This window comes from Leopardus geoffroyi, chromosome B1 (assembly GCF_018350155.1).
Source record: "Leopardus geoffroyi isolate Oge1 chromosome B1, O.geoffroyi_Oge1_pat1.0, whole genome shotgun sequence".
NCBI lineage: Eukaryota > Metazoa > Chordata > Mammalia > Carnivora > Felidae > Leopardus > Leopardus geoffroyi.
The window spans coordinates 26,627,054-26,878,859 of NC_059327.1; the positions used below are offsets into that span (position 1 = coordinate 26,627,054).

At 38.4% G+C, this 251,806-nt stretch overlaps 1 protein-coding gene and 1 long non-coding RNA gene across 3 annotated transcripts; one reads left to right on the forward strand and one right to left on the reverse strand.

Moving 5' to 3' along the window:
* Window positions 1-20,499: 20,499 nt before the first annotated feature.
* TNKS (tankyrase) lies at window positions 20,500-239,707 on the forward strand. Of its 2 annotated transcripts, none has more exons than XM_045455749.1 (27): window positions 20,500-21,238; window positions 53,146-53,370; window positions 84,270-84,365; window positions 133,228-133,264; window positions 134,025-134,100; window positions 157,017-157,111; window positions 159,056-159,122; window positions 159,438-159,624; window positions 165,180-165,301; window positions 166,918-167,009; window positions 167,102-167,180; window positions 180,270-180,441; window positions 187,405-187,484; window positions 191,333-191,478; window positions 194,202-194,367; window positions 195,826-196,045; window positions 196,334-196,443; window positions 203,618-203,806; window positions 206,837-207,074; window positions 207,682-207,764; window positions 216,797-216,917; window positions 218,137-218,234; window positions 219,803-219,877; window positions 220,738-220,843; window positions 221,425-221,611; window positions 224,275-224,431; window positions 233,979-239,707. In XM_045455749.1, exons 1-27 carry the CDS (start codon window positions 20,566-20,568, stop codon window positions 234,063-234,065), a joined length of 3,984 nt encoding a protein of 1,327 aa, XP_045311705.1. In that variant the 5' UTR covers window positions 20,500-20,565; the 3' UTR covers window positions 234,066-239,707. The 2 variants fall into 2 exon arrangements, with proteins under 2 accessions (XP_045311705.1, XP_045311710.1); XM_045455754.1 differs by having other exon boundaries at window positions 196,337-196,443.
* On the reverse strand, window positions 64,888-68,017 carry LOC123586519. Its single transcript, XR_006706849.1, has 2 exons — window positions 66,502-68,017; window positions 64,888-66,274 (listed from the first exon to the last, which is right to left on the reverse strand). It is a non-coding gene; the product is annotated as an uncharacterized LOC123586519 (long non-coding RNA).
* Window positions 239,708-251,806: the final 12,099 nt, after the last annotated feature.

Here is a 251,806-nt window from a genome sequence, read left to right on the forward strand (position 1 = left end):
TTGAAATCAGTTTATTAGAATTACAGAGAAATATTTCATATGTAATGATCTCTGGGTTTTGCTTAATAGTCATACTAATTAACTTCTCAAATTCAATAAAAGTATAGGAAATTTACCTATGTTCAGTACTTGACAAATAAATCATGGTAATTACATATTCACATGGCCAGTGATAATTCTGCCAACTCAGTCTAATAAGCAAGAGTTCTTTAAGATAATTATTCTTTCTTTAAAGTTTATTTATTTATTTTTAAGAGAGAGAGAGAGAGGGAGAGAAGGAGGAGGAGGAAGGACAGAGAGAACCCCAAGCAGACTCTGTGCTGTCAGAGCAGAACCCACCACAGGGCTCCATCTCATGAACTGTGAGATTGTGATCTGAGTCAAAATCAAGAGTCGGACACTTAACCGACAGAGCCACCCAGGCTCCTTGAATTATTCTTTCTTTAAAAAAGCCGCATTTATGAAATGACTCCTACTGGTTAGGAGTTTTGAGGCTTCATGCTGATATATAAACAAGAGTTTCCTAAATGTTCAGGTCAGTAGTAACATCCTGTCCAGCTTTAGTAAGATGTGTATTCCCAGTAAGATGTGTATTCCCAGGTATACATTCCCAGTGTATATCTGGATGTAACACATCCAGATATAATGTCTGGGGGTTTGATGGTGTTAGGTGATATAGTACTGGGATTTTTCAATTTCAGGTTTGCCTCGATTTCCATTGTTGCTGCATGGGGAACGAGATAATATATCAAAATCCCAGAATATCCACAGGAGATGAATTATCAAAAGTCTGATTCCTAAGAAGTGATTAAAACCACACACCGCGCAAATTTTATCCAACTTCCATATCATGAACAAGGTTGGCACTTAATCACTTGACGTATACAATCTCATCTAAAACGGTGATTCTCTCAACTCTAGAATTCAGGACTTGTGTCTGTTGTTTTCTCATCTCTCTGTCAGGAAATGTACAATATGGTTTTATTTTTGGCTTACTCCAAGGGGTAAGCCAGAAAGAAGTAGAAAGGATTATTTCTGATTAATAGCAGAAACTTTTTTCAAACTTAAATATATAAGGTCTCTACTGTTTTAAAAGCTCTAAGATAAACTAAGAGCTAGGAACTGTTCATACAAATAAAAGTTTTAGAAGGGGAAAAAAAAAAAAAAACCGGTGATTCTCACCCTGTGGTTCTCAGATCAGCATCACCTGGAAACTTGTTTAAAATGCAAATTATCCAACAACAACAACAAAACTGAACAACCCAATTCAAAAAGGGGTGTAGGATTTGCAGAGACATTTCTCAAAAAAAAAAAATATATACATATATTTTATATGTTATATATAAAATATTTCTACATATTGCATATATATGTACTATATATATAACATATATATATGTACTATATATATAACATATATATGTACTATATATATAACATATATATAGTACATATATATATAGTACATATAGATACTATATACATATATACTCTCTCTCTCTCTCTCTCTCTCTCTCTCTCTCTCTCTCTCTATATATATATATATATATATATATATAGTATTGCCAAGAAGCGCATGAAAACATATTCAACATCGCTAGCAGGAGTGTAAGTACCTGACATTAGGCCTTGACTGTTGAGGCACCCACTTGAAAAGACACCCATCTGAAATAAACATACTCCCAGCTGTAGGATGCAGCTACTAGCAAACCAACCAAATATGGAACTAGGGTGCACATTCCATGAAGTTCCCCTTTTAGAAAGCCCTGGGCAACCTAGATAACTGACCACTTGAGTGACCCATGCTTCTCCCTTCCCATGCTTTAACTCCTGATCTTATGTTTTAAATTTGCCGATAGAGAGTGAACCCAAGAAACCCTTAGGCACCCAAGCTCTCCACGTGAATAAAGGCAGACCCAGATCTGTGTTCCTTCTCTCTGCTCTTACCTGCAAGCTTGCTGGTAGCCCTCAGGGCTTGCCATGTATCCTCCAGGACTTGTCAGCAACAAATACTGTTCCTCAAGTTTCCCTGATGGTTTTTGCTCAAGTGTGTCCTGTGATCATAATAAGAAAGAACCACAAGAGCCACCACCACCACCCCCCGCAATAAGTAGAGGCCCCAGAGAGGGACATGTCTGTGGAGCTTCCTACAAGTGATATGTGCCCAGATGAGTGCTGCAGGCATTACTGATGGAGGGCACTACCAGAACAGGGGTGAGACCCACAGAGCACTAGCCATTAGGGAAATGCACATCAAAACCACAGTGAGATACCACTTTGCACCCATTAGAATGGAATTTTTTTTTTAAGGAAAATAGTGCAGTACCTAGGTGGCTCAGTGGGTTAAGCCGACTCTTGATTTTGGCTCCGGTCATGATCTCAAGGTTAGTGGGATCAAGACCTGCATCGGGCTCTGTGTTGACAGCACAGAGCCTGCTTGGGATTCTCTCTCTCTTTCCTCCTCCTCTGCTCATACACTCTCCCTCTCTCTATCTCTAAATAAATAAACATTTTTTTTAAAAAAAAGGAAAATAGCAAGTATTGGCAACAATGTGGAGAAATTAGAACCCTGTGCATTGCTGGTAAGGATGCAAAATGGGGCAGCCACTGTGGAAAATTGATATGGCCTCTTGACAAGTTAAATGGAATTACCAAATGTCCAGCAATTCTATTTCTATGGAACTATCTAAAAGAATTGAGAGCAGAAAATCAAATAGATACTTAAATGCCAATGTTCTTAGTAGCATTACTGACAATAGCCAAAAGGCAGAAATGACACAAATGTCCATCAACAGATGAATGGATTAAATTAAACGTGGCATATACCTACCATGGAATATTATTCAGCCATAAAGAGGAGGGACATTCTGACACATGCTATAACATGGATGAAACTTGAACACATTACACTTAATGAAATAAGCCATACACGAAAGGGCAAATACTGTATAATTCCACTTGTATGAGGTTCCTAGAATAGGCAAATTCATAGAGACAGAAAGTAGAATAGAGAGCACCAGGGGGGAGGGGGTGGGATATGGGGAGTTGTTGTTTAATAGATATACAGTTTCTGTTAGGGATAGTGAACAAGTTTGGAAATCAAAGTGGTGATGGCTGCATAACATTATGAAAGTTCTTAATGCCACCTAATTGTATGCTCAAAATGGGTAAAATTATCAATATATATATATATTGTTATATATATTTTACCACAATAAAAAAAATCAAGTTAAAAACACGCAAATTCTTGGGCCCCGTCCCAGACATGCTGAATCAGAAGCTCTGAAGATGGGGCCTAGCCTTCTGATTTAGTAAGTCCTCCAAGTGATTCTGATGCATTCTACAGCTTGAGAACCACTGATTCAAAGAAATCTGAAGTTAGTGTCAAAGTTAGAATAATAGAGGCAGAATAAAATTTCTACCAAGAAAAACGGACTGAATCTGCACCCTTATTGCTAGGTGTGGTTTTGAGCTAGAAAGACCCAGCCAACACTCTGTGTACATGGAGTGGGGGCGGGGAGGAGGGAGGGAAGGGGAAGGAAACTTCACCTTGGTAAATATTGTGTAGTTTCAGATAACCAAGGATACCAAAATTGGTACTATTAAAGTGGTTTCTTTAAAGCCAAGGATCAAAAAATATGTGCCCATAAAATGTCTGACAAACTCCCTCCATGGCCAAGGCTTGTCCAGTGAGGGTACTAGTTACCTTTATGAGCAGTTTTTTAAGGAAGTTTATTTAAACTCACATATTTTATCAGTTAGAATCCGCTGTAGGTCTTTCAGATGAAGGGAATCAAGTGCAAAGATTATAGAAGGACAGAGAAAATAAGCAGGGTACAATGAAGGACCCCAGAAACTAGGAACAGCAGGAAATCATTTACCTCTCCTGGGGTTGGAGATTCAACAGGATGGGGCAATATTGCCAAAGCCCAGAAGGCCAGGGGCATCTGGCTCCAATAAAGAAAGGGCTGTCAGGGGTGTCTGGGTGGCTCAGTCAGTTAAGCATCTGACATCAGTCCAGGTCATGATCTCAGGGTTCGTGAGTTCGAATCCTGCATGGGGCTCTCTGTTGTCAGCACAGAGCCTGCTTTGGATCCTCTGTCCCCTCCTTCACTCTCGCATGCATGTGCACTCTCTCTCTCTCAAAAATTAATAAATATTTAAAAAAAGAAAGGGTTGTCTGACAGGAGACAGAGCCATGAAGGCCACAACCCAGAGATGCCCAGAGATTCCACAGGAAGCTTAGAGAGGTGGAGAATTATGCTGGTTTCTCCCTTCTTCTTCCCCTCCTATTAGTGTCTTTACTGACTGCTCTCACCAGGCAGCCAAGGGGCAAGGGAGTCTGGGAATGTCCCATGTAGTACAATACAGAACAACGGAAGCGGCTGATCTGAGATCAAACTGGCAGTCAAGGGGCAAATAGGGCATGAACAAGAAAGATGTGTCTCTTTCCACTGGAAGGAGTAGCACACTCAGAACTAGAACATTCAAATTTGGGGCCAGCTCTATTGTCTAAGATCTGAAGGAAACTGAACAAGTCAGTTCACCTTCTTCAGCTCCAGATTCTTTTCTATAAATAAGTGGTAGCTATATGATTGACCTCTCAAATTTGTTGTAATTATCAAGCGGAAGGATGCATTTGCACATGCTTGTCAACTGTCAACCATCATATGAACATGGTGGTATTACTGCTAAAAGCAGAACCAATTTGAGGAAGTTTTCATTCACTCTGAGAAAGTAGAATTAAGGCACCACCATCAACCTTCCAAAGAAGAAGCAGAATATCTCTGCCCACCTCTGCCCTTCATCACTCCATCCCACTTCAAAACCTGAATTCTGGAAAGCCAGGCTGGTTTAACAATGGGGTAACTCAAGCATGAAGGACTCTTCAATTCTGTCTCCAAAAAAAACATTGGCTGGAGATTTGGGCAGATGGTTTCTGAACTGGTATCTTCATACCTGGGGTCAAAATGTGGACCATAGCTATATGACATGACAAGTTAACTATTTTCTCGGCTGTGAAACTAGAAGTTTAGGGCAATGCTATGCCTAAAATTATTTTCAGTTATAACATTTGTCTTTCCAGTGTATATTTTAATTTCTATTTTATTGAGAAAAGCTTTGCCATGAATGGAACAAAGCCACCAAGACTGTAAAGATCCGTATGACATTTGCCTCTTGCTGCTCTAATGACTGCTTTTGAGAATATTAGTATAGAAATATGTCAAGAGGGAAGACAGCTGACATAGTTTCTGTTAACATCCTTATATATTTTCCTATTTGATTTTCTAAATTGAATAATTATGCTCAAGCCCATCAGCAGGTGGTGATTCCTAATCAGGGATCATCTTTGTAGGACTGTGAGGACTTGGCTGCAGCAGGTTTAGTGACTTTGGCAGGGCCACAGAGCTGGAAACATCCAATGCAAACAGACCAGGACTTCTCAACATCAAAGGACAGTGGAGTTAGATCTCAACAGCATTTCCGAGATCTTACTCTTCCAGCAGGCAGCAGCAGGCAGGAAGGACTGATTCATCAAAAGGCATAAGCAGGGACGTCTGGATGGCTCACTCGGTTGAGCATCTGACTTCGGCTTAGGTCATGATCTCACAGTTCATGAGTTCAAGCCCCATATCTGGCTCGGTCCTGTCAGTGCAGAACCCAATTCAGATCCTCTGTGCCCCCCTCTCTGTCCCTCCCCTGACTGTGCTCTCAAAAATAAAATTTTTTTTTTTTAAAAAGCATAAGCAACCCTGGGAGTCCTAGAGGGTATTTGGAGAGGGGAAACCTAGGAAAAGCCCGGACTTCATCATCATTTTGCAAGCAAAAGGGTGTACGTTTGGGTATAAATATGTGACCCTATTTCATTGTCACAGATGGGTAAGGCCAAGAATCTTATGTTACAAAAGGAAATAATAGCAAGATGTGGTTGTCTGCAAGGGTTTGTTTTGTTTGTTTGTTTGTTTGTTTAACTATCGTCTTACACTTGTTTCCCATGGCGTGGACTTGTAACAAATCACAGTGGGAAGAATCTTTGTGGCTGATTCAATAATATCTGAATATCCATGGCAATCTAGAAGCCAGGCATTCTAAGGAAAGTAAAATAGGAACTAAAATAAGGAGAACCCAGACTTTCCAGTCAGACAAACTGAGGGTAGGAGGCTGTAAGTGGGTTCCGCGGAGGCTCCATAGGCTACATTTGTTTGGGACACTGAGAAGGATTTTAGTAGCACCTGGTAAATGAATGCATCGTTACCATTCTGATTATGTTATTGCAGTGTGCCTTTGAAAGAAGTTCTTGTATTTACATCTAAGTATTTACATCATTTTTTTAATGTTTATTTCTTTTGAGAGAGAGAGACTGCAAGCAGAGGAGGGACCGAAAGAGAGGGAGAGAGAATTCCAAGCATGCTCTGCGTGCACAGTGCAGAGCTGGATGCAGGGCTCAATTCCACAAACTGTGAAATCATGACCTGAGCCAAAATCAAGAGATGGACACTTAACCAACTGAGCCACCTAGGCGCCCCTTACATCTGTTTTGATTTTACATGATCAATAAGCACCCTGAGTACTCTCAATTGCTACCAAGAGCCACTGAGCTCCCTGTCTTAGTGCATGTTTCTGTCCCTTGGGAGCATCCTCTTCTTCTAAAGCTGGCCAGCCTTGGTAGCTAACCTCTTTGGCTCTCTTCCATCTCCCCAAGTCTGAATTGTGATGATTATAAGTTTCCAATGTTAATCAAGGCCTAAGATATTAAGTCAGCCAAATCAATAAAAGCTTTGTATAATTAAAGTTGAGCACCTCTTTTTGTGCTTGAGAAAAAGCCATAATGATGTCCTTGCTCTTTAGAAAGGGTTGGTTCGAGTCTAAAGATTTTCAATACGTTCAAATTTCCAAAGAGATTTGTTTCCCAGAGAGCCAAAGGAAAAATGATAAAATGAATTCGAGAGTACTGTATTGGTGAGAACTGTAAAGATAATTACCGATAATTACCCACATTAGTCACATTCTATCCATTCTCTTTGCTTTTTTTTTTTTCTAAAAAACTAGAAAGGGAACCCAATAAAACAAATCTGTGATAATGGAACAGATCCCTTTATGAAGTATAAGTACACTTGAGATATAAATCCAAATGACAGTACTGTAACTGCCAGCTGATGTTCAAATATTCTGTCCAAGTTAGATGCTGAGGTGACACTCTATAAAGATATGGATCACTGATGTTCATAAGTACTTCTCCTTGGGTGCCCTTGGGGTGGCATGGAGTTCTCCCAAGGAAGACCATGGTAGGATTCTGGGCACTCTATTTACAGAGTGTGATATGGAGCACTGCCTTCTATCTGGCTCTAGAAGCACGGGGGCTCTGGGCACACAGAGGGCAGCACCATTGATGAGTATAATGCTATTAATAGTACTCATCATGTTTAATGAGATCTTGGGAATCAATGATGGTACCTCATGAATACACACTGCACCTGACTAGCTGATTTGTATTTATCAAAAGTCTGTGGCATTTTCAATGTTGTGCAAAATCACAGAACTATTATTATCAAATATGTGATTCCATGGAGCTTTCAAAACAGTAGAGTTGTATTCATGTGCAACCTTCTACATATGAGGACCCATATGCAGGGACAATATTCAAAATATTTAACAACCTGTATGGCCCAACTACCAACCAATCAGATGCCAGTCAACAACAATTCATGCAGCCTTACTTCTGTTTATTGGCTGCGCACCAGTTCTGCTTATGTTGGATTCTTTAGAATCTGAGTGCATTACAGGACATCTCCCATAGACTGATTACCAACCCCAGAACTCAAATGAGAAGACCAAATCATCTTGAGGTCTTTAGCCTTAACTGTAAAAGGGTATAGAGATGTAGATGCAGAATAGTCAAAAAAGAGATGAAAGAAAGGACTTGAAACATTTACCTTTAAGGCCCCTTACAGAATCTCTTGTCAGAGAGAGAAGCCCCATTGTAGCAACAGTTCTGATCACACATGCTTTAATTTAGCATATATTTTGGTAGAACAATTTGAATGAAGAGATCAAATTTTATTGCTAGAGAAAGAGCTCATTATTTGTCATGCAGAAGTTTAGGTCAGCATGATTGTTTCCAGGATATACGAGGGCAGAGACCTGCTGATCTCCCAAGATACTAGGTTCCACTACCACTCATTTCCTTCCTGAGCAGGGAGCCAGACCCAGGGTCTGGAGGGCACAGCAGGAAACTGAAGAGAGCCCAGCTTGTCCTTCCTGTGACATTAGGTAGCAAGAATGGCCCACTTCTCTGTGAGAACCCATAATTATCCCTACTCAAAGTCAGCCTTGCCTGTATAGTTTGAATAGTCTGAAGGTCAGGAAGGTGCAGAGGGAAGCAAACTCATCCACTGTGGAATACCATCTAGTATTGAGGCTGGTAGACAAATTGGAAAAGCTTGGAGTAAACAGTGCGGTCAAGGTGGCAGTAATAATAGAGAAATCTATTCTGGACAAAACGTAGGTTTTACCTTCTCAAAAATAAAAGGACAGATTAGATTAAATAGCCCTCCCCCTATAGATTATAGGGGTACAAATGTACAAAAGGGATAATATTCAAAGAACTTTTCCTTTTATTTATTAATAGAATGTTAAGAAAATAAACAATCACATCTTTTTAGGGTATAATTAAAAGAAGAATAGTCTCCTTTTCATAGTATACAGGAACAGAATAGTAAAATAATAAAATATGGAATTTGTAAGTTAAAACTGCCCCCTTACCCAGCTTGAACTTGGTTAGAAGACTTTTCTTTTTTTTTTTAAGTAGGCTCCATGTAGGGCTTGAATTTACGACCCTGAGATCAAAACCTGAGCTGAGATCCAGAGTTGGATGCTTAACCAACTGAGGCACCCAGGCACCCCTGTTTTAGAAGTCTTTTAGCTATTTAGGTGAGAATCACCCGCAAAATGGAAGAAAATATCCTTTAAAGTCACCTGATTATAGATGCTAACAACACCTGCAAAATATCTTCATAGCAACACTAGGTCATTGTCTGATCCAGTAACTGGGTGGATAGCTTCGTCAAAGTTGACATGTAAAGCTAGCCACGTCAACCTGGCACCCACACACATCTCCTTAAACCGTACCTAATCTGTGTGTCAGTGATTGCCCTCCAGAGCTCATCCTTTTTATCTATTTCAGGACGCTTTGCCCCAGCAATTCTCTCTGTAGCTCCTGTGTCATGAATTTCCCTCTCTACTGGATTCTTCTCATCAGCAGAAAAATATACATTATTTTTCCCACATTAAAAACCCCTCTTCTAAGTGACTGATAATGGGTACAAAGTTTCTTTTTGGGGTACTGGAAATGTTCTAAAATTGATTTTGGTGATGGTTACACAATGCTGAATATACTAAATACTAAAAACCACTGATGTGTATACTTGAAATGGTGTACACATACAAATGAATTGTATGTATGTGAAGTGTATCTCAGAGCTATTATTAAAAAGGAGGATGCTGGGGCGCCTGGGTGGCGCAGTCGGTTAAGCGTCCGACTTCAGCCAGGTCACGATCTCACAGCCCGTGAGTTCGAGCCCCGCGTCGGGCTCTGGGCTGATGGCTCAGAGCCTGGAGCCTGTTTCCGATTCTGTGTCTCCCTCTCTCTCTGCCCCTCCCCCGTTCATGCTCTGTCTCTCTCTGTCCCAAAAATAAATAAACGTTGAAAAAAAAAATTAAAAAAAAAAAAAAGGAGGATGCTGGCAAATATGATATCCAAATATTTGAAATTGGGTAGGATAAGTTGCAATCCTATTTCAACTACTTTAACGAAAGATCTGAAAATATTTGCAAATGTATCCTATGAAAATGATATAAATACCATCTATTCATTAATAAAAATATGATAAGGGAGAAAACGAAGATAGAAAATTAAAGTACATTCATTAAAAAAGCCCTCTCTTGGGGCGCCTGGGTGGCGCAGTCGGTTAAGCGTCCGACTTCAGCCAGGTCACGATCTCGCGGTCCGTGAGTTCGAGCCCCGCGTTGGGCTCTGGGCTGATGGCTCAGAGCCTGGAGCCTGTTTCCGATTCTGTGTCTCCCTCTCTCTCTGCCCCTCCCCCGTTCATGCTCTGTTTCTCTCTCTGTCCCAAAAATAAATAAAACGTTGAAAAAAAAAAAAATTAAAAAAAAAAAAAGCCCTCTCTTGACATCACTCCTTCCAGGTGCCATTTTATTCCTCCCCTTCCCTTTGCACCCAAAGTGTATTTTAAGAATTGTCTCTACTGTTTTTCTTCAATCCCTCTTTCCCAACACTTCTTTGAATTTACTCCATTCAAGCTATCACCACACCACTTCAATAAAACTGTCTTCAGGGACACCAGCAACCTCTTTGGAGTTCTATCTGATGGTCAATTCTCAGTTCTGATCTTATTTGTCCTATTGGCCATATTTGACACAGTTTGCCGACCATTTCCTTGTTATCCTTGCTACACAGCTACAATAGTGCAGTGTAACAAATCACCCCCAAACTCAGTAGTTAAAAACATTTACTTTGCCCATTCATCTGTGGGTCACATGAGGGGTCTTCTCAACAGGGGCTGGGCTCCAGGCAGCAGGATGGGCTCAGGTCTTTCTTGGACCAGCGAACTCACTAGGCCATGCTTCTAATCTCATGTTGATGACAGACTGCAAGAAATCAAGTGGAAACACAGGATACCTGTAAGGTCTAGACTCAGACGCTGGCTTTTTCACCTAAATCCTATCAGCTAAAGAAAATAGTGTCTTTGAGCCCCAAATCAAAGGACGTTTAAATATGTTGTCATATTACAATGTCATATGATAAAGAGCCGGGAAACAGAGAGGGCTGAAGACTGGGGGTCTTTAATTTAACCCACTATGCTGAACCACTTCAATGGTTTCCAGAAGTCTACAATCTACTAGTTTTACTCTTACCCTTTGGCTGCTCCTTTCCAGCAGTGGAATTGGAATGTCTCAAGGATCAGTCGTAAGACTTCTTCTCTAGCTATAGTGATTCTTTTGGTGATCTCATTAGGTTTATGGTTTTAAAAATTGTCTATATTTTGATGGCTCCCCATTTGCATTTTCACTCTGATCTCTCCCCTGGACTCTAGATCATATACCCAACTATCTACATTTGAATGCCTAACAGTAATTTTAAATGTAACATATCTAAAAACAAAATCCTGATCTTCTCCTTAAGCTATCCCCCATGTATGTCTGCCTAACAGCAACTCTCTCCTTCCAGAGAGTCATTCTTTCCTTTTTCTTGTCATCATCATCTCTTATGTTTTAATAGCCTCTTCCTTCCTAGAATCTGTTTTCAATACGGCAGCTGGAGTAAGTTTTTAAGAAAATGCATCAGATAATGTCATTTTTCTGCTCAAAACCCTTCAATGGCCCCTCAACTTACCTATGGACTTTAAAGTCCTGTGCAATCTGATTTTCTGTTATTCTTTGACCCTATTTCTTTTCCCCTCCTCATTCACTCTGCTCCAACCACATGAACTTCCTTGATGTTCCTTGAACATGCCAACTATCTTCTGCCCCAGGGCCTTCGCATTTGTTACACCTACTCCTGGAACTCTCTTCCCCCCAATATACCCATGCTTGTTCCTTAACCTCATTCACATCCTTGCTCAGATGTTACCTTATGCAATGAGACCTGGCCTACATACATTTTATTTATTTATACCACATTGTAAATTATAATGCTTATCTCCGTCACCCTGGTTTTCCCAGCTTTTTTTTTTTTCTGTAGCATTACTTATCACCACCTGACAGACCATAGATTTTACCTATTTGTTATCTGTTTCTCCTAGGCAGAGACATAAGTTTCACGACAGCAAGAACTTTTGTTCTGTATCTTCAGAATGTGGGATTGTGCCTGGCACTTGGTATGTATTCAATAAATATTTGATGAACGGTGGGATGGGTGGATATGCAGCATTGAAGAATTTGGTTAACCTGCACAGTGATATATAATCTTCTTCATTCATTGTGGTTGAATTTAAGGATTACTCAAACTGATCTGACATACTTTAAATGTCTCAGTAAAAAGTGACTACCTGCCAAGTGTTATTAGCATCATGGGTACGGATGGAATCATCCAGGAAGTACATACACATGGAGAAAAGAAGAGGGCAAGGATTCTCTTGTTCCTCCTCTATCCACCTGTCTGGCTACTTTCTATTCCTCCCTAAAGCACCACATTTAGTAGAAGTCATTTCCAGTAAAAACACTGGGGCTATAGGAGGAGTTATTTCCCCTGTGAAGAGAATTAGTATCTCTGCAAATCAGGACAAAACAAATCTCCAGGGGGAGATGTGGGTCTCACTGTGAGCGCAGCCATTAATTCCAGTTCTGACATTCATATAAGGTACTAGTTAACATAGAAGGGGGTGTAGGGCAGGGGCTAAAAGCCCAGACACCAGTCGGGGCGCCTGGGTGGCTCAGTTGGTTAAGCGTCTGACTTCGGCTCAGGTCATGATCTCACGGTCTGTGAATTCAAGCCCCACGTCGGGCTCTGTGCTGACAGCTCAAAGCCTGGAGCCTGCTTCCGATTCTGTGTCTCCCTCTCTCTCTGCCCCTCCCCCGCTCATGCTGTCTCTCTCTCTCTGTCAAAAATAAGTAGACATTAAAAAAAAAATTAAAAGCCCAGACACCAGAGCCGAAATCCCTTGGCTCAAACTGTGGCTCCACACTTAATGGTCATGTGACCTTGGCAAGCAACCTAAACTTTCAGTTCCTCATTTTATCATCTGTGCAATGCATTTAATAACAATAGGTACCTGATAGAGTTATTGGAAAGACTAAGTGAATTTTTTTTTTAATTTTTTTTTTCAACGTTTATTTTTATTTTTGGGACAGAGAGAGACAGAGCATGAACGGGGGAGGGGCAGAGAGAGAGGGAGACACAGAATCGGAAACAGGCTCCAGGCTCTGAGCCGTCAGCCCAGAGCCCGACGCGGGGCTCGAACTCACGGGCTGTGAGATCGTGACCTGGCTGAAGTCGGACGCTTAACCGACTGCGCCACCCAGGCGCCCCAGGACTAAGTGAATTAATGTCGACAAGGCACTTAGGACATATATATAATATTATGTGCCATACATACATATGACATGTAGCAGATACTATGTAAGTGACAGTGATAATGGTGCTATTTGGGGCTAGGATCTCAGTATGACATGGAGTTATTGCTTCCTTGCATGCAAACCCAGGACTGGGCTACACACTGCTGTGTGTTCCCAGGGTACCCTGGATGCACCTGTTGGAGCACTCCCAGCATTGTGCTGATGTTATCTATTTATGAATCTGTCTTCCCCACTTGGCCATAAACATTCAACGTTTAGGACCAGGTCTAATTCATCTTGGTAATCCACCTGGTATGGCACGTGTCACATAGAAAACACTCTTGTGTCTCTGGGGCCAGGACCTTAACCGGGTAAAGCCGGCCAGATATAAACTAATAAAATAAATGATAGGGAATAATTGCCCTCTGGGAATACTGAGTGGCAGCAACTATGCCACATTAGCCTATCGTCATGCAGAAAAGTGGGCTGGGTGCTTTCTATCAATCCATTTCCCAACAAATCCATTGTTTCTTTTGCTGCCGTACCAAATTATCACACACCGAGTAGCTTAAAGCAACATGAGGGTATTATTTTATAGTTCTGCAGGCTTTAAGGCTGGAACGGGCTTCGCTGGGCTCAAATTAAGATGTAGGCAGGGTTGCATTCTTTTCTGGAGACGCTAAAGGAGAGTTGGTTTCCTTCCCTTTGCACCTTCTAGAGGCCGCCCACATTCCTTGGCTTGTGGCTCCCTTCCTTCGTCTCCAAAGCCAGCAATGGCTGGTGATTCTCTTTCACATTGCTTCCAAAAATCTTCTTTTAGGCCTCCCTTCTACGCTTTTAGGAATTCCTGTGATTACATTAGGCCCACCCACAAAATCCGGGAAAATCCCCTCTTTTAAAGTCAGTTGATTAGCAGCCTTCATTCTATCTGCCACCTTAAATCCACAGATTCCAGGGATTAGGACATGGGTATCTTTGCGGTGCCATTATTCAGCTTACCACAAGGCAGAAATATGGATATAAAAATAAATTGTGGATTCCTCTATTGTTTTCTCTGATGTAGGGCCTTTCATTCGCTGGGTTTGTTTTTCCTCTCACACTGTTGGCCCTTCTCACATGCTTGCGGATTTATGGTGAGCTCGTCTTCTCTGGGAGATTTCTTCTGCAAACATTCTGTTTCTCAGTGACCTCAGGACCATGGCTGCTGGGTTCTCTTGAGGTGGTCTCCCATACAATAGCCACAGTGGTTTCTCAGCACAGGGAGCGGGGCAGAATCTTCTGAGGGAGACACTTGCATACTTCCTTCCTGAGGTGCCCTCCTTTGCAGTCTCTACCTCCCGCAAGCCTGATTGCAGCCAAAAGGAATGGTATTTGCCTTTCCCCAAATGTAAGACGCCCTTTCAGTTTCCAAGCTTACTAGACCTTCCTTTAAGACACTGTAAAGCAAAAAAAGAAGTAGGTGCAAGAAGCTGGATACCAAAGCCATTGGGTGAGAAGAAACCTGTTTGTTATTGGTCAGGCAAAACTGGTCACATCTCTCAGGTAACCTTTAACATTCTGTTTGTTACCAGAGGCCTTCCCCAGTTCTTGATAATAATAGGAGCTGACACTTAGTTGTAACTTTCCTCGACTTTCATTTTATTTTTTTTAATTTTAGAGTAATTAACAGTGTTATGTTTCAGGTGTACAATATAGTGATTCAACAATTCTATACATTACTCAGTGCTCCTCACGATAAGCATACTCTTAATCCCCTTCACCTATTTCACCCAACCCCCCACCCCAGTGTGAACCATCAGTTTGTTCTCTCTAGAGTCTGTTTTCTGGTTTGTCTCTCTCTCTTTCTCTCTCTTTTTTTGTCCATTTGATTTGCTTCTTAAATTCCATATATGAATGAAATCATTTGTTATTTGTCTTTCTCTGACTGGCTTATTTCATTTAGCGTTATACTCTCTAGATCCATCCATGTTGTTGCAAATGGCAAGATTTCATTCTTTTTTATGCCTGAATAATATATATGTGTGTATGTGTGTGTGTGTGTGTGTGAGACACACATACACATATCTCACATCTTTATCCATTCATCTATCAACGGACCCAAGTGGGTTACTTCCATAATTTGGCTATTGTAAATAATGCAGCAATAAGCATAAGGGTGCATTGATCTTTTTGAATAAAAGCTGACATTTACATAACATTTGTCATGTGCCAGGAGCTGTTCTAAGTACTTGGCATATATTAACTCATTTACTTCTCACAACAAAGCTTTATATCCCTGCCTTGCTGGTGGGTTTACAGAGAGGTTAAATAACCTTTCCTGGATTACTCAATGTCTTGTGAGCAACAACATCAAAATAAAGACATGATATGAAGGAAGTAGGCAATCCTGTGAGAAGTTGCACACAAATATCATTTAACAATAACCATTTATTTAACAAGTATCATTTAACAACTTTTACTCATTTATTTCTCTCAATGAGCCAAGCAACAACTGCAAGAAAGCAAAAGGAGATAGCTAGTGATGGCCCACACCACCTGTTTCGGGACTGACTAGTGTCTCTCAATGGCTTGGCTGCCACTTATTCCAGTCGGCAGGTCTGGTGGGCTCTGCTTGTCAAGGTCTTTACTCCAATCTTCACCAGGGGTGAGGTCATGGTCACTATGTGGTAGACCAAAACCCCTGACAGTTGGGGATATATGTTCATCATGGCTTGGCTGGCTTGCCCCATGTTCTGACCGGGGAGGCCTAGCGCTCTGGGTGCGGCTCACCATCTATTGGTTTGCTCTTGCATCAGCCCTATTCAGGTGAGCTACACCCAAACTTACATAAGCCGTTGCATCATTACATGTGCATTATTAGCTATTTATGCCATTCCTTATCAATACCTTCCAGAACTTTCTGGAACTTTTCTAGACTTGTCTATGACTTTGGGGGATAGCAGGTATTTATCTCTTTTGAGGAGGAAGCCACATGCTAATCCATAATACACACACATACACACACACACACACACATAGACACACATACATACATACATACACACATATATGATTTTATTTATTTATTTTTAATTTTTTTTAATGTTTTATTTATTTTGGAGAGCAAGACAGACTACTAGCGGGGCAGAGGCAGAGAGAGAGAGAGAGGGAGACACAGAATCCGAAGCAGGCTCCAGGCTCTGAGCTGTCAGCACAGAGCCCAACGCAGGGCTCGAACTCACAGACTGTGAAATCATGACCTCAGCTGAAGTCGGACACTTAACCGACTGAGCCACCCAGGCGCCCTGACACATATATGATTTTAATTACTTTTGTAAAAAATGTTTATAAAGAAAAGAATGTTTTGGTGGGAAACCTTGTTTACCACTTTTTTAAAGCACAGAAAATAGGTTTTTATATATCTCTGTCTGTCAAAATGTAGGATGTGGTACCCTTTAATCACACATAGCTAATTAGTGACAAAGCTAGGATTCATATCCATGCAGTCTAAATGCAAAATCCACATTCTTTGTTTTAAGTTTATCTATTTATTTTGAGAGAGAGAAAGGGAGGGGCAGAGACAAGGAGGGATAGAGAGAGAATCCCAAGCACCGTCAATGTGGAGCCCAACATGGGGCTCAAACTCAGGAATCACGAGATCATGATTTGAGCCAAAATCAAGAGTCAGACACTTAACTGACTGAGCCACCCAGGTGCCCCTAGAATCCATTCTTTACTACTATATTATATTGCCTCTCTGCCTGGAATTAATACTTCACATCAAAGTGACTAGTCTCAAGTGTATAGACCACACCAGGAGAAAACCCAATTTATCAGAGGGCAGACTATAGACGTCTTAGGAACAGTATCCAGAGACCCAGCTATGGAAGAGATATCTTACAAAGCAACTGAAAGTCTAATAAGCTAATATATAGGGATCTTTAAATTACTGTAATTTTATTGCATTGTAATAAGTTGTTTAGCTTTTCCTTTTAATGAAACTTCCTCAGATACAATGTGGTTAGCATGATTGCAGCTGTTGGAATTTTTGCACATCTATGGCTTTACAAGATAATATTCTCCTGGGTTTCTGAATAGCAATTCAGCTAAAGTTTCTCTCAGCGTAGTACTACTTTCATAGAGAAATCTGGGCCCTGGGCATAATGGCTATTTCTGACTTAAGAATAACACCTTCAAAGGCCAAGGTGAGGAAATGGCACCGCCTCACCTAATCTATAGCTCTAGTCTGCGCTTCTGAGTTTGCAGAGAAGGCTTTGCTCAGAGCATGGAAGAATAAGTGGACTTAGTAGATCTAAAATTCTACCAGTGAACTTGGATTTGGGGCAGATCAACGAGAAGTGCATGGATGGAATAACCACACCAAGTCTAGTTGAAATTTGGCAACTGCAAGTTTATTACTGTGTAACTTACAAAGTGCGTTCATATGATCCCTCTGGGGGAAAAACAAACATTACATCACAGTCCAGAAGGCAAGTGCCCTTTGAGTTGGTGGTTCTTTCTTTTGTGTCAACAATAATGCTTCAGAGAGTGCTCTGTGCTCACATTTTTATGCCACATGGACATGATTGTTCTGAAAATATTTTTGAAAGTGATAGGGTGCCACATAACTATGATCCTCAATAATTCTTGGAGATAGTCAGAGTATCTGACTATCTGTATAAAATCTTGAATTTTCAGATGAGGAAACAATTAAACCTGATCTTTCTTTGTTTAAGATTCCCATTATATGTAAAATGTTGGATATTTATTCCCAGCCACTCTCTTTGTCACAGAGGAAGTTGTAAGGAGATAGCATCAATAGTGGCAACACCTTATGTATACCACATAAGAGAATCAAATTAACACTGGGGAAGTGCTTACAAAACACCAGGTCTTTTAATCCTCATGGCAATGCTACAATAAAATCAGAATTTTTGAATGACAGAGCTGAAGCACAGCTACCAAGATTAACCAACTAGTAATCCTCAGAGATGTGATTCAAGCCGGTTTGACTTCAGACTTTGCTCTTTTCATTAGCGTACAATGCATCCCTCATGGAATTGTGTGTAGCTGTAAAAGATTAGGTAATGATATCTGCCTTTCCTGTTTAGAGCTGAACATTAGTCCAAATAAACTGAAACCTTATAAATACTTAATGTTAAGTACCTTTACTACTTTCCACTGGAGGGGGAAAAGGCAATTTCCAAGTGAGCAAATGCATTTTCAGACCTAGTTTACCAGTAGAATAGTTTCAGGCAATTTGGCCTGTTTCTCTTTATCCAGCAGAAATTTTCTTATTTATTTTGTACTGATAAACAGACACAGTAGATGCATGTGAACCAGGGTAAACATTACTACTTCTCATGATCTATGAGTAATTGGACATCAGGGACCAGGTGGGATATTCTTTATGCCTCCCATTCAGGAAGAAGGCCATCCATAGTCAATGGGGCACGAGGTGAGTTACGAGCATCTAACGTATTATGTTGATAAACCCCTTTTCTCAATACTATCCTGTGTTGTGAACTAAGATTCAAAACCAGGAGAGGGGTGCCTGGGTGTCTCAGTCAGTTTAGCATCTGACTCTTGATTTCAGCTCAGGTCATGATCTCATGGTTTTTGTGAGTTTGAGCCCTGCACCTGACAGTGGAATTCTCCCTCTCTCCTTCTGCCCCTCCCCCCACCCCCCCAAATAAAGAAATAAACTTAAACAAAAAACACCAACACTGAAAACCAGGAGAATGTGTATTGTGGGCAGATGTCAGTTGTACTGATGGAGTTTTCCTATCCAGCCACACATTTCTGAACAATGGCACAAATCTGTAAAACAGATGCATACACTTAAGAGTTATAATCTGTAATCCCAGATGAGATGATAACAAATGTCACTCAATATTATGTTACTGACCTTGTTTATGTAGATGGTATTTCTAAATAAACCTACCTGTTTATTTAGGTGGGAATATTAACATCACAGTAATTATATTTAATAATGAACATATGAAACAATACCTGGTTTAATATTCTGCAATGACCAATTTCTACTTGACCCATGTAATCCTTGTCCTTTCTTAAGACACAATTGCTATCTATGTCCCCTCTATTGGAATAATGCTGTTTTGTCTAAACTTCCACCATGCGTAGTTGACTATTAAATAGGAAGCAGGAAATGGACACTGCACTGAAATTATCCCATGCACTGACACATCTCTTTTGATGGCAGATCAAAAAAGTAGGTACAGGCAGAAGAAAGAGAGAAAAAGCAGTTACTAAAGAATGGCATCTAAAGGTGAATGATGGATAGCAGTCAAGTTTTTATCTTAGTTTGGGAGGGAGAGAGAACAGAGGCGAGAGGATTGGGGAAGAAAGGTTCAGCTAAAAATAATTCAAAAGGAACATATTCATAATTATTAGAGTCAAACTTTAGGCGAGAAATAAAAGTACAGAGATAACATAATAGAAAAATCATAATTTTAATAGTTAACAATTATGGAACTATTAACTCGATTTTGCAGAGGAGAACGTGAGATGCAGAGTGGTTAAACGGTTTACCCAAATTTACACAGCTAGTAAATTACGAAGTTTGAATTCCAATCCTGGCAATCTGAACTATTTATTTATTTATTTATTTATTTATTATTTTTTATTTTGAGACAGAGAGAATCTCAAGCAGGCTCTTCACTGCCAGCACAGAGCCCCATGCAGGGCTGGAACTCAGGAACCGTGGGATCATGAACTGAGCCTAAGTCAAGAGTCCCACGCTTAACGGACTGAGCTACTCAGGCGTCCCCTGAACCACTATTTTAAAATGGAATATTAATAAAGTGGACAGAGCGAGAATACTTACTTACAGGAAGGGACACTGAGACCAAGAGAATAACGGGGGGGGGGGGGGGGAGTAGCTGGGGGAAGGGGAGAGGATGGGGGGCTCCATTAAAAAAAATTACCAATGGGCTAAATATAGTTATGTTTTAGTAACGGTCAGAGCGCTTTGTGTACATTTGTTCATTTAATTCTGCTAACAATTCTGTGTGGTAGGTACTCACAGTTCCATTTCTCAGACAAGGCCACCTGAGACATGATAAGCGATACAGTCCCTTCTTGCATTGAGTTACGCCTTAGGAGCACGCTCCGGAGCAAGATACGGAAGACTGAAGGAGACGTGGCGACAGAACCGAGCAGGGCAAGGCAAGCAAACTGAAAGCGAGAATGGAGGAAAGAAAAGTGCCTCATTTATGGAGTGGTCTGCTCCAACTTTCAAATCTCCGCAGCCGGCCCGCCAAGGCTTCATAAGGCCCGCCCCTCAGTCACAAAACCCGCCCCTCGGTCACAAAGCCACGCCCCGTTCTTCGGCTTTTCTCTGAGCTCCCAATACTTCCCTCCTTCTCTTTGGCCCCTCCCACTCCGCTCCGCATCATTTCCTGTGCGCTGGATGCTAATTGGCCTAGCGGTCGGAAGTGAGGGCGGGCGGTGGGGCCGTTGCCGCAGTGACAGTGCTGGGGGAGTCCGAAGATGGCGGCGTCGCGTCGCTCTCAGCATCATCACCACCATCATCAACAACAGCTCCAGCCCGCCCCAGGGGCTTCGGCGCCGCCGCCGCCACCTCCACCCCCACTCAGCCCTGGCCTGGCCCCGGGGACCACACCAGCCTCCCCAACGGCGGGTGGCCTGGCCCCCTTCGCCTCCCCGCGGCACGGCCTAGCGCTGCCGGAGGGGGATGGCAGTCGGGATCCGCCCGACAGGCCTCGATCCCCGGAGCCGGTTGACAGTACCAGCTGTTGCAGTACCACCAGCACAATCTGTACGGCCGCCGCCGCTCCCGTGGCCCCGGCGGTTTCCGCTTCATCTGCCGTCGGGGTCGCTCCCAACCCAGCCGGCGGTGGCAGTAACAATTCACCGTCGTCCTCTTCTTCCCCGACTTCTTCCTCATCTTCCTCTCCATCCTCCCCTGGATCAAGCTTGGCGGAGAGCCCCGAGGCGGCAGGAGTTAGCACCACAGCAACATTGGGGCCTGGGGCAGCGGGACCTGGGCCAGGGGTCCCAGCAGTAAGCGGGGCCTTACGGGAACTGTTGGAGGCCTGTCGCAATGGGGACGTGTCCCGGGTAAAGAGGCTGGTGGACGCGGCAAACGTGAATGCTAAGGACATGGCCGGCCGGAAGTCTTCTCCCCTGCACTTCGCTGCAGGTCAGAGACTTTTGTTTATTAAGGGTTTGGTCTTGGGGACAGGGGTCTGGGTAGGGCTGGAAAACAAGTTATGATAGAATAAAGTGGGGGCGTGGTTATGGTTCTTCAACACCTCACCGGAAGTCTAGAGGTTCCTTTCTTTAGGATAGTGCCTGGATGACGGGGGCGTGGTGGGGGAATGTGTGAATTCATTCTTTTTTAGCGTTCGCATAGTGATACTTGTACCCGTTTCCAAACTCCCTTAGAGATCGTCTCCAGATATGGGTATACTTAAACTTTTTCGGTTACGAGTGTGAAGGAATAAAGTTAGATTTGGGCAGTCTTAAGAGTTTTGTCGTTTGTTTACTAGTTTATTTCGTTTTTACAACACGGGTATGTTCCATGAGGATAGTCTAGACCAAAAGAAGTTTAATGTAACTCAACAAGTGTTTAAGGATCTATGGTACTCTTAGTAAGCCAATGAAAGACATAAATGAAGTATGTGAAACTTTCCCCCTTTCTCAAGGAGTTTACAGCCTAATTGGGTAGATTAAAATATGCCTATATGAAACAACTGGAGAAGAATGTTTGGATGCATATGTGATGTTAGAAGAAATAAAGGGTTTGAAGTCCTGGACACTCCTATTTGTTACTTGTCTGATAGACAGTTTACCTTATCTCAATTGCCTCGGTTTTCTCGTGGACAAAAATGATATACTAAGTTTGTGTGAGGATTTAGTGAGAAGCATCTGGCACATTAGTTTTCCAAAAAAACCTGCTAGTTCCTAAACTCTGGACCACACACTTTTTGTGTGTGTGTGGTTTTTTTTTTAATCAAGTAATTGACCATTGTCTTTTAAAAATACCTAGTATATTTTTATAAAATACAGATAAGTATTTAAAAAAGGACCATAATCTCACTGCCCAGATATCTACTATTGATACTCTAAAATATAAAGAGAATAATGTTATATACATTAGAAACATTAAAAATGTGTATGCTCTATATACATTATAAAATTCATATAGGACAGAAATGTACAAAATGAAAAAGCACACACACACACACACACACATCAAAGATAACACACCGAAGATACCTCCTGTTAAGGTTCTTGCTATGTTGGCAATACATATCACTTTTTCAGTTTGTTCTATTTATGGTAAAAGATATGTTAGGAACTATGTGTATTATATATTTTTTACCCCAACTTGAAAGATATTATTACCCTCATTTTACAGATGACAGACATGAAGCGCTTATTATTAAAATAAGTTCAAATTCACACAGAGAATCATGGAACCTGGATTTGAACTGTTTGATTTCAGAGTTTGTGAAATCAAGCTTAAACTATTAAAACCAATACCTGGGTTAAGGTCACTTTTCACTTTGTGAGTGTGTGTGATGGAAAGTTTCTGCTTTTGCACTGTTTTGGGGGAAGAAGTAACTGGGGCATAAACTCTAAGAGTAGCATTCACACATTTTTTTTTTTTATTGCAGTCTATACTTAGAAATATATTTTACATTGCTTCACACACGTAGAAACTGAATCAAAAGTTTTAGGAAATAATACTTTCCTTTATTACATGTGTTGTCTTCTTATATTTTATATCCTATTCCATTTCATTTTTAACAAATGTCGTTTGTGGTTTGTTAATGGGTCATGGTCAGCAATATGAGAAACAGGAAATCATTATTAGATTACTGGATCCATTTTTGATGTATAGACACTATAGATAGTATAGATACTATTAGGTATTTAGTGAATTGAATCATAAACAGGCCCATATAGTAGATATTTGCTCAAGGGTGTTGCTTATTTTAGATGAAATAGCATTTATTTTTCTTTAGGTCAAATGAAAGCTCTGAGTCTGATATAATAAGTCAACTGAGGTTTGCTTTTGCATACATTGTTCCAAACTTGACTAGTTCAGCACATATCACAAATCTTGTCATTCCTCACTGTACCACATTATAAGTAATTGTTAACAGAGGATAGTTATGTGTATATCTGTGATAATGTACTTATTTAGGATCAGTCACACATGAAACAGTGCTTGGCTTCTAAATCAACTTCTGTGTGCTATAATAGTTACTTTTTATTCTGTTTTAGAGTTTTATGTGTACCCAATAAGTTACAAGACAATAACACACAGGCCTGTAATTACGTTGTAATTATGAGAACCTGACTTTTAACTGCTTTTTTAAGAAAAATTTTTTAGTTTCGTTGTGGAAAACAGATAAACACAGTAAAATTACGTGGTATAAAAACGTAACACTCCGCAGTTTATCATACTTCCATATTTGTGTGCATTGCATAGTGTTGGATGAGTGGTTAAGAGTAATTCTCAGTTGACTCTTGGTTAGAATGCTAGTAATGGGATTGTGATAGAAAAACTCTTTTAAAGAGGAAATTGGAACAATCCTTTGGGTGGAGAAGTTTAAAAATTGTAATGCATTTGTTCCACAAATGTTTTGTTACTTGTCATAGGTCAAGTGTTAAATACCAACACAATTTTGATGTGGTAGATAGGCCTATCTAAGCCCTTACGGAGCTTACAGTCTAATAGGGAAGACTAAACAAGAACAGCAGTAATAACAAAACTCCATAAAGTGTGTAACCTGGAGTTATCGGAATATACTTTAGTGGAGGAGGCAGTAGGGTTTCTTGTCCTGGTTTTACAGCATTTAAGGAAGTCTTTTTAGACAGAGAGGGATTTAAAGGATGGGTCCAATCTAGCCAAGCAAAGATTGGAAAGGAAGAGTGTTAATTAATGCCTTTGTTTCCATTGAGAAGTGAGTCTACAGTTCTATAGAATGAAATGAAACCATTTTCAAGATCTCAAGTGGTATGAAGTCATATTTAAATCCTTATAACTTTTATTATTAAAAAAAAAAACTTATTTATTTATTTTGAGAGAGGGAGGAGAGGAACAAAAAGGGAGAGAGAGAATCCCAAGCAGACTCTGTGCAGTTAGTGCAGAGCCCCACACAGGGCTCAAGCCCATGAAACATGAAATCATGACCTGAACTGAAACCAAAATATTTTTAAAAGTTATAAGGATTTAGGGGTGCCTTGGTAGCTTAACCCATGGAGTCACTGAGGCACCCCTAAATCCTTATAACTTTTAAAAATATTATCATAATTCTTTCCAGATGCAGAATTAAACATTTTTTTCTATCCCATTTTGGACCGTGATAATTATTTATTTAAAATATGGCTTAGACACAATAATGGAATCATTCTGGCCATAATTAGAAATGTAATCTCCAGTTTCCATTGTTTATGTAGATTCTCAAAATACTATTTCTAGTGCCTTCTTAAGATGGCCATATCAAAAGGACCCGGTCTTTTCATTGTTGACTAGAGTTTATATAAGACTTTCTCCTACAGATAAGATCCTTGACCCTGATTTTCTGTTATTTAAAGGACAGCAGGCAAAGCTATATAAATAGTATCAATTTGGAGTGTTCAGTTCAGTTCCTAGTGACATATTTTTGTTACAAGGACCAGTATGTTCTCATGCCATCTCTTTCAAAGAAAAGTTTAGATGGGTTTAAAAAAAAAACAAAAAACTTTAATGAAGCATTGAATTCTGAGATTTCGTAGTATTTAAATTGATGAACTTTTGAAATAGCCTTCCTAAGTAGTTAATTAACCTAAGATTAGGATATGTAATACGAGGCACTTCAGTATCAAACCCAGCAAAATATGTATGGCAGTTTTATGCTTTCTTTTGACTTTGATGGTACAAATGAAGTTCCTACACCTGAAAAAAAGACACATAAAAAACATCACATTTTCTGAACTGTTGCCCATCAGTGGCTAAGAAAATGAGTCAGAACCCTTCAGTCCTGGAGTGGGAATCTTGTTTAACATTGTTAACATTGTTTGGTAAACTCCTTGATTATACTTTCAAGCAAATGCCCTGCCTCAGAGTTTAAGAAGGATCTAATTTGTAAAAGGAACTCGCTTCATAAATGTCTTTCCATTTTATCTTTTATTTAGTGTTTTCTTAAAATCTTATGCTTTAAGGTACCATTTAAAAAAAAAGTTACATTGAACTTTTAGTTAGAAAGATGTGGTAAGTTTCTCTTTCTTCTACTTTAACTATGTCACTCTTTGGAGGCAAGTGATTTAAAGAACAAAATAGCTATTTGTAAGATGTTATATAAAACTAGTCAACAATAGAGGAGTGTTTATATAAATTAAAATACTGTGTAATTTCTATTACATATGTATCTGCTTGTATATTCTTCTATCAATCTATTTGGAGGGGCAGTTTAGTGTAAATTGCAAGCATCTGTGCACCTTCCCTAAGTACGTGAATATATGCATATTATTATCTAGAGTTCAGTGTTTGTTTACAAAGTTGTGTTTTAATGTAAAATCTATACAAATCTTATTTGTACATTCACTGAGTTCTTTTTAAGTAATTTTTTTAAGTTTATTTATTTTGAGAGAGAGAAAGAGAGAGAGAGAGAGAGAGAGAGAGAGAGAGAGAGAGAATGTGTGCAAGCAGGGGAGGGGCAGAGAGAGAGGGAGAGAGAATCCCAAGCAGGCTCCTAACCATCAGCACAGAGCCAGTTGCGGGGCTCGATCTCACAAATTGTGAGATCACGGCCTGAGCTGAAAGCAAGAGTCGGACGCTTAAGTGATTGAACCAGGTGCCCCCATTCACTGAGTTTTGACAAATGTGACAACTCAGACCCTTTTGGAAAGTCATCATAACCTCAGAAAGTTCCTTCATGCCCATTTCCTCAATCCCTGTCCCAGATACAAATATTGTTCTTTTTGTCCACTCTAGATTATAAGTTGCCTGTTTTAAAAGTTCATAAAAATGGAGTCCTATAATATCTACTCTTTTTCTGTAAGATATATTTTGCTCAGCTGATGTTTTTGATGTTGTAACATGTATCAGTGGCTCCTTTTTACTGCTGAATAGTATTTCATTATACGAATGTGCTATAGTTGGTTTGTTTCTTCTCCTATTGATGAACTTTTAGGGTATTTCCAGTTTTGGACTTTAATGAAGGAAGCTGCTATAAACATTCTTGTAAAAAACATTTTTTTTTTTTTTTTGTGGACATAGACTTTCTTTCTCTTGCGCATATACCTAGTGTTGAAATTGGTGGGCTTAGGGTAGGTAAATACTCAGTTTTAATAAACTTAGAGACGTTTTCCCAAAGTGGATGTGTCATGTTACGTTTCCATTAATGTAATATGTAAGAGTTCTAGCTGTTCTGTATCTTCATCATTTCATGTTCTCAGATGTTTTAATTTTATCTTATTGTGATTTTATTTTGCATTTCCCTGAAGTCTAACGTTGAAGACTTTTTCATCTGTTTAGTTGCCATTTATATATGTTTTATGAAGTTTTGTCTTTTTAAATTTTTTTTAAAAATTTTTTTTTTTTTTCAACGTTTATTTATTTTTGGGACAGAGAGAGACAGAGCATGAACGGGGGAGGGGCAGAGAGAGAGGGAGACACAGAATCGGAAACAGGCTCCAGGCTCCGAGCCATCAGCCCAGAGCCCGACGCGGGGCTCGAACTCACAGACCGCGAGATCGTGAGATCGTGACCTGGCTGAAGTCGGACGCTTAACCGACTGCGCCACCCAGGCGCCCCAGTTTTGTCTTTTTAAAAATTGGACAAAGTTTACTTTCATTGGGTTCATCTTTTTATTTTGAATTTTGGGAGTACTTTATATAGTTGCGTGTTAATCCTTCGTTAGCTATATGTTACACATGTGCTGATCCGTTATTAATAAGTCCTTTGAATGGAAGTTTCAAATTTAATTTAATTTATGTTATTTGTATGTTTATTTTATAGTTATTGCTTTCTGTGACCTATGACTGGGATAAGAACTTTCACCTATTCCCAAGTAACAAAGATAGATGTTTTTACTAAAAGCTTTATGGTTTTAGCATTTACATTTAAGTTTGTGATCAATCTGATGTTCATTGTTGTGTCATCTGTGAGCTTGAGTTGAGGTTTATTTTTCTCTGGGTGGATATTCAGTTTTTTTGATGCTGTTTCTTGAAAAGGCTTTCTTTTCTCTATTGGATTGCTTTTTCTTCATTGTCAAAAATCAGATGCTTGTATAAGGCGGGGGGGGGGGTCTGTATTCAGGCTTTTTATTCTGTTTCGTTGATATATTTGCCTGTTTTTATGTCAGAATTACATTGGCTGGGTAACTGTAGCTGTGTAGTTATTTTTGAAGTTGATAGTTTGAATGTTCCAATTTGGCTAACCTTTTCAAGATGCTTTGGATCTTCTAGGTCTGTTGCATTTTCACTGAAATTTTAGAATCAGATTATCAATTTCTACAACATAGCATGCTGAGATGATAATTGGGATTATATTGAATCTGTTAGTCAATTTGGGAAAAATTGACATCTTAACAATATTGAGTCTTCTAATGCATGAGTATTATTTAGGCCTTTATTTTCTCTTAGCAGTTTTCATAAATTTTAGTGTAAGAGTCTTTCATGAGATTTTTTATTCCTAGTTTTTAAAAAATGTATATTAATGCCATTACATTGGATTTTGAAAATTTTTATTTTTCAATTGTTTGCTAATTTGATCAATTTCTTTTTTAAAAAAAATTTAAAAAATTTTAAAAAAATATTTATTTTTGAGAGACAGCGTGTGAGCAGTGGAAGACAGAGACAGGGAGACACAGAATCCAAAACAGGCTCCAGGCTCCGAGCTGTCAGTGCAGAGCCCGATGCAGGGCTCAAACTCACCAACTGTGAGATCATGACCTGAGCTAAAGTCAGATGTTTAACTAACTGAGACACACAGGTGCCCCTGATTTGATCAATTTGTATATTATCCTGTGATCTAGAAAATTACTATTTCCTTAGGATTTTATTGAAGAATTGTATCTTCAAATGGAGTCAGTTATGACTCGTATTTGTTCTTCTTGATAATGTTGAATAAAAGTGGTGAGGGTAGACATCTTTGTCTTGTTCCAACTCTTAAGGGGAAAATGTTCACTACTTCACCATTAAGTATGATGTTAGCTTTAAGTTTTTCAAAGCTGTCCTTTATCATATTGAGGAAGTTCTCTTTTATTTCTAGTTTGTTGAGTGTGTTTATCATTAAAGGTTGTTGACGCTTTTTCTGTATATATTGAGATGACCATATGGGTTTTCTCCTTTATTCTTTTAATATATTACATTACATTGAGTTTTGGAATGTTAAGTCAAACCTTGCATTCTTGAGGTAGATGCTACTTGGTCATGATGTATATTATCCTTTTTATATATTGCTATGTTTTATTTGCTAATATTCTGTTAAAGATTTTTGCATCTAAATTTATGAGAAATATTGGTCTGTAATTTTCTTTTTTTGTGTGGTGTCTTTGCCAAGTTTTAGCATTAGGATTATGCCAAATACACTTTATTTGTATTTGTCAGGTGTATTTGGCAGTGTTCATTTCTCTATTTTCTGAATGAAGTGTGGAGAATTGCCATTAATTTTCCTCAAATTTTTGATAGAATCCCCAAATGACACTAACTAGACCTGTAGTTTTCTTTGTGGGAGGATTTTTGATACTGAATTTTCTTTTATACATAGATGGCTGAGAGATTGTCTCAATTATCACCCAATTTTAGTGAGTTATATTTTCCAAGGAATTTATTTTATCTAAGTTGTCAAATTTGTTTGCATAAATTTGTTTATAATATTGTTTTATTACTATTACATTGTCTATAAGAGCTAATGAGATAAACTCCTTTATTATTTTTCATACTGATAATTTGTGTTTTCTTTGATTAGATTTGCTAGGAGGTTTATCAATTCTGTTGATCTTTTCAACCAGCTTTCAGCTTTGTTAATTTTCTCCATTGTTTGTTCCCTTATTTCCTTCTTTCTACTTATTTTGAGTTTACTGTGTTAGTTATTTATTGCTGTTTATGAAACTACCCTGAAGTTCATGAAACTACTTAAGAGCTTAAAATTACAAACATTTATTATTTTGTAATTTTAAGTGGGTCAGTTGCTGTGGGTCACGATTCCAGGTATGGGTCAGGAATCTGGGCATGACTTAGCTACATCCTCTGGCTCAAAGCCTTTCATTTGGCTGCAATCAAAATGTGGGTTGGGGCTACGGTCTTATCTGAAGGGATGATTGAGGGGAGAATCTGCTTCCAAACTTGTTCATGTGGTTGTTAGCAAGATTTAGTTCTTGCAGGTTGTTGGACTGAGGTCTCCCTCAGTTCCATAGAGCAGCTCACAACATGACATTTGACTTTTTTCAGAGCCAGCAATGAGAGAACAAGAAAGGACAAGCAAGATGGAAGCTAGAGTCCTTTCGAAATATACTATCCCAAGAATTGTCTCATCAATGTTTGTAGTATTCTTCTTGCTAGAAGGAAATCAATAGGGCCAGCCTGTATTAAAAGGGGAGAGTTACACAAAGGTGTATATGATGGGGAATGGGGATCATTGGGAGCCATCCTGGAAGCTGTCTTGCACATTTACTTTGTTTTTCTCTCATCAACTTTATTTAGTTTTAGTTCTACAAGTATATGTGTGATAGATAGTTGCCAAAGATGACTCCCGTATATTCCTCCTCTTTATGTAATGTATGTGACATCACTTAGCAAAAGGTACAGCCTATTTCCCTCCTCTTGTATTTGAGTTGGTTTTGTGATTTGCTGGGATGAATGAAATGTGGCAGAAGTGTTGCTATATGACATCCGAGCCTTCAGAGATCTTAAATTTTCACATTCATGCATTGGAAACTTTCTCTTTTGGAACCCAGCCACCATGCTGGGACCATGGAGAAGAGAATTAAGGCCTGTGGCTCTCAGTCAGTCTCCACTGCCAGCTGAGTGAGTGAACCACCTTGGATATTCCAGCCTCATGAAGTCTCCAGATGACTGAGTTTAGGTAATTCACAGTTATCATCAGAATAATAAGTAGTAGTTGTTCTCATAAGCCATAGATTTTGGAATAGTTTGTTATATAGCAATAGATACCTGAAATCATTATTTACAGCTACAGTTCTAGCCATTTTTGCTGCAAATGCTCACCACTGGTCCTGATATTGATGTCTCTAGTTATTTTGGTGTTATTCTCCAGAGTTTACCCAGGAAGCTGTCCTGGAAACAGCATTGTCTGAGATTTTTTTAAATGTCGGTAACAGTTGTTGGCTTATTCTTGGAAATCAGTTTGACTGTATATAAAATCTTTGGTTCTCATTTTCTTTCCTGAGTATTTAAAACATTATCCCATTTTCTTCTGTAAAAGCTGTTAATGTTGAAAGTCTGATGGTAATCTGATTTTCTTTCCCTTGGTCTTTTTTCCTGGATGTCCAAAGGATTTTTTTCTCTTCCATAAAGTTAACATATTCTAATAGAGTATATATATCTTGGTCTTAGCTCCTCTAAGTTGATTTTTCTCAGGTACACGATATGCCTTTTCTTTATATAGTTTCAGATCTTTTATTTTAGAAAGGTTTCCTTGAATTTTAGTTTTTAATATTTGTGGGTTTTTTCTTAAAAATTTTTTTTAACACTTATTCATTTTTGAGAGACAGCAAGCAGGGGTATGGCAGAGAGGGAGGGAGACACAGAGCCTGATGCGTGGCTCGAACTCAAAAACCTTGAGATCATGACCTGAGCTGAAGTCAGATGCTCAACCGACTGAGCCACCTAGGCGCCCCATGGTTTTTTTCCTTTTATGTATATTGGAGCTTTACCTCTCTAACTTTGCTACTTTGCTTTCTCTCTCTGTGGTAAAAATAGTATATAAGAAAGTTTACCATTTTGACCATTTTTAAGTGTTACTTCAGTGTCATGAAATACATTCACGGTCTTGTAAACTATCATCACTGTCCATTTCCAGAATTTTTTCATAGTTCTAAATATAAACTCTGTACTCCTTTAAACACCAACTGCTCATTTCCACCTTCCCGCAAGCCCTGATAACTGTCGTTTACTCTTGAATCTTTTTTCCGAAAATACATCTTCATTTCTTTTTGCTTTTAAAAGATGTTTTCCGTTTCCTTCCGTTTTTCTTGAGGCAGGAGTTTGGAAGGTTTTTCTGTGTAAATGGCTAGACAATAAATATTTTAAGCTTTGTGTCCTATATGGTCTTTGTTTCAACTGTTTCAACTACTCAGCTCTGCTTTAGTGCCATAAAAGTGTCCAGAGACAATAAATACATAAATGAATGGGTGTGGTTTGTTCCAATAAAGCATTATTTACAAAAGCAGGTGGCGGCCATATTTGCCTCATGGGTTGTAGTTTGCTGATCCCCATCACAGGGCATTCTCTGTGGTATTTTTTTCACTTTTGTTTTCCTTCTTGTTTAGTTTTTACTTATGAAATGATTTTTAAAATTTTGAATTATTTTCTGAGTTTTGTCATCTTATTTCGAATTCACACATATGCTACTCTTTCATGTCTTGCATCGTTTTACTGTTGCCTTTTAGCAAAAAGAAATAGATCGTAATTTTGTTTTGTGAGTGTTTTCTTCTGGCATGCATTGTTTTGGGGGGGTGTTATTCTGCTCAAACTCTTCTTATAAGAATTTTGCATGGGATTTTACCTCAATTTTTTTCCATTGCTCATTTTTATAAAAATTGGTAATTTCAAGGAAAAAAATAGAGGTTTGAAAGAAAAAATGAAGGTCTGAGATGTCAACCTTTGTTCTTTCTTCTCGTGTTGGACATGCATCTCTGATCTAGGGTAGATGAAGTCTCTCTATAAGGTTCATCTCTTACAGTAGTAGTAGCATTTAAATTATGAAACATCACCATTTTATGTCCCAGCTTAGATAGCTTATGTACTGCTTTCTATGGGCGTTAACCAGAGATGTTTTGTTAAGGGGCTTTTAATAATAATATCCTTTCTTCATAGTCTCTTTACATAGATTTTTTTGACAAGAAGTTTAGTCTACTCCTCTGCCATTTCTTTCCCCTGGGGCATCACTTCCTTCCCCAGAAACTGTGTAGATCACAGCCAGGTGTTCCTTCCTTCCAGATCTGAAGTGATTCTTGGTCAGTTAAAAGGGTAAAGAAATATATCTGGGGGATAGAAGGCCAATCAAGGGTCAAGTTGTGAGCATATGTATGTTTAAAAATGGGATTGTAAGCTTCGATCTCAGAAGAAAAGTAAGGAATATAACTGATGCTAAGAAAATATATTTTATTGTAGTGCCTTGTTTTGGAAAAGAGTAAACATAGTCACCAGTGTTGTGATAAAATGCAGGTAAAAACACTAGAGTAGCTATTCTTAAAGTAGTTTTTTTCAAGTAATTTTTTTTAAGTTTATTAATTTATTTTTGAGAGACAGAGACAGCATGAGCAGGGGAGGGGCAGAGAGAGAGGGAGAGAGAGAGGGGGAGGATCCCAAGCAGGCTCTATGCTGCCAGCGTAGAGCCTGCCTCAGCTCAAACCCGTGAAACTGAGATCATGACCCTAGCTGAAACTAATTAAGAGTTGGATGCTTAACCCGTCCCTAGAGTAGCTATTCTTAAATGTATTTAATAGCTTCCTTTTGCTTCACGACAAAGAAATCTTTTGGATGGTTCACTGTAAAATATGCAGTAGATACAGTTGAAGAGACAAGTGTCTCTTTTTTTTAATTTTTTTTTTTCAACGTTTATTTATTTTTGGGACAGAGAGAGACAGAGCGTGAACGGGGGAGGGGCAGAGAGAGAGGGAGACACAGAATAGGAAACAGGCTCCAGGCTCCGAGCCATCAGTCCAGAGCCTGACGCGGGGCTCGAACTCACGGACCGCGAGCTCACGGACCGCGAGATCGTGACCTGGCTGAAGTCGGACGCTTAACCGACTGCGCCACCCAGGCGCCCCGACAGATGTCTCTTAAATTCTTATTCCCTCCCCTCCTTCCTCCTGCCCCCCCCCCCCCCCCCCCCGCAATGTCAAGACCTTGAAGTTACTTTGACTTATGTTTATTCCTCTAACAGAAATGCTCAGGAAGGTGGGATGTAGCCTTGATCATGGGATTTCCACTGAAGCCTAGGTACTCGGATCATTTTGAGGCTCATTTTCTAAAAATCATTTTTTGAGTAATTAAGAAACATTAGGAGTTTTTTGTTTTTGTGGGCTCCCTGGGTTTCCCTTTTCAGGCTTCATCAGATGTCCAAGATTGCTTTTCCTTACAGCAAGTTGCTGGGTTCTTTGTCAAGTGGAAACTTGTCCTGCCTGTTTGTTCAGGTATCTGTATAGAATTAAAAACTGTGAGCTTAAGTACCTTTTTTTCTTTTCTCTCTCTCTCTTCTTCTTCTTTTTCTTCTTTTTTTTTGAGTGTGTCAGCTTCCTATTCGGTTAGAGTGGTATATTTTTTAATTGTAGAAAAAGAAAATAAAATGATGTAAAGTGTCTTCTCTTTTGCCTTCTCTGTATAACAAAAAGTACAAAAAGTGAAGAGGCATTTAGTAGTTTTAGATGATGTGTATTAACGACAAATGGAACTTACTGATTGACTAAAAAATTTTAAAATTAAGGTCCCTGCATCATCAGTTATAGTTTAAAAATAACCTAAATCTCCTGATGTCCAGTTAATGCTCAGGTATAATGCTTTTGAAAAACTAGGGTATGTATGTGTATAACCAGACACTGAAAAGATAGGATGCTTTCATTTTGATATATTCATCAACTATGGAAACCATTTTGACATTCTCATCCATCTTGTTAATAAGATGTGCAGCTCTCCCTTTCCAAAAGCTCACATTGTTCTCATGTTGACTACTGACTTTTTTTTAAAGAAGGAAATGACATGGGGTTACAGTTAGTGAATAAATGAATACATTTTAACTATTTTTTTTTCTAATGTCTTGAGAAGAAATGCCAAACTATACTTTTCTTCATTGCAGGAAAATATTCTCATTCGGGAAAAAAACAAACAAACAAAAAACCTTTTGGACTAATATAAAAATTTATTGCAAGTTATTAAAAACTTGGCTCCCTCCCCCCCAGCCCCCATATCCTAAAATTTAATAGTAGGAAAGTGTAATTGTTATCCTGTTGGAATTTTATGAAAGCAGATAAATGTGAAGTATATAATAAGAGAAGTTCAGTATTTAGTTCATTGAATTGATCCCAGTATGTGCACTATAAGTATTTGAGCAAGTTTTAGTTAATGCCTCTGATTTCTGATCTTCTGACTTTCTTAATGTGTAAATAATAAATAATAATCCTTGTATATTAGTCTAGTCCTTTGTCATCAAAATGCTTTCACTGCTCTGTTGCCACATATATGAATGAACTTAGTTTTGAAATTATTACTAAATAGTAATATAAAAATTCATAAAAATAACAGTTGTCTTGGAGTGATTTTTGTGCTTTCCCTATGTGATTTTATTTAATCCTCAGAGCAATAGTACAAGGTAGATTTTAAGTCTTTGTTAATAGACGAAGAAACTGAGACTCAACAGAGTTATATCTTGTCCAAGGTCATGTAGCTGTTAAATGATGATGCTGGATTTAAATCCACATCTGGCTGTCTAAAGTCATTTGGCCTGTGCTAACTCAACTAGAAAGTTAGTAGCAATGAGAATAAAATCTTTTGAGTCATTTTATAATTTGACAGTTGTTACCACTTTCTTAAGTTTGTTTTCTGAAAATAAAAGTAGTTGTACAGATTTTGGAAAGTACAGTAAAAAGTCCATTATCTCACTGCCTACCCAAGGCAGCTCATATAGTCATTTTGGTGTATTTCCTTCCAGCTTTTTTCTTAGGCATTTAAAATAGAGCAAAACTTCATGTAGATGCTTACTTAAAACATTGTGACTAGGATTTGATTGAGACCATATTTTTTAGAGAGTATTGGAACCTTTGCAATTATCAGAATGTTGGACTCTCTGATCTTTTGACCAACTGCTTTATAAACAGTAAAAGTGTGATTGGAAATAATCTTTGAAGAACCTCGTAATCAAATGGAAGAAGGATCTTTTAGCAATTCTTTTTTTTTTTAAGTTTATTTATTTTGAGAGAACGAGAGCAGGGGAGGGGCAGAGAGAGAGAGGGAGGGAGAGAGAGAATCCCAAGCAGACTCTACACTGTCAGTGCAGAGCCCAGTGCAGGGCTCCATCTCATGAACTGTGAGACCTTGACCTGAGCCAAAACCAAGAGTTGGACACTTACTCCACTGAGCCACCCAGGCACCCCACAACTCCTTTCTTTTAAAGACTGCTTAAAATTGATGGGGCGCCTGGGTGGCTCAGTCGGTTGAGCATTTGACTTCCACTTAGGTCATGATCTCATGGCTGGTGACTTCAGGCCCTGAGTTGGGCTCTCTCTCTCTCTCAAAAGTAAACATTAAAAAACTTAAAAAAAAAAAAAGACTACTTAAAATTGTTAGAAAATCTTGAAGATAAACTGCTCTATGTTTTGATTCATAGAAGTAGTCAAGGAAAAAAATACATTTTGAATAAAACACATGGGAATCACAACAATTTGAAAGAACTTAATGCCCCTAAATTGTGCACCTAAAAATGGTTATGGTGGTAAATCTTATGTTACAGATGTTTTACTACAATTAAACATTTTTGAATGGGAGTATCTATCATAGTGGCATTTTGGTCTGTCTGTTGTCCTAGAGAGAACTTATTTCATAATATCACTAGCATGAAATATGGAAAATAGCGTATTCAGTAGAGTGAATCCTAGTGATATATTGCAGACACGCTTTTCATCTCTCTGTTAATTCATGTTTCTGAGAGTGACTGTGGTCTTCTTCTAGGAGTGTGAGACTCACTATATTAGTAAAATGTGTATGGAAATTCAAAAGAACTTTTTGCAATTTGCTTAATTAACAGCCATGGGGACACTTCCATAGTGTGTCTTCCCCTTTTGGGTCTATTTCTGAGGAATCTGGCATGATTCCTAAGATTTTACTAAGGTTTTGTAGTAGTTCAATAACAACTCAAGAAATATAAGTGCCATAAGGAGAAGGATGATGAGAATGGCATTATTTCCCATGCTTAAGGAAGTTTATTATCAAAATGCAGTCATGCCCAAACTTCATGATCTTAGAACTCTTTTACACTCTTTTTTGTTAATGTTTACTTATTTATTTTGAGAGAGACTGTGTGTGAGTGGGGGAGGGGCAGAGAGAGAGGAGAGAGAAAATCCCAAGCTGTTAGCACAGAGCCCGATTGGGGGCTTGACCTCACCAAACAGTAAGATCATGATCTGAGCTGAAATCAAGAGTCGGATGCTCAGCTGACTGAGCCACCCATGCACCCCCTTTTACATTCTTAAACGTTACTGAAAAAGCTTTTTGTTTGTGTCTTTGGATTTATCATATTAGGAATTAAAACTGAGAACTTAAAAAAAAATAACAAAAAACTCTCTTATATGTAAAAGTAAATCTCACTGTTAATGAAAAGTAACTATTTTCCAACACATGAATTAATGAGGAGAGGCATTATTTTACACTTTGCAAGTCATTTTAATGGCTGACTTAATAGAAGAGAGAAGTCTTTGCTGCATGCCCTTTGTTGTGTTGGATTGAAGTACATGAAGAAAGCTCTGCTTTAAGCAGATACGTAGTTTTAAAAGAAAGGACTGATTTTAATAGCATCTTCAGATAATCATAGGTGCTTTTCTTTGGTACTACACGCAAATTTGGTAAATAATAGTTTCCTGAAGGTTATTTGCAACATGGAATCTGAAGCCGTATCAATGAGTTTTTCATACTCTGTTAAAATCCATTGGTCTCTTTTTCACAGATGGATCTTACACCTATATGTGTTGTGGTCATTTGTAAAATACTAGCTTGAGGTGTATAGATCCTCTAAATGTTCATACATTTTACTTTATAAGAAACTGTAAAGCATATTTGTTACTACCACACCAGTCTTCTCAGAAAAGCACTTACATATTGGGAAACTATAATGCTTGTGGGCAGATGCAAGTTTTACAACATTCTCATATTTGCTTAAAAGCTCAAATCGTGTCATTAGGAACAAATACCGTCTGTTGCTTGCCTCGAAGTGATGGGTTCACTTTGTTCATTCTCAAGAAAATGTCTGCCAAATACACAAGTCAAACTGAGCTCAAACAGTTGCATAAGTGTTGTTCCTCAAGACAACCACACTTTGGTGTCTAGCAGAAGTGATTACTGTGTATTTCTTATTCTGCCACAAGAATATTGAAAAGGATGTGTACTCTAAGGTTGGAGTTTAATAAAGTTAAGAGCGTACATATTTTCATGAACTTTTTTTAATGTTCATTTATTTTTGAGAGAGAGAAAGAGAACGTGAGCAGGGGAGGGGCAGAGAGAGAGAGACGAAGACACAGAATCCGAAGCAGGCTCCAGGCTCCATGTTGTGAGCACAGAGTCCAACATGGGGCTCAAACCCATGAACCGTGAGATCATGACCTGAGCCAAAGTCAGACGCTTAACTGACTAGGTCACCCAGGCGCCCCCATGAAGGACATTTTTAAGTGAAATTGGCTGGGTTTTTGTTTTGTTTTGTTTTGTTTTGTTTTGTTTTGTTTTGTTTTGTTTAAACTGTGAGGACCTGGTGGTAAAGAATACAATGACTATTAGTATAGTTTGGTGCCACGGTCTTGGTTTATGCCAAGATGTCAGCAGTTTCACCTACCATTGCTTTGTATCATCAAGAGCATTTTTCAGATGACCAACCACATAATGTTATGAAATCATGTACTGTCAATGTCTTGGTAACAAAAAGGCAAAATCATCTTAGTATTATTTTGTAAATAGTTTTGACTTCTCAGACCCCCAGAAAGCATCTCAGGGACCGCCAGGGGTACTGAGCACACTTTGAAAGCTGCTGAGTTTATGTAAGGGTTCTTAATTTTGTCAGCATTCTTTTGAGAATCTGATGAAAGGTATGGACATTCTCTCCAGAACGATATACTTAACACCAAATTTTACATGTAATTTTCAGAGGATTACAAACATCCCGAAGCACTAGAACTATGGTTCTGAAACTCTGCATCAGAATCAGCTGAAGGGCTTATTATAACAGGTTGTTAGACCACACTCCCTAAATTTCTCATCGAGTTGCTCTGGAGTAGAGTCTGAGAATTTGCATTTTTAACAAGTCTCAGGTAATACTGATGTTGATGTTCACTTTGTAAGTAGTGATTCTTAACCCTGGACCAAATAGGTCAAATCACAGGAGTAGGGGCAAGCCTTTTTTTTTTTTTTAAATAATCTCCTCTAGCGATTCTCACATGCAGACAGGGTTGAGAGTCACTGCTTGAGGATACATGTAACACAGATTAAGACTCAAGTCTAGTGAGATTAAGAACATCTAATGTTTCTTTAACTTTTAATGTTTTAGGAAGTATTTTGATAATTGTGACTCACTGACTGCAAGCCTATAAGGTAGTTATTATCTCGGGAAAACTTGGCTTGGGATTCAAGAAATTGCAATTTCATTGTTGTTTTGGGTTTTGAGTCTATGAAATGAACTAAAAGGGTAATTGCTGGAAGTTTTTTTTTTTTTAAGGTTAATTTTTGAGAGAGAGAGAGAAGTCAGCAAGCACGAGCGGGGGGTGGGGGGGAGCAGAGAGAGGGAGACAGAGGATCTGAAGCTGGCTTTGTGCTGATAGCAGTGAGCCCGATGTGGAGCTCAAACCCACAACTAAGAGGGTTATGACCTGAGCCAAAGTCAGACACTTAACCTAACTAAGCCACCTAACTACCCCTGCTGAAAGTTTTTAAGACAGTGCTATGCATATATTCCTAGAGAGTTTTTGTATGTGAATCTCTGTTTTACTAAATTTGCTTTACTAAAAGGTTGTACTAATTTATATTCCTACCACACCCTTGGCAAAAAACCATGTTAAGCTCCTGTTTTGTGTCATCTGAGTTACTCACTACCCCTACACCACCCATAGATTAGTTTTGTATGTTTTTGAACTTGATATAAATTATATTGTATAGTAGATACTATATTGTGTGCAGTTCCTCTATTTTGCACAATTATGGTTTGTTCATTTTCATTGATATACAGAATTCCATGGTGTGAATATACTATGACTTATCTGTTCTACTGGTGGTGAACATTTGGGGAGTTTCCATATGTTATTGTGAATAGTGCTCCTGTGAGCATTTTTGTACATGTCTCCAAATGTCATCATTTAAAACATATTTCTTATTGATTTTAAAAAAGCAGAATTCATGTTTTGATATACATTTCTTTGATTATATCTGGAGTAATTGATTTTACTTTTAAAAATAATTGAGATTTACTTTGTAGTGAATTATCTTTTTCCCTTATGCTCTTTTTCTTTTACCTTTTGGTGTTTTTCTTATCATTGCACATATTTTCCTGGTTTGCGCTTTTTTTTTAATGTTTATTTTATTTATTTATTTTATTTATTTTTTTTTTCAACGTTTATTTTTGGGACAGAAAGAGACAGAGCATGAACGGGGGAGGGGCAGAGAGAGAGGGAGACACAGAATCGGAAACAGGCTCCAGGCTCCGAGCCATCAGTCCAGAGCCTGACGCGGGGCTCGAACTCACGGACCGTGAGATCGTGACCTGGCTGAAGTCGGACGCTTAACCGACTGCGCCACCCAGGCGCCCCTTAATGTTTATTTTTGAGAGAGAGAGAGAGAGAGAGCTGGGGAGGGGCAGAGGGAGAGTGGGGGAGAAGGATCTGAAGCGGGCTCGGCGCTGAAGCTGGGATCCCAGTGCGAGGTTCGAACTCACCAGAGGTTCGAACTCACCAACCGAGAAATCGTGACCTGAGCCGAGACCAAGAGTCGGATGCTTAACTGACTGAGCCACCCAGGTGCCCCACCTGGTTTGCTTTTTAATTTTATCCATAAACTTTCCAAACCTGTTGCCTTTAAAATTTTTCTTTTTGTTTTCTTCTATGTTTTAAAAATTATTTCCATTCTGAAATCATGTAAATGTCCACCTAAATTTTTTATGGTTTCATTTTCTCATTTTGCACCTTAATCTGTTTGAATTTATTTTGCTGTATACTGAGAAGTAAGGCTTTAAAACGTGTTTTTTTTTTATCCTAAGTAGGTAGCCAGTTTCCTTGAACCACTTATTGTATAGTAAGTACAAACCATTAAAATAAAAAGATGAAGTCTACTTATTATTATAGCTGAAGGCAAAAGTTTTGTAGGGCACGTTTTACTTCTTTTTCCTTTGACTTCTAGTTAACCAAGTGATTAATTCATTGTACTATGTTTGATCTTTCCTGCTCAATAAGTTCTATATTGAAATAAATTGGAAGTAGACTGAAAACTGTCAGTGGAATTTCAAGTCTTTAGTCTTCTGTTTCCTAAGATTGATGTATATTATAGATGTTTACATTTTGTACTTTCTTTGTAGATTTCCTATATTTGCATTGCTGAAATTTTGAATTATGCCATTTTGGTGGGGTACAGTCATAGTCTTCCCACTGACTTAACACAATTTAATTTAAAGGATTTTTAGTTCTGATGTATTACTGGTTTCGAAGGATGATCCTGCTTCTCCGTGATTTTTGTGGTAGAAGGTTAGTTCATTCTACGTTGTTTCCTATTTCAGCATCTTTAGTACAGTATCTCTGAACCATTCTGAACTTCTTTTTGGTACTAGAATGTATAAAGCATTTCTCACCTCTTCACCTTTGGATATACTATACCTTGTCCTCCTTAGAACATTTATTCCTATCCTTTTGTCTGGTTAACTGCTTATTCTTTACATCTTAGCTCAAAATACCACTTTATAAATAGGGAAGGTTTCCTTCCCCAGCTCGGTTAAGTTAGCACAGCTGTGTACTCTTTGTAACCCACACATTGCAGTTATTTGCTAGAATGTTTATTGTTTAGTCTTCCTGGAGACAGCAATAAACTTTTACTCAGATAATTCATGATGTACAGATACACACACCCACACGCACACACAAACTATTAAATCAATTTTTCATCATGCTGAGGTATTCTGATGAGAGTACTTGAACTGGGATATTTTTGTGTTCAGGTTTGAGATTTTACACATATGAGAATAACTTCGCTCTTTCATGTAATTAAAAGGTTAGCTAGATAGGAAATTAAGCATCAAAATACTGAAACTGAGAAGGTTGACTTTATTTTATTTTTTTATGTTTTATTTTATATTTCCGAGAGAGAGAGACAGACAGAGTGTGAACAGGGGTGGGGCAGAGAGAAGGAAACAGAATCTGAAGCAGGCACCAGGCTCTGAGCTGTCAGCACAGAGCCTGATGCAGGGCTTGAACCCACGAGCAGTGAAATCATGACCTGAGCTGAAGTTGGATGCTTAACGGACTGAGCCACCTAGGTGCCCTAACAAGGTTGACTTTAGTCTGAAGTAAAATGGTTTCTGTTTTTGTAGATCATCTGTATTTTCTTTCTGAAGGATTTAGAAATTTCATAGCCTTTAGTATTGGCAGATTACATATAACACGTCTGTCCATTGTGTTTGGCGCTATGTGAACTCTTATTAATCTGAAACTTTACATTTTTCTTTAATTATGAGAAGTGTTATCATTACTTCTACATAGGTATATTTCTTCTCTTCCCATCCTCTACCTCTCCTTTCCTCTCCTTCTGTTTATCCTTATCAGATACTTTTTGGGATAGTCCTTCAACCTGATTCTCTTGGGAATTTATTCTTTGTTTTCATTACTATTCAATCAATTCATTATATTTTTTTATTTCTCCACTTACATTTTTCATGTCAGTATATCCAGTTGGCTTTAGTCGGTACATTTTTGTTCTCATGTTGTGCTTTCAATATTCTCCATTTTTTTTCTCCTGAAGCATTTAATTTGCCACTTTTAAATGTCTTTTTTTTTTATCCGTTGATTTCACTTTCGTTTTGTTCTTCTTTCATGGTACTTGCACTCCTCAAACATGCTATTATTTTCTGCTGTGAGCTTATATTCCCTTGAAACTAACAGTTCTTTGGGCCAATATTGCATTATTATGGGAGAATGGGTTTGATGGGGGTCAGGTTTAGGGGTGGTGAAAGCCTGTGTTCTTGGTTTTGGTCCTCTAGGTGGTCTGAGGTAAATAGGGACATGCCTCAGAGTAGACAGGCTCTGGATGGTAGCCTCCCTCCAGCTCCGTCCAGATTGCTCAGAATTTCTCTGACCCTTCTCTTTTCAAAGTGCTGTCACCTTCATTGTAATTGCCTAACTGGGAGTCCACTGGTATGTTGCTTCCCACCCTGACCAAGTTCTAATATTTTACCTTGATGTTACCCTTCTTCTTTTGGCTAGAACTGGGATGGAAATACTGCTTTCATATTCTAGAGTAGCATAGGGAACAATGTGACAGTGTTGAGGAGTGATAGGACACAATTGGGACACCTTCTTCTGGCCTCGCCTCTGTCCAGGATACCTGATCTATCTCTTAAGCTGATGTTTCTTCTCACAATGGTACTCAAACATTTCTTCTTTCTTCCTCAAGGGATGATTTCGTACACTGTTTCTGTTGTTGTTTTAAGCTGGCATCTGGGATTCATCTCTTACCCTTCTGCTTCTGGTGCTTTCTCAGTTGGGTTTGGGGAAGGTGCACATTCTTGACTATACTTGCAAATTAATTAAATACTATTTTATCCAAGCATAAATGTTTTTCTAAATCAGGTTCTAAAAAAATGGAAAAATTGGTGAGAATCTGCCTTTGACAAATGAAAAACATGCAACTTCATTGACATTTAAGTCATCTTGTAGTTTGTTTTTAAATTGTTATTTTAGAACCAACAGGGAATATACGTGCTCCCTATTGCTTAACAGTGACTTTCGACCTAATGAAGTGTAAAATAACTCTTTATTTAAAGGCTAATATAGTTAGAATTGAAATAAGAATAGGAAGCAATAATAACTTTGAATATTAAATAGAAAATTTATGTTTCTTTGTCGTAGAATATTTATTATACAGTAAGCAGGAATCTGTTACTGGATATCTGGTTCTGTGTATATTAGATTGCATGAATTTAGCCTAGTATATAGAAAATTCTTGACATTTAAAAAATGTTTTTAATGTTTATTTATTTTTGAGAGGGGGGGGAGAGAGAGAGAGAGAGAGAGAGAGAATGAGAATGAGTGGGGGAAGGGCAGAGAGAGAGGGAGACAGAGAATCTGAATGAAGCAGGCTCCAGGCTCTGAGCTGTCAGCACAGAGCCTAACGTGGGGCTCGAACTCACAAAACCTCAAGATCATGACCTGAGCTGAAGTTGCACGCTTAACTGACTGAGCCATCCAGCGCCCCCCCCCCTGCCCTGAGGGAATCTTAAGCAGCTGCGGGGTCCCCGCTCAATGTGGAGCCTGACATGGGGCTCCATCCCACAACCCTGGGATCATAACCTAAGCCTAAATCTCAATTCAAATGGTTGTTTAAGCTTGGTTAAATAAAAACAGCTTACATAATGGAATATCATACAATCAGTAAAAAAAGAACCAGACAGCTCCATATATATCAGTAGGTCTAGAGAGTATTTTTTTTAATGTTTATTTTTGAGAGAGAGAGAGAGAGGGAGAGAGGATGAGTGGGGGAGGGGCAGAGAGAGAGAGGGAGACACAGAATCCAAAGCAGGCTCCAGGCTGTGAACTGTCAGCACAGAGCCCAGTGTGGGGCTGGAACTCAGGAGCCGTGAGATCATGACCTGAGCTGAAGTCAGACGCTTAACCGACTGAGCCACCCAGGCGGCCAGAAAACCCTTGACATTTTTAAAAGAATATGTCACAAGGCTTTCCCCATTCCCCAGGTTAGAGAATACCATTGTAGCATGTAATTTCCTTCATAAAATGTAGTAAAACTGGAAACTTAAAAAACTTTAGAAGGTAGGCCTGTAGAAGAAAGTGAGTAAAATTAGAAAATCATGTAGAGATGCTCTGCTAGGCACCCCCTGTAATTTTGAGGCTGCCTCTTGCACATCAGCTAAGATACAGGTACGGTTCAGATTCAGTGAAATTATAAATTACTGTGTTTGTTATGGACTTTTAGAGTTGCTCACAGATATCTGGAGCTATCAGTGTTAAATAGGTGAATAAGCCTGTTGGCCAGGAAAGAAAAGTTACTTAAAAACCTTGTATCTATTGCATAAATATATCATAGGTAAATTTGTTTCATTGAAAGTAATTTTATTGTCATTGGTGACAGGTTTTGTTTTGCTTTTTATTTGTATGGGAGTGGATTGATAATGCTTAAGAAAGTAAGTACATTCTTCTACTCTTTTAGATTCTGGTTTTTTCTAATGTTTTTAGAGAGAATAGCGAACAGTTCACATCTGCCATCAAGCACCTAATCTTTTCCAGCTTAGCTTTTGTGATTTCTTTGTATCAGGAAAGACAGTAATATATGTGAGAGTTCATGAGTATTTCCTAGATAATCTCAAACGTATTTTACTCTTTGAATATCTTCTGAGTGTAATTAGGTCTTTCTACCCTTAAGGAAAAAATTTTTAAATAAATAAATACGGGAGATGTAATATACATTTTCTCATCGAGTATATAAGTATATAGGTCAATGGATTTTGCAGTTCAAATGAGATACAGTAGTTGTTGCTTTGCTGACAGTCCGATTAGTGTGAAAAATATCTTTAAGCTATGACTTTCCTACCATAAATAAAAACATCACTTTAAAATACTCCAGACACCTTAGGTTTCTCTCCTTTTATTACATTTTAGAAGTCATAATTGTTTGTTACAAGATGTAATATCTGCTAAGGTTGTTCCTTTGAAGCTTTACTTTCAGGCAGGCTTAAAGTGTTGAACATAAGTGAAACGGTTTTCTGTCCCTAAACTTGGACCTGGTGAATATATGCCAAATGACCTCACATTTGATATTGAAACATTTTTTTTTTTTTTTAATTTTTTTTTTTCAACGTTTATTTATTTTTGGGACAGAGAGAGACAGAGCATGAACGGGGGAGGGGCAGAGAGAGAGGGAGACACAGAATCGGAAACAGGCTCCAGGCTCTGAGCCATCAGCCCAGAGCCCGACGCGGGGCTCGAACTCACGGGCCGCGAGATCGTGACCTGGCTGAAGTCGGACGCTTAACCGACTGCGCCACCCAGGCGCCCCAATATTGAAACATTTTTGAGTGGCCTTAGTTTAGACTCTACCATTAGGATAAGGAAAATAGTTAAGTGTATTTGTAAAAGAACCAACGTGAGTTTACTCCTTGGCGAGTCACACAAACCACAACAGGTGAGTTGCTGCAGACACTTTCAGTTGTTTGCTCAAAGTTTATTTTCTCCTTAATCTTCACAAACAGATCTGAGATTTTGGTCAAGGCAGCACTGTGCCCAGTCATAAAAGAACCGATTTTCTAGGCTTTTGGGGGGAGCTGGTCAGATGACTCATTTTTGGCTAATAAGATAGAAGTGAAAGTATCTTAGAGAGGCTTCCTTAATAATAAAGACTAAGAGAAAACCTTTTTCTCCCTTGCCCTCTTCTTTCTTGTGTGGGACCCTGAATACCAGGCTTTGAGGTGTAGCACTCTTTTCGTGACCATGAGGTGACAAGTAGAAGACAGTTTACCCATGCTAACTAAGCATGCCAGGGTGGAAAAATCTTTAAAGAGCTTTTGTTAAACTGCTACGTGAGCCTGAATTGCCTCTGACTGGACAAGTTAAGTAAGACCTGTGAATCTCTACTTTTTTTTTTGAGCCTTCACTTGTTGAGTATTCTGTTGTTTGTAGCTGGATGTGCTCCTCACTGATAAAGGCCCTACGTGATCTAGATCTTGCCTATCTTCTGACCTCATTTTGTCATTACTACCTCTAGTCACATTAGCTAGTGGACAAATCTTGGCTGACAAACTCCTGCTCAGATCCAAACTCCTTATGACTCAAAGGCTCTGTGTGATCTGGTTTTACTGATCGCCCCTGGTGTACCGCTGCTCTCTCCATCCCAATACCAACAAAACCTTTACCATACCCCAAAATTCTTGACAAATATTTGCAAGAAATTAATGGAGGAAAAAAAAAAAACACAAAATGAAAGGACTTAGGAGATGTGAATTTGAGGAGGGATATATCATTTACCTGGATTAAAAGACTCAGTATTGTAAATTTGTCAACATTATAGAATTAATTCTAATCAATGAACTTAAAACCTTTTTTTTCTAACACATTTCTTCATGGAACTTAAAGATACTCATATTGAACATCAAAAAGCAGTAATAGCCAAGATAATGTTTAAGACGAACAAGGTGAATTGATTAGTACTTAGAGATTTTTTTGAAGTTAAACTATTAAACAGACAAACTGATCAACCAAAGAGAAAAGATACAGAAAAAAATAAAATTAGATTTCTGACTCACACCATATGGACAGGTAGATTAAAGATCTAAATATGGAAAGCAGAATTATAAAAGTAATCTGGAAGAAAATGTATAAACAGTGTAAGAATAGGAAGGATTTATTACAGACTATGTAGAAAGCACAAACAGTGGTAGAGAAAGATTGATATATTTTATTATGTTAAAGTTTAAAACTTGTCCGAAATCAAACTCTGGGTAAGTAGAGTGTAAGGACAAGCCATAAACAAAAGTATATATTTTTAATGCATGTAACCAATGCAAGTGTTGAGAATATATAAAGATCTCCTACAAAATAATAAGAAAAAGACAACAAATTTGAGCTAGACAATGAACTGAAAGCTGACAAATGAAACTTGAATGGTTAGTAAATATACAAACAGATGTTTGTATCAATTTGCATGGGTTCAGCTCCAAATATTCCACAATTCAACTAACAGAAATTTAAAGCCTAAGGATGTTTATTTCCTGCTTGGCAAGTCCAGAGGTAGGAAGTTCAAGAATTAGTTGAGTACTCTGTGAGCACAGTGGGGTATGCTAGGATTTTCATAATTCACTTGACCTTCCCATCATGGGATCAGCAGCTCCGAATGTCACAACCTTAATGTGAAAATTTTCTAGAAATAGAGAGGAAGAGAGAGAGGAGAAAGCGGCCTTTTTCCTCTACACACATTCTATTGGCAGGAAGAAAAGTCTTTCCAGAAGCTTCCAGATTTTCCATTCTGTCTTATTCCAGTCACTGCCAAAGAGGAATGAATTCACCTTTCTGGCCTAGTGTAATGAGGATTACTCCTTATACTGGGGAAAGGTTTACCTTCTGTTAGCATATGCATCCTGACCAATTCCTGAGCAGTAACTGGGTTTCTCTTGGGCCAACAAGAAGAGGGGGTAATCGCCACAATTATCAACCTCCCTAACAGAGAGTAAAGACTGTGTGATATTGATAATATAATAGGTATATAATCTAAGAGCATGGAATATGAAACATAACATAAATGTGTTAGTATGAATTATATATAACGTATATAAACTCATGTGCTTAAAAACACATGTATATGAAAAATATAAAAATATGCACAAGTATAACATTGAGTTTGTGTAATGGTATCTTTGGAGAGGAAAGAAGACTAGGGTTAAGAGATTTCAACTGTGTTCATGTATTTAATTTTCTAAAAAAAAACAAGTATATGAACCCCCAAAATGTAAATTAAGCAATGCATTTTTTATTTTTGCCTTTTTGCTTATAAAGCTTATGTATTTATGTTCATGTACATAAGATGGGAGAAATGGGTGTATTTTGGTTAAAAATGAAAATTGATAGACAATTAGAGGACAGTTTGGCAACATACAAAATTTTTAATGTGTATCCTTTGACCTCGTCCTTCTATTTTGAGAAATTCATCTTATAGAACTGGACAGATGTATGAAGATATGTATACAATGTTATTAATTTTTAACTTTTTTTTTATAATGTCGAAATCTCCTTTTTATAGTGGTGAAACCACCCAACTAAATACATTATGACACATCCATGTAATAGAATGCTAAGTAAAATGGTGTATACATTTAAATTTTTTACCTGAAAAATTTGAGTGAAAAGGCAGAGCAAAGACATTTAAATACACGCACACACATGCAAAGAATGAAATCTAGAAGCTTAATCATCAAAATGTTCCTGGTGATCTCTAGATGATGATGGCATTACAGATGATTTTCCTTTCTGCGAACTTGGTGTTTTTTAAAAAATATTTAAAAATGTTTGATATTTTTGTAGCTGGAAAAGCCTTTAAGAATTTTCATTTTGTAAATTAAAAATATAAAATTAAAAGCCACTCACTTTTTGATTTAGTTATGATGAAGTAAGTAAACGTGTATATTCATGTAGTCAACCGATATTTTATTGAAGCTATTTAGGCACTATTTTAGATGCTAGAGATACACACAGCTCATAAGGTAGTTCATAACTCAAGAATACCTCATTTTATGGACCATCTTGAGTGGGGAGATACGTAAAAGGCAAATAGATAAATGAATAAGGTACTTTCAGGTAGTGATTAAATGCAGAAAGAAAGTAAAAGTGAGTGATCTTGGAATCACTGATGGAAAAGTGTGTGTGCATGCATGGATGACTTTAAATTGGGTGGTTGACAGAGTCCTCTGAGTTGCTTATTAACTTTAGGCCGATAATTGGATGGCATAAAGAGCTAGCCATGCGGAGATCCGGGTCCAAGTTCTCAGGCAGAGCACAGTGCAAAGTCGCCTAGGCTGAAAGGAGTTTGTCATATTCAGGCAGGAGAGAGTGAAAGACAGAGTGAGGAAACTCAGACACATGGGAAAGCTCACAGGGGGGCCAGCTCACAGAAAGCCTTGGAGATCCTAAGAAGTTTGTAGTAATACTTTATTATATGTGCTATGGGAACCCATTGCAGGATTTTAAGCAGGGAAGTGACCTGATCTGATACATGCCTCGAAAAGATCACTATGCCTACTGTGTTAAGGATGAATTGTAGGGCAGCAGATGTGACAGCAAAGTCCAGTTAGAAGGTTATATGCTGTTAGAAGGCTGTATGCTGAAGTCTAGGCAAGAGATTATAGAACTAGAAACTGAGATGGTAGCACTGGGGAGTAGATAGAATTGAGGGGTGTATTTAGAAGCACAGTTGTTGTTCTTCTTCTTTCTCCTTCTTTCTTCTTAATATCAGCACTGGGGGAAAGAATCACTTAACAAAATGAGGATAATGGTATCTCCCACGGAGTGTTATCACAAGGGGCTAATGCATGTCAAGTATTGGGCATATTTTTGACGCATATAAGAACTTACAAAATGTTAGTTACTTACCATTATTGTTATTTTTATTATTGTCAAGAATAGGGCATGGTCTTTGAGCAAAAAGAGTTTTTCTGTAGAAGTTAAATTATACCTTGAGTACAATTCAGATTGGATGTCTGTTATAGCACATACTTGGTAAAGATCAGAGAATTAGTCTTAATTTTTAGTGACCTTTGCTGGATCAGAGAGAGAAGGTTTATTGATTTCCTCCTGTACTTCATAACACTGAGCCATAAATATATGTGTAAGTAGCAACTGTGTATAAATGGCAACGTTATATCTTTAAAAAGTTGTGATTGGGGCGCCTGGGTGGCGCAGTCGGTTAAGCGTCCGACTTCAGCCAGGTCACGATCTCGCGGTCCGTGAGTTCGAGCCCCGCGTCAGGCTTTGGGCTGATGGCTCAGAGCCTGGAGCCTGCTTCCGATTCTGTATCTCCCTCTTTCTCTGACCCTCCCCCGTTCATGCTCTGTCTCTCTCTGTCTCAAAAATAAATAAAAACGTTAAAAAAAAAAATTAAAAAAAAAAAAGTTGTGATTTAGCTATTTTTTAAACATGTGCTAGTTCGGTGAAATGAGTCCCTGAAAATCTTGTCTGCAAGTGTGTGTCTGTAATGTTTTTGCTTAGGGACTATTTTCCTGCAAGTTAATTAGTGATAAGTTACTTCAAATTCTATGTACTTCTTTGACTGTGATCCTAATTACTACTTTTATTTTGGTTCTTTAGACCCAAATAAACAATTCAATTATAGGGATAATTATGACTACAAACCTTGTTTGTGAAAGAAAGGCCTTGTATAACCATCAGAGATAATGAATTCTCTTTATTGGTAAAAATAATGTATTTAACATTGTAGAATGATGAATAAGCAATTATGATTTGTACTCAATAGAACAGGTAGAATATATGTTTTAAGTAAACTTTAGGTTTTAAGTAAATGTTTCTGAATTACTAAGTACTAAATTTCTGAGTAGTTTAAATAGGGGACTGTTTTGTGTTGTGGGTAACAAAACCTCTGATTTAATAATATATTTCATAAATTCAAACCCAAATTAAAAGAGCTAACTTCTGGGGTGCCTGGGTGACTCAGTCAGTTGAGTGGCCGACTCTTGATTTCAGCTTTTGTCGTGATCCCAGGGTTGTGGGATAGAGCCCCAATTTGGGCTCTGGCTGAGTGTGGAGCCTGCTTAAGTTTCTCTCTCTGTCCCTGTGCCCCCTCCCCTGCTTGTGCGCACGCTCTCTCTCTCAAAAAAAAAAGATAACTTCTTCTTTGTCTTCACTGATTTTGACTGTTCACCTCTACCGTCTTTTATGAATGTATGTGTGTTACACAGTTACATATATTTTATACAAAATTGTGTTTTTAAGAAAACAGATAAAAAGAAACTGTAATCCCACTACTTAGTGATTTAGTCCTTTTTTTCTATCTGTATTTCAAATATATATGTATATATATTTTTTCTCCTGGATTTTGTTTTATATATTTTTAATCTAAAAGACTAATCTGAAAACACTTTCCCATGTTGTTGAATTTTCTATAATATCCTGGTTTTTTTCTTGCATGTATGGTTTATACTTTTTTGGTGATCTTAACTGCAGTAAAATACACAAATTTGAAATTTATTAAATTTTATTTTTAAACAAAATTTACAATTTTAGCCATTTTTTAGTGTATAATTCAGTGTCATTAAGTATAGTCACAGTGTTCTGTAGCATCCTTTTAGTACAGGATGATGTTATATGAAAAACCATCATTTATTTAATAGAAAGTTTATTGTTGGACATGTGAACTGTTTCCATGATTGTCCATAAATAATGCTTTGATAAACATCTTGATGCAGAATCTTTGTTCAGACAGTGCTATATTTTTTTCTAACATGTGGTACCAGGCAGCTCTTTCTGCCTATGAGTCCTGTCCCTGTGCTTTAATAAAACCACCTTTTTTGCACCAACCCCCTCCCAAAATAAATAAATGAAATATGGTACCAATTTGCACTCACATTATCAATGTGTGAGCACAATTCCATTTCTGCACCCTCTTTCTGATACCAAGCATTTTTTTGTTTTTGTTTTTTATATTTTACATATAAAAGTGTTAGTAAAAAGTAAACACACACTTTGCTATTTTGCTTCAAAGTTATAATGGATACTTTTTAAAATGCCAGTTGATAAGTTTAAAAATATCTATTTTAACCCATTTGTTAGTGAAGAAAGGAAATTCAGTCTCAGGTATTATTAATGCATTGATTAGGGAAATGTGAGTTTGCTATGGAGGCTTTATTCAAATCCACAGAGGGAAAATGACAAAATCTTCACGAGTAAGGAAAGTGCGTGTAGCCCGGTGGCAGAGTAAGTTTGTGCTAGTAGGGTGAGAAGCACGCTGCAGTTAGAGAAATAAACAGAACCTAGCACCTGTAAAGTCGTGCAGATATTAAAAAGCAAACAGCAAGATGGTGATAGTTACATTTGCATGTAGCCTATACTTGGGTATTCCCAGTTAGTAGTACAAAATCGACCTCTTTTCACTCAAAATTTTCAGCTTAATTTGAAGGATATTTTCGACAGAAACCCAATTCTGACCTTGCAATACGTATCTGTGGAAACATAATCTTTTACTTTGAAGACTTTTTCTTGGAGCCTGCTCTCCTGAATTAAATGAATTTCTATAGGTAGTGTGGAGAACATATCTTGAAATAAATCTTTTTTTTTCCAACTTTTCTCATAGTTCTCATTTAGTTTATATATGCATAAAATGGAGAAAGATAGGACTGTTTTAGTCTTAAGCTTTACTTATGATGCCATTTTCTAACTACATTACACGGTAAGTAACAGCACGGGAGTAGTGATACTTAGACGGTAAAACCAAATAAAATTTAAAGTAGCGAAAGAATCATTAATGAAGTGTATTAACTTATAAAGATAAAAATACTAATGCTTATGGTTTTCTTTCTTTTTAATCCATTGTAATGTAGCTTACAATTTCATCATTGTACTAAAATTTAAAATTGTCGGTGTTTTTTTTTTTTTTTTCCCTTCTAAATCCTCATGCTGGACTTGCATAATGTTATTGCCCTCTGACTTTTATAATGTTGTACTTACTTCGTAATCTTTACCTTTCTGAGTGGATGCCTAGTCCTTGCACTGCTTCAGATCCGCTCTGGCTCTCCCCCCACTTTTTCTGTCTGAAAATTATGATACTTCCTACCAGTTTTCTGGTTCTGCATTTCCAAATGCCCGTGTTCCGGCTTCTTTGTCATATTGTTTCCTTAGGGTCGCTAAATTCAAGCTTGCAATGTTTTAGTTTGGCCATAAGTCCCAAGAGTAGAATATTTTGGCATTGTCTTTAATTCTTCCTTTTCTAACTTCTTGTCACCAAACCATTACCACGTATTTCTGGTATCCATATGTTCTCTATAATGTTGAGTGTTGTACTTTGTCTTAGATTTGGTTGTTGGCGGTATTTAAGTAACCTTTATTTCTTAAAATATAGAGGTGGAGTTTATAGATACAATTTTTCTTGTGAAGCATGAGAGGAAAGTGGATGTCTTGGACAGGAGTCTTGTTCATTTTGTATTTCTAGAACAGTTGCCCAACACATAAAAGATGTTGAAGAAATGTCTTTTGAATGAACTGCCCAAAGACTTAAGGATCAACTTTCTTAGTTTCGAGTTCTGTAAGAGGAGAGAACTATTTGAATGGTAGCCATTTTTTTTTTCTTTACCCTTTTTTGCTACAGTATTTTAGGTGTTCATATTTGTTAATATTATTAAAGAAATTCTAGTGTTTTGTTTTGTTTTTTTTTGTTTTTACACAAAATTGCTTCAATATATATTTTCCTTTTTAGGTTTTGGAAGGAAGGATGTCGTAGAACACTTACTACAGATGGGTGCTAATGTCCATGCTCGTGATGATGGAGGTCTCATCCCACTTCATAATGCCTGTTCTTTTGGCCATGCTGAGGTTGTGAGTCTGTTACTATGTCAAGGAGCCGATCCAAATGCCAGGGATAATTGGAACTACACCCCTCTGCACGAAGCTGCCATTAAAGGGAAAATCGACGTATGTATCGGTAAGTATTATTTGATGGTATCTACGCTGTAAGATCAATCTGACAGGTATAAAGTTTGAAATAAAGATTTAACATTTTTTCTCTTGTTTTTTTATTGTGGTGCAAATAGTGTTCTCACAGAATAAATAAAGAGGCCTTTATTACTTTCATTCTTAGAAGCTATTTTTTTTTTTCCATCAAAAGGGAAGTAGAAAGATAGCAATATAAAGTTGGTTAAGAACAGGATTCACAACATTAACTTTCCAAATGCAAGTCAGATGCCGACTGATGTGGAACTAAATTTTGATGGATTGCTATTATCAAATTTAGTTAATTTATGGTCTCTTTAAAAGACTGCAAATTTTCCATTCTAGCATCAAATACAAGCCTGTAAAATACAAGTTCTTACTGAATTGGATGACGTATTGGGATGCTTTATGTTGATTCAAGGAAAGTCATCTAGCTCTAAGGCAAAATCTTTTTTCCTCATGTTGCTAAAATTGAACACCAGTTATTAGCACTGGAAAGCTTTGAGTGGTTCGAATACAGTAGTACAAAGCTTAATATTTTCAACATGTGCCATAGTCTAGAAAAAAAGCAATTTCAAGTAAAATTGAACTTTTCAACCATTTAAAATTTTGGGATTATATGAAATTATATTCAATCACACTTCTTTCTCTTTCATATTTACCTAAATGTATATATATTTTTTAGATTTTACTTTATTGTATAAAACCTTTCATTTTGAAATCTAAAACAAGCTTCTAGAAGTCATGCATAGTTTCTTTTGAGTGTATCTATTTCTTAACACTCGGGATGGTGGATGTTTGTTTAACCCATGGCAGATTGGTTTTCATAATTGTTGTCTTCTGGGATGGATAACAGCCATTTCAAGTTTAATCTTTCATGTTTATCTTTATGATAAAACTCAAACATATATGTCAATTTTAAAGATATAGTGGTGGTGGTATTATTAAGAATTTCTCCCTCTTCATAGCCATCTAGTCCAGCCTCCAGTATATTTTTTATTTTTCCTCAAATTATTGCAATGCCTGACGTACAGCTTCTTTACGTCATTGTCTGTCATTATCTTTTCTCCCTTCTACATCTGTTGACATAAGCCTTTGGGTACCCTGGTCCTTTTTGATCTCTGAGATACTCCATTAAAAGTTGTTTCTCCCATTTCCTCCCAAGTCTTTCACTAAAGCAGCCACGTCCTGGACTAAGTCATTACATAAAACTACCCTGAAAATCTGGAACTTATAAAATATCCTCTCTGACCACAAAACCTCTCTTATTTGTGGTAAGTTACCCATGTGATAATTAGTTTTGAATTTGCTATGTATTCTTACCTAATGTAGACTTTGAACTTCCTACCTTCATCCCTTCTTGCTTTACCTTGTCATATCCATTGGATTCTTCTGTCATTAGTCACAGAATTTTGTATAGTTTTCACCTTCTTGAATTATTATCCTTTCTAGGCTTCAGTATTATGTTTTCTGTACCTGTACCCCTCTGAATAGCTTATCGCAATTAATATTCTTTCCTCCTCTTCCTAATCCCCCTCCCAAAAGTACATAATGAAATGCTCCTCTTATCTAGGTTCTGTTGGAATAAGAGACTAGATGTAGGACTTGAATGTTTACAGAATGGATTCCCGCAGTCCCCCAACCCCGTGGTCCTCTGTGCTTTGGTACATATTGCTTTCCTTCTGGTTAAGTGCTTGTGTCTTAGAAAAGTTGAGGGAAGGAGAAGGGCACCTTCAAAACTGGAATGAAGATATAATTGAGGATATAGCTGCTATTAAAATAGTTATGGGAAGTAAGATTGGATGTAGACCCTTCTGTACATTAATTAGCTTTCAGGAATCTATTAGGAAACCAAATATACCAAAATCGCTGATGGTTATGCTGTATATCATACTTTGTGAATTGAGAATAGTTAAGGAACTCTGAAATGTTTCTTCTAGGCAAATTTCCACTTTGGCACAACTGGATGAAAACTTGAGTCTGATGGTTTGGAGAGATTAGTGCACAAAATTAATTTTTGAAAGGCTTTGGCCTAGATGATGAAATGCTAGCCCGATTGTTTTCAGATTAATCATACTCCATATGTGAGGTATCATAGTGAATATTTTTGATATTTATAAAAGTAGAGCCAGGCCATGTTGTCGTCTGGCTTAAAGGAGGCAGCAGGATAGATTGCTTCAAAGCACGTGTTCTGGTCTTATATCCTGATGTGACCAGTGACCAGCTATCTATGAGACCAGGGGCCATTTAAGTGCCATGTTTATATGTGAAATGGGAATACTTGGGTTCTTGGGAGAATTAGCTGATAACACATTTAAAGTACTTAGAGTATCTGGTATAGTGAACATTAAATATTTATTGCTTTCCTTTTTTAAATTGAAATATAATTGATGTAGTTTCAGGTGTACAACATAGTGATTAGACAAGTTTATCCTTTATGCTGTGCTCACCGCAAGTATAGCTGCTGTAACCTTACAATGCTATTACAATAACATTGACTATATTCCCTGTGTTGTACCTTTTTATCCCTATGACTTGGTCATTCCATAACCGGAAGCCTGTATCTCCCACTCCCCTTCACCCATTTTCCCCATCCTTCATCCTCCTCCCCTTCGGCAACCACCACTCTGTTTCTGCTTGTTTGCCTTTTTTTTTTCTTTTTAATATTGCACATATATGTGAATTCATATGGTATTTTTCTTTCTCTGTTTGATTATTTCACTTAGCATAATACCCTTTGGGTTAAAAAAAAATGCCCTCTAGGCCTGTCCATGTTGTAAATGACAAGATCTCATCCTTTTTTTTTTTTTTTTTTTTTTTTTTATGGCCGAGTGATAGTCCATTGTGTGTATATGTATAGCACATCTTTATCCATTCATCTTTCAGTGGACACTTGGGTTGCTTTCATATCTTGACTATTATAAATAATTCCACAATAAACATAGGGGTGCGTGTATCTTTTGAAGTAGTGTTTTCATTTTCTTTGGGTAAATACCCAGTAGTAGAATTACAGAATCTATTTTTAATTTTTTGAGGGACCTCCATGCTCATTTCCACAGTGGCTGTACCAGTTTGTATTCCCACCAATTCCATGAAGGTTCCTTTTTCTCCACATCCCCTCTAACACTTGATACTTCCTGTCCTTTTGAGTCTAGCCATTCTGACAGGTGTAATAGCTATTATTAATTGCTATTATTATTGCTAAGATCTCAACCTGAATTGTGACTACTATGTAATATAGACCTCCTGGTTTCTTTTGTTTGCCCTTTATTGACTTTTTTTTTTTTTTAAGGGCCAATTTAAAATCCATCCCAACGAAACAAACAGAAACAAACAGATGCAAATACAAGAGTAACTAGTGGTTGCCAGAAGGGAGGAGGTCAGTGGGGGTATGGGTGAAATAGGTGAAGGGGATTAAGAATACAAACTTCAAGTTTAAAAAAACAAAAAGTCTATTCCATGTGTTTCTTAGATGCTTTTTTAGCTACCATCAAAAAGAACAAAATACAGCCTGAGATTATTTTTAAAAAATCAACTTTAAATGCTTGTATAATTAAACCAGCTACTTAAGACCGAGGTCATGGTTCATTATAGTAATTCAATGATACAATTTTTAGATTCTGTCTAACAAACCTAATTTACTTTAGAAATCAATACTTTTTCTACCTTTAGAACTTACTCGTTTCTCTCTACGTCTCTCTACTCCCAGATATAAAGTGTCCAAAAAATAAAAGACATCTTCTTTTCTGAATATATATTATCTGATTTTTTTTTAAGACTATCCAAGTGTTAGTGCTTTGAAATTCATTTTAAAAGCCAGTTGTAGACACATCTTTTGCAAAGTTAACTGATACAAAGTCTGCCAAAATAATGGACATTTGTTTTTTGTTTGTTTGATTAATTTTGGCTAATAGTATCCAATTGCTTTTCTGATTTTGGAGATTTAAAACTATGAGTGATCGTTTTGGAAAGGAATATACAGGGATGGACTTGTTTTGATCAATCGGACACACCCCCTCTCCTTCTATATTGTAGAATTTTGAGTACAAAGACTTAGAGATATTTAACATTTTTTTAACATTTATTTTTGAGAGACAGAGAGAGACAGGGTGTGAGTGGGGGAGGGGCAGAAAGAGAGAGAGAGGGAGACAGAGAATCTGAAACTGGCTCCAGGCTCCAGGCTATCTGCACAGAGCCCGACGCGGGGCTTGAACTCACTGCGAGACCATCACCTGAGCTGACATCTGGTGGTCAACCAACTGAGCCCCCTGGGCACCCCAAAAGACTTAGAGATGTTAAGGAATTATTTATAGCAGCGTTTTTTTTCCCTGTGGTATCAGTAGTGGCTCTGCCTGTTTAAGGTAGACAGAATTGGATTTTGCCATTTCCAGGTGTATAGTGTTTACGACTGATACAGAGATCTGGCAAAGGTAGCTAAGTGGAAGTTCTAGTATGGGGCCTTTTAATAAAGAAATCTCTTGAATCTTTATAGAATTCCAGTGCATCCACATTTATACTACACTCCCATCTCTGCTTATACTCTGTGATTCTCAAGGGAGAGGGGGAGAGAGCGTGTTCCCTTTGGAGACTTCTTGGTTCCTCAGCAGGCGTGGGACAGCTTGCTGACTTCCACAGCAAACAGTTTCAATGAAAATAGAGGCGCCTGGTTTTGGAACATCTGTGGGATTCTCACTGATTGGAATACCCAGCGTTGAGACCTGGAAACCCAGTAAACCAAATGAAAAATTCTCAGAGGGGAAGATTGAACAACCTGAATACGTATCCCTGAATGAAAAAATAAAAATAAAAAGATTCCATCAGGGAAATTAAAGTGTAATATGGAAGAAACTTCCTGGGGCCAAAACAACCTAATTTTTTTCAAAGTGAAAAATTCAGTAGGTGAATTAAAGACCACATCAGTAGCGTAGAAGATCACATGTGAGAAATGCCCCCCACTACAGAACAAAATGTTAGCATAAGGAAGTCCTGAAGAAAAAGGTAAATAGACCTAGGAAACCAACATTATTTTAAAACCTTACATGTGACAGGAGTTTCAGGAGGGAAAAAGAAAATAGACAAAAATTACTGATAGAAGAGATCAGTAATAATTAAACAAATGATAAGCATAGAAAAACCCAAGTCTTGAGATTGAAAAGGCTCACAGAGCTCTGTGCTGTTTTGATGTGAAAAGACACACGGAGGAAGATATGTATCTATATACGAAACTTTTCCCGGCAGAAAGAAGAAGTTGCCCACAAAGGGGGAAAAAATTAAGCAAAGGACTTTCCACTTACAACATTGAAAACATGAAGTCAGTGGAATACTTTCTAAAGACTACTGGAAGAAAAGAAACTGTAATTCGCTTGATAAAGAGGAGTTCTTCAGCTTTTGGGGAGTATGAAAGGCTGAATAGAGCAAGTGACATTACTTTAGAGAAACAAAGCTCCTGTCACTTGCTTTCTTTCCTTCTGTACGTTGAAATAATTCTTGACTTCATTTGTCTTACACGCAAAGGGTAAAAGGATCTTTCCTATATATATCTCTTACTTGGAAACTTCAAATTCAAACTGCTACTTAAAATCTAACAATTAGCACTTTAAAAAAGTTTTCAGGCTCGGGGTGCTTGAGTGGCTCAGTTGGTTAAGCCTTGAACTTCGGCTCAGTTCGTGGGTTCGAGCGCTGCGTGAGGCTCTGTGCTGACAGGTCAGAGCCTGGAGCCTGCTTCAGATTCTGTGTCTCCCTGTCTCTCTGTCCCTCCCCTGCTTGCTCTCTGTCTCTTTCTCTCTCTCAAAAATAAACATCAAAAAAAATTAAAAAATTTTCAGACTCAAAAAAATTTTTTTTCACACTCACTGGCATTATATTACACTGGTTAGAGTCCAAGAGATGTGGGTCTTTGAACAAGGTCCTTATTCTCTTTTAGTTATTAAAATGGTAGTAATAACTGTACTTCATAGAATTGGTAAGGGGATTAAGTGAGAGAATGCAAATAAAGCCTCTTCATGTAATATCTATATCTGGGTATATGCTCAACGCTGTAGTGTATATGCTCAGTGATTGGTAATTGCTCTTATGTTAATATAAAAATAACATCAGAAATAACATTCCTATTGTATTACAGAATATTGATTCAGATACTTTTATATTTGTTGAAAAATGTAAGAGAAAACAGATGAGATGATATTTTTCGAAGAAGTCTTTAAGCAAATTGGTTTATTAGGAAAGATTAGGCCAACTTTAATAGTATCATTTAATACCATAATTAAAGTCAGCTATTGAAATGAATTAATAAAAATGTTTAGCTACATTCTCATTTTTTTCTTATCCCAATTTAGAACTTCAATTAATTATTTCATACGTGATAGGATTTCTGCCCTTTTCCCCCCTATTATTTACCATTTGGGGAGTCTTACATAATTGTGTTTTGTCTATTCTTTTTCTTTGCCGTAGAAAAGGCATGCCTTAGTTTGTGAGCATTCAACTGGATAAAACTTAAGTTTATTCAATCAAATGTAATATATTAACCTGGATAAGATCCTGGTTCAGAAAAAAGTTAAAGCAGAAATTATTACATTATACAGTTTATGTAATTTTTATGTAATTACACACATATTTACGTGTGTGTGTGTGTGTGTGTGTGTGTGTGTGTGTGTGTGTGTATGAGAGAGAGAAAGAGAGAGAGAGAGAGAGAGATTAGGTGATAAATAACCCAGTTGATGACTTGTTTAAATTATGGGCTGATAAAAATGAACACAAAAGTTTTCAGCAATAGGGAGGATTTTGCTCTTAGCGTAACTGAAGACGACTGTGGTCTGCTGCAAAGGAGCAACAAGACAGGAATCATGGGACCTCATGACTACTCTTGGATCTCGTTAGCAAGCACTTTGACTTAGGACAGATTATGGGGCAGATTACTCCCTGTGCCTTAGTTACTTCGCTTATCAAGTAGAAATAATAGAACTGTTTTATTTATTTTTTACCTTGCTGTTATTTTATAGAGATAATATGAGATGGTAGAATCTCATATGAGTTACAATTGTACTTTTAAAATTTACAGCTATGAGAAGGGACCTGCTCTATGTAGTATGCGGCAGAATAATGGCCCCCAAATGTCCACATCTCAGTGTCTGGAACCTGGGAATATTTTATTTTACCTGCAAACAGGAATTAAAGTTACAGACAGAATTATGGTTGCCAGTCAGTTAACCTAAAGATGGAGAGAGATCCTGAATTATCTTGGTGGGCACCAGGTATCACAGTGTTCCTTAAAATTGGAGAAGGGTGTGATAGGAAGGAAGTCAGAATGATGCATTGTAAGAAGGATTCAACCAGCCATTACTTTCTTTGAAAATGGGGAAGGAGGCCATGAGCCAAGGAATGCAGGGACCTCTAGGAGATTGGAAAAGCAGGGAAATGGGCACGCCTAGTTTTCCCATTGGTTATACCTTATGCATTTATAGTACAAAACTAAGCATGGGAAACTAGTGTTGGTACATTGTATAGTTCTGTGCCATTTTATCACATTTGGAAATTCATGTCATTACTACAATCAAAATATAGAACTATTATCACAAAGATCCCTCTCATTCTACTTATTTATGGTCTACTCCCCAACTTCCATCCTTAACCCCTAGGAACCACTAATCCGTTTTCAGTCTTTGTAATTTTGTCATTTTTGAGGATACTAGAATCATAGGGCATGTGATTTTTTTTGAAATTGGCTTTTTTCCCACATTGCACAATGCCTTTCAGTTTTGTTTGTTTGTTTAATTGCTGATTAGTATCTCATGGTGTTGCTGTACCATGATTTAGCCCTTCACCAATTGAGGGACATTTTGGTGGTTCCCAGTTTCAGACTATTATAAATAAATCTTCTTTGAACACTTACGTACAAGTTTTTACATGGATATGAGTTTTCATTTTTCTGAGATAAAAGCTCTGGAGTGTGATTGCTGGATCTTATGTTAAGTGTATGTTTAGTTTCCTAAAGAAGCTGTCCTACTGTTTTCCAGAGTGTTATATCATTTTCCATTCCCACTACAGTATATGAGAGATCTAATTTCTCTGCATCTTGCCAGCATTTGCTGTTGTCACTTTCCTTTATTTTAGCTGTTCTAATAGGTATGTAGGGATAGCTCAGGATGATTTCAATTTATACTTCCCTAATGGCTAGGGATGTTGAATGTCTTTTCACAGGCTTATTTACTGTTTGTATATCCTTTCGTGTAAAATATCTCTTCATGTCTTTTGCCCATTTTCTTTTTTTAACGTTTATTTATTTATTTTTGAGAGAGAGAGAGAGAGAGAGAGAGAGAGACAGAGTGCAAGTGGGAGAAGGGCAGAGAGAGAGGGAGACACAGAATCTGAAGCAGGCTCCAGGCTCTGAGCTGTCAGTACAGAGCCAGACATGGGACTCGAACCCACCAACCAACTGTGAGATCATGACCTGAACCAAAGTCAGACACTTAACCAACTGAGCCACTCAGGCACCCCTTGCTCATTTTCTTAAAATGGAGTAAGAGGCTGTGTTATCTGGGATACATTCACTTGCAAATAACAGAACACTTCACCATTGATCACTTAAACAACAAATACTTATTTATTGTTTTCAAACATTTGGCACTTGCTAGGCATTTAGATTTATACATTGGTGAGTAAAACAGGATTTAAAAATGTTTATAGCATCAAAATAGATGGTGATATACTTGGTCCAAAAAACAATGATTTGAATATAAACTAAGAGTATTTTAAGTAACAAAATTGATGTGAATGCTCAAATAGACTCCTCTTATCTCAGATGAGAAAATGTTCCATTTTACATTTTTGGCACTCAAACAGTTGAGTTTTCTATAATCTTTACAATTTATCTCAAATGATTTAATTTTATTATTTGACTATCATTAATCTGATATTAAATCTTATGGTTGAAACCTTCTGATTAAGTATAGTGATTGAACTCATGGAATTACCTCCTGCTCTTACCGAATTCTGTTCATGTGATAAAAAATTCTGTAGGCAGTGATTTGGATGAAGTGAAGCCATCAAGCCTATATTAAAGGAAGAATAATCTACTTTGTGTTGAGTAGATTTGATTGGAGAAGTAGGAAACTGGAAGCAGGATAGGAATTCTGGGTTGTGGTTGGTCATAGGATCAGCTAGACTAGAGGGGTCTGCTATCATTTACAGATTAGAGGGCCTTTGTAAAGGGTCAGGCAGATACATGAAGTTATAATAAATACTGCATGTAAAATTGTCAGACTGCATGTCAGATGGTTGAGTCAGAAACTCAACCATTCAGGAGAACCAAGAGTGGAGATGTGAAGAACCAGGCCAGCTCTGGGGACTTCCAGCAGCTCAGGTTTGTGGCCCTCCCCACTAGAATTCTCCAGTGATGTTAATGTGTCTTGGCTTCAGATCCACTCTGTGTTTCAAACCTGAGATAGAAGGAATCTGATGCCCAGCTGGAGTCAGATGTTGACTTTTAACCAATCATCTTTGTTATCAGAAGTTCTCGAGCACGGGCGTGGCTCTTCCGGCCCCACTATAGCAACTGGGCGCCATTCCCAGAGAGGTACTGAGTGGTGAGGTGCAGAGGGTGGGGTGAGTCAGGGAGAGGAAGAAGTAAAGATGAGTTTGGTTTTGAACTTGGATTCCTTCAAATATTGAATAATAATTAGCATTCTTTGAGCCATGTCGTTATGCCTTAAAGGATACTTTAATACTGTTTCTGGGTGACAGAAAAAAAGGTATTCTATATAAACTTCTGATTTTATTGTGTGTGCATGGGCTGCTGCCCAGTGTATCTCTTCTCTCGCAGCATACTCCGTTGTCCCATTGGACTTTGTTTACAAAATACATGTTAAAAGTTAAAATTATTAAGTATTTCAAGATGGTGACAGCAGAGCATTAAACCTAGCACGGGGCCCTGTGCAGCTGCACAGGTTATATGCCCTGATCAGATCATACCTTTGGCCTGGTTAAAGTGCTCCACAAAGAGTTCTCATTACACTTGAATGACATCTTAATCCCTTAACAGGGCCCTCTTTGATCTGGGTCAGACCTCCACCTACAGCATGGACTTAATGCCTGTCCTTCTCTCCCTTTCTTCATGTTCATGTTCTACCCTGGTCTTTTCGTCTCTGGAATGAACTGACCATGCATCTTTCTCAGGGTCTGCGTACTTGTTCCTCTTGCCTAGAACACTTTCCCCCCAGATTTTCACACATAATGTTAATTCCTTGTACTTTTGCTATGATGCTATCATAATTTCTTGCTTTGCCCTGCTTGTCTGGTTTTTCTAGCCATGTTTGCTTTTACCAACCATGTTTCATTTTACTTAAGAACTTATTGCCTGAAATTATATATTTGCTTAATCATATATTTGTCTGTCACCTCTGTGCCTGAGTAGAAACACAGGAACTTTGTCTGCCTTATTTTGCACCATTTCCAAGTGTATATACCTCTGTGCCTACTCAGAGTAAAATGCTTGCTCTATGGAAGAACCTTGTGGTTTTATTTTGCATTTCCCTGATGAGTAATCTTGAGCATTTTTTCATGTGCCCTTTGGCCATTTGTGTATATTTTTTGGAGAAATGCCTGTTTGTGTCCTTTGTCCATTTTTAATTGGATTGTCACTTTATTGTTGAATTGTAAGAATTTTTTATATATCTAGGTACACGTTCCATCCCAAAAACATGATTTGCAAATATTTTCTCCCATTCTGTGTTGTCTTTTCACTTTCTTGGTAACATACTTTGCAGTGAAACAGTTTTTAATTTTAATGATTTGATTAATAACATTAAAAAATCTACTTTTTCTTTTGTTGTTTGTGCTTTTGTGTCATAAGAATGAATCCTTTGCCAAATCCCAGGTTATGAAGAGTTAATCCTGCTTTTTTCTAAACATAGGGAACATTTCTTCTGCGTTTTATAGTTTTAGTTCTTTTTTTAGGTCTTTGATCCATATGGAGTTAATACTTGTATACGATGTGAGACAAGAGGTCCAACTTTGTGGGTATCCAGTTTTCCCATTCAGTTCATGTTTCTTTATAATTCTTTTTATTTCTGTAACCTTGGTAGTAATATACTCCTTTCATGTACGATTCTGGTTATTTGAGTCTTCTTTTTCTGAGTCTGTTTGGCTAAAAGTCTGGCAGCTTTTGTTACTGTACTTCTGTATAATTCCTTCCTTTTTGTTGTTGTGTTGTGTTCCATCATGGATGTAGTCCAGTTGACAGACATTTGGGTCCTTTCCAGTCTGTGGCTGTTACGAAGAATGCTGCTGTGGACATTGGTGTATAGGTCTTGGTGTGAACGTATTGTTTCATTTCTTACGGATGGATGCCTAGGAGTGGGATTGCTAGATGGAATGATACATCTATGTTGAACTTTACAAGAAGCTGAATTTTCCTGATTATTCAGGAAATTGAATAATCTGGATGTATTAAGCATATTTGAATGCATTAAGCAAATTGAATAAGGCTGAATGTATTAAGCATATTTTCATCTTTATTGGTCATTTGTGTATATTATTTTGTGAGATCTCAGTTCAGATCTTTTTTTTTTTTTGTATGGTTATTATTGAGTTGTAAGAATTCTTTGTGGGTTGTGGTTATGGGTCCTAAGATGTGTGATTATCATAAGCATTATTGTGAGTGCTTTCTCCTAATCTGTGCCTTACCTTTCATTTTCTTAATGGTGTCTCTGAAGGTTTTTAGTTTTGGTGAAGTCCAATTTGTCAATTAAAATAGAAAAGTATTTGGTGTCTCACCAGCATTGGAATGATAAGGTAAGATTTCTATTAGACAATTATTCTTAGGTTAAAAGCAGTTTATAGGGAAATAGGATTATATTTTTAATTACATTGCAGAAATGCAGGAAATCAGTTTTGGGTTTAAGGGTTTCTGCTTGAAGTGCATTATAACAATTTGTTTAGGACTTATTTTTAAAATTCAAAATGAAAGAGTAAGCTACTCCATAATGAAAAGTGAATATATTATATAGGTCAATTTTAAGATTTAAGAGTAAAAGTAAGGTGGACCTTCTTTAATTAGAAAATAATTATCTAAAATATGCTTGCTTATTTTTGAGATACCATTGTTTGCCCCTACCATTTGGAAGTATATTTCTAGAATTTAAGGAAGTAGGTTATTTTAATAGCTTGTTGCCTGAAACCTTCCCATGAAGGAAGGCTCATTAATTGCTTCCAGTTAAACATTTTTTCGCTTGTGCTTTCCCTCTGCTTGTCTGAGATCAGAGGACACATAGATATTCTTTGAGCTGTTTCTTCATGTTGTTGGCCTTGGTATAATTCTCATAGTTTTCCATATTTCTGCAATATCGAGACAGGAAATATGAGCAAAGTTGCAAATGCTGATCTTTTTAGTCTGGTGTAGTCCAACAAATCTCCAGTTCTGGAAGTAAATGGTCCTCTGTCCACTGAATATGTTTACTTCCTTCTTTTCCCACCCAACCAAATGTGAGTGGGAGCAAAATATATAATTTCTGAGCAGAAGTGTTAAGAACCAAGGTATAGTTTACTATGTTTTGTTTTTCTCCACCTTGGTTATGTGGGTATCACATTTTAACATAGAGCTGTCTTCAGCCTGACCTGTGAGTAAGGAAATTCCCCTGCTGTCACTTTCTCAACTCGTGTGAGTGAGAAATGAACTTAATTTTGCTAATAAGCCTATGAGATTCTGGAGCACTTCGTTACTGCAACATAACCTAGACCAGCCTGACTGAAAACACTCTGTTTGTGAAATTGAATTCAAGTAAAGATAAACTATAAAGAAATGATGATTTAGGAAGAATGACTTGTTGGGATGCCATTATGGAGAGAAATATCTTGGAGTTGTTCCCCAGGTAAACCAGGGTCATACACACACTTTAAAATACCTTCCTTGGGGCGCCTGGGTGGCGCAGTCGGTTAAGCGTCCGACTTCAGCCAGGTCACGATCTCGCGGTCCGTGAGTTCGAGCCCCGCGTCGGGCTCTGGGCTGATGGCTCAGAGCCTGGAGCCTGTTTCCGATTCTGTGTCTCCCTCTCTCTCTGCCCCTCCCCCGTTCATGCTCTGTCTCTCTCTGTCCCAAAAATAAATAAACGTTGAAAAAAAAAAAAAATACCTTCCTATTTATTAGCATAAACGATTGGTATGTGCATAGTGATGAATTAAATTAAAATGGCTGAATAAAATTAAAATTAAATTAAAATAATCAAAGTGTATTTACTTCCTAATGCAGCTTTAAGACCAGGGGCCAATCTCTTAAACTGAATCAGGTAAGGTGTGAACTTGAGTATGCTCCAAATAGGTTAGTGCCTCGTTGTATGCTTCTGTAGTATTCTACTTAGATCATACTTGGTCATTCTCTGTGATAGGGAGCTAACAATAATCTTATTCATTCTTGTATTCTTATTGCCCATCACTGGTACTAATACTGCCCATGACTGGTACTAGTGTGTGTGGTACGTTCCACGTACACCGATGTGTGTGGGGTGACAAAGCAGTTTACAAGAAGATAGCATTGTTCTCTCTGGCCTTTTTTGCATTAAGCCTGTGTTAATGGGGATAAGGAAGCCCAGTAATTTTCCACCTCTTGTTGATTAGGTGATATTTTGAAGTGCTTTTATTTTAAAGATCGGTGAATTTGCAGCATGTCCAACATTTCCATGTTCCTGTACAAGTACAAGACACATTTTATGGTCAGGTACAAATTATGGTTAGATTGTCTGTCATTTGTCAAAGCATTGTTCTTCTTCAATCGGCTAGGGCGCTGAATATTGATTCCAGTCATGCATTGACTTCTGTTATAGTGGTTTTTCTATAAAGAATGGGCAGTTTTGGTTGCCACTTGTGGATCAAACCTTTGAATTGCTGCTGTCAGGAACTGAGAAATTGAGGTAGGGAGGGAGAAGAAAGAAAAAGGTGACGGTGGCAAATGTACCAGAAATTGCTGTGGATGGATGATACTTAATAAAGTGTTTTCCTTTGAGGCAGCTCAAAGTACTTAGCCAAATTAATTTTGCTAATATTTGTATCTTATGCATGAGGCAGACGATTCATCTTACCTACCATTTTATCTGTGAGGAAAGGAGAAAATTGTTCATTTCCAGCAGTCCGTAAAGCTGATATAAAGTTGTTATAATAGAAGTGTTTTCTTTATTGAGAACTGAAAGTTCTGTCTGCTTAGTGGGATTTATTTAAGAATATATTTTAAGGATAAAGAATTAATTTCATTCTTTAAAGTCTGCCGAATAAATTCTTTTTTATTTTTAGGTTAGCTTTTTAGATTGTATAATATTTAGCAAATATAAGTAGCAATCTTTACCAGGCTAGCCTTATTAAAAAAAAAAACAAAAAACCCACAAAATCTTAAGATAATCTATTTACTAAAACCTAAACCACGTTTTTATTATTGTAATTCACTCCTAAAGTAATATCCCTCTCATGATTTCCAGGTAACTACATTTTTTATTTATCCGCTATCGAGAAAAAGATACTTACTTTCCTTGTATAAATTCTATTTTAAATGGAGTTTTGTCTGATCACTTCCATGGTTACCTGTCCTTTTATGAAGTTAAAAGCCCTAGAACTTGGAATGGCCTACATTGGGGGTCAGGGAGGGAAGGGTGGGATCAGTGCTGGACTACTCCAGGTACATACATACCTCCTGTTATTTTAAACATAGCATGTCAAAGTTAACAACTTTCTTGGTTTTGTCTTAACGGTATTATTAGAAGTAACAGATGTTCATTAAAGAAAAATTAGAAAATACACCTATAACAACTGTCACATCTTGTTTCCTGTCCAATATGGTAGCCATTAAATAAAATTAGCTAAAATTTAAAAACTAAAAAATTTAGGGCCTCAGTTGCCCTCGCCACATTTCAAATGTGTAATAACCATATGTGACTATTGGTTGTCCTATCAGTGTGCGGATTATAGAAATATCCATCATTGTAGGGATTTCTATCGAACAATATTAGACCCCACAGTACCTGTGTATGTAATCCTTTTTACAGTAAAAACGGGATCATTCCATGCATACTGTTTCTTATTTTTTCACTTTCTGACGCGAACGTATTTCATTATCAGTGAATATTTTTATCTAATCTCATTTTAATGGCTGTCAAGAATTATATGGAAATAACCATTATTTTTAAATCAGTCACCTATATTATACCATTTATAATATTTCTGACTTTTCACTTTTGTTTTCTAAGTAGTACTATAGAGAATATTCTTTTCTTTAGATATATGTGTAATCCTTAATTATCTTAGCATAAAGTCCTGGAAAGCCACAAATTCTTAATAAGAATGAAATTGTAACTGCTGGAGATCTCCACTTGGGTTCTTGGTTTAATCTGTCACATTATGTATTTATATGTCATTCATAAATGAGCTGGGTTAAGGAAAGTCATTTCTCACATCTTCCTTACTCTTTGCAAAAATTCATTGAAAATTCAGTGAAGCCCTTGAGAATGCAATTCGCTTGCTTTTGTTTCATGATTGTCTCATTTCCCTTTTCCTGCCAGAATACCTCCCGTGGGCTTTTTTTAACATCAGTTCCCCATATAAACTGAATTGAGATCTTCTAAACAACTCTCAATATAGCATTTTCATAAAAAGTAAAAGTTGGCGAAATTCCACACTTGTATCCTTAAAAAGGAGGAGAAGAGCTAAGGATGATGATAATTTTTCCCTTCTGAAAAAAACCCCCACCGACACCAAACACCGTTATCTTGATAACTTGCCCACTTAGGTTCAACTGCTTTCAAGAAAGTTAGAGTATTTATACATTTACTATAAATCTGAGACTACTTTAGTAGGCATTCTGGTTAATGGTGGTAAGTGTGTATATTTATATATAAAGTTTTATATTTGTCCAATTGCATTTTATTATAATTCCCAGAGTGAATGCCTTCGTTCTCGTAAGGCCTTAAGGAATATATCAAGATGTTTAAATTAGGAGGAAAAGGGTCAAAACCCAACACAACAAAAAAGACCTCCTATAGTTTTTGAAGTGGTGCAGGGATTTGCTTATTGCTCAAGTCTGTCTATTAAAGGAATTAATTATACATTTGCATTTACTTTTAGATTAACTGTGGAAGTCCGAAATGATCTGGATTTCAATGAGATGTCTGGCGTAAATTTGTGTTTGTATGAAAATGGTATTTGATGCAAATGGCCCATGGAATCAGTCATTTCTCCCTTTACATGGTTATCGTATTATCTGAAACGTGTTCATATTAAAGCCGTGTCCTCCCTTTGTACAGTTCCGTGGTAACTGAGATTGCAGAAGCAGGTCCAGGTGGGAAAGAAAGATTTACAGCGTCCTTTCCACTCCTCATTCTCAACTGACCCAAACTATATAGAAAATTAGTAAGTATAGTAAGTGCAGTTCCAGCTATAAAAAAATGTGTACTCTTAGTCCTTAAATTATTGGAATCTGTTAATTTTCTTCGTATTATTTTTTTAATGTTTATTTATTTATTTTGGGGGAGAGAGAGCGAGGGAGGAGGAGAGAGAGGGAGAGAGAGAGAATCCCAAGCAGGCTCTGTGCTGTCAGTGCGGAGCCCGATGCAGGGCTCCATCTCATGAAATGTGAGATCGTGACCGGAGCTGAAATCAAGAGTCAGACGCTTACCTGACTAAGCCACCTGGGCGCCCCTTAATTTTCTCTTTAAATGGAGTGGGTGTCAGACTCTTCATCTGTAACCCGAATCCAGGACTAAGTATGTAAACCTTACCGTGAATTGTTCCATATTTTTCCCTTAGACATGACAGATACAAGTAAGGCATGAAGAAATCCCACACTGTGTCCAAATATATATGTTTATTTTGTGTCAGGGCTGAAAATTTCTGAATTTGCTCTGTGGTACAAGTAATCAGGGTTAGAAATAGAGGACATATATTTTATTTTGCCTTTCACTTATGGTGCCTGTTTGGGGGCACAGTTTTGAGTGTTGGTCTTTAGAAAGAATATGCTTGATCATAAGGATTGAGGGAACAAGAACAGGAAATATTCTAGTGGGTCTCTAAAATGGAACCCTAGCTGTCATGGGTGTTATTTCTGAACCTTGGTCTCATGGTTTCCCACAGGGGGATTGTTCAATGGGATGAGAAAGAGGATGCTGGTCATGGGAGCAGTAAATAAAGTTATTTAGGACAAATACGTAGATGTGCCTTTCATAATTCACCTAAGGGTAAAAAAGCTTGAGTTACAGTTCTGGGGTGATCTTGCTTGTACTCGTGTAGAATAAGGCAGAAATTAAATGCCGGACTTTAGTATTAGATATGACTTCTACTTTTCCACCTATAAACTGTCATCTTGGACAGATAGCAAATTTAGTTGCTGTGAGCCTCAATTTCTCATTTATAAAATGAGCATCATGTTGCATGGGGTTGTTAGAGGAAGTTAAGTGAAATAGTAAAGCAGGTAGAGCCTCGGTAATTGCTCGTTTGCCTTCACTCTCTTTTCCCTTGGGTGGCAACAGTAAGGAGTTCTTACAGCTGGGTTTTGTGTAAGCTAACTTTGGATAACTGTCCATTACCATATGCCATTCTTTGTTACCATCAATGCAAATTAGTTTATGTCCTTTGTTTCATATCCTGTGTAATTTTTTAAACTTGAATTATGATAAAACATGAAATCAGCTGTTGTTTTTCCTCAGTGTGGGGGAAAGGAGCTGAGGTGGGGTGTGAAAATGTGATTGAGTACTGTTATTAAAAATATTGCTATCATTGGTTGGCCAGTGTGTGGGCAAAACAGGTGAAAGGGACTAAGAGGTACAAACTTTCAGTTGTAAAATAAGCCACGGGGATGAAAAGTAGAGCAAAAAACAGAAGAAAGGAAAGGATATTGCTAATGGGATCATTTATCAAATCCAGTAAAAAACAAAAGTAAGTTTAAAAAAATTATTTGGGGGGCGCCTGGGTGGCGCAGTCGGTTAAGTGTCCGACTTCAGCCAGGTCACGATCTCGCGGTCCGGGAGTTCGAGCCCCGCGTCCGGCTCTGGGCTGATGGCTCAGAGCCTGGAGCCTGATTCCGATTCTGTGTCTCCCTCTCTCTCTGCCCCTCCCCCATTCATGCTCTGTCTCTCTCTGTCCCCCAAAAAATAAATAAACGTTGAAAAAAAAAATTTTTAAAAAATAAAAAAATTATTTGGTATATTTCCCAAAGAATGAAAACGTGAAAGAGTTACATTCTTTGTCAGATTGAAAGAACAACAGTGCATTGAAGTTCAGTCTGTTGAATCAATTCTCAGAGATATAGGAAAAAAATAGTGTTGAGATAGATATATATAATTTTTTTTTTTTTTTTTTTTTTTTTTTTTACTTTTTAATGCTTATTTATTTGTGAGAGAAAGAGAGTATGAGCAGGCGACGGGCAGAGAAAGAGGGAGACAGAATCCGAAGCAGGCTCCAGGCTCCGAGCTGTCCGCACACAGCCCAATGAGGAGCTTGAACTCAGGAACCTCGAACTCACAAACCTTGAGATCATGACCTGAGCTGAAGTCTGACACTTAACCAACTGAGCCACACAGGCGCCCCGTAGTAGTGATATAATTTCTTAAACTCAAGTTCAAAGCAAAATCAGAATGTTAGGGTACAGGTTCAATCCTGTGTTCCTTGAGGCAACTGTTTCTAAATATGTAACTTTAAACCTTGTACCTAGTGACACTAAAACGAATTTTAATTGGCTATAATGTTTTATACTAATGAGGAGTTTGCCTGGAATACTAAGTCCTCGAGGACTTGAGAGAGTGGAGGTGGGGTGACAGTTTAGGGAAGGTTTTAGAAAGGAGGTAGGGTCTGCCTTTCTCTCCCAAAGACAGATTGGGAAGCACCTTTTTCATGTGGTCATTGTCCCTTAGAACTGTAAAAAAAAAAAAAAAAAAAAAAAAAAAAATGTAATCCTTTTAGAAACTTGTGTAGTTAGACTAAGGTTATTTGCTTTGTTCCTTATTAGTGTTTCATTTAGTAGAGTCTAGCCAAGGTTTAGAAAAGTAATCTCCCCCTAAATAAAAGGAAGCATAAAACAATAATTGACTTGGCACAAATGAATTCATTGTTCCTAGGGCTCTTCCTACCATTTTGCCTTTATTTCAGTCCAACAGATAGATTTTTAGCGCTTTCTGTGTGTATGATTCTGTTTTTGAAAGGCAGGTGAAAAGATCCTGATTGAAGGGACAAGGTGTTTATTGCATCCCTATCATATGCCAAGAACCAAGCTAGGTTTATATATAGTGTCTCACTTAATTATAACAGCAATTCTCTGAGGTAGGTAGTGTTTTATGAAAGAGGAAATTGAGATTGACAGAGGTGAAGTAACTTGTGTAAGGTCAGACAATTGCAAAGTACAGAACAGTATTTTAAAACTCAGGTTTGTCTGACTCCTGGGCGGTACTTTCTTTTAGACTTGACTCTCTGGGGTTTCCAGGTAGAAAGAGTATCCTTTGTTATACTCATTCTTAGATTTATTTTAGGGCCTGCTTTGTCTTAAATTGTGGTTTGCGTAAGCAGATAATGCTGATTTCACAGATGTACTGTGGCCTGGCTTACCTCTATTATAAAAAGGATATAATTGACCGGGATCTAAAGATCTACTATATATGCATATAGAATCATCTGTTTCAAAGTTACTCTGGATACAATGGGCCTTTTAAAAAATTCTTGACTTTCTATATTTGTAGGTGAACTTGATAATGGGAGCAGATTCTAATTGGAGGATTCTTTTATCATAAAATTTCACGCCAAAATTTGATCGTGAAAAACTCCGACGTGAATTCAGTAAATTTTTATTTACTTGGCTTAATTGTTTGAGTGAGTAAATATTTTTTAATGTCTTAAAAAAACATAGAATAGTTTCAGGTATACATGATAGTGATCCCCACGGTAAGTCTAGGTACCATCTGTCGCCAAAGTTATTACTGTTAATACTGTGTGGTATTTAGTGTGCACCCCATGCTGTCCTTTACACCCTGGCGTCTTACTTATTTTGTAACCGGAAGTTTGTGCCCTTTGCCTTATTTATGCTCATGCTTGCTATATGCTAGGCACTCTTCTAAGAACTCCTCAAATATTCATTCTTTTTGTCCTCCTAATAACTCCATGCGGTGGCTACTGCTATTTTCTTATCTGCAGATGAGAAGTTGGAAGAGCAGAGAGGTGCAATCACTTCCTAGGGCCCCAGAACCAGGAGAAAGGGAATTGGGATTCTAACCCATGCAGTCCCGTTCAAGAGGATGGTCTCTTAACCCAACTGTGTTCTTAACTGGTTAACTGTGACGTTTTGTCAGTAGTGAGTGGAGACGACTTGCAGAGAATTTGATTTCTTTGAACTTTTTTCCAAAAAAGAAGTGCAGCCTTATTTTGTTTTCAGTGATGTACGTGGAAAAAAGTAATAAGTGGGTATCTGATTAGGCACAAAAAGGCAGGTAGTTCATTGAGGTGAAATTAAGTAATGTATCACAAGTATGCTAGTCCCAGATGTTGACAGGATTCTGAATTTTTGGTGACTTTGGTATGAAAGGCAAAGACTAAAAAAGGTATGATTAAAAACTTGGACTTTGACACAATAGAAAATTATTTCTTGACTGTTTCTTTTCGACAGTCTCAGCATTATATAATCTGGATCTGGGTTCTTTCTCACATGTACTTGTTGCAAATATTTTGTTCTAGTCTGTGACTTTCCTTTTCATGCTCATAACTGTCTTTGGAAAAGCGGAAAGTCCTAATTGTGATGAAGTACAATTTATCAACTTTTTTTTTTTTTTATGGGTAGGCCGTTTTTATCTTAAGAAATCTTTTCTCTCTCAAGGCCATGAAGATTTTCTTCCATGTCTTGTTCTACAGGTTTTATTGTTTTAACTTTTATTTTTGAATTTATGGCTCATTTGGAGTTAATTTGTTTCTAAGTGTGAGGTAAGAGTCAGAATTTGTGCCTTTTCTTTTTCTTGTCTGTGTAGGTAACTGTTGTTCCAGCGTATTTTGTTCAAAATATTTTTTTTCCATCATCGTGTTACCTTGCTGCCTGTATTTTTTTTAAGTTTATTTATTTATTTTGAGAGAGAGAGCGCGAGTGCCCCTGAGTGTGTGAGTGGGGGAGGGGCAGAGAGAAAGAGAGAGAGAGAGAGAGAGAGAGAGAGAGAGAGAGAGAGAATCCCAAACAGAATTGTGTTGTCAGCCCAGAGCCCGATGGGGGCTCCATCTCACAAACCAGGAGATCATGACCTGAGCTGAGATCAGGCGTCAGAGGCTTAACTGACTGTGAGCCACCCAGGCGCCCATCCTTGCCTTCTTTATAGAAAAATCAATTAGCTATACTTGTGTTGGTAGCTATACTTGTGTTGGTCTGTTTTCTTTATTGTTAATCTGAATATCGGTTTTTATCCCAATAATTCACTGTCTTAATTACTATATCTTTCTAATAAATCTTGAAATTGGGTAGCATGATTTCTTCAACTTTCCAACGTGGTTCTGAGTATCTCTCTCTACTTTTTCAGATCATATTTTCCTTTAATTCTTTGAACTCATTTATAATAATTGCTTTAAAGTCTTTGTCTGCTAAGTCCAACATCTGGGCCATCTTGGACATGATTTCTTTTGACTGCTTTTTTTGTTCTTGACTGTGGATCACATTTTCCTTTTTCTTTATATGTTTAATAATTTTTTATTCAATAGTAGATACTATGGGAACTACAATATTATTTTTATTTATCTTCCTCTGAAAAATTTTTATGCTTGTTTTAGCAGAGACTTTGGTTGCTGGCAAATCACCCTGAACTTCTGGATGTTTGGATTTATGCTTTATTAAATAAGTGCATTTCTGTGGAAAGCCCAAGGTGCTTCCTAAAATCTTTATACATAGTGGGACTCAATGTTCATACTGTCTCCTGCAGATCTTGTTGAGGGTTGGTTTTAGAATTTATTAGGGTGTGTCGAGTCTAGGGCTTATTCTAGAGCAATTTCCAAGTATTTTGGCGTTTTTTTCTATTCCGAAGAGCTTTTGTTTATTTGGGTCATATATAACATTAGAAATCAAAACTATAATCTTCATAAAGGTACTCATTTATTTAGCAAATACTAAATTCACTATATATTGAGAGAAATAATGTTGTTATGAAAAGTAGCTATGTTTTCCAAAACCAAAAATTAGTAAAAATATTGGCATTAATGCATACAGTCTTTATTATCTGGCTTAATCAAAGACAACGGGATCCTCATGTCTGCTTTTGTGTGCAATATGTTCTGATGAAGAAAATTCAGATTTATAGGTGGAAGAGGGAAATGTATATAATAACATTTTCGAATAATTGTGAGTATTCTTCTTTGATATCCCAATCCAAACTTGACAAGTGGTAGACTCTAAATAGGCAATTGCCATATGGAAACAAACCATAACAGAAAACTTTCTATACTCTGTAACATCACAGTCTATTGATCTGTGTTTCACTTTGAAAGGTTCTGTACTCAAATACGATTTTGTAGGTTTCCATTGGTCATTTTGAAAATATTAACTCACTGAGTTGGAAATTCCAAGATGTTGACACATTTTAAATCTATACCAAAAAACTACTTTTGTTATACCAATGTCAGCAGAAAAGTCTACGTTCAAATTTATGTAGAGAGAAAAAAAAATTTGCAAAATTCTAATTTTTGCGTGAAAACTTAAATTTTCCATCATTGGCATTTTAACAATGCCTGCCAGATACCAAGTCTGAATGACCATAATATTTGTTCTTCTTTTCATTAAAAATGGTGCATCATGACAAAAAGTGGCTAGTTCAGCTTGCAACCACAGTAATCCCATGAGTCCTTTAACTGAGATAGTAGAAGTCTTTATGCATGTTCCAGTTCTTCACAGAGAACGTTAAGAAGATGTGTATCTGTGGGTAAAGATTTAATACAATTAATAATTTTTACTGTCGTTAAGGACATTCTAAAATGAAACCACTTTATTTATTTATTTTTTCTTTCAAGGCAGTGAAGAATGCAGGGATCCCTAGTATAGTTTGGGGCCACTGCCTTGGTTTGTGCTAAGTTACCAGCAGTTTTATTCGTTGCTTTTGTACCTTCAGTGCAGATGTTAATAATAATCAAACAGGGAAGTTAGTGACGTTGTAGACCCCAAGTCTCTACTCTAGGGTGTGGTGCGTATTCATAACTCAGATGGCCTTTTGTTTTCTCAGCTCTGCACTGTGTTGAGGAGGTGTTTTTAGTATCTCCGTACTTTCTTAAAGCCAGAATTTCAGTTTCTCTCAGCACTACTGCCCACCCCTTGCACTTTTTGACTCCACTGACTGTGTGATGTGCTCAACCCAACAGTAGCTACTACCTGTCAAGCCTCGGGTGGTCTTACCTTATACAAACGATACGAGGCCAGCCCACAGCCTTGTTATCACAAGGGACCCCTACACAGACATTTGGGCCCTGCTCGCTGCCTCGTCCCTCCTCTCCAGTTTTCCATCCTGCAGATTCCAACCAGTTCATGTTCTCCGAATTCAGATCTCTGTCTTCTCAGCTCAGCGTGACCACCTTGTTCTGCTCTGATTCTAGTTGTAAGCAGGTGGTTGCCAAATTGTCACGGACAGAGTCGAGTGATCATGGTACCCATCTTTTGAGTTTCCTTTCTTTCAAAGGTCACAGTTTAGCACCACCGTTGATCACTGCCTTCAAAGATTCTTTTTGGTTCTTTTACAACTTTGCTCTATCAGTTTTTATAGTTTCATCTAACTTAGATATTTCAGGTTGTCTTTTATTACATTAAACACAATGAACATAGTTCTTTTTGGTTTTCAGTCTTTGCTTGTTTATTAAATAGCATAGTTCTTTTTATAACGTATCTGGTAGTTCTTTCTGATATCTAAAGTTTTTGTGGAGTTTTTCTGTGTGTGTTGTTTATTGATATTCATTGTTGCTTCTGCATTTTGGATTACCTCTGTACTTGGTTATCTTGGCTATGTGGTGGGCCTTTTACTCTAAATTTAACTGTAAGGACTAACTTTTTGCCCTTTGATGAAAGTACTTTCCCCTGAGAGGATGGGCATATATGTTTGCCAGATGTCCTGACATTACTGCCAGTCTGGGACCACCTTCAAATTAAACTCAAGGCTTCACATAGTTTGGACACCCAAAGTTTCCAACCAGAGGGATGATTCTGTGCTAGGGTGAGTTCAGGTCACTTTATCCTCATCCTGAGGATATAGCCCTTTTTGTATGGGGACAGTCTTTGTTAGAATCCTTACTTTGTTGGCGGGGGGGGGGGGGGGCAGAAATGATTGCTGTTTCCTGTGTCCTATGAGACATTGAAAGGGCAACTTATATTTTTCTGGATTAGTAAGTGCTTTCGGAACAAAGGCAGTTTCCATTTATGTTTGTCCTCTGGATTCCCATTTGTGCCTTAGTTTTGGGCTAGTAATTCTTTATCATTAGCTCTTAGATGAAGTTATGTTTTTGTTTTAAATCTAGTTCTGTTCATTATTCACAGCCTAAGGATTGGTCCAAATAAATGGTCAGCCAGTATTGAAAAGAGAAAATTGTCATTCAAATTCTAACTCAGTGCTCACTTCGGCAGCACATATACTAAATTCTATTTCAGATTCAGTAAGCCATACTACTATGTAGGATAACACTGGTTACTTGAATTTTCATGTCTACTGTTAGTGATAAATCAACTCTTGATGATTTTTTAAAATAAAATACGGTAGTTTACCTTTATGCCATAGTAAGTAAAGTGTATCCTGAATGAAAAGATAAATGGCTTTTCAAAAAATGTGTACAATATATAAATATATACAGGATTTATAATACCATGCCATTACATCTTATATACAATTATAATATTGTACATGTTCCTGTGGAAAAAGGCAATCTGAATAGATATTAACCTCAGGATATGCCATGTATATCACTTAGAAAAAATAATTTGTTGTGGTGCTTGGGTGGCTGTGTCGGTTGAGTGTCCGACTCTTGATTTCGGCTCAGGTCATGATCTTTGACAAAGCCTGCTTGGGATTCTCTCTCATCCTCTCTCTCTGCCCCTCCTCCCCTGCACATGCTCTGTCTCTCTCAAAATAAATAAATACACATTAAAAAAAAAAGAAAAAGTAATCTGTCTTTTAAAAGCCATGTGTGTTGGTCAGAGTCCTATATATTGAAGATTGTAGCTAGTTAAAATTTGGCCACTTGATATTTGCTCTAAGATTAGGTTTTATTTGCTAAAAGATCTAATGAATTTAGTCCTCTCTGTGATTGAATTTTGGAAGCTCAGTCAGATGACTATCTCTATACTCATAAAAATAAGATGACTGTGAAATACATTTTAACATAAACATAACTGCTTTTAAAATTGAGTATTCAGGGGCCTGGGTGGCTCAGTTGGTTAGGTCATGATCTTGATTTCAGCTCAGGTCGTGATCTTGTGGTTCATGACGTTGAGCCCCACATCAGGCTCCACACTCAGCTTGGGATTCTCTCCCTCCTCTTCTCTCTGCTCCTGTCCAACTTGTTCTCTCTCTCTCTTCTCTCTCTCTCTCTCTCTTTCTCTCTCTCTCTCTCAAAAATAAATAAACAAATAAATAAAATTGAGTGTTCATTGTGAGGAACAGTTTTAGACCTTTAATGTAGCTCTAAAATTCACATAACAAAGAATTTACAATATTTTATTAGAGGATTTCTACATTTTATAGTGAAAAGTATATTAAACACTTTTTGGCAACTTACCTAAAAGTCTTGGTATGTTTTTAGCTTGGATATTTGTATGGTTTTTATTTCTTTTCTTTTCTTTTCTTTTTTTTTTTTTAATTTTTTTTTTCAACGTTTCTTTATTTTTGGGACAGAGAGAGACAGAGCATGAACGGGGGAGGGGCAGAGAGAGAGGGAGACACAGAATCGGAAACAGGCTCCAGGCTCTGAGCCATCAGCCCAGAGCCTGACGCGGGGCTCGAACTCACGGACTGTGAGATCGTGACCTGGCTGAAGTCGGACGCTTAACCGACTGCGCCACCCAGGCGCCCCTCTTTTATCTTCTTAAATAAGTTACTAATACCTATAATTAAATACAATCTACCATACTAGCACTTGGTATTTTTCTAGGAATTTGATAGGATGAGGCTTTGCATACATGTAAAAATACTTTCTTTTTATTCAGAAGAATTAAAATGATAGGCATGCTTAAATTCAATAGTTTTGAGAAATGAAACAGTTTCAATTTCTACTGTATTGGTCACAAGGTAAAGGCGTGCTTTTGAATCTGGCTCACTATAGCTGAATGCTTGCACCAGAAATAGGAAAATCACATGTCCTTCTTGGCATAAGCTCTTTTGAGAATGACAGTTTGAATATTGTAATCCTACCTTGGTTTTAACTATCTGTTGTTATGCCAGCTGCTATATTTTCTCCATCCTCCTAAACTCAGAAGGACATAAATGGATTTGAAATCCATCAGTCGAACAATTGGATATAGACAAGTCATTTGGGATTCGAGATTTGATGATGACCTAATTGGTTAAAGATAGTACAAGGAGATTTTTGAATGGCCACAGTAGTCTTGAATTTATGTACTGAATCGTTACTCAGATTTTAGTTTCCTTGTTTTTCTTTCAAACCTCACTTTCTGTATTGTTTGTATATTTTGGGAACTTTGCTTCAGACGTTGTGCTACTTTTGAAGGAGACTGTTTTATATGAGTGTGTTGTCAGTGTATGTTGATGTTACAAGATGAATTTCTTTTTTTTAAGTTTATTTATTTTGATGTCGATTTTTGAGAGAGAGAAAGAGAGAAAGAGAGAGAGAGAGAGACAGAGCGCAAGTGGGGGAGGGGCAGACAGGGAGACACAGAATCCTAAGCAGGCTCCAAGCTGTCAACACAGAGCCAATGTGGGGCTTGAACTCACAAACCCTGAGATCATGACCTGAGCCAAAGTCCGACACTTAACGGACTGAGCCGCCCACGTGCCCCACTACTTATTTATTTTGAGAGAGAGAGAGAGAGAGCATGTGAGCGGATGTGTGCAAATGCAGAGGAGGGGTAGAGAGAGAGGAATTTCTAATTGTAGTATGCATTGCAAGTCACATTTTGTAACTATTCGGTAGCTCAGAAGTTTGAATGCAAAATTTGAAGCAGAATTGAGAATTCCACATGTCACCAGTTCAAGTGTAGACTGTCATTCTTGAAAGCCATTGTTTTACCTTTGCCTGATGTATGTGCTGTTCGTCTGGCGTTGGAAAACAGAGAAACAACTCCGCATAGAGAATAGTGTGAAACAGAATTTCAATCGGAGGAATTGTTTGGGAGTCGGTTGGGACGCTTTAGTATGTACCCCACAACTTCCATTGATTATGGGTTCTACTTTGAGTTTTGTTTTTGTTAGCTAAAGTGTTAGGGTGAATGAAAAACTTTTTTTTTTTTTTTTAATTTTGATTTAGAGGGAGGGAAGGAAAAGGTTCTACTCGAAATAACTTTTTTTTTCTTTTTAATTGAGTTTCTACCTTAGACATTTAGACATCATCTGCCTAGTCCAGCTCCTCCACTTTATAGACTTGGGAAGTCTGGTCCAGAGAATTTTTTTGATTCTCAAACCATATGAGGTAGAGGACTAGGTTTTTCTTCCTCCCCAGGGTATGGCAGGCCAATAATTTTGTAAAGTACAATAAAAATGAAATACCAGTAAATAATTTTATAATAACATACACAATTCTAGATGCTTCCTCTTAATTTCTGTGCTTATTTCAATGTAGATGGATTACAAAGAGTTCTGGGACTAGAATAGTCCATAGACCATATTTGGTATATCACTGTCAAGGTAGGCGTTGGCAGACGGTCATATATGGGCCAAATACAGCTCACCCCTTGCGTTTTGTATGTAAGCTAAGAATTGCTTTTACATTTTTCAGTGATTTTTAAAAAAATCACAGTACTAGTATTTTGTGACACATGAAAACTATATAAAATTAATGTTTCACCGTCCTTAACTAAGATTTTATTGAAGCACAGCCACACACATTCTTTTAAGTATTGTCTGGAGCTACTTTTCCCCTGTAAGGATGAGGTTGAGGCAGGGATGAGTAGTTGAGACAGAGACCATATGGTCTACAGAGGCTGATGTATTTACTATCAGACCCTTTGCAGAAAAAATAAAGATTTAAAGAGCTGGCTCTAGGACAGAGCATTGAATTAGTAGTTAGTGGTAGAGTTGAGAGCACAAACAAGGTCTCCATTTACAAACGTGCTTTAAATATTGTCGTTAGCTGCTGTGTAGCACAGGCTCCGTGCTTAGTGCTTTGCCTGCCACGGTTCTGTAAACTTCCCAGCACTGCCCTTTTACACAAGTTAGAGAATTGTTAGCTTACTTCTAGTTATAGATGCCTTTATTGCCCCTAAATCTCTCTTCTTTTTAAATTTTTATGTTTATTTATTTTTGAGAGAGAGAGACAGAGCACAAGCAGGGGAGGAGCAGAGAGAGACAGAGGCACAGAATCCAAAGCAGGCTCCAGGCTGTGAGCTGTCCGCACAGAGCCTGATAAAGGGCTCGAATCCACAAACCAGGAGATCGTGACCTGAGCCAAAGTCGGACACTTAACCGACTGAGCCACCCAGGCGCCCCCCCAAAATTCTTAATTCTACTGAGTTTTGGTTTTTAGTTAACTGCTCTCCAGTTAATTAAAAATGATTGAATATTTTCTAATGTAGATTTTGTTGTCAGCATCTGCTTCAGAAAATTCAACTTCTTCTTCCCTGTTGCTACTTTAGTTTGCACTGTTTCTGTGCGTTCGGGTCTAATGAAAGAAATACATAGGACTCAGAATCTTTAGAAAACAGATATTTTTAGTAACAAGATTGCTTCTTTAAAAGTCACCTAAAATAAAGCAAAACTGCCGCCAAACTTAATGGCAGATTTCTATTGTAAAATAGCAGAAATATAACAGGTAAAGTACTAGTTACAACAAAAAAGATCGAGATTTTAGGTGACTTTTGGAGAAACAATAAGGCTTTCAGGTTTTTTCCTCTACCTCATAAACTGCAAAATAAAAGCTCCCATCATATAATTGTCAAGCCTTGTTAAATGAACATACTGCTTTACTTATTTAAAGCAGCTCTGAAGTTCTCAAAGTATGCAGTAAAAAAACTCTGTTTTTCATGGGGCTGTTACTTCTTTGTTTTCCTACCCTTTGCATGTGATCAGTCAGCTACTAAATAAAGATAGAGCCATAGCTGTCAGCTTTACATTTGATACATGAGTCTGCTTCATGATAAAGACCCTTTATAAGCCAGACCTTCATGTTGGGATTTCTTCTTGGAATTAAAAAAAACAAAAGCAAAAACAAAACTGTTGCCATGAAAGCTTACTCATCGTGATGAAAGAGTAACCACGGTTTGAGATTGTGGTACTTGCTCTTTTATTCTGTTTACTCTTGAGTCAGTGTGTAAACATCTGGAAAATAATTATGATTGCTTTCATTCAGAGATGAAATAATATGGAAAGTCCTGGCAAAATCTCGCTCCCATCTTCTCAGCCCTGGCTAGTTTTTACTATCCCACATCTGAGAGTGGCCAAGATTTAATGCAAGAGGTGCTGATGAACACTGTTCCGGCAACTGCGTCCTAATTCCAGATAAGGCTATTCCTTTGTACTTTATAACGAAGCCATTGACTAGATGGCTTATGGATTAAAGGAGGGGGAAGAGCTTTATAAACAGCAGGACCTATTACTTAGTAATACAGGAGGATTGCCTTCCATATATTCCCAAGGAATGTATGTACTTTAGCTTGGAAGTGCCAATGAATGAAAATTCGGGACTCACCAACAGCAGTGGCTCCGACGTTTTTAGACATTACATAACATCTCTTTAACCACATATTTGAATATGACATTTCTGCTTTGTTTTAAATTTATGTTGTAGTATAGTGGTAAATGGTAACAGCTACTGTTCTCAGCAGGACACAAAATCTTAACTATTTGAACTGTTAGAAGAACTTGTAATTGAACCCTGCTTGTTTGGACTAGTTGTTATTGTATTTAGTAGCCTAACCGTCCGTTGGGTGGTATTACAGCAACACCCGCCATCCCTCCACGCCCATGTGCTCACATACCAGGTATGGCGGGGAAGTGTTTTGGATTAATAAATCATTACATCTGGATTTGACTCAAACAGTACTTCTCTCCTTTGGGAGCCTCCATGTCTAAGAATTCTCCGTAGCCACTTTCTACCTAATACAGCATGTGCAGCATTCATTCCTCGGCATATATCATAGTGATATTCTGCTTCTAAACATTTTTTATGGAAAGAATTATTGCAGAGGGCAGTTCTTTTTTGCAGCCTGATTGCAGGGGAGCAGGGTTGCATGCATTCCTATGTCCGTTAAACTTCCTGGAAGCAAGCCAGCATGTTCTGGTGAGTTTCCTGTGCAAGCAGCGAGCCACTAAAAGGCTTGCACGGTATTACAACTCTTCTGAGGAGAGGAAGCGTTAGGAAATTCAGCAGTAAAGCAGCAGCAACAAGCAGCCACGGTGGTAGTAAAGATAGGGAGGTTCCCGGTTAGCGTATTTCCCAGTGTGAGGCAGTGAGCACACAGCTTCCCATTCCGCTGCCTGAAGGAGGCAAACCAAAACTGGCTTCTCGCAAGATTTTTCTAGTTTCATGTTTATGATGCTAAGTCATGTGATAATACTGTACCACAAGTTGCCAACTTTGCTTTACTCTAGAGAGGATCCTCTGCTGCAGTGCTTTTTTCCCACCTTTCTGTGTCTTTCTTTCTTCTTTTTTTTTCTTGAAAGAGAAAAAACCGTGCAATGTATGTTTATGCCTACACCATGCCGAGGCGACACTTACCAGTAAATAATCTCTGTATCCCTGAGGTAAGATACTGTTTCTGCTTTCCCTGCACAGTGCTGCTGCAGCACGGAGCCGATCCAAACATTCGGAACACTGATGGGAAATCAGCCCTGGACCTGGCCGACTCTTCAGCGAAAGCTGTCCTCACAGGTAAGGAAACAGAGAGCTACCACGGTGTTTTATCTACGGGACCCCTAGCTTGACTTTACATAAAACCTTTCTGCGCTGAATTTTATTTTCCTGCTGGTTAAGCTCAACAAATATGCGTGCCATTATCTCTACTTTATTATTGATTTGCTATATTAACTGTCTCATTAATTTCTATGCTGTCATAGCATAAGCAGTAAGATTGTTTATTCTGCTTGGAATTTCTGAGAATTACAGCATTAAATGATAGCATAAAGTATTCACTCATGTGTTAGTCCTTTTTTATGGATTCGAGCATAATTTCCCTGAACCTCCTCTTCTCCGTTGATTTCTTTTGAAGACCTTCACCACTGAGCAAGCAAGGGCATTTGTATTACTTATAAAAGTAGTTTTGATTGGAAAGACAACCTGCTGCCTTAATTACTCAGATCAATAGTTAAATAAAATATGATGCTGCTCCTTCCTTGCCGTTCTGTTTATATTTTTATCCTGTCTTCTCACTTTGCCCATGATAGCTAAGTACTTTGTAGATGAGGCAATGTATTGCCTTTTTCTTTCAGATAATGAACATTTGGGGCTTACATATTGGTTTTATTAAGGCAAATGTCAAGAGCCAGCAAAGAGGAGATGCTGGCATAGAAAGGCTGTCTCATAACAATATAGAAAATAATGCTATAAGTGAGAGGATACGGAGCAACTGTTCTCATTGATCTTCGTTCTCAGAATACTGCATTGGATCTATTTTTGTTTTTATTCTTAGCATCTGAGTTCTGCTGCCTTTGCCTTCTTTTACTTAACTGACCTTTGTAATTTGGAGCCTCTTTGTCACTGCAGTGCTAACAGTATTGTTTTAGGTTGTGTGAAAGTAAATGACTTTTACCTTCCTTTTAAATTTGCCCGTGTTTGAAGAAAATAAATCTTATGTTCACTTTTAAGTTTAGAGTACATGCTGCGCATTTTTAACAGAGCCTGAGGTGCATGGAAAATGTTTATACGTAGAAGCTTTGAAAATGTGTGGAATTTTGCTCAATTACTCCACATACACAACTTCTCACTATTGCTAAAATTGAGATAAATCTCTGCTCAATCCGAGTGATAAGACTTTTCACCATTAATTAAGTGATTCGAATTGGTGAAGTCATTTGGTTGCCGAATCAAGATAACATATACTAGAGAAATAAAGCTATTTTAAACCAGTGTAGATAAGAGGAACTTTAAGTATAATTATATAATTTTAACTAATGCAATGAAAAGATACAGCCTCAGGCCTCCTTCCATCCCCTCTTCTCACAAAGCACTAGGGCCGTAGTAGTAGCAGCCTTGGAGTGGGCTGTGACCGGAGGAGAAACAGCGTCCGTGGGAATCGAGATGTGTTCCAAACGCGGACCAAGACTGTCTCTGTGGCTGAGTGTCCTCCTTCTGACCTTTCCTTCTCTTCAACCCTCAACGCCTTTCTTGTCCATCTGTGAGATTCATTTAATGCAGCCGTGTTTTTAAATCCACTTCCAAGTTTTTCCAAAGACAAAGTTGAAATACAAATTATTAACAGCACGAAGCTATGTCCTAACTTGAAATGAATTTCTGGGGGGATGATATTGGCTGCTGTTCGTTTGCAGAAGAGCTTTGGCATAATAACTCATGGAGACTAGATTCCTGGAAGACAGATGCCGTATCTGTTAAGCTTGATTTGAAAACCCTCTTGGGCTGCACTTTGCTTAGATAGGGAGATACTAATTCTCCTTGGTCCTAATACTGAATTCATTAATTGTTCTTTTCATGAATAGTTACCCTTCTGGAAATGATGTACCACTTTTTAGGTTTAAAAGGTAAACATTCTAGTGGTGGTAGTTAATTTTGTGGAAAATATAAGCTAGTGATATTTACACGTTCATATTATATAATCTTAGTGAATTAACACTTTAGGGAAATGGATTCCAAAATGTTTTTCTACCCATACAGGTTTCCTTCCAAGCAGTCCTTTTGAATGGAATTATAGAGGCAATAGTATTTCCAAAGCTAAATTAAAACAAGAAAGCACTGATAAAAAGAGTCTTTTGAAAGGAATGCCTTAATTTATAGAGTTATTAGGGATTATTTTGGGTGATGTGTCATTCTTTGTTTTTATGCCAGGTGGGGTTTTAGTACTGGTACTTAGCTTAAGAGTAAACTTCCTGTTCTTGGTATTTTTCCTCTTTGGGAATTTAGTTGCTGAAGACGGTTTTCTAACATCTTTTATGTTACTACTTATGCATTAGGCAAAACTGTATGCAGATGTCTATGTATATTCCTTAAAGGAAGTTAGCAAAGTGAATATCTCTTTTTATAGAATATTTTAAATATTCTACATTGAAGAAATGACTAATATCCTCGTCTGCATAAAGAATGCATGGATTTTTATGAAGCCATAGAAAACAACAGCATACCTTTAGAATAACTAATTGGAGAGACTCATCAAACTCCTATAGCGCTAAGCGAATGATACCCAAAGAAGAAATCTTGAGGGGTTTTTTTGGTGGTGGTGGTGGTGTTGGTTTTTGTTAGCCACTCTGAAGTTCTGGGCAGTTAACCGAAGATCTTGGAGGTGGTTGTTTGTTTTTATTTTCAGGAAATAAGCATATAAAAAGCCTAAAACAGCCTATGTAAATTTTATTCAAGAGGAGTGTGGGTGTGCCTTTACTTTGGCCTTTTCTCCCCCCCCCCCCCCCCCCCCCCAGTTAAAAGAAATACATTCCTTTTGGAAATTAAGGAAAGTAGAAAAAGTACAAGAAAGAAAAAATCATTCTTAATTCTACCACCTAGAGAGACCATTTTGGTCTATTTTATTTGTAACCATTTTTTCTGAGCACACATATCCCACACTCTTCTTTCTCTTTAATCAAATCAATCTTATACATTGCATGCTGCTTAATAGTACTTTTTTAAAAAATGGAATTACATGGATACTCCCAGAATGCATTAAGTTTTCTTCTGCAACATGAATTTATAATGACTTTATAATATCCTTCTATGGATATATTTAATTTTTGAGCTAAATCCCCCGTTTAGGTAGGTTGTTTTCATTCTTTATTCTTACTTGTAAACGTAGAGTCATTTTATCAATTCCACTGGAAATGTGCTTCTTTATCATGTTCAGCCTTAGCATCCACAAACATGTTCTCTCTCTCCATTCCTGACTGAAGTATGTGGGGATTTGGAGAACGAGGAGCTTCCCTCTTAAGGGTCTGCACTGCATGTGGTGTTATATGGGGAGAGCCACATTTAAATTAAAGTTGGTTGACACAGGAAATGTTCCTTACAGAGGGCAAGGATGTAGGGGTGTTTGCTAATCCTGTAAAGGAGGTTTTGTAGGGCGCAGTGGGAAGTTGAGTCAGGAGAAGCCGTAACAGCAGATTGAAGCTGAGAGTTTGGGAAAGGATACCCAACCAAAGGATTGTTTATCATTGGCAGAACCAAAGATGAGTTTAGATGGCCACAAGGATGCCCAGTTAATTGGTCCCAGCGGTTTTCTAGCAGGGGTAAGGAAGTAGAGAAGAAGGATGCGTTTGCACCAAGGTGTCTCAAGCATAAGCTTTAACTTGGATTCATTGCACTTCTGAGGAAATCCCAATTGGTGACTGATGGGCTGGCTCCCAGTCTTTCCAGAAGGACTCAGCCTTGGCTCAGGCTAGAGGCAACGTTGAGGGGTCTGGCATGTGCTTGCTGAGTGTGGCATGTTCAGTCAACAAAATATATCTGGAGTCCTACTTCTTTTTTTTTCTACTCCATTGCTCCCTACTGCTTTTTAGAAGAAACCAAAATCTTCTTCAGCATGATTGGTGAGGACTTTAGGGAACTGGACCCTACCCAGATAGGTTTGCTCAAGCCAAAATTTAAGATTCCTTTCTTTTTCTCATACTTTGCATCCACACTGTCAGTAACTCAGGTCTACAGTACTTTCAAATCTCCAACCCAGCCATGTCCTACCAGCTTCACCGCTTCAGCCTTAGTACACGCCTTGACCGTCTTTCTTTTGTTTGTGACGGCAGTGACCTTGTAACGAGTCACTGCCTCCACTAATTTTTCACTCAGTTTTCACTGTAGCTGGAGTGGTCTTTCTAAAGCATAGATCAGCCCTATGATTAGAAAATCCCTTAATATATTCTTATTACCCTTAACTAAAGCCCAAACTCTTTGGCCATAGCATACCACGATGGGCCCCTGCCTTGCTTATCTCTCATCTGTCTTCACTGTGTTCTGCCTTGATCTCTTTGCTTCGACCACAGCTGGATACTTGCTGTTCTCCAACAGACAGACGAAGGCCTTGTCTGTGTCTGGACTAACACATGCTAGTTACTGAACCTGGAACACTGCCCCAGAACTTCACGTGGTTCAAGTCAAATCTCCACTTAAGTGCTTACTCCTCAGAGATGTCTTTTTGTCCTCAGTCCCGTTAGCTTTCTTTATTTTCTTCAAGGATTTATTGATATCTGAAATGGCATTTTTTTTTCTTGTTTATTTGCCCCAATACAACGAAAGCTCTACAAGGATTTGGACTGTTGTGTGTCTTGCTCACTTCGTTGTGCCCAGGACTTAACATAAATACATGAAATGATTAAATAAACAAATACTTCAGGCGTCTGATTACTGGTGACTGAGGGCAGCATATCTTCCAGGTCCTACAAATACTCGTTAACCATTAGTTACTTGATATCTCGTGCCGTATTGTAATAGTCTTATTAAATTTTGTACTTCCCAAAAATGGTTTTGGATTGCTTATAGTCATGTACATACTCTTTTAAGAGTACATTTAAAATAATTTTTAAATTGGTGTGACGGGTGACGTGTGTACTGACCCTTTCATCAACAGATTTCTCGGGTAGCTCCTTTGATCGAGAACATGCCAGTTCTGGAAAGATCAAAGTGCCTGCAGCTGTCACATCAAACTTCTAGATGTGAAACCAGGGCCTAATTTTTACTGTTTTTTTGTGGTTTTCTGTTGTTTTGGTCTTTTGTTGTTGTTGTTGTTGTTGTTGTTGTTGTTGTGTTTTGGCATGGCTCCATTACTGTGCTGTTTTGCACACTAATACTACGAGGTGGCATATTGCGTATCAGGTGTAATACCTTTTTAATAACCTACGTGATTGAGGACTGATTTCCTAGACCCTTACTTTGAACTTTAGGAATTATTTTTATCAGTTAATAAGAAGCCTAATAGTATATGCTGCCCCCCCCCCCCCCGAAAAGAAACCATAAGAGGAAATAGCTTACTTTTAAAGAATAGCTGTATGTTTATCTGCCTCATTTTTATTAGGGAAAGTTATTGTTATGTTAAGATGAATTCCTGGTCTTTAAAAAAAATTCCCTTTAGTGTAAGAGTAAGAAAGTTAAAATGGGTTATTGCTGAAATAAATCAGTGTGAACACTCCTTTTAAAGATATGTTGAAAATGTTAATCCCTTAACCACATAATTCTTAAGAAAATTTTATTAATGCTTTGATCTGTGTATAATTTTGGACATGAGTAGGAAAGTGTAAGATTTTGTTACTAAAAGTGATTGAAACACCTTTTTTTGAAACTTTAAATGTATGAAAATAATTTAGGAGAGGATTATAGAGCTAGTACCTTTCTAAAAAGCCCTTAGCTGACATAGGTCATATTGATTTAAATTTTAAAATATTGCATCTTAAATTAACAAGTCAAAACCTTACTGAATCTAGTTATAATGATGATGATGATGATGATGATGATGATGATGATAATAATAATAATAGACAACTCCTGAGTGCTTCTGTCAGCCAAGCACTATTCTAAGGGCATTGAACACTGGGAAACAGATACAGTTGTACCCATCTTTACAGATATCAGAATGGTCAGGTCACATTTATGAGTTCACACAGTTATAAAGGGAAATTACTGGGATTTGAACTCAGTTTGGCTTCTGAAGAATCAGTGCTCTTATGCGGAATCAGATTTTTTTACCTACTTGTTCATTTAGAAGGATGTGGTATAAACATATTTGAAAAATTGGACTAACTCATGAATTCAGGGCTTAAATCCAAAGTATTAACATGTTTCTCTGCTTTCTTAAAGATTAGTGCTTTCAAAAAAGAAAATTCACCTGATTGATATTACCTGCAAGACTCATCATCATATTGTTATAAAATGAATTAATTGGGTAATTTAAGTTATTAATCTAACTTTATAAATGCTATTTTTAAGTCTTTGCTATCTAGCCAGTAGGTTTGAATAACATTCAGTGACACATTAAAAAAAAACACAATATTTTGAAAGTATAAGGGACGATGTAATTTCAAAATGTTTGAGCTGTTCATAAATAAGAGGCACCTCAAATAATGTATGTAATGTAAGCTTTTCATGAGTTACAGGCAGTTATGTATGTTTAGGAGTAAGAGGGAATAGAAACTATGTTTCTGTTTAGATAACCCAGCCCTCCAGTATTTCAAACTCTTCCCATCTACCTTTGGATGTAATTAAACCTAGCAAGCCTACATCATTAAAACCAGCATGATCTTTCAGTGCACCAAAAATGACATCTTTGTGAAGCATAATAACTTGTTAGTGTATACCTTGAGAGCACCTGTCATTTTCCCCAGTGAACTGTAACTGTAACTGGTGTGTAACTGTAACTTTCACACAGCATCTTCATTGCATTTTGGATTACAGCTTCAACTACAACCAATTTATGGCTACTTTTATTTTTTTTAAGTTTATTTATTTATTTACTTTTTATTTTTGAGAGAGAGAGAGCAAGGGAGGGGCAGAGAGAGAGGGAGAGAGAGAGAATCCCAAGCAGGCTCCACGCCAACAGTGCTGAGCATGATGTGGGGCTCAAACTCACGAACCATGAGATCATGACCTGAGCCAAAACCAAGAGTCAGATGCTCAACTGACTGAGCCATCCAGGTGCCCCAAATTACAGCTATTTTAAGTGGTTCTTTTAAAATTTCTTACAATAAAGTAATTGCTATTAACATTTACTTTTTTAAAATAGCACGTGACATTAGAATGCATTAATGCTTTGGTATTGTAAGGGTTAATAGCTCTATTTTTTTTTTTTTTGAAGTTTTTATGACACTTTTATTTTGACATAATTGTACATTTTCATGCAATCATTAAGAAGTAATACAGAGGCCCCCTGTACCTAGTGTGTTATTTTCCCCTAGGGGTAACCTCTTACAAAAACTGTAGTATGGTATCATAATCAGGATATTGACATTGATATAGTCAGATGCAGAACATTTCCATCTTAGCAGATGTTTTTCTGTAGTTTTCCTGTTTATAATATGTTTATCTGTTTTGGTATTGGGGTAATGCTGGCTTCATAGAATGAGTTAGGAAGTATTCTTTAGGAAATGCTGAGTCCTTTTATTTTCTGGAAGAGATTATTTCTTTTGGTCGAATTCACCAGTGAAACCACTTGGGCCTAGGGCTTTCTTGTTTGGAAGATTATTATTGATTCAATTTCTTTAATAGATACAGAGCTAACCAGGTTATATATTTCTCCTTGTGTAAATTTCAGCAGTTTATGTCTTTCAAGGAATTGCTCAATGTCACCTAAGTTGTCAAATTTCTGTGTGTAGAGTCGTTTATAGTCTTCTCTCATTGGGCTTTTGGTGTTTGCAGGATCTGTAATGTTCTTTCCTGTTTCATTTTTGATAACTGGTAACCCATTGATTATTTAGAAGTATGTTGTTTAGATGCTAAATATTTGGAGACTTTTCTGTTACCTCGCTGATATTACTTTAGAAACTAGAGTTTGATTCCATTGTGGTTGGGCAATACTCCTTATTTTTCTTTCTTTCTTTCTTTCTTTCTTTCTTTCTTTCTTTCTTTCTTTCTTTCTTTCTTTCTTTCTTTTTTTTTTTTCTTTTTAAAGTTTTTGTTTTATATCCCAGGATGTGGCCTATTTTGGTATGTTCCATGGGCACAGGGTAAGAATGTGTTTCGGCTTTTATTGGATGGAGTATTCTATAAACGTTTGTTAGGTCCTGTTAGTTGATGGTGTTGAGTTTTTCTGTATCCTTGCTGATTTTCTTCACAGAACTTCCACGGATAGCACAGGGCAAGAGGTGGGAGAGGGCAGCCTCATTACCATTGGATTGTAGTGCAAGTGTGTGGCACTCGTGGTCTCCACTAACATTGTGGTGAGGAGGGGCTAATTATCACCTAGCAGATATGAAAGTCCTGGCTCCCAGTGAGGTTGTAAATCTAGGCTCATCACTAGGCCTTTGCTTCATGAGTGTGGGTGGAACTATAATTCTTCTCTTTTGTTTTGTTTTTGTTTTTGTTTTGAGCTTTGTTTTTGTTTCTGTTTTTTTGTCATATTTGGCTGGAATAGGCTGGTGATTATCTAAAGGTTTTCTGTCTTGCTAGGCTGTCCCTTTACTGCTCCTTTGTCTAGAGGGAGCAGGCTTTCTCTTGTCTGCACCCATTGGCATTTCTAGATTGCCAGCTTCTTCAGCTTTTAAGTCTGTGTGTATGGAGCAAAAAGAACTTGAAAACTCACCAACATGCTGTTCCTTGGGAATTGAGATCCCTAACCAGGCTGTCTTTTCTGTCCACCTTTGGGAGTCTTCATCTGTTTATCTTACATATAAGGTCCAGGTTTTTTAGGTGTACTTAGCAAGAATAAGGAAAAGCACACATCTCCATTTTCATAGAAGGAGAAGTGTCGAAAGTCTTTTTAATTAGTCATTACTATATGGAATAAGTCATTACTCAGAGTCCTTACTCTGAGGATGTATGCAGACAGTGAAGCTGCATAAACAGTAGGGATTTTTGTTGGATATCTATTTTTCTAAATCTACCCACAGATCAAAAACCTAGATTTAAATAGCTTTGTGTTATGAGGGGTAGTAGTGGACTCTCAGTACTGTTCACATAATATTGCAAAGAATACTATTGCTTAATGAATGCTTTTGCTTTTTTAACTGAATAAAAAGCACAGTTATGATTTTAGTTTTATAATTGAAATAATTGTGACTGTAAGAAAAAGTTATCAGTAGCCTGCTACTTTTCAGTTGGTAACTGGTAGAAAAGCTTATAGCCTCCTCTTTTGGGGTCTTCTTTCTGGGCTGTTCACTAATTTCATTGACTCTGGCACAGCCCTAAGGTGGGAGGAGGCCAGCAACCAGTGTTTTCCTAGTTTGTCTCATCCAGAGGAATTACATTTTGAAACTTTAAAAAGTCACTAGACCTGTGGCGTGAAGTTTTTATTATTAAACAAAACAAGGTGTCACTGAGTGGTGGAATAAAGGGAATATTCGGTAATTATTTAGGATCAACAAGGTTCCATAATTAAAGTAACCAGCTTAGTGTTAGTGAATTTCCTGTCGGAATTTCTACAGAGTACCGTCTTTTCCTACTGTGCCCCAGCTTTGCTACACAGGGTGTCAGTGTCCCTGTCTTATATTACTCATTCATAAGGCTGGGGAAACCGGAGCAGGGTATGATGCAAAAGATATAAGTTGACCTAGAACAAAAACCTTCTTTGGACAGATACCTGCTGTTATGCCCGGTATTTTCCAAGCAGAACTGTCCTTCCACCTGCCTGCGTTCAATACCCTCCAACATGCTGTTTGAGCAGATGTCAGTGAGGGACTTGTGCTGGTTGCTAGACAGAGGCTAAATAGATGTGTGTACCCATTTGCTTAGGGAGCAGGTTAGGGGAGCCTTGGAGCGGGAGGCTTGTTGATGACCATAGAGGCACCGTGCTCTTTTCAACTGTTTTTATGCCAGACAGAGGAAGAGGTGTCACTAGCAGCAGGTTTGTGGCTACAATGTAAGACTGCAGCAGCGGCTCTACAGCCCAGTTACACGAATTTTGGAATCGAGAATATCTGCATTAGTTCCTAATTCTGCCACTTACTAGTTGTAAACTTGAGGAAGTTACTTTGCCTTTCTAAGCCTCAGTTTCCTACATTTTCTCATTGAGAGAGTGGAGGTGATGATACCTACCTCTGGGGTTGTGTATGGAATAAATTTATTTGAAAACACTTGATACAAAGAAAACACTAAATTGTATTTTATTAATAATGAGCCTGTTTATTGCTTTGACTTTAAATATTACCAGCTCAGCTCTTCTGGGGCTTGTCCGATCATTTGCATTGTTCTTTATTTTATTCTTTAGGTTAGATTAGTTAGTTATCCTTAGATCAACTACATTGACATCACTTGGAACTTGTTAGAAGTGCATATCTTCAGGCTTCATCCTAGAATTACTGAATGAGAAATTTGGGGGGTGGGGCCCAGCAGTCTGTGTTTGACCATAAGCCCATCAGGTGATTTTGGTACAAGCTCTAGTTTGAGAACTTTAGGTTATCTACTGGTTCTTTAGTAAAGGGAGGGGAAGGGAAGTCTGAATCACCAAGTTTGTTCTTTGCTAATACTTTTGATGAGAGTCATAAAAATGTGTTGACTCTGAGATGTTTAGAAATTATCTGTGATTTTAACTGATCCATGATACCTGGGAAAATTGGAGGTCAGTATTCTTGAATATAAAATGGTAAATTTATAGTTAAAAACATAATACATCTTGGATATCATCAAGGAGATGTGGAAACGTAACAAAACAAAACAGTATTTTACTCATAGACAACAATGACTCCTTAGTGGTGGTCTTTGTACCTCTGAAAGTATAAAATTTCCTAGACTGAACAACCACAGTAATAGAACAAACAGGATCGGAAGCAGAGGGGATTTGTCATTCTGTAGGATGGGAATAAGCGATGAACAAAATCATCAAAATTTTGTCCTTATGAACCTTACATGCTTATGAGGGAAGTATGTTAGGGTGAGACATTAAGAATATGTAATGAGTCTTTTGAGTTTCCAAAGATGTAGATGGAAGAGAGATTGATCAAAAACTTCACTCTACCTACCAGAAAATAAACTTGTAGGTTTATATAGAATGTACTGGAAGGAAGTAGAAATTGATTCAGAGAGTGTTTGAACAAATACAGGAGAAAGCCATAAATAACAATATATAGTTAAGGTCGGGAACACCAATGAAGCCTTTTCACAGCTTTGGAATTTGCTTTAGCAGTATATTATTAAGACCAGATGAGCCAGAGCTATGCATCATTATGATTAGGAGGGTAGGGGAGAATTCTTTTCGTCTAAAATTTGTTGATACTGCCCTGCCCCGTCCCCATCCCCAGGTCTTCACATGTCTAATTTGGATTGATGAAGAAAAGGGGGAAGAGTGTGTTCTATTTGGTATAACAGGAAATGTTGCCTATCAGGAGGCCTCAAGTCTAAGTTTGGAGGAAAGATGAGACCCAGTAAAAGTCTTAGATTTGTTCTCCATGGAGCTCTTTTTAGTTTCTAAGCAGGGGATTTGCTTGGAGAGTGTTCTAGTTCAAGAATATGAATTAGACATACACGCATTAGGTGTGTTAATATAGGGAAAGATAAGAAGTAAGGAAACTGCTTTGGAGAAAAGAATAATTGAGGCTTGAGGTGATGATGGTGAGGGCATGGATTACTAGACTGGAATGAAGAGAAAGAGATGAGTTCAAGATATGTGAAAAGAATGGATTTGATAGAACTACAGAGTGTGTGTGTGTGTGTGTGTGTGTGTGTGTGTGTGTGTGTGTGTATTTAACTTTTAAATTTATTTAGGATAAATGGGCTAGCTCATTATTCAGATATTTGGGAGCCAAAATAATATGCTTAGAAAGCGCTTTATATTTGGGAACAAGAGATGCCGGTTGTCTGCCCCTTATTAAAGTTTTGTGGCCTTTGGGTAAGTAATTTTGTTTCTGTTTCTTCTTCTCTAAATAGAAGTGAGAGGGGCGCCTGGGTGGCGCAGTCGGTTAAGCGTCCGACTTCAGCCAGGTCACGATCTCGCGGTCCGTGAGTTCGAGCCCCGCGTCGGGCTCTGGGCTGATGGCTCGGAGCCTGGAGCCTGTTTCCGATTCTGTGTCTCCCTCTCTCTCTGCCCCTCCCCCGTTCATGCTCTGTCTCTCTCTGTCCCAAAAATAAAGAAACGTTGAAAAAAAAAATATTAAAAAAAAAAAAAATAAATAGAAGTGAGAATGGCAGATGATGATGTTTTCTTTAAAATTAATCGATTTCTGTTTGTTGTAATTATATGATGAGCCATTAATCACAAGGGCATCAGAAAGACATAAACACAACTTACCTGTAACACTACTGTATTCTGGCATATCTACATTTTGTTCTACATAATTGGATAATAAATTGATTCTAGATCATTTTTTTTGTATTTAGAATATCTTGGTGGGGCGCCTGGGTGGCTCAGTAGGTTAAGCGTCCGACTTCAGTTCAGGTCATAATCACTGTTTGTGAGTTCGAGCCCCGCGTCAGGCTCTGTGCTGACAGCTCAGAGCCTGGAGCCTGTTTCAGATTCTGTGTGTGTGTGTCTCTCTCTCTCTGCCCCTCCCCTGCTCACACTCTGTCTCTCTCAAAAATAAATAAAACATTAGAAAAATTAAAAAAAAAAAAAAAGAATATCTTGGTGCGTTCCTTTTTAGGCTACTTTGAAGCAGATTTGGCTGAAAAGCAAAGGGTTCTAGTGGGAATTAAGACACTATGTCCTTACAGTAGGTTGGGTCCCAAAGTTCCTTGGAAACTAACCGCTAAAAACAGAGAGAGAAGATTGTACGCTATTTTATGCTTGTCGATTTTTGTCCTCAAAAATGTCGTGTGTGTGTGTGTGTGTGTGTGTGTGTGTGTGTTTCTAATCATTTTCAGCCTTTTCCCAAGGATAAAAGAAAACAATTATATTAACAGGTATTACTGGAATGAGTGACAAAAAAAGGCAAACAGTCATATGCCAGCCCTTTTATGGCCTCGAAATCCCTAAATAACAGTTGTTTCACTTACTTTTTCGGGTCATATTATTTAGAGAAATTGAAGTATTATTTCACTAACATCATCATGTTATTTCATCTTCCACATGGGTGACCACTTAACACCCTGCCATTTCAGTTTCCTGACTGCTTATGTGTACCGACTTTTCCATCCTACCTTAGCTGCTCATACTGTGGTCAGACTCTTCATCTTGTCTTGTAATAACTGTCATACATCCAAAATCTTCATTTTGTACCAGGACTTACGGCTTTTGTCCTTCTCTCTCTCCAACTCTATTATTTTGTGCATTCTTGAATTTCATCAGGCCCTCTAATCAATAGACTCTACCTTTTTTTTTTTTTTCAATATATTACCCACTTTGTCTTTACCATCTTATTATCCAGCTTAGATTTTATTGCCCACCATTGTCTTCCCCTGCTCACAAACACTGTTAACTATTCACCAGCTCTCTAGCCAGTGTACTCCCTTGGCAATACTGTAGTATTTATTAAGCCTGGCTATCTGCCTATTTTATTCCTCCACTTGAGAAATGAATGGGGCTAGAAAAGAAGAGAGAGTTGGAAAACTCCAAACAAACAAAAAAAAAACAAACCTGGAGAGAGAGTTGTTTGATATCACTTTAGTATCATAACCATAAATCTCACATTGGCTTTTATTCTTGTTTCAGCCCTTTCTCTCCTTGAATCTTTAGCACCTATCCTCTATTTCTTTTTCTCAGCTAATTTATTTTCTCATATTTCATTGAAAAAATAGATCCCATCAAACAGGAACTTGTTGCTGTGGCCATTTCCACCAGCCTGGCTACATCTGTACTCGCCTACTCTGCCTTCTGTTACGGTGAGAGAAGCATCCTGCTTCTATCTTCTACTTTGGCTCTGGATTTCATCCCGTCTCACCTGCTCCAGGACCTTCTGCAGTTTTGCTCTCCCTGTTGGCTTATAACCATTTGTGTACACATGGATTCTAGTAGCTCCCATCTTTAAAAAATACAATAAAAACAAAAATTTTCCTCTTGATCCCTACATCACTCTCGAGGACCCCATTTTTGTGCCTCCCCCTGGAGCACAGGAAGTTACCCATGGTTGCTCTTTACTTTCTTCTTATTCTGAACTAAACTCACCTGGCCTAATTTTTGCCCCTAACCATTGTGATAAAATATTTTCTTTTTTCTCCCAAGTTTATCAGTAAATTCTGTTTTGTATATCTAGTGGTCACTTCCCTGTGCGGCCTCTTAGCAGCATTCAACATAATTTCGAACAACTACCTGTTTTGAAACAGTCTTCCGATGGCTTCTATGTTACCGTACCCTCTTGCTCTACCCTCCCACCCCCCATTTCACTGATTCTTTCTCCTTTGGTCTACATCTAAATACTGGAATGGCCCAGAAGTAGTTTTAGGATTCTCGTTTCCTTTCTGACTTTGTAGGTGACCTCCTCTAGTCCATTCACTTTAAATAAATAGTATCTATATGGCCTCTCAAACCCTGTATCCCACCAATTCATGACTGTAGTGCTGACATATCCTGCTTGACACTTCCAACATCATTGTAGACATCTCAAACTTACCATGGCCAGCACAGAATTCCTTATCTCCCTATCTGATGCCATTGCCAAGTCCTTGAAGCTTGAACCCCATTCTTTCATATTCTTAAGAAATGGCATCAAAATCTACTTCAGGCCAGACTTGATTCTTCTCTTGTCCTCATACCTTGTATTCAGTTCATCACCGAATTCTGTTGGTTTCACTTCCAAAATTGATTCCAGATTTATTTCTCTCAGTCTTTCCTACCACCATCAAAATTCTAATTTGGACCAGGGCTAAGAAAAGTGTGATCTATAGGCTGGTTCGGATGAGCTGTTTGTGTCTGGCTTGTGATGAGATAAGGCTTGTGATGAGAATATAAATCATCTAGTTAGTTTAGCCAACTTTTTTTTTTATTTTCAAATATTTATTTTTGAGAGACAGAGAGAGCATGAGCCGGGAAGGGGCAGAGAGAGACGGGGGGACAGAGGATCTGAAGCAGGCTCTGTGCTGACAGCAGCGAGCCCAATGCAGGATTAGAACTCAAGAATGGTGAGATCATAACCAGAGCCAAAGTTGGACACTCAACCAACTGAGCCACCCAGGTGCCCCGCCCCCCCACCCTTTTTAATAGCAAGACTTCTTTGATGAAAACACGTTGCAGTGATTTGCCTTCTGGTGCAAGCTCCTGATCTTTTGCTGGCTAGCTCCTTTGATGAGTGCTGGTTTAGACCACCCCTGACACCCTCCTGTCAATGTTCCTTTAGACCATTGTCTGTATAGCAGCCAGTAAACTTTTTAAAATTTTAACTGGTTAATTTCATTCTTTTAAAAAAATTTTTGTTTAATGGTTATTCATTTTTGAGAGATGGAGAGAGACAGAGCATGAATGGGGGATGAAAGAGGGAGGGGCAGGGAGAGAGGGAGACACAGAGTCCAAAGCAGGCTCCAGGCTCTGAGCTGTCAGCACAGAGCCTGAAAAGGGGCTCGAATCCACAAACCAGGAGATCATGACCTGAGCCAAAGTCGGACACTTAACCGACTGCGCCACCCAGGCGCCCCAGTTTCATTCATTTCTTTAAAAGTAATTCTAGGGGCGCCTGGGTGGCTCAGTCGGTTAAGCGTTGACTTCAGCTCGGGTCACAATCTCGCGGTCCGTGAGTTCGAGCCCCGCGTCAGGCTCTGGGCTGATGGCTCAGAGCCTGGAGCCTGCTTCCGATTCTGTGTCTCCGTCTCTCTCTGCCCCTCCCCCGTTCATGCTCTGTCTCTCTCTGTCCCAAAAATAAATAAACGTTGAAAAAAAAAATGAAAAAAAAAATAAAAGTAATTCTACTCATAATAAAATTCAAACTCTTTATCTGTCCCCTACCTATTTATCTGACTGCATTGTGTAACCGTTTCTCTGTTGCTCCTTATGGTCCAGACATACCAACTGCATTTCTATTAACCATAGACTCCAAGTTGGTTTCTGACTTGATTTCTTTTTCTGCCTTCTATCCTCTCCTTGGTGTGCTGATTCCTTTACTGGAGTGTTCTGTTCCTCAGATCTTCTCTTAACTACTTTCTCTCAATATTTAGGTCTCAACTCAAAAATCACTACCTCAAATAAGTTTGTCCTAACCCTTTAAATAAGCAAATGTCCAGTCCAGCTGCTGGTCCCCCTTTACATCACCTATCTATCACTGTCTGAAATGACTTCATTTATTTACTATTTTGCTTATTTATTCCTTAGCTCCCAATTCCTGAATTCTAGTACTGGCTTCTTGAGAAGTGAGATTTTCTCTTTGTTCATTGTGTACAGTGTCAGCATTCTCTAAATATTTGTTAAATGAATGATCATTCAGTTGATTGCTACTTCATAAACTAGAACTGTTTTATTATATGCCACTATAACATGCTAAAATCAAAACAGCATTCCAGAACTATAAAATGTACAAGAAATGATAACATCAGTCAGGCAAGCTGCCATTGACCATAAAATCCAGAAAAGGATCCTTGATAAGTTATTGAATCTAATGTTTATTTGTTTGTTAATCTGTGTTGATCTGTTGATCCCAGAATCTGCAAGGGCCATTTCCTGCTCATTTAAATAAACTATCAAACTTGCTCTTTAGTTAGAGTGCTTAAAAAATAGTCCTCATCATTAATGAAAAACAAAAACACCTTTTGTATAAAAATTCATGCTCTCTATACACCCTCAGATTGTTTTAATATTTCATAATTTCAGCACACATTCTTTACTGTTTCCGACGTAGAGCCTTCTTTTACCGTCTTATTTCTCTCCCTGATGAAACAGTGCATACATCCTCATGAGGTTTCTTAAATCTCCATACAGTTTGATCTTAACTTAAAAAAAATTTTTTTTGATGTTTTATTTATTTTTGAGAGACAGAGACTGAGCGCTGGCAGGGGAGGGGCATAGAGAGAGGGAGACACAGAAATCCAAACAGGTTCCAGGCTCTGAGCTGTCAACACAGAACTGGACACAGGGCTTGAACTCATGAGCTGTGAGATCATGACCTGAGCTGAAGTCAGATGCGTAACCAACTGAGCCTTCCAGGTGCCCCAATTTGGTCTTAACTTTTAAAGAAAGCAACTTCTGATTCTATTGATTCTCAAGAGGATATATCATAAGTTAGATATTCTTTTTTTAAGTTTATTTTTTGAGAGAGAGAGTGAAAGTATGCATACGTGTGTGCGAGCAGGGGAGGGGCAGAGTGAGAGAGTGAGAGCAAGAATCCCAAGCAGGCTCTGTACTGTCAGTGCAGAGCCCTATGCGGGGCTCGATCTCATGAACTTTGAGGTCATAACCTGAGCTGAAACCAAGATTTAGACGCTTGACTGACTGAGCCACCCAGGCACCCTAAGGTAGATATTCTTGCTAAGTTTAAAAACTTCATATCTATCATTGTGTTGATTTCAAACATTTCATTTTAACAGTCAGCTTGTTCATAGAGCTGACTGTTCATAAAGTGTTCCATAACACTGTTAACACCTAAAATTTTTACATAGCAGGGATCCTCTTGTGCTTCTGAAGAGTGTTAAAAGGGATCTTCCGGTGACAGGACTTTTCCTGACACCTGCCATGCCGTGACATTGCTACAGTCAAGAGCCATTTAGGGCATTTTAGGGTATACAAAAGATTGAAAGCCTTCCATGACTGAGAACAATCCTACTCCAGCATGATATGATTTTTATGGGCATATTTTCATGTGTTTGCTCAGAGGTCATAAAATATACTGATGAGAAGGAAGCCATTGGTAATTATTTTATAAAATTAGGTTGTTATCTGTTGTCATGGAAGGAAATGTACTAAAAACTAACCCAATTTGGGGTTCTTCTCATTCAAATAAACAACCTTGCCTTTTTTTTTTGTAGACTTAATTAGATATCACAATCAAAAGATAAATCTGCTTCAAAATTTCTTATTCCAATCTACAAAATTTTTAACTTTATATTTGTAAGCCCTTAATTTTCCCCTTTTTCTCTTTTTGGTTTTCATCTAACTTCTTCAGTTATAAAAGACTTTTCCAAAATAGCACAAATAAATCTAACATGTTTAGTTCATTTTTTTTCAAGAAAAAGGTGGCAATTTTTAAGAAATTTTAACATTAATCTACCTATAGAAAGTAGGTATAATTATAAAATGGCAGCTGAAATGTCAATGGTGCATTCTTCAATGATTGACTCATTTATAAGTCTTATTATAAAAGAGGGGAAGATGAACATTGGGTTGTATGTTCAGAAGTAATCAGATTTTACATAAAAGTCTTTGAAAAAGCTTTGGGTGGATCATTAGTGGCAGTTTTAGGTGTTACTATTATTTATATCTCTAGAGAACTTAATGATATTCATAGCTGATAGCTTGCCATTAGACCTCCGATAAGCAAAAAATGACACATTTCATATCCTAAAATACAGTGAAATTTTTATCGCTTAAACTTCTTAATACACATGCAACTGCCATTCTGCCTCAAAATTGCATTATCTGTTGGATAAGTAGTTGAGCTACTGAATTGCGTGACTCATGTGTCGTTGTTAATGTCAATCTTCCCATCCGCTCTTTCCCCAACATTTATATTTTAAAAATATTTCCGATTTAAAAGAATAGTAAAATGAATACTTTATATACTCTTCCCATAGATTCACCAATTGTTAACATTTTCCAGTTTATTTTATATCTTTTTCAATCTCAATATTTTTTCTTCTCTGAACTATTTTAGAGTTACTTATAGACATTGTGGAGCTTCACAGCTAAACACTTCAGCATGTATCTCCTGAGAGCCAGAACACAATTATACTTGGGAAATTAAGCATTAATACAATTCTGTCTCTAATATACAATCCCTCTTCCTACTGTTTTAGGAAAATATTTCTTGGCCTCTGACTTTTCTCATCAATACCAGGTAACTCTGTTTCTTTAGGTAGCTTTTGAGCCCTTTGAACTCTTACTTTTTTAATTTTAATTTTTTTAATGTTTATTTTTGAGAGGGAGAGAGAGAGAGAGAGAGAGAGAGAGAGAGAGAGAGAGAGACTGTGAGCGGGAGAGGGGGAGAGAGAGGGAAACACAGAATCTGAAGCAGACTCCAGGCTCTGAGCTGTCAGCACAGAGCCCAATGCGGGGCTTGAACTCATGAACTGTGAGATCATGACCTGAGCCGATGTCAGACTCTCAACTGACTGAACCACTCATGCACTCCTGAACTCTTTCATGGACACGTAGAGATTAGTAGATCTGTTCACTGAAACATTTGCCTTTTTTCTTTTACGTCTTTTACTTTCGGTTTAATGATGTTACTACTGGCTGTGTTTGCGTTGTTCTTTACAGGGATATTTGGATGCAGGTGGTAATTACAGAACATGATGCATTACTATTTATATTAGGCTCTTAAGAAATGCATGGTAAAATTGTTTTAAAAATCAAATTAAGACTTTTTAATCTCTCTTTGAAAAATTTATTACTGATCTTCTCAAGGGAGTTTAATGCATTGGTGGTCCAGACTGGATTTTCTAAGAGTGTATAATTGTCAATAATAAAAAATATATAAGCAAAAGGTTATTCATTGTTTATAGTTGCAAAATATTGCAACCTTCCTAAATGCCCACCTATAGGAAAACGGTTGAACGATCTGTGGTACATATTTCATAGATATTTCATGGCTATAAAATAACGAAATTCTTTATAAACCGAGGATGTAATTCCCTAAAGAGTATCATTTACTGGAACAAAATATGAAAGGCCACTTATAGTGTGCTATCCTTTGTGTAAAACGAGAAGTGGTATCTAGTCCCCAGTTACCTTGCCTGTCTGGCCTTCTTCACACCTTTATGTTGCCCCTCCCACCCACACTGTGTCAGAGTTACTCTGTGTGAACAATAGCATAATGGCAGCGCCAATGGTATGTCACTTTTGAGATGGATTGTGGAAGACTGTGGCTGCTGTCCTGGGCTTTTTTCTCATCCTCTTGGATCCCTTGCTTTGAGGAAGCAAGCTGCCATGTTGTGAGCTACCCTATAGAGAGGCTTGTGCGGGGAGGTACTGAAACCTCTGGCCAACAGCTAGCGAGAAACTGAGGCCTGCCAGCTGCCACGAGAGAGCACTGTACTTGGTGGCAGAGTCTCCATCCTACAGCTTAGCTGCAGCTCTCTTAGAGACGTTAAATCAGAATCATCCAGCTAACCATTCCCGGATTCCCGGCCCTCAGAAATTACAGGAAATATTTGTTCTTTTAAGCTGCCAAGTCTTGAGGTAATTTGTTAGGTAGAAATAGATTACCAGTACACAAGGGAACATTTTTAAAAAGATTTATTTAACTGCTTGTTGTTGTTGTTGTTGTTGTTGTTGTTGTTGTTGTTATTATTCAAAATGAAATACAAGAAGGCTAAACTTGAAAACATTGAAATTGGTTATCTACAAGGGTGTAGGGACTCCAGTGGGAAAGAAGGTAAGGCATTTTCTATAGTATACCTTTTTGATATAATTTTAATTTCTGGAAGCATGTTAATGTTTTACATATTCAGAAATAAAATCTGGGGTGCCTGGGTGGCTCATTTGGCTAAGCGTCTGATTCTTGATTTCAGCTCAGGTCTCGGGATCTCACAATTCGTGGGTTTGAGCTCTGCATCAGGCTCTGCACTGTCAGTGCTTGGGATCCCCTTCCTCTCCCCCACCTCAAAATAAACAAATAAACTTACAAAAAATTAAATTAAATCAAGGGTGGGAGGGGATCCTAAAATTTGATTTGAAACAAATGAATGAACCACCTGCATTTCAAATAAAACCACACTGAGAGAAATAAAGAAAAACAACTGATCCAAGGAACTTTTGAACCCAGCACTTTGACTTTATACCTTCAGTCTAGAAGGGGAAGAAAGGACAATTTCAAACAAACCTTGAATTCTTTATATTAGGCTTTTTGCAGTGATAGGAGATAGTTATTCAGAAATGATTTTCTGTATATTGTGAGATTGAATAAATGTGTTGGGAGCCAAGACTCTTACTATGGCACGAGAAACACAAATGTGGAAGACAAAGGAGAATCTTGTGGCATTCTATTGAAGGTGTAGGAATCAGGATCATGGGTGGGGGTGGGGATCTCCTAGGTCTGCTGCAGGAAAGGCCTACAAACAGTGTGTTGCCCACAGCAATGGAGCACACCTAATTTCTGTATCTTGGTTGCTATATGCTATTCCCTTACATGTGATGAAAAGAGTTCTTTTGGAAAAAAAAAAAATGACTGGTTTCAAGGCTAGTACAGGATGGTGTAAGATGAACCAGAGCATCTTATTGTGCTAAAAAAGTAAAGAAGTGCTCGAAAAAATAATGGAGATATGTCAAAAGGACACAGGAGACATCTTGAAGGGGCTCCCACTGACCAGCTCTGGGACAATTTAACTATCAAAATAAATAGTGAGAGTAATGGGTAAGTAATGGATAAAATAAGAATAGTTATATTCATACGGTGATAATAAATGAGTGAATGAATGAATGGGAGGAGGTTCTTTCTTACTGTTAGAATGTCCATTGATAAATGTGGAGGGACTGTTGGAGCTGGAAAATCACCTTTTGCAACCATCATAGTGAAGACTGGTTAGGACAAGAAACAATAGTGGATGCGAAATCTTGAGGCCCAGATTTAATGAGCAGTAGGTATGCAACCGGTTCTCAGCATGTCTGCCCATGGATTGATTATTACTTAGGAAAACAGTAGCTATCCAGTGGAGACGTTGGACGTTACCTTCTTAAATTATTTAATTTAAATATTTATTTAATTATTTATTTAAATTAATTAAAGCAAAATTAATACAATCAGTGAGTCAGATAAACTTTCTGTGCTGGCAGATGTAATACTTGAGAAGGACGTCCTATCTCCTATGTTGTAGTCTAGCCAGGGATGCAGAACTAAATCTCATGAAAAGACATTAGACAAATAGAAATTTAGGCACATTCTATAAACTAATTCTCCTGTATTTTTCAAAAATGTCAATGTCTTGAAAGACAAAGACTGAAGCAATATTCCAAATTAAAAGAGATTAAGGAGACATGACCTCTGAATGCAAACTGCATGATCCTGGACTGGAAGGGGAAATGCTATAAAAGATATTATTGGAACAATAACAAATTAGAATGCTTACTCTCTGTTAGGTAAAAGTGTTGAACCAGTGTTTAATTTCCTGAATTTAATTACTTTGCAATGCTTACATAAGAAAATATCCTTGTGTTTTAGGAAACAGATGCTGAAGTAATAAAAGGCAAAGAGACACGATGTATTGCAACTTTCTGAAATGGCTCAGGAAACTTATTTGTTACTTATACAAACATACCCAGAGATTTGGAGGGTGTTGGGAAGGAACAGTATTTTTTTTTTTCTCTGCCCTTCAAGGCTCTCCAGCTAGATTATGAATGAAATTTATGTGAGACAGATTAATAGAAAAAAACCAAAGTTTTAATACATGTGCATGGAGGCCCACTCATGAAAGTGAGACCTAGAGAAATGACCAATGCAGGCAGTTTTTACACATTTAGATGGAGAGACTATAAATTTGTGGGGAATCGACAGGATCAAGAAGACAGGTGTTTGGGAGCTCTAATTAGTAGAGAATTCCAAGCAGAATTTAGGCTGAGGTGGTAGATGAGAAAAGACCAGGTTTGTTCCTGTAGCTTTCTTGGCTTTCGAGTCCTATCTCTGGTGATAAGGATATCTTCTCACTTCTCAGGACAAGGAGGGAATTTGTCATATAGGAGATTTGTTTCCCACTTTCAGGGGGACAGAGGAGGGTCTGAGGGTCCTTGTACCAGCTCTTTCTAATGTTAACTTATTTAGGAAGAATCCATATATCGTACCAAGTGACGCAGTTTGGGGTGGCCTGCCCTTGGTCCCTACTGGGAAAAGAGGGAGAGAATGTAAAGCACATACTTAGGTAGAGAATTAAAAGTTGGTGAGTCTGGGCAAAGAATCCTCTGTACTAATTTTGCAGTTTTTCTCTAGGTTTGAAATTATTTCAAATACAAAGATTTTTCAAGTTATCATTGTGGGCAAAAAGCAAAGAAACAAACAGAAACAAAAACAAAACCTGGGGCCCCTGGGTGGCTCAGTCGGTTAAGCGTCCAACTTCGGCTCAGGTCATGATATCAAGATTTGTGGGTTCGAGCCCTGCGTCAGGTCTGTGCTGACAGCTCAGAGCCCGGAGCCTGCTTCAGATTCTGTGTCTCCCGCTCTCTCTCTGCCCCTCCCCTGCTCATGATCTCTCTCTCTCTCTCTCTCTCTCTCTGTCTCAAAAATAAATAAACATTAAAAAATTATTTTTTAAAAAGTGACAGTTGGGTTAGTAAATTATATGGTCACTCTACTATTTCTGCTTTTCAAACTTAGATCTCAGTGTTACTTTTTCACATTACTAGTGATTAGGAAAAGCTCCATCTTCTTTTCTTTACATTTTACTTCTAACTGCATTGGTATTTCCTGTTTATTATTCTCTCAAAATTAAATGTTTATTTCTATTTTGGGAATAAAGGTCAAAGTCTACATGCCTTGCTCTAGATCAGCATACCATTTTATGAGCATTGTTAGATTATTAACTGTCTTCGTTTTCTGTCTCTCTCTGAAGAAAACTCTCAGGCATTACATTCATTGAGATTGTTTTGAAACAAATAATAATAGCTGGATCTTTTTCTCTTTTCTTTTCCTCAAGAACACAATAGACTCAATGTTCCTCCCTGGGTAAGAATGTATTCACTCCCTTCTTTGAGGCTACATGACTTTAGTGGCCACTAGGTAGGTATCAGTGCCCAGGCAGCTTTTTAACCTGATTAGCCTTCTCAGTTTTGTGCATCTGACTGTGATAGGTAGGTGAGTGGGATTTTCTCTTCTCAGGGAAAGGACTGGGCTTACTCACAGTGTCAGTAATTTAGACTATCTTAAAATTGTACATTTGATTATCAGCCTCTGACGGTTTAAAAATGCTTGACTTTTTTTTTTTTTTTTTTTTTGACGTGGGCATTGAAAAGTCATCCGAATTGACAGGAGTACCACGAATCATCTGCTCACGTCTTTTTGAATGCAAGAGGAAACTGTGTATCTGAAATGACTATGAGTATTGTTTTAGGTGTGGGCATTTCTTTTCAAAGAAGTAGTTTTTAGGAGATTAATTAGACAGGAAATCAGGGCTCTACAAATAGGCTGTCCGTTGATCTGTGGATTATCGGAGCTTCGCCACCTCCAGTTTAGGTTATAATTCTTTTCTCTCTGAACAGGAGGAACAATGCCATGTATCAGTTCTTTCTTTCTTTCCTTCTGGTTTTTTCTTCGTGGGAAGAAATTCATTGCTCTTAATTTTAGTTGTATGTGTTTGGCATCAGTGTATGGAAGTAGGCCCCAGGTGAGTGAAAAGTAATCTTTCCTCAGCTGATGTTCTAATCTTTCTATGTTGTTTCTCCATTATTCTATTACCCTCCATTGCGCTGAAAGTGAATGATGTATTGCTTATGACAGGACATAAAAATGACTCTTGTTTTTAAGAAGTCATTAGAATGCCGGTGGCAATAACAGACAGACATGAGAGACATATCCTTTTCTCCGGAAGAGTGACAAATTTTGTGGACTTGTTTGAAAAATAAGTCTTCTTTCATTTGTAAAAACCTAATAAGGGAGGAGAAAATAACTGCTCACCTGTAATCTTTATAAAGCAAAAAGAAAAACTTGCCAAATAGAAATATTAATGATTATTTATGGAAGAGAAGACTGGCCAAGAATGCAGAACAGAAATTCAATTAAGAATGGAAGCAGTATTGGGGCACCTGCGTGGCTCAGTCAGTTAAGCATCCGACCTCAGCTCAGGTCATGATCTTGCGGTTCATAAGTTCAAGCCCTGTATCAGGCTCTGCGCTGACAGCTCAGAGCTGGAGCCTGCTTCAGATTCTGAGTCTCCCTCTCTCTGCCCCTACCCTGCTCACACTCTGTCTCTCTCTCAAAAATACACAAAAACAAAAGAATGGAAGCGATATTTAAATGCTTTATGCTTAGTACCATCATACCAAAAGTCTGTGATTTTATTCATTCCTTTCTCTTAAGAATGTATTTTTTATACCTTTCTTGATATTTTAATTCTTAATTAGGGGCATTTGACAACTTAAAGGACTAGGATTTCATAGAAAGTCCTTGGATCCTTTTATATTTCTCTGTATTTACCTTAATCATGGCTTTCATGTCATTGTTACTGTGTTCATTATTTAAAGTACACTTTGGGCCAAATGTCATGTATAAATGTTGTGGGTGATACTTTGCATTATGGCAGGATTTGGACCTAAAGATTGCCTCCTCTCCTAGAGAAGAAAATGGCCATGATCGTACAGCCACATCCACATGTGTAATTATATATGTGTGCTTGTGTGTGTGTGTGTGTCTATACAGACACATATTCATTTAACACGATTACTCTTTTTTTCTTCCAGAACAAAACGATGTTATTGAATGATAGTTTGTATATTTTGTTTCTTAAAGAAAAGAGAATGGAAATATTATTCCAAATATGTGGAGTATTTGTAATGTTATAAAATAATCTGAGAATGTATTGTAGGGAGTTGGGGGGAAGAGACCGAGAGAGAGACATTTACTTTGTACCTCAGTCACAATAATTTACGCAGAACTACCTGATGGCCAGTTACGATGATACGTTATGTGCCTTCCTAAAAGAAGCTCTGGCATTACTGTTAGTTCCAGCATCTGCCCCAGGATGTATCTGTCTCCACAAGTTATTTTCTGTAGGATATGAAAGTTTCTCAGTTCAGTCTCTGTCATGAAAATTATAGATCTTCATTTCACACAAAGCAGAGGATGTAGTCTTAAAGCATTTCTTGGTTTCGCTCTTTGGCAGATAACCTCAGCAAGTCTTCTTGTATTGCAAGGCAAATCGGTAGACCCCTGGGACTTAAAATTTCTACACTTCTAAACAGCTACAGATAATTCTTTATAAGCTTATTGTAGATGTGTTTGCCTTAAATCTTTAAGGTTATCAAGATGAGACAACATTAGGCTGTCAGGAATCTGAAAATAGCTTGCTAAAATTTTGTACTAACTCACTCTTAGGTAATCCTTGTCACCACTCTGGTGTAATTATTTGCTGAAGCCATTACAGAAATGTCTGTCTCTATCAATTAAACCACATTTACCCAAAATGAATGCATTGTATTTTTTGCTAGCGCAGAATGAGAGATTATGTAAAGGAAGAATCGTTTTCAGTATTTGCATGGTTCTAGTTGCCGTTAATTATAGCTTTCTCTAAAATGTGTGACTATTATTACCTAATCACAACTTAGAAATGTGAATTTACTTGAAACCATTACCTGCTGTTGTCACACCAAGGTTTCCACAAACATAATTTAAATTTTGTTTGTGTCTGTATTCTCTTTGGGCTGGGGACAGATGATTTGAGATGGTGGCAAATGGGCCAGAGTAATGTCATCTTTCATAAGCACGACCAGCCATGAACTATTTTGCTATAATATGTCAGACTTTTTTTTATGTACAAAAGAAATCCTTGAAGTTGTCCTTGAAATAGGATTCAATTCCCTTTAGTTTAGAATATTGACCACCATTTTTTTTCTTTTTCTTTTTTTCATTTCTTTTTCACCCTAATTTCTCCTCAAGTCTTTTCTGGGGATACTTTAATTCTCTATTGAAAATGAATAATAGTACCTTTAGTAGAAATGTGTTAGTTCTTTCCTTGGTTTATACCTGCAAAGAAAATATTACTAAGTAAATGCACATACTTTAGAATCTCATAAAAATTCATGTCAATTTAAACCAAAACATAGAAAATTCATTATTTTACCCCTTTTGGAGGACTATCACAGTAACTACCTGACTATAAGTGTATAAATACTATACATCTTCATACCCTGTTGTCATAAAGTTTATGTCATAAAGTTAGCGTAAAGATTATGCTGTACTCCCAGAATATTCTGAAAAGACAAACATTTTATCTAATTTATTTTTATGTTAATTTTAAGTCAGTGAAAGGAAGAGACAGATCAAGTGAAAACCAAAATCTGCTTTAAGAAGCATCATTTAATATGAGATGATCCAGAGAGGTTTGCTTTTTTGCTGTAATTTTGGAGTCATTTATAGAATCTTGGGCAATGAGTTTTTATTAAAATTTATTCTTTAGACAGAGCCTTGAAATGTAAAAAGAAACCTGGAGTGGTACCACTTCACACCCATTAGGATGTTACTACTGTAAAAAACCCAGAAAACTGCAAATATCGGCCGGGACATGGAGAAGTCAGAATCTTGTGCACCGTCGGTGGGAATGTGAAATGATGCAGCCACTATGGAAAACAGTATGGAGGTTCTTCAAAAATAAAAACAGAATTACTATGATCCAGCAATTCAACTTCTAAGTATTTATTGTGAAGAATTGAAAGCAGAGGCTCAGAGCTATGTGTATACTCATGTTCCTAATAGCATTATCGGCAGTAGCCAAAAGTTAGGAGCAATTCAAGTGCCCATCACAAGATGAATAAAGAAATGTGGTATGTCCATAAAATGGACTTTATTCAGCCTTATAAAAGGCTCACCACTTATAATTAGTCCAGTATGCTCCCGGAGAAAGAGAGAAATAACAAGTTCTTTGCATAACATAAATAGCTATGTTTGATTAGTTTATTGATTACTGTCGAAATTTTTTCTTCCCAGTGTGTAATTCAAATAGCTGTCTCAGAACTACTTGCCTTGCATTCAGAGGTAAGAGATACGTTCTAAAAAGCTAACAAACTGTAGCAAGCCACACTTAGTGCCCGAGAGTACATTTATATATTTATATATGGTTACAATACTTTTTATCTGAATTAAAAGCCACCTGACTCAGCAGTTGCAGATTGCCACATCCTATTCTGTGTTTATTTATCCTGTTTTATTCATAATGCAGTTATCTAAATCTGTATCCTAATCCTATAGTATCGGATTTTTTTTCTTCTTCTTTTTTTTTTTAGGAATTTCCATGCAACCTTGTGATACTTTTATACTCAGTTCTAACGTTAGATACTATTATTGCAATGGTACTTCCTCTACGTAAGACATTCTTTTTATCTAGTGACATTTATCACTATTTATCATGGACTCCTCCAGATATGCAAAGGTGAGATAGGTATTCCTTTTGTTTTAATAAAATACACTGAATGTTCCTGGGGAATATAAGAATGAAAATAAAATATGCTGTCTGACTTAAAGGAGCTCAGGTTAGGCAAGGAATACAGACAAATGATTTTTTATACAACACAAAGTGTTTGGAGCACAGAGGAAGGAGCAGTTGATTCTCCAGAGAGATTATTAAAGCCAGGAACTCAGCATTTACCGTACCCAGGTTGTTCTCTACTTTTGAGGCCTAGTATTTTCTGTCTAATATTTTTGTGTATTTTTCCATTTAGAATATTCTGTTTTTCCATTCTGTTTTTCCTCAATAGTGTCAAAAGAATATGGCCGAGACGAAAACCAAATGATATTCAATTTCACTCTCCAGTTACTTCTGGGTCATCTGAAAGCATGGCATGAAACAAATGCAATAAACAAACTAAGCAAAAGGAAAAAATACAATTCTTTTCTAGCTTGTTCTCAGGAACAACAGTATCATTCTCCCGAGTAGATAGTACTTTCTTCTGTATACAACAAGAGGCATCAAGTGATTACAATCATTATGCAGAACGTGAACACAAGAAATTACTGTCTCGAATGAGGGTAAAAGTATGCTTGCCTGTGTGTGTTCGCTGGTTTGCCTGTTGTTTTTTCAAGTTAAAGCTTGTGTAACTTCAGAACCTTTTCCTGAAGATGGTAATAGGTAGTAAGTAGCTTATTTAACATGAGTTTCAAATGTACCCTTTAAAAAATTTTCCTAATGTATTAACAAATGTCTTGCTACTAAAGAAGCAAGAAGAAAGGAAAAGGAAATAGGTATCTGCAGTCTGCTCATCACAGATTTCTGTGCTTTATTTAGGGCCTACTCTGAGCTCATGTACTGGAGATCCACACACAACACACACATACGCACGCACACCATCAGTGACTAGCAGAACTGATCCTGACGCCAGGCTGGTGATGTCTTTATTAAAGCAACAGTAACTCATTAGAAAGGATTGTCAGGGGCGCCTGGGTGGCGCAGTCGGTTAAGCGTCCGACTTCAGCCAGGTCACGATCTCACGGTCCGTGAGTTCGAGCCCCGCGTCAGGCTCTGGGCTGATGGCTCAGAGCCTGGAGCCTGTTTCCGGTTCTGTGTCTCCCTCTCTCTCTGCCCCTCCCCCGTTCGTGCTCTGTCTCTCTCTGTCCCAAAAATAAATAAACGTTGAAAAAAAAAAAAGAAAGGATTGTCAGACCCTTTTATAGTTGTGGGATGGCCTTGTAGAGGAACTTTGTTTTATGTGGCCTTGTTCAGGTCTCGTTGGAAACAGTCATTATCAGCAGGGCTGACTTTCACTTCCTCAGTATGTACCATAGTACTAATCCGAGATTACTTTTATTTTTGATTTATCTCAAAACTCATACTTTAAAATACCGACTACTTATATAAGTGCATATCAATCTTGAGCCAGGTTTCAGAAGGATTGCTGCCTTGTATGATTGATTGACACATTTCCGTGGTAGAGACATAAAATTTGCCAAAATCAGTATGCATTTCATGAAATCATTATATGTAATTTAAAGTAAATCTAAAGTTAAAATGAACCAAAAACCAAACACAGACTTATCGTTATTGACAGGTGGATATACTTGAAGTCAGTAGATCACCAACTAGGATTTAAGAAATATCAAATGTCTGTAGAAGAGGAACTTATTACCGGTACATAATACTTCTTTTTTGTGGAATGAAGTTTTCTCTTTAATGAAGAACTAGAGATTTACTCCTTGTAAGGTTCCATCAGTCTTGTTAAGATTCTATCTGTTTTGGTGTGGAGGGGAAGGGAGGTTCATTTGCCTGGTGTTTCTAATTATCTTCCTCTGAATAGCTTTCACTTCTTCTTAGAAATTATTTAAACCACTCCATTTCTTTCTACTATTTTATTTATGTGGTACATCAGTTTCAATAGCTTTCTTCTCACATTGTGATTACAACTTTCTAGGGGCCCAGTTGAATTTTTAGGGCCAAAGACAAAATACCTCCCCTGCTTTTCATTATATAAAAGCCATTTATTATAGAGAAATTTAGTGGGGGTGTAGAGAAGTTGATTTTCTCAAATTCCTTAAATGTTAGTTAATTAAAATTCTTTCACTGATGTTAATGAAAAAGAGGTCCTGTCTCCCTGCTGGTTTATAGGAAGAAATAATACACAGTTATTAGTAAATCAAGTGCTTTAAAATTTGAAAAGCATCATCACCATCATCATCTTGTGTTGGAGGTTTACTGTGAATCAAGCAGTGTCGGGTGTTTTGTTTCTATTATCCCTGACCCTCAGAGCACCCATAAGATAAGCATTATCTTTCTCGTTTTACCATAGGAAACATGAAACTCTGATGAAGGTTAAATGATTTGGTCAAACTGACTTGGTGAGATAGTAGCAGACGTAGGATTCATCTAAAGGGCTGGCACAAAAGGTGATGCTTTTTGTTGTGATTTAGCAGTGCTTCTGGGCCAGGCCCAGGCCATGCTTCCCCCTGAACAAGTGCACATGGCACCCCCTCTTTATGATCAAAGTCATGAAGTTAGAGGAAGAAAAAAGATTAAAGACAGCGGTAATATGCCATCCTGACTCCAATTAGAGCTTTTTAGCTTCTCCTTTTATTTTTTGTCCTCAAAAAGCATGTGGAGCTCTGGAGGAGACTCATTATTAACCCATCTTACTTAATATGAAAGATTACTGTAAAAATCCCAGACACAAGTGAAATGTTTTTGCCAGAAAGACTTTGTTCTGGAGTCAAAGAAGAAAAGAAAGTGTGTGTGTGTGTGTGTGTGTGTATCCTTTTATATCTTATAAGGATATATATGTATGTTTATCTATCTATCCTTTTCTACAAGATTATTTCTGAGTGAGGTACTTATATAATGTACATTTAAAGGGCCTTATGAATTACATAAAAATAAATGTAAACATTTTAAAAACAATGTTGAGCAAGTAAATGAATTAAATCATAGCAGTGTTAAATTATTTGGAATCTAAAGCCATATTTTTAAAAACTAGGTTGAAGGCTTCAGCTGCTGAAGATTGGTTTGAATTTGCCTGTTGTTTTTTAAAGGTGAAGTGGGAGGAAGTTAAAGGGAAGAGAACAAAGCACATTGTAAGCACTCATGAATCAAATTACTATTATTTAAGTGATAACGTTTATTGCTTAAGGGTATTAACTACATAAAGGCAAAGATACATTGGATGTCAAGGTCTGCTGGATCCAGAGACTCAAACTGCATCCTGTATCTGACTGTCACTGTTTTTCTAACCACCCACCTCCTCCTGCCCCACTCTCTGAGCACTCTTCTGCCTCCTTCTCTGCTTCCTTCCTTTCATTCCTGTTCTTTCTCCTCCCCTTCTCTGTTGTTTTGTTCTCTGCCTCACTGTTTCATTTTTCTGTTGTTGTTTTCTTAGAGTCTTCATGCGTCAAAGAACATGGCCATTGACAGCTCTGGGGCCACAGCTGTATAGCTTTTCTTATTTTTCTAATGTAAAAAGAGGGCTCTTTCCCAGTTGCATAGTGAACCGTCTCAAGGAAGAACTCTGAGCTGCTCAGTCAAATATCTGTACCTGCATCAGGCACCGGTCTGTGGCTGGAGTCTGATGATTGGCCAGGGGTGGAGCGGGGCTCTGATTGGCAACCCCGTTACAACCACACACAGTAAAGGAGGGAGATGGCCCACCGCAAGGGAGAGAGCACATATCAGAAGAAAGAGGTAGCAGGCACTTGGGCAGACAAAAATAACAGGTCTGTTGTGCTTTTCTGTTTGGATTTATGTTTTTCCCTCGTTTATTCCTAACCTAGTCCTAATAACTAAAGATGGAATATTCATTAAATAATATACCTGCATTTACAAGAAAAATGAAATGTTAATTCCCTTGCAGTTGAAAGGAGGTATGAACGAAGTTCCTCAGAATTTCACCAGAATCTTCCTTTCAGAATGTATAAACATGTTTTTATTGATATTGTTTTTTATATCATTGCAAACTTAACCAAAAAGCAGAGTAGCTATTTTCTTTAGATTCATAAAAATATGTTATATTTTTCAAGAAAAATCGGTTATATTTATAAACAAAAAAATACATATTTATTATGCTCCAAAGAAGGTCATGCCGGGTGGAATTTTATTTCTTGCTTTCTGGTCTGTAACTCTAGGTGTTAAATTGAAGTCTTGTTGAAGAGAATGTTTTATTCCTGGCAGCTGGTAGGGAACACCTTGGAAAGTATAATGTACTTTCCATTTGTCAGGAGCAGTGTTTGAGAAGCAGTGATCATCGTGGTTAAACACCCTCTGTCTGCTCTCTACTAGCTGTGGGAGGCACAGCAGTGGCCTCCCAGAGGCGTCCACACACTAATACCCAGAACCTGCAAATGTTACCTTATGAGGTAAAAAGGACTTCGCAGACGTCATTAAGTTAAGGGTCTTCAGATGGGGAGATCAATTTAAATTCTCTGCGTTGGTAGGTCCAACAATCACATGGGTCTTTACAGAAAGGAAAGAAGTCCAGTCAGAGAAAAGAGATGCAGCATGCAAATGGAGGTTGTGGGTTGTCGCGGTGCAGGGCCACAAGCCGAGGAATGTGGGCCTGCCTTAGAAGCTAGAAAAGGCAAGGAAGTGGATTCTCCTTTAGAGCCTCCAGAAGGAGTGCGGCCCCGCTCACCCATTTCAAACTTCTGGTCTCCAGAATCCTAAGAGAATAGATTTGTGTTTTAAACCATTAAGTTTCTAGTAATTTATTACAGTAACAAGAAACTAACACAGTTAGCTCTGTGACCTTCCATTTTTCAGTTTCCTCATCTGTAAAGGTGGAAATAACAGAATCAAACATTATTTGAGGATTAAATTAGTTCATTCAAGGATAGTACCCCTCAAATAATGAGATCTGTAATTTGATATATGAACTGAACTTAGAGACTAATGGAGAACAGACAGTGCCGAATACATGCATGTATAATTTAAGTCTAGATGTATTATAATTTACAGACAACTGTAACATAAACGTTACACATACAATCATGGATCTGGAAGGACCTTAGATTTAGAGCTCAGCTAATCTATTCCATTACTCCTTCAGGATTATCTACTATGTTCCTATATGACATTTCTATACCATATCCCTATGAGCTCTCTGACATAATTAGTCCATTGTTGAATAGCTTAAATGGTTGGTAATATTTCACCCATTTATTAAGCCAAATGCAGTAACTTCTCTTTGGAAGTACACTGTGTATGGCTATGCTTTTTTTTTTTAAGACCCTCCTCTGAAATACTGGCAGTAATAGAGGACACTTACTGTCACTATAATCACCACCTCTTCCATCTTAGTTTTTACATTGTAAGCTGAATGGCACCCACTCCTACCTTGTTTATTCTGCTGACACAGTGCAAGTTTCTGTTTGCTTTTTTGTAACTTTGTCACATTAATTCATTGAGCTTCCTGTCAAACTAGCTTCAGAGTAGTTTAATCTGAGCTAGTCTTAAGTCAGTTTTAAGTATTTCTTATATATTTGAGCAGTTGACTTTTTCTTTATTTGTTCTAATAGGGTATCGCATTTATCCTCATTCTTGTTATTCTTGTAGTGTTAGCCACCAGTTGTCATCATTTTGTGTCCTAAAGCTCAGCTTCCTCAAGACCAGATTTTATTCTTTCATGTTATCTGGATAGCCAGCTGTTCCTTTTTTACAAAGTTTTTTGTTGTTGTTGTTGTTTTAAGTTTCAAGAAGAAATAATGAATTTACCAAATCCTTTGGTCTCTTGCCCAGGATTGAGTGTCATTATCACTAGAAATGGTCTATATTTCTTTTGGTAAGGTTGTTCATCTCTACAAGATTCATTAAAAGTGGTTAATGGTGTGTTTGACACATTCTCTGAGCATACTCTCAGACACTTTTTGGCATATGCATTTGAACGAGGTAGCTTTGTAAAAAGCTTGTGCTGCCTCTGTGAGTCACCATTAACTATGGCTGGTCTCCTTCTCCGGATCCTCTAGCAGGTGGCAAGGATTCTCCAGTCCTTAATAACCTGTGAATTCTCTTTACCGTTGCATCTATCTTTGAAAGCCCTATTTACCAACTAAGAAAAGCCTCATTTCTGCATTATCTGGTCAATAGTGTTCAGTACTTTGTATATTTTACTCACCTCTGAGTTTGCAGTCTTCTCAGAGTCTACCTCAGAAACTTTATTCTTGGATTCTTTGTCCTCCCTAACTTCATCCCTACCTCTACTTTTACTATTGACCTTTCTTCTCCCCTACTTCTTCCTTCTTCCACCTCCTCTTCCCTTTCTTCTTCTCCCACCCATCACTCCACCCCTGCCAAATAAATGTCCAGAAGTCATGCTCGGAATCAGAAGTTCCTTACACCTAGGAGAGCCATTCTTAACTTAGAATTTGCTCCTACCTTAGTGACCGCATTTACTGAGTTTTGTAGTCCTCCAGCTCATGATGGTCTCAGATGTTAACTGTCCAAACAGTAGCTACTGGCCACAGGTAGCTGTTGAACACAGCAATGGGCCTAGTGCCACATGGGGAAATGATAATATTTTAGATATATTGGGTGACATAAAATGTATTATTAAAATTAGTGTCTTCTGTTCACTTTTTTTTTTAACATGGTTTCTAGAAAATTTTAAGTTACACACGTGCCTTGAATTATGTTTGCCCTAGACAGCATTTTTAGACACTGTAAATTAAGGAGAATCATTAACACAAAGAAAAAAAAATTTATACTTTAAAAATAATAAAATGTACAGCAATCTTATTGGACAGGTACAGCCATGCCTGTACATCTCATTAGGCCCAAAGAACATTGCTGCATCATTGCACAGTCTGGCTGAGGTTCGTAATAATTGGCCCTGATTTGTCACGAAAGGTTAAATTATGTTTGGAATAACCCATTTTTTGAATGCATACGCTTGTGTAATATATTTCACAAAGAAATTCCATCAAGAGCAGAGGAATTAAACTGCTAAATTAGCAGAGTGATGTTGAAAACTTGGCTGTCCGTTGTGATGTGGTCTTTGAGTGTTCCGAGAGAGTCAATTTTTATGACAGCAGCTGTCTAATAAGGCAAAGTGACAATTTTTACATGAGAGTAGTTGACATATTCATGCAAGGCAAATAAGTCCATGCAAGAGTAGAAATCCCAAAATACCCCAAAACAGTTTGTTTCTTCAGAAATGTTTAAAATTTGATGTCAACTATTGTGTTTATATTAAAATCATTATTTCAAAAATAATTTTTTTGAACCTGTATATAAATTTGATCTCCTCATTCAAGAAACTTTCGGATGTAGTACCTGTAGTCTTTGTCTTTGGTTATCTGTGTCTAGAAATGGTGCTAAGCATTTCTTACTGGCACATTCTCCAATTAAGTTATGGATAATGCAAAACCAAAACTTAACCCTGAAAAAGCAAACTAATGTTACCATCCGTGTCTGAACCTCATGGCAACATTGTGTGTATGAAGTGATGTGTATCACAGGTTAACCTCAGCCTTCCAAAAAAAAAAAAAAAAAAAGGAGGAACAAGGAATTTCTGAATAATTATGTTCTGAAACAATATCAAGTGCTGAAAGTTACATAAATCTAAATTCTGCCCTCTAAGAAATAATAACTAAGAGACAAATTTTTTATCAGCAAGGAAAAGACAAAAAGACAAGGAATTTTGACTCACATTTCATTGTTATTAATATCAGATTGTCTTTGACGTATTTCTGATAGAAATGTTGCTTCCCTGTATTGCTAGGTATTTAAAATAAGAAGGAACTAGATAAAACTGATACTAAGGGATGGGGTTTAATATATTTCAGATAAGAAAATGAAAATGTACAATTGACGTGGCTGTATGCCAAATCTGCATAGGAGAATGTATCCCAGTAAGATAATTTTAAGATTATCTGAAATTGAATATCTCTTTTTCCTCCTGTTTGCTAATTCAAATAAAAACATTTTTCTGACTTTTATTTAGTCGGACATGAAGCACTTTCCCAAAGAAAAATACTACAAAATAATTTTTCCCCCAAATGCAAATATGTCCTCTTTATTTCCTCAACTTTAAAGTCTTTTTTTCCATATTTTTCTGAAATAGTAAACATCCTCCTATGTCTCCTCACTGAACAAAATAAGGAAAGTAGATAAAAATACGAGAGGATAGTTGAAGCCAAAAGTAATCGTAGTAGTACAAAAGCCCAGTGCATTCACTTTATAATAAAATGAATGGTTAGGTAAATTAATCAAGTGAATGTTCAGCCTGATTAGAAATTTTTGAAGCTGGGGTCCCTGGATGTCTCAGTCGGTTAAGCATCCAACTTCAGCTCAAGTCATGATCTCGAAGTCTGTGAGTTCGAGCCACACGTCGGGCTCTGTGCTGACTGACAGCTCAGAGCCTGGAACCTGCCTCGGATTCTGTGTCTCCCTCTCTCTGCCCCTCCCTTGCTTGTGCTCTTTCTCTCAAAAATAAATAAATAGAAACATTAAAAAAATTTTTTTGAAGTTAATGTTATGCTCAGGAAAAGGCCAAATTGACTTTCCAGGCATTATATCTCAGTAGCTCTCTTTATAGTCTTTTAGATACAATATTTTTGAAAACTACTTCTCCTGGAGAACATTATATTTAATATGTCTGAAATGCCTCCTAGCTGGACTGTGAACCCTCGATATGTGTCTTGAAGTGGGCTGTACAAGAATGAAAGGCTGCTCAATTTTAACAACTAAATAATTAAATAAACTGTATTAGAAGGAAAAAAAAAAAAAAAAGAGGTTAGAATGGGAGAGAGCCAAAGCATAAGAGACTCTTAAAAACTGAGAACAAACTGAGGGTTGATGGGGGGTGGGAGGGAGTGGAGGGTGGGTGATGGGTATTGAGGAGGGCATCTTTTGGGATGAGCATTTGGTTTTGTATGGAAACCAATTTGACAATGAATTTCATATATTAAAAAATAATTAATTAATTAATTAATTAAATAAACTATATTATTTAAATAGGTTATTCTAACTTAATAGACATTTCTCAGTATATGAAGTCTGAATCTATAGTAATATATTCATTAAATATAAACTGAAACATCAAAGTACTTCTATGATTATGTTCAGAAAGATTATTGGACAAAGTATTAATCTAAGATCAATATACAAATATTTTAAATTTTAAATTTTACAGTTTATAGTTGTGCAACATGATATTCCTAATCACACCATAAAGCTAACACATCAGATTACAAACTCTGCTGCATCGTGATCCGCTCGGTGCCTTCTCTCTCCTTGACATTCTTTCCATTCTTATTGCTACCATCTATGTTCTTTTTCCTCCCACCATCCTCTTGCCACTGACCCTGGAACTAATCCCCAGTGTCTCCAGGTCTTAACTCATTGAGTTACCAGGTTAAGTTCAGCTTTAATTAGCTTACTCTTGTACTCAAAAAAAGCAAAGAATAACTCCCTCTTCCTATGCCTTACAAAATAATGTTCAATCTTGCACCCTAACATTTAAGATCATTTATTTTTTTATATGAAATTTATTGTCAAATTGGTTTCCATATAACACCCAATGCTCATCCCAACATGTGCCCTCCTCACTGCCCATCACCCACTTTCCCCTCCCCCCCACATCAACCCTCAGTTTGTTCTCAGTATTTAAGAGTCTCTTGTGGTTTGCCTCCTTCCCTCTCTGTAACTTTTTTTCCCCCCTTCCCCTCCCCCCTGGTCTTCTGTTGAGTTTCTCAGGATCCACATATCCAGATGGCCAACAGGCACATGAAAAGATGCTCAGCGTCGCTCCTCATCAGGGAAATACAAATCAAAATCACACTCAGATACCACCTCACACTGGTCAGAGTGGCTAAAATGAACAAATCAGGAGACTATAGATGCTGGTGAGGATGTGGAGAAACGGGAACCCTCTTGCACTGTTGGTGGGAATACAAACTGGTGCAGCCACTCTGGAAAACAGTGTGGAGGCTCCTCAAAAAATTACAAATAGATCTACCCTATGACCCAGCAATAGCACTGCTAGGAATTTACCCAAGGGATACAGGAGTGCTGATGCATAGGGGCACTTGTACCCCAATGTTTATAGCAGCACTTTCAACAATAGCCAAATTATGGAAAGAGCCTAAATGCCCATCAACTGATGAATGGATAAAGAAGATGTGCTTTATATATACAGTGGAATACAACTTAGCAATGAGAAAGAATGAAATCTGGCCATTTGTAGCATCGTGGATGGAACTGGAGAGTGTTATGCTAAGTGAAATAAGTCAGGCAGAGAAAGACAGATACCATGTTTTCACTCAAGATCCTTTAAAATATGGACCAGATTTTTATTTGAAGTATTATTCAGTATTCTTTATGCCTTTTCAACATATTTGGCATCAGTCACTTTTCCCCAAATACACATTGAATTTTCAAACTTCTTTGTTAAGGTAGATACTTATCCAACCTCTAGTCCACTTCCACATGTTTAAAATCCTGCCCAAAAATATGTGGCCAAGCTTGTATATGACTTGACTTCATGAAATCACTCCATACCATTCATATAAAAAATACCATCAGAAGTAGTAAACTTCCATGCTGCTCCACCAACTTGGCCCCTCCCTACTGTCACAAGGCAGAGATTACAGTCCTAGTTTTGTCACTACATAGTTTTAAAATTTGGGGTCTTAGATGAATCATGTATAAAATAAGGACATCAAACTGTTTCTACTGCCAAGCCTGTTTTAAAATTCTATTGAGAAGCGACGAGCACAAACCAGAGGTTCTTAACCTGTGGTGACTTGATGAATCCAAAAAGCCTGCAAAAACTCTAAAAGATTTGAGTTTAGGGTCAAGTGTGCAAGGTGTTTTCTCCCTAGGGAGGGGGTCTAAAGCTATTCTTTCTTTAACTCGTTAGGATGGTCCATGATCCAAAAAAGGTTAGGAACCATCCATTTCCCTGATCTGAATCTTCTATTTACCCAGGCATACCCAGACACACACAGTATCTCTCTCAGTCGCATTGGTAAATATCTGAAAGCTTTAAAAACATAGTGCTTAGTTCTGTTATCTCCTTAGGGTGGTCCTCCACCACTTTTCCTCACCACACGTGACAGATAACGTTCACATGGGTGAGATACTGCCATCAACAACAGTTCTGCACTGCAGCCTGCTGAATGCAGGAGATGCTGTGTAGGTTTGGTGCCATGCCTGGCGTGCTGCTCTAATTCTATCGCTTTTTCTCCTGCTGATTCCAGATTAAGTACACAACACAGTAGTGGTAGCTGTATTATTGCCATATTGTAGCTATTGAATGCATGTTTTTTAAATGAATAAAGAAAAGATGTTATTCAGAGGACAACTAATAAATGAATGGCAGTTAAAAAAAAAAAAAGAACAAGAGTTTGAATGAGAAAGACTGTGCCTAGTACAATACCATCAAACTTCACTAAAGTTAATGAACCTCTAAACTTGAATAAGAGATTGAGTGATACTTTGGGGACAATATAAGAAAAAAAATACATTAAGCATTTGCAGTTGAAATAAACCACAATTGGTGCTTTTGAGAAGGCCAGAATGGCAAACAAGGTTACTACATCTTTTAGAGATTTTTGTAAACCAAGGACAAAATACATTGTACAAAGAATGTAAATGCAATCATGCACAATAATTACAATGAAGACAAGCCAGTTCTTATATTATTCAAAAGGTAGTCACTTGCCCTTCTACATTAGCCTCTGTTTTTTAGGTCCTTGTTATAAGAAGCAGAGGTTGGACAGTTCCCAGGTAGGTGTCTCACAAAACTCCAGGCCCTCAGTAGCCTGATGCATTGAGGGGCCAAGCATCCTGATAAGTGTAAGACTGCAGGAAAGTAATTTTCCTTTCACAGATAACACCATGGTTCCTACACATCAAAATATGCTTTGCATATATATTCTCAGCTCTGGGATTGCAGGTAGCATGTACCAGTTTCTCGCATGAAGAGATCAAATTTGTATATTCTCCCTGTTTAAAAAAAAATAACAGGGCGCCTGGGTGGCTCAGTTGGTTTAGTGTCCAACTCTTAATAAATCGGCCCAGGTCATGATCTCGTGGTCTTGAGATCAAGCCCCGTGCAGGGCACTCTTATGCTGAGTGTGAAGCCTGCTTGGGATTCTGTCTCTCCCTCTCTCCCCCTGCCCTTCCCCCACTCACACACACACTCTCTGTCTCTCAAAATAAATAAATAAACATTTTTTTTAAAAATTGAAAAAAATACAAAAGCACAATTAAGTGAAGAACTAAAAAGCTGTGCAAATTAGTTCATTTTAGGTGAATTGCCCCCATGAGAGGCAGGGTTGGGGTTTCTAGTTGTGAGGTTGTGGCAGAGTTGTCTTATATCTCATTAGTAAACTTTTTCTATTTTGTTCTTGTTTGTTTGTTTGTTTGTTTGTTTCTTTCTTTCTTTCTTTCTTTCTTATTTATTTATTTACTTACTTACTTATTTAAGAGAGTGAGCAAGGAAGAGGAGAGGGAGAGAGAATCTTAAGCAGCCTCCACATTCAGGGTGGAGCCCATTGCTTGCTTGATCCCACGACCCTGGGATCATGACCAGGCCAAAATCAAGAGTCGGTGGCTCAACTGACTGAGCCACCCAGGCGCCCCTCTTATTCCTTTCTGTAGGTGATACATCCATATTCCAGAATTAAGAATTTTTCAAATTTTTAAAGAAGTCATTATTTGGCAGTTTCTTATAAAGTTTAAACATGTACTTATTATATGTAGTACCCCTACTCCTAATATTTGCCCAAGGAAATGAAGATATAGGTCCTTGCAAAATCTGAATTTTTATAGTTACTTTATTCATAATCTACCAAAGAGCTGGCAACAACCTGGATCTCTAGTAGCTAGTGAATGGGTAAGCAAATTCAGGTGCATTCATATAAGGGAATACTGCTTAACACTCAAAAAGAACAAGTATTGACCTGTCCAATGACATGAATAAGCATTTGTACTAAGTAAAAGAACCCATATTCAAAAGTTTACATATTCTCTGATTCCATTTGTATGGCATTCTAAAAAAAGTTAAAACTATAGGGACAGAAATAAGATCAGCGGTTGCCATGGAAGGGGGTTGGGATAGGAGATTGATTATAGAGGGGCCTGAAGAGACTCTTTGGGGGATGGAAATATTCTGTGTCTGGAGGTTGTGGCCACAGGCTGTGTAAGTTTGTCAAAATTCACAGGATTGTACATCTAAAAGGGATGGATTTAACTTTACATAAATTATACTTCAGTATGCAAATAAAATAAGACACTGTACATCCATCTTGTATGCCTTATAAAACATCCCGGTAGAGTCTGGTGATGCACCTTGTAGTCAAACATTAATATTTTTGCATTGAAATATATGATAACTAGGTACACTGAGTAGGTTAAGTTTTGCTGCCAGATGACTTTTTGGAGCCTTTTGGATTTGAGATTTACAAATAAGAAATTGTGGGGGCGCCTGGGTGGCTCAGTTGGTTAAGTGTCTGACTTCAGCTCAGGTCATGATCTCGTGGTTCATGAGTTCCACTCCGACATTGGGCTGTCTGCTGTCAGCACAGAGTCTGCTTTGGATCCTCTGTCCCCTTCTCTCTCTGCCCCTCCTCTGCTCACTCTCTCTCAAAAATAAATAAACATTAAAAAAAATAAGAAATTGTAGATTGATGACTATGGAAAAGGGACCACTGGTATAGAACAAAGAATATAAAACTATTGGCCTGTTTTGGATCAAATATGGATTTTACTTTTCCAAACCCCTTTTTTGGGAGGGGAACAGCCATTGTGATAATAAAAAAAAAAATCAGTGTCCCACGTCTCCCAGTCTCACCCAGCTCTCCCTTCTTGTCTTCTTTTTGATGTATCAAAAGGTCTTTTCCTCTGCAGAATAATCTAAAAGTCCTTTCCTTTTTAAAGTATAGGCATACTTTGGAGAATTTCTCATTGGTTAATAACGTCCTGTAGGAACACCTTTCTTGGCTTTTAATATCCAGTTTTAGAGAGTGTATATATCTTGTAATATACCCTTTTTGGGGGAAGTAGTGTACATTTATTTTTATGCCCCAAATTTAAATACTTACATTTTTAATAACAAAAATCCAATGAAAAGTCTTGTTACGTGCCAGATACAACTGACAGAATGTCAGAGACCTGTATAAATTATTTGAAACTCTGCAGAGTGTCCATAAATGGGACACTTTGGACTAGATGTTGCTGGGGCTAAGCAAGGTCATATGACCGCCCACACAGAAACTAAGAGTTAACGATTCTGTTATTTATTTGGGCGCCTGGGTGGCTCAGTAGGCTAAGTGTCCAACTTTGGCTCAGGTCATAATCTCACCATTTGTGAGTTCGAGCCCCGTGTCGGGCTCTGTGCTGACAGCTCAGAGCCTGGAGCCTGCTTCAGATTCTATGTCTCCCTCTCTCTCTGCCCCTCCCCTGTTTGTACTCTGTCTCTCTCTCCTTCAAAAATAAACATTAAAATAATTTTAAAAGAAAATAATTGTTATTTACTGGTTGCATTACATGGTTTTTTTGCAGAGCCTTTGTTATATTTGAATGTTATGTTTTTTAAATGTTTTAGGACATCAGTTTGGGTTTTGTGTTGACATGTAATCTGTTGTTATTTTTTATCATTTAAATATTGTGATCTAGGATAATATAATCGTATTTGGGGGTCTTTTTCTTTGAAAATTGATTTTTCTTTTTTTGCAGGGAGTGGGACACTTCCATTTTCTTAAAGAATTGGAAAATTCTCAAATAATCTTTTGGTTTATATCTAGTTCAATGCTTAGATGAACTTTTCCTTAAAAAAAAAATCTTACCAACAAAATAGAAATATCTATAATTAAATATCAGAATTCTACAGATCACCACTTTCTTCTGAAAGAGCTAGTTTCATTTAGCTTCTGTTAGAGTGTCACCAAAATATAGAACCAACTAAGTAAATAGTATAGGTTGACTAAAATTGCTTTACCGCTTATTCTGTAATTCGCAGGTGTAGTACGTTTTATAACAGTTCAGTAGAGATTTTGTTTCCCACATAATTTATGTTTTTCCTTAAAGTTTGTTTGGAGCAACATTAAAATTGTATTAGAAAAAGAGCTGAGCAATATTGAGAATCAAATACAGGATGAGAATTTTACAGCTGAAACCCCAAATCATTGAACCCTTCACCTTCCCTTTCCAGATGGCAATAAAATAGAAGAAGGTCCCTAGAATATAGAGTGACTTTCCCGAGGTCACACAAGTAAATTGATGGCAGAGGTAGAATCCACTCCAGATCTTTTATCATACAGTTCAGTGTCTTCCCCTATATTTCATACTGATGAAGAAGTTGTTTAATATTTAATAGGGGAAAAAAAGTTTACAGAGTTTTGGCATTGACAAATTAATAGTAAGAATAATATGGAAAGTAGCTTATTAAAGTAAAAGATGACTTCTTTTTTGTTTTTTTAAGATGACTTCTTAAATAGTCAATAAAAACCCTAGAGTAGCATGGTCCAAAAAAATGTTTAACTGTTCTAATGTTCTCTCTGCACTGTCTGCTGGAGGAGACAATAGCCACATGTGCCTATTGAAAAACTTGAAATAAGGCTAGTGCAACTGATGAACAGTTTTTGTTTTTGTATAATGTGAATGTCCGTGAAAGTAAATAGCTATGAGAGAGTGCCGTGTACTGTATAGGACAGCACGGCTTTGAGGTCCTCTGGTATGGACCTTTGGTATGGACTTTGGTATGGTAGTGCAGGCGATGTTTAATGTTAGCTAATGTTGACTAATTAAAAGGTCCGAGTTGTAGGAAGCAAAAGAAAATAAAAGGATCTCCACTAGAACAATTCTCTGTTCAAGCCTAGAATTTGAAAGCCCCACATTATTCTGTGTTTAGAATGGAGGTAGAGTGTGTAGTTTGACCATGATTCTAGACTTAGTTAATGGTATGGACTTTGACTCCAGTATCAGAATGAGTGGGAAGACTGATAAGATTCAGAAGTAGGAGGAAGGCGTGGAGAACTCTTACAACGTCGTAGTTTTTCTCCAGTTGTCCTGAAAATATTTAGGAAAGATTTCAGAGAGAAAAAAGAATTCAAGAACTCCTGGAGCCATTGTTTATTAAAGTAGAATGCCAGTCTATCTGCAAATTGCTTTTGGTGGAAGACCTGTAGCTTTAAGCTTCTTGAGATGAGATTATTTCCCAGTGCTTTAATGAAATTCCTTCTACAGCTACATAGTTAGTTCTGAATTTTCAAAGCTATTAGTGAAAATACAATGGAGTTTGTCACCTAAATTAATATTTTATTCCCCATGTAGGCTGTCATTTTAGCTACAAGAATCAGTTAATCTCTTATATTTGCTGGTACCTTGATGAGAAAGTATCTCTATAAGAATTATCAATTCATGGTACTATTTAGCACTCAGCAGAGCAAGGGTCCCTACACCTGATAACTGAGATGATTGATTAAAGTCTTTACATAGCCCTTCCCTTGAGGTATCTAAAGCAGGAGGAATTAAGCATGTTAATGGAAATGCAGAAAGCATTGATCATTTGAATAGACCTGGAATGAATTTTTCTCATTCCTACTCCCTTGGTCCAAAATGTTAAAACAAACTAAAAAGGTTAAGCCCTGTATACTTTTTTTTTTTTTTTTTTTTGCCCATGTTTACAAGCTCATATGAGAGTTCTAATGCTTTAAAATGGTTTTGATGGAAATATTTAGCTTAAATAATATAAATATGTTTAACCTATTTAAAGCTAGTTATTGTTAACTATTTTTAAAATTGTTTTATTGCTATTACTGTTTTGTTACTCTTTGGTTTACATCATCTTGTAGAGCTCAGGTTTGGTTAGTTTGTGCTTACATATTAGCTTTTTTCAGGGCCTGGCTGATCATGAATAATGTTCAGTAAAACCTTAGACAATTCATTTAACTGCCTCGGTGTCAATTTCATTAACTGTAAATGAATATGTTGCAGATGATCCCTTAGGAGAACAATTCTGAAATTGGAGGTGAGGTGACAGAAGAAAGGTGACTTTCAAACTCCATTTCCCTCATTGCATCTAAGAAGATGTTACTATAGGCATATATTGTGAATGGCTTCAAAGTAGACAAAAGTCGTAATTCTTTTTTGGTCCCTCATTGCTCTAAGAATTTGTGATTCTGTGCTCATAATCTTTCCATGCTATTTCCCCTCAACAAAGCCAAATGACTCAGTTTTACAAAACTAAGTCTCCTTTGATTCTTTCACTTGCTAAAGAAAGAGGCAAAAGCACTTTTAAATGTTGAAATTGAGATAAGTCAATAATTATGACTCCTATTTATTGATGTAAGTTTTCTTCATTTTTATTCAAAAGGTAATTTTGCCTTCATACTAAGTAAAAAGAGAAGTTTTTTTTTCTAACTACCTCAGAGAAATAAAAGGGGAGTTTCATTTTTAACCTGTTTTAACCGTTATTTTTTAACCTTTTTTTAAACCTTTCTTTTTAACACATTGACTCACACCTCCTGTGTGTGTATACTTGTGTGTGAGAGTGTGTGTGTGTGTGTGTGTGTGTGTGTGTGTGTGTGTGTGTGTGTATTTATTTTTACATATATCCTGGCATTAGTTTACTAAAAAGAAAAAGCAGTTCAGACTTTGAAAAGTAAACTTTGTGGCTTGCTTATTTTTTTAATCCCACTTATTTTATTCTAATCAAAGAAAAATATTTTAAGCTATCTGTTTTCAGCATTCCTGGCTGCTATTATCTTGACTGTAATTGCCTAGTTTCCTTTCCGGCTGATCTATTGCTAGCCTTTATCTGGATGTTATTAAAGAATATAAATGCTCCATAGAGCACCATATAGTCCCAGCCAGAATGTTCTCAGATTCTTTGCTAAAATGACACCAAACCAGTGGTTTGGCTGGTAAGTAAGTAGCTCAGATTTGTTGTCAGAATGTACAAGGGATTCTAAATTCACTGCTCGTTGTTCCTGAGATGTAGCATTTGAAAAACAGCTTCAGCTGTTTATGGATTATGGTCCTTGGGCACCAGATAGTGGATGTTGGAATGTATTGCAGAAAAGCTGATTAAAATACTAGAGCCTCTAAAAGTAAAAGTAGAAAGTCATTTGTAATACCTGTGCCTGACTCTGTCGGGTGCACTTATATGGTTCCTTTAGAGAGCTTTGGCTTATTATCATCTTATCCATGCAGGAATAACCTTTTTGTAAAAAAAAAAAAAAAAAAAAAAAAAAATGCGCCTTTTGGAGAAAACATTCATAAGCAATACTTGATGAGAAGTTTATGTGGGTAGACTGATTTGAACTTTGAAAATCCTAAATGCTTTGCACTCTTATTATCTAGCTTATTAGAGTCTTGTTTCACTACGACTCAGCTTTCAATAGTAGCTAGTTCAATTCCCAATTTTCATGTGTTGTGACCGTCAATCAGGGAATTTACACTGGCCCAAAACATAAACTATGTCAGAATTCATTGTCCCTCCCCACCCCCTACCTCTTGGGCCACTTTTCTCCCCGACAACAGTTCACAGAAGTAGAGTCTGGAGATATTTTATATTATTACAAAACTTACAGGTCTTTAAATATACTTCGTACTCCTCTTGTTGAGATATTTCCATATTTCCTCATTATTTTTGAAGTAAAGTTCAAACTTCTTAGAGAGCCGTTCGTGATCTGTTCCTTCCCTACCCATTCCCCTGCAGTGTGAGTGTGGTTTCAGACTTACAGAGCTACTGTTTCCCTTCCTCTTGGTTTTTGTTTCTGTTTTACGCTGGTTGCCTGCTTCTCCTTCACCCTTTTTTCATTTTACCTGAGAATCGCTTGCTCTTCCTTCAAAACTCTGTGTACATTTCCCTTCTTCCAGGAAACCTTCCTTGAGCCACAGTTACCCTGCCTCTTGCTAATCTCAGTCAGACCAGCCTTTAAGCTGTTTATGACTTTCACAAGATTCTTTTCATACTCTACTGGGACCTTATGTTTGTCTGGCTCACTTAAGAGACCAATACTCCTTGAGTTCAGAGATGATACTGGGGTCTTTTGTGGGTCTGAATCTGGCATTTTCAAATAAATGTTTGTTGACTGGCTGAATGACTTCTAGAGATAATCTCATAATTTGACTTACTTTGCCCCTGATCCTTAAGGCATCTGAGAGTATGGTTTATGTCATATTCCTCACAAGGAGCTTTTTAAATTGACTCACTCACTTCCATATTGCCACCTAAAATGTGTAGTAAAGGTAGGTCTTTGGCTTTGGGAAGACAAGAACCTATTGGCTAGGAGATACAGTAATATAAATCTTAACACTGTCAATTGGCCAAAGAATGTGGAATACAATATATGGGAAATTGGAAAGACCAACTCTATGATGAATGATGCATTCTAGCTTATCCATGTAGATTGTTGAATCTGTGACTTTAGTGGTATATAAAATTTCCTTAGGAGGGAATAGATATTTAATAACTTCTTCCTTATTTGAAAATAACTGTTTACAGTTTCTAGATTTTAATGTAATCTTAATATGAGAAGCAAGACAAAGTTTAAACCAAAAGAATATTTGCCAGTGATGGGCTATAGAATTTAAGCGTGTACTTGGTTGTCCTTAGGTGTCTTTTGAGTATTTGCATCAATATTCTGCATTCTGTTACAAAACAGAAACAAAGTGCAAAGAAATCCATATTTGTAAATGATAAGATGTTTAAAATAATTTAAGCTTATTTCTTAATAGAATTGTAACATTTTCATTTAATCTAAAATTTTATTTCTTCTATGTATGGTTAATATTTGCTTTCATGTAATTATTTGCTTAGACATTTTGTATAATTATTTCTCTAATGATATAGCAAACTGACTCAGCACATTATAGCTGAATCATAGTCCTGGCTCTTCTTTTTATTTATTGAATAAACAAACACTGTATTGTTAAAATTCTTTGTCCTTCAACTGAGTTTGCAAAAGAAGCTTGTTTGTTAGATCTTGCATACTCTAAGGAATGTGTATCAAAGGTTTGAAATTATATACCTGTTTTTCAGTCTGCGATATTTTTAAAAAATAGAAGGGAGCAAAATTGTCCACGTCTCAATAGTTGGCTATCTGCTTACTCTCAGAGACCCCAGCCTCCTTTTTAAAAATAATTTTAAGGGTTTCTTGTTTACTAAAATTTGGTATTGAATTTGTGTAAAGTCTGAAGATTGCAGCGTGCTAGAATATTTTTGTCATCTAAGACTGTATTCACTGTTTGGGTTTTTGGAGCACTGCCTCCAAGAGGTTCGTAGCATTTGGTACGGAGTTCACGTATTTCTAGTCTACAGACCTACCCTATTGAGGCAAAAGCTTCATGATGCTGATGTGTTTTTTTCTACTGCTATAATGCTCAGCAACGGTAATTAATTAAAAAAAAAAAAAACAACTTTCCATGTCATTACAAATAAAACTGAGGTTTTTTTTTGAAGGCTAGTAATTTGTACCTTTAAAGAGCCACATTATTTTGCTTTTGTCTCAGAATGTATTATGCTTCACAAGTATACTGTGACAGCCTGAATAGGAAAGGGGGGAGGGGACATTGTCTTCAGCTGGCATGCTGTTATCAGAGGGAATGTGTTTCTGGACACGAGATTTAGCATTCATTGGTTGTCTGAAGAAAGCTATTTCATCTGAGGATTGGACAAGAAGCTGCGTCAATTTGCTGCCCGTCTCCAAGGCACTGGTGATGCTGCCTTCACAAGCTGGCTAACGTCACGGCTCCATCACCCAGCGGGGTGTGGACTCTCTTTTTCTGTTCTTCTCTATTTAATTCTCTATTTGCTGCCTACTGCATTTCTTAATCTGTCTTCTGCCAAATGCTAACAGCATGATATTTTGCAATCATCTAGGTGAATACAAGAAAGACGAACTCCTAGAAGCTGCTAGGTAAGTGATTCCATTCATTTTAAGTGAGTATAATGCATGTAAGGGAGAAAAGGGGGAGGGCAGGTGGAGGACTATAAAAATTATAACATGTTATTGTCTCGCTTGGATTTTACGTGATAATGCGGCTGAGACCCTATACTCAATCTCTATATACTTTGTTTTACATGATGTTTATTAAATGATAGAGTTGTGCAACATGGCAAAGATTACAAGGTTAATTTTATTTGGAACATTTCTCAGGGTACCTGCAGACCTTAGTTGCCCAGCTTTTCGGATGATCTTCGTGGAGTATTTAAAAACCTATCTCTTCATTTTTCTCAGAAAATTTTTCTAGCAAAGCTTGTCTGGGGAGTATAAAGTAAATGTTAAAATTCTCATCCATTTTCTTTTGTTCTTGGTCATTTATAATTTAATTAGTTAGCTTTGTTCATCATTTTGTATGTATTTTTAAGCCCAGTGTTTTAGAGCACTTATCAAAATAAAGTTTGTTTGTAATTAAGAAGGTGACTTGATGCAGATAAATAAAACCATTAAAAATGTAGAAAGATGTACTATCCAAGATGTACCGCTATATGATGATTCACAGGAATTAATTAGGAATGTGTTAATTTAATTCAGTCTACCAAAAGAGAGTCATTGAGAACCATATACAGGAAATCAAAGCAAGCCTATATTATTTTCCACTCTTCTGAAAAATATCCATAAATATTCATAAGAAGCTCTATAATATCATAGGAATTGACTTACTACCTTTTTACAGGAGTGGTAATGAAGAAAAACTAATGGCTTTACTGACTCCTCTAAATGTGAATTGCCATGCAAGTGATGGGCGAAAGGTAAGTTCTTTAATATCCCCCTTCAACAATTTCTTCTTGCTTTATACTGAAAATTTTTGAAGTCGGCATATATGTGTATACACACATATATGTACATATGTACATACAACTATTTTTACTGGCATCTTTTCACCATAAAATGAAATGATGCTGTATCTGTTATTGGCAGTTGTGACATATTCATAGAACTGGTGAAGCATGGGTTTTAAAGCCTTTTCTCTTAAATGTCAGACACTGAAAGTTGTTTGTTAAATAGAACTGCAGCTTTGTCGGTGATTAAAATTATAGCAACATATATTATTTTTTATGTATGATCGTGGAAATTGGAAATATTTGTTTATGTCCTATTTTTACCTGTCTTTGTTTGGATATTTGCATTTTTGATCTCCTATTTGGCAGCGGAAGATTTGCTTGCTAGATACCAACACTTTTTCCATTTAAAGCTGAGAAAATGCTAACAGTTTTTAGATATGTAACAGCACTGCTTTTTTGCTTGTTTTTTTTTTTATTATTGGCTAAGTTTTTATCATGGTCCGTTGAAAGAAAATAGACTAAAGACGAGAGAAATATTCTGCATTAATTTACAGTTGCTACAAATGTAAGGTATATATAAATGTACAGCTGAGTCTTCGTTACATGCTCTGCATTCTTGCTGAGTATGGGCCGAAATGTATCCCTTCACAGCCTTTGGTAATTGACTGCAAAGTTTTGCAGGGATTTGCCTAATAGATATTGAAAAATAAAACACTCTGTATTGTAAAGCCTTGGTTAAAATGACAGCTCATATTTTAATGATTAAGGATAACTTTTGTATTTTAAAAATGTAAAATATTTTTGAAGTTACACTGTGAATATTGAGGAACATCATTTGTGTCTAATATTTAAAGAATTAGTTTCTTTGAAATTATTTTATAGTGAAAATGTGCTATAGGAAATATCAGGATGGACGGTACACCCCTTAGATATATATAGTGTCTTTATAGTGCCACTACACATTTTTCCTTTCCAATGAAACCCATATAATAGTGGCAAGGAACCGAATCCTCTCCACAGAATATATGTTATTTGTTATTATAGGTGGTTTGTATATTATTTCATGTGGCCTATTGAGCATTCAGTTTCTCTGGATAATCTGGGGACAGACTTCTACTTTAATGGAAGGTTAAATTATTATACATATATCAAGCTATAAACTAGCAGAGATTTACTCAGTATTTGTAATGACTTTTGGGAGATGGTTTTAAATGATAACTGCTCATTTTTTCCCTTCAATTTTGAAGTTGCTTTGGGGATTTTAACATTCTTGAGTTACTTGGAGCTCCAGATTTTGTTTGGATCCTCTCAGTAAATAAAGTGACTTTTATCAGTGTGCAGAAGAGGGCTACTTAACTATGGTGAGTGTAGCTCTGTCTTTAGGTAGAGCTCGTCTAGAGCCCAGCCTGCTTCGGTTTCCATAGTCGTTTTAATATTACAGACTTTATGTGAGATGGCTCTAGCAGGAGCCGATTTCTATTCCAGCCTCATTCTCCCATCGTCAGCCTTATACCTTACCAGCCCCATTTGTAGCTCAATAAGTCATAATAATTAAGGAGCACGAACACTGATAATTAACAAATTACCTCTTCTCCCTGCCTCACTCCCCGCCTAACTACATAAACTCCTTTATTTTTCCCTTCTCCCCAAAGGAGAATACACTTCCCTCATTCCTTTAGCTGGAACCAATGTATTCCTTACCCAAATTCCTGGGGCTCCCTTTCTGTATTATTCTATGGCATCTACCACAGAGTTTTTTCCTCTATTCATCCATTAGCTCTTTGTATTTTGCCCTGGACCAAGCCTGGTACCTTGCAGGTAGCCAGAATCTTAGGATATGACTATGCTCCCTAATAAACATAATTTTATCCTCTGACTGAAAAATCATCTGTGCTCTTTTCCATTTAGAAAATGAAGTCAGAAGTGTGTGAATAGAAGATTTTATATTTTCCATTATTATATGTTATTACTAGTATTATTTTACTAATTTATTTTTGATTTATTATATCGTGAAGGAAAGCTATATTTTAATGTATAGAACATTGTTAAGAATGTGTTTCATACATTGTGATTTTGCTGTAGGATTCATACCATATAAATAATGTAATAATTCTCCAAAATGGGCTCCTATACTTTTTTAGCTTATTAGTTTGCTCGAATTAGATAGAAAAAGAAAATTAGATGTAAGCATTTATTAGGTTTTCGTGCTATGCATATAACATAAAAAATCAGTCATAATTGTTCATCAGTATGCAGAATGTAAATAAAATTTCATAATTAAAATTTAATTATATTCATATTTACATATTACCCTTATTTATGGCACAGAATAGTTCTTATTAAATGTGCCAGCTACGGTAAAGCCACAAAGTGGCAAATATTCTGGGTGCTGATGGAGATTGGGATAAGGTCCTTTAGTTATGACAGTATCTTTTGTTTTCTTGTTATTGGTGTCAAGAAAATGTGTAAGGAAATCTAGCTGTGAAATTACAAGTCTGTCTTAGGTATTTAGTATTTTTTCAGGCCATTTGCCTGTGTTTATCTACAATTAGGAAATTAGATTGTATATTAACAATAAAAGGATAAAGGTACTTTACATATATAGTAAGTTAGGTATATGAAGTTTTATTTCTTGAATTTGCATGTTAGAGCACAATACTGAATCAAACTTATTTTTAGCGGGTTTCTAAATGACTGTATTAATGCTTAACTGAATCCTTGCCTGTCTCTGTTTTTACTATGATTCCTGGTTTGTAAATTTAAAAAGCCCATGGAAATGTCAATTTCATAATGTTTTTAGAAAAGAAATGTTCCTTATACGTTAACTGGTAGGTGGAGAATTTGCCTTGGATATATGCGGGGGTTTTAGACTACAGCATTCCTCTTTAATGCAGTATATGGGGTTATACAATGACAATGTAACTTTTCAAAAGCCTCTTAATTCTATACTGTCACTTGGTGATTATCTAATTAGGTAATATACGAGTCATTTGTGTTTTTATTTCCCATAGACATTTGTTTTTCTAACCTGTAGAATTCTGAAAATAGTGAAGTACCAATAAGGTTTTAAGTAATTTATGTTGTTATTTATGCTTTTATTTTTCATGTAAATCAAAGTGGAGCTTAGCTACTCTAGAAATTTCCAGTTGTTTTTTTCCCCAAAATCAAAGACAAATTTTTTTTGTAATTTTTTGTTCTAAAATGCCACTTTTATACACTTACATACACGCTCAAATGATGGCCACTTTAGAAACATAGGGGCATAGATATAACTTATTCTTCCATCTCCTACCCATTATGACTAGACAGAACATTCTACAGTTCCTTATTTTGAACTACAGTGAAATGCAACTAGATACTGTTCGGTTTCTAGAATTCTTTTTTCCTGTGTTTTCAAGCTTAGATTTGTTGTTCTTTGATCTCCCTTTACAGTATTTTCTGTCGAGGTGTTTTATTAGCAATTAGCCAAATAATTGTTTACCTGTAACTTTAAGGTGGCTGTGGTCTCTTGTTTTTCAGTATTAATTCTCATAAGGGTACTTTTAGACAATGAATAAAAAATATTTGAATACATCTCAAATTATTCCCATACTCAGCCCTCTTCAGAGTTCTCTTTGGTCCTTCTTGTATCATTTCCCTTTCTTGTCTGCCTGTCCCCTTCCAAAATAAATGTCCTACATTCATCTCCTCCTTATAACAAGGGAATAGAGTTGAGCATTACTGTATGTATTCCTAAATAGGAATATATATCTTTGCATGCATGTATGGTGCCTAATGCTGCTATGATTGTATGTCACCAAATAATGAAAGTAACTAATATTTGACTGGTAATTTATTTTTATAAAGTATTCAATATAATTTCTGGTATTTCAGGTTTCTTTGTGCTCCTTTCACCCATTAGGCCAGCACTTAGTACTTACAGCCTATAGGTCACTGTGCCAAGTGTCATGGGAGAGAAATATGTGTTTAACGGTATTGGTTCACAAGGAACTCGACAACTGATAGAATGATTAAGACATCATCCAGTATGAAACATTTAAAAAAAGAAAAGGTCATGCTCTCTTGTGGCCTCCTTTGTGGGGCACCGAGGTGACTCAGTCTCTTAAGCATCTGACTTCATCTCAGGTCATGATCTCACAGTTTGTGAGTTCAAGCCCCACATCGGGCTCTGCACTGGCAGTGTGGAGCCTGCTTTGGATTCTCCTTCTCTCCTCTCTCTCTGCCCCTTCCCTGCTCGTGCCTTTTCTCCCTCTCTCTCAAGATAAATAAACTTAAAAAAAAAAAAAAAAAAAAAGCAGACATTATCCAGTATGTTGAAGTTAATCCTCTTAAAAAAATGTATGATTCCTTTTGCTGTGGTACAATTATAAAGTGTAGATTTAAGGTGGGTGGGTTTTGTTGGGGGGGGGGGGACTTTTATTTAAAAGCATTGGTTTTTAGACATGGATCCTCTTCTAAGAAACCACAGATATAGATGAACAGGCAGTTGGAGGAGCATGATTTAAACTCAGAAAGATTAACTGAAGGATATCTTTAAATGTCACATTTCTACTGTGTAAATGTTTGCCTCCATAAAACAGTTAATAAGGAGAAGGATTCTGGAAACAGAGAAAAGTAAAGTGTTTAAAAACTATTTTTTAATAGTGATCAGTCAGAAATAAAGTAGAATTTAATGCCATCCCTTGAAGATACTATAAAAAAATTATTTAGTTGAAAGAGCAAAACTACCCTCTCTCTCTCTGGCCCTTCCCCTCTCGAGCTCTGTCTCTCTCTCTCTCAAAAATAAATAAACATTAAAAAAAAGGGGGGGGGGCGCCTGGGTGGCTCAGTCGATTAAGCGTCTGACTTTGGCTCAGGTCATGATCTCGCGGTCCGTGAGTTTGAGCCACACGTCAGGCTCTGTGCTGACAGCTCGGAGCCTGGAGCCTGCTTCAGATTCTGTGTCTCCCTTTCTTTCTGGCCCTTCCCTTCTCGAGCTCTGTCTCTGTCTCTCTCTCTCTCTCTCTCTCTCAAAAGTAAATAAACATCAAAAAAAAAAATTTTAAAAAAGAAAGAGCAAATAGGCTGTAAGGTCGGACAGATTGGGTTCTCTTCTCTGCTGTTGCACTTTCTAAGTGTGACTATGGCTCTGTAGTTTTCAATGTACTCATGTGTAAATGGAGATAATCCTACTCATTCCACAAGGTAGTTGAGAGGACGAAGTTATGCCATCGTAGTAACTTAGTAGAACATCAGTAAATTAGATCCCTACTCCTTTGAAACATTTTTTGAAGACTTTGGACATATTTAGAATGGACATATATATAGTTTTGAGTATCCCAACATTCTCCACTCCACCACAGAAATTGTCTTTATTATCCAAGCTCAGTCCCAGATATCATTTGGATATTGTACGTTACCAGGTAATCTACAAAGCATATGATTGAATTAATTCTTTAGGAGCTCCGTCTTCACCACCCTCCGAGAACCTCACACTTAATAAATAAATTTGTTTATATTAACAGTTTGTAAATTCAGAAATGTGTTTTTGAGCTCTATATAATCATTTTAAGACTATATTTGTGAAAAATTAATATCTGGCTGAAAATAATGCCACAGTATTCATTTGAATTGCATAGAGCACATCCAGTGAAGCACAGAGAACTTTCTTTTGTATTTATATGGGAGTGCTTAGGGTTGTATACCTTTGTCGTATTATACTATAGAATTTCTCCGTATTCTTGTTTAACAGCTCCCTCCCTCACTGTAAGTCTCCACCAAATATCAGGTTTGACCAGGATTTAAACAGCCTTTATATGGTAGATTATTACTCTGAAGACCCCTCAGTGAAACCGTGCCTCTCATTATTTATGCTTTGGGTGAGTTCCTTCTTACGCTGACTTTGAGCTAAACCTGGGACTGCTTCGATGCATAAAATGAAGCAGAAGGATTGCTCTGCCTCTTCCGGGACTAGCCCCTGAGGTAGCCTGGCCGCTTGCCAGTTCCCTGCTTCTGGAATGCTCCTCCCTCTTTGAACCCGGCTGCCATGCCGTGAGGCAGCCCAGGTAGCCTTGCGGAGGCCTCCAGCCAGAGACCCACTTGAGCTCAGGGAAGCCTCTAAACAAACAGCTCATTGTCCAGGCGTCTCAGGCCTCGTAACCTCAGTTGAGCTCCCTGTTGAGTAGCCTCCAGGTGACATCAGCCACCTCAGCACCCCAGCCCGTGCCACACAGAGTAGAAGAGCCACCTGCGTAAGCCACCAGCTGTGGGGGTTTTGTTACCTAGTAAAAGATAACCGATATACCCCTACTGAAAGAAAATAATAACTCAATGCTTGTTATCTGCTGGGCAAGAAGGTTGCATCTTTTCTCATGTAGATTACTGAAAACGGCTGTTTCATAGCTGTGTGGAAGAGTCTGTGAAGATTTAAAGATAAATCTCCAAATATATTTATTTCTTTAGCTATAAAGATGATTTTGAATTATATCTTGCAGTTTATGATTCTTTTCCCCCTCAGAGTGCAAGAAAGTAATTTCATGTACATCTTTTGTGGTCATAGTCTCAGGGGAAAAAACAGGAATTGGAAGCTAGAAGACCCAAGTTTTAAGGTAAAATTATTACTAGCTTTTAAGTTAAAATTCCTATGAGGCAAATTTTGTCATGCCTCCGAGTTCTCCATTTTTTAGCCTATAAAATGAAGGATTTGGGACACATGAGTTCTAAAATACCTTTCAACTCTAGAGGTGTCTGGGTAGGTCAGTTGGTTAAGCATCTGACTTCAAATCAGGTCACGATCTCGCGGTCCGTGAGTTCGAGCCCCGCGTCGGGCTCTGGGCTGGTGGCTCAGAGCCTGGAGCCTGCTTCCGATTCTGTGTCTCCCTCTCTCTCTGACCCTCCCCCATTCATGCTCTGTCTCTCTCTGTCTCAAAAATGAATAAACATTAAAAAAAAGAACACCTTTCAACTCTAACATTTTAAGATTGCAATGTATTTTGTTATTTATTTCTCATTAGAGTTAGTAGTAATTACCAGTAATATAGAATTGGATTATGTAAAGGTGTATGAAGTCACACTAGATAAGACGCTTGTGGAATCTGGAATAAAGTTTACATAGAGTCTTTTTCCCCTTTAAGAAAGTGTTAGCATTACCTGGGGGCCGATGCCTGGCTCTCGGTGGCCTTTAGTGGCCTTTATCATCCTCCTCTGTTCTTGGCAAAGCCTGGTAGATGAAAGGTCATACCACTTTTTAATATCCAACTTATATGCGCCAGAGTTCAGATGTTACATGGGATTACAGGAAGGTCAAATGCATCAGGGAACTCTTCAAGCACTTTACGTTTAATTATATATCTAATCTAATCACTCCTTTAAAGTGCATCTTGCTGAGCAATGCATGTCTTGCTGTAATGCAGAAATCCCTTAGAGCAAGTTTTCTTGCCTACTTATGATGGAGTATATTGTATAAAATCTTTATGCCTGTGTATATTCATTTTGTAACAATAAGGGCTTGAAAATGTCTTTTTTATTTTTCATTAGGGAATCGCTTCTACTAAAACAGTCTCTATTTTGTCAAGCATGACATTTCTACTGGTGAGGGTAATTAGTACCCATGCCAACTGTGCTCTGTTTCTCTCTGTGAGGAGAGAATTTTTAGTCGAAAGGGACCTGTGTTAAAAAGCAGGTGCTAACACAGGAGTTTATTTGAGCTCTGCTTAATCACTCTCCTCCTCACTTTGGTTTCTCCTATACTTGCATCCAAAAAGCATGTTTGCTGCAGTTTTCAACATTAGACTGGTTACTGGTCGAGGGATAGAAAAGGAGTGAGTACTAAATCGTTTTGCTGTGAGTATGATTCATTACTAAAATTTGAATTATAGGAGCCACTTCACAGAAGTGACACTTAAGTGTATTCTTTTCAAATGGCAAGAGTCTAAGTTTAAAGTGCTCTTTTTGCCTCTACAAGTAAACCAAACTTTATAGAGTACACTAGATTACAACTGCAGCATTCACTTGAAAAACATCCATCTGGCAGAGTGGCAAGGGAATAGGTTCTGGAAGAAACACAGAAAGTAGCCTCAGTGGTATTGCCGATGTCCTAGTTCTGCAGTTGAGTGGGATGGTAGGTAGTGTTATTAACATATTTTTCTGTATCCATTGGTACACGAGAAAAACATTTAAAAATAGTCCCATAATGATTATGATTTGATATGATCTCTTTGGCTTAAACTATTCGGTTAACCTCAGTTAACAGAGTATTCAGAAAAGGGCTCAAATCCTTTTAGTAAAGGGTGAACCTTAGTGGGTAAAAAGGCTTGCTTAGGAGCAAAGAGAAGTCTGATTTCAGAAACTTTGGGCCTGATGAGAAGCAGCAAAAAGTGAAGAGTTAATTATGGACTTAAGAACTTTGAGATTGTATGTAGCTTTGAATTAGCATTATTAGGAACTGTGGTCTGGCCATAATACAAAACCAATATAAACTGTTAATTTTTTAATTCATTTTGTACTGCTTACCTGAAATCTTAGCTCAGGTTGCCATACCATAGACTGGTGACTTAAACAACAGAAATTTATTTCTCATAGTTCTGGATGGAGGCTGGGAAGTCCCAAGGTCAGGGTGCCAGCATAGTCAGCTTCTCAGCAGGGCTCTCCTCCTGGCTTGGGGAGGGCTGCCCTCTTGCTGAAAGAGGAATTGAGCTCTTGGGCACCAACCCCATTGTGAGGACCCCACTTTGTGACCTTATCCAAATCTAACTACTCCTAAAGGCCCTATCTTCAAATACTGCCACATTAGGGTTAGGGCTTCAACATAGGAATTTGCTGAGGTCGGGGTGGACACAAAACACTCAGTCCATCTGTAACACCTGGTTATTTTTGTGTCACTACTTTTTTTTTTTAAAGAAATACAATAATTGCTCAGGAATCTTAACTTCCCTCCTCCCCCGCCCCATGCATAGTCACCCATTTATTTGCTTGCTCAATTAAATTGGAATTATAAAAGAAAATTTCTAAGAAGTATCAAGAATCTCCATAATATTCTTTTTTTCAAAAGACTGTTTTCAGTGACTAATAAGAAAACATCTTTCTCTACTAAGAATAGCATCAGTAGTAAAACTTCGGAAACACTATGAATACCATGCATAATTGTTTGAAATGCCTGTTTGGGTAGCCAAATTAGCAAATTTGAAAATAGACAAACTCTAAATATAAAATGTTTCATATATTGGTTTTCCTTTTCTGAAGATAGTAACATGATAAAACCCTACTCTGAATACCATAAAAACGCCCATTAAAGTCATCTCCTAGTTTCAGACAGGGTTCAATACCTCTTAGAATTGGGGAAGGGGCTATGGGCAGGGAACAGAACTAGAGCTCTCTGCTCCTGACTACTCTCGGCTGCCAGATTCACAAATGCAAACTCAAGCAACAAGGACTGTATCACTGAAGGAGCTGTGAGGAATTTCTCCCAGTTTGCACAGTTAAAATGACTGATGATCTAACGTGGAATGATTCCCTCACAAATGATCTTTAGATGCCAATCAGTGTGACTTGTGTCCTGTCTCAAGAATCAGCCAGCTATCTGTTGAACATTAGTTAGAATCTTTGATGTTTAGATTTAAAAACTCAAGACTGTAAATATTAACTGTAAAAAGGGATTCATGTGAGGTTTGGGTTGTGTGAAAACTTTTCCGCTTAAGGTATAAAACATCAGGTTCATATCAGACATGAAACCTGGTTTCCATAAAGTCTGCCAGCTGTTTCTCATTAAACAATGCAAAATTAATGTTGCACCTTCTGAGAGTGCTAAGCATTCTGTTTTTTTCTTCCTCCCATACAAACCCTATGAGAGGAAGCTAGAAACTCATTTTCATGCATACATTTCAATTCTGCTAAATCTCAGGCTGGAAAAGAGGAAAACAAATTTCTGGCTGTTGAAGAATCCCCTTGGAGTTTCCATGATGAGAACGTTAAGTTAAAATTGAATTAAGTTGGCATTCAGAGCTTTATTCTCACAAAGATTCCTCTGTGGATTTCCTGTTCTTTCTTGTATGCTCATTTCCTTTCCCCTCTCCTCTTCCCAATACACACACTAAAGATAGTCCTTTATATTTTCAATATAAAAATAAATTTTTATTATAAAAGACAGTTGAAATACAGAAACTTTGTTTTAGAAGATATTTCATAAATTCTACAAATTCTCAAATGCCTTCGATTCCTTCCTAAAGATGCCTACATATGTTACTTTGGAAGAATATCCTCTATGAGCCTGGAGAATATCAATCATATTTTACCTCTGTTCATGTAGCTTATCTAGAATTCATAGAATCTTATTTGGAGAAGAACTTAAATGACAGCTAGTCCAACTTCCCAGTACAGTTCTCATCTTCACTATGGGAACTCTGACAGATTGTCGTCTGGCTCTGCTTGAATACACTCTTAAAAAAGTGAGAGCTCACTGTCACTGGTTTGGATCAGCCAGCATCTGATTTAGTGCTGAATTTCAGGTTTCACACATTAGGGAGGCATATTGACCAGCCCGAGGGTGACTAGGAAGGTAGTCAGGACATTATTCTGGAAAAAGCAGTTGAGGCAACTTCAGAAATTTAGTTCAAGAGACCAAATGATTGTCTGTTAGGGATCTGCAGAAAAATCCTGTCCTAGGAAAGAGGCAGGTAAACTGTCTTCTCTGGTTTCAATTTTCTGTTACTCTTTTCTTGTCTTCTGATAATTACTATTTTATTTTTATTTATTTATTTATTTTTTAATGTTTATTTTTGAGACAGAGAGAGACAGAGCATGAGCGGGAGGGGTCAGAGAGAGAGAGAGACACAGATCTGAAACAGGCTCTGAGCTGTCAGCACAGAGCCTGACGTGGGGCTCGAACTCACAGACCGTGAGATCATGACCTGAGCTGAAGTCAGACGCTCAACCAACTGAGCCACCCAGGCGCCCCTGATACTTACTATTTTAGACAACTTCTGTTGTTAAGAAGTCCTACATTTCCAGGGTGCCCATCCAGTGGTATGGTCACATTCTCATTATTGGTAGGATTTCACATACAGTATCCCCTGGATCACTGCTGAAGTAGCCAGAACTACCAATGTGATCCCTGCCTACCCAGTTACCCTTCTGCAGTCAGCCACACTAGTCCATTTCTGAACATGCTATGCAGAACCTGAGCACCCAGGCAAAGGAAAAGAAGGAAAGTGGAATGAGAGTTCTGAAGTCAAGACTGTCTGCTTTTGATCTCCAACTCTGCTGTTAACTTGCTGTATTAATCCTCCTCTTCCTCAGTTTACCCTTTTGTTATATGGAGATAATAGTTTCTAGCTCTGATCATTGTTGTGTAAAGTAAATACAAATTAATAAATACACATTTTGAAGAGTGCTTGGTACATAGAAAGTACCCAGTAGATTTTAGCTATTATTTTCAATAAACTACTTTATATTTTCAAAATGTTTTCATGTCTTCTGTTTCATTTTAGCCTGAAAATAACTCAATGAGGAAACCATTACTATTGTCACCCAACTCCTCCCATTACAGAGACTGTGACTTAAAAACACTAATATGTTAAAACACTTCAGTTCTAGGAGTGGTATCATGTCTGTTTTGAAAAGTCATAGTCATGGGGCTTCTGGGTGGCTCTGTCGGTTAGGTGCCCAATTCTTGATTTTGGCCGGTCATGTTCTCGTGGTTCACAAGTTGGAGCCCCACATCAGGCTCTGTACTGACAGCACATAGCCTGTTTGGGATTCTCTCTCTCTCTCTCTCTCTCTCTCTCTCTCTCTGCCCTTCCCCAGCTCACACACTCTCTCTCCTCTCAAAATAAGGAAATAAACTTAAGAAAAAAAAAAGAAAGAAGAGTTATAGTCCTGACATAGTCCACTATGATAAGACTATATATGTTGTTAGCTTTGTTTAGCTCGAGGTACTGTGCTTGAGAGAACCATTCACCAGGAGTCAGAGGACCAGAGGAAAAGACTGGAAAAGAAAACATTACTGTAGAAGGATCTAGTAATGTGTAATCTGTAGAAGAGACAAGTTAAAGGAAACAAAGTTTTTGAAAAAAGTATGAATAAAATATCTTTTTAAAAAGTTTTATTTCTACTTTGGCTCATCAATTTTTATTCTCCGGATAGTTTCTCTTTTAAATTCTCTTTATAATAGCCCAAGAATTGAGAAACTTCAAGGATGAGATTGTCTAATCTTCATTATGGTACTATTTTAAATCTCCCTTCAAAAGACAGGCATCAGTGATATGTATTTCCATGGGCTCATGCCCATATGGATTCTCTAGCTTATAGTTTGTTTTGATATTGACTTATGTATCCCTGTCTCAAAGAACTTCTTAGGTATACCTACCAAGCAGATTAATCATGTCTCTCTGCCTGAAAGAAATTTAATAGCTCTAATTATGTGGTGGTTATGTTTTCCTGGGAATTTATATTAATGGCTGATAACAGTATTTTATCTGTAGAAGGGAAATACTGATCTATCTTAACCAAATGATACGTTTGAATGAGGTGTTTTTTGTTAAGATAGCCAGAGCAGAGATGGAACAGCCTGTCTATTTACAGACAATCGGTGAATAATTATGATACAGCTACACAATGGAAATGCTAAGCAAAGACTAAGATTAGACTTATATGTACTAATATTTTAAGAGAAAAAAAGCAAACTTCAGAAGACTGTAATATGATCCATTTGTGTGACCCAAACAACAGTAAAAAGAACTCAGAGAAACACATGTTCATGTACATAGAAAAAAAATCTCACATGCTACTTGTGCATGTTAAGCAATGGTTACTTACAGGAAAGGGGTTTGTTGAGCTAGAGGAAGAAATTGAGGACATTTTACTTGATATTATTTTAGAGGGAATCATGATTTTTATAATTTAAAAGAATTCTTTTGGGGAGGGAATGGTGAGTAAGGTAAATGATAAGTGAGACCAGTTAAAAGTGAGAAAATACTTATGTAATACCTCATTTTTTTGAGACAGAGAGAGAGAGCTCTAGAGCTGAAGTGTAAGCGAGGGAGGGGCAGAGTCAGAGGGGAAGAGAGAATCTTAAGGAGGTTCCATGCCCAGCGCAGAGCCAACGGGGGCATGGGGGTGTGGTGCTCTATCTCACAACTGTGAGATCATGACCGGAGCTAAAATCAAGTGTCGGGCGCTTAACTGACTGAGCCACCCAGGTGCCCCTGTAATATCTCATTTTCATTTTTTTTTATTTTTTTTTTAACGTTTATTTATTTTTGAGACAGAGAGAGACAGAGCATGAACAGGGGAGTGGCAGAGAGAGACGGAGACACAGGATCTGAAACAGGCTCCAGGCTCTGAGCTGTCAGCACAGAGCCCGACGCGGGGCTCGAACTCACAGACCGTGAGATCATGACCTGAGCCGAAGTCCGACGTTTAACCGACCAAGCCACCCAGGCGCCCCTCGTTTTTAAAACCATATCTGAAAGTCTGTTTGTATAAAAAAGTGGAAATAAGTATTGGAATTAAAAATTTTTTTTTATTATTTATTTTTTGAGAGACAAAGACAGAGTGTGAACAGGGGAGGGGCAGAGAGTGAGAGAGACACAGAATCCAAAGCAGGCTCCAGGCTCTGAGCTGTCAATACAGAGCCTGACATGGGGCTCGAACTCACAAACCATGAGATCATGACTTGAACCAGAGTCTGACACTTAACCAACTGAGCCACCCAGGTGCCCCAAGTATTGGAATTTTTAAGTGTAATGATTTTCTGTTTGTTTATATATACTTTATTTTAAAAAAAGATGGCAAGGGGTGCCTGGAGGGCTCAGTTGATTGAGCCTCTGACTCTTGATTTCGGCTCAGGTCATGATCCCAGGGTCTTTGGATCAAGCCCCACATCAGACTCTGTACTGAGCATGGAGCCTGCTTAAGATTCTCTTTCTCTGCCACTCTGCCTCTCTCTCTCTCTCTCTCTCTCAAAAACAAACAAAAAAAACCCATGATACCTCTAATTCACAGATTCATAGAGGTAGTAACTGTAAAACTGATGGTACACAGAGCAATCTTATCACAAAAAGTAGAATATCCAGACATGAAATGTTGCCTGATATGATACCGTATGACATATCGTCTATGAAACATTCTTGCGAAAGAAGTTTCATGTGAAAGAGGAAAATGTAGATAGGCGCAAGTTAAATAATCACACAGGAAAGACAACAACTAACAAGGTCTCTTCAACAAGTCCATAAGGTGAAAAGAGAAAGAAAGGAGAGAAGACCCTTGTACATTTAGGGAGACTTAATGGCACAAGAACAAAAGTACTGATCCTGACATCCAGTGAACCAGTGTTAGGAAGTTTTTTCAGCCAATGATGAAATGTGAATATTGGCATGGGTAATAGATGGATATACCCCTATTCTGTTAGATGTACTAAGTTGGGGGTTTTGAAAGAAAATGCCCATAATTTTTAGAGATACCCGTGGAAGTGTGTGTGGGTGAACTGTTACAATGTCTTGAATTTGCTGCAGAATACTTTAGTGGGAAAAGGAAAAGATAGATGGCAGAGGCCAGGGTAGCAAAGTCTTAATAATTAATGGTTGTTGAATCTGGGTGATGATTACATGAGTGTTCAAGTGCTGAAAAGATCATAATATTTTTATCTTATGAAGCCATTTTTGTAACTGTTTCTAGAGCAAGAGGCTGAAGGAAGAACTTGAGTAGTATATGGAGCTTGTATGGACTGAGAAAAGGTTACGCTTGAGTCTTTTGAAGAAATTGTTAAATGGAAAGAGAAGTATCCTTTGTTATCTCTTGAGCCAGCTTTTAATAGGATTCTTCTCCTAGTTTGGCAGAGGAATAAGTCTGGCTTTATTCAGAATGCCTGTGTGCCCTTGCACGTAGGCACACACATACAGACACACACACACACACACAATTTTCTGACTTGGGACAACTCCAGGAACCTAGAAACTCATTCAGCATTAAGCTGGAGTGGGGTGACCAAGCATCACAGTTTGCCTCAGATGAATGGGCTTCCTGGGATCAAAAAAATCTTGGGCAAAGCAGGATGAGCTAGTCACCCTAGTCTAGGAAAGTCTAGAGGATTTGATAGAGGTCAAACTGGGCCTTCATCTTAATGAAAACCGAAATACATTATATATCATGAGGGTTAGACAGCTGTCTGATAACTTACATCATGGCTTCACAGTTGTGGTTTTGTTCTTTCCTAGAGAACGCATCAAACATCACGCAGGCATGTGTTGAAATGTAGGTGTAAATCTCTCACATAAATTTAAAGTCTCATTCACCAAGCTGGATCATTCATGTCCTCTGTTCCCTTTTAGTAGTGTAAATCAAAAGTTGACAATAACTTTGATTTTGTTAACACTCTACTAAATATAAGGGACTATGTTAAGCCTTCAAACATAAAATTAAGATATATTCTCTGTTCTTACGAGCTCACGGTGGATTAGAGGAGACAAATAATTACTGTATGTTATTTTGTGACAAGTGTTACAGTAAAAGATTGTGGCAAATGGTTTTAGGACCAGTCTTTGGCAATCTTTTTTTGTATTTTATTTGCGAAAGTATTCTACAAAGACAAAACAAGAGGAAAAAAGAGAATTATTTGGAGTATTGGTATTTTGGAATCTCGTTTTAAAATCTCGTTCAAAGGATGTCCCAAAGTTTGTGCTTTATAAAAATAGAATAACAGTCTTAAGAAATTAAGAATTAATGTTTATATTTTATGCTTTTGAGATGAACGGTGTTACAAAGATTGGGATGTTCTGTGTGATAATGGTGAACTTCAAAAGCTTTCTCAGCACTGTCAGATCAAGGAACCCTTTCCCCTGTACCCAGAAGTCATTTGTGAGAGAGCAGTATGGGTTTTGGGTTAAAATATAAATGCTAAAATTCCTTTGGCATTGAACATTTATAATAATGCATTTAAATCTTGAGACATGGTTATCATGATTTCTTTGCTCAATGGAAAAAAACAAGATTTAGAAATTAAATTTTTATATTCTAGGCACGTAATAATACATCGGTCCCTGAAAGCTCATAGCTGCCTTTTTTTTTTTTTTTTTTCAACGTTTATTTATTTTTGGGACAGAGAGAGACAGAGCATGAACGGGGGAGGGGCAGAGAGAGAGGGAGACACAGAATTGGAAACAGGCTCCAGGCTCTGAGCCATCAGCCCAGAGCCCGACGCGGGGCTCGAACTCCCGGACCGCGAGATCGTGACCTGGCTGAAGTCGGACGCTTAACCGACTGCGCCACCCAGGCGCCCCAGCTCATAGCTGCCTTATGGATCCCTAAGATTCTTTTATTTTAATATTTAACCCTCAAGAATATTTTGTCTTTTCATTGTTGTTTTGATTTGTTAAGAAGTTGTGTGAAATTCAATTTAAATGGGAGAATATTTTGTTACTAGTTAATTTCTCCAGAAGGTATTTCACTTATTAGTATAATCTAATTCCCATTCATTTCAGCTAGTTAGTAATTAGGGTATTTGAGCCATGTGGAGTGAACCAGGGAAAGCAGAGTAAAAGATGATGTTGGAAAGTTGAAGAGTAGTGATAGAAGAGATTCCCTATGGTCTTCCAGATCATTGTATAGACTTAGCTTTTACGTCTGGTGAGATGAAGAGCCACTGAAGATTCTGAACAGGGGACTGGTGTATCTAACTGGTATGTTACAACACGATCACTCTGCTGCTATGTTGCATGAACTCTAAGGGGATTCTTCTGGAAGCCAGAATGCCAAATAGAAGGCTGTTGCCACTCAGCCAGCTGAGAGAGGATGGTGACTTAAACCAGGCCAGTGACCGAGCAGTGACTAGATTCTGGAGATGTTATGGAGATAGTGCCAACAGAAATACTCTGATGCGGTGAGCATCGTGTGTGAGAGAAGGCTGGTACTCAGGAAGAACTCAGGGTTTTGGACCTGAGTAAGAAAAAAGATAGAGTTGGTATTAACAGCAATAGGAAATTCCTCAGAGTAGGTTTTGGAGGGAGTACTAGGAGCTCAGTTGTGGGCCTCGGCATGAGATGTCTTCAGCATGTCCTTGTGGTGACGTCAAGTAGGAAGTTAGATTATGAGAGTCAGGAGTTCAGCAGAGAGACTGAGCTGGAGATATGACTGAGGAGTTGTCAGTGTACGAATGTTATTTGAAGCCACAAGACTGCATGAGGTCACCGAAGAATGATACTGGTAATGAAGAAAAGAGATCTAAGGACGTAGTCCTAGAGTACTCCAGTGTCAAGAAAATGAGGAGCAACCAGAAAAAAAGACTAAGGAGTAACCAGTGAGGAAGGTGTCTAGGTATCCTAGAAACCAAGGGGAAAAATATTTCAAGAAGGAAGAGAGGTGATCGGCTACGTCAAATAGTGCTGACAGGTAAAGTAAGGTGAGGACTGACAAATGACCACTAAGAGATAACTTCTAAGCGTATAAAATACTTGATAAGGTGATAATAAGTTGTAACTACTGTTTATTGGGCTTTTTCTGTGGGATACTGTATTAGGTGCTTTATACAGTTTTCTGTAACCCATTAAATGGCTTTATATGGTAAGAATTACAGTTCTCATTTTATAGATATTGGAAGCCAAGGCTCCAAGACACTAAGACATTAGTCCAAAACTATATACCTTGTAAAGTTGCAAAGCAAGAATGCAAACCCCAAATTTAAAAGGCTTTACTTTTTTCCTTATATTGTACTGCTGGACTTACAGTAAGGCTGCCACCACAGTTTTTTAACAGGGTTTTCACCTGACGTTACTTTATGCATTTATGTGTAGGGTAAGTTAAAGCTATCTTACATGCTTTATTTTGTGCTGCAAATTTAAATCATAAAAGGCAAGGTAGATATATATGTTTGGTTTTTTTCCTGTGGCCTGATTCCAAGAAGGAAACTTTGAATTAGGAGATTTCTTTCAGTAAAGATTCTTTTTTCCATACACATTTTACAATATGAAATATCAGTAATAACGTTCTCTATGGCAGAGAAAAGTTTTTATATTTGCAATTGTCCCATATTTTATCACTCCTCAGGCTGACTTTTAAAATATTCCAACAGAAAAATCAGTTTTAAGAATCCATCTAAGGTGTGCAAACTAACGGCGATTGCTGGCCTCTGTATGATGATGTCTTAGATATTTGCTTCTTGTGTTTACTAGTTTACAACCACCGCAAAATCAAGGAACATGTGTGAATATTTTACAAACGGGTTTTCTTTATTTTTTCAAAGCCTAAATTGCACTCTGTTAATTATCCTAGCATTTAGAAAATTACTTTTATCATTACTTGGCCATTTCACAATTGTAAAAGTATAAAGTGGGCACTGTGTGTTAACCATGCACTAAATTTAGTCTTAGGCCATATGATTTTAATTGCTTTGCGTCAGAAAATAGTATTTGGTGTGTATTGTTTACCATCTAGCTAACCGTTACACCTACTGAACTTCTTTCTAGAAGAAAAACCTCTGGGCTCTTAGTAGTGTAAGCTTGTTTAAACCATCCTTGGTTCTTAATTTGTACTTTTTCTTTTTGCTTTGTACCCTTTCCTCAAATTTATTGCATGCATTTACAGATTTGTATGTGCCTTCTAGTGATACGATTCAGTTTACATAATTAGCATCCGCATTATGGTGACTACTTGGAAAGTCTCATCTAGCTTATTCTGTACTTACTCTCCCTGCAAAGTTATCTACTCCCTTGGCTCAGCTACCCCTACTGAGGCACTGCTACCATTTTGCTAACTGACACTCTCATTATCTCTCTCCCTCTGTGATCTTCAATTCAGGTCTTCGGCTGTTAGTTTGGCCCCCACCCCCAGTTTATTCTCTGTGGAATAGCTAGAGCGATCTTTCCCAAACTGCAGTCTTGCATAATTTTCTGCTTCACATTCTTGAGGGGGTTCCCGTTGTTCTTAGAGTCCCCCCGCCCCCAATCTCATACACTGAATTTAGCCACTGAAGTTTCTTTAGTTCCTCCGTGTCCTCTGGGTGTTAATATGTGCTCTTCATACTACCTGGAATAAAGTTCCCCATCCTTTTGCCTCAGGGATTTCTGTTTATCCTCTAGTCTCCCCTCAGGAAACAGTTCTGAGAATCTTTCCTAAGCCCAGTCCCTTCTGCTAGCCTCCAGAGCGGGTTAGGTATGCAGCCTCTAGCCTCTCCTGACATCTTGAACTGTTTGTCACATTTAACGGTATTTGATGAGCACTGGGTGTTTTATATAAGTGAGGAATCACTAAATTCTACTCCTGCAACCGATACTATACTACATGTTAACTAACTTGAATTTAAATTTAAAAAAAAATAGTATTTGCTTTCTCTAGTTGATTCCTCAGAAGCTAGGCTTTTGTTTCTTCATCTTCTGTCCTTCTGAAGAATTAGTATATATGTATTTCATTTAGGGACTCATGTTTTGGAGGAAGAAGACTCATCAAGGCAAAGTATCGAGCCTTTCTTGTTTACCATGCTACCCCTAGCACTTAACATACTGCAAGATACACTGCACATGCTAAAATATTTTAAATGAATGCCAGTGATAACTAAATTTGTGTTCAGCCTTCACCTCTCCTGAATTCTAGTTGGTCCCATGATCACTAGGGTATCAGGCACCTCAGATTCATAAACCCAAACCTCTTCCTCTTCTCTCCTCCCTTCCCCGCCCCGACCTACATCCTTCTTTTCTTTCATCTGTCACTGACATTTCCAAACTGGAACTGCTGTATCCCTTACTACCTGCATCCGTCAGTTATCAGACTCTGTCACTTCTGCTTTCTAATAGTTCTTGACATTAGTCGTTCCTCAACTCTTGTTTTTTCCACAACTGCTTTATTTCAAGCCTGTCACTTCCTGCCTTGTCAACTACAGAGCCTTCTACTTTACCTGATCACAGCAGTTTAGAAACTAAGTACGTAGCCATTTTGAAAGCATTATAAATAATTTTTAGTCTCACTGATTTGTAAAAATCCAGAAACTAAATATTTTTTCTTCTGATTAATTCTTCTAAATAAACAGTGAATGTGTGTGTGTGTGTGTGTGTGTGTATGTATGTATTCATCTACTTAGGGACTTTGTTCATTTTCAAGAATCAGAAAAACTATTATTAAATCAACTGTATACAAATAAAATTTTGTAAAAGATTCTTAATATGAAAAAGGGAAATCTTTTTGTGCATCAGTAATGAAGGTGTCACTTTTTTTGTATAATATTAAATGTCAGCTATGTCCTGTAAAAGAGCTTACTGACTTATTGACCAGTCATCCAGAGCAGTCACTGTCTCTAGAGGAAGCTTCCCAAGTGCAATATAAAGTTCAATTAAGTCCTGAAAGTGGGCCAAGATGGAGTAACAGGGACTAGTTTTACTTTCCCTCTTGAAACAATAAACACACACACACACACACACACACACACACACACACACACAAATGAAATCTATGAAACAATGGTTTTCAAAAATTGGACATCATGCAGTACGTATAGTGATCCCTGAGAGATAAACATTAAATAAGCTGAGTTGTGTGACTGCTCTGGCTTACTGCCAAGAAAGCGTTTCCAGTCCTTAAACAGGAAAGGGGAAACCCAGGAGGAGCCCTGTGGTTCCCTGAGTTGAGAAGGTGGAATTAGGAGTTTAGGGAGACCATGGGGCAAGAGTTAGCAGGTTGGAGACCAGCGAAAGGAGAGCTCCAGAGATCTGCAAAGGGTCCCCTTACAGTGTTCAGCTGAATACTGATTTGATATAAGTATGAGGAAACCACAAGAGGCAAGAGAAGAACCACGGAAAAGAGGATTAGAGGGAACAACTCTGGCAGGTCACATAGCATCTGTCACTGTGTCTGTTGCTACCAGCCAGAGTGGACAAACCTCTTAATTCACCAGATATCATAAGGTACTCAGAAGGGTAATAAATACCTCACTAGGAGAGAAAAATTAGTCTTAGACTTAAAAAGCTGCGCTGGGCCTGTTTGACAAAGCTTAAAAACAAGCTTGGAAAGCAACCTAAGATATGTATCTTTGGAGTCCCCGAAGGAGAGAATGGCGGAAGAGAGGGCAGAAAAAATACATGAAAAAATTATAGCTGAAGGTTTTCCAAATTTGGTGAAAACTATACAGCACAGATCTAAGAAGGCCAGGAAGCCCCGAGCATCACAAAAGGGGAAGGAGGAGAAGGAAAAGGAGGGGGAGGAGGAGGAGGAGAAGGGAAAAGGAGGGGGAGGAGGAGGAGAAGGGTATACCAGTATACTTCACAGTCAAATTGCTTGGAGCCAGTGGTAAAGAGAAAATATGAAAGCATCTGGAGGAGAAGCCACCTGTATAAAAGAATAAACATAAGCATGTTGGCAAATTCCTAGTCCAAAATGATGCAAACCAGAAGGTAGCAAAGCAACATCTTTAAAATCTTAAAGGAGAGGGAAAAACAGTTTTAAAAATAACTTGACATCTCCTGTCAGTATCATCTGCAGTAACATTTGACCCGTGTCCGAAAGCGGAAACTTGAATGGGCAAGGTGTTTGATGATACAGAGATTTTAATCATCTATTTTGGTACGACATTTTACATTTTGAAAGTGTTTATATATGGGAGAAAGCTTGCTTTTGGCACATTTTGGAGGTAGCTAGGATGGGTGATTTTCTCTCTATTTTATACATGAAGAGGCTGAGATGTATAGGTAATATGACTTTCATACATATTTTATACATGAAGAGGCTCTCTGCTTTTGGCACATTTTGGAGGTAGCTAGGATGGGTGATTTTCTCTCTATTTTATACATGAAGAGGCTGAGATGTATAGGTAATAAGACCCAGAAATAGAATCAGGCTTCCTGACTTCCTCTTCAGGACTCTCTTCTGACCTACTCCCATCTCCTCACTATTAGCTGTGTACTACTCAAAAATATTTCCTAAACTTAGAGGCTGTCAGAATATACCACGTGCCTTGAAGTGGTTGTTTTGTATCTTGACGTTTGCAGTACATGAAGAAAAGAAATTTAAAGTCTTACTAAAATATCAAGGTCCAAATAGAAGACAGGAAAAAATGAGAGTACATTAAGGTGTATTAGGCCTTGTGTGAAAAGCTGTTACAGTATTTAAACTTTAAGGAAATGAGCAAAGGTAGGAAAATTGCAATGGTTGCAGAGAACCTTTTAATTAATGTTATTTCCTTTTTTTAAAAAGAGGTAAGAAGTTTGATTATTTTAATTACCATTTTAAATATGAGCAGAGATTCTTTTAATAACTTGGTTCAGATTAATGTGGCAGAAATTGGTTGAGAAGAAACTAGATTTTTTATATATGCTGCATCTAGAGTACATAAAATAGAAAAATTAAATATTATCTTATATTTCACTGCCTCTGATATAGCAAATTAACCCCTTGCTAACAGCCATGTGGAATGAATATGGTCCATTGTCCTTGTTGTTGCCACTAAAGTTTCTTCAAATTGTTCTTTAGAGAGGTTTCTCAACCTTTGTGTTCAGGAGAAATTTTGAGAGCCAGATCTTTAGGGAACTCCTTATGGTATAATTGAGATTTAAACGCTTGAACTTGAAAAGTAGGCAAGGTTTAAGTAGAATAAGGAAGAATGTTTTTGGTTATAACATGTCCTCTCAGAACACTGAGGACAATTCCTGTTGGAAAGAAATAGGAAATAAAGTAGAGAAGGTAGGCTGGAGCTAGATTACTGAAGGCCTTAAACCACAAGTAGGAGAAACCGCTGAACAGCACTGAAGTTAGAATTTACTCCTGAGGTGAGTGAACTGTCATCCAATTATGCAATGTGACTTTCTCGCACTTCAACTCAGTGCTTTCTGTGTATGTTAGAATGTATTGTGTTTCAGTCTACATAAGCACAGATGAAATGACAGAGCGAGGACGATTTACCTGAAGGGAGGACATGTTTTCTTTTTCTTTTCTAGTCTACGCCTCTACATCTGGCCGCAGGCTACAACAGAGTGCGGATAGTACAGCTTCTTCTCCAGCATGGTGCTGATGTTCATGCAAAAGACAAAGGGTAGGTGTATCCATCTATTCCTTTTTTGTTTTTATTAAACATTTTTTTTCTTCATGTATGTTTATTCCTGAGAAAGATAGACTGCAAGTGGGAGAGGGGCAGAGAGAGGGAGACACAGAATCCAAAGCGGGCTCCAGGCTCTGAGTTGTCAGCCCAGAGCCAGACGCGGGACTTGAACCCATGAACCGTGAGATCATGCCTGAGCCAAAGTCGGACGCTTAACTGAATGAGCCACCCAGGCGCACCTCAGTTTATTTCCTTTAGTGGTCTCACCCATGGACTGTTACGCTTTGTTTTAGCTTCTGATACACTAAAGCTTTTGCTCACTGGACAAAGTCCTAAATCCATTTCTTTATAGCTTGTGTAGCACTTTAAGAATGTTTGCAACTTCAGTTTGACTTCATTTCCATGTTCTACTCATTAAAGATGCTTTCTCATAGTAATTTCCTAAATTAGTTCAATTTTATTGCAGTTCTGTTATTTGAAGTTAAATTTTGCTTTTGTCAATTATTGATTTTTCAACTCAAATTGCATTTCAGAAAGGGAGATGAAACAAATAGAAAATTCTGATAATCCAGTAATGTAGCTGTCCTGTTCATCTGGTGTGTAAGGATCATCTTTTATTAATAAACCAAAAGCATATGTTTACAATATTCTGATTTGGTTTTTATCCTGATAAAATCTTGGACATCTGAACTGAGAACATTTACAAAGGTTGAGGTGGGAATGGAGGGGAGAGGGACAGTTAAGAAAGCAGCGAAGCCCTTTATTTTATGAATAGGTGTGTTTTGGGGAACTTAGTACCGGTTTCCTATCTCGTCTTCAGAGACATAGGAATTAGGTCTGCTCCTATGTGATGGGCTAACATTTCTCATTATCCCACCTTCAGATCTAAAAGAGAATTGACCTGGGGCGCCTGGGTGGCTCAGTCGGTTAAAGCGTCCGCCGTAGGCTCAGGTCATGATCGCACGGTTCGTGAGTCCGAGCCCCGTGTCTGGCTCTGTGCTGGAAACTCAGAGCCCGGAGCCTGTTTCGGATTCTGTGTCTCCCTCTCTCTCTGCCCCTCCCCCGCTCACACTCTGTCTCTCCCTCCCTCCCTCTCTCTCTCTCTCTCTCTCAAAAATAAATAAACATTTAAAAAAATTTTTAAATAAAAAATAAAAATAAAAGAGAATTGACCTTAGTAACCAGGTAATGTAGATCCGTATTACACTCCGGTCATTGGCAGCATAAAGAAAAGAAGCCCCGGAGGGAGGAGGGTCTCTTTCACTTTGCCCCTCTCCCTGTCAGGAAACATTAGAAATGAAGAAACAACTCAGTGCCTGAGACACTTACCAGAGAGGGAATCCCATCATTTCAAATCCTCTTCTTGGTACTGTTTCTGTCTCGCCTGACATGTACCCTATGTGAATGGTGTCCCCATAGTAAGGGGCACAAATGCCTCATGCTCTCGTACATCTCTCTTCCCTTATGCTTGTCTGAAAACAGAGAAGTACACCACAAAAATGGGAGTCCTTGACTCATGCAGAATGAGAGTTGGATATGTAAGTCATAATAGTTTGGATGTTTCATTCTGATGCTGGCAGTTACCTACAGAGTGAAATAAAATGGTAGGAAGGTTTCAACTCACTCTCCATTAACATTTTTCTACAAATACTTGATCTTTAAAGCATGCAGTTCTCAATTAGCTCATGTCCTTCCTTTTACCTCAATGCTTTTCTAATTGGTGTTTTTATCATATTTAAGGATTGTGTACACAAAGCACAAGATAAATACAAAAGGTTAAACATTAGCTATGCTTTGTAGCCTCTTATTAAATATTTTTAAATGCTTTTAATATAATTATATTTGGATTTATTAGTTTTTGTCTTTTAGCACTTAGATAAATGACTATATGTTGTTTGTTTGAAATTTGAGTACATTATTGCCTTTTTTTCCATTTAGCGGACTTGTGCCTCTTCATAATGCGTGTTCATATGGACATTATGAGGTCACAGAACTGCTACTTAAGGTAAAAGATGTTTTAAAACATTGGCTACTGTTTGCTTTTTATTCCCTAACTTGTCATGAGTTTTCATGTGTTGTGGGAGCCAATAAGAGTTTTAAGAAAATAAAATGTTTTTAAAAAATACTACTGTTGCCTTAAAAATGTTAAAACATTCAACCTATTTTAAATTGTCTTTAAAAGCTGAAATGAAAGAAACTAAAATGCTTATTGGCGTTTCAAAGAGTCACAGCTGAAATTTACAATGAGATAAATGTCTTCTGAGTTTTACTAAGATCCAGTGAAATGATCGCTGACCTGAAACTGTTTTTCTCAATCCAGCATGGAGCTTGTGTCAACGCTATGGATCTCTGGCAGTTCACTCCACTCCATGAGGCTGCTTCCAAGAATCGTGTGGAAGTCTGCTCTCTGTTACTTAGCCATGGTGCTGATCCTACACTAGTCAATTGCCATGGCAAAAGTGCTGTAGATATGGCTCCAACTCCTGAGCTCCGGGAGAGATTGACTTGTATGTATTTATATCTCAGACTCAACATTGCTTGCTGTAAATTGAAATATCTCATTTTTGTTTAGTTATGAAGACTGGTGTTTTGTCCAACTTGAATAGCAACCTTCTATTCTTACACGTATGCTAGTTTGTAATCCCCCTTTCTGATCCTGCACTTTTCTTCTAAGGCTAATGAGGGTGAGTCAATCCATAGCCATTTATTGCATGCTTACTCTGTGCCAGGTCCTGCAAGCACAACAGTGTACAAACCAGGAAAAAAATTCTGAGCTCACAGAGCTTATAATTCTTGTGCTATTGAGCACTCACTATTTCCCAGGCCCTGCAAGGTTGCACAATCATGTTTGTGTTGCTTGTGTGTGTTATAGCCTAAGTACAATCATTTGCCCCAATTTATTATTATTTTTTAAGTTTTTAAAAATGTTTTGAAAGAAAGCGTGAGTGGGAGAGGGGTAGAGAGAGGGAGACACAGAATCTGAGCAGGCTCTAGGCTCTGAACTGTCAGCACAGAGCCCGACGCGGGGCGCAAACCCACCAACTGCGAGATCATGACCTGAGCCAAAGTTGGACGGTCAACCGACTGAGCCACCCAGGTGCCCCAACTTGCCCCAATTTAAATAAGATCTTTTTTAAGATTTGGTGGAAGTAATATTCTCATATATTGATATATATTACCTATATATACATATGCATGTTTTTTATCCTAACTTTAATTTTATTTTTATTTTTATTTAGAGGGAGAGAGAGACAGAGTGTGAGCAGGGGAGGGGCAGAGAGAGAGGGAGACACAGAATCTGAAGAAGGCTCCAGGCTCTGAGCTGTCAGCACAGAGCCCGACACGGGGCTCGAACTCACAAACCACAAGATCGTGACCTGTGCTTAAGTCGGATGCTTAACCGATTGAGCCACCCACACGCCACCATATGCATGTTTTTTAGATAAGCTTTTTGTCTTGGAATAGTTTTATATGTATATATATATATATATATATATATATATGTGTATATATATATATATATATATATATTTTAATTTTATTTATTTTGAGAAAGAGAACGTGCATGGGTGTGACAGAGAGAATCCCAAGCAGCCTCCGCAGTGTGAGCCCAGAGCCCATCATGGAGCTCAATCTTACAAACAAGGAGATCATGACCTGAGACAAAATTAAGAGTCGGGTGCTTAACAGACTGAGCCACCCAGGTGCCCCTGTCTTGGAATAGTTTTAGATTTACAGAAAATTTACAAAATTAGTGCATAGAGTTCTCATATACTCCATATCCAGTTTGCCCCTTTGTTAACATCTTACATTTGTATGATACATTTGCCATAGTTAATGAACTAGTGTTGATAGATTATTAACTAAAGACCATATTCTACTCAGATTTCCTTAGTTTTTACCTAAAGTCCTGCTTCTGTTCCAGGATCTCACTCAGGATATTACACTACATTTAGTTGTCCTATCAAATACTGAGATCTGTTTAATTCTGTATGTGGGCATTGCAGGTTTAAATTCAACTAGGCATCACCTACCTACCATTTAACTCATCCTATGGTTGGTATTCTCTCTCAGGATTCTAAGAATCAGGTAACTGGATTTAAATGCCTGAGAAAATCTTTAAATGATAACTTAAGAAAAAGGCAGAGTCAAAATGATGATGTCATTTAAATTTAAGCAGATTTTAAGCTGGTTTGTATTAAAACAGGAAGACTTGCAATTTTCACTTTAATTAGAAATTTAAACTTATTTTGGTCCTGGCACAGATAACATCGACTAGATTACAGTCCAGCACAAACCAGATTATAACTGGGCAGATGTCTTAGCAGTGAATCCTCGTAGAAATGCCTTTTTTCTCTCTCCCACTCATATGACCCTTGCCATATGTTATCTTGCATCATACAGTTCATTCTTCTATGAGCGTGTTCTATCTTCACGGTGAAATTTAAGTTCTCGAAAGACTTTTCGTTTCATTCTTGTCTCCTTAGCACCCGCACAGTGCCTCATTACCCAGTAAAAATGTGTTGATGGTATTTGTGTCTGGATCTCTCTATCTGCCCCCCTCACCCCAGCACAGTTCATTGTGAACACTGTCCATAGCAAGTTTATTGAATTGAATTGAGCTCAAAACTTTTTTTTAATCTTTTGTTGTTGTTGTTTTTTAATTTCCTTCTTTTAGTTTATACCCTGGGCTCAGCTTTATCCTCCATGTCACCTTTGACTTATTTTTCCTTTCAAGCATTTTTCCCATTGTGAATATTATTATGAGTTTTTATAGTGTCTTTCACTATCTGATTCCATTGTACACATTATGACTTAACAGAAATTTATACAGTTTTATAAAAGAAGTTCCCTGATTAGAGTACTTTTCAACCTGCTCAGTATTTCTTTTACTTTATTAAATAAGATTCCGCCAAGGAATTATCTGAAGAAAAGGATTTAACAAAGTTGGAACTTCTCTGTGATTTTCATCATCATGCCCGCTGCCTTACTCTAGACATTCACAATTAACAGAGTTCTTCTTCTTCTTTTTTTTTTTTTTTTTTTTTTTTAATGTTTGGGTTTTTTTGAGAGGGAGAGAGGGAGAGTGCAAGCAGGGAAGGGGCATAGAGGGAAGGAGACACGGCATATGAAGCAGGCTTCAGGCTCTGAGTTGTTAGCACGGAGCCCGAAGTGGGGCTCGAACCCACGAACCATGAGATCATGACCTGAGCCGAAGTCAGACGCTTAACTGACTGAGCCACCAGGCACTCCTAACAGAGTTCTTCTTAAGAAAAGTATACAAGGGGCACCAGGGTGGCTCAGTCGGTTAAGCTTCTGACTTTGGCTCAGGTCATGATCTCTCAGTTCCTGAGTTGATGCCCTGCTTGGGGCTCTCTGCTGTTAGCACAGAGCCTGCTTCAGATTTTCTGTCCCGCTCTGTCTCTGCCCCTCCCCCATACTTTCTCTCTCTCTCTCTCTCTTTTTTTCTCTCTCAAAAATATTAAAAATTTTTTTAATTATATAATTATATAAGAAACAAACAAGATTTTTATCCTACCCATGGTTATAGCATTTTCATTTCACACTTTTTTTTCTGCTCTTCTCTCTCTTTTTTTACTGTTTCCATGAAGCGAAATGAGCAAGGTAGTTTGGATTCTGCATATATTAAAGCTGAAAATACCTAACGTAGCTTTCATTCTTGTTTCAAAATGATTTTGAAGAGGAACTTAGGGCACCTGGGTGACTTAGTTGGTTAAGTGTCCGACTCTTGATTTTAGCTCAGGTCATGATCTCATGGTTTGTGAGTTCAAGCCCTGCATCAGGCTCTGTACTGGCTGTGTAGAGCCAACTTGGGATTCTTTCTCTCTGCCCGCCACTCTCTCTCTCTCTGAAATAAACTTAAAAAAAAAAAAAAAAAGAAAAGAAACTTTTATGGCATCTTATAAGTATTAAGTTTTCAAGGTAAGTTTGAGTATAATTTACAATTTTATTGCCTTCTTTTTGCTACTTAAGTACTTCCTTGAGGTTTTAAAAACAAATCTTTATGTAACCTTTGCATTTGGAGGGATCATTGTATTGTTGATAGATTTTTCCATTCTCTGTTTTTTTTAATCTTGAGTATACTATATTTTAAATTTGAAAGCCAATTTGGGCAGACGTCTTTACTTTTTCCTAAAGAGCAAAGATAAGGAATATTTTATTTCTTGTTATTTGGGAAAATATGTCTAATTGCATTGTTGCATACATCCTAATTTCGTAATTTCCTTAGTATTCTAGTCCTATTACTTATGTTTTTCATAAATTTACCCTTATTTTTTTTTCTGAGTCACCTATCCTGAACTCAAAAGAGTAATTGAAAAAGTAGAATTCCTTATATCATTTTGATAGTCATAGAGCATTTGTCATTAGAGAAACAGCCAGTATGATTTGAATTCCATTTAAATTTCCCCAGACTGATGGCCAAAGCAAAACCATACTTTCTGTTTGAAATCCGTTCTCAACACATCACCTTCCTTTGCAGTCGGCAGGATCCTGCTCCTTACATATGGCAGTTTGTAATTCTTCTGCTTAATTTAGCCCTAATTTTATCATTAACATGAAAATCTATAATTTTGTGTTTTGAAAACACTGGTTTACTTTTACTTCATTTGACCTTAACTTTGAGTTTCTGAAGTTTCAAAGTCCTATACTTTGAGGAATTTAGCAGTGATAAGGTACCACTAAACAAGAAGTTTCATAAAAATGGTTTTTCCCCTGCACCTGCCATGACTTATTTTATAAATATTCACCATTCATGCAACAAATTGAATACGTAATATACCATATACAAGCAGTGTGCTAAGTGATAGGACTCCCGTAGCAAATAAGATCATGTGATCTGTCCTGTGACGTAAGGCTAATGCAAATGCAGGGGGCTTCATAAGAAGGAATCCTAGGCCAATAATGGAAAACATCAGGTAGGCCTAACCAGAGTATCTAAACTGAGGCCTTGAACGATGATAGTAGTTCTCTTTTTTCTTTTTTAAGTTTTTATTTAAATTCCAGTTAGTTAACATATAGTAAAATCTTAGTTTCAGTAGTAGAATTTTGTGATTCATCACAGTAATAGGAGTTATTAAGGCACATATGTTTCCATGTGTGTCTTTCTCTGTCTTTTGAGGGACAGAGGGGAGTGAGATAGGGAACTCAGGAGAGGAGAGAGGAAAAGAAAGGAATTTAGTAGCAGGCAGGTGCAAAGGCTATGTGGGCTGGCCGGGGATTGCTATGTAATATATTAGCTTACACATCATTTGCATCTTTTTAGAAGAATTTCCAGCTTTTTGTCATATCAAAATACAAACCAAAACTGTAAAATAGAAAATATGACTCTAAGTTTTTAATTAGAATATTGGATTTTTATTTATGCAGTTAATTAAGAAATCACTTTTGAAGAAATCTCTTACTTGCTTATATAAATCTCTTATACAAATAATAAAATACTATTTGTTCTTCGAAAAATTATCAGACTCTTGGCACTTCCCCTATAATTCAGTTCTTCCCTTTTCAGTGCTAAAACTATTAATATTTTGGCAAATATTTCTCTAAGTGCTTTTTTTGTACCATTTCTTATATTTGGTTGTGGTGGCAATGGCAGTAGTAACAATACAAAAAACCTGGGTCAACCTGTCATACCTCTTTTGCTACTTGATTTTTTCATTTAATTATGTATATTTTCATGATAGTGTGTGCAGACCTCCTTTTTTTTTTAAGAACTATAAAGTACCAGTGTATATATGTTTAGAACTGGCTTCCATTTGGTAGATGTTTTTGGTTGCTTGTTTTAAAACTTAGCGGGGGTAAATGTGTTTGTATGTGTGCATCTCTGTGGACTCTGAGTATAAAATCGTGTTATTTCAGAGCATACATTTTTCAAAATTCTTCATTAACTGCACATCCTCTGTGCCTTTATCATCCTAGCATCATGTTACTGCTATTGATAAAATAGAGTAATATGTAAAATTAGTATTTTTCTTATTTGTAATCATGCTAATGATTTTTACAGATCTTAAATCTTTTATGTCAACCTTTATTTCATTGACAGATGAATTTAAAGGTCATTCTCTACTGCAAGCAGCCAGAGAAGCAGACCTAGCCAAAGTTAAAAAAACACTTGCTTTGGAAATCATTAATTTCAAACAACCACAGTCTCATGAAACTGCCCTGGTAAGATTTCATTGTTAATCCATTCCTTAGGTCTGTAATAGAAGCACAATGTACGATTTTCATTTCAGAACCCTTAAGTAACTTTCGTATCAGAAATGCCAGAAATTTCCATTTTAATGTTGGTTGCATTGATTTTTAATTTGGTTCAGGAGATGATTGCTTTCATGCATGAGAGAATAGATGTTTGCTCACCCTTGATTTGGGAATTATTTTTACCTTTGTCCTTACCCAACTGTATTCTAACAAGTCTACTTTTGTGGCCAATTCTTTCATAAAATACAAGATGTGATTTTCTCTATAGAATCTTTTTCTTATGGTTGCTAGGTAAAGACTGTTTGTCTTCTGTAGAATATTAAAAGTATTTTCAGAGATACTTGCATTATCCTTTGGAGCAGTTATCCAAAGAATTACTACATTCATTATAGAAAAATACGAAGATTATGAATTTGTTGTTCCAGACCGTACACATTGTTTTTTAAACAGTTCATGTTTTTTCTTCTAACGTACTTTTAGAAAGATTAGCTGATTTTTCTTATCATTGGTCACATTAAATTTCAGGTGTAGGGCCGGTAAAATTATTCCTGAGTTCAGAATTGAAGCGTGTGTGATGCCTATATCACAGACCTCTAAATACGCTTCAGTTAAAATTTCCGCACATATCCGGCGCAAAAAAGTCAACCTGTAGTCAATACCTGCCGAAAACGACACTAAAAGAGTCATCAAACTGAAATGGGCCAGCTGTATGTACACTTAAGTACGTGCCTGTCAAACTGGTGTTCAGATATACTGACGTTATACAGCGTTATGCCGGGAGACACCCAAAGCAACAGAATAATCCTGACCTGCTTTTTGGGAGTGTTCATTTTATTCATTAGTAAGTAGGTTTTAACTCTTAAAATTTTATTTTTTTTAATGTTTCTTTTGAGAGAGAGAAAGTCGAGGACAGGGAGAGAGAATCCCAAAGCGGGCTTGCCACTGTCAGCACAGAGCCCAACACGGGGCTTGATCTCACAAACCATGAGATCGGGACCCGAGCCGAAATCAAGAGTCAGACACTTAACACACTGAGCCACCCAGGTGCCCCTACTCATAAAATTTGAATATAAAACATTAATATAAAACAAAGTTGAATACAAAAATCATATAAATACAGGATAAAACATTAAACCTCTGAGAATACTTCTACTAAGCTCCTTCAAGTCTGTTACCTCTTGCCTATCCCTGGGCGTATAGGCTTATATAGTGCCAGGAGTGGCTCTGGGGAAGATTTTGAGAACTATTTATTTATGTAGCTGACAACCCAATGAAGGATTGAACAACTGAGGTATAGATGTTTGTACCTTTGGAGACGCAGTATTCTGTTACCTTCAAACAAGCATCGGCCAAAGGAAGAGAAACAGTCTTTCTTAATGCTTAACTAAGATAATTTTATCTTGTTTTAAAGGCCTGTGTCTTGCACTTCCAAGGTGTTTAGGGAGAATTTGATCATCTCCATAACATAAAATATGTAAACGTTTTTTGACATAACAGTGTTCTAAAGAGTCAGCAGATGCTACTTAATTCAGAATTCTCCTTTTAAATAGAAGTTTATTAACTTAGTTTTGTTTACTTTACAGCACTGTGCTGTGGCCTCCCTGCATCCCAAACGAAAACAAGTGACAGAACTATTACTTAGAAAAGGAGCAAATGTTAATGAAAAAAATAAAGAGTAAGTGCAATCGCAGAAGGAGGTGTTCGGCTCTTAAAGGGGAAATGCAACAAAAGTTAGGACATTACATTCTCCTTCTCTCCTCTCCGTAGTTTCATGACTCCCTTGCATGTTGCAGCAGAAAGAGCTCACAATGATGTCATGGAAGTTCTACATAAGCATGGAGCAAAGGTAAGACACGCATCAGAAATAAAATCCCATATTTGGAGTTGAGTAGCAAGCTGCTTTTAAGACTATTACTATTCTCTCTGATTTTCTGGGAGAAATTAATTTGGTAAAAGACTCTTACCGTGTATTTGAAGTCATCTGTTCTCTTGTCAAGCTAATTTAAGTGCTGTTACTAATAAAAATAATGAGCTGTGTCTTATTTCCTTTAATGTCATTCTTCCGTAAAGCAATAAAATGTAGCTCTGATCTTATCATTTGAAACACATTTAACTTTGCATTGTTTTACATTAATACTGGAATTGATATATTTTGATAGTCAACATCATTGATGGTTTATCAGAGAATAATTTATGTAAATGATAGTCAAAATATTGCTACTTACTCTAAAGAATATTTTTATTCCTTCAAACTGGTAATGATAATAATTTTCTCAAGTGACTGAAAAAATAAGAAATTTGGGGGTAACCATTTCTGTTGACATTGTCTGAAACTATGAATTGCTTGAGGGAGGAAGGAAGCAAACTGGTTGTTTTTCAGAGGTAACTTGAATATGCATACTTTTAAATCCTCAAAAGTACATATATTTTTAAAGCAGAAGTCTCCAAAGTAGACACTTTATGGAATATACAAGATGAGCCATTGAGAATAGGAAAAATACTAGAATTTTAATTTTTTTTAATCGTAATTTCTTATTTATGAATAAAGAAGTTAAGATCTACTAGTATTTAATACAAAGATTGATGCTGGCTCCCTCTATGTGTCTGTGTGTCAGCCTGTCTGAGTCGGTTCAAGGTGGTTCCTCTGAGGAGAATGGGAGGCTCAGTAGGGAGGGGTTGTCACTGACAGACTTACTCATCTGTTCACTTCCAGCATGTTGTGACATATTGCACTTTACACATGTCCACACGAGTATTCACGGATACTATCCTAAACGGTAGATCCTTCATAAGTAACATTGTTGGTAATCCGAGGGAATGACAATTTGATGCATAAAGAGGTTGTCTGGCTATTTCATGAATTAGTATTTTCAAGAATATTGATCTTAGTTCTCGTGCTTTTTTTTTTTTAATGAAAATAAGAGGGTTCAAAATTTGTTGTCATCTATGATGACAAATGACTACTTGCATGTAGATATTTTTTACTTGGATGTAGATACTTTAAGAAAGAAACATACTCGGGCCCTTAAAGGCAAGTATTACATATTTTAGAGTAAATGGGAAAGTGACTGCATTTTTAAAGAAACTTCAAAAAATGAAGGGGACGTTTTGAGAATAGATTTTTGGAAAATGTCCACTGTTTTGTGATTTTGTTGCCAAAAAATGATGTAAATGTATCACCCAACTGTTATATCTACATGTAATTTAAAAACTGGAAAACAATTTTCCAGCCTGTTTTAAAGTCTTTCTTAATTTGTGTTTAGGTGGTTTTTGAACCTATTAGAAAACATCAAGAAGGATGGAATTTTACTAGCAGAGTTTCAATTAAAACCTTAGCATGATTAAGTAAATTACATTAAAAATAAGCATCGTGGGGCACTTGGGTGGCTCAGTCAGTTAAGTATCTGATTCTTGGTTTTTGGCTTAGGTCAAGATGTCACAGTTCATGAGTTCAAGGCCCACATCAGGCTTCATACCAACAATGCAGAGCCTGCTTCAGATTCTCTCTCTCCCTCTCTCTCTCTCTCTCTCTCTCTCTCTCTCTGCGCCCCTCCCTTGCTCACTCTCTCTGCCTATCAAAATAAATAAACTTCCAAAAATGTTTAAAAAATAAGCATTGTGATTTAGTAGGCATTGCTAACAGTGAGTGTACTTTTTCCAGTGGCTCTAACTTGTTTCTCTCCCGTCTTTTGAGCTAATATGGTCCATGGGACCAGCTATTGAAAATGAACTTAGAATCAGATCCTCAAATCTACATTGCAATTTTCATAAGATTTTTTAAGGTTTTTTAGTTGAGCCCAAAGGTATTTTGTACATTAGTATAAAATGTTTTCATTTTTAATTGTGTCATCTCTTTCCCATCCTTTGTAATTTCTTTTTATATAGGTTTTATATGTTTCTCTCATATATTAGTATAGCACTGTTTCTTAAGGTTACAGATGAACACATATGTATATTGAGAGGTTTCTCAAAACATTTTTTTATTCATAAGGTTCCCAGTCCAAAAATTTAGATATCCTTGCTTTAAAAGGACAATTGGTATTTTTATCTAAAAAAGTCAGGATGACCTAGAATGAGAGGGAACAGCACTCTACCAATTTATTACCTATTCTGAGGGTACAACTCCTGCATTGTTATATAAATAATGTCTTGTTGCTCCATCAAGCAGAAAATACTAAGCTAAGTGAACTCTCTGCTATACTTAAGAGCATTTTTGTTTACCACTGACCCATTTTTAAAAACAGTTTATGGCATTTATAACGTTCTTGAAAACCCGTGAACAATGCCCTTCCTTTTTGAAAAATATCTATTTGTTTTCTCCCATGAGTCATTTTATTTCATGGCGTTTCAGTGAAAAACAGCACGCGTTTCTAAGCTCTCCCAGTCAGCACTGCTCTAGCTCTGTGGTTCTCAACCTTACTCTGCTCCTCATCTTCACGGGATATCCTCATCGATAACGTCTCAATTCATCAGTGGGGTATGCGCAGTTTTAAACACTCTGTCGGTGATACAGAAGGACTTTTAGACTAGTTTACCCTCCCTAGTCCTTCCACTATAGTTCATCCAAATCCAGAACTCCTGCTATTTAGGCCCTTTAAATGGAAAATAAATCCTACTGAATCAGGGTTCTGAACCAATAAATAGTAGTTGCCATCCTCCGCACTCAATTATTCCCTGGTTCCAACTCAGGCTGATGTCCCTCAGGGTTGGCTTATTTGGTGACTAATGTGTTGATAAAAACTCACTTAGCTACTTTTGGGCCCCATTGTTTGCTTGCTTAGTGTTCTTTCTGGAGAACTCACGGTTTCAATTTGATTTTTGGACAACTAATGCTTTCCATTTGATTCTAAAAACACCTTCTGATCAAGCAGCACCACCCTTGGATTAGGATTCAACCCTTACACTGTTTCCACCATCCTGCCTCCTTCCCTCCTCATGTCAAGTTCCCAGGCTAAGGCTAATAAGTCAGAAAAGGCAGAGAATTGGATAGGGAGATCTAATACCATGAACTAATCTGTCTTACTTTGACAGATAGAGCTTAGTAATCTTTACATAAGCCAAAACATTCTTTTGCTCAAAGCTTGATGATAAAGCTCAGGTTCACTATGCATGTTAAACTAAACATACTGGGAATGTAACAGACAAGCATACTTTTCACTGTACAGTCCCCCACTTTCTAGTCCTGTGAACTTGGAATTAATTTTCTGGAACCGTAATTCACCCATAAGTGATTATGTGTGTATTGATACCTGTGTGTATATGTGTGTAAAAATTAAATGAGCTTATGTATATATAAGTATGTAGTATAATACCTGACATACAAGCAATACTTTAATTACTTGTAAATATGAGCACTGTATTTTTCCATATTTGTCTTTTCAGACATATTACATATTTCCCTTAATCACCTAAATTTTTATGTAAGATTTATATATCGGTTCCTTTATAATTTGTTTTGATCCATTAACGCAAGAAATACTGAGATGCAAAATGATTAAGGCCGTATGCTAGATACTGTGGAAAGTAGCAATTTGAAGTTTATGCAGTTACCAAACTTGAAGCTAATCCTAAATCCAATTTAATGGCATGAGTAATGAAGGAAGAGAAAGATGAAAGTAACTTATGAAGAAATAGTTATATACGTGGAAATGAATCGGGCATGAGAACAGACTTAGAGAAGGGTGGTACAATTCAGGGAAGTGAGGAAGCTAGAGAGAAATACTGGTTTCCTATGCCTTGATAATTTTGTACTTAGAGTTGATATGACATAGGGAGGGACATTTAGTATCACTAGCAGTTGGAAATAATTGCACTAGAGTGTGAAAGACAGTCTAGGTGGGGTTAGAAAGGTCTTTTGGAAAGCCATGAACATAGTGATCGTGCATTCCAAGGTAGAGAAAGTATAGAGAGATGCGTTGAGAATTTAGGAAAGGACCGTTGCAAATTACCATGTTTGAAGGGCAGCAATGGGAAGAGAAAACTGAAAGATCCATCACAGGGTCTACTGAGTACAGTAGGAGTATGAAGAAGTAACAGGTGCTACAAAGAGAAATCAAGGTAGGCAATGCCATTTAACTTGACAACTTTTATATAAAGGCTTTGGCAGCTTTTGAAGGAGGTGTTCCAAAGATACAGGGGCAGAGAATTATATTCAGAGTCTTGGCAATAAGCGGCATACTCAAAGTGGGTAATTTGAGGAAAGTTTAATAAAAGAATTATATACAAAGGTGGGCATGGTTTAGGGATATGAGCAAGGGATAGCAGCAAATGGGGAGACATTATCGTCCCTGGGCCCAAAGGGGCAAAGAAGCAAAAGAAGGTAGCTATTTGGAGAAGGTCTCCTGACACCACCTGCAGCCTTTGATAAGGGGTATATCTGACCCCTACCCCTCACACCCCTGCTCCCCACCAGTCTCTTGCCATTCCCTCCCATTGTCCAAGTGTAACAACTTAAAGACCAAAAGAACCCATTGATATGATCCATATTAAGTAAGTTTCCCAGGACATCAAGCAGGACATCGAGCAGGGTGGAGGATAGGTAGGAATCTGGAGGGGCAAGCAGGCAGTAGTCAGAAAAAGGATAGGAAACAGATGGCTTATAAAGAAAGGAGAGTTATAAGAAAATGGGGGTATTAGCCAACTCATTTGAAAAATCAACTTTTATAGTGGAGTAAATTTCTATTTCTAAAAAAAGTCAAGTATCTCTACCAATCCCCTGCTTTGCGAGATTGCTATAAAGCCTAAATGGGAGAGACATGAGGATTTTATCCTTCATGTGGCAGTTTTTTCTTTATTGTTGTTAGCCTACCCTGACATTCTATTGCTACTGCTGTGTCTGCTATCATTATTAAGTAGAACTTAAGTCCCAACTGCATATGGTATTATTAATACCTAAAAATGAAAGGTTTAATTCAAAAGTGTTTTTTTTCATATAGAAAAGCACTTGCTATTCTGTCATTACTTGAGCATCTGTTAAATGTGTGGAACACGGAGAAATTTGATTGTTCATTTGTCTTAATTTGACAGATTTATTTATATTGTATGTAAGAAGAAATTGTGTCAATAGTAATTGGCATTAAGTGGGCTTATTTCTCACATTGAGAAGTGATGAAGAGTCTTTGCTCATTTTGGGGAAATGTGTTATCTCATTATAAGGATCTGATTAATGCTCTTCAAGAGGTGGGTTGATAAGCAGTTTCTGTTAGCCCAAAGATGTTAAAATGCTTTCAAAGCTATAGATGTAAAGTATCTCTAATCGTTCAGTTATCTGCCGTTTGAGCATATCAGCACAAAGAGCAAAAGGCCCAGTGTCTCAGAAACATTTTAGTTACCAGTAACAGATCAATTGAATCTAGAGTAAGCACAAATGGAAATCTGTTTTATACTTATATAAATGTATGCTTATTACTTTTCTGAGATTACCCATATTGTTATCCCATAGAAATAATCTACAGGAATTGTAGCTGAGATTTACAGAAGACTAGAACAAGGAATGTGGAAACTATTGAGTACCTCGACTGCATTCTCTATCTGTGTGTGTGTGTGTGTGTGTGTGTGTGTGTGTGTGTGTGTGTGTGTGTGTGTGTGTGTGTGTCTGTCTGTCTCTCTCTCTCTCTGGTCGCTTGGGTTTCTTTTCTGTGTTTGTCTTAGTTCATCTGCTTCATTCTTTTATAATAGACTACATTTTTCTGTTTTACTTCTCTATGGCTTAAATATGGACTTGGTAGCCCCTGTTGTATGAGTCTTTGTCTTAAAAATATAACACCTGCAGCTACAGTCTCTTCTGAGTCTCAGGGAGGAGAAAGGGAGAATCTGAATGAGATCGCAGTTTGTTCCACACGGCCATCGGATTGGCTCCCACTCGTCCAATCAGCTCTGCTCAGGGGGTCGTTTCTCACACAGGGCATGTGACAACGTGAGTGCCCTTTTAATAAAGCAAAGCAAACACATACCATTATAATATATCTCTTTTGTTTCTTTTAAAATTCCACATGAATTTTGAAGGTTTGCAAATAATAATACACTCGAGTTCAGCTAGTAAATGTTGAAGGATTAAAAACCCTTTAAAGTAAAATATTGATTGCTGTATCAGAATTTGAGTTAAGAATTAAATTGTGGTCATTTTGTCTATTTCATTCCTCACAGGAGAGGCTTTAATTATGTCCATCCTCCTTATAACAGTGCTCTGTAAATATCTGTAAAACTTTAAAATCAAATTAAATTATACTCTTACTACAGATAAAGTAAGTTAATTATTTTCAATATTTTACAATTCTGTCAACACTGACATTTAACTTCTTTTTTTCAAATTTCTAGGGAAAGAAGAATATATATTTTTTGGTTAGAGAATATCTTAAGAGTCTGATGTTCATGTAGTATACACACTAGTATGATGAAAACAGTATTCTTTATCATCAGAATTTACTAATTTATTGTTCTTGTGAACCATTTACTTACCAACCATTTTTGAACATCCAGCTTGTACCAAGCATTGCACTTGTTACTGTGGGGTATATATGAAGTTTGGATTTGATCAAGAGTCTTCTCTGAAGGGACTTAAAATCTAGTAATAGTCTTATCTACTATAGTCAGCACCAATATCTGTCATACACATTGGAAAGTGATATATAAGAGAAGTATGGGTAGATTGCTATTCAGAGAATGGTTACTTCCATTGGCGGTAACAGGCTGGGGGAGAGATTGGAGAAATTTCATGAAGAAAGTAGGATTTCAGCTAGGAATGTCTAGGGATTAGATATATAGAAATTGGCAAAATACAAATAATATTTCAAGTAATGACTCAAGCAGGAAAGCAGTTAGTCAGGAGTTATAATTAGTGAGCCCCAGGGGTACTGAAAAGGAGAATAATGAAAATCTTGAAAATATACATCGGAGCAGGGTCTGGTAGTTTCGATGGGAGAGTTTTGATTTTGTTCTCATAATACTGAGAGAGCCATTGGGAAGTTTTGAACAGGTAGGTGGCCTGCACAGAATCCTGCTTCAGGAAGGTAGATACTTCCTAGAAGCCTACTTTCTCCTATAAGGCCAATTACAGAAATGTAGACTATGTTATAATATGCCTGCCACCTGTTCCCTAGGTTATAGTCTGTCTACCAGGACATAGACCTATTTCAGATCCCTATCTTTTGCTCCTTTCTTGCAGATGTATTAATGCCTTTGTTTTAACTCTTCACTTTCACTTTCAGAGTGTCCTGATTGGGGAGAAAGTACATTGTCATTCTAGCTAAAGGAATACAGAGACTGTTTTCAGTGCTCAGGTTACTTGAAACCCAGTTTAGATTGAGATATACATACCCACGTTCAGCAGCTAAAGTAGAATTATAATGTGAGTTAACAATAAATGCTTAATTACAGCAACATCCCAGAACAGTTCATGATTAATTACCAAATAAGTGATGTGGACAATAACAGCTTTAAGTTTAGGCGAGAGATTAACTCAGTCTTGAGGTTAGCACTTTGAGACTAGGCTATTCACACGGATTCGAATATTGAGAGGTTCCCCTCAGCTATTTCCTTATAGTTGGTTTGGGGTTTCCAGGATTGTTTTGGCATATTTGAAGCATACTTTTTTTTTAATGATTTTTTTTAAGTTTTATTTTCATTTATTTTGAGAGAGACAGAGATAGTGTGAGCAGGGGAGGAGCAGAGAGAGAGAGAGTATCCCAAGCAGGCTCCACTGTCAGCACAGAGCCCAACACGGGTGTTGAACTCACAAAATCGTGAGATCATGACCTGAGCCAAAACCGAGAGTCAGACACTTAACCAACTGAGCCACCCAGGCGACCCTGAATCATAGTCTTACGTCCTACAGGACATAAGACATAAGACATATATTTCAGGCCAGATGCCATTGTGATTTTGTATCATGTATCTAATTACCCTCTATAGGAAAATCATTAATTACTACTCAGAAATAGAAAAAAAATGCATACCTCAGGTTTCTCTCTCTAGATACAAGGGAAAAGGGGGGAATATATTTTATCTCTAAAACTGCCAGATATGTTTTTTTCTCAAGCCAAGTCCTAACCACACATTACCACACATTGTATGTAGCATTTTTCTTATTTGAGTCAGTGTCTGTACTTCAGTGAAAATAATCTCCTTGGTGCTGAATGATAAGCATCTTTGATGGCATCTTATATCATATCCTCATGGTGGAGATTGTGATGAAAACAGGACTGGCTCTAAAGAAGACTTGGTCACAAAAACTGATGCAACACTCCCTGAATTCTTCCAGAAATATGTATGTTGGTGGTTTCAAATTATATGTATACACACACACACACACACACACACACAGGTTTTATCTCTTTAAAATATGAATAATAAGTTAATGGTGGTATATATATAAAGTCTGTCAAATATATCATTTAGGTTAAAAACATAAAACTTACAGAGAGCAATATATATATGTATATGCAAATATATATACATATATATATTTTTTTTTTTAATTTGAAAGTTCTTAGAAGAATCCTGTGAGTGGCAATCTCATTTATTTAGTTATCTCAGCTTGAATGACCATTTAAGTACTTAATTATATGTATAATACAAGACTGTATTTTGGTTTTTTTTTTAGGAGTTTGATTCTTACATATAAAGAATATTTTAAATGTTGTTAAGCCTGTTTTTTGACTGAGTGAAGAATTGTCAACGTGTGAGTCAAAATTGTCAAAGCCAAGAGGACACACACACACACACACACACACACACACAAATGCATGACTTTCAGGTCATGGGCTATATTCTGTACGTTGGTGGGCCCTTTTAGTCAGTGCTTTCATTTATAGATTTTGTGGGTAACATGCCCAAGTCATTTAATCTCCTATATTTCTCCACCAGTAGAGTGAATTACTATCATTTGCCATTTGTGTAACTTACAGAATGGTAGCAGAGTCATAAATTCAAACTTTTGGGAACCTTTAAACAATTAACGCTCCCTGTAACTCTCTGGGACCACAGCGAAATATACACTAGCTCCAAAATATCACTTTTCTACTGTGAACCTGAATTAGAGCAGCAATGCAAATCCTGCCAGACGACCCATTTAAAAACTCGGGGACACGCTACAGGTGTAGTCCTATAAAATAGTTCCTGCTGCCCTCTAAAAACAAAGTTATCACCAACCTTGGAAGGCACATACATTTTGGACTTCTGTGCCTTGAACTACACATGTGGAGGGAAGAAAATTGGACTGACCACCTTGTAGAGAGCCCTGATTGTATCCTGTGACTGGTGGATAAAAGAGTAAACAAAGGTAGAACATTAAGGGTGTTGATAAAGTTAAATATAAGAGGAAGTTAGGGACTTTTTGTTTTCAATTTTGAATCAATTTAAAGGTCAGTAATGACTCCAACAGACAGCTGATTTCCCATCCAATAATCACTTTCCCCCTTCTTTGCTTCAGAACAGGGATCAGCAAATGCATTCTTAAAAGTCCAGATGGTAAATACTTTAGGCTTTATGGATACTTCTCTAGCCATTTTAAATGTAATCGTTTGAAAATCTAAAAATCGTTCTTGGCTTGCAAGCAGTACAGAATAGTCACCTGGTCAGAATTGACCCACGGGCCATAGCTCGCCTCAGCAACCTTCTTCTGTGGAGCTCTACTTTGTTCAGTTTTGGGAGCTCCACAGAAGGCTGAGTCTGACACAGTTCTGGTGATCTTACTCTCCTTGCTAGTGACTGGTATAGGCATGGCTTCAGGAAGCGTTTCCGGTTCCAGCCATAAGGAGAAGTCCTCTGGGAAAGGTTTCTTCTCTCTTACAATAGATGTATGAGACATCCTTTTGGGCTTTCACTGAGATTTATGGAGTTGTTTGCACGGAGCTGCCATTGTCATCTTTGGACCATAGAAGGACCAGCCTGGAGTCCTGAGATCGGGGAATCTGAGAAATTTGACATTTGCTTCTAGTAAGGAATAACCCTTCCTCACGAAAACTCTTGTCGGATGTTTGTTTAATGTTTTCCCTATCATCCATCCTTGTTCATTCTATGGGTTGTACACAGTTCCACCAAATTATTCCACTTGTTTCCATGGAATGAGTGCTCCTGTTAAATATCGCTGATACTTTTCTATCACTTCTAGTGCTTCAGCTATGTTGTCTGATAAAGCACTCTATAGATATTCTTTTGTTGCTGTGATAACTAGAGTTTGAGGGGGAAATTCTCTCATTATAAAAAATACATTTTCTAAAGCAAAGAATTTTATGTTACACTGATCTGTCTTGTACTTTAAGAAAGTTTGGTTTTCTGAAATACTAGAATACAATACTACCTTGGGAAGGAGCAGATGCCTTCTATACATAAACAGGGATGAGGACACAAAGCTTCAGTATATCAGCATGGTTTTAACTTTCTAGTGTTACCAATCAGTCCTCATCAAATGGTTGGAATTTTTTTCAGCTAAACATAAAAAATTCCTTTTATAAATTAACTCTAAACGACTTATCCATTATTTTTTTCACTTATTCACAAGATATTGGTGAAGCTCCATGAAATGCCCTATACCTTTTGTATTTCTGGGAGTGGGGAGGGTAGAGGGAAGAGTTACATTTAAGATTAAGTCATAATTTCTGCTTTTAAGTCGCTTACAATTTCAATAGAGCATCTAGCACAGAGCCTGATATTAGCAAGTGCTTAGTAAATGTTAGTTGCATCCCTTCCTTACAAGACTTCTTTGGAGGTAAACTACCTGGTTCTAATTTTGACAGCCAAATGCGAGGGTAAGGAGCGTGAGAAGAGAATAATTACTGGGTAGAGAAATGAGAATACGTGTCAGTGGAGCTGCATTCAGAAGCAGCCATCCAAAACCAAGAGGGGGAGAGGAACAAGAAAAGTTAATGTAAATAACGTTAGAGAGTAGTGATTTGGGGCCCGATTTCACTCCATGAGTGCATGCTCCAGGGTGAGTGAGAGAGAGAAGGGAATCTGCTGTTTTCTGTATTGCACTCAGTTTCACCATGCAAATGCATTGAGAGAACCTCTCCTCACACGTAGTGCGTTTATACTGTTTAAAGATACTGTATGTACTTTGGTGTTCGGTTGATCTGTTCACACATTGAAGGTGAAACGAGTGTTGAATTTACTGAGAAACCCTAGGTCTGTCTCTGCCATTGCATTGCTAAGGTATTTTCAAGGATAATATTGACCAAAGGCAAACTTTACCTTTTGCAATGACTTTAGAAACGAACATCTTCATAAAATGGGGTTCCAGGGTGATCTAATAAAGCTGGAGCATAGCAGGCCTATCACATTGTGATGAAAAAATATAGTAGAAAGGAAGGGAGTGTGAAAGTAAATTACAGATGGTCTTAAATGACATGCTGAAGAATTCAAGGTTATTTGAAGGCACTGAAGAGACCCTCAGTTTGAGCTGAAGAATAATTTTAGGTAATATCTGAATTTTGGAGTCGTAATTCTCAAACCATGTTACCGTGGTTTAACAAGCTGTATTGAGAATTTCTGTCACTCTGATTAAATAATTTAGTGAGTTTCTTATGCAATTTCCAGAAAATCATTAATCTTTAGAATATTCCCAATTTTAAGTTTTTCTCTTGTGGTGAAGTAACAGAAATGTTCATAGAAAAAGTCAAGAAATTTAGTTTGGTAGCTTATGTTTTCCATCAATACATGGTAATGGCTGTGTTTTTATGTTGCCTGTATAAACAGTCGCTTTTCTGCTGGCAAATGAGATCTAATTAAATATGTCAGTATTTCATGGCAAATTTTGTGAAACACCATTAAGAATTTAGATGAACCTTGCCTGAACAAGTGTGACCGCCTTACTAATAATGATGAAAGACTGGAGACATAGAGATCAGTTGTCTTAAATATTTTCTTTCCTTAATCTTGTATTTATTTGGTGGGTGTGGACAAATGCTTAAAATAACCTACTAGCATATATTTGTGAATTTACTACATGTCCTTAAGAGGAGCTTTGTAGAGGACCCAGAAAACCTATATAATACAATGCATATTCTCAATAGCCATAACTTTAACTTGGTAAACAAAAACTACCCAGGTGTTATAATTTGTAAGATAGTGCTAACTTGACATGGATATTTGGAAAGTCAGTAATCATCAAGCCTTTAAGCAACAAAAACACTTCCTGAGAGAGATGAGACTTGCACTGGATTTCATAATCCAGAAAGGCAGACAGAGGGCTTGTCTGAAAGGAGCAGCATATACAATGAACAGGGACTGTGGTCTGATTGGAATAGAGGGTATTTACTGGGGCATCCTGGATATTTTGGGGGACCTCCTGGAAAACAGGTTTGATCAAATTATGAATGTGATTCCAAAGCTTAATGTTGTCTTAAACAGTCTTAAGACTAGCTAAATGATTCTTCCTTTATAACTCTTCAAAGTTTTAAAAATGGAACATTTGAGCCTTTAAATCTTTCTGGTGGGGGGGGGGTGTTAAATGTGTTGGTAATTCAATGAGAGCATTCTGTTATAATTATTTACTAAAATTAGAAGAGAAATGTAATTAGCTACTTTGTCTTTGCCTACATACCCTGCTGTCTTTATATTACAGGAGCAAGTTTGGTAAAACCCATTCATCCAGAAGTATTTAATGTGCATCTCAGATGTGGCAGGCAGTGCAGGTCAGGGTCCCGCCCTCAGGGATCTCACATCCTAGTTGTTGAGGGGAGTGGCCGGGCGTGGAAGATGGACAGGAAGACAGTTACTCAGGGAAAGGAGGAGTATGTCGTCATTTGTATTTGGAAGGTGGTGAGACTAAGAAAGGGATATTTTTTCAGAAGCAGAAAACAAAGGTTAATAGTGAATAGTCTGTGGCATTTTTCAAAAACCTTTGACAATTTATTTTTCTCATAGAAACTTATTTGCTAGGGTGTAAAAGGGAACAAATAGATGCTCAATGCCGTGTGCCCACCCAATGATCTTTCAGATGAACGCACTGGACACTCTTGGTCAGACTGCTTTGCATAGAGCTGCCCTAGCAGGCCACCTGCAGACCTGCCGCCTCCTGCTGAGTTACGGCTCCGATCCCTCCATCATCTCCTTACAAGGCTTTACGGCAGCGCAGATGGGGAACGAAGCCGTGCAGCAGATTCTGAGCGGTGAGTTAAAGCAGATGAACGGTGAGGTCTCGGCTTCCCGCTTCCCGTTTCACGGCCACCGATCTAAGCAGACAAACTTTGCACTGCGTGTTTTAAGTAGCTCCTTGGAAGGCTTTCTTTGCCTGAGTATCTCTCATACCTCTCCTTGCTCCCAGTTTAGCCTGAGACCCTCCCTCTCAGGCTTTTTGGTGGAGTGAGGTAGGTATCATGAGAAGGAGACCTATGCTCTGTTTTTTTTCAGTTTTAAATTGAAAATCCGACTCATGGGTGTGACAACCAGAGGTGACTTAAGGCTCATGTAAACAGTGTGGAATTATGGTAGCTCTCAAATCTATCAAATAGAGAAAATTAGAAATCGCTCATGTGGTAATGATCTTTAATTGACTGTTCTTACATATGTGATAGCCTGACCTGCTTTTTTGTAATTCTTACCTTCATTGTGCCACTTTGAGATTATCTTGGGTTTTTTTTTTTTCTATCTTAAATATAATTGTAAAATCTTGCCGAATGTTAGTGCCTTCCTAGAACAGTATTAGATATTTTAACTCTTTAACTTGTTGAGGGAAATCAAAGGTAAACAGATATGAAAGTAGATTAGTTTCCCAAGCCCCCAAATTAGAGGAAATAACACAATCTAGCTATTAAAAAATGGTGAACAGAATTAATTTGGTGTAATTGACTCTTCTTCCCCATCCCTTTTATTTTGTCTGTGGGTTATATCTGCTCTAGAATGACATAACCAACTGGAAGAGTTAAATGGAGACGGAAGGCTACAGACTAGTAATCCAGAGTCCCAGTTTCTTTCTCCTGCCTGTAACCCAGTAGTTCTTTACTCCTTCAGGCACAGTGCCCCCTTTTCGTAATGAATATTCTATAACATCCCCTTTTCTTATACAGAAATGAAATGTATAAATAATGTGACCTACCTTTACAGCTACCTTCTAAAAACTCATATTAGATGCCCTAACTATAATATAAGGAATGACAGTAAGTTACAACAAAATAATTTATGATTATTGTAATAGTAATAGCTTGGGCAAAACTACACTAGAAGATAAAAATATACCCCACAAATTTCTGAAAGACCCCCCAAAAGTACAACACAGTTGAGCATCACAGCTGTCTACTAAAATAGGGAACTTTCCAGACTTGTGGAGCTCATATGTGTTAGAGCTGAATCAGAGCTAACCAGCCCCCTAAGAGTGTGCCACACTGTAAGAGCTAGTAGTTAGGATTTACTTTCCTCAGGCTAATTCATTGGGAGGTAGTATCGTTCAACTTCAGTCTTAGATGGTTGATCTTGAGTTGAAGTAAGCCCTATCTAGGACACCTTTACTATCAAAACTAATAAGATCGTGGGGCGCCTGGGTGGCACAGTCGGGTGAGCGTCCGACTTCAGCCAGGTCACGATCTCGCAGTCTGGGAGTTCGAGCCCCGCGTCAGGCTCTGGGCTGATGGCTCAGAGCCTGGAGCCTGTTTCCGATTCTGTGTCTCCCTCTCTCTCTGCCCCTCCCCCGTTCATGCTCTGTCTCTCTCTGTCCCAAAAATAAATAAACGTTGAAAAAAAAAAAAAATAAAAAAAAAAAAAACTAATAAGATCGTAAAGGAATGAAATTTCCTGTTATAGGATTTCAAGCTTAAACTATGAAAAACATGACTTCATTTAACTTCCTGTTTCTACAGAGCAATAGAACATTTACTTAAAGAAGGTAATCATGCTTTGAGTAGGAAATAGTTCTGCCTTCCCAGTAAATTCTAATATAATTCCAAAAAGTGTGATTTTTGTTCAAACATTCTAAATGTTGTTCTTCTGCTTTTTACCAAGAACCATTTAGTGCTGAATTTTCAGTTAGTTTCTTTAAATTGTAACCATAAATCAGGCAAACAGATAGCCATCACGTTAAAAATTCTTAATAATACTATGCATAATTTAGAGATAATTGACAAAATGGAGAAGAAAGGATTGAATAAATTAGGCAGATTTGATCCATTAATGTTTCTTAAATGTCTTCTAAATCAATGCAATTAGAGTATATGACTTCTGGTAAAAGATAAAATTAAATACTGAATCACAAATGAAATATTTTACTCAATTATTCTGATAATTCTTCTTAGAAGTTTGTTTGGAAGATAAAACATTAAATAGGTAATTAAATGCTTAACATAGGATATGCCAGAACTTTTTGGTTTAATTCTTAATATTCTTTATTGATATGGAAAAATAATACAGTAGTAGAATTGTATGATAAAATCTTGCCCTTAGAAAGGTTTTGAAATGGGAATTGTTTTTTGGAAGAGGAGACAATTTTTTTAAATTTTTAATTATTTGAGAGAGAGAGCATGCACACGAGTGGGAGAGAGTGACAGAGAGAGAGAGGGAGGGAGAGAGAATCTTAAGCAGGCTCCATGCTGAGCAGGGCTTCAGCTCATGACCCTGGGATCATGACCTGAGCTGAAACCAAGAATTGGATGCTCAACCAAGCCACCCAGGTGCCCCGAGGATACAATTTTTTAAATTAATATTTCTAGGGGCTCCTGGGTGACTCAGTCGGTTAAGTGTCCGACTTCAACTCAGGTCACGATCTCGCGGTCCGTGAGTTTGAGCCCCGCGTTGGGCTCTGGGCTGATGGCTCAGAGCCTGGAGCCTGCTTTGGATTCTGTGTCTCCCTGTCTCTCTGTCCCTCCCCCATTCATGCTCTGTCTCTCTCTGTCTCAAAAATAAATAAACGTTAAAAAAAAAAAAAAAAGATTCTCCCTAAATTAATATTTCTATGAGCAACTTGAGTATCTATAGTCTGTGGACCATGTACTAGCTGGACTTTTTGCTTGTACCTAAATTTACTAATCCAATTCCAGTTTATATCTCTAATGACTCCTAAAAGAATGCATCAGTCATATAGGATGTATACCAGGTTATTGGAGTTCTGTTCTGGGTAACATTTTTATGAAGATACATTTAACTAATAATGTTGATACCAGGTTTAAGATCCACTTTTAGAAACCTGCACTTCCAGCTCTCAAGTCAGTAATTGCCAATAGTTTACATTGATAAAGTTTGAATTAGGGGTGCCTGGGTGGCTCAGTCGGTTGTGTCCCACCAACTCTTGGTCTCGGCTCAGGTCATGATCTCACGGTTCATAGGTTGAAGCCCCACATCAGGCTTCATACTGACAGTGCGGGGCCTGCTTGGGATTCTCTCTCTCTTTCTCTGTCTGTGCTCCTCCTGCACTTGTGCGCTTGCTCACTCTCTCTCAAAATAAATACTTTAAAAATAAATAAATACTTTAAAAATAAAAGAAAGTTTGAATTGTAAACTGTTGGCAGTATTTATGTCAAAATTAATGTCGGCAGCTTTTTATAAACCAGAATTTTATTTATTTATTTATTTATTTATTTATTTATTTATTTATTAAATGTTTATTTTTGAAAAAGAGAGAGAGAGAAAGAGACCGAGAGAGACAGAGCATGAGTTGGGGAGGGGCAGAGAGAGGGAGACACAGAATCCAAAGCAGGCTCCAGGCTCTGAGCTATTAGCACAGAACCCCACATGGGGCTCGAACTCACGAACCTGAGATCGTGACCTGAGCCGAAGTCGGACACTTAACTGATTGAGCCACCCAGGCGCCCCAATGAACCAGAATTTCAAAACATGATTTCAGAAGATTTGACTTTTTTCTCCAGACCTGCTTTCTCTATATTCTGCTGTGTCCAGTGTAGTAGCTGCTAGCTACTTGTGGCTACATTTAAATTAACTAAAATTAAATAAAAATTTTAAATCTGTTCATCATTTGTCCTAGCCACATATGACTAGTGGCTACTATATTACCATAGATAAAGAATATATCCAGCATCACAGATAAATTCTTTTAAACAGTATGTTTAGGCTAGACCTTGCCATGAATTATTCTTTTTTTTTAATGTTTCTTTATTTTTGAGAGAGAGAGAGAGTGTGAGCAGGGGAGGGGCAGAGAGTGAGAGAGACACTGAATCCGAAGCAGGCTCCAGGCTCTGAGCTGTCAGCACAGAGCCTGACGTGGGGCTCGAACTCATGGACCACGAGATCATGACCTGAGCCGACGTCACTCACTTAACCAGAGCCACCCGGGCGCCCTAGAATGAATTATTCTGACTGTATATTCCAGTATGATTATTCCATTACTTTTACCTAATCATTTATAGAGGTAAGGATTTGGAGATTTGTAAGAGCTAAATTAAATACTGAAATCCCCACTTACATTTGCACATTGAAATAAGTCAGTAAGACCTATTGCCAGTCCAGTGACAGCCAGTCTACAGGAGACTTGTTTTTGTTCTGTTTTGTTTGTTTTTTAATAGCAAACTGCCTTCTGACCTTTGGAACTTTCAGTTTGGGTTTCTTCTCTTTTCTTTTTTTTTTTTCTTTTCTTTTCTTCTCTTTTCTTTTCTTTTTAAAATTCTGGTGAGCCAGAATAGAATTGGAGAAAAAATTAGAAGCCTATCTTTAGCCTTTGACTCTAAGTGAAATCTTTAATTTCATACTCTGAAAAAGCCAATGTGCTCATAAAGGAATTTACTGATACAGTATTTTGCATATCAGCTACTCTTATTTTACCTATGTTCCCTTTTAACTTCATTTTTATATCCTTCTTTTAATTCTGTTTCTCTTTGTACAAAGCTCCTGGGTGTATAGATATCCTTTCAGCTACTACTTTGTTCCCAGAAATGAATCTGTTCTAAGCCTGTTCAGGATTTATAATGGATGCAAAGGTCTATAATTTCTATAGTAATTAATCAATATCTTTAAATAACTACTTTCTACTCTTTGACAAGGAGTAAGAATTTCTCCATAGTTCTCAGAGAGATTTTTATATTTGCATAAAAATTTTTGCTTGATTGTAAAATTATAACCCTTTGCAAGTAGTCTGTATCAAGACCAATGTGCCAATTTCAAATAATTCATAGAATGAAAGCACTTATCCATACGAGCAGTATCCCTCAAATGCTAGAGTCTGAAAATATCCAAAGTTCTAACTCTATATACATAAACAACTGTCATTTCACTTTGCAAAATATTACCTATATACATCCAAAGGATGTTTCCGTGAGCTCTGCCAGCTGCGAGAATTACTGTCACAGAGACATAATATCCACACCGACTCCCTCACCCATTCATGCAGCGAAGTCGTGCACATCGAGAAAGGAGGCAAATGAGACAACAAAGAACAGGATAAAGGCAGCCAAAGAAAGAGTGATGGTGGGCCAGACACACTGACCCCAGTATAAAATAGCATGGTGGAAGTCAGTTCAGCAAATGCTTTCTGAATGTTCTCTGTGAAAAGGACCTTGAAGACGAGCAAGACTTGATTTCTTTCCTCCACAGTTCCACAAATTAATGAATAATAAGCTCTTGTCTAAAGAAAAATACTTATTGATGTTTCAAAAATGTACTTCGTTAAATGAAATATTTTCCTCTCCTCCCTTTAATCTTAGCATTTTATCTGCTAAGTAATATCATGACTAAATAAACACAGTTTATCTTTTATGGAAGAGTTCTCAAAACTTATGCTGTAAAAGCCACTCTTCCTGAATGAAGCACTTTAGAAAGAGCTGGAGTTGTTTCTTCTGAAATCTAAAACCTTTTCGTAGCATCACTTGATCTTCCCCTGTAGACAGAGGACTCAAGGAAGGATCTTTGATCAAAAGATAATGTAATTTTAAATCTGAAAGAGGATTTAAGGGAACCCAACACTCACTTTATAGGTGCAAAACTAAGCTATTAAGTGATTTGTCCATCATCACTGTTAAAATCCAGGTCTCGTGGACTTCACTCCTTTTGTGTTACATGAGTGTGTATACACGTGTGCAGTAGAAAGGCCAATGTAATGTCCACAAACATATTTTGAGTGACATATTTGTACATTGTTTTCTTTAAAAATTTTTTTATTTGGGCCGACGTGTAATGAATTTTTGGTTTATATTAATCAAAACACTTCATCTGTTAACTTCATACATCTGGACCTAATGGCCTAATCTAATTATATTCCATTTGGCATTTCTGTCACACCTCCCAATTGTACAGACATTTTTTATTGCATTTCCCTGAAGCCATTCAATAAACGTGAATTAATGTGAATTTTAGTACACTGATTATATTTTCTGAGATCACTAATTTTGGGAGTAGTATTTCTGTTTCAAATTGAGGAAGTTGAGGCCAAAAAGAAAAAGGCTAAACATTGAATACTGAAAGTTGAGTGGCTCCCCTAGGTTTGCACAACAAAATCAATGGCAAAGCTTTGCGAAAGCACTTTGCAAGACCAAAGTATCATAAAGGTGTTCTTGATACTGTGTTCTATGTTTCTTTATTCCCTTTTGCCAAGTTTTGGCCAGAAGATTTGAAAGCTAGAATAGTAGGGACAGAAGGATTTATGTGTCTTCGAATTTATTTAAATATAGCTTAGGATGGGGGTGCCTGGGTGGCTCAGTCACTTAAGCATCCAACTCTTGATCTTGGCTCAGGTCATGATATCACAGTTTGTAAGTTCAAGCCCCACATTGCACTCTATGCTGACAACATAGAGCCTGCTTGGGATTCTCTTTCTCTCTGTCTCTGTCTCTCTCTCTCTGTCTCTCTCTCTCTCTGTGCCCATCCCCCCTCCCCTACTCTCTCTCTCACTCTCTCTGTGCCTACCCTCCCATCCCCCACTCTCTCTCTCACTCTGTCTGTGCCCATCCGCCGTCCCCCACTCTCTCTCTCACTTTCTCTCAGAATAAATACTTTTTTTTTAATGTGGCTTAGGATGAGATGGATGTAAATTGAAATAAGAAGCCACTTTTTTCTCCTCTGAAAACGGCTTAGAAAATCCATAGATTATATCTCAGGAATTTCTGACCCCTTAATCCCTCTTTCCATTCACCAAGTAATTTTCCTTCTTAACTCTGTGATTCCTTAAAACCTAACACTAATCTCTCCTCTCTTTTATTCAGAAAGTACACCTATACGCACTTCTGATGTTGACTATCGACTCTTAGAGGCATCTAAAGCTGGAGACTTGGAAACTGTGAAGGTAAATCAGTGCTTTTAACATCTTGGGTGGCACTATTGAACTTTGCTAACCAATTCATTTTAAGCTTATAAGTGAAACCATTCAAATCCAAACAATGAAAGGGAAAAACAAAGTCGATCCATAAACCAGGAAGATTTCCTAGTACGTGCTTTATATCCATTAAACCAGTTTTAGTCACTTTTCTTCTGATTATATGAAAGCTCTTTTATTTTCACTTATATTAATGAAACTGTTACTTTTGGCCACACTCATAAATTTCTAAGCTAGTTCAAGCCCAGATAATAGTACAATAAATTTCAAAACAGTGTTTCTTCAACTTTTCCAAGAGATTCTCAACAATTGCTCTAGAAAAGCATTCTTATGATCCTGCAACCATTTGGAATTACTGATGTACAGAGGATGGATTTTCTTTTCTATGTAACTCTGCTTGCCAGGAAGATTTTAACAGCCGTTGTTTGTGGTATAGAAACATGGTTATAGATTTAATTTTTTTCAAATATGAAATAATAGTCTGATCTTGAATATGTTTTTTTTTTTTTTTTTCAACGTTTATTTATTTTTGGGACAGAGAGAGAGACAGAGCGTGAACGGGGGAGGGGCAGAGAGAGAGGGGGACACAGAATTGGAAACAGGCTCCAGGCTCTGAGCCATCAGCCCAGAGCCTGATGCGGGGCTCGAACTCATGGACCGCTAGATCGTGACCTGGCTGAAGTCGGACGCTTAACCGACTGCGCCACCCAGGCGCCCCTTGAATATGTTTTTTAAAAACACACACTTCCGGGGCGCCTGAATGGCTCAGTCGGTTGAGCATCCGACATCGGCTCAGGTCATGATCTCGCGATTCGTGAGTTCAAGCCCCGCATCAGGCTCTGTGCTGACAGCTCAGGGCCTGGAGCCTGCTTCGGATTCTGTGTCCCCCTCTCTCTCCGCCCCACCCCTGCTTGTGCTCTTTCTCTCTCTGTCTTTCAAACATGAATAAACGTTAAATAAATAAATACACTTCCTATCTGTAACCACTCATGCAGGGGTGATAGAAAGAGGTGGCATTTTGTTCTTGTTTGGGGGTTGGTCATGTGGTTTCATTTGTCTTTCTTTCTTTCTTTCTTTCTTTCTTTCTTTCTTTTAAAGAAAGGCTAATGTGAAATTGGGACTGATAGTCGTAACATTATTTTTTACAAACTAAAGTTTGTCACTTATTAAGCAAACTCTATTTTTGTGATTTTTACCAAACTACCTTTAGCATTCTTTCTGGTTGAAAATGACAATAAATGTGCAGAAATTTTATTTTTGTTTCAGTATGTGGCCATTTCTAACATCTCTTCCATCTTACAAGAACATCTAAGTTATTTAAAGAAAAAATAGTAAATTTCAGTTGTAATAGCCACTGGGGAGAAATCTTAAAGTTCTCTTAGATCTAAAATTATATACTTTTTATTTTCATAATTAAAATTACATACTTCTTGTCATTTGAAATGTATCCTAATAACAGAAAATCTTTAGGGGCACCTGGGTTACTCAGTCAGTTAAACGTCTGACTCTGGGTTTCGGCTCGGGTCATGATCTCACGGTTCCTGGGATCGAGCCCTGTGTCGGTCTCTGTGCTGACAGCACAGAGCCTGAGCCTGCTTGGGATTCTTTCCCTCCCTTTCTACCCCTCCCCTGCTCGTGCGTGCACACACACTGCCTCTTGCACTCTCTTTCTTTCTGTCTCTCAAAATAAATAAACTTAAAAAAAAAATCTTTAAATAGAAAAGTGATCAGGACTCCTTTTCTGCATCACAGCATTGATAATCTGGGCTCCAGACTTACTACATGTGCCCATTATCATTAAATTAATCGTTTAGTATTTCCCGAATATGTAGTTTTTAATTCCACGTGTTCTGTATGTACTGATAGGCAAATATACCACAGCTTTCAGGTTTCTGAAACCATCCATTCACAGTAAAGGCCAAATAATGTTTTATGAATGGAATGGAAGGGGAAGAAAAAAAGCAAAGGACAGACTGAGAATTAAGTGTGGTAGGTTGCTTTCCCTATAGGCTTCAGAAAGTATTTTTAAAAATTAGGAATTAGAGGTAAGGCTGTCTGCTGAGTAAAGCAGACAGCTTGACTGAAACTATGGAGACCAGGTGAGAAAGATGTGAAATTCTTTGGCACTCAAAAGAAAGTGAAATGGAACAGAGAATGAAGAACTTCCAAATATTAGAAATCAAATATTTAATAAGCAAAATGAGCTTTTATTTTGGGGACCTGGCTAAATGAGTTGTGTTTTATTCCCTACCTCATCCCTGTTTTGCCAATATTCTCTGCATGGAAAAAAAGTGAATTTAGAGTATAACAGCCTAAAGAGCCACCAGCAGCAGCATGAAGCAGCTTTCATCACGTAGGACACCAGTAGAAGGTGTTTGCTACCAATGTTTGTATCCTTTCTTTTTACTTTAAGTGTTTATTCTGTTTTTTGATTCTATAGTATATGTATTAATGTAGCCACAGATTCACTTGTCGTGAAAGGATAAGACGTATGACCTGGCCAGATGACAGTGGCTCTTTGGAGTTTAGAGTCTGGGGCTTTTCCACATAGAGCTGATGAGATCGTAGGCTCTCCCTTATGGCCCAGACTTCCTTCTGTCATGTAAGCATTGTACCACCTGAAAAGCCCTGTTTCTACCCTACCAACATTGAAGGTGCCTCGTCAGTAAACCCGTAGAAACAGATGCCTTCCAAGGTCCTAGTTTTTATATAATCGTAGCTCATTACAGTGGCAGGAGTGGCAGCAAGATTGTCAAATGCCTGGAAAGTCCTGCCGTCATACCTTGTAGCCTAGAAAATGTCACTGTTTCGGCTTTTTTGACCGTTCTTCTATTACCTTTCTTCACATCACTTCCCTGAACGAGGGCAATTAAGAGAGTAAGCAGGGATCGAACAGAAAGATCAAGAGGTCACAAATCAGGAAAACCGGGTCTGAGTCTTCATTGTACCTTTGCCTTGCCAGCTCTGAACCTTGGTGTATTTATCTGTGAGATGGAGATGATGAGCCCCTTCACGGACAGTAATTCTCTCACTGAAAGAACATGAGATTCTAAATAAACTGTGGATTATTATTCACATACTGTTATTATAATTCATCTATCACCGCCAGTGGCACAGCCTGCCGGCCTTTCTTTGCTTCCCACTGCCGTGTAAGCAGACAGAATGGAGCTTGTGCTGAGACAGTAGCATTCGGAAGGAGACGAGAGGGAAGGCGAAACACTAGAGCATGACTGAAATCAGTCTGACTCTATGAGTCAGACGGACATCTCCCAAAGATCAGCTCAAGCCCTGGTGACTGCCCGGCTTTGCTGTAGTGGGTCAGGGGGCCGAGTGGGTGGCCCAGGCAGAATTTGTTTTTCTGGAGGCTTTCTGCTTGCCATGTCCACAGAACCAGGAGCTCTGGGTGGTTCTGCAGTCAAGCAGGGTCGGTCTTGCTTGAGGAAGGAGTGGCCGACCGCGTGCAGGACCGTAGACGCGCTGTGGCGGTCAGTCTCAGGGAGAAACGCCCTGTGAGGATGAAAAATGAAGGCATCGTTTGCCTTGGAAAGCCTTGCTTTATGCTGGGTTTTTCTTTTCGATTAGGATTTTGGCCAGGAAATGATGAAAAAAAGATTAAATTGCTCTGTAAACAGTAAGAACGTTTGTAGACACTGTGAAGCCAGGCATAGTGTTGATTTTTAAACATCACTTGCGTGATCTAATCTTTGGAAATAAATATTCATTAGAAAATTACAGTTTATCTAAGATGCCTGCGGTATTTTGGAGCAAAACCTATGAATAAATATTAATGTCCTTTGTGTGTGTGTGTGTCACTAAAGCAACTTTGCAGCCCTCAAAATGTGAATTGCAGAGATTTGGAGGGTCGGCATTCTACACCTCTACACTTTGCAGCAGGCTACAATCGTGTGTCTGTTGTGGAGTACCTCCTACACCACGGGGCCGATGTCCACGCCAAAGACAAAGGGTAGGTGCTAGAATTGAGCTGTTTGGGACTTAAAAATTGTTAAAATGTGGTTGAAGTCTCAGATTCTTTTCCCTGTTAAAAAAGTCATGCATTGGGGCGCCTGGGTGGCGCAGTCGGTTAAGCGTCCGACTTCAGCCAGGTCACGATCTCGCGGTCCGTGAGTTCGAGCCCCGCGTCAGGCTCTGGGCTCATGGCTCAGAGCCTGGAGCCTGTTTCCGATTCTGTGTCTCCCTCTCTCTCTGCCCTCCCCCGTTCATGCTCTGCCTCTCTCTGTCCCAAAAATAAATAAACGTTGAAAAAAAAAAAAATTAAAAAAAAAAAAAAAAAGTCATGCATGTTTTTTTAAAACCTAAAGCATTAATAGAAACATACAGTATAGAAAACGAAAATTCCTATCACCCCACCTTCTAGATAAAAATTTTGTTGTAATCCTCCAGACTTTTTAAAAGCAGTGGGGGGGCGCCTGGGTGGCGCAGTCGGTTAAGCGTCCGACTTCAGCCAGGTCACGATCTCGCGGTCCGTGAGTTCGAGCCCCGCGTCAGGCTCTGGGCTGATGGCTCAGAGCCTGGAGCCTGTTTCCGATTCTGTGTCTCCCTCTCTCTCTGCCCCTCCCCCGTTCATGCTCTGTCTCTCTCTGTCCCAAAAATAAATAAACGTTGAAAAAAAAAATTTTTTTTTAAATAAATAAATAAATAAATAAATAAATAAATAAATAAAAGCAGTGGGAATGCTGCTGTGGGGGGTCGGGCTCGTTTTTAACATAAATGTGGATGCCATTCCATGCAGCCTGCTTCATAATTTGCTTTTTCACCCAGAAATGGGTCTTGAATGGCTTTCCATATCAGTACTTAATTGTTCATCTCATCTTTTTAATGCCTATCATAGTATTTTACTGCATTGTATGAACATGTTTATATAGTTTATAATTAATGTGTGTCCTTTTTTTTTTGCTATTAAAAATGTATAATCTCTTCCCAAAAGAAGCCATCCATCCCAACGTCATTGCTATTAATAGACACATAATTTTATTTTTACCAACTCAGATATTCTGTATTTTTATGTTAGTTTACTAAATTATTTTAATTTATCTAGTCAGAGTTTAAAGCAGCCATGGCAGCTATTTAGTGATGCAAGAAGGAAGTTTTAACTGAAATGAGCTTCCATATTCTGAGTTAATTTCATATCATCTCAAAATAGAAATAAGCAAGCACTTTTCTGTGCAATTACATATCAGAGTACTGTAGAATTAAACCACACAATTTAGACTTTAATTAACCATTATGGATTTATCTTTTAAAAGGGATACATCAGACTTGAAGTTTTATAGTCCACTGGAGAGCAACCAACATTTATTTCTACTGCCCATTGTAGTTAGCACTTAGTATTTTTAATGTTTATTTATTTTATTTTTTATTTTTGAGAGTGACAGAGTACGAGTGGGGGAGGGGGAGGGTATAGAGAGGGAGACACAGAATCCAAAGCAGACCCTAGGCTCTGAGCTGTCAGCACAGAGCCTGACGCGGGGCTTGAACTCACAAACCGCAAGATCATGACCTGAGCTGAAGTCGGACACTTAACCGACTGAACCACCCAGGTGCCCCAGCACTTAATATTTTTTATCTCAAAATATTAAAAACAAAAGTACTGATCTCTAAATAAAAAAAAAAAAAAACATTTGATACCTTGGTTTTGTTATATTTTAAGTGCAACTTAAGCTTATCCTTTCGTTGCACCCTTATGGGAATGGCTTTCTATCCTTTTAGGATGCCAGCTGCCTTCTAACCAGAGCTTGGAGTTGTCTCAGAATAGTTTGTTCATGAGCTGAGGCGGCTAGATTTCTCATGCAACTAGAGTTTATGGTTGGTGTCATTATTTTCCTCACCAAATACTACAGTTCCTGGATCACTTGGATTTTGACTTTTCATTGCTTCACACCTAAATATTAAATCTGTGCATTGAAGCCACTGCTGAATTATTAGGAATTCAGAAATAAAAACGAAAGACAGAAGGTAGAACTTGACTGAGTAAATTAGTTAAATTTTTTTGTCTATTTTTTAAGTAGGCATACCATTTTCATTAGGAAAACCCAAATGGAAGAAAATCTGAGTGGATGAAACCAGAGTATTGGTTAATTATTCCTGAAATCACTTTGTAGTGTTGCTCTCCCTATCACCAGGATGAAACCTGAATTAAAAATATTGTGATGGAGGGGCGCCTGGGTGGCTCAGTCAGTTAAACATCTGACTCTTGATTTCCACTCAGGTCATGAATCTCGCAGTTGTGGGTTTGAGCCCCATATTGGGCTCCCTGCTGGGAAGGTGGAGCCTGCTTGAAATTCTGTCTCTCCGCCCCTCCCCTGCTTGCACTCTCTCTCAAAATACATAAATAAACTTAAAAAAAATTTTTTTAATTAAAAATATTGTGATGGAACCTTTTCTCTGGGTCTGTCTGTATGTGTTCTAAGCATAGGATTGCTGTGAAATTTCTGTCCCATCACCAAGAGGCTAGGGGAAATCCTTGTGTTGAAAGGGGTGTTTTTGAAATTATTAATCCTTACTTAGAAATGGGTGACTGTATCTTCAAGACCCAGGGAGAATTCTTTCTTTTTAAGTGAGTGCTCATCATAGTCACTGCCAAAGAAGAATTAACATCATTTTTATTATAAGTATCATCTTAACACAAAGATCTGTTACATGTTTTAAAAATAATTTTCTTTTGTTTAGTGGCTTGGTGCCCCTTCATAATGCTTGTTCATATGGACACTATGAGGTAGCGGAACTTTTAGTAAGGCATGGGGCTTCTGTCAATGTGGCGGACTTATGGAAGTTTACCCCTCTGCATGAAGCAGCAGCTAAAGGAAAATATGAAATCTGCAAGCTCCTTTTAAAAGTATGTAATTTTTAAAATTATAAAATATAAAGTAATTGCATTGGCTTTTCGGTTAGTATGGAAAATTACATCACAGTGAATTATTAAGTATAATAAGTGCTGTAGAGATTGCTTACATTTTCTATTTTAGGGGCGTGTTTGAGTGTGATAACATGATACTTGCATAGCTTTGAATAGTGTCTGAACTATCTTTCTGAGCTGATCTGATGAGTTCATTTCATCACAACTCATCAAGGTAGGTCTTGGAAAGAGTTGCATTTGTTTGCATTGCTTATACTTGAGGTATTAATATCAGAAAACATGGTAGAAGGAGAAACAAGTTTTTCAATCAACTTTGATTTTTTTTTCTTAGTAGCTGTATTATTCTTAACAAATTCATTGCTCATTAAACATTATACCTACATGTCTTATAAGAACTTTGATATTAGATTTTTATTAAAATACAAAGCAATCTTTAAACAAAGTTATTCATATAAGTTTGGGGGATAGCAACGAGATAGTAGGAACTAATAGTTATATGAAACTAACATAATTTTGTGGATTAAAAGATGTGAGAAATGATCAGACATATATTTGTGTAGTTTTCTTTTTTTTTTTAAAGCTTATGGCTAAACATAAATAGAATTCTTGTCCCCACCGCCTTTATGCCATTAAATATGTTTTTATGAGTCTTAAGGATAATAATGTATTTGATACTCATTTTTACCGTCACTAGGTGGTAAGAAATAACTTCCAGGAAAAACAAACAAACAAAGAACTTCCAGGTCACTGTGAATTCACTGTCTAGTTTGGTTTATTCTGAATTTCTCCAGTGGGCTGGTAGCAGTCTGTCAGGCCCATAATAAAGGTCCTTGACTTTTATTCATTTCATGTTGTAGGTGTAGATGATTCAACTTTTAAAATCAAATCCATTGTTAATAACATCTACACCTAATTTCACGTGAGGTGTTAAGACTTAAAATGAAAACAGTAAAAAATTAGCAGACTTTGGTATTGATTGCATTTAGAATCAAGTACTTTTTCCACTGGTGTATCTTCCTCTTCTTACTTCCTTCCCATTATACGCACTAAATATCTTTGTGTCATTAAAATCTGGTCAAAAAGTAATATCCAGGCCGCTCTTAAAAGGAAAAGGGGTTTCCGGAGACAGCGTGGTGTCTGGGAAAGTATATGACATGACACAGAAAAGGTGCCCAGCCCCTTCCCCACTTCACTGTCACCACTGATCCTAAGACTTAGACTTTCCACTGAGAAGTAGTTACAAAGCTGATCCACCATATTGCTGAGCAGGGAATTTACAAAGAAAAGGCGGGTGTTGGCTCTGGTTTTCAAAATGCATACAGGATATAGATCCCTTTCTTTGGGTGAATGAAGGTGAAGTTAAAAATTAAAAAGACCTTAAGAAAGGTACTATAGAAAATACAAACCCCATTTGGTTTTGTCTCGTTGTTGTTTTAGCATGGAGCAGACCCAACCAAAAAGAACAGAGATGGAAACACACCATTGGATTTGGTAAAAGAGGGAGACACGGACATCCAGGACCTGCTGAGGGGAGACGCCGCCTTACTGGATGCTGCCAAGAAAGGCTGCCTGGCAAGAGTGCAGAAGCTCTGCACCCCAGAGAATATCAACTGCAGGGACACCCAGGGCAGAAACTCCACCCCTCTGCACCTGGCGGGTGAGCGCCCCCAGCCCCCCTGAGGCTCACGGTGCTTGCTTGGATACCTGATACAGCTCACCAGAAGATGAGGGAGACGCTGGACAGAAATAGTGAAGTGCTTTTGATTGGCTTCATTTTGTATGACGCCTTATCATAAAGGCTCTTAGTCACGTGAGAGTAGTATCAGCTGCTCAGATGAGCAAAAAGTATTAAAATCGTCACGTTTTCCAGCCCTTGTGATTTGTATACATAGATAGAAATATATAGTTCTTTAATCTGACATGTTCGCCTCTTCCACTCTAATAGCAGGCTACAATAACCTGGAGGTAGCTGAATATCTTCTGGAGCACGGAGCAGATGTTAATGCCCAAGACAAAGGTGGTTTAATTCCTCTTCATAACGCAGCATCCTATGGGGTGAGCATGCTACATTTCAAGTCTAGAAAACTTCACTGACATTTACTATTCTATCAAATGCATACTGTGCATGAAGTAAGTAGATATCTAACCAACAACATAATTTAGGACAATCTTAGTCTTCCTGTTCAGCGCGTTTCTAGCCTTCCCAGTTAAGCTTAACTACCTTTTTGGTCAAGGGCCGTGCTCTTTACAGCTCCCTGTTCTCCTCACGTTGTCTAGCTCAGTAACAGGTGTATAATGGCTGCTCATTTAATATTTATTGTTACAGATGATAGAGCTTTTAGAAACCGTAAGACCCAGGAGGCTTTTTATTTGCAGGCATAGAAATCATGCTTGCTTTTGTTTATCGTCCGCATCTTAAAAATATTCAGGTAAATGGTTCAGCTCTTGGTACATACGGTTTCGTAGAATTTGATTGACTAGCTAAAGCCCCACAGTGAGAGTCCAGAGCCATTCTCCAAGCACTGGAACTGTAATCATCAGCTGAAAGAGGACGAGGAAGGGGAGTGTCTTGCAGTGTGTTGATGATGTCTGTTGAAACTGACTGCCTGGAAGTCACCCAGGCCCACTCCGGCCTGAATCACACAGGAATAATCCTGCAGGATGAATGTTCATGTGCTTATCTGTTCATTCACTAAATCCCTATTTGATTATAAAAACCCACAGATGCCCGATCACTATTGATGAGGACAGTTTCTGGATTTGCAAAAGCCTAACAAGCTATTAAGTAAAACCTAATCATTGTGATTTCCATATTCTCTTACTGTCTTTCCCCCTTGCCCTCCATAAGGATTGTCCTTATCTTCTCGTATCCCCTCTGCAAAAATCTGTATTTCAGAGAGATGACAGTCTGAGTGGGAATACTCTTAAGAAAAGCAAACAGTCTAGTTTTGAGTTGGACAAACAGGAAAGAAAATTATACTTCCAATGTCACATAAATTCATCGAAAGTTACCATATTTACTGCATGTATTATTAGTACTGAAATCCTCTTGGAACTGCAGTAATCTGTGCAAAGATGATTATCTTTAATGACATTTATTAGAATTTTAACCTTCCTTCATATGAGATGCCCAGTTTCACTGCACAGCATACGTTTCTCCTGAAGACCAGACACGCTAAATATTGACCACTGCCATCTGCTTACACAGTTATGTAGAATTTCTTTACCTCTGTGTTAGAACTACAAATACATATTGTTTGGAGATTAACGTTCACTTCTCAGCATGATCCTTCTCTCCATACTGTGTTCCACTTATCTGTTTGATAAAGCTCCAGTTAAGAGTTTATCAAACTGATGGGTCCAGTAGAACTTAAAGCGGAGTCTTTGGAGTAAGAATGGGTGTGGCAGTAGAAGGAGTAATTGCCCCAACCTGGTAAAACTTACACGGTCAGTTGTATGTAGACTCCGTGGGTCTGTGTGCTTTTCAGTGTATTTTACACATTGTGGCTGTGGCTAAGCTCTGTCCCTTCAGTCTTCCACTGTCACAGTCTTCACAGCTGTCACAGAGAGCAAAGAACGTAAAACTTCCTTGAAAAGTCAAGTATTTTACCTTTTCTCTGATCAGAAAGGTGTTGAGATGTTACTTACACGTGTATCATGTGGTGACTAGCGTGAGGAGAGAATCAAAGTGTCTCGTGATCTGTCTTGTGGTTAACGAGCAGTGCAGTGTGCAGGTCAGTCTTGTCTTCTTTCCCGTTCCCTCAAAGCATCTTCCACCAGCCGAGGGGAGGTGTAATGCAATCAGGGCCCAGACCAGAGGCCCCCTGTGCCATTTCATGAACTTACTTCACCGTCATCCATCTGCTGTCTCCTTCTAACTCCGTGGGAGACAAATAGTGGACATTTTTGTGTTTCATTCTCTCATCTCGTGTTATCCTGTGTGTTACCACATCCCTGCTGCTAAGCTCTGTGTAAATGGAGGTAATTTTTCAAAGTAAAAATGAACAGAAAATTCTCCAGGCTGTGTAAAGAGCATGTGGGTAGAGGTTTTGGTCAACCTGGTTTGTCCCATCCTACTGAAGAATGTTAACAGGCTAGATAATGTGTTTATGGTAGGTATTTTTACCTCCTTGTGGAGGTGGAGTTTTTGAGTCATTAAAAGTCCTTCTGGTATTCAACTTATGAATTCAAAAATCAAATATCTGTGAGTTCATGACTATGTGTTGTTATTCACTAAAAACTTTAGCCCTGTGGTTTCTTGACCTTTCTTTTTTGCCAGGGTTTTGACATATACAAATGTCCCAGTAGCATCCCTTATGATACACAGTGATTCCAGTTGGCAGTAGGTCAGATTATCCCCGCCACTGAGAATCTCTGCTCTATAAAATTATTTTATCTAATGCAATTGGTATACCGTATTATCTATTGTTAATAACCATATCAAATCAGTATTTATCTCAATCTCAATTAGTACATTTAAAATGAGGACCAATGTTAAACACAATCTAAAAATTTTCAAAGCTACCCTGTCTTTTAACCAAAAGGTAGATAGAATTATATTTTTATTATCTATGGGTATACAAATCTGTTATCTTCCAAAAGTCCCTTTTTATTCATGTTACAATGAGCCTTGGCTGGGTATTTTAATGAAATTGTAGGGCTCTGGTCCACATTAAAGTGGCAAAACACTAGTTATATTGTATTCATCCCAGTGATGCCTGAGCTGTGCTGGCTGTGTGCCCTGCCCTGCCCTGAAATAAAAGTTTTGTGGAGATTTTTGCGGTGCTTCCTATGAAATAGAAACTTCTAAGTTAAAAATAAAGCTATTCGCAGAGTAGTTTGGGGTATAGTGTTACCCAGTAATCCCTGCTGACATGGCTTCTCCCTGATACTATACACTTTGCCATTTTCAGCTCTTCAAGAAAATGACTCTTGAGTTTTAGTCCAGCAAGACCTTGCAGGCAGCTGTGTGTAATGGAAGGACCTGAACTCAGGATCTAAACATCTGGGATCTAGTCTTTAGGCTTTGACTCAGTAACCCAGTCATCTTCAGGAAGTGCCTTAATCTTTCTGATCTTCAGTTTTCCCGTTAGTAGAACTCAGATGCTGAAATCTTCTTTACAGGGTTGTTGTGATAATTAGATGAGACCCTGAATGTGGAAAGTGCATTCTCTAGCCTAAGGCACTATAAAATCTGGGATAATAACTATTATTATAAGATAAGTCACTCGCCACAGCCATCCTACTGGTTAGAATACGGGCTGTATGTCACTTTTACGTTGCACAGCCCTAGGAGTAATGTGTGTGCTTGACCAGCTCAGTATCCGCATGAAATAGACGCAGACTAACTGGCTTCAGTAGGAGATAATGACTGGTAGCCTGGGGATAAAATAATCATGTGAGGTGTCTGTGAAATTACATAAAGCTACTTAAGCTGTTATTTATTGGTAATTATTCTTTGACTTGTATTTTACCTTTTTTCCTCTAGAGAGCTCAGACTGCTGTCTGTATATCTTTAACCATTTTATACAGAAAGAACTTTGCCAGCTCGGTTTTTCTAAACAGAGAAACACATAGTTTAAGAAGTTTAAATAAAAGGTGTAGATTTCATGAGAGTTTATATTAGTGGTAATATACATTATCTTGTTCAGTGTTTTGTACTATAATGCCTTATATTTTTAATATACATTTACATGAGACAGTTCATTTTTCTATTAACAAATGTAAGACCTCAATATTTATTTACCGTGAAGCATGTGATTTTCTATTATCTCATAAATCAACTTGCTGACTTTTTCATTTTTCAGTGCTTTGTCCAAAGTGTATAATATTGGGTGGATTTCATGACATTCATACAATTAAATGGTTCTAACTGGAGCCCAAGTATGTTTCTCCTCTCCCTACTTTCCAGCTTTCTAAAATTAAATTAAGGCCCCTCACAGTATTTACATAGTATCTGTCATTTAAAGCGTTCTGCATTTCAGCTGGATTCTAAAGCTATGTTTAATTGGCTCTTTCTTCTGGAAACATTCCAGCAGAGTTCAGTTCCTTTTCTAGACCTTCTAGTTCAGTACATTGTTCTTATAAATGGTATAGAACTAAGCTGCAGCTTATTTATTGCATTTGTCAGCCTTAAATTTCAGTTACTATTTTTGTCCCAGTGGTGTAGCTATTTAGAAGACTTAAGAATTGTGTTTTTCATCTACTTTGGTAGTAATATACTCCTTCCTGTTTATTGCCCTTTCACATGTCTGTCAGCAAATTTAACAAGCATGCAATTGGTTTCTCCAAGCATAAACTACATATTCAATATAAAGAAAGTTGAATAATAAATACCATATACTTGTATACAATTCATTTTACACACACACGTAGTTTTCCTGGGACTATCTAATTTTGGAAGCCTGTGCGAATTAATCTACCGAATTATATCACCCCGCCAGTACACATGGGAATAGAATAAAATGAATCATCAGAAGCATTGTTTGAATGCCGTATAACCTTACTGGAGAGAAGCTTGAAGTTATTCCATGATTTGGGTTAACTGAACAAAAAGCTATCCCTTTTCAACATACGTCCTTTGAATAAGGGAGATACGTTTTGGGGGGGTTTTGTTTTGTTTTGTTTTAAACTTTTTTTTGAATTTTTAAATATTTATTATTTTTGAGAGAGAGACAGAGAAACAGAGCACGAGCAGGGGAGGGGCAGAGAGAGAGGGAGACACAGAATCTGAAGCAGGCTCCAGGCTCCGATCTGTCAACACAGAGCCCGATGCAGGGCTCGAACTCATGAACCATGAGATCATGACCTGAGCTGAAGTCGGATGCTCAACCGACTGAGCCACCCAGGTGCCCCATTGTTTTGTTTTGTTTTGTTTTGTTTTGTTTTGTTTTGTTTTGTTTTGTTTTAAGTAATTTGGATAATACCACAGTTGGTACCTATTTTTATCTTTTGTGTTAGAATCGGTTTTATAATGATGATGTATCATTCCTAATCCCAAAAGAATCACAAAACATAGCTTGTTCTCAGACGCCCTAGTGTCATGATGTTCCTTTACTCCTATTTTGTTTCTTGTACTCTCAGAGCAAATGCAAGAGTGTCCTTAGAAGTTATTTGGTCTGGGGCACCTGGGCGGCTCAGTCAGTAAAGTGTCCGACTTCAGCTCATGTCATGATCTCACGGTTCAGGAGTTCGAGCCCCATGTCGGGCTCTATGCTGACAGCTCGGAGCCTGGAGCCTGCTTCAGATTCTGTGCCTCCCTCTTTGTCTTCCCCTCCCCCGCTCATGCTGTCTCTCTCTCAAAAATAAACATTAAAAAAAATTTTTTTTAATAAAAATGTTATTTCATTCGTATTTTCCTAATAAATTTTCTTCTCTTTATTTTCTGAAACTGTTTTCCTGAAATAATAAGTACTTGTATTATCTTTAAAAAGCTTTAATATTACCTCAGAAAAAGTGTCTGTTCTTTTTGAGGTGAGTGTCTTCAGGAGAGCAAAAGGCTGTCATATAGAAAATATGAAGAAGGGTGGCCTAAATCTCATCTTGGGATATTTCTGTTTCTACCTTCCCCATCTCTTCTCATTCTCATGAAAGTTTCTGATAATTGAATATACTGCAGCATGAGTCAGAATTTTAGTCTCAACAGATAATGTACTTCTGAGTTAATTATTAAAAGTGATCAAGTTATGCCAGGAAATGTATCCATAAAGAACACAAATGTGCCAATTGCACGGAATTATAGAATATTGGAGTTGAAATGGATTTCAAAAATGCATTCATTAGTGGTAGGTAACCAAACTAAGCATCCCTAAATATGTTTATAAGAATAAGGTTATTTTTATTATTCTCAAAGCCCAATCATTGAATCAATATTACTGTTGCATAATTGCTTATCGGAAGCTTATTTTATGAGGACTTTTGGGAAGAAACAAACTTTATGCTATGTAGAACTTAACTATTTGAGAGAAACTGCTCTCCTTGAAACTTTCTCCTACGTTGCCTTGCGCAGTCCTGCCTCTTTATAGTTCTTTCGTTCTCAGTGCCTCTTTTGTCTCCTCTGGGGACCCTTTGCCCACTCTCCTTTCCCCAAATATTGTTCTCTCAAGGCTTTATCCCCCTTGAAATCATCTTTCTGAATTCCTTTTCTTAGTGAGTTCATTTATCACCTGGCTGCAGCTATCAGCTAGACATTTTGTTTTGCAGACCTCCCCAGGGCCCCTACCCCCAGGGCCAGGCGCATAGTAGGTGTTCACCAATGTGTGCTTGTTGGGGGAGGTGGTGGGAGAGCGTTAAGTGAGTGAATAAACAGACCCTTATCTGTGCTCCAGCCATTTGTGTCAGGCCATTTACGGAACATCATTACTTTGATATTTTACCTCAAAAACTACTTACCCCAAGTGAACTTTAACTTTCTTACAGTTTCATTCCCACTTAAACTGCTCAGTTTCTGTTAACAGTTCCAATTCTGTTTTTTAAATCTTCTAGACAAATTTTGCAAAAAGAGAGGTAGTCATCTTTGACTTGTCTCTCACTTTCTTTCTCTGTAGTTAATGTCTTTTTAAAACCCAGTAGTTTTTCCTTCACAATTTCTCAAATGTAGCTCTTCTTTTCTATTCTTCCTCTGTCACAGTTCGGCATCTGAGCACCTCACGCCGTTTGCTGCTGACATTTCCCCCACCCTCGAGTCATTTTGGACATGACAGACTAAGTTTTGTAAAAAGTCATTTTGTTATGTTACATTACCTTTCCCAAAGGCTGAAGAGAGAACACAGAGAATCGTTGAGACGCGTATTTCAATAAATAGATCAGATTGCAGTGGCTAGAAGGGAAATAGGAACATAAAAGAAGCAAGTAAGAACACTTGTTTGAAAGGTTTGACAGACAGACTAGACCTTTAGTAGGAGGCGTGGAGTCAGGTAGTAGTTGCATTTCGTGTGTTCGTTTTTAAGATAGACCTGACCGTGTTGAAATGCTGAATAAAAAATGTTAAAAGCCCCTGGGAAGAGTCACCAGGTAAAGGAGTGATTGCGGAATTGAGCTTCTGTGGGCGAGAAAAGACGGGAGTCCAAAATACAGGAGTGGGCTACATAGGCCTTTTTTAATAGAAGAAACTTCTATGAAGGATGAGACTAGAGATACAGAGGGAATGAAATGTTAAATAAAACAAGCGTACCTAATGGAGCTTCACCAATCTCATTCTTCACTCTTCACATCCTTTGTTTTTCGTCAGCATGTGGACATAGCAGCATTGCTGATAAAATACAACACATGTGTAAATGCAACAGACAAGTGGGCGTTTACTCCTCTTCATGAAGCAGCCCAGAAAGGAAGGACACAGTTATGTGCCCTACTCCTAGCACACGGTGCAGATCCAACTATGAAGAACCAGGAAGGCCAGACACCTTTAGATCTGGCGACGGTGAGTCTTCATTCTGACTTATTTAGTATTGCTTCAAATTTACACTTTCGGGGCGCCTGGGTGGCTCAGTTATCCGTCCAACTTCAGCTCAGGTCACGATCTCACGGTTTGTGGGTTCGAGACCCGTGTTGGGCTCTTTGCCGACAGCACAGAGCCTGGAGCCTGCTTCGGACTCTGTGTCTCCCCCTCTCTCTGCCCCCTGCCCTGCTTGCACTCTGTCTACTCTCTCTCAAAATTAAATAAACGTTAAAAAAATTTTTTTTGATTAAAAAAAAAAACTAAATTTATACTTTCAGAGATGACTTTAAGTTACAGAGCTGGGGCGCCTGGGTGGCTCAGTCAGTTAAGCATCCGACTCTTGATTTCAGCTCAGGCCATGATCTCAGGGTCATGAGATCAATCCCCACGGAGGGCTCTGCCCTGACAATGCAGACAGAGCCTGCTTGGGAGTCTCTCTCCCTGTCTCTCTGCCCCTCCCCCGTGCGTGCTGTCCTCTGTCTCTAAATAAATAAATGAATACTTTTAAAAAATTTGCAGCAGCAGGTTTACCTTAGTGGTGCGTATTTCACTTAGAATAAGAACAAATTTCCTTCCTTCTGAATTTTTTTAATGTGTATTTTTTGTATAATTCAGAACTCTATTAAGGCAAGCTAAGCAGTACACTAACTTAATTCTTTTTGCCATGCCTAACAGGGAGGGAAAACAATCCTAGAAGAACATACCGTATATCCTCAGAGAATTGCATTAGTAAAATATCTTCTACCTTTTACATTTGGCATATTGTTCAGGAACAACTGATGTTCATGATCATTTACCTGAGACTATGAAAGAGTCCAAGAAAAATTACCTTCTAGGCAGTATATTATTTTTCCAAAGATGGAAAAGTAAATTAATATGCACAATAATTTATAATTTTTTAACCTGAAGTACTTTTCCAAGCCACATCCTGTTTCATACATCTATTGCTGAGTAACAGACCACTTCAAAACACTTAGTAGCTTAACCAAAACTGAGTGAGTGGCGTAAAACGGTGATTTATTATTCCTCACGGTTACGTGGGTCGGCGGCTCAGCAAGGCAGTGATACGTGCACCTGCCTTCAGCCAGGACCTCGGCTGAGCTGCGGGGTCTGGGGCAGCCGTTCATCCTACAGGGCCTCTCTCCACAGAGCCCCTCCTGAGTCAGTAGTCCAACCTGACCTTTTTTTACAGCATGGAGACGCCTTCTAGGAGAGAAGTCGAAGCTGCCATTTCTGTTAAAGCCTGACTAAAAGCCTCAGACATTACTCCCTCTATGTTCTCTTGGTCACAGAAACCCGCGGGGCAACCCAGATTTAATGGAAGGGAAATAGATGCCACCTCTTGATGGGAAGAGCGGCACACGCGTACACGGAGGAGGGAATTAATGGCTTTCTGTTTTTGGAGGCCCCTACGTAGTCTCACAGCAGTTGTGCCTAACTGTGAAGTTAACAAATAAGCTGGCCAAATTAAAGTGGCATCCTTGTAAAATGTCTCCAGATTAAAGAGGGGGCCCCGGGTGGCTCAGTCAGTGAAGCGTCCGACCTCAGCTCAGGTCATGATCTCACAATTCGTGGGTAAGAGCCCCGCGTTGGGCTCTGTGCTGAGAGCTCAGAGCCTGCTTGGAATTTTCCCTCACCCTCTCTCTGCCCTCCCCCACTCATGCTCTGTCTCTCTCAAAAATAAACAAACATTAAAAAAAAGTCTCCAGATTTTAATTATACGTTAAATTATTAAGTGTGCACTAAATAATGCACAATGAATAAAAATCATCGTTGTTATTTAAACAGTATACAAAACCATAGTGTAAGTATAGAAACTCCTTCTAAAGAAAAGATTGAGAATTAACACTCTGCAACAGGTTCTTTTTTTAAAAAAATGTTTTTAAGGTTTATTTATTTTTTGAGAGAGAGAGACAGAGTGCAAGGGGAGGGGAAGGGGCAGAGAGAAAGGGAGACACAGAATCCGAAGCAGGCTCCAGGCTCCGAGCTGTCAGCACAGAGCCCGACGTGGGGCTCAAACCCACAAACAGATCATGACCTGAGCCGAAGTCGGATGCTCAACTGACTGAGCCACTCAGGAGCCCCCAGCGGCTTCTTTTTTAAATGAGAGATGAGGGGCACCTGGGTGGCTCAGTTGGTTAAGCATCCAACTCTGCGTTTCAGCTCAGGTCATGAAATCAAACCCTCAGTCGGGCTCTGCGCTGACAGCATAGAGCCTGCTTAAGATTCTCTCTCCCCCTGTCTCTCTGCCCCTCCACCGCTCACCTGTGCATGCTCGCTCGCTCTGTCTCTCAAAAAAAAAAAAAAAAAAAAAATGAACTTCTCCTTTAAATATGTGTGTGATTGTGTGATCAGTATGAACAGCTGTATGCACATGTAGTGTTAAAAAACATCCCAGAAATCAACATAGTCTACATTCTACACTCTTAGACTTTTTTTCATAGTTAACTCTCGTATATGTGGATGTGTGTGTAGCGAGAACATTTAAGATCTATTCTCAGCATATTTCAAGTATATAATACAGTTTTATTAACTGAAGTCACCAAGTTGTACATCAGATCTTCAAAAGATGAAATATTTTTTTAAAAATTATACAGGGATTCCAGGTCTACCTGTAGAAACTGCTGGGACTTAAATATGGAGAACAAACTGAGGGTTACTGGAGGGGTTGTGGGAGGGGGGATGGGCTAAATGGGTAAGAGGCACTAAGGAATCTACTCCTGAAATCATTGTTGCCCTATATGCTAAGTAATTTGGGTGTAAATTTTAAAAAATAAAAAAGAAAATTAAAAAAAAAAAGAAAAGAAACTGCTGGGACTTTTTGGAGCCGGGGGCTGGAAACAAATGATCAAAAACCAATAGGCAATAATGAGGCACTTGCCGATGACTAATTTCAGAGTGCATTTTGTCCTTAGTGAAAAACTTACTGTTTTAAAATATAGTATTTTTGTGTGTGTGTTTTTGTTTTTTGTTTTTTTTGTTTTTTTGTTTTTTTTGTATTACTCTTTTTAGGCTGACGACATCAGAGCTTTGCTGATAGATGCCATGCCCCCGGAGGCCTTACCTACCTGTTTTAAACCTCAGGCCACCGTAGTGAGTGCCTCTCTGATCTCACCAGCATCCACCCCCTCCTGCCTGTCTGCTGCCAGCAGCATCGATAACCTCACTGGCCCTTTAGCGGAACTGGCCGTAGGAGGAGCGGCCAACACAGGGGATGGAGCAGCGGGCGCAGAAAGGAAGGAGGGAGAAGGCAAGTATACTTGTGAACGCGTATTTGGTTTTGGGCTTTTCAAATGAATAGATTTCACTTACCTCTCTTAGTAAGTATTGAACACCTATCTTAAAGACATCCTGTCTGTGAGTCTTCATATACACACCAGTTTATAAGAACTGTCTTCATAGACTAAATCTTTCGACATCAATCTTGTTCTTACTTACATATATTCCAGTATACCCACTTTTAGCCATAATATTTCATTTAACTACTGGCGAGTCTTATTATTGAAATTATATTAAAAAAAAAAAACCTGAAAGGTGTTTAAGGAGTGGAAACTGAAACAATAACTGGTAAATTCGATTTTTAATTCCAGCTATTAAATATTTCACTAAAAGCATTAGATTATAATATTACAATTAATATAAATGCTACTGATAAGATAAATTCTTCTTTTGCTTCTCTGCCAAATTCAGAGATAACCTCAAGTGTCTGAATTAAATTTATGTATTCTGGATTATTTTTACGCTGTATAAAATCATCTGCACAGCCAAGGGTGTCAGAGTCATGGCTTTAAATAAATACTGTAACTTCCTTTAGATTGATCAACTGCTTTCTGAAAACTTCAATGTGTTTCTTTTAGTTGCGGGTCTTGACATGAATATCAGCCAATTCCTGAAAAGCCTTGGTCTTGAACACCTTCGGGACATCTTTGAAACAGAACAGGTAAGCTCTCATATGTAGCTGAGTCTTTTTTATTAAAAAGTAATAGCTATTAATTGCTATTCTTTGTTTCTTTTTTACTTCTTAATCACTTAGTCAATACGTTAAAACTCATCAAATTTCGGGGCGCCTGGGTGGCTCAGTCGGTTAAGCCTCTGACTTCGGCTCAGGTCATGATCTCGCAGTTCGTGAGTTCGAGCCCCGTGTCGGGCTCTGTGCTGACAGCTCAGAGCCTGGAGCCTGTTTCGGATTCTGTGTCTCCTTCTCTCTCTCTCTGACCCTCCCCCGTTCATGCTCTGTCTCTCTCTGTCTCAAAAATAAATAAACGTTAAAAAAACATTTTTTTTTTAAAAAACTCATCAAATTCGGGCTCTGGGCTGATGGCTCAGAGCCTGGAGCCTGTTTCCGATTCTGTGTCTCCCTCTCTCTCTGCCCCTCCCCCGTTCATGCTCTGTCTCTCTCTGTCCCAAAAATAAATAAACGTTGAAAAAAAAAAAATTAAAAAAAAAAACAAAACTCATCAAATTTCTAAAGAAGCCAGGGGAACCCAGTGTTTTATTATTCTCCCCAAAATTGTCTAATAGATGGTGGGAGTTATTAACTGTTATTTTGTTATAAGCCGTTTGACTCTATATGTTTTATTACATGTCAAAACTTAGGCCATGAAACCACCTCGGAAGAGTGTTTTCAAAATCTTCTTTCATTATTTTGTTTCCAAAAAGTGTTGTTCCTTATTCATCTCGATATATTACTGTTGTGACTTGACTCCACTTAAAACCAATGACAAATTTTATATTAGCAAAATCTTCACAAAGCACTTACCTGTTAAATTTGGAAAGCAAAATAATTCTTAGATAAGTGTACCTTTTTAAAATTGCCTCTTTATGAAATTTCTATTGTCCAGTTGAGTCCAAAATAATGTTGAACCTAAACTTGGCCACACATTCATAGACCTGTCCTATTTTCACGTACATCTTACCTGTATATGAAGGTCTTAATATGAGGTCATCATTAGGGTATTTATGAATTAAGACCCTTCTGTTTGTCATTCTGCTTTTATACAGGATAATGAGTTTTTAACTTATCAATGATTTTATTACCAGGATCAGTGTTAAATATTGAATAATAATAAGTTCCTGAGTTTAAATTGACTGTTAGTTGCTACTGTATGTAGAATCTTAAAATGGGAAAGGTGTTTAGAGATCATTAAGTCACTTTCCCAGATCCTACATAGGAATTACTCTTTTAACGTCCATGTGGGAAGATGATTTATTACACTTTGGGGAAGTGTAATAAAATGCTTGTAATTTAAAGTGTGCCCAAATCTGCCCCTGTGTATAATCCATTAATTTTATGTTTACATTTACCTTGTTTTGCATAGAAATCTAATTTCTAGTCTACTTAACGTATTAGTTTCATAGGGCTGTTACAGGAAATTACCTCAAACTTGGTGGCTTAAACAACAGAAACTTATTCCCTGGCAATTCTGGAAGCCTGAAGTTCAAAGTCAAGTCGTTTTTTGTTTTTTGTTTTTTAATGTTTATTTTTGAGAGAGAGAGAGAGAGAGACGGGCAGGGAGGGGCACACACACACACACACACACACACACACACACACACACACAGAATCTGAAGCAGGCTCCAGGCTCCGAGCTGCCAACACAGAGTCTGATGCGGGGCTTGAACTCACGAACCATGAGATCATGACCTGAGCTAAAGTCGGACGCTTAACCGACTGAGCCACCCAGGTGTCCCCAAAATCAAGTTTTTGACAGGTCTGCACTCCCATGCCTCTGCCAGCTTCCAGGCCCCTTTGGCTTATGGCTGCTTTTCTGCAGTGCTTCCAGGGGCACCTTGCCTTCTCTGTCAGCCTCCTCCTGTGTATCTTTTAGAAATACGCTTGCACTAGATATAAGGCCTACGATGATCTCCTCATTTCAAGATTCTTAACTTAGTTACATATGCAAAGACCTAAAAAAAGGTTTCCAAATAGGTCCTTCATAAATTCTGGTAATCAAAACATGGAGAGCCGCCATTCAGCTCACCACAACATGTTATATAGCCTCTCCTATGTTTCTAAGACCTAATCAACTTATCATGGACTTAACCCTTCCAGCCACCCACTCTACAAAGCTTCCTATTTTAGGATAACTATACGCTTTTTTTCCCCAGTTATTCTTTATATGTTCGTAGTTTCCAAATTCTTCACTAGCCTCTTTGCCCCATTCTGGGTTTTTTGTAGGCTTATAGTCAATTAGGAGTTCATTAAAAACACCATTTCTTTTTTTATAGCAGTTATACTGTGAGGATGTTCTAATGTCTTATCTTTTTTTTTTTTTAGCTTAACTTCTTTATAGTGCTTATTATGGTTCATCTTTTATGCTCTTATTGATCAAAACGGTTGAGTAGAAATAGCACGGGACTAACAGATCTTGGTTGTGATTATTTTTCTTATTAACTATGTAAATTGGGTAAGGCACTTAACATATCACTCCCCTTAACTATAAAATAGAACACCTTCAAATGTCCAGACAGTTAAAATTCTCAGTCATGCTGTGCTTCTGTGCCAATTTTTAGAACATGCTTTAATGAAGCACCAAATGTGTCTTTGTCTAGTGGTGAGAACTTTATAAATTTTTTTTACTGTTTATTTATTTTTGAGAGAGACAGAGACAGAATTTGAGTAGGGTAGGGGCAGAGAGAGAGGGAGACACAGAAGCAGAAGCAGGCTCCAGGCTCTGAGCTGTCAGCACAGAGCCCAACGCGGGTCTCGAACCCAGGAGCTATGAGATCATGACCTGGGCTGAAGTCGGACCCTCAACTGACTGAGCCACCCAGGCGCCCCTAGTGGTGAAGATTTTATAAACTTCTGTAATTACTTTTCCTTTAGCTTCACCTACCATTGATTTACCCTCTGGTTTAAGATTTCTTCTGAGAATATTCTAAACAGTAAGAATGTCTTCCCCTTATTCCCTCCCTGAAGGTATGAAAGCTGTTTTAAAAGCATTATCTTCTGATAAAGCCAAAAGATATATCTTAAGGTATCCCTTCTTCCCAGATCAGATCCACAATAACTGTGAAATTTTACACATCTTTGCTTAATAAACCGAAGACCCGGGGCGCCTGGGTGGCGCAGTCGGTTAAGCGTCCGACTTCAGCCAGGTCACGATCTCGCGGTCCGTGAGTTCGAGCCCCGCGTCAGGCTCTGAGTTGATGGCTCAGAGCCTGGAGCCTGTTTCCAATTCTGTGTCTCCCTCTCTCTCTGACCCTCCCCTGTTCATGCTCTGTCTCTCTCTGTCCCAAAAATAAATAAACATTGAAAAAAAAATTTTTTTTTAAAAAATAAACCGAAGACCCTAATTCACACAAATAACTCCAAATGACTATTTAAAAATTTTCAAAGGATTTCAGTTTCTACTCTTGCAGTTAGTTTGCACATAATCTTGTGTTTTATTTTTTTCTCTTTAACTTTATTCTCTCAGTAACTGATTTCCTATGTCATGGTTATCTCCTTATTGATCATAATACTTTAGTCTGTCCTTTTGACAGCTTATCCCCTGTTTGGTCCGTTGTATTGTCTTTTGTTCTGAGTAAATGGTTCCATCGATTTTCTTTTTGCCAGAATAATGTCTATATCTTTTTAATTAATATGTTGACTATTCCATTTAATGTATATTGCCCAGCACGGCGCCTTTCCCGCAAATGATTTTACCTTTCTTTGTATTGAACTGTGTTCGTGTTCTGGCCCAGTCATCAAGCAATCAAATTAATTTTTATTTCCACCGCCAAGTGTTACTTGAGTAGCCTTTACTTATAGAGTAATTCTGTAACCCTTTCTATAGTTCACCCATAGAATTTTCTCCCATTAACATTCTATATCAGGGTGTGGGTATGTGATTGATGATGGTCGAGATATTTGTGTAGTGAGGGAAGGAGTGGGTATAAACATTATATTCACTTAATTCTTTTCTATTTCTCTTAATCCAGAGAGTTGTTCTGTTTCCTGAGATGTTTTGACACATAAGATCTCAGTGCCTCTGTTCCTGCTCAAGGATACTTCTCTGCCAATGGAGTGGGGAATATAGTTCTTTTACTCCAGTATCAGGAAAACTGCCTTCAGAACATCACAGCCTCACCTCTTATCTTCACAATTATTCTCTCAGACGTCTCTTAACTAACTTGGCCTGTTTGAACACATATACTTTGCCAAGTAATACATACCCAGGTCTTTTATAGTTAATGAAATATAATACCAGTGTCACTTTCGCCCTTCCTTTATGACATAGCTTCCTGATTAGAACACTTTTTCTATGAGAAAGGCTGATTTGATTTACACTGCAATTCCTAAACAGAAATGCTATGACTTAGAATACTTTTTGTGGACATATTTATGGGCAACCTATATATTTTCATGAAAAGTGATCATATAAATTTTTATTTCAAAATCGAAAGACCAAGGAATGGACTCAAGACAATGGATTGTGCACATGATTGTAAAGTTATTTCTGCTCTGACCTGTATCCTTTTAAGCCTAAGTAAAAGAAAGGGCTTTTTCATTAAAACTCTACTTTCTTTGTCCAATAAAACTCTACTTTTTCTCTCTCTACCCTAGAGAAAATGAACAGATATTAGCAACAAAAGGCAACCTGCCTAAAATGATGCTTGCTTTATATGCAAGATGATTGCATTGATACATGGATAATCCTTATTTTAAAGATTATAATTTGATTTTTTTAATTGAAGTATAATTGACCTATGGCATTTATTAGTTTCAGGAGTACATCATAGTGATTTGATATTTTTATACATGATAAAATTATCCCCATGATAAGTCTGTATGGTTACATCTGTCACCATACAAAGTTATTACCATGTTATTGACTATATTCCTTATGCTGTACATTGCATCCCCATGACTTATGTATTTTATAACTGGAGGTTTGCACCTCTTAATCCCTTTCATCTGTTTGCCCAACTCCCCACCCCTACCTCCTCTGGTAACCAAGTTTCCTTCCTATGTCTGTGGGTCTGTTTCTGTTTTCTCTTTTAGATTCAACATATAAGTGAAATCATATATTTGTCTTCCTCTCTCTGACTTATTTCACTTAGCATAATACCCTCTAAGTCCATCCATGTTGTCGTGAATGGGAAGATTTCATTCTTCTCTTTATGGCTGAGTAATGTTGTGTATAAATACACCACACCTGTATCCATTCATCTGTTAATGGACACTTGGGTTACTTTCATATCTTGGCTATTGTAAATAATGCTGCAGTGAACACAGGGCTCATCTGTCTCTTTGAGTTGGTGTTTTTATTTTCTTTAGATAAATACCCAGAAGTAGAATTGCTGGATGATAGGGTAGTTCTATTTTTAATCTTTTGAGGATCCCCCATACTGCTTTCCACAGTGGCTGCACCAGTTTGCATTCCCACCAACAGCAATTCCCTTTTCTCCACATCCTTGCCAACAGTTGTCATTTTTTTCCTTTTGAAAGTAGCTAGTCTGACAGGTTTGATCAATTTGATTTTAATGTGTGCTAGATATAAATAACTAGCGCAAGAAACCTGTGATTTCCTAGATATAATAAAGTTATTTTTGAAGTGAGTAAAAGATAATTTTCAAAAAATCTATTTCTAATAGTATAAAAGCCCTAAATCTTGGACCAACACATCTAACCTGCCTTATATTGGATATTTACATTTCTTTTATTGATAGGATAATCTCAGATTCACCAATTCTCAGACTTTTGGGATAATCTCTACTCCTATTCCTTTTTTTTTTTTTTTTTTTTTTTTCATTAACCATTTCTCTCTACCAGGCCCTGTCATCTCTTTTTGAAGTTTTTCTCTGATCCCTCCCTTCCACTCCACTCCATCTTGACCTTGTTCACACAGTCCCTTTCCCTTCCAAACCCTGCAGAATGCTACCATCCTCCTCGTCAAATACAACTTTGCTTGTGTTGTCTGCTGAAACGGCTCCCTAGGAGCTTCTGGATACTGTCTTGACTTGATCTAAGAAGCCCATTAAGATCTATTCCTAGCCTGCTGCTCTATCCATCCCTTCTTTTTTCCTGTGTGTATGTTATATGCTCACCCTCTTGGACTCCAGTGCTGAGAATCTCCCAAATGTTCTGTATTCTCTTACTTGTTTTTCCTTTTCCGTATGCTGTTCCCTTTGTCTTAAATACCCTTCCCTTCTTTCGACTGATTAGCTCTTGCTTCTTAGCCAAGCTGTTACCTTCTAAGAACCTTTCCTGACCACCTTCTTGTTCCTTCCATCTTTTCCAGCCCTACCTACAGCCTTGATCAAGTAAGAACATTCCATAGAGTTCCCATAGGATTCCTCCAAAACATTTACCAACCTGTACGGTATTTTAGTGTTTACTTCTCTTCTTGGTAGAGGACATAGCATGAACTTTTGTGGTACTACCTTGTTTGTTTACTTGCCCCAGTCCTTTACTACCAATTTGGGACAGTTATTTACCTTTCTGAGCTATAATGGGAAGTTTTAGAATTAAATGCTTAGTTACTTTTTAAGGAAATACCTAGCATATAGAAGGTATTCATTAAATATGTATGAATGAGTGAACAAATGAACAGTAATCTGAATTCCTTAGCTTTATCGTTTCAGGTTTTCCAGTGGCCACTGCCTGATAAGTATGGGGACGAATTGGGTATCATGTAACCCCAAGCAACTAAATGTTATTTTAGCTTTCCAGTCAGCCCTTTGAAGAAATATAGGCAAGGGAAAGACCGATACAATCCATCTCCACTCTTGCGTGTACTGTTTTTATGACTTCTTTGGGCCTCAGTTTCCTCATGAGTACATCAGTAGTACTTCATGGGTGATTGGGAGGAGGAATTGAGCTATTTATTTTATGGATGGAGCTATATAATCAACAAATATATTAAACATTCTCCATTTCTTTTCTAGAACCTCATAGCCCTCTATGCTTTGCTGGCCTGGTTTCTGCTTCTTCCAGATATACACAATATGTAGCTATTCAGAAAAGCTTAAGGTTTCTTTGGATTGAAGCTACCACATCGATTGAGATCCTGTTTGTACATCAACTTTATCTGAACCAAAGTTTAGAAGGAAAAACTGAGACATCAGTAATGTAGTCAACCTTGTGCATGGCTTCCAATGCGTATTAAATTACATGTAGCTAAAAATGTACAGGCTCCTATTATGGTGTGAACTATTCTGTCTCCACGATGTATATTTCAAAACTGTTGCTTTTTTTTTTTTTTTTTTTTTTTTTAGTTTTTTTTTTCAACGTTTTTATTTATTTTTGGGACAGAGAGAGACAGAGCATGAACGGGGGAGGAGCAGAGAGAGAGGGAGACACAGAATCGGAAACAGGCTCTGAGCCATCAGCCCAGAGCCTGACGCGGGGCTCGAACTCACGGACCGCGAAATCGTGACCTGGCTGAAGTCAGACGCTTAACCGACTGCGCCACCCAGGCGCCCCAAACTGTTGCTTTTTAAGAGCTCTGCTCAAAATTTCCTTTTGGTGATTGGAAGCGAATTGCCCATTTTGTACAATGGAGCAATCATTTCTCAAATGGCCACTTAAAAGCAATATAGTAATTATTTCCAAAGAATGAGTGGGGTATATGCTTGCTGCACTGAGATCAGACTCATTATAAAATACTTCATTCTGACAATAAAAATCAGCAGAACTCCAGGCTGAATTTGTCAGGTTTTTTTTTTTTAATGTTATGTGTAAGTAAAAAGGTAGAGAATGCTATAGATAGATAAAACACATCTCATTTGAGTTGGGAAAACGGTGTCTCTGAAAGGATTTCTCAGTTTTTCAAGGAAAGAGAAAATTAAAGGCTGATCTTGTAAAGTAGTATCTGCACTGTCAGAGGGCCAGCTTCTTCTGAGCCAGAAAATTGCATGTTCAGCCCCCTAGAAATGTGGTTGCCCACGATTTCATCCTGTGCATTCAGAATTCTGCCACTGGGTGGCGGTAGAGTCACAGTTAACTGTTCGTCCACAGAAGGAAATGGGCGATTTTGAGTCCTGATGGTAGCCAACTAATCATCTCCATTTGCAGGGATGAAGAACCAAAAATTTGAAACCACTATTTTTTACAACAACAGAATGTTAGGCTTCAGGGACTATTCCATCTGGGAATTTAAAGAAAACTTGAAAACCATCTACTGTCTCTTTTCCAAATCAGAATTTTGTATACAGCTTCTACATAAAATGGTCTGTACTTGAACTAAACACTTCTCATCTGAATCTCACCACTTTCTAAGGCAGCCTTTTCCAGACTTGAATATTTCTTAGCACTGGGAAGTTCTTCTTCATCTTGATATAAATCCCGCTTACCTAAAACTGCTTACTCCTTTTGCTACATTCTGTTTCATTGTGCTAATAAACCTCTCTCCCATTCCCCTACCGTTCTTCTCTGCTACCTGCTGGATACTGGGACCTGGTATTTCCCTATTTTATGCTTCTGGTTGTTCTCTCTTATGTCTTGAAGAAAGCAAAAGGTGGTAGAATTAAATAATCAAAAGGAAATACAGCAGTGACCATTTTATATTTGTACAGCATTGTTTCTTCCATTTTAAATCACAGTCGGCTGAAAGCAGAGGGTTTTTCATGTGAGTAAAAAGCTGATAAAGGGCACATGGGGGCTCAGTTGGTTAAGCATCTGACTTTGGCTCAGGTCATGATCTCACGGTTCATGAGTTCAAGTCCCACATGGGATGAGCGCAAGCCCTGCTTTGGGTGAGCCCCACTTCTCCCTCTCCCTCCCTCCCTCCCTCCCTCCCTCTCTCTCTTTCTCTCTCTCTCTCTCCCTGCCCCTCATGGGATTCTCTTTCTCTCTGCTGTCACTCGCTTGCACCCTCTCTCTCTCAAAAAAATAAACAAAAAAAAAAAAAAAGATAAAATTATCAAGACAACTTTAAGGTTGTTTTATAAAGGAGACAAAAGAATTTGTTAATTTGGATGGATATTGTATCATTAAAGACCAATGGAAGAACTGAGGAGCAATTAATTTTGTTCCATTTTTTTTAGATTACACTAGATGTACTGGCTGATATGGGTCATGAGGAGTTGAAAGAAATAGGCATCAATGCATATGGACACCGCCATAAATTAATCAAAGGAGTAGAAAGACTCTTAGGTGGACAACAAGGTAAGCTATTCGGAAACAAAACCGTAAAATCTCAGAAGGAACAAGTAAGTTGTCAGGGCTGGCATCTGAGCTCAGGTGGTCTGAACCCAGAGCGCATGCACTCAGCTGGTGTAGCGCCTCCTGCCTGCCCCATCTTAGTTACGGACATGGCTGTCCCCCTTGCTGCTCTAGCTAGCCGTCTACTCGTTCTCTCCTCTCCCCTCTCACTTTATACCCTCAACATCTCTGGAATCTACACTTCTGTCTGCTTCCCACTGCTGTCTAATCTAGTACAGGTCGCCTAATCCTGGCCACCGTCAACTGTCTCCTTGACTGTCACAACCGCCTTCCAGCTTATCTCCGACCCTCACCTTTGTCTCCCCTCCAGTACCTGCCCTGCATGTACTCAGAAGACTCTTCTCAAAATGTGTGATCAGATCACTCCATTGCTTAAGACCTTTCAGCAGAATCCTGTTGCTCTTAGGATAAAATCAGATGTTCGTAACATGGCTTTTCATAATCTGACCTTTCTCTCTGACCTCGTCCTGAGCGTTTCTCCCCTCTCACAGTTGTCAGCTCAGCCTTTTTCCTCCCACCATACTTTGCTGTTACAAGCCTCCTATCTTTCCCCTTTGTCGGCCCCCATTTTTATCATTTTTTTATTTGTTAAAAGTGCTTATACAATAGGAAAGTAAAGGGGAAAAAGGGAAAAACTTGAATTAGCCACTCTGCAGCCAATAAAATTGCAAGAGCAACATGAAACTAAGTGTTAGCAGGTTTTGAACTTAAGTCTTGCTCATTTATCTGCATTAAATTAAGCATAATGAAATGAACAAGAATAATGTATTTTAAACTGATTATAAGTGACCATCTCAAGCCATCTCACAGAGTTATTACAGGATAATTCGTACATTTTAGACCTGACTAGATTGTGATCACAGTGTGTTTCTCTTTTGTATCAGAGATAGCTTCATGTATGTTTATGAATGAATTCAGTTCAACAAAAAATTGTTGAGCCCTGGCTGGAGAACTCTGTAAGAACAGATAAAGTTGATCCCCAAACACATCTCCATTACTGCTCTTGTCTTTGGATGTACTGTTCAATATAACCTTATATATTAGGTTTGAATTGCAAATAATTGAGACTTGTTCCAAAATGTCAATTATTTATGACAGAGTTTTCCCTAAAATTGAGGCCGAGGAGTGTGGACTTTAACGTATTCATTTTTCTTTCCTACAGGCACCAACCCTTATCTGACTTTTCACTGTGTTAATCAGGGAACTATTTTGCTGGATCTTGCTCCAGAGGATAAGGAATATCAGTCAGTAGAAGAAGAGGTAATGTACATCAAAATTTTTCATTCTCTTCCTGAAATCTGTGGTTAAGCCTGTTTTTCCAGTAGAGCTAAGTTGGTCTTATAGTGATTTATGATCACTCACCTGTCTATTTTTCTGTCTCCCTTAGCCATTATGGTGACATATCGCCCAATTCAGCTAGGACTCGGGATTAGGACTATGCCACAGTGTTGGCACATCTTAATAAGCCTAGGGTTTCCAGTAGGGGGGCCAGAGGTGTCTTTTCATCCTAGAGGCTTTCCTGAAGCTATACAAGAGCCCTACTAGAACTGTTTTCTTCCAGTGTTAAAATGCTACCTAAGAGTGATAGGGAGTGAGAATCTTGCCTCACGAATAGCAAAGATCCTCTTGTTTTCACTTTCATGCAAAGTTATAAAATGTGATTATAAAACAGTACACCTAATGTTCGTGTGTGCTTATGAAATCTGTCTCATAACTCGAGTCACATTTTATCTCTTCGGTCACTGTGTGAAAGCACCGTGGTGAGGCTGATGGATGCCCCTCTTGCTTGACAGATGCCACAGAGATTCCCCCTCTACCGCTGGCTCATGCCTCATTTCTTACACCTAATAAACACAGTGCCAGTGGTATTGTCACAGTAAACAAGCTGCCTAACCAATTCCGTTACTTTGCAGAGGAAGGCATGCCTTCGTATTTTTCTCTGTTTATTTTCTGCCTTTTAACCACATTATTCTCATCCCAGGAAGTTCAGGACCATTATTACCTCAGGGTGGTCTTTCAGCTCATGCCTGGCCAGTCTGTCAGGAGAGCATCAGATCTTCTAGCAGCTCAGTGCCTGATCCTTCTTTTACTGGTCGCAAATTTGGATCATACTGTCAAAAATGTGACGAATACCTTCACAGATAGAGCAGTGAGATGGAGAATTAACTCTTGGAGTCAATTCTGTGAGGAACTTGGGTCCTCCAAACGTGTTACTTTTCCATCATTCTTTTGAATTTGGAGCGTGGGAGAAGAGCAAGGACTGCGCAGAAGAAGGTTACTCCCCCTGGGCAGACGTCATCCAGCTTCGCCCAGTCTGTGCAGATGCACTTTGAGATCCCAGATTAAAGAGAGAATACGGGGTATCTCACCTAGGGAACAAAAACTTACTAATTTTTAAAAATCACATTTGTTTGATGAGTTTAATGAGTATTCATCGAATGTGAGGAGTTGAAGTTTGACTTAACCCCGGTGTGGCTTCTCCTCAGTACCATAAAATAGCAATGGAGATGGCTTAGTGTGATGTTTTATTTCTGTGTTTCCCCACAGTGCTGACAGGAAAAGCTTTTAAAGCTTTTTTTTTTTATTAGGAAAAAAGAAAATGTAGAGGTTTAATATCTATATTTCTGACTTATTTTCTCATCAGAAATACTCATCCACTAGACTTTGTTGAACAATTTACAGTGAACTCCCGTTTATTTCTTAGTGCTGAGTCTGAGACTCATCAGTAAAACAATATAACAGAAGGTGAATGTTGAAAACAACAGAGGAATGTCTTTAGAATTAGATACTGGCATCTTTTCAGAAAGTTATTTTATTTTGTTCTATAGATGCAAAGTACGATTCGAGAACACAGAGATGGTGGTAATGCTGGTGGCATCTTCAACAGATACAATGTCATTCGAGTAAGTTTTTAAAATTTCAGGGTGAAAATTAGATTGCAAGGTGTGCCTGAAATCAAATATAGAAAATGACAAATTTTTTCTAAGCATCCTGCTTTTAAACTGCCAAGATAATCGGGTCATCTGTTGCCTGACAGTCAGGTGTTACCTTCCTCTGACCCCTCAAGACCATACTTCGCTAGAAACAGAGACTGGGTGGAAAGAGGAAAGCTACAGACTGGAGTCTAGATCTGCTGCCGTTGCTGGTACAGAGGCAGTGAGGAGACCTGGCCCACCCACATATTTAGACTGTAGCTGACAGTGATTTTTATCACCACCTCAGAGCAGTGTCCAGAGCCCGGATTTTCAGTCTGAGTCAGCGATTGTATCAGAATGCATATATCTCTTCGTCTCAGTATCTCAATCAATAATATAGGATAGATGTGCTTTTTTCTAGGGAGTGTCCTAAAGACGAGTAGAATCTGTTGAGCACGGGCTTTTCCCTTTTGAGTTACACCAGCACATGTCAGAATTCCCTGGAAAGATTTTCGAAGAAGGTAGATGTGCAGGCCCCTATATCCTAAAACTCGACAAGCCTGGGAGGAGTCTAGGAATAATTCTGTTTTTTCTTTAATTCTTTGGGTGATTTTGAGGCACAGCCAGGTCTAGTGCAGAGTAACAAAAGCCAGAGCTGAAAATTATGTCACTAAAAGCCAGAATGTTAACTTAGTCATGCTACCTGGCAACTTTATCATTTTCAGGTAATGTTTTCAGCAAACAAAAATTGCACCTTCCTAAAAGAAAACATACTTTTCATTTTAAATTATAAACTGCCACTTGACATTCTTTGCACTCATTTGCTTCTTTCTTCCTCATCCTTAAAGATTCAAAAAGTTGTCAACAAGAAGTTGAGGGAACGATTCTGTCACAGACAAAAGGAAGTGTCTGAGGAGAATCACAACCATCACAATGAGCGCATGCTATTTCACGGTGAGCGTCAGGCCCGCCATTATCTCTCTGGGCTTTTTTGCGAATTCCGATGTCATCGACCGTATCAGTGTTGTTAAAAATGGCTGGTTTTGAGTTTTTGTTTTAATTTGCGTTACCAGTTTTGTAATGCATTGCGTGTTAGTACGGGCTTTCCAAGGCACGCAGAGTGAAAATCACTTCACGGAAATTGTTTTAGAACTCATATTGCAAGTTGAGCCATCTAGATGACGAAATATTTTTATTATTGTTTAGCATAATTGCTTCAGCTTATCTGATTATCTGTTTTTGTGTAAAGTAAGGTTGCGTGTAAAATCTATATTTTTAAAGCCGCATTGTACTTTGGTATCTAAAATCTCCTGCCATCTGCAGAATCGATATTACATCCTTGCTTGGTGAACACCATAGGTCCCTGCTAAGATTCTAGTACAAGATAATAATTTATGTAAGGTAGACCATCTTACAACTTCATTTGTGCATCACTAATTACTTAATATTAACGTGCCAAGTGCAAAATAGTTTGCAGCTAATTGAGACTCCAGACAGGTACTCAAAAACTGATCTTTCTGTGTTTGTATTTTTAGGTTCTCCTTTCATTAATGCCATTATTCATAAAGGGTTTGATGAGCGACATGCATACATAGGAGGAATGTTTGGTGCCGGGATTTATTTTGCTGAAAACTCCTCCAAAAGCAACCAGTATGTGTATGGAATTGGCGGAGGAACAGGCTGTCCCACGCACAAAGATCGCTCGTGTTATATATGTCACAGGTGAGCACCTTGGGTCTCGTATAGTGGTTGCTATCCTCAGGTCACAAACCGGATTAGTTTCTCAGGCTCTGCTGAAGTCACAGGTTATCCTCAGTGTTGATAATGGATCACACGGATTTGGGGTTGGATGGGAATAGCTGATCAGCCTGTGTCCTAAGAAGAGAAACGACAGCACAGCTAACAGCGGGGCTGGGAAAAACCAGGTATCTGCCAACCAGTCATAGGCTATGATGAAGTTCCCTCCAGCTGGACTTGCTTCCTGAGCGTCACTTGCTGAGGTTCAGATTCAGAACAAGAAAAGGTTGAGAATTTTATCTGTCGAAGAACCTTGAGCATTAGACACATTTGAACTAAGACACAACTTCTATAAACAAGTTGAATCTTCAGTTTCCTTCTGATGTTGCTAGCAGTGTTTAAGGCAGGATATGTAGTCAGCTTTGAGAAGTCTAATTGCAGAATATTAACTTTGGGTTTAATAGTAAACAAACGAATATTAGCTTTCTAAATAGAATTTTGAAACTCAAATTCAAGAGAATAATAGTACACTGTCTCTGAAGTCAGTGAAAAAAATGCCATTCTCTTCCCTGCCATTGGAAAAAATACAAATTATACATCACAGAGATTGCCGTTGATTGCATTTTTCTTTAACCAGATGGAAAGCCAGGTTAGTTAGAGATCTTGTAATTCAGAGGAAAGCTCAAAAAGACCCGGATAGCCTTGAAATACATAGAGTTTTTGACTTTAAAACTTCCTGCCCTCCATTACTTTATGAAAAAATTATAGCCGTCAGCAGTTCTAGGATGGATCCGGTATGTCCAGAAAAAAACCGTCTTTCTATTAAAGCCGCCACGGTTAATAATACACAAAAATTCCCAGGGATACGTAACATGCAAAAACTCTCTGCTGCTGCAAACCTATCCTAAATAAACAATAAAAATGAGCCTAGATGAGCAGTTGCCCATGACAACTAGACACATAGGTTTATGTCTTAGCCAGGATTTCCTAGAAAACAGAGCCTGAAGCAAAAGCTGATGTACTAACGCTTTCTTGGCAAGTGCGATACCAGGGAGGCAGGAACGAGGGCACACGAGGAAGTGAGGTGGAGAAGGAGGCAGAGCAAAGACCGTGAGATGCATCAGTGAGTTGGCCTGTTTCATAACGAGCGCAGGTGGTCGCTGAGTCCGCGAGACGTCGTCAGAGAGGCTGTGTGAACTCCTGCATCTCAGAATAGGACATCATGGGAGGATACAGAGGAATTTGTCTGCTGGCCCTTGTCTGGCACTGTCACTAGTGGCCCCACGGGACATCGGTATCCCCGTGTCTGGGGCTGTTGCGTCTGCAGAATGCGGCACAACACGCAAAGCTGGCGAGTGAGCAAGCAGAAGCCAGTACCCTCCACCTGTCCGTCTGCAGCCCACCGCTTCGTGGGCCGGTCCTGCGTTTTCTCCTGCCTCCACAGCTCCGGGGAAGTCCGGGGCAGGAAGCAGAAGCCAGGAGGCGGGGGCCTGTCAGGTCAAGCTCTGCGTGACCTAAGGACTGAGAATAGCCATGGCAGTGGGCCGGCAAGGTCCAGTGACCCCCAAGTGCCGCCATAATGTGAAATGGGGCTCAAACATCTCCCTCTAATACAGAGCCAAACCTTTTCCTCTGGGACCTGCGGGAGATGCAGCCGGTACTGAGCCAGCACCCCACAGGGTCATCAGTAACATCATGCTGAAAAAGCAAACCCAGGCAAGACCCAGGTAGACTGGGTCTGGCACAGTTTTGGCTCAAAATATCATCTCTGGTTGGTTATAATGCAGAGATCAGACTGTGTAACTAAAAACAAACCATTTGACTGAATACTGTTTTACACATTTAACAGTGTGACCAATCTCACTCACTGAAGTGTTGATAGTGTATATTAAAGGTTCGCAAACGTTTATTTTAAAGGGCCACGTAATAAATACTTTCGGCTTCACGGGTCATATGATCCCTGTCACAGTGACTCCCCTCTGCCCTTGTAGTGCAAAAGCAGCCACAGATGACATGTAAATAAATGTGCGGCTGTGTTCCAATAAAACTTTATTTACAAAAACAGGGGCCGACTAGATTTAGCCCATAGGCCGTAGCGTCTCAACCCCTAGTTTATATAGTACACCTTCTTCCCAGTCAACCTTTCGTGTTCTCTGTAATATTTAACATCTACCCCAATTGGTGTTTCTCCCAAGTAGGAGGATTCCTAGCCGTACATTTAAGCTAAGTAGTTTTGTATATGATCCACTTTTATTATTATTTATTTCATCCTTGTTTTTACTTCATAATGAGTAAACCCAGTCTTAATTTCAGATGCATCTGCCCTCTGTTTATTTGCTTCAGTTTCCTCCTTTTCATCCTCTTAGAACTCAGTTTTTGCTAGTATTTCTCTTGTCCCACTAGTCAAAACTCACCAGAGATTTGCTGTCATTGGTTGTGTAAGTAACTATTGAGCCTGCTGACTGTTTATAGTAAATCAGTTATCACCTCCCATCCCATTCCTGCTTATATTTGAAAGTGACATTTTAAACTAGCTTGCCTTGTGTGAAATAGTTTTTATAAAATCAACAAATATAACAATTTTATCACTCTAAGATTGAGTGCCTCCTTCAAAGCATCACTTTCCTTTCTTTCCTTTTCTTCTTTAGACAAATGCTTTTCTGTAGAGTGACCCTTGGCAAATCCTTTCTGCAATTCAGCACCATGAAAATGGCTCATGCCCCTCCAGGACATCACTCAGTGATCGGGAGACCAAGTGTGAACGGGCTGGCATATGCTGAATATGTCATCTACAGAGGTGAACAGGTATGGTATTCGTTAGATAAGCATAACTGAGCCGCTAAAATGTCGGTGCGAGGAGAGCTAAGACCAGCTTCTGTTTAGAGAATTTTCCTTTTTAAAAAAAAAAAAATATTGTATTTATTTTAGAATTTTTACTACTTTTTTTTTAATTTGGGGGGGGCGGGCAGAGAAAAGAGGGAGAGAGAGAGAATTCCAAACAAGCCTCACACTCACGCTCAGCGCAGAGCACTACACGGGGCTCGATCCCACCACCATGAGATCGTGACTCGAGCTGAAGCCAAGAGTCAGACGCTTAACCGACTGAGTCACCCAGGTGCCCCTAAACAATTTTCCTGATGGATGTCCTTGCCATAGGCTGGTCACATGAGTTGAATCTCTATATTTCTGATCATGGCACTTAACATAGAACAATAGTTTTGTGAGTTGTAAAGCTACATTAAATTCTGCCAACTGCCCGAGGCTCCAAAGTAAAATTGTCAACAAAGCAGGAAAACTTCCTGTCATTTTTCAACCAAGTCCCTAACTCTCACAGTACTGCTAAATGCCTACCGATTTGTCTAAAAACAAAGATCAAATTGTCTGAACTTCATTGAATTCCAAATGGATACCTTAACTACTCTGATGGAGAAGAGGAAAAACAAAATGGAGAAAGGAGAAATTAAGTACAAGTAACATATGAGAACAGTATTATATGCCATCAGTCGTGGGCCACAAATCCTGAACTCCATTTAGTAGACGTGTTGATTGTGGGGATATGGGCAAAGCAATGAAATGCCTTTAGATGCATTGTAGGATTGAACAAATGAGTAAATGTGTTGATGTTTGATTTGGGACCTGGGATTCTCATGGTGGAAGAAGGGACATAAAAAATGCAATAGGGGGGATGGTAAGAATGACTCTGTAGAGATGGACTGAAATTGGAGGTATCGATAGGAACTCATTGTTTCTACTGTATGTATGTGCCCTGGTAAATCCATGTTATGTGTAGGTATGTGGGTAAGAGTATATGTAAGCGTATGTATGTATATGAGCATATATTCACATATATTTCTTAGCACTGTCTGCTGAAAACAAGAAAACCCCAATAGCGGTGAACATACTCAGACCTAGACCTTGGTCTCTAATACCATTCCCCACTTAAAGGAACCCGGCATCTCTGGAGAAGCAGCTAATTCCAGGGCTGAAGCAGAATAGGAACAAGTGAGCCTGGACCATCCTGTTATGCCAGAAAGGAATGAAGTGGTGAGGGCATGTCACAAGGACACAGGGCCAGCATGAAGGGGCTCCCACTGGCCAAATCTGGAACAGTTGGAATACCAAAATAAGTACAGTAATAAATTTTAAGCCACTGGGAAAAATAGGAGTTCATGACTCTATACTGATAACAAAAAGGTAAGTAAATAAATGAAGGGGCAAAGAAGGTTTTGCTTACAGTAGAAAGCCAAGGGCAGATGAGGACATGTGGAGGGAGGATTTGAAAAGTCATCATCTTGAGACCACTGTGGCAAGAATCATAAGTGGATGCTAAATCTAGGAGATAATTTTGATAAGAAAAATGATATTTGCATGGTGTTCTCATTAACTACAAAGGAGAAGCAAACAGTAATGATACATTGGAGAAAGGGGGCCAACACCTTGACCAGATGATCGAAATTAACATCACTAATGAGGGACAGACAGAAATAGAGTGGGCCTCCAGATATGTTCTGAGAAGGGCACATCCTCTATGCAGTATTCTAGCCAAGAACGCATAACCCTGGTCTAATCAAAATGAGGAATGTTCTAGTAAAAAAAATATGGGAATGGAGCACCTGGGTGGCTCTTTCAGTTAACTGTCCAACTCTTGATTTTGGCTCACATCATGATCTCGCAGTATGGGAGACTGAGCCCCACATTAGGCTCTGTGTGCTGATAGCACGCAGCCTGCTTGGGATTCTCTCCCTCTGTCTATGCCCCGCCCCTGCTCATGGTGTGTGCTCTCTGTCTCAAAATAAATAAATAAAGTTTCTATTAAAATGTGGGAAGATTAGATTCTTTAGAAATGTAAATATGATAAAAGAGAAAGGCTTTAGAAACTTTCCAGCTTAGCGGGGCTTGGGTGGCTCAGTCAGTTAAAGGTTCAACTTGGACTCAGGTCATGATCTCACAGTTCGTGGGTTCAAGCCCCCCTGTCGGGTTCTGTGCTGACAGCTCAGAGCCTGGAGCCTGCTTCGGATTCTGTGTCTCCCTCTCTCTCTGCTCCTCCCCTGCTCACGCTCTGTCTCTCTCTCCTTCTCTCAAAAATAAATAAACACTTAAAAAAAATTTTTTTTAATAAAAAAAAAAAACTTTCCAGATTAAATGAAACCCAAGAGATAGGACAACTAACTTAAGGTCTTTCCCCCAAGTTGGATCTGGTATTGGAAGAGAAACAGCATCATTAAATCCACTGATGGGGTGCCTAGATGGCTCAGTTGGTTCAGCATGTGACTCTTGATCTCTCGGCTCAGGTCAGCATCTCACCGTTCTTGAGTTTGAGCCCTGTGTTGGTCTCTGCATTGATGGTGCAGAGCCTGCTTGGGATTCTCTCTCCCCCTCCCTCTCTCTCTCTGCCCCTCCCCCACTCTATCACACTCTCTCAAAAATAAATTAAACTTTTTAAAAAATTTAACCAAGACCATTGGAATATGAAGGATAGGTATTAAAGTATTAGCATAAAATTATACTGTTGATCCTGTGCTTATGTAAGAGAGTATCCCTATTCTTAGGAAATAAATACTGGCATATTTAGGGGTAAAGAACTATGATGATATATAGAACTTACTCTCAAATGGTTCAAAAAAAATATGGGTGTGTGTGTCTGTCTCCCTAGTACCTCCCTAGAGGTTGGGGAGAGTGTACATGACGAGGCAAAGGGGTAAATAAAAGCTTATTTTATGGATATGGGTAATGGGTGTACAGGTGTTTTGGTGACATTTTAATTTTTTCAATTTAATATGTAAGTTTGCATTTGTTTCCAAATAAAAAGTTTAAAAACTGCCAAAGAACAAAGTTGTCAAAATTTTCTGTGTAAATCAGAGAGAAAATACTTTCACTTTGATCCAGTAATTCTACTTCTAGAAATTTGTATTCGATATAATCAATGATGGCCACCACCAAAAAAAACAAGCCCACAAAACCATATAAGGATGTTCATCACTGTCTTGATTACCGTAATGAAAAATTTAAATTGCCTAAATATTCAACAAGGAGAATAATTAAATAGGTGTTAGTATATTTATATGCCTGTGAGTTTAAAAAAATACATTTACGTGATTTATGTTAAATGGAGTCAACCCCAAAACTTAAGGGTATTGAGATTATAGGTGATTTCAGTGGTCTTCACCATACACTTTTCAAGAAAGTTACCTCTGGTAAGAATAATGTATTTCATATTTGGGTGTAAAGAAATAATAAGGGCTACTTCAAAAATAATAGGTTTACGTTTCTGATATTTGCTGATCAATCATCATTTCCTGAGTAATTTGGCTTGATAACTTGTTTACAATCTGTTGCTAAAAGAATTTTAGAGAATGATGTAGTCCAAGTCTATCTGAAAGAAAAAAGTCCCTTCAACAATGAAACGCAGGTAATAGTTGTTTTATTTCAAGGCATACTTGCCCACATGGATATTGTTAAGTGTATTGTCTAGTAATTGAGTCATTTTCCGTTTCCATTTTGGCATTTCTCCTAAAGTTTGGGTGAAGTTTTCCGTTGGTAACTTTATTTCATTTCTCTTTGTTATACCTTAAATCATCCTTCACCCTTAGTACTAACACTTTCAAGAACACACAAATGTTTTATTCAGAGGGTTGATTTAAGGAGTATCATTCATCATTGGTGAGATTGTTTCTTTCTTTAGAATTGAAAAGATATGTTCAAAATTATGCTTGGAAGAAAAGTGGTTCTGATTTTAGTATATGGCTGGACTCAAAATGTCAGGAGTATTTTTGTATGTTGTACTTTAAGCATCACATTAAATTAGACATAAAGGAGAGGTATTCTCTGGCCATTGGTTGCTACAGAGATTTAGCCTTTATTTTACTGAAATGACACGAACAATGTAGTTATTTAACCTGGAAAGTAGAAAATTGTACAATAATTTATAGCATGATTTTCAAATATATAAAGTTATTCAAGAGACCATGATTCTTCTTCATCCCTGTGAAGAATAAACTGAAAGCATTTGAGTTTAGATAACAGTAGGGATCTGGGTTAAGGAATGGTTCCTGAAAGTCAGTTAGGACTTCCTGGAAGTCAGTTCCTGAAAGTCAGTTACCAAAGTGGTTGTTGAATTTTTTCTTACAGGAACTTAAAAAAAAAAACAAAACATTCCATGCTTTTATAACCAGCATGGATATAAAGTGACTTGACAGGAAGTAACACTCGGTGGTTGATCCTGCGCCCTTCTGCTCCTGCGGTTAAACAATTCCCTTGTCTTAAATCCCTCTGGACTTGAATGTCTGTAATCAGCCTGTACACACAAACAGTGCGGTAGCCTAACCACTAGGAACCAGGGCCCTTAATCATTCATACCACTGGAGTCTTAGAATCTGCCTGACTAAAATTTGCATGTGAGAGGGATCTCCTTAAATAGTGCACCACCAAAATGTAAACACTAGCATTACCAACTCCTTTGCTTCAGCAGCTTTTCTGCAAGCAAAACGAATGTGTCACACAAGGTATGGTAGATACTAAATTTCACTGGGACAAAAAGAAGTAGGAGTGTGCTTCACACTCATTTTTGACACTGGGCACATGCCAGTGTGGGTTGTTTTTGAATCCTTCTTTTTCTGGGTCTGACTTACCTTCCCAAGCAAGACTGGAAGCTTCTTGACAGCAAAGGACCTTATCTCACCGCAGAGTACTTTATACATAGAGATGCTCCATACATGTATATTGGTGGTGAATAAATACTTTTCTTGACCATTTAACCATCTAGTTGGCTGGGCAGTTTGTCCATTTCTCCAGCGGTATTTGAGCTTTCCTAGAGTTTTTCGATTCCTAGAGTTTTATTCCAACTCTAGAATTAGGAGACTAGCTGACCTAGCCTGTTTTAGTAACTAATTGACTAAAATACCATTTCAAGAATTAAGCAGTGTTCAAATCATAATAAAATAAGACTACAAACTTTTTAGTTATTGAAGCTTCAGATTGGAAAGTCAGGAGAGATGAAGATTGTTAATTGTGTTATTCCAACTAGAGGTACTAAGAAGATAGAAACCATTGCTGTTTTTACATCAAATCGGAGCAGACTAGAATTTTGGGAAACATATGATGAGTGATAGTGTTTCCTTACACATGTACACAGTTATAACTTTTAAAAACACATTTACATTTTTTATTCTTTTTATTCTCGCTGAGACCCCCTCAGGAGGGGTCTTTTTTTAAGTGTTTATCCTTATGTCTTTAATAAATCATGATAATAATGTTAATAGTGACAATTTACACATACCAAATTCTTAGTCGGCCAAACCTATTCTAAGATCTTTGCATTTAATGCTTACAAAAATCTTAGTATTATTACCGTTCCCCTGTATAGATGAGGAAAGTGGAGGCAAAGACCTGTAACAGTTTCTGCCTCCTAAAAATCAGATGTGAAATTAGAAATAATCCAGTCAGTCAATCGCATGTTTATTTCTGCATTTTAAATATTCAACAGTGCAGGTTTTTTTCTGGTTTATCCACTGTATTCTCTATGCTGCACTTTTCACCCCCACAACTTACTTAAATAACTAGAATTTTGTACCTCTTAATGCCTGTCACCTGTTTCTCCCATCCCCTCACCTCCTTCCCATCTGGCAACCACCAATTTGTTCTCTGCATTTGTGAGGCTGGGTTGGTTGGTTTGTTCATTCGTTTGTTTGTTTGTTTCAGGGTTTTTTGTTTAAGTTTTTATCTAGATGTCAATTAACATACAGCATAATATTAGTTTCAGGTGTACAGTATAGTGACTCAGCATTTCCATACAACACCCAGTGCTCATCGCGACAAGTGCTCTCCTTAATCCCCGTCACCTATTTCGCCCATCCCCCCACCCACTGCCCCTCTGTAACCATCAGTTCTCTATAGTTAAGGGTGTTTCTTGGTTTGCCTCTCTCTTTTTTTCCCTTTGCTCATTCGTTTTGTTTCTTAAGTTCCACATACGAGTGAAATCCTATGGTATCTGTCTTTCTCTGACTGACTTATTTCATTTTAGCATTATGCTCTCAAGTCCCATCCATGTCGTTGCAAATGGCAAGCTTTCATTCTTTTTTATGGCCGAGTAATATTCCATCGTGTATGCATACACCACTTCCTGTTTATCCATTCATCAGCCAGTAGACACTTGGGCTGTTTCCATATCTTGGCTATTGTAAATAATACTGTTGTAAACATAGGGGTGCATATATCCCTTTGAATTAGTTTTGTGTTCTTTGGATAAAGACCCAGTAGTGTGATTGCTAGATCATAGCATAGTACTTTTTTTAAATTTTTTGAGGAACCTCCATACTGTCTTCCACAGTGGCTGCACCAGTTTGCATTCCCACCAACAGTGCATGACGGTTCCTTTTTCTCCACATCCTCGCCAACACCTGTTGTTTCTTATGTTCTTGATCCTAGCCATTCTGACAGGTACAAGGTGATATCTCATTATAGTTTTTATTTGCATTTCCCTGATGATAAGTGATAGTGAACATCTTTTCACATGTCTGTTGGCCATCTGGATGTCTCTTCTTTGGACAAAAGTCTATTCATGTCTTTTGCCTATTTTTAAAATTGGATTATTTGGTTTTTGGGTGTTGAGTTGCATGTTTTTTATGTATTTTGAATACTAACCCTTTATCAGCTATGTCATTTGCAAATATCTTCTCCCATTCCATAGGTTGCCTTTTGGTTTATTGATTGTTTCTTCACTGTGCAGAAACTTCTTAGTCCCAGCAGTTCATTTTTGCCTTTGTTTCTCTTGCCTCAGGGGACATATCTAGAAAAAAATTGCTATGGCCAATGTCAGAAAAATTATTGCCTGTGCTCCCTTCTAAGATTTTTATGATTTCAGGTCTCACATTTAGGTCGTTAATCCATTTTGAATTTTATTTTTGTGTATGGTATAAGAAAGTGGTTCAGTTTCATTTTTTTGCATGTTACTGTCTAGTTTTCCCAATACTGTTTACTGAAGAGACTACCTTTTTCCCATTGATACTCTTTCCTGCTTTGTTGAAGATTAATTGACCATATAATTGTGGCTTTATTTCTGGGTTTTCTGTTCTGTTCCACTGATCGGTATGTCTGGTTTTGTGCTGGTAGCATAGTGTTTTGGTTACTACAGCTTTGTAATATAGCTTGAAGTCTGTGATGCCTCCAGCTTTGCTTTGCTTTTTCAAGATTGCTTTGACTATTCAGGGTCTTTTGTGGTTCCATACAAATGCTAGGATTGTTTGTTCTAGTTCTGTGAAAAATGTTGGTGATATTTTGATAGGGATTGCATTAAATGTGTAGATTGCTTTGGGGTAGGATAGACATTTTAACAATATTTGTTCTTCCTATCCATGAGCATGGAATGTCTTTCCATTTCTTTTTGTCGTCTTCAGTTTCTTTTACCAGCATTTCATAGATTTCAGAATACAGGTCTTTCACCTCTTCGGTTACAAGCTGGATTCCTAGGGATCTTATTATTTTTGGTGCAATTATAAATGGGACTGTTTTCTTAATTTCTCTTTCTGCTGCTTCATTATTGGAGTATAGAAATGCAACAGATTTCTGTACATTGATTTTGTATCCTGCAACTTAACTGAATTCATTTATCAATTCTAGCAGTTTGGGGTGGAGTCTTTAGGGTTTTCTAAATATAGATTAGTATAGAATGTAGCATAATAATGTCATCTGCAAATAGTGGAAGTTTTACTTGTTCATTGCCAATTAGATGCCTCTGATTTCTTTGTGTTGTCTGATTGCTGTGGCTAGGACTTCCAGTACTATGTTGAATAAAAGTGGAAAGAGCAGATATCCTTGTCTTGTTCCTCATCGTATGGGGAAACCTCTCAGTTTTTCCCCATTGGGGATGATATCAGCTGTGGGCTTTTCATATCTGGCCTTTTTTATGTTGCTGTATATTCCCTCTAAACCTACTTTGTTGAGGGATTTTATCATAAATGGATGTTGTATTCTATCAAATGCTTTTTCTGCATCTATCGAAATGATTATATGGTTCCTACCCTTTCTCTTATTAGTGTGATGGGTCACACTGATTGATTTGTGAATATTAATACCCTTGCAACCCAGGAATAAATCCCACTTGATTGTGGTGAATGACTTTTATAATGTATTTTTGGATTTGGTTTGCTAGCATTTTCTTGTGTTTGTTTTGTTTTGTTTTTTAGATTCCATATAAGTGAAAGCATGTGGTATTTGTCTTTCTCTGCCTGACTTACTTCACTCCGGAAATACCCTCTGAGGCCATCCATATTGTCACTAATGGCAAGATCTCATTTTTTTCAATGGCTGAGTCATATTCCATTACACACACACACACACACACCACCTTCCTTATCCATTGATCTATCGATGGATGCTTAAGTTGCTTCTGTCTTGGCTACTGTAAATAATGCTGCAGTGAACATAGATGGTCATGTATCTTTTTGAAAGTCCAGTTTTTTTTATCGTTTTTTTTTTATATTATTCCATATCTGTATACAAGTAATTTATAAGTCAGCATTCAGCAAATTATTTTTGGGCCCCGAAACATTTACCTCACCAAAGAGTAGTAGTTTGCAGGCCCAGACCTCTCTGAAATACTGCATCCAGCTGTGTCATTATATTTAGGGTTGAAGAACTCCTATGTAGTACACATACTACAAGGGGGTTTTGCCCCCCACTCAGTTGTCTGGTGAAGGTTTGTAACAACTTCCCCTAAGAAGTACTCTTTCCATTCCAGATCCTGAGCCTTTCATTTTATGTACTGCAAGAAAAAGAGACAAAAGAGACTATATGGGGTGGAGGGCCTAAATCTGAACCATTATGTTACCTTTCATTAGCCACCTTTTAAACATTATCTCCAAACTGTTGCCTCTACATTACTGGTGACTCCACAAGCCTCATTCTTCCTGCTTCTAGTTCAGTAGGTTCTATTTGTCATTAATTAATTTGAAATTAGTTTGAAATCGGTTCAGCCAAATTACTTTTTCATTTAACAAACTTCTTAAACACATGCTGTGTGACAGCACCACGTTAGATGAGGTGAGAGAGATTATCTCCTGCCTCAGCTTTCCCATTAATGCCATGTGCATGACAGGTGAATGCAGCACTTTAAAGTACTCAAAGTAGAAATAACATTAAAAACATTCTCTCGATTATAGGGTCTAGATACAAGATACAGGTAGATCGTGTATGTTTGGGGCGGGGGGGGGGGGCAGGTTTAGACACCTGTTGATTGGCTGGTCTTTGCAGGCTTTGGGTATGTATAGAATATTGATGATGATCAACAGCCTCTGAGACATCCACTTAATATCTTACCTGCCAAAGGAGTGATTTGTTTTCTTCCGGTCCTTTGCAGGCCTACCCAGAGTATCTCATCACATACCAGATCATGAAGCCAGAAGCTCCTTCGCAAACCGCCACAGCCGCGGAGCAGAAGACCTAGTGAAGGCCCCCAGGGAAAAGCCAGATCGGATTTAAACTTGGGACTGGATTACAGTGGATTGTTTCCAACAAAATCAATATTCCGTAAATCCCTGACAGCCTAGAAATAAGCTGTTTGTCTTTTATAAAGCATTGCTATAGTGATGAATATAGTATGAGTAACTGATAAATACTCAACTGCTACTGTTCCCTTTGAGGAAATGTTTACAGGGGCGGCCTTTTAACATATCTCAGGCTCATTTGCATTGCAATTGTCCATTTCTAAAACAAGATTGCTTTGATCTGGGCTTGGAAATGGAAAAACAAAACATACTTTCCCAAATTTCACAATTTACACACTACGTTTGCTTTGTTATATATGGCACGTGTATGCAACAAATACCTATGTCAGGCTCATTTTAAATGTTTTATAAACATGCATCATTCTTTTTTTTTTTTCTTTTCCTTTTTTTTTTTTTTTTTTGTTTGTTTGTTTTTTTTGGTATGTGTTTTTGTTTACTTTGAAAATGAGCCAGAGCCTTCTCGAGGATATTTTGCACAAAGTCACACTGACTAAAATCATTAGCAATGCAACATGAGCTTCTGGCTGAGCAAGACTTAGTTTCCCCCTTTTTTTTCACTCTGATCTATTTTGTATCTGTACTTCGTATCATTGTAAATCGGGTGGGGAAGGAAAAACATCAGGTTTTAGTTTCCTTTTATGACTTAGCCAGTCTTACAAGGGAAAGGCACACAGGTCAGACTGACTTAGGAGCTCGCTAGCTCAGAAAAGTGGAAGCTGCTGTGGGCCCCTGCTCTTCCCTTTCCAGCCTTCGAGGTGTTGGGAGGGCGCCTGGTGCGGAGACCTCCGAAGAGCGCAGCCGGGGAAGGGGGGTGGGGGGTGATGTGTCTCGGAGCTCAGGAAACACCACCGGACGGTGTGGGGGACCCCACTGACGCGTGGGAGGAGCACGTGGTTGCAGGATACCGTCGTAGGAAAGGCTCACGGGGCCTCCTCCAAGAAAAAGTACTTCTCTTCGCCTAATCCGGACCGCCGGAAGAGTCACCCCCGAAATTAGCTGCCTTATTTCCAAATTGAGTGGAATTATTGTACTCTATTAGAGTCACAAAAATCTTCATGGTTTCTCCAGTTCAAAAAGCTAAAGTTCACATCGTCTTTAGTAGATAGATGTGCAGGGACTTTTGTGTTTACTCCAGATTGGGGCTTATTTTGAGTGAGGTGCTTCAGATAGTTTATAGAGGTCCCTGCACTACGTTTCCGAAGCGTTTCTTCAAACTTCTTAACAGACAAGGAGAACAAAAACTGAAACCAAAGCTCTTTTCGGTTATTTTTATAAATGAAGGTGGAGAAATACTATACTGTTTCTGCAGGAAGTTACTACTTTGTTTTGCATGTTTTAATCAATATTTGCCCGGTGCACATCAACGCTGGTAAAAGATTACCCATTCCGGTTTCTATACTCGCCCTTTTCACCCGAACTGAATATCGAATTGACTGCGTTAACTCACTTACTTTGACACACTGTGCATCTTCTCAGCTTTGAAGCAAAAGTAACATAAATGTGGTTAGGAAAAAAAAGAAAAGGAGAAGCAGTGTGACAACAAACTTGCCGTTTCAACTTCAATTTCTGAAAACCGGTTTATTTTTTAAAGCAGGCTGATTAAGCTGTGACCTCATTTACTCTCCTAAAGGAAAATAAAATGGTTACATGCAAAAATTCTAGAATAGGCTCTTAAAGTATACACTTAGCTTTCTTTTTGGCTTGAGTCCAGTGCTAGAACTAGGCATCGGGAACTAGTTTGAGTTTTATAGCAGAATCTTGCATGGGTCCTCAAAATGAAATCAAGAATTAGCCTCAGTTGTTGCTTCTATTGAAGTTTTAGTGACCCAAGCTGGGTGTTCGTGTCTTGGCTACCTGTGTAATAGCACTAGAATTCCATACGAAGCTTCAGAGTTTAATATTTGTTAAGAAGGCCTTTTCCCTCCTTTCCTTCTTTTTTGCCGTGTGTAACAATGGGTTGAAGGAATGGCATCTGTATTGTTTTCAGTAGCTGTGAAAGTGTATAATACTTGCCTCCCCACTTAGAAATAGTTTAAAATGGTAAACACAGCTGTGATTTTTAGTTCCGTAAAAGGGTTAATATGGTATAGATCTCAAAAGCTTTATAGCTTTATTAAAAAGATAAGCCACTGCTCAACTGTGGTTCTATGTTGTTTCCATCATACTAACTAGATTAATGGACGTGTTAAACTTCAGCCTTACACTTGAGAAGTCCACCTGTGGTTCAGTATCTAACCCGCCGATGTTCCGTATCCGATGTTCCGTGTGCCGAGTAAAGGTACTTGTGTAAGGAAGACATTTGCAGTGCTTCTTGTCTTGTGATGATCAGTGCATAGTAGTTGTTGAAAGAATGTGTGTGTATTATTCATCTGCCAAGAGAATGGGTTTGTTGATATTTCACAGGAGCCAAATACATCTTTTCAAAACTTGAAAACCAAAGGTCATCATGAGTGCCCACAAGCTAGTACCAGTTGGTGACGTTTGGGACTTCCATCCATGGCAGTGTGAAAACCCCTTTGGAATATAAAAGCATGGCATTAACTTAGGCCGAAATCCATTTACTTTTTTGTATACGCACTTCTGTAGGAGCGCTAGCAAGTTGAGGACTTCAGTGTGGCCTCCCCTGAAATGGCCCTTCTGTTTTCCCAAACCAAATGGAAGAGGGAATCTGCACACCTCCACCAGCCTGACTGCAGTTCTAAAGTCAAATCTTCTAGACCTGATGCTTCCAGTTTACTGGGTATTGCCGGCTGGGTTCTTAACTCGTACGTTAAGTGCTCTGGACACTCTCTCCTTGCACTTGGCCTTCTTCCCTTTTCCTCAGGTTGCTAGTCTGGAATTGAGTAGCTCCAATAGTTACCTGTGACCCCACTCATCTTCCTCCCTTCTTCATCTTGAGTCTTGCAGAAGGAGACTGTGCTTCTGTTTGCATACCACGACCAGATCCGGTATGCGGCCTCCTGTGCTCTGCTCCGAAGATCCTGCCAATCGGTTAACAAATGACAGCATGGAAACCAGAGTTTTACTTCTATGCAAAATAATAGCAGTACAACCAGGATTCTTACTTACCCTTTCCTTCTTGGAATTCGGGATTTCTAGCTTTTCAGTAACATAAATAGAATTAAGTAATATTAGGATGTTTTCATGACAGCATCCTTGTGCTCCTGGAGCTTGACATCAGCGGCTAGATTAATTTCCCTTTGCTCTCAAAATAGCAAAGTGCATTGATGTAGAGAGAGAAATGCCTGAACGTGGCAAATAAAGTAATATAGATTAGTATTCTATTATTGGAGCCTTTATACAAAAGATAGCGCTTCGGTGTGCTCTGGAAGGGCAGCAGTAGAATGCACAAAGTTGCCTGGGTTCTTCTTTATTTCAGTCCACCTGCCAAGTGCACGGGGTTATTGGCCACTGCTCGCCCCCCCCCCCCCCTTTCTAAACGTGCGCGCTCTGGAATTCTGTAAAGAGCCTTGAGAAAAGAAGTGGGTGTGTCCTCGGGCACCTTGCCTCCAGTGTGGCCAGAGCCCGCTTGTATGAGGATGTGGGATAAGCGGCCTTCTTGCTGTGTTTTTCGTTGGGCAGTTGTCTCCTACAGAGCTATGGACTCCGGTCATGCGGGGAACACTCCAAGCCGACGTTAAGATAGGGTTTCATGTGTCAGAAATTCATTTAAAGACTAAACTCAAACTTGCTCAGTGTCAGTCAGTGACGGAAAAAGGAAAAGAACGTAATTGTGAAGATAATATTTGAGCTTTGGTTGGACACATCTCGCACCTGAACAGGAAATGCTTTTTTTGAAAAACCGCCCTGGAAAGTGAGGCGTCTTCAGATACCTTGTGCATTCTGAAATTAATAGACAATTAAATGTTTCTTCTTAAGAAAAAGCCTTAACTGTGGCAGAAACTTTTTAACCTTTTATAGCCTAAAAAATAAGTTAGAATTCCATTTCTTCGTGTTTGAAAGGTGTCAGTCGGGCATGTCTCGTGTATGTCACACCCATAAAGCTGATTTGATGAGGGTACGTATTTCACAACCGATGCTCCCTTACATGCCACGGACTGGATCTAATCAATCCCCCCTGATTTCTCGATGCCTGAAATTCCTCGGCGACCAGATATTCTGGTTTAAAGAAGTGCTAGCAGGATTTCAAAACTTAGCATTTGGGGGCGGAGGGGGGTGGGCAGGGGGCGGCGGAGGGAGACACAGCAGCATCTCACGAAGTGATACCACGTGGAGCCTGAGCGTTCCCCAAGCTGTTTTCTCATCATTTTAAATTATAAGCCATGGTTATGAGTGAAGGGCAGTAGGAAGCTCCAGCTTTTATACCCCATGAGACCAAAGCCGCTCGCCGTGCGACCCATTTTCTACATCCGCCAGAGGTCCCGCCTCCTTTGAAATAACAGTCACGCCGCAGGGGTGTCGCATTTGGGCTCCTCCTTCGTTCGTGTTTTCTTTCCCGCGTTACATTGTCACACTCACCCAGACTTCTCATGCGCCACAATTCAGATTGTTTTGCTACTTTTTCATCTGTTTGTGCGTTTCCTCAGGCAGCCCTGAAAGCCCTTTGTTGATTGAGAGTGTTTGCAGAGAAACACAGGAAAACTCTGGTAGTGGGGTGTCTCTCACGCTCCCATGCCCCTCCCAAGGTTCAGGATGAGGAGCGAGAACACACAGCAGTACAAGCGGAACCAAACTCTTTGAGGCTAATAGCCTAGACCTAGAGGATGACCTTGACCCTGTAACCATTGTAGTGATTACACAAAATATTTAAGCTCTTCATGTGCATACAATACCTGCTTCTGCTTCCATTGTTTCAACATCACCGGTCTTAGTGGTAGTGGTATTTGTCTTTGATAGCTACAAACTATAAAGGTACTTTTATCAACAAGGTTTCTCAACATTTACAAAACCAGCTTTGAGGAAATCTAAGAGTGTTTCCTGGCAACAGCATTTGGAGTAGTGATCATATGTTCCCATTGTGATGTTGGTCTGTGTGAGTAACCATTGTAGTGACGCCTTGGTTCGTTATTGGTGTTGTTTTTATTTTTAGTCTCTCTGTGACCCACCAGTGGCAGGGGGTTCCAGTCCCCTCGCTTTGCTTTTTTGCGTTTGTCCGTTTGCAGGATTGCCAGATGAAATACGAGGCACCCAGTTACATTTGAATTTGAGGTAAATAATTTTTTAGCTTAAATATGTTTCATGCACTATTTGGCACATATATACAGTAAAAAAAAAAAAAAAGTTTCTCATTATCTGAAATTCAAACTTAACCGAGCATCCTGGCTTTTTGCTTTGTTTTATTTTGTTTTACTAAATCTGGCAACCCTATCGATTTGGTCATGGGAAATCGCTTACAGCATGTAAATTCTTCTAGTCTTTACCGTCTTTCCCGTGAAACAGAAGACCTTTTTTCCTCGCCCTCTACTTTCCAAACGAGGGCATCAAGGAACGTCACCTGCCTGCATGGTGGGTTTCTATTTAAGACATCTTTATGATTATATTTAACCTGTAATTGTGCTTTGGCTAAATGTCTAACAGTACTTGTAACTGTTTAATATTCAATAAAAACATTTTTAAAATATACTGTGTATGGACAGCAGTCAGCTCTGGAGTGTCGTCATTTCCCTGCTTGTCCATTTCAGCCTGACCACCCTTAACACAACTGACCTAAAACTGTCAGAATACAAGTAGCTGTTGTTCCTCTCATCTTCCTGCTCAGATCTGTACTGCAGACGCCTCATCCGCACCTGTGAGCTCGCACGGGAGTGGGTGACGTCCAGCAGCCACGGGAAAAGAAGCACAGGTTCCTTTTAGAAATATCTCTGAAATGAAGGGGCCCGGGCTCTGGCGGCAGACCCACGCCGGCGCCCGGGGCATCTCGGAGGCCCTGCGCGACTTCTGTGCTGAGACTCCCTGCCTCCACCACTCCCGGTGTGATACCTTCCAGGTGCAATGGGAAACGCCAAGCACCCGGCACGGTGCCTGGCACGTAGCACTAAGGAAATCATTCCCTTTGCTTCCATCCTCCTTTCTCCATGCCTCGTGGTGCATTACATAGCAAATTGGAAGCTAGCATTATATCTACGACTTCTTTGCCAGAGGGTGGCAGAGTCACAAGAGGTCATAAATTAAGTACTTGCAAGCACACTAATAACCCCACAGATAGCAATAGCTATCACTGAGCCCTTGGGATGAGCCGGGGACTCTATATATACCTTGTCATTAGCAATCCCAACAACCGGGGCGCCTGGGTGGCTCAGTCGGTTAAGCGTCCGACTTTGGCTCAGGTCATGATCTCACGGCTTGTGAGTTTGAGCCCCGCGTCGGGCTCTGTGCTGACAGCTCAGAGCCTGGAGCCTGCTTCTGATTCTGTGTCTTTCTCTCTCTCTCTGCCCCTTCCCCTGCTCACACACTGTCTCTGTCTCTCAAAAATAAACAAATATTAAAAATAAAAAAAAATTCCAACAACCCACAGAATAGGTTTTTTACAGATGAAGAAACTGAGACTCAGAGAGGTGAAACAGCTTAAATAACTGATGTCCCAGAATTCTTTCCAATATGGACTTTAACACCTGTTGACAGGCACCAAACCTGACTCTTGTCTGAAGCTGGTGTTTAAGCAGGAATGAAACCACCAAGGTGACTCTGCTACATGGTTTTATGTCATCATCTCACGAGAAGATCAGATTCTAAGTGCCCTTGGGCTCCAGTTTCCCCTGTGGTTTTTGCTGATGTTAGAAAACAGAAATGATAGATTGCTTAAGTGTTTCTTTCTGCTGCTTCATTATTAGTGTATAGAAAATCAACTGATTTCTGTACGTTAATTTTGTATCCTGCGACGTCACTGAATTCATCCTAATAGTTCTTTGGCAGAGTCTTTCACAATGCCTTTTTAAAATTCAACACCAAAGACACGATCCACAGAGGAAAGAAGTTGATAAGCTAAACTTCATTAAAATTTTTTAAAAACCTCTTTGAAAGACACTGTGGAGAAAATGAGAAGACAAGCCACAGGCTGGGAAAAAATATTTGCAAGAGACACATCTGACAAGACGTACTCCTGTCCAAAGCACGCAAAGGATTCTTAGGAGTCAATATTAAGAAAATGAATGAGCGGAGTAAAACAGGCCACAGATCTGAACAGACACGTCACCGGAGAAGGTGAACAGATGGCGAGGAAGCATATGAAGAGACACTCCACATCGTTTGTCATTAGGTGAGCGCAAGCTAAAACAACAAGAAAACATGACACACGTAGAATGGCCGAGATCCCAGACGCGGACAAGAGCAAATGCTGCTGAGGATGTGGAGTGATGGGAACTCTCATCCATTGCCAGTGGGAGTGCCAAACAGTACAGCCGCTTGGAAAGACAGCTCGGCAACTGTCTCACAAAACTAAACACACTCTTTACCTACAGTCCCAGAATTGTACTCCTTGGTATCTACCCAAAGGAGTGGAAAAGCACATCCACGCAAAACCCTGCACGCGGGTGCTCATGGCAGCTGTATTCATAACTGCCAAGATTGAAAGTGACCAAGATGTCCTTCAGCAGGCACACGGATAAATAAGCCGTGTCGCACCCAGACAATGGGATGTTATGCAGCACTGAAAAGAAACGGGCTACCAAGCCATGAGAAGATGTGGAGGAACCTTGCTTACCGCTAAGTGAAAGAAACCAATCTGAAAAGACCGTTCCAACTACATGACATTCTGGGAAAGGCCAAACTATCAAGAGTTAAAAGACCAGTGAATGCCAGGGGTCAGGTGGGAAGAGAGGGATAAATAAGTGGAGCACAGAAAAGTTTTAGAGTAATGAAAATACTCTGTAGGATATCGTGATGCTGGACACGTGTCCCATTTGTCCAAACCCATGAAATGAACAACACCCAAGAGTGAACCCTCATGGAAACTATGGATATTGGCTGACTATGAGGTGTCAACGCAGGCTCATCCACTGTGACAACTGTGCCACTCTGATGGGAAATGCTGAAAATGGGGGGAAGCCACACATGTGGGGACACAATGTATATGGCAAATCTCTGTACCTTCTAGTTTTGCTGTGAATCTAAAACTGCTGTTAAAAATTCAGTCTATTTTTAAAGAGAGAGAGAGATGAGGGATAGAAACATGTCCAAGCAAAGGATAGATGGATGATAGAGAGATAGATAATAATAGATAGATAATGATGATAGATAATAATGATGATGATAGATAATGATAGATAGATAGATAATGATGATAGATAATGATGATGATATATAGATAATGATGATAGACAGATAGATAGATGATAGATGATAGACTTTCTCTTTTAGTGGAGACAGGAAACCTAGACATGCACATGAATAAATAAATATTAAATAAAATTTGTTAATTTTGACTTCATTCCTCCTTTGACTTCAAGGAGGTGAACAGTATAAACATATTAAAGAATCCTAGACTTTTAATTAATTTGAAACTTGGGAGAATGAAGGGGAAAAGCAAAAAAATTCTTGGTGTTTCCTCCACTTTGGACTCGGAGGCGGATTTTATAGACCGGTGCCCTGAAGCTGAGACCCAGGAAAACAGTGAGGGAAAGAGAGCATTAAGACAGATGAGCTCTTCTCCCACGGGCTCACCAGCACATACAGCACCGATCCACACGATGCTCTCTTGTGCGGGCCTGGGGGCCCGGCCACAGGGCAAGAGGCTTTGTTCTCTGTCTACATAGTTGTTCAAGTAAGGCAGCATGGTATATACCCTGAAAGCAGGGACTCAAAGAGGTATTTGTTAAAAAAAAAAATAAAATAAAATAAAAAAACTAAGCAAAGATAAATGACAAACGGGAAATGTTTTCAATTCATACTATAGACAAGGGATTAATCTCTTTCATACAGAAAGAGTTTGTGAAAATCTGTAAGCTAAACCAATCAGTTGTGAACACACAGTTCATAGTAAAAAATACAAATGATTCTTGAGTACATAAAAGTATCCAATCTCATAATAAAAGAAACGCAAGTTAAAATAGTAAATTAATGCAATTTACCTACCAGATTAACCCAGGAAGTTTTATGACAGTGTTAGTGAGTATTTGGGTAAAAAAGCAGTGAGTGGGGGGCGAAATTACATAAATGTGAACACACACTTTCATGTACTTACTTGTATATGCATGGCAGATCTTCTGGGTAAATATGTAAAAATCTGACATCGGTAAACATGGGTAAACTGAGGGGCAAGGCAACATAGTTGAGAAGAAGACACTATTGTATACACATCTGTATTTTCCAGATGTTGATCATCCGTGTGAACAAATTATATAAAGAACTAAAAATTAGGAGTGAATTGGGTTATCTTAGACTTGGAGGGGTTTCCACAATATATTAAGGGAAGCAAGATACAGAACATTGCATATTATATGGTGTTGCTTTTTTAATGAAGCAACTATGAAATAAAATCCTTATATGTACTTACATATAGAGATACATGGTATATATACAATATATCATGATAGCATATAATTCAATACATTATATATGACTGAGCAGGGAGAGCTATGGAAGGACACATGATTGTGTACCATAGTTGTTTGCAGGGTCTGGTGGAAGGAGGGAGGTAAGTCAAAAAGTATTCTTTTTTTTTTTCAATGTTTATTTATTTTAAGAGGGTGCAAGCACGCACGCAAGCAGGGGAGGGGCATAGAGAGAGAGAGAGAGAGAGAGTCCCAAGCAGGCTCCACGCTGTCAGCACGATCTCACGAATGACCTGAGCAGAGATCAAAAGATGTGGGTGCTTAACCGACTGAGCCACCCAGGCGCCACAGTCGAAAAGTATTCTTTAACAACATGTCTGACATATCTCTGGAACACTGTGTGTGTGAGTGTGTGTGTGCATGCGCACGCACACGCACCTGCATCTGTCGAACACGGAAGAAACATCGCCCACAAGCCACAAGAAAAACAGAGCTATCATGACTCACCCATGAAATAGGACATCGAAGCACATGTATATTTGCATATATTTTGCACATATGTATATATCCATGCACGCACACCCACACACATACATAAAAAACATTCATGGAATCTAAGGGTGGTAGCTTCAGACATAAGGATGTCAGAAGGTTTTTTGCTGTTTAATTTTTTGCTGCGTTTGAATTTTTCAATAAAGCCACTTTACCGTGGGAAGGAAAAAGGAATAATAATTTATAAACGCTCCTGTAGCTCGGTAACTCAAGGCTCCTCTAAATTTAGAGTCTGATCTCTACGTGAATTGCTTTGATCTGTTTGGAAACTTAAAGCAGGTGCAGTCATCTTAGCGACGGCAGAAGCCATGATGGTGATGACAGTGTTGGTGTCTGATTCTGCCAGTGCCTCTGTTATTTTTGCCCGTTTGCTCAGAATGTTGGAAGCGCATGTGTTCAGCTGGAAGGTGGAAATGAAGACTGGGGGAAGGGTCTCTCTTTGCTTGTCTCTTGCTGTGTCTGCTCAAAGCAATGGATTAAATTTTTTTTTTAATGTTGATTTATGTTTGAGACAGAGACAGAGCATGAGCGGGGGAGGGGCAGAGAGAGAGGGAGACACAGAATCCAAAGCGGGATCCAGGCTCCGAGCCGTCAGCACAGAGCCCGATGCGGGGCTCGAACTCAGGACCCGAGCCGAAGTCGGACACTCAACCGACTGAGCCACCCAGGCGCCCCTCAAAGCAATGGATTATACATTAAATGCAGTTACACTGTTGTAAACAAATACCCAGAATCAACATTTGATCTAATTACAGAATTCAACCTATACCGTGGGCACATTTCTATGACTTAATGGTCAGGTTTTCTCTGTGATCGAAAGATAAACCTCCAACTATTACTTAAAATTAAAAGAAGGGGGCATGGGGCACCTGGATGGTTCAGTTGGTTCAGAGTCTGACTTGACTTGGGCTCAGGCCACGATCTCACAGTTCATGAGATTGAGCTCCACACGGGCCTCCATGCTGTCAGTGAGGAGCCTGCTTGGGATTCTCTTTCTGCCTCTCTTTCTGCTCCTTCCCTGCTTGTACTCTCTCTTTCTCTCTCTCTCTCAAAATGAATAAACATTTTTTAAAGGTGAAGTAGAATGATAGGTATGGACACGGGACATCTGCAGAGTGTACCATTAAATGAAAAAGTAGGCTGTGGATCAACATGTGCAACCCCACCATCCCCTAGGGCAGGAGGGGTCTGACCGCACAAAGACGTTTTCTCAATTCTACTGCTTTGTGTCTTTGCAACTCAAAAAAAGAGTGCGATTACTTGGTTTCTGTATTCTGGCCCAGTGCCATCCCTGACCTTAGGGGCAGTTAGAGCAAATGGTGAGCTGATCAAATTGAGGGCAGGGCAAGAATAACAGAGAACAGCAAGGGGGAAAATCCTGGCGTAACAGTATTATCCTTTCAAACGCACACATTTTACCCAATGCGTAAATAAAAGTCTCAAACGGGTCGTGCCGAATTGTTCATTTTGGTTATGGAAAGTAAAAGCAGTGGGATGTAGGGCAGAAATATTGAGAAGGAGAAACTTTCCATTTTCCTCATCTGTATTTGTGTTCTTTGATATTTTTGGCAGTGAGCATATTTCCATATATTAATCATTGAACAGCTTTATTGGGATATAATTTATATGTCACAAAGTTAACCATTTTAGGTGTGCAAGTCAGTGATTTTTTAGTAAATTTACTAAATTTAAGAGTTGTGCAACACCCCATCCCCACCCCACCCCACCCCCGCCAAAATTGTTGACTCAAGTCAGCTTGGAACTCTGATGGGAGACACGCCTCAAGGTCAAGTTCAGTCTCTTCCCAATGAACTTCCCTGGGGCACCTCACCAGAGCCAGCTCCCTTGGCTATTATTGCTCTGTAAGGCTGGGTTCCCTGCTTTCATGAGAGGTCCGAGCCCTGTTTCCAGACCGTCCCAGCTCCCTATTCTGTCTACGCTGATGACAGTGAGGTTCCCAGGACCTCGATGGGATCTTTGCTAATTACTGAGAGATAAAGCCCATGCCACTTAGACCCATGGATCCAGAGGCTGGACAACCTTTAGGGAGCAGATGGTCATGAAATCCCCAATCTCAAGGTAACAGACGACTTTTCTATAAGGGCCTCCCCCCTGAAGGCACATGTTGGAGAAACGGACCTTTTCCTTTTGTTTCCAGCCCCTTCCTGTGCCTCAGCCTGCCTACCCTCTCTCTCTCCTCTCTCCCAGGAAAAGGAGACCCATCTAATTGCTCAGAACTCAGGACAGCCATTGGACTACAGTTTTTTTTTTCCACTGGGTGAGGTCCCTATGCCTTAAGGTGAACACATTTTCCTTGTTATTTCTCCTGCCACAAAGCCCTTCCCTTCTCTGCCAGCAACGAGGACGGTAAGTTGCAGTGGGCCTGGCTCAGGTTCACGAAGTACGAAGTTGCTGGTCTAAGCTGGGTGGTCTGACTCAGGTCTTGTGTAAGAGCCCATCGTTGGGAGGTGGCAGATGTGTATCCATTTGGTGGCTGTTACTAGTAACCTCTTGGATGAAAATCCAGTCCAAACCTCCCTACCCTCACGGCACTGTATGTGCCCCCAGAGACGCAGGGGAAGGAGTTTTCGCAAGGGCTCACGGGAATGTGTCTGTCCAGAGACCCCTGAGCTACCCTGGTCTGCCTGCCTCAACTGGCTGCCAGACACAATTTCAGTAGCTTTGTATTCTGCTGGAGGAAAACCCAGCACACTCTCTCTAGCCACTTGTTCTCCATATCATGCACTGGGTTGGTCTCTACGCCCCGCCGTGCAGCGGGGAAGACACCTTGGGTGGACGCAGATGTAAAAAGGTGAACTCTCATGGTGAGGTGGGGGTCTTGAAATCAGTGGTTGCTTCAAACCCTCCTACCTGCATTCCCTCCTGGGATTGCACTGTTCGAGCATGTCGTTTTTCGAAGAATGGATTTATCTTGTGATGTTTTCTGGATCAGAAGGGGCCATAGACAGTGTGCGTGGTGGCCGGAAGCTGTTTCAGTCCTTGGAGGAGATCTTAGATGATAAATGTCTCTCGGTTAGGAGCAAAACTTGAGTCTGAGGAGGCCTGACACTGCGTCAACCAAGTAGGGAGGAAGTGACTTCTGAAACCAGATCGTAAAAAGGGGTGTTGACTGGACCACTCGTCTCGTGAGAAATCTGACTGCCCTCAGGAGAGGGCGTGTGTTGGCGGTCCAAGTGACCGTCACCACTGAACTCTAGCTGAGAGCATCGCTGCCAGCCATTTGCACCATTTTGGAGGCACGGCCTAACCACCTTCGGATGACAGAGGTGCAAGCTGTCACGGACTGGGACCACCTGAGACACGCCGAGGGAGGACTGCTTAGCGGGGCCTTTCCCAAGTTTCTAATCTACAAATTCGTCAGCAAAATAAAGCGGTTATTGGTTTATACAAGGAAGCTCTTGGGGTAAGTTGTCATAGTAATAGTGACAGTAATCCGAAGTCAGGGTCTGGGGGTTGAATGGAAGGGGGAGGGTGGAAGAGACAAAGCTGTATCAGGGATTCCTGAGTGGTAAATCGGACATCACCTGTGGGAGTCTGTAGGGTCTCTGGCTCAGGAAGTCTTAGGTGGGCCCAAGAACCTCTACCTTTTAGATAATCTCCCACAGGAGAGAAGGATATATATAATCCCCATCCCCCCACCTTGCCACTCTCTCCCATCCTGCCCATTTCTGCACATTTAGTTCTCCAGGCGAAATCAGAATCATTTTCCCATGTTCTTTACAAATCCTGTAGGTGTTGTGAGATCACATTAAATGTATAACTTACAGGGGCGCCTGGGTGGCTCAGTCGGTTGAGCGGCCGACTTCGGCTCAGGTCGTGATCTCGCCCTCCGTGAGAGTTCGAGCCCCGCGTCGGGCTCTGGGCTGATGGCTCAGAGCCTGGAGCCTGCTTCCGATTCTGTGTCTCCCTCTCTCTCTGCCCCTCCCCCACTCATGCTCTGTCTCTCTCAGAAATAAACATTTTTAAAAATGTATAATTTATAGAGAAATATTTTTTCCAGTATTAAGTCTGTTTATCTGAGAGCATAGTATGTCTTTTACTTTTTTCACGTGTTCTTAGAAACCCCTTGGTAGGGCTGTACTATGTCCATTATATAGGTCTTGCCTATGTCTGGTAAAGTTTATTTTAGCCATTTCATCTTTTTTTTTTTTTTTTTTGAAGTTTATTTATTTATTTATTTAGAGAAAAGCAGTGGGGGAGGGGCGGGGGGGGCAGAGGAGCTGAAGCAGGCTCTGTGCTGTCAGCACAGAGCCCGACGTGGGGCTCAAACTCATGAACCATGAGGTCATGACCTGAGCCGACGTTGGATGCTTAACCCACTGAGCCACCCAGGTGCCCTGTAGGCATTTCATCTGTAAGTTACACTGTAAATGGGATCGACTCCCATCTTACTGTTGATGGATATGTTCACATAGCAGCACCTATTGATTTTTTCATATTAATTTTACCATCAAGTGCTTACTGAATTTTCTTACTTCTGATCATCTCTTAGTTGATTCTCCTGTGTTTTCCTGACACATATCCTCTGCAAACAATTTGGCTTCCCACTTTCCAAACTGTATACCTCATTTTTATGGCTTCCTAATCACATTGGGTAGGGCTTCCAGAATATCAAATAAAAATGATAGAGTGGGAATGAGGTTTATTAATTACTTTTAGTTTACAACTTGGGAAATCTGCACAAAGGAATCTGATAACAATCCACAGATCAGCACTGGGGGACCGCCAATTTATATAATTCTTTATCCAGGTATTTCTTCAATCCAGCCTTCAAACATGCTGGTAATTTCTATGATCCCAATGGAATATGAAGTCAGTAAACTTTCCTAAGATTCTGTGTGAGTCAGGCAGGACCTTTTATCAATGGGGAGGGGTGTCCCAGTGGTAGTGATGCCTTATACATTTTACTATAGCCCTAATCGCTTCCTGCTTAGGCAGTTTGATCGACTCCTCCCACCAAGGAGCCATCCTTTTCGCTTCATCCTGTGCTTGGCCCTAAGGAAATTCTCAGATGAAGGACAGTCCCTGTCTCTTACTGTTCTTTTTGTTTGTTTGTTTGTTTGTTTGTTTTTGAAGGAGAGAGAGAGGGGGGGGGAGGGGCAGAGAGAGAGGGAGACACAGAATCCAAAGCAGGCTCCAGGCTCCCAGCTGTCAGCACAGAGCCCGATGCAGGGCTCGAACTCACAAACCATGAGATCATGACCTGAGCCGAAGTCAGACACCGGCCCGACTGAGCCACCCAGGTGCTCCACTGTCGAATTCTTCCCGTAGGAGTGTGCCTAGAGAAATCAGGTTCTCAGAGATGCACGTCAGCTATACCATCACTGTCCTCTAGTGGTCATCAGGGAGAACAGTGGGGTCACTGATTTTACCAGCCAGTCTGCCTACCGTCTTACTGTCAATGTCACTAAGCGCACATTAAGTGACCCAGTCCTTCCCTTCTCTTCCAAGTCATCCCAGCAGAGTTTTCAAGGAAAGAATAAACCAGGCCAGAGGTGGTTGAAAATGTATTTATTTTTCTTCAAATGATCTTTTTCAAGCAATAAATAAAAACAGACATGTCAACTTTTCTAAAAAACAAAACCAAACAAAAAAAATCCCCTAAACTATATACATCCTACAGAAATACAAGCATATCAAATGTAGAAATGACATCACTCTGAAAGATGGGGCTATTTACAAAAGTTACAAGTATTGCATTGCTCTGTCTTGAAGAAGCCTCTTCCTCATATGACTCATAAGCTCTAAGAACAGGCAGGGTGCCCTTCAGGGACGGGGTTATCTTCAAGAGGTGAAACTCCCCATCTTTCTTCGACAAGGAAAATGTAAGGAAAGACCCCAACGTCCAGACACTGTATTCAATTCGCCGACAACGTTCCACAGATCAGATGACTTTCGAGGAGCCTGAGAGGTGCCCCCTTCAGGAGGTCACATGCTCCTTGAGCTCCTGATAGAAACCATCTTGTCCCGCAGCCAGGCTGGGACGGGTGGCAAGACCCTGCTGAGCCAGTGACCAACCCCCTGGCTGTGGTTTCTTCGGGACAAGCTAGTTCTGTCACGAACACTAGCCTTCCAGAAAGCAAGGCCATTTTCCCCATCTTGGCCGCACATGGGGCACACTTGGGGAGCTCAGAAACACACGGATGCCTCGGTCCCAGCTCCAGAAATCCTGGCTTCATTGGTCTGGGATAGCCTGGTAGCAAGGTTTTCAAAACTCCCCAGCTGATGCCGGTGGACAGTCAAGGTGAACCACCCCTTCCGTACTTTGGGCTTGGTGGCCAACTCCCATCCCGATCAACCATCCTGCCTCCCTCTGTCCACTTTCCCACAGATGTTTACATTTTTTTCTCATGGCATCCCAACCTTGTTGAAAACTCTGGAATCCAGTTCCAACAAGCACCGGAGCAAAATGGCCTCAGGAGGAAAGGACTGAGACTGTGAGCTCCCGGCCACCTGTTCGTGGCACTTCCAGCCTGGTATGTCTCCATGGGAAAGTCAGGTGTGTTACCCTCAGCGATCCACAAACACCCTTGGTCACACAAGATTCTGGGAGCTGACAGCAACCCTTGGTCTCTAGAGGAGATCCAAGGTAGCCAACAGCGTGGCTGATAATCAGTGAAAGTGGCAACGTTTTCCGGCCGTCACAGAAAGTTTGCATCACCAGAAATCACTTCATGGGAGAGAGGCCAATGGAAACCCACCTGACCATCTGAACTGACCCTGTGGTGCTGTCCTCATTAGAGTTACGTCGAGTCATCAAAGAGGCTTCTGATGGCAGAATGATGACCACCTCCCCCAAATCCCCTCTTCCTATCAAGCCAATTTCCTATTTTTATTTCTGAGAGTTCTGGGACTCACGCTGTCATCAAGTACAAAGAAAATGGCTTTATAAATAGCAGTTTGACACAGTGACAGAAGACTTGAATTGGAAAGCGGGGGGAAGACGTGTCTGGGGCTGGTCCTGAGCTCCGTCTGTCCACACGGTTGGAATCCAGTCTGGGAAAACACAGGTTTTGGGGGATGTGCACTTGTCCTATAGAAAGTGAGTCTGTTCCAGGTTACTTTTCCTCCCCCTGCAACAGCCACCCTGCCCCCCAGGTCCATCTGCTATTGGAACCCAGGGCTCCCTCGGCTGCAGAACCCAGTGGACCTCGTTCACCGCAAAACACAGAGCAACCTCCAGGAATCAAGGAAAAAGTGGGAATGGCCAGCTGTGCCACCTCTAAATAGGTCCATTGTCCAGGCATCTTAACCCCTCCACACCTCACCCCTATTCAGTCAGGCAGCTCCTAGGGAATGAGGGAGCCTTTGGCTTTTCGAAAAACAGGAAGTGGGAACTCTGGCCTCACCCAAAGACAGGGCTTGACAAAGGCAGGATGAGTGATGCCAGCACAGGTTCATGTTTATGGAAGGAAATGTAATGAACCTGGTCCTGTCTGGGATGCCAGGATAAGAAAGAGCATTCCAACACGATTCTGACATTGAGGCTTGAAGTTATTTACGGATGAACAAGAATATTCATTTAGATCTAGACTCACAAGGGGCTAAAGAACAAAAAAACAAAAGAACAAAGAACAAAAAAACAACCAAAAAATAAACATGCTCTCATTTCTAGACAAGTTTGCAAATACCTCTAAGCTGGCACTCAGTAACAACAC

Excerpts from the sequence above, each read along its gene's own strand:
- TNKS (XM_045455749.1), top strand. The coding sequence starts at position 20,566 with ATGGCGGCGTCGCGTCGCTCTCAGCATCATCACCACCATCATCAACAA. Across the intron at positions 133,265-134,024 it reads GAACTCCTAGAAGCTGCTAG|GAGTGGTAATGAAGAAAAAC; the intron begins GTAAGTGATTCC and ends ACCTTTTTACAG. Across the intron at positions 216,918-218,136 it reads ACTCTTAGGTGGACAACAAG|GCACCAACCCTTATCTGACT; the intron begins GTAAGCTATTCG and ends TCTTTCCTACAG.